At 42.0% G+C, this 235,367-nt stretch overlaps 4 protein-coding genes and 1 pseudogene across 7 annotated transcripts; 2 read left to right on the plus strand and 3 right to left on the minus strand.

Annotated features, from left to right (window-relative positions):
* Window positions 1–614: 614 nt before the first annotated feature.
* On the minus strand, window positions 615–147,296 carry SPATA6L (spermatogenesis associated 6 like). 3 transcript variants are annotated; one of them, XM_084629422.1, is made up of 13 exons: window positions 146,999–147,296; window positions 145,572–145,709; window positions 143,190–143,238; window positions 142,974–143,015; window positions 138,727–138,851; window positions 132,485–132,562; window positions 131,076–131,351; window positions 129,237–129,348; window positions 126,470–126,513; window positions 122,714–122,907; window positions 116,327–116,420; window positions 113,747–113,863; window positions 615–968 (listed from the first exon to the last, which is right to left on the minus strand). In XM_084629422.1, the coding sequence occupies exons 1-12, from the start codon at window positions 147,188–147,190 to the stop codon at window positions 113,765–113,767; spliced, it is 1,443 nt and encodes a 480-aa protein (XP_084485548.1). In that variant the 5' UTR covers window positions 147,191–147,296; the 3' UTR covers window positions 615–968; window positions 113,747–113,764. The 3 variants fall into 3 exon arrangements, with proteins under 3 accessions (XP_084485548.1, XP_084485549.1, XP_084485550.1); XM_084629423.1 differs by lacking the exon at window positions 615–968 and adding an exon at window positions 69,924–70,291; XM_084629424.1 differs by lacking the exon at window positions 615–968 and adding an exon at window positions 77,460–79,344.
* On the plus strand, window positions 11,739–85,864 carry SLC1A1 (solute carrier family 1 member 1). Its single transcript, XM_084629425.1, has 12 exons — window positions 11,739–12,002; window positions 41,623–41,763; window positions 59,828–59,920; window positions 61,637–61,751; window positions 64,137–64,179; window positions 65,660–65,767; window positions 67,456–67,640; window positions 68,898–69,005; window positions 74,427–74,549; window positions 75,136–75,330; window positions 76,079–76,213; window positions 83,936–85,864. The coding sequence occupies exons 1-12, from the start codon at window positions 11,912–11,914 to the stop codon at window positions 84,180–84,182; spliced, it is 1,584 nt and encodes a 527-aa protein (XP_084485551.1). The 5' UTR covers window positions 11,739–11,911; the 3' UTR covers window positions 84,183–85,864.
* Window positions 147,297–147,440: 144 nt separating the features above from the next.
* LOC311521206 (interferon beta-like) lies at window positions 147,441–148,170 on the minus strand (annotated as a pseudogene). The gene has a single exon. The product of its transcript is annotated as an interferon beta-like (transcript).
* Window positions 148,171–176,458: 28,288 nt separating this feature from the next.
* Window positions 176,459–190,411, plus strand: CDC37L1 (cell division cycle 37 like 1, HSP90 cochaperone). The gene is made up of 7 exons (XM_084629294.1): window positions 176,459–176,719; window positions 178,306–178,587; window positions 179,297–179,390; window positions 182,678–182,793; window positions 183,117–183,239; window positions 185,266–185,430; window positions 187,573–190,411. Exons 1-7 carry the CDS (start codon window positions 176,474–176,476, stop codon window positions 187,672–187,674), a joined length of 1,128 nt encoding a protein of 375 aa, XP_084485420.1. The 5' UTR covers window positions 176,459–176,473; the 3' UTR covers window positions 187,675–190,411.
* A 1,995-nt stretch (window positions 190,412–192,406) lies between these two features.
* Window positions 192,407–208,382, minus strand: AK3 (adenylate kinase 3). The gene is made up of 5 exons (XM_084629295.1): window positions 208,073–208,382; window positions 198,599–198,718; window positions 195,621–195,793; window positions 194,322–194,440; window positions 192,407–192,819 (listed from the first exon to the last, which is right to left on the minus strand). Exons 1-5 carry the CDS (start codon window positions 208,218–208,220, stop codon window positions 192,696–192,698), a joined length of 684 nt encoding a protein of 227 aa, XP_084485421.1. The 5' UTR covers window positions 208,221–208,382; the 3' UTR covers window positions 192,407–192,695.
* Window positions 208,383–235,367: the final 26,985 nt, after the last annotated feature.

Below are 235,367 nucleotides of genomic sequence, written 5' to 3' on the forward strand. Positions count from 1 at the left end.
TTTTTTAAAAAATATAGGCAATGTGACACTAAAGTTATCTTGAGGGTTTAAACTGGATTATGTCATTAATTATGCTGATTGTCAAATTTGAGGTCATGTCATGAGAGGATCAGGTCCACACCAATTGGGTCAGATCTGAGAGCTGCAGGTGCCCAGCATCTATCGGGGTCCCAATTCAGGGAATGCTTATGTGCATTCCTGAAATGGGGCCGGGATCAGGCCTTTTATTTCCACTGCCTGTTTTCTGTTGGAAAGATAAGAGTAGAGCCAATGCAAGGCTATTTTGAGGAAAGCTAAATTCTGTAATTTTTAGAATAAAATATTGTGTTTAATAGGCTCATTTTTAGATAATTCTACAAAAGATTGCAGCTTTCCTCTTACCATGCTCCATAGCCAAAAAATATCATCAGTCACTTTCGTGAGAAGAGTAACCAGTGCAGCAAGCTGGACTCATGCCAAGCGATGACAACTGGAAATGTTTTGAGTACTTACAAATGCCATAATTTTTATTAAATTATATTTTCTGAAGATTTGCTATATTAGGCAGAAGTGAAATTACCTGATAATTTGAAATTTCCTAGAGGTTGCCAGGCTTCGTGATAAGAATAATTGATGCAACATTCCCATTTAACGGACTTTCCATTAATAAAAAGGCAGAATAAATCATTCTGTCAATGGCTCATGTAGGATATTAGCAACTATTTTTGGCAATTTTTTTCAAATGCTTTAGTTGCATCAATGTATTTCAACAAATTTAATATTTACAGTGGAAGAATTCTCCTTGAATTCAGCACTGCCCTGAGACAGCTGTTCATATCCAGCCCTGGTCAGTAATGACTAAACGCCATTCCATCTGATGGTGCTTTGGTGACTTGCAGTATGTGAAATGACTTTGGTGGTCTCTGTCCAGTTCTGAGAAGACATGTCTCCATCACAAAAGTGATCTCAGCTGGTAACGACTGGCAAACCTGGCAGAGAGAGTACAAGGACTGAATTAGCAAGAAGACTCCATTGTTCTTTCTCCCCTAAAGATGATGCCTTCAGGTCAGTTTTGAGGCACACTGGTGGGAAAGGTTGTGATACCTGTTCTATGGCTCAGCAGAGGATTTAAATCTCCAGTGCCATCTATCTTAGCTACTTGTATATCTCCTATCATTGCAGTACCTGAGCACATCACAACCCTTAAGGCATTTATCTTCACAACACCCCTGTGAGGTAAAGAAGTATTATTATCTCCATTTTACCGATGGTGAACTGAGGTTCAGAGAAGATAAGTGACTTGCACAAGATCACACAGGAAGTATGCTTTTGCAAACAGGGACTGCTAACAGGGAGTTTCGAGAGGGAGTTCTCCAGGTGAAGGAGGAGCAAATACGGGACCCTTGGGGTAAGTGGCTGTCTGTAGTGTGTGTTTGTGTTTGGGGGTTACTTGCTGTGTGCTGAGCTTGTGTTTGTTTGTTTGTTTGTTTTGTTCGTTTGAAGGACTGTGTGCTGTGGCTGGCAGTTGGAAGCTGTGAGCTTCTAAACAAGGTTTGAAATCTAGAAGCCTTCGTTCATTGGCTGAGCCTTAGTCGGGGGTGGGGCTATCAAGAAGGCCAGGGCTTTATAAAGTAGTGAGCAAGTGACCAGGGAGCTTTGCGACCAGGGACTGCTAACAGAGAGTTTTGAGAGGGAATTTGGAAAGGGGGCAAGGTACACTTGCCATTCTTTAAAACCCTTAAACTAAACTAAATCAAAACTTCTTGATTTAAACAAAAACCCTATCATTAACCTAGGTAGTTGTAGGAGAGAATGCAGGCAGAAGCCCAGCAGCAGAGTGGGGGCTATCCTGTTTATTGCACTCAGTGTTACATGTATGATTACCTGCCCTGTGGACGGGTGGCGTATGTGTGCATTCGGTGCAAGGAGATCCTGGCCCTCAGAGACTGTGTACGGGCTTTGGAGGCCAGGGTGGCGGAACTGGAGGAGCTAAGGGAGGCAGAGAGGTATGCTGATGAGGCTTTCTGGGACACTGTAGATTTGTCCCATTTCCAGTGGGACAGCCCCTGTGCTGTTAAAGAGGATGAAAAGCCCAGAGAAGGAGAGCAGTCAACGGGAACAGAGGGAAACCTTCCCATAGTTGGGACCCTCCTTCCAGATGATGTTGGGAGTACCCTGTCACACTGAAGTTACCTCTCCAGGGGAGGGAACTCCAGTCATTAGGAAAAGGCAGGTGTTAGTAATGGGAGATTAGATCACTGGAAACATAGATAGATGGGTTTCTGATGAATGAAGTGATGTGATGAAGTGAGCTGTAGCATCCGATGAAGTGAGCTGTAGCTCACGAAAGCTTATGCTCAAATAAATTGGTTAGTCTCTAAGGTGCCACAAGTACTCCTTTTCTTTTTGCGAATACAGACTAACACGGCTGCTACTCTGAAACCTAAAATGATTAGGGGGTTGGAACAGGTTCCATATGAGGGGAGATTAAAGAGGCTAGGACTTTTCAGCTTGGAAAAGAGGAGACTAAGGGGGGGATATGATAGAGGTATATAAAATCATGAGTGGTATGGAGTAAGTGAATAAGGAAAAGTTATTTACTTTTTCCCATAATTTAAGAACTAGGGGCCACCAAATGAAATTAATGGATAGCAGGTTTAAAACAAATAAAAGGAAGTTCTTCTTCACACAGTGCACAGTCAACCTGTGGAACTCCTTGCCTGAGGAGGTTGTGAAGGCTAGGACTCTAACAGGGTTTAAAAGAGAACTGGATAAATTCATGGAGGTTAAGTCCATTAATGGCTATTAGCCAGGATGGGTAAGGAATGGTGTCCCTAGCCTCTGTTTGTCAGAGGGTGAGATGGATGGCAGGAGAGAGATCACTTGATCATTTACCTGTTAGGTTCACTCCCTCTGGGGCATCTGGCATTGGCCACTGTCGATAGACAGGATACTGGGCTGGATGGACCTTTGGTCTGCCCCAGTGTGGCCATTCTTATGTTCTCATGTGGCAGAGCTGGGAGCTGAATCTGAGTCCCAGGTTAGCATTCTAACAACCAGGACTCATGTCTGTGAACCTTTCATAGAATCATAGAAACTATAGAAATGTAGGGCTGAAAATGACCTCAAGAGGTCATCTACTTCAGTGTTTCTGAACCTTTTTGATACCAGGGACCAGACTGTTGCCTTCCTAAACTGTGTCATGGAAATCTCAGGGACTGGTGCTCGTCCACGGACCGATCCTTGAGAAACATTGTTCAAGTCCACTCCCATACTGAGGAAGGATTAAGGTCATCCCTGACAAGTGTTTGTCTAACCTGTTCTTTAAAACATTCAGTGAGGGGGATTTCAAAACCTCCGAAGGTAACCTGTTCCAGTGTTTAACTACCTTTATAGTTAGAAAGCTTTTTCCTAATATCCAATATAAATCTTCCTTGCTACAAACTAAATCAATTACTTTTTGTCCTATCCTTGCTTGATATGGAGAACGATTGATCGCCTTTCTCCTTGTAACAACTTTTTACATATTTGAAGATTCATTATGTGTCCCGTCCTCCCACCAGTCTTCTCTGATTTAGACTAAATTAGCCCAATTATTTCAACATTTCCTCATAGGTCCTGTTTACTAAGCCTCATATTTTTGTTCCTGTCCTCTGGACTTTCTCCAATTTGTCCATTTTTTCATGAGCATAAACAAAAAAGTAATGGCACTTTTACATGATCTGATTTGTTTTTGTGTGTGTGACACTAAGCACCCCTGTATTCATACCCTGTGCACTTTCATAATAATCTTTGTATAAAATATGCCTTTTAAGGTATCATTTGAAAATTAACTCACTGATCATTAATATTCTTTCACGATGTATATATGTGGTGAATTTTAAGATTTATGGATATATGGTAGAATTATGACTAACGTGTGTTTAAACACACATGTCAGGGGAGTTGATAAACCGGTCTGCCTTAGACAATGGAAAGGATATTTGATTCTCCAACCAGCCCAATCTTCAGGCAAAGACAATGAAGGTCCCTTTACAAATTAGGTAAACAAAACTATTAAGCTTATAAATGGGGGAAGAAAGAGCATGGAGCTTCCTTCACCACTAGACTCCATGTCACCTTCCTCACAGCTTGAATAAACTTTAGTTTGAGGGGTTTACTGGTCTATAAAGATAACGGCTCTGAACCTCAACTGATAAGCAATTGAGTCAATTTATACAATTGTATTGTATTATGAAAGTGTACAGACTGAGGTCTTTTCTGTAAGCTAAAGACACAATGGTGATTAATATAATTGTGAAATGTATGTAATATATATGAGGAAATATGGATACTTAATTATATTATGCTTGAAAATCTGTGGCCAAATGGGGAGAAACAGATATCCTTCCAGATAGGAGAGAAGGCAGCTATCTACCTGTCTCCAGTGAGATTAAGCAGGGTGTGAGGCTGGCAGACCAGGTGCCAGCATAGGTGCTGGAACTAGGTGTCTTGGGGGTGCTACCGCATCCCCTGGTTTGAGATGGTTTCCATCATATAAAGGGTTTACAGCAGTGGTGGGCAGCCTGTGGCCCGTGGGCTGCATGCGGCCCATCAGGATAATCCCCTGGAGGGTTGCCAGACAATTTGTTTACATTTCCACAGCTACCCGCAGCTCCCAGTGGCCATGGTTCGCCGTGCTCAGCCAATGGGAGCTGTGGAAAGTGGCGTGGGCCTTTTGTTTTATTTTTTAAGTTATTTTATTTTTACTTTATTTCAGTGTTGTGTTTGAAGGGAAGAGTGTATTTACCCCAGTATTAATAAGCTGTGATGTGTTCTGTGTCATTAAAGGAAAAAAACTAACATTATTTCTCTGAACTGTCCAGGAGAGGGTTGAACATTCTAGAGCACATGGTTTGGGGAAAATTCAGGACTGGAGGTGTGTTGGGGTCACCTTGCTGATTGTAAACAAGAGTGGTGGAAGCCAGAGTGGGGCTGTGGGGCTGTAGACAGGCTGCGGAGCTCAGAGCTGCTAAACCAGGGTAGTCTAGCACACAGCCACTTCAGTGTCTGACATGTATGCTTGTAGGCTAGTTGTGAGCATCCCAGGCTGGGAGCTACAGCAGCAAAGCACTCTAAGGCACCCAGGGTTGCAGGGCAAGTGGTGACAAAACCCCTCACTGGTCTGGATTGCTCCTCAAACCTAGTCATAATCTGGTACTTCTGGAGATCTTTATAGGTATGAACATTTTCCCCAAAAGACAGGCTTGAATGAAATAACTATTAGAGAGATCTACAATTTCCCTATTGTCTCTCTATATTAAACATATTGAAAATTTCATCAAAGTCTTCCACACAACATTTAATAGTTATTCCAGAATGTCTTAATGTCACACAAAATTCAAAGTGTCTTATTTAAATAACATACAGCCTTTTGTTTTGCTCAGCAAGTGTGATCACTGGGTACACTAGCTATATGGTTGATAACCACCCAAATTATTGGGGAAGGGATGTTGGTCATTTTCCATAGTTGTGCTCATTTTTCAAATAACTTCAGTATCTCAGGAGTGATCTATGAGCCTGTAATTCTTTTCCATTTTATTGGGATACTTTTATTACAGATTCTTTTCTAGCTCCCCATACAGAAACTGCCAAGTTGAATCTACATCCAAGATCATAGAATCATAGAACTGTAGGACTGGAAGGGACCTCGAGAGGTCATCTAGTCCAGTCCCCTGCACTTATGGCAGGGCTAAGTATTATCTAGACGATCCCTCACAGGTGTTTGTGGAATATCCATCATTGGAGATTTTTAAGAGCAGGTTAGACAATCTCCCTAGGCAATTTATTCCAGTGCTTAACTACCCTAACTACAGAGCCAATTTCTGTCATTCTATAATAATAAGATCAATTTTTTAAAAGCCTGTTCATTAGAAAGTTTAAAACATCTCTATTTCACCTGCATAAGTCTCTTTTTAAATGATTCCTTAATTTTGTATGGATGCAGTAAGTTATCCACATTGTGTTCTTAAGTTCATGACCACTGAAGTACAGTTGATGAAGGATGCAAAATATCTACTGTTTTAGGGTAGCAAGGTTCTATCCTGGCTTGATTAAATCTTGGTAGGAACAGAAAACTAGCAGAATGGAGCAGAAGCAGTGTCCTACAATGGTAAATAAGAGATGCATGGATCTATTCAGTATGATCAAATAGGAATATTTGACATCTCACCAGAAAGCAAAACAGTGAAGAATATTTTATGTTTATATGGCACATTTCTTTCTGAAAGATCCCAAAGCATTCACACATTGTATAGTGTAACGGTTTAGATAATTATAAAGCTGTACAGCACCACTGGAATGCAGCTGCTTCCCAGGTGGCAAAGAATAGCCAATCACCACACTGCCCAGTACTGAGGACAAGCGCACTGGGGTAAATCCCTATTTCTCACCTCCAAAAAAGTGCTATGAAATCTTACCTCCAATAAAGTGCTATGAAATGTCCACACAGAGAAGCAGACAGGATGTTGTTTTTAAGAAAAAACAACAAGGAGGGCTTGTGGCACCTTAAAGACTAACAAATTTATTCAGGCATAAGCTTTCATGGGCTAAAACCCAAGAAAGATACTCATACACAGAGAAGACTGTGACGTTACACTCCATATTCTTCATAGAAATATGGTTATGATATGACTATGGCCTAACTAAGATATATTTTATGCAAGATGGATCTTTTAAGGTATTGGAAAGGTTATGATTTATTGAATGTGATTATCCAATTTGTATGCATGTGTCATTTCTGTATATAAAGTTAAGAATATTGATTATGTAACAATTACAGCTGTGTGTGTATTTGGGAAACACCCACCAGACAACCGGTCATCACAGCCTTGATGGGTCTTTAGGAAGAAACAGTAAGACTGTGAAGATACTAATCTCTCTCCTTCCTGAGAGGGGTCCTGGGACATTGCTGTGACAAGATCACCTGATACAAAGTGCCATTTTGGACACTGCTGGTACTTTTCCTTGGTAGGGGGATGGGGATCAAACAAAGGTTTCCTGCCTTTTAATCTGGACTCTCTTCCATTGCCTACCCAAGAAGAAGGGCTGCTGCAATTACCTGAAGGGACAAAGGAATCAACCTGAGGGGAAAGGCAGGGGTGAGTCCAGACTGAGACAGGGGGTCCAGTCTGTAAGAAGAAATAACTGGAACTCTAAACTACAGAAACTGTGCAACTCGCCTAACATTTAGGGTGAGAAATTACTTCTTGAAACCAGTCTCTTTAAGATCTTAAGCTTAGTATGCATGTTTTGTTTTATTTGCTCAGTAATCTGCTTTGTTCTGCTTGATATCCCTTATAATAATTTAAAATCTGCCTTTTATAGTTAATAAATTTGTTTTGTTTATTATCAAACCCAGTTTGTGCAATTTCTAACTGGGGAGGGGGGGCAAGAAGTTGTGCATATCTCTCTTCACATTGAGGGAGAGGGTGAATTTTTATGAGTTTGCACTTTCAAGATCTTTCTATACAGCGCAAGACAATATACCTTTGGGTCTGCACTTCAAGGGAGGTGGGCACCTAAGTGCTGGGGCAAGTCCCTTAAGCTTAGTCTTCCCAGAGCTGATCTCAGTGTCTGTGTCTTTCTGCAGCTGGGTATGACCCTCCCTGTGTGTGTGCTAGAGGAGACCTAAGAGCCTGGCTCAGCAAGACAAGGTAAAGGGGGCCAGGCTGGCAGAACAGGAGGGGCTCAGTGAAACCCCAGAACAGCAGGTGGCATCCCAGAATGGGGGTCCAACCTGTCACAGTGGCATAGTCAAGCAGGATAGTGTGCACAGCTTATTGCCCTGAAACACCGGTGGTGGTTTTAAGTGTGTTGGCTAGAGAACAGACAAAGTGGTTACTGGTTTGTTATTTTCTTTTTGATTATTTCGGGTAAGGGAAGTAGAGGCAGAAAATCAGCAAGATGAGTGAAAACAGTACAATGAGTCTGGGGACATTGCTGAATGTTTCATCACCTTTGAGAGGCTGTGTATGCTCCATGCAATTCCTGAGGATCAACAGATGACCACTTTGGTTGCAAAGTTGACTGGGAGAGCTCTGGACATATTCAATAAGATGCCAATTGGTGATGCTTCCAATTATGGTAAATTTAAGGAATTGGTTTTAAAACCGTTTCGCATTACACCTGAGATTTATGGAGTAAAATTTAGAAGCCTTAAGAGAGGGGCTGGATTAAGTAATGTGGCTTATGTGAACCACCTGAGAGATCTACTGGACAAGTGGGCAAAGGGAAAAGGTATTACAAGCTTTGAAGCTATGTGTGATTTGGTTGCTCAGGAACAGTTCCTGAGTATGTCTCATGATGATGTAAAACCGTGTTTATGAGATAAAAAGGTAGAGATGGTCGAAGAACTTGCAACTTTTGCAGATAAATTTGAACAATCCCAAGCACCTATTAGGAATAAATCACAGGCAGAGGCGTTTAAGTTTGGTGGGAAGCAAGGTCCCTGTTTTACCCCTGGGAAGAAGGAGGGTATATGGGAGGCTGGACACTCACTGCCCCAAGTTCACTCCTCCAGTCATCATCACACTGAGGGAGAGGACAAATTTTTATGAGCTTGTGCTGTGCAAATATTTTTTTTTCAGTGCAATACAATATAACTTTGAGTCTGCACTTCAAGGGAGGTGGGCACCTGAGTGCTGGGGCAAGTCCCTTAAGCTAAGCCTTCCCAGAGCTGATCTCAGTGTCTGTGTCTTTCTGCAACTGGGTGTGGCCCTGCCTATGTGTGTGCTAGAGGAGGTTTAAGAGCCTTGTCTCAGCACGACAGGGTACAGGGAGTCCAGGCTGGCAGAACAGGTGGGCTCAGTGGTATCCCAGTACATCAGGTGGCACCTTAAAGTGGGGCAAACTGTCACAGAGACATAATGGATCAATTTATTTTCCTCAGAACTGGGAGTTAGCTCTACCAAAATTTAAATGTTTGATTTCAGGGAGCATAGTACAGTATTCTAAATGAAAACAGCTATTTCCTCCAGCTCGAAGGAAGATTAGTGGAATATAGATCAAATAGCCATGCATAGAGAAAAGGTACATAAACAGAAAGGCTTGCTTCCTTTTTCTGACTCTTGGTAACCTTGAGGCTGGTTTAGTCAATACCCCTGTGCAAAGTGGGTGCAAAATTCAATCAAATCCCACTCCTTCATTCACTGATGGTGGAGATAGTGTACATCCATGGTGTACAAGGATAAACTGTCAATGCAAGGTGGAAGACAGTGGCAAACCAGGGCCAGAGTTTCAATGTTCTGCATGGACCTACTCCTCTTGAAGCCAATGGGAGTAAGTTCAGGCCCCATGTGTCTTTTTCTTTTAGGGCAAAAGTCTACATTACAGCGCTACATCAGTGTAGCTGCACCGATACAGCTGTAGCGTGTCTGGTGAAGACACACTATGCCGATAGGAGAGCGCTCTCCCGTCAGGATAATTACTCCACCTCAGCAAGAAGCAGAAGCTATTTTGGCTGGAGAGCATCTCCCACCGACAGTACTGGTATGGACAGCGCAAAACTTGCATCGCTTGGGGGGAGGGGCTTTTTCACACCCTTGAGTGAAATAAATTAGATCAACTTAAGAGGTAATGATGACCTGCCCTCAGTCTTTTCTTTTATGTCAAATCGCACTATATAGTACATGCTTATAGCAAAAACTATAAATTAGTTAGTGTCTTCATCCTTTACTTAACTATTTTTTGTTCCAAATTGTATTTGTTTTGCTCCTTCTTTGTTTTTATAACACAAGTATTCTGCCAGCTTTCATTTTAAATTGTCTATAAACTTTTTTATTTTTAATTAAACTAACATGATACTTATTCATCTATTTCGTTTTGAATGATGAACCTGCAATAAAGTTAGTTGCGAAATTTCCATCTAAATTAAATAGATGATAAAACAGATTTCCCCCCCAAAAACCCTAAGTTTTCTGCCTTCCAACTAGTTCTCCCACATAATCATTAATCTGTTCTGCCTGGGAGTAGCAAATCTTCCAAAATTTATACTGGAAAAGTTTGTAAGTTACAATGTCTAATTTAAACAAATAACAAGAATAGTAGTAATTTGCCACCTCACATTCTGCACCACTACAGTTGAATCATTAGAAGATTCGGCTTGATGGTAGCATCCACCGTCTTTCCTATACTTGCCAACTGACTTAAACAAAATTGGAAAAACAAGCCAGAACCAATATATTTACAAACATATATTAGAGGAAGCCTTCCCATAGTCCCACTAGACATGTGATCGTATTAGTACATGCAATAATCATGCTTACAACACAGAATATTTTGCCCTTTTTTCTATTACAGTGTCAACATATCACATGAGAAAGTGAATAATATTTCTTCAGACTTCTAATTTTTAAACTTACTAGGATAAAATCCCAGTAGAAAGTCCTATGGCTCTTTCTTTTCCCTTCTCTTCTCCCCAACTTTTTCTGACACAAATGATGGAGCAGAGTATTTCACCACATTTGGAAAGCTTCCTTACTTAGTGAAGCATTCCATAGGTAAGAACAAGTTACACCAGGAGTGAAGGTAAAGGAAAACCCGCACCCATTGTAAAGGAAAACCCCCACCCACTCAAAGACTGCTCATATTTTGCATGTCCAGTATACACAATAACTTTGCGTGGGTGTGGCACACTCCTCTCTCTGCCGCCAGTGCCTCCACTGCAGACAACTGCAGGCAGGAGTTGCTAGAGTTAAGCTTGCCATTGGTAATGGAGTGCAATATATAAATATGAGCAGTCTTTGAGTGGGTGGGGGTTTTCCTTTACCTTCACTCCTGGTGTAACTGATTGTTCCCTATGGATGGATGTAGTAGTACTGCACTTTGTTGACCACTTGGTCACCAGAAGTGCTCTACAGCCAACACTCACGTAATCACTGTGTGTCACTAGGCTGGGTCAGACTCTTGGGTTATATCTACACTGCAATTAGACACCCATGGCTGGCCCATGCTTTAATTACAGTGTAGAGTTAGGGCTTGGGCTGGAGTCCGAGCTCTGGGACCATCCCAGGATCCTAAAGTCCAGGCTCCTGAACATCTACACGGCAATTAAACAGCTCCTTAGCCCAGTGCCAGGAGCTGGAGTCAACAGTCAGCTGGCAAAGGCCAGCACATGTGACTAATGGCAGTGCAGACCTATCCTTAGACAGGACAAGCCAGCCTTAGGAAAATGTTTACTATTTTCCCCTAGTCCAGCTCACTGACATGGCCTTTAAGACATGTCCCTATTTTTCTTCCCCAGAAAGCCAATGCAGGTGTAAAGGCCAGGGGTGGAAGGGGGTTGAGAGGTCTGGAAGGGGTGGGGGAAGAGACGTGGAGAGATTTGTGAGCAGAGGAGGAGAGGCTGGGGGGATGGGACACCAGAGAACTTCCCTGGGTGCCCCCAACTTCTCCGGCCAGTCTGTATAACTTACAGCAGGCAGCTGTCCCAGAGGCGGAGGGGCTGTCCCCGGTGGGCGCTTGGGCTGTGTGACCTTGGGCAGGCCCCCCAGTTTGCCCCTCGGGGGAGAATGACACAGGGCCTCCTTTGCCAGCAGCTGGGAGAGGCGCAGGCTGCGTCGGAGCGAGGAGCGCCCCCCGGCGGGAGAGGCAGCAGAGCCTCCGCGCCCAGTAGCCTCCCCGCCTCCTGCCAGGGGGCGCCTGCGTGCAGGGCTGGCGAGGCGGGAGCGCGGCCAGGTGTTTCTGTCTCTTGCCTCCGCCCCACGCTCCCTCCTCCCGCGCCGGGGAGTCGCAGAGCGCGGCCGCAGCGGCAGCAGCCACACGGGCGGAGCGGCAGCGGCAGCGGCAGGAGGAGGCGGCGCCGAGCTCCCAGCGCAGCAGCTCGCCCAGTGCAGCCGCCGCCGAGCCCCGCGCAGCGCGCACACCCCGCCGCAGCTCAGCCGGTGCCGCCGCGATGGCGAGGAAAGGCAGGAGGGGCTGCGACTGCCAGCGCTTCCTGAGGAACAACTGGCTGCTGCTCAGCACGGTCTGCGCCGTGGTGCTGGGTGAGTGGGGCCGGGCAGCCGGGGCTGGGGGAGCTGCGGCATCCTCCGGGGCTGGGACAGGGAGGATGCTGCTCCCAGCCGGGCGGGCAGGCAGCAGGGTGATTTCCGCGGCCCAGCAGCAGGGACCCCAGCCCCACCTCTGCCTCCATCTAGTCCTCCTCTGTCTCGTGGCTCAGGCCTGCTCTTAATCGTGGTCTTCCAAATTTGGGGGGGGGGGGAGGGTGGCGGATAAAGAGCCGCTCTGTCTAACAATCCCCCATCCACGCAGCCATCCGATTCCTCTCCCCCCGCCCCAAGTGTCTCCCTTTGGGGCTTTCTGGAGCATGTCTCCGTGGAAACAGCAGCAGGAGAATCAGCATCCTACTTTAGCCAGGCAGCGGCACGTTTGTGATGATGGTGATGAATGTTACCATCTCGCAGCGCAGCAATCCGATTACCGTATTTTACGTTCACACGGGGAGTGTGTGTGGGCGGGCCGGTGCTGGAATGCCGGTAATGACAAGGATGCATTTCTATAGCGCTGCCTACCAAGGGGCCCTATCCTGCGTTCCTTATGCACCAGAAAGCTACTAGTAAAATCAAGGGAGCTGTGGGCACACAAGGAATGGAAGATCAAGGCTCTAAAAGTCCCCCTGAATGTCTGGCATCGACACATTTGTGCTTTAATTCGCCATCCTGACATATATCAGGGATAATGTCCCCCCCACCCCCTTCTCCAAGATGGAGAGTTCTTTCACTGTAATTATTTACAGGGGCAGACACTTCAATCTCATGTAGGCAGGCTCTCTTTCAGCTGCGACTTGCCTCACTGTAAAATAAATAAATAGAAGACCCTCAGTGGTTTTTTCCTGCCGGGATTTGCTAAATAATTAATTTGCCATCTCATTTACTTGACAGACTGTATGGTGGATTGTTAGAAGTGTAAATTACTCTTATGTAGCCAATGCACTTCTAATAAAATATTAACACCTATTAATGCCAGAAACTTAAAATAATAATAATTTGAGACAAATTGATGTTAGACTGAATAAACATTTTTCTGTTCCTACATATTGGCTTTCTTATTGGTTAAACTGGTTTTCAGTGTTAATGACAGAATATAATCATTACACTATAAAATAAAACCACAGCTTGAACTTTGCTGTTCTGCTTGTTAAAAATAGAAGTTTTATGCAAATTAAATAAACCAATTGCTGTTATAGCCACAATTAGAAATAGAATTGTGGGGGAGAAGTAGTATTATGGACAGTCCTAATTTGATAGCATACTTATCTCCCTTCCCCCCCACAGCCTTTTCTGTTACTTCATCACAGTCTCCAATATTTATGCCACAAACTTTGAATAAAAATATAATTAATAATAGGCCTCTGAATTTTTTTCAATCTGACAGGAAAAATCTGCAGACTTCTGTATCAATGGGGGTTTAAAATATCATGGGACTGTAATGCTCAATAGTGGTATCAGACTGATAAACCCTACAAAATTGAAGTCATTTGTGTATCCACACCACAGGTGCAACACACTGCAAGCAGCTTCAGCATACAGACTTGTCAGCTTGCCTCAAATCTGACAAGAGAGACCTCCTATAGATAAAGAGGGGAGTTCATTCTCAATGGCCATTCAGTGTTAGGCCTGTAGGCGGAGGCTGTCAACAAAGATGCAGTGGTGGTGTTTTTTGTATTTGGACATCTGCCTATCCAGGTTACAGGCCACTGAACTTTTGGTAATCTCTGATGCTTAGTTTGTGCCAACATCCTGCAGTAAAAAATTCTGCTTTTTGTTACCAATCCAATGTGCCATCTAGTGCCCTGTAAAGTGGTTTCAAATGGATTTCAATATTTTAGGGATGGATAATAATTTTTTTTCCCCCTGAGGAAAAATGGCACAAATTTCTGCAAATCAGAGAATGTGACCAGAGTGGCTGAAAGGGTGGTTATTCAAGTTTTGGATGACACATTTAAAGATATTTTTGCATGAAATATAATATTTGTCACTGGCATATCTCCTGCCTGTTTTCTTCTGGTTATTATTTTATGACTTTTTAGATGAGGACAGCATCCTTTACTTTTTTGCTCCTACACGGATATGTTGCTTCCATTGTTTTGTTACTTACATTTGCCTTTAGACATTTTTTGTTTTTTTCAGATTAATTACTAAATGATTTGAAGTGTGTGTGTGTGTGTGTGTGTGTGTTTTGGGGGGGGAGATGATTATTATTATTTTGTAACTCTCCCCATACTATAATCTGGAAGTAAAATCAGTTTATGTCCTCATGCATATTTGTGTGTGTGTGTGTGTGTGTGTTGTCATCTAAGGGCTAGATTTTCAAAATAGCTGTGCTCAGTTAGGCATCACAATAAATGGCCAGATTTTGAAAAGAGGTCATTACACTGGATGCTGAGCTCTTTTGAAAATCTGGCCCTCAAGGACTACATACACCACCACTATTTATTATTTTTATTATTATCCATACACAGTTGTTGTTCTCAGATGTGTTCTTCATGAACTGGACTTGTTATTTCCTAACTATAGAAATGCTACCGAACAATATTCAGGTTTCAGAATAGCAGCTGTTTTAGTCTGCATTCGCAAAAAGAAAAGAAGTACTTGTGGCACCTTAGAGACTAACCAATTTATTTGAGCATAAGCTTTCATGAGCCATAGCTCACTTCATTCAGTGGAAATGCATCCGATGAAGTGAGCTGTAGCTCACGAAAGCTTATGCTCAAATAAATTTGTTAAACAATATTCATTTTCACATTAGCTTCAACAAACAGAACTGAAATTTATGGCCTGACTGCAACCCTAGGTAAGCAAAATGCCTGCTAACTCCAAGGGGAGTTATACAGTGCAAGAGTTGAATGGGGTGCCAAAACATTGAGGTTGAGTGACGTCGGAATTATGGGGAAGACTTTCAAATTACAAATAGAGGATGGGAATGCAAGTGCCCTATGTGCCTTTGAAAATCAACAAACTGGAACCTTAGTATGTTTTTTTGATTAGTTACAAAATGACACAATATTAACAGAGTAAATCAGCTTGAGATAAAGCTATCTTAATCTTCAGGAACAAAGTTGCCTATTGCAACAAGCTGCATGTTATCTCCTATATTTCTACTGTTTCTCAGTGGTGGTATAACTTATATACCACAACATCAATAAAACCTTTTTCAGAACAATTTAATTTAATTACATGTCGAAATAAAATGTCATTTCCTTATTACAGCCTGAGAAGTGTTTGCAATATACCAGTGGTTCTCAAACTTTTTTTACTGGTGATTCATTTCACATAGCAAGCCTCTGAGTGCAACCCTCCTAATAAATTAAAAACACATTTTTATATATTTAACACCATTATAAATGCTGGAGGCAAAGCAGGGTTTGGGGGTGAAGGCTGACAGCTCGCAACCCTCCCCCCGAAGTAATAATCTCATGGCCCCCTCAGGGGTCCCGACCCCCAGTTTGAGAACCTCTGCAATATACCAAAACTCCATAAGTCTCAGAATTGTAAGCCCTTCTTAATTAAATTAGCATACATACTGATTTTGTGCATTCTAGAGCACACAATTTAGTTAGGAAATAGCTTTTTTCTTTATGAAGATGGTTAGTTTGTAGGAGGAGTATAACATCCCATAGAGAGGAAGAGAATATAATTCAGAGATCATTCTGATGATTGAAAAAATACCCGGCTTTTATAGAAAACTATATATATGGTAAGGGATGGATACGAAGAATACTGCAAATTACTCAAAAGAATGTTTAAATTGTTAAACTATTTGGGGAAGGCTCAGATGCTCTAGCATTTATGGTGGTTTGATATAGCTTTTGCCCATCATAACTAAGGAAGATAAGTAAGCTAGAGAACAATATCATACTCATCTCTGGAGATTAAAAACAAAAACAAGAAAGGTTCAAGATTCTGGTGGGATTTTCTTCTGCACACTTGTAATATAATATGGGAAGCATTTAATTATGTGCCTGAGCTATTCATCTTTTCATATGAATAACATTTTTCATTTTTAAGAACCCATCTTATGTACTTTGGAATTTTTTTTAATTTTTTTTTACAATCTGAAAACAGATTTATGATCTGTGGTTTAAGATTTATGCAAAAAGTATTTTGTAAGCCTGATGTTGTTTTGTGTGTGGGTACATCCATCTGCATTAACTGAAGAGTAAGAATAAGGATTTTTTTAAAAAAGGATTTCTGTTCAGAACTGTTTGTTCTTAGTTTCTAAGAAATACTGTGTGCATTCAGTGAAATAACATGGACAACATGCTGTAATTTTTCAGATATTTCAAGTAGAAGAACTTTTTGGAACAATTTTGGTTGGATTTTTTATGTTTTAGTTTTTATTTGAAAATGACCCTTTGAATTAAAACAACAGACTGAAGTGATTATTTAGAAAGAATACATTTTCTGGACTGGCTTACAGCTTTACAATCCAGACTGAGCAAAGGGCAAGAGCAGAGAAGGGACTGAACTGTCTCTCTGAGTGTCATGCTTGTGACTTTGAAATTTCCTTTCAACAAAAATTTGTGTGTGTAAAATGCAAATGTTCAAGGAAAGAGCACAAGACTGGCCAAAGTGAATTCATTTATAAATTCAAAAGAAAGTTCACAGAAATTTTTAGTTTGTTTCTGTAGGTGAACCAAAGAGTTAATGCAGGTCAGATATCCTCTCTCCATTTTAGCATTTCATATTTCTTTGCCAGGGTAAGCAGTTGTCAATAGTGCAACCTCATGGTCATTTGTGTTGTCTAATTGCAAGGCTACACAAAGATGTAGGTAAGCAAGTTAACCTAGAACACTACAATTTTATTTATAGAAAGAAAAGGAGTACTTGTGGCACCTTAGAGACTAACCAATTTATTTGAGCATGAGCTTTTGTGAGCTACAGCTCACTTGTGTTTGGGCACCTGACATTATATATTTAGTTATTTAACTAACCAAGAAAAAAAGGCAATCTGTTCTAATTCACTCCTGAACTTGAGAGTGAAAAACAGCCCTTCCCCTCCACCCCCACCATCTCCTGCAACATACACTAAATAAAGAGAGGCACCAAGCATATTAACTAAAGAGAATGCAGTCATTTTGTTTGGAGGACTTTTAAACAAGCAACTGTCCCACTCACCCCCTCCAAATTGTACATCTGCTTAAGAATCAAAGCAACATTGACAGGTCAAATTTGTCCCAAATGTAGATTTTGTAAATAAGATTTTACAGAACTGAAGGCCAATAGCGAAAGAACCTATAAAAGAAAATGACCAGACTATTTTCATTCTCTAACCCTAGAGAAAATCAAAAGTAAACAAAGAGCATCCATGATGGAAGTCACTGTTAAAAATCCTTTCACTTCTCAAACTGTAACATTATATGGAACATGGCCAAGCAGATTTTTAAAATATGATCACTATATTGACAGTGCTGCCTGTCGACGGGACTGTGGATGGCAAGATTCCCTTTCCATGGTCAGTGTGCTATCCCATTTACCAAAATGACTGTAACCACTGCATTTGTAAGAGGTGGGGAATAGTGTTTCTGTACTCTGCCATTAACTCCCTTCTTTTCTCCAGGCTACATCTGCCTATTCACTTAGACTACTTCCTGAATTCCCAAACAGAACTCAGACTACAGTGATGGCCACTAAATAGTTAACATTTTCTTACTGTCACCACATGTGAGGAAAGGTGATGATCAAAGAAGGCCAAAACACATGGCAGGGGTTAAAGAAGAGCTGGGAATGGGGTGTGGTAGGGTTTAGGGAAGTAACAGGAGCTGTCCATGGTGGCTAGGGAGGCACAGCAATGGGAAAGAGACAGAAAATGGGAAGGGGAAGCGGGACAAGAGTTGAGGAAGCGGAGGAGGGGAAGGCAGCATGATAAGGGAGAATATAATTGATGGGGAGAGAAGGTTGAGTCAATCGCCATGGGAGCAGGGACGAGTGCAGAGAGAAGAAGACATGCTTCTCTGCAGAGCACTTGTTAGCCAGAACCATGGAATCCTGTCAGAGGGGAAAAAACAAAGAAAACTAGATTGAGAATCCTTAGTTCATGTAGCCTGAAAGGCGTCTCCATGCTGGAGGCAGGAGAGAAATGAGCTCATTGAAGGCCTGATCCTGCACCATTGAAGCTAATGGGAATTTGGTCATTGATTTCAATGAGCATGAGATCAGAGTCTTAGCTTGTCCAATCTCTTTATGGGAAGCATTACATCACTAGTGCCATGTCTGTTTTCCCACCTTCATCTCCTGGGAGGAGGGTATGTGCTAGGAGAAGAGACATTGGAGTAAATAAAAACAATCTAATTAATGAATTGCAGAGCTATAATTCCTGCTCAGGATTTAAATTATTATACAAACTACAGGAGCCCCATTTCTGTTTTTTACAGTATCACTTCAGTAGTATCATAGGCCCAAATTCACCATTTCCCACTATTTAGTCTAAAATTAAAATATGATTATTTTATATTTCATAGTACTGACATATGTCTGTCTGATATAGTACAAAAATACAATAAAAGAACAGTAAGGCTGAAAAATCAAGCACTCAGCAATTAGGAAGTGCCAGAAGTAAAGCTGCTTGTGCAACTTTAATTTGGCCTCCTTGTGTGTATGCATTGTGCTACAGTCTTTAATTACACAATAACTTATTACTATTTCCCCTGGACCCCTGTCTCATTCAGTGCACAGGATGGATGGTAAGTTCTTAATGAGTAGAGAGTCAATATGTTATTGTCTTTTCATTGAATAATGTCTGACCCCTTCGCTTATTTACAGTACATACTTATTTACAGTACATACTTATTTACAGTATTCAAACCCTGCTCTGAAGGCAGAATTAATAATTTTCTCATGGGTTATTCCATAGCGCTGATTGTAGTATCTCAGTGTTTCACAGACATTACTTTATTTTCACACCGCAATGAGATAAGGGGTGATATTATCCCAATTTTACAGATGGACAACTGATGCACGGAGGTTAAATTGTGGGTGCTCAATTTAAGAACCTTAGGACTCAGTTTTGCAGAGTACTTAGCATTATATAGCACTTTGTATAATCAAAGCATAGCTCCCATTGTCTTCAGTTGCAGAAGTGAGTCCTCAGCTACCTGACATGGAAAATTACAACATTAACAGTTAAAATTTGGCAAAGTTATAAGCAACTGAAAATAGGGCCTTATACTGAGAAGTGTCAGGAACCCTTAATAACAGACAGAGTCAGACAAGGGATAATCTGTGGGATAATGATGATGATGAGACCTCATCTTTCAGGGATAAGATTACTAAATAGATGGTGTGGTTTCACATCACTTATTAAACCTCCATTTTCCGTTGGCCAATTAGTCACTCTTTGTAGGCATACATATTTTGTCCTGAGATCTTCCTGACACAGTTTAGGAAGGCAGCAAGGCAGTCCCTGGTATCAAAAAGGTCGAGAAACGCTGTATCTAATAAAGGAAGGAAGTATTACAATGAGGAAGTTTACTTTTAGAGTAGCTGTGTAACTTCACCAACTCATTTATGAGTATGGCTCTGTGTCTGTCACAGAGGTCATGGATTCCACGACTTTCCATGACCTCTGTGACTTCTGCAGCAGCCAGTGCAGCTGGCACAGGGGCTGCCCAAGCAGATGAGGCAGCCCCTGAGCCAGTTGCACCAGCTACTGCTGGGGCAGTTTGGGTATGGGAGGAGGTTCAGGGCTGGGGGTTGGGGTGCAGGGCAGTGCTTACCCTGCAGCTCCTAGGCAGAGGGGCCAGGGGGCTCTGCATGCTGCCCCTGCCTGGAGGCACCACCTCCACAGCTCCCATTGGCTGTGGTTCATTGCAAATGGGAGCTGTGGGGCCGGAACTCATGGCAGGGGCAGCGTGTGGAGCCCCCCGGCCTTCCCTCCCCCACCCCACCAGGAGCTGCAGGGACATGCCGGCCGCCAGTTGCGCGGAGCCCAGTAGGAAGCCTGCCAGCCCTGCTAACCTTCCTCCACCCCCAGTAGGGGGTCCTGGACTGTGCGCCACCACCTACCTCCTCCCCAAAACCAGCAGGGGTCCCGGGACACCCCCCCACAGCACCTCCAGACTTACCCCCCACAGCACCGGTGGCCCCCCCATCCCAAGTTTTAGTTAGGGATATATAGTATATAAGTCATGGACAGGTTGTGGGCTGTGAATTTTCGTTTACTGCCTGTGACCTGTCCATTGCTTTTACTAAAAATACCTGTGGCTAAAACGTAGCCTTATTTATGAGATAGGAAGCACAAAAATTCCACTTTGATTTGGGAAGGGTTAAAGGTAAAAAGAAAATTAACCCCTCTGTAGCTGCAAGTGATGGGGGGTGTCTAGCCAGTCAGCAAGACTCTCCTCAACCTCAGTCCTTTAAGATGATAATGTGTCAACAGGCACTTGAGAATGCGTACAACTTCTGATTATTTCTTTATAGAGCAACCTTTACTTTGCTGTTATCAATATTTTTATCATTTATTTTTACTACCGTTGTGCCCAGAGCTCCCAAGCAAGATCAGGGTCTCAGTGTGCTGGGTGCTGTATATACACATGGTAGAAGATCTCTCCAGTCCTGAAAAGTTTTCAACCTAGACAAGACAGACAAATGGGTGGAGAAAGGAAACACTATTATTCCCATATTACATATTGGGAACAGAGGCACAAATAGATTAGGGACCTAACCCAGAGCCCACTGAAGTATAAGGGAGATTTTTCATTGACTTCAATGAGCTACAGATCAGACTTTCAGGTTACACAAGGGGTCTATGGCAGATCTGAGAAATGAACCCAGATTTCCTGAGTCCCCATTAAAAGGGGGGAAATCTTGTTAAACAGATGCTGGAGGGGAAAAAAGTGTTTACCTAAGGTTTTGAGGAGAAACACAGCCTTTCTTCAAAGTAAAAACACTAGTTTGGCAATCTTCCATGGGACATGTTCAGTTAAGAAAACACAGTGTGAAAATCTCATTGCCAAGGGCATGAGACTGTGCCTCTGGGTGTAATTGTATCTACTAGGTTTTCTTACAAATGCCACTAATTAAATAGAGAGACAAGATGGGTGAGATGTAGTACCTTTTATTGGATCAACTTCTGTTGGCAAGAAAGACAAGCTTTCAAGCTACACAGAGCTCTTCTTCAAAATTTAGTAGGAGTGCTACGTATTTAATCATTGAAGGGCCTGCTGCAGTAAAATATAACCATGGCTTTATGAGTTGAGCAAGCCCAGAAGGCCATAGATGCTGAATTAGTGGCAGGCCACCTAGGTAGGAAGGGGAGCAATCGACTATGAAGAAATAGCCTTTTATGTTTGGGCCCCAGAGCCCCATCCAGGGAAAGGATCATTCTGCCATGAATGCTTCCTACACCTGGAGTAAACTCACTGCCTGACCTGATGCTGGGGGTGGAGCTACAGGCAAGTTAAAGCTAAGTCATCTGTTTTCTTTATTTAAAAAACATTTTAAAGCTCTATGTGTGTGTTTTTGAATATGGGGAGCATGGGTTTGTCCCAGCCACTGCCGTCTTGGTGGACGGGAAAAATCCTTTCTGCTCCATCCCTGCTCAATCTCTCGTGTTTTATTTTTAAAGGTGGGTGAGACTTTTGTCTGTTGTCAGCATCTGTTTAACAAGATTCCCCTCCCACCCCCCCCACCCCCATTTTCCTCCTTCTTTCCAGCTAACAGGAATTGAACTGTTAGCTTGGAATATCTTCATATTGGACCCTTTAAAGTTGAGTTGTTCTCTGAAAATTGACTGTAAAAATGGCACAGGGAGATCCATGTCTACATTGCAAACTGGAAAAAAAAAAGTGTGTTCTTAATTTGTGTTAAAATAGCAGTGTTGCCATGTCTTCACTGCTTTTAACTTAGGTTAGTAGTTTGAGTTCAACCTCAGGCTCCCCTACAGGCTTTAACTCGAGCTGCTAACCTGAGTTAAAAGCAGTGAAGACATGGCAACACTGCTATTTTAACCAAGATAAGAACACCTTTTTTTTTCTTTTTTTTTTCAGTGTAGACATACACCTGGACTTGTACTTTGGCACTAGTAGTAAAATTCTACAGTCCAAAATCTGACCTCCATGACACCTGTACAAAGCACATTGCCTTCACTGTTTTGCACTTGCAAAACACAGCATGAAGCACATAAAAAATGAAAAAGGATGAACCATCTTTGGAAACACATTTGTGAAAACTGAACTGTTCCTATTTTTGTCATGAGGACAAAACAAAGAGATTATGATAAAGCAAGTGAATTACTGTCTGATAGGTTCATGATAATGTTGGTTCTCCATTAAACATCTGATATTCACTTCCGTTCTTTAAATCTTCAATTACATCTTTTATTAATTTGGAATTTTTAATGAATGCAAACCAGACATCCTGAGTCAACGATTAGTCTGGAAATTTAATGAGAGGTTTCAGTTTCTTCCTGCTGTGATACTAAGTGTCACACACGCAGTAGTACCTCTTTAAACAGCTGTGATGCTTGTCTCCTTTTCCTTCTCCAAAACTCCATACAATTCAATCCAATTCATTTATACGTAGTAGCACAGAAAGACAGAATCCGTGTTGTGAGTTACAAGACACAGCATCTCTAAAAGAGACTCTGGATTGACTATTAAGACACAAAACAGACTGTGGATGGCTTTATTTCTAAGAGTATGTCTACACTACGGAATAAGGTCGAATTTATAGAAGTCGCTTTTTTAGAAATCGGTTTTATATATTCTAGTGTGTGTGTCCCCACAGAAAATGCTCTAAGTGCATTAACTCGGCGGAGTGCTTCCACAGTACCGAGGCTAGAGTCGACTTCTGGAGCATTGCACTGTGGATAGCTATCCCGCAGTCTCCGCTGCCCATTGGAATTCTGGGTTGAGATCCCAAAGCCTGATGGGGCTAAAACATTGTCGCGGGTGGTTCTGGGTACATATCGTCAGGCCCCCGTTCCCTCCCTCCCTCCGTGAAAGCAAGGGCAGACAATCATTTCGCGCCTTTTTTCTTGAGTTACCTGTGCAGACGCCATACCACGGCAAGCATGGAGCCTGCTCAGGTAACCGTCACCCTATGTCTCCTGGGTGCTGGCAGACGCGGTACAGCATTGCTACACAGTAGCAGCAACCCCTTGCCTTGTGGCAGCAGATGGTACAGTACGACTGGTAGCCGTCATCGTCATGTCCGAGGTGCTCCTGGCCACGTCGGCTGGGAGCGCCTGGACAGACATGGGCGCAGGGACTAAATTTGGAGTGACTTGACCAGGTCATTCTCTTTAGTCCTGCAGTCAGTCCTATTGAACCGTCTTATGGTGAGCAGGCAGGCGATACGGATTTCTAGCAGTCATACTGTACCATCTTCTGCCGGGCAGGCAAGAGATGAGGATGGCTAGCAGTCGTATTGTATCATCTTCTGCCGAGCAGCCATGAGATGTGGATGGCATGCAGTCCTTCTGCACCGTCTGCTGCCAGCCAAAGATGTAAAAGATAGATGGAGTGGATCAAAACAAGAAATAGGCCAGATTTGTTCTGTATTCATTTGCTTCCCCTCTCCCCCGTCTAGGGGGACTCATTCCTCTAGGTCACACTGCAGTCACTCACAGAGAAGGTGCAGCGAGGTAAATCTAGCCATGTATCAATCAGAGGCCAGGCTAACCTCCTTGTTCTAATAAGAACAATAACTTAGGTTTACCATTTCTTATTGGAACCCTCCGTGAAGTCCTGCCTGAAATACTCCTTGATGTAAAGACACCCCCTTTGTTGATTTTTAGCTCCCTGAAGCCAACCCTGTAAGCTGTGTCGTCAGTCGCCCCTCCCTCCGTCAGAGCAACGGCAGACAATCATTCCGCGCCTTTTTTCTGTGCGGACGCCATACCAAGGCAAGCATGGAGGCCGCTCACCTCACTTTGGCAATTAGGAGCACATTAAACACCACATGCATTATCCACCAGTATATGCAGCACCAGAACCTGGCAAAGCGATACCAGGCGAGGAGGCGACGTCAGCGCAGTCACGTGAGTGATCAGGACATGGACACAGATTTCTCTGAAAGCATGGGCCCTGCCAATGCATGCATCATGGTGCTAATGGGGCAGGTTCATGCTGTGGAACGCCGATTCTGGGCTCGGGAAACAAGCACAGACTGGTGGGACCGCATAGTGTTGCAGGTCTGGGACGATTCCCAGTGGCTGCGAAACTTTCGCATGTGTAAGGGCACTTTCATGGAACTTTGTGACTTGCTTTCCCCTGCCCTGAGGCGCATGAATACCAAGATGAGAGCAGCCCTCACAGTTGAGAAGCAAGTGGCGATAGCCCTGTGGAAGCTTGCAACGTCAGACAGCTACCGGTCAGTTGGGAATCAATTTGGAGTGGGCAAATCTACTGTTGTTGGGGCTGCTGTGATGAAAGTAGCCCACGCAATCAAAGATCTGCTGATATCAAGGGTAGTGACCCTGGGAAATGTGGATGGTCATAGTGGATGGCTTTGCTGCAATTGGATTCCCTAACTGTGGTGGGGCCATAGACGGAACCCATATCCCTATCTTGGCACCGGAGCACCAAGCCGCCGAGTACATAAACCGCAAGGGGTACTTTTCAATAGTGCTGCAAGCTCTGGTGGATCACAAGGGACGTTTCACCAACATCAACGTGGGATGGCCAGGAAAGGTACATGAAGCTCGCATCTTCAGGAACTCTGGTCTGTTTCAAAAGCTGCAGGAAGGGACTTTATTCCCAGACCAGAAAATAACTGTTGGGGATGTTGAAATGCCTATATGTATCCTTGGGGACCCAGCCTACCCCTTAATGCCATGGCTCATGAAGCCGTACACAGGCAGCCTGGACAGTAGTCAGGAGCTGTTCAACTACAGGCTGAGCAAGTGCAGAATGGTGGTAGAATGTGCATTTGGACGTTTAAAGGCGCGCTGGCGCAGTTTAGTGACTCGCTTAGACCTCAGCTAAACCAATATTCCCACTGTTATTACTGCTTGCTGTGTGCTCCACAATATCTGTGAGAGTAAGGGGGAGACGTTTATGGCGGGGTGGGAGGTTGAGGCAAATCGCCTGGCTGCTGGTTACACGCAGCCAGACACCAGGGCGGTTAGAAGAGCACAGGAGGGCACGGTACACATTAGAGAAGCTTTGAAAACCAGTTTCATGACTGGCCAGGCTACGGTGTGAAAGTTCTGTTTGTTTCTCCTTGATGAAACCCTCCGCCCCTTGGTTCACTTTACTTCCCTGTAAGCTAACCACCCTCCCCTCCTCCCTTCGATCACCACTTGCAGAGGCAATAAAGTCATTGTTGCTTCACATTCATGCATTCTTTATTCATTCATCACACAAATAGGGGGATGACTACCAAGGTAGCCCAGGAAGGGTGGTGGAGGAGGGAAGGAAAATGCCACACAGCACTTTAAAAGTTTACAACTTTAAAATTTATTGAATGCCAGCCTTCTTTTTTTTGGGCAATCCTCTGTGGTGGAGTAGCTGGTTGGCCGGAGGCCCCCCCACCGCGTTCTTGGGCGTCTGGGTGTGGAGGCTATGGAACTTGGGGAGGAGGGCGGTTGGCTACACAGGGGCTGTAGTGGCAGTCTGTGCTCCAGCTGCCTTTGCTGCAGCTCAACCATACACTGCAGCATACTGGTTTGGTCCTCCAGCAGCCTCAGCATTGAATCCTGCCTCCTCTCATCACGCTGCTGCCACATTTGAGCTTCAGCCCTGTCTTCAGCCCGCCACTTACTCTCTTCAGCCCGCCACCTCTCCTCCCGGTCATTTTGTGCTTTCCTGCACTCTGACATTATTTGCCTCCACGCATTCGTCTGTGCTCTGTCAGTGTGGGTGGACAGCATGAGCTCGGAGAACATTTCATCGCGAGTGCGTTTTTTTTTCTTTCTAAGCTTCACTAGCCTCTGGGAAGGAGAAGATCCTGTGATCATTGAAACACATGCAGCTGGTGGAGAAAAAAAAAGGGACAGCAGTATTTAAAAAGACACATTTTATAAAACAGTGGCTACACTCTTTCAGGATAAACCTTGCTGTTAACATTACGTACATAGCACATGTGCTTTCGTTCCAAGGTCGCATTTTGCCTCCCCCCACCACGTGGCTACCCCCTCAATCTTCCCCCCTCCCTGTGGCTAACAGCGGGGAACATTTCTGTTTAGCCACAGGCAAACAGCCCAGCAGGAATGGGCTCTTCTGAGTGTCCTCTGAAGAAAAGCACTCTGTTTCAACCAGGTGACCATGAATTATATCTCACTCTCCTGAGGATAACACAGAGAGATAAAGAACGGTGTTGTTTGAATGCCAGCAAACATACACTGCAATGCTTTGTTGTACAGTGATTCCCGAGTACGTGTTACTGGCCTGGAGTGGTAAAGTGTGCTACCATGAAGGATGCAATAAGGCTGCCCTCCCCAGAAACCTTTTGCAAAGGCTTTGGGAGTACATCCAGGAGAACCGCGAATGCCAGGGAAAGTAATCCTTTCACATGCTTGCTTTTAAACCATGTATAGTATTTCAAAAGGTATACTCACCAGAGGTCCCTTCTCCGCCTGCTGGGTCCAGGAGGCAGCCTTGGGTGGATTCGGGGGGTACTGGCTCCAGGTCCAGGGTGAGAAACAGTTCCTGGCTGTCGGGAAAACCGGTTTCTCCGCTTGCTTGCTGTGAGCTATCTACAACCTCATCATCATCATCATCATCTTCTTCATCCCCAAAACCTGCTTCCGTATTGCCTCCATCTCCATTGAAGGAGTCAAACAACACGGCTGGGGTAGTGGTGGCTGAACCCCCTAAAATGGCATGCAGCTCATCATAGAAGCAGCATGTTTGGGGCTCTGACCCGGAGCGGCCATTCGCCTCTCTGGTTTTCTGGTAGGTTTGCCTCAGCTCCTTCAGTTTCATGTGGCACTGCTTCGGGTCCCTGTTATGGCCTCTGTCCTTCATGCCCTGGGAGATTTTGACAAAGGTTTTGGCATTTCGAAAACTGGAACGGAGTTCTGTTAGCACGGATTCCTCTCCCCAAACAGCGATCAGATCCCGTACCTCCCGTTCGGTCCATGCTGGAGCTCTTTTGTGATTCTGGGACTCCATCATAGTCACCTCTGCTGATGAGCTCTGCATGGTCACCTGCAGCTTGCCACGCTGGCCAAACAGGAAATGAGATTCAAAAGTTCGCGGTTCTTTTCCTGTCTACCTGGCCAGTGCATCTGAGTTGAGAGCGCTGTCCAGAGCGGTCACAATGGAGCACTCTGGGATAGCTCCCGGAGGCCAATACCATCGAATTGTGTCCACAGTACCCCAAATTCGAGCCGGCAAGGCCGATTTAAGCGCTAATCCACTTGTCAGGGGTGGAGTAAGGAAATCGATTTTAAGAGCCCTTTAAGTCGAAACAAAAGGGCTTCATCGTGTGGACGGGTGCAGGTTTACATCGATTTAATGCTGCTAAATTAGACCTAAAGTCCTAGTGTAGACCAGGGCTAAATTTCACACTAGTGTTGAGGTTTGACAAGCATCCTCAGACTAGAAATATATCTACAGAACAAAAGCAAAGATAATTGAAGTTAAACTCAGTTCCTTTGCTGTCTGACAGCAAGTTCTGAAACTTTTTTTTCAAAGCAAGATTTGTTCATTCATTTGACAAAACGTTTCCCCGCCTCTCATGTAAATTGGTTTTGAATTAGGGATGTCAAGCGTTAATCTTAATTAATCGCACAATTCAAAAAATTAATCACGTGATTAATCGCACTGTTAAATAATAATAGAATACTAGGGCTGTCAAGTGATTAAAAAAGTTAATCGCAATTAATCACACTGTTAATAAGAGAATACCATTTATTTAAATATTTTAGATGTTTTCTACATTTTCAAATATATTGATTTCAATTACAACACAGAATACAAAGTGTACAGTGCTCACTTTATATTTATTTTTGATTACAAATATTTCCAAGTAAAAAATAAGAAATAGTATATTTTAATTCACCTAATACAAGTACTGTAGTGCAATCTCTTTTTTATGAAAGTTGAACTTACAAATGTAGAATTATATACAAAAAAAACCCTGCATTCAAAACTAAAACAATATAAAACTTTAGAGCCACTCAGTCCTACTTCAGCCAATTGTTCAGACAAACAAGTTTGTTTACATTTGCAGGAGATAATGCTGCCCACTTCTTGTTAACAATGTCATCTGAAAGTGAGAACAGGAGTTCGCACGGCATTGTTGTCACCGGTGTCGCAAGATATTTATGTGCTAGATGCGCTAAAGATTCATATGTCCCTTTATGTTTCAACAACCATTCCAGAGGACATGCATCCATGCTGATGATGGGTTCTGCTCGATAACGATCCAAACAGAGTTGACTAATGCATGTTCATTTTCATCATTTGAATCAGATGCCACTAGCAGAAGGCTGATTTTCTTTTTTGGTGGTTCAGGTCCTATAGTTTCCGCATTGAAATATTGCTCTCTTAAGACTTCTGAAAGCACGCCCCACACCTTGTCCCTCTCAGATTTTAGAAGGCACTTCAGATTCTTAAATCTTGGGTTGAGTGCTGTAGCTATTTTTAGAAATCTCACATTGGTGCATTTTTTGTGTTTTGGCAAATCTGCAGTGACAGTGTTGATAAATCAAACAACATGTGCTGGGTCATCATCCAAGATTGCTATAACATGAAATATATGTCAGACTGCAAGTAAAACAGAACAGGAGACATACAATTCTCCCCCAAGGAGTTCAGTCACAAATTTAATTAATGCATTATTTTTTTAACGAAAATCATCAGCATGGAAGCATGTCCTCCGGAATGGTGGTAGAAGCATGAAGGGGCATACAAATGTTTAGCATATCTGGCATGTAAATACCTTGCAGTGCCAGCTACAAAAGTGCCATGCAAATGTCTGTTCTCACTTTCTGGTGATATTGTAAATAAGAAGCAGGAAGCAGTATCTCCCGTAAATGTAAACAAAGCTGTTTGTCTTAGCGATTGGCTGAACATGAAGTAGGACTGCTTGGACCTGTAGGCTCTAAAGTTTTACATTGTTTTGTTTTTGAGTGCAGTTATGTAACAAAAAAAATCTACATTTCTAAGTTACTTTTTCACAATAGGGATTGCACTACAGTACTTGTATGAGGTAAATTGAAAAATACTTTCTTTTGTATATCATTTTTACAGTGCAAATATTTGTAATAAAAACTAATATAAAGTGAGCACTGTACACTTTGTATTCTGTGTTGTAATTGAAATCAATATATTTGAAAATGTAGAAAACATCCAAAAATATTTAATAAATTTCAGTTGGTATTCTGTTGTTTAACAGTGTGATTAATCGTGATTAATTTTTTTAATCACCATTAATTTTTTGGGTTAATCACGTGAGTTAACTGCAATTAATTGACAGCCCTATTTTGTACATGAAACTTCAGGCCTAGACCAACGTGCACAGTTCAAACTGATGGGGAATTTGGACATATAGATTAAGAACTTTATAAGGATTTTTCAATAGAGGGAGATTTGAAAGGAATGACTGTTAGGTGCCTTTCCATGCCATAAAACCCAAAATGGAATAAAGCCACTGAAATTGATGGAACATTCCTGCCCCACCTGAAAAGCAATAAGACCATCAGTAAAATATTTCCTACCACTGATTTCCCACTGACTGTCTAAAACAACCTCTGTAGGACTCCTTGTGCTATTTTCCCATTCCACAAAAATATAAAGACACCTTCTGTCCATATGCCCCAGTAAACACAGATAATGCACCAATTGAGGCTAATCACAGATACTGTATTTGCATTGTTAATCTACTGTCAAGGTTCCTTCCCCACTCTGAACGCTAGGGTACAGATGTGGGGACCTGCATGAAAGACCCCCTAAGCTTATTCTTACCAGCTTAGGTTAAAAACTTCCCCAAGGTACAAACTTTGCCTTGTCCTTGAACCCTATGCTGCCACCACCAAGCGTGTTAAACAAAGAACAGGGAAAGAGCCCACTTGGAGATGTCTTCCCCCAGAATATCCCCTCAAGCCCTCCACCCCTTTTCCTGGGGAAGGCTTGATAAAAATCCTCACCAATTTGTACAGGTGACCACAGACCCAAACCCTTGGATCTTAAGAACAATGAAAAATCAATCAGGTTCTTAAAAGAAGAATTTTAATTAAAGAAAAGGTAAAAGAATCACCTCTGTAAAATCAGGATGGTAAATACCTTACAGGGTAATCAGATTCAAAACATAAAGAATCCCTCTAGGCAAAACCTTAAGTTACAAAAAGACACAAAAACAAGAATATACATTCCATTCAGCACAACTTATTTTACCAGACATTGAACAAAAGGAAATCTAATGCATTTCTAGCTAGATTACTTACTAATTTACAGAAGTTCTCAGTCTGCATTCCTGATCTGTTCCTGGCAAAAGCATCACACAGACAGACAGACGCCTTTTGTTCCCCCGCATATTCCAGCTTTGAAAGTATCTTTTCTCCTCTTTGGTCATTTTGGTCAGGTGCCAGTGAGGTTATCTTAGCTTCTAAACTCTTTACAGGTGAAAGGGTTCTGCCTCTGGCCAGGAGGGATTTTATTGCACTGTATACAGAAAGGTGTTTACCTGTCCTTTTATTTTTATGACATCTACCTCTTCCTTTTCCAGAAACACTGTAGCATCTGTAGCATTCTTGCATCTGACCCTTGCAAGCAATACCACATCTGATGAATACATATGTTCCCATGCCTTTAATTGTTTTCTAATGCTGAAGGGCAGAACTATAACACAGATAAAAAATTTGCAGAGTCTAATTCATTTTTTTTTAAATTGTTCCTCTTTCCAAGTGTTTCACATTCCATGCTTACTTGTTAGCTTCTTGAGAGACAGAGTGCAACACATCATGTCCATTTACAAAGATTACAAATTATTCAACCCTAACACTTTCACAATATATTGCAAAACAAACTTTTCTCAGACCTCCACACGTTTTAGGAATCACAAGCAACCTGACCCTGCTTAATCAGAACTCCATTTCTAGGTCATCTCTTTGATTTCTCAACGTTGTTGTCTTGATTAGTTGCAGAGTAATAGTTTCTCTACACGTCACTATCTTGTATCTTCAGTTTCTCACTAAACAGCCTTTCCAATCTCAACTATTATAGCCAGAATAAAGGTTTAAAAAAAACAGTTCAGGGTCAAATGAAACATTTTGTTTTGATTTTGAGCGTTGAATGTTTGAATTGTTTTTTCATGACATTAAAGATTTCTAAATAAGAAGCCATTTCCAGGTGAAAAATTAAAACAGCTTATTTAGAACTTGTCAGAAAGAAAATGTTTTTATTTTGTGGGAGAGGTGTTTTTTTAATTTTTTTAAGAAACACAGACAATTTGGTGAAACCCATATGAATTCACAAAATGTTTTGGTGTCACCAAATCTGCATTTTACACTGAAAAATGGTTCGGTCAAAGATTTTTGCCCTGCTGTACTTAGGAGAGGGCAAGTAGATTTGCTTAAAAAAAAAAAATAGTGGATAAGTAGCAGTTGAAGCCATGTGAGTGGAGGAGATTCTCGAAAGAAAGGCTGTAAAGTGAGATGGGAAGAAGACTAAGAACAGACAGATGGTGAGTAACTCAAAGCTGATAAGCTCGTCTCCTGCAGACTGGAACCTGGAATAAATATTATGTCTTGAGAAGACCCAGGTTTATAATTTATCAGCTATGTAGTCCTAGTAATCAAGAATAATGACCAAAATAAATTTTAAAAATATCACAGTGAATGACATCAGATTTTTAGAACAACAAAAATAGAGGTCTGAAACCAAGAGGTCACTAGAGTTGTTATCTTGAGCCATCCAAATTAACTCATTATGGGAAGCGAGGAGATCTGATTGTTGAGAAATAAGCATGTTTTTCAGATTATATTTGAAATTATTTTGTAATAAAAACAAAATGTTTATTATTTTGTGGCTATAGATATTTTACTTATAGGGCTTCATTTGTTTTGTTCTATTTTCAGGTTGTGTTTGATCTATACAAAGAGTGAAAATGTAAGTCATTGACTTCAGTGGAGGTACATCATGAATGAACTTGGTCCTGGGCAGTGTTCCCATTAATTTTTCCCTCCCATGTGTGGAATTAATTTTGTTACGTGCACCAATATGGAGGTGATATGTGGGGGTTGGGGTGCAGGGGCTCTGGGGTGGGGCTGGGGATGAGGGGTTTGGGTGTGGGAAGGGGCACCAGGGCTACGGTGAGGAGAGAGGACTCCCCCCAGCTCTCTCTTCCCACAGCAATACCTGGGCTGTGAGAGAGAGGCGCCTCTCCGCACCATGGCAGCTCCGGGGTTGGGGCTGCAGGATAGGCACCGCTTCCCTGGCCCCAGCAGATCCAGGCCGGGGCTGGGCTCTGGCCAGGGGAGGGGCGCTCCAGCTGCACCTGGGTCCGGGCTGGGCCGGGCTGCCCTGGCCGCGTCTGGGGCTCGACCCGGCCAAGCTGCCCAGGGAGCACCTGGGGCTGGGCCAGGCCACTCCAGTTGCACCTGGGTCCACGCTGCCCTGGCTGCGGCTAGGGCCAGGCTCCGGTCGCACCTGGGTCCATGCTGCCCCAGCCGCATCTGGGTCTGGGCTGGGCCGCTCTGTCTGTACTTGGGTCTGGTCCAGGCCGGGCCACTCCTGGGTCTGTGCCACCCCGAGCTACGCCTGAGTCCAGGCCGTGGCTGGGGCCGGGCTGGGCTGGGCCACCCTGCCAGGACCGGGCACCCCGGCCATGGCAGGTTGGGGGCCTGGCTAGGTTGGGGCCGGGGGAGGGGCGCCCCTCCCCTGGCCAATCCCCGGCCACAGTAGGTCCCCAGGTGGGTTCCCTGAACACCTGCACAGCGCTAAATATGCTGCTGCATGGCCGCGCCACTTACAGGAAACTTAAGTCCTGGGGTCAGTTTTGTTCAACATCTTCATTAATGATCTGGATGATGGGATGGATTGTACCCTCAGCAAGTTTGCGGATGACAGTAAGCTGGGGGAGAGGTAGCTATGCTGGAGGGTAGGGATAGGGTCCAGAGTGACCTAGACAAATTGGAGGATTGGGCCAAAAGAAATCTGATGAGGCTCAACAAGGACAAGTGCAGAGTCCTGCACTTAGGAAGGAAGAATCCCATGCACTGCTACAGGCTGGGGACTGACGGGCTAAGCGGCAGTTCTGCAGAAAAGGACCTGGGGATTAGAGTGGATGAGAAGCTGGATATGAGTCAACAGTGTGCCCTTGTTGTCAAGAAGACTAATGGCATATTGGGCTGCGTTAGGAGAAGCACTGCCAGCAGATCAAGGGAAGTGATTATTCCCGTCTATTCGGCACTGGTGAAGCCACATCTGGAGTATTGTGTGGCCGGGAGGCAGGGCATGGGGGAGTGGATCTCTGGGGACCTGGGGCGGGTGCTGGGCTGTGAGGGAGCGGGGAAGATCTGTATGTTGAGGCACTAGGGAGTGGGGGTTCTGTGTGCAGTACTGGGCAGTTGTGGTGGGGCTGTGGGCAGGGGGGCACCGGACAGGGGTGGTGGCGTGCAGGGCACTGTGCATTAGTGGCAGGGTCTGGGGGAGGGGCGCTGAGCATAGCGGGTCCAAGGGGGCTCTGGCCATAGGGAATGTGGGGGGGAAGGCTGTTCTGTTGTTAGGCGGGTGGGATGTGTGGCATGGCATGACCCGCCCCACGAGGGAAAGGGGCATGCTGGCAGCCCTCGTAAAACCCAACTGTTGTCTTTGTGCTTGGAAGAAGTGCAGGGGCTGTTTCCTCCATGCAACCCTGAGGCCCTGGCCCTGCTTTGTTGCACCAGGAGAGCTAGCTGTGACTGGCTGTGGAGTTATGAAGGCACATGGCTGCAGTGATGCAGCTCCACAAAGGCCCCCCCATGTGCTAGTGCTTAATCAGCAAAGCTGAGTCCTGAGGAAGCAGGAGCTTGTTGACAAGGCACCTATTTTATTTTTTTAATAATTCCTAAATTTCTGTCATTTGCCAGATAACACCATGGTTAAAGGGAAGAAGCACTGTAAGTGTAGTTCTCTCCCTGCAAATGTTATGCACCAGTCCTAGCGAATGTTTCAAAAACAATAGCTATAAATAATAAGATGCAGAGACATACTTTACAGGTGAGTCAGATTATGCCAAACAAACAGGTGAACGCCTACATGATGCCCCAAATGAGACAGACACATCTAAGTACTTGGTTTGCAGCTGTACCATTTAGAGGGTTCCCTAATCACAGTTTACCTAGTCTCTGAGGTTCATGCCCGCACAGAGCAGGCAGGTACTATCACCTACTTAGAGAGCTCCCATGCCTCCTGGATTTTGAGAGGCCTCAGATTTGATAGAAGTAGCTCTGCAGTGTAGCTAACTCTAGATGCTATCATTTCACATCATTTCCTGCTTCCTCTCCATTAGGCAGAGCTATAGGAGAAGCACAGGGTTCCCTCTTCAAGAGCCAGGACACTGTACAACTTTCTGTGGTGGAGACTCGTTTGTGATGAATTGATGGGTAGTTACCCTCTCCTATCACACCGACTGCTATTAGGGGTCGGTAAATAATTGATTTTTTTTTTGTTTGCTGGCAGTTCCAAAAATATTGGGGGGGAAATTGATTCTGGTTGAACCCAATCCAGAAATTAAAAAAAAAAAAATCAGTAAATCAAAAAAGTCTATTTTGGGTTGAATGAAATGTGCTGTGCCTGTGCATTTTTAAAGGGCTTGAGTCACAAAAGGGGGAGGGGAGGAGCCCATCATATAACCATTAGCCAACTAGTTAGGGTGCTCACCTGGGTTGTGGGAGATCTTGCTTCAGTTCTTTCTTCTGCCTGATGTGGAATGGGGATTTGAACTTCGGTCTCCTACCTCACAGGAGCGTGCCTAGGGTTGCCAATTTTGGCTGGACATATTCCTGAAGGTTTCATCACATGACGTAATCCTTTCATTCTTGGAGACTCCAACTCAACCCTGGAGGGTTGGAAACCCTAAGTGTGCCTGAATCATTGGCCTATAGGGTATTTTGGGGAAGAGGTGTTGAAGCTGTTCCATTTTTATTTAAAAAATTAAGTGGAGCAAGGAATTGAACCAAGAGCTCCCACATCCCTGGTGAGTGCCCTAAGAACCAGGCTATCGAGCAGTTTTCATGCCCTCTTGTCCAATGATTATTCAAGTATTTTATAGAAAGTGGAACCACTCCAGGAGAAATGGAATAACAAGAAGGGCGAGAAGAAGAAAATAACAGATTGAAACTTTGTCTACACGAGAGAGTTTCTACTGTTCCTAATATTGGTTCAGTTTCAAAGATGGTAGCAACAGCAATAACATGGACATTTTTAACTGTGTCCTCTAAATTGCTCAGAACAGGTCTAATCAGCATAGTGTTAAAACACTGGTGCGTACAGGAATCTGTTCTACACTAGACTACATTTCCTATATTGCATTACATTTCCCAAGGATAAAATTCCACAGTCAGAAAAGAGGTACTGACATAATTGATGCTGATGACAGCTCAGAAAGGAATGGAACCTATGATTCACAAATTCCAATACATAGGCAAATGTGCTGCCTACCAAAATTCCCCCATTACTTCAATTGAATAAAATATTCTTCTCACTTCCTGTCCTAAATTCTAGTGTAGCATTTCTAGCTCCATTTTTAGTGGCTGTCCTATTTTAACTCCACAGTGCTTTGAGGTGCTACACAAGTCATTAAGAATTAATTGCTGTTTACTTGTCAGAATGTAGACTGAATAGGGAAGTGGCAGCACCGCTGTTTCAAAATATTGCTGAGAGAGGTAAGCCTCTTCTGTGGCACTGTCTGAGATTCCAAAGCAAACAAACAAATTACATGGGTGAGAGTCTGAGGAAACCCCACCCCCATCTTAAAAATTTGAAAAAATGGCATGTAGAAGTGGTACCTAAAAAAGTGGAGAGGGTAACAGAAGATCAGGGAAAACAACTTACGAATGGTGACCCATTCCACTTTCCAGTAACCTTATTAAATACAGTGCAAGGAAATCAAAAGGTGTATATAATCATTTCATGAGTAAGTCACCATCTGGAATAATTAAAAAGACACTGTTCAAAGACATTTTTGTCACTGTTGTTACAAGTAACACCTAAGATGACTGGAACTGAAAGAGATTAAGGGAAAATATTTTTCAACTTGCCTGCCATGTGCCTCTGACAGCTCTTTGGGTATAATCTGTTCCCTTTCCCACCGTCTAGTCAACTAGACCCAATCCTGGAGAAAGAACCCACTGGCTGGGCCCTGTGCAGAACCTGATTGAAGTCAGTGGGGCTGTGTGTGAGTGCAGAGGTCAACCTGCACTATTGTCTTTGCAGAGCAAAGGCCTTAATCAGTTTTCCTGTTTGTCTTGGTCTTTTATGCAGCAATGTGGGAGAGAAACACATTTTTAAAAATAGGAAAATGTGCTTTTGAAACCGCAAAAATTGTCCGAGAGGCGCAAGAGCAAGTCTAGCACCCAAAGCTACTTTGAACTCTGTTTTTTGAAACTGACTAGATTTTAAGTAGATGTTATCTCTAACATTCCCTTCTCCCCAATCCCATGCTGCCAACTACTCTCCGTTCTTAATGTTCCATTTGCTCTCTCACCTAAATATTGCATACTTAGCAACACTGAACGTTTCCCTGGCAGAAGTGATGGGTTCTCTTCAGCTCGTGACTCAGCCTGACATCAGTTCCTACTCCCTAGCTAGCACCTCTTTATCCTTACAGTGGGAGATTGGTAGCTAATGGTTCCTTTTCCCATCTCTCCCCTTGAAGGCATTTTGGAAAAGTTAGCCACATTTGTCCTCTAGCCAGAGCTCCTGCCTAGAGTAAAGGAAATAAGAAGCAGACTGTTAAATAGCAAGACTTTTTCCCTAAGCTTTTCAGAATTATTTTTAAAGACCAACCTTGCTCTGAGACTGTACCTGTTCCATTCTGTATTAACAAGTATTTGTATATATGGTGGAACTGTACTTTATATACATTACAACACTTTATTTTAAATGTAAACTCCAGTCCTGAAAACACTTATAAATGTGCTTAACTTTAGGCATGTGAGTAATTCCATTGAAAACACTGGGATCTAAATTTAAACATGTACATAGGAGTTTGCAAGATCAGGGCCTTAGTGACTTAGCTTGATAAGTACACATTCAGTAATTTTTTTTACATTTAGGGCTTTAAGAGCCTTCTTTAGAATTAACATAGAACTCAGACTAATTCTTTTCCAACACATTTCATTTAGGCACTTAGATAAACAGCAGAGAGTTTTGTGTCTCTCCTTCCACTGATGAAGGACACTTGCATAATATTGCAAATATCTTGAAGGCGGATAAGATTCAGGGTGTTGCAGGAAGGTTAAACTGTCTGTGCTCACTGACAGAAATTTATCAGGAATAGCTTTTTAGTTGCTTGGGATTTGGCTGAAAGGTTAACTTGCACATTAGTAGAAGCAATACAAACGAGGTAGAAGTTCATAAAGTTCCCATGCCTAGTTGCTGCTGTTCTGTTTGGAGTGAAGAAAAGATGGTTTATCATCACACTTGAGGGAGGTAAATTTTATGGTACTTACAAAGAGCACACAGACATGCAGACACTTAAAGGGTGGAAGATAGCATTTGAACTAGTGAACAACACAACAAAAGGAATTTTTGGGTGGTGATACATGTGCAAATCCTTAATTTACATAAAGCACCATGAGATTCTAGTCTCCATGTGGAGCACACAAGATCTAAGTATTTAAGGTCTCATATGAAAGACCCCATATAGCAAGACTGTGGTACTCAGTTTATCTGCACTGGAAGAACGAAGAGCTGAGACAAGCTTAAATGGATGTGAACCTGAAGTTTCTGGGGCCATAAAAGATCCTTAGCCAGCTAGGGAAAAATTATTCAGGTGCAAACACTGTGTAGGGATGCCATAGAGAAGGATAGAGAATGTGCTCGGAAGAGGCCAAGATGTTCTGAAGATCCAGGAGTCCCCACAGTGCCCATGCTCCGCTGCTGTGGCTGCCTGGGTACCCCATAGGCATACCCCAGGGGATGCTGCCATAAAGTAGAGCAATTCCTTCTTGCTGTACTTAACACACCACGTGCCACACTGGCTCCCAGAGCAGACAGGAATAGGGAGAGGTTGAAGCTGGCTCAAAGCTGTGCCTTTCTGTGCTGCCCCCCCCCCCCATCCTCTCCCAAAAGACACAGAACACCAGCTGAGGCATTTTAAATCTGGTGCTTAGATCAGAAAGTCCTCACTGTAATTTTCAAAGAGCTTGGTCATATATTCATGCAGTAGCCCAGAACAGAGCTTGCAACTGCCAAAGCAAGGGAAACCCCAATAAGCAGCAACATTTTAAAAATATGTTCTTAATGTTTTATGTATTTATAGCTGGCTTTTTTCATTTCCCCCCTCTTCTTCCTCAGAACCGCTCCCACCGTTTCATCCCATAACCTACCATTTTGCTCTCAAAGAAATGTGATAACTTTGGAAACAAACCTTCTGAGAATCAAGGAAATACCTTGTACACAATTTTTGTCAACTGATTAATCTTGATTTACTTACTGCTGTCACAGAAGCAGCAGAGTCCCAAACCAAATAAGGCCCCTATCCTGCAAGTATCCATTTACTTCAATGGGCTTTACATCAGTCTCTTAGACCTGGTCTACACCTAAAACTTAGGTTGACCTACCTATGTCACTCTGGGATGTGAAAAATTCACACTCCTGAGAGATGTATTTCAGCTGACCTAAGCCCCAGTATAGACGCTGCTAGGTCAACAAAAGAATTCTTCTAGCTACCACCTCTCAAGGAGGTGGATTAATGACAGCGATGAACAAATCTCTTCCATCACTAAATGGCTACTATGCTACACTAGTATAGCTGCAGCTGTGCTGCTGCTGAGCTTGTAGTTTTAGATATACACTAGGCCTAGATTTTTAAAGTTATTTATTGCACCACCTACCTGACTTAGGCCAAGGCTACACTTAAAACTCTGCATTGGCGCAGCTTAGGGTGACTACACAGCAAGTGTGAAAAATTAGAATACTTTTTTTTTTCAGGGTGGGGGTGTAGCTGCATATATCAGACAAAGCCCCTAATATTTGGATGGTCCCAATAATAACGGGACATTTGGTCACTGTGATGCAGCTGCGCTGCTGTAACACTTTAATGAAGATGCTGTAAGCTGACGGGAGTCAGCTCTCCCGCTGGCGTAGTTAATCCACCTCCCCAAGAGGCGGTAGCTGTGTTGACATGACACTGTCCACCACGGGGGGGTTAGGCTGGTATAACTGCATCGCTCAGAGGTGTGGATTTTTCACAGCCATGAGCAACGTAGTTATACCAATATAGGTCTGTAGAGTAGACCTCATGAGCCTAAAAGTGACTTGGGGGACGGGAGGGAGGGGAATCGATCTAAGTTATGCAACTTCAGCTATGTGAATAACGTAGCTGAAGTCGACATACTTAGATTGAGTTACCGTGGTGTGTTCACCACGGTGAGTCGACTGCTGCCACTCCCCCATCGACTCTGCCTGCGCCTCTCGCAGCACTGGAGTACAGGAGTCGACAGGAGAGCGCTCGGGGATCGATTTATCGCATCTAGATTAGACACAATAAATCGATCCCCGCTGGATCGATCGCTGCCTGCCAATCCGGTGGGTAGTGAAGACATACCGACATTTCAGAGCCTAAACTTTCAAGGAGTCTTAGGAGCCTAAGGCCTGGTCTACACTAGAAAATTAGGTCGGTTTAACTAAGTCAGTCACGAATGTGAAAAATCCACACCCCTAGATCAGCACAGTTAAGCCAACCTAAATCCCCTTGTAGACAGCACTTGGTCAATGGAAGAATACTCCTATCAATTTGGCTACCACCTATCAGGAAGGTGGATTACCTATGTTGATTGGAGAACCCCTCCCATCCACGTTGGTAGTGTCTATGCTGAAGCACTACAGTGGCACAGCTGTACTGCTGTAGCATTTTAAGTGTAGACAAGTCACTTTTGAAAATGAGACTTAGGCTCCTAAGTCAGTTAGGTGTTGCAACACTGAGTAGAGCAATACCAGAATACCTTTAAAAATCAGGGCCTAGTCTAACTTTAATGTGGCAACTAACATTAGTAAGAGTTTGCCGGATTGGGCCAGTCCTGCATGCTGAACTGAACCCAGTTGGAGATTAGGGCTCTTGACACTTTGCATGACCAGGACCTGAATGTGCAGAGTGATTGCAAAGTTGTTGCCTTATACAACTATTCCCTTTAAAATAAAAACTACGGTGGAGGGAGGGTATGGAAAGGTGAGGAGAAAAAAATAAAAAAATATTTACCATTTTTATTAAATTGCATAAAATACAGACTGGGAAATATAAAAAGAAAGGATCAATGATAACCCAACTAAATATAACTGCAATATCAAACACCCATCAAGTCATAGTTAAACACAAATTATTGATTAGAAAAATAGTATCCAATATCTCAAACCACACGCATCTATGTGAAAAGATCTGCTCTACAAATTATTTTGGGGAAGTTCTATGGCCTGTGTAATACAGGAGGTCAGACTGATCACAATGGTCCCTTCTGGCTTTGGAATCTATGATTCTATAATTATTTAGGGAAACAAGAGCTAAATAGCTGTCAAAACATTGGTAAACGTGTCTTAGCCCACTGATGTTTATTTCTTAGATTAGGTTAAAATTGAAAATAAAGGGTTTGTTCAGCCAGAGTGGAGGGATTAACTCTCCTGGACCAGGATTTGTTTTCAGTAATATTTATTATCTTTTACCTCATTCCTTTAAACAGAGAAATCACCTAATTTGTTTAAGAGAAAGATAAGAATAAATATCAATGTGTCTGATAATTTCTTTTTAGCCATTGATTATACTCACTGGCTGATGTTTTCTGGGTGGCTCAAATGGAGTAATACAAGCATAATTTGATTTGAATAGTGGTTTAGGTTAATTGAATACTTGGTGATTATTAAACAAATGTAGCAACTACAATGATGCGGTCTGATTTTTCACATGATGTTTTTCTTTCTAATGACATGGAGTGTATGATGTAAAAATATTGCTAGTTTACATATATTTTAGTTGATATGGATCAACCAAATCAGAAAATTCCTTACATATCAATCATCTTAGTTTCTTTTTTAATATACCAGTAGAATTAACTGTGATAAATGTTTTAAGTTTTTTAAAATTCTATTTGCAAACCCTCCTGATAGATGTAAATAGAGTAAGTTGTACAAAGTCCTGCTGGCCTTGTGGTTAAGGGCTGAGCCTCAGAAGACCTACGCTAAGTTTTCTCAAAACAGATGCTTAAAGTTAGGCTCTTGTGTCCTTATTTGGTTGCCTAAATTACTGGTCCTCACAACTCAGACATTTTATTCTATTATTTATTGTATTAATTAGTTACCTGACGGTAATATGCCAAGAGAAAAGACTGAGGTGTATGTATCTCTGTTGCTACATGGTGTCATTTTAAAAGTCACCTTACTTTGGAAAAAATAAAATTGGTAGTCAGTTTTGTTTTACCCATTTTTTAATACTTGTGTTTTCTTCTCCTCCACCTCTATGTATTTATGACAACCTACTGCATAATCCTGAATATGTGTTATGTTTTTAATGTACCTTCTAGGTATTGGGGTAGGAGTTCTAGTACGAGAGTATGGCAAGCTCTCCAACCTGGACAAGTTCTACTTTGCATTTCCTGGAGAGGTTCTGATGAGAATGCTCAAACTCATCATTCTACCCTTGATCGTATCAAGCATGATTACAGGTATGACTAAAAATATGCTGTTTGTTATGTTCCTTCAACTGCTGTTTGGTTTTTCTTCTCCTTTTTTGTGAAAATAAATTGTAAGAATATTTTATTAAACTCTTATCTGCAATCCTAGATTATAAAAATTCTATTTATGTGAAATGTTTCTATATAGAATGTGAATGGAAATAGAAGATTAAGTCAGAATGTGATAGATAATGCTGCTAAAAACCAGATGTATGATAAAACTCTCCCACGATCATTTGCAGGTCTTGTAAATCATCTCTCCCACACCATTCTTGATGGTGGATTAAGTGCTTCCCAATTATGGGTCCAAATCTGCAAATACTAACTCTGTGTACTCTCTATGAATGCACAGTAGTAAATACTACAACTAGTAGTAAAATATTTGCAGGATCAAGCTTTAAATGCAGAAGGTGGCAGAACTGGCTGTCAAATATGCTCTAACTACAAGTTTGTTGTGGTATTTTTTTCATTTGTTTGTTTTTTATTCTCTCACTTTTTGTTCAGGAAACAAAAGCTCAAGTAGTCTTCCTTTAACACTCCATAATAAACCCACCCATGTTTGCCAAAGTGCTCTACTCTGTCATCTCCATGCAGTCTTTGCTTTTGGCTTGTGTTCAATATGCCCTTTGTCGTTTGGCTGGGTTATCATGGAAAGGGCTACAGGATTTGACTGAGGAGAGGGAGATCACCTTGTGGTTGGAGAGTGAGTGAGAGAATGCTGAGCATAGGGATGGCATGAAAGAAGGGTTGAAGACAAGATTGGTAGGAAGGAATAAAGGCAGCAGTCAGAGGCATGTACGCTGTAAGGGACTCAATCCTGAGTTTACTGAAGTCCATGGCAAAGATCCCATTGATTTCCATGATGCAGGATCAAATGCTATGCGGCAATTGCCAGAAAATGAGTGCAGCAATAGAGGCAGGAGTGGAGCTGGCCAAGCCTTGGAGGCATGATTCTGGTGTAAAGGTGAGAGGAAGCCAGTGAAGGAATTTGAGATGAGGAGAAACAAGAGCAGCAGCAGCAGCAAAGTTTTTGTTGGGGTTTTTTTTGGCGCCATTATTTTGGATACGTGAAAGGGAGTTGCAAGAAGGAAGTTGCAAAAATCAAGATGAGAAGTGGCCACAACATAGACAAGGTTTTTATCAGAAGTGATTAATATGAAAGAGGAGATTTTAGAGATTTCCCAACAGCCAGGATGTGGGGGGAAGAAAAAGAGGAGAAAAAATACCCTAAGTTTTAAATGATGGAGAGAGCGGTGGCTATTTTATGGTGCTGGAGATGGGAGGGAGAAGGAAGGAAAGAGGAGTTCTATTTTTTATCATGTTGAATTTGAGTCAGTGACAAGAGTTCCAGGAAAAGCTATCAAGAGGAAATAAGGCCTTTTCTCTTTTCAAACAAGCTGTGAAATAGGCTCACTCCTTTGAGTGGTGGATGAAACTGGACCTGGATTTTCAAAATAAGTGATATAATCCAGTTAATTTGTACAGGCTTCAGAGGATCCAAATTCATTATTCATGAATAAGGCTATGATTTAATCGTGAGTGTTTTTAGTAAAAGTCATGGACAGGTCATGGGCAAAAAACAAAAAATCACGGCCCTATGACCTGTCCATGACTTTTATTAAAAATATTCATGATTCAATCTTGGGGGGGGGCCGCACTGCAGGGGGAAAGCTGGGGGCCCGCTGTGCGGGAAGAATCCCAGGGGGCCTGCTGCTGCTCCGGCCCTGGCAAAGGGGGAGTCCCAGAGGGCCCGCCACTGCTCCAGCAGCAGCTGGGAGGGGGGAGCCCTGAGGCCAGCTGCATTGGCCGGTGCAGCTGGCTGTGAGACTGCCCAAGTAGATGGCTGCAGAGCTGCTCCAGCAGTGGTCGGTGTGGCTGTTCCCAGTGTTGCCTAAGCAGCTGGCTCTGGTGCCAGCTGCTTGGAAGGCCCTAGGGTCAGCCACACTGGCCACTGCAGAAGTTGCGGACGTCGCAGGAAGTCACGGTATCCATGACTTCCGTGACCTCCATGGCAGACACAGAACCCTATTCATGAAACAAGTTCCTGTCCAACATTTCTGTTAGTGACATAATTTTCCCCCCACATAATATGCTTACCACCTACCATTTCCCCCAAAAATATCAGTAATCTGTGTTTGTAACTACTATTGGGAACTCAGAATTCACTGTCTATAGACTGCAAGGCCTAAATTCATAAAAAGAGACCCGTGTGAGCTGTTTTGCTGTTGCCTTGGCAGATTTGGTTTCCGTTGAACACAAGTGCATATTTGTCATACAAATGTGGCAGTTTCTTGGCACAGAACTCAAACAGCTTTTGCTAAAGAAGAAAAGACCAGACAGTGTCATTGCCTGGGCAATCAACATTCCAATTCTGTTCAGTAATTTATGTATTGCTTTAAGTTCTGTAACTCCTGGAGATATTGACAATAACTTCCAGTATCCAGATAGCTATGAAGTGCTTGCTAAGAAAACAGACCAGGCATGTCCATGCAAGGTAGTCATTTACACTGCTATCACTATTTTCCTTCATCCTGCTGTGCAAGACATTGAGTGGATACTGCTTTTGCCACATGGAAAGTACAATAGGATAGTATTGAGGAACTGTCGCAGACTGAGGTGTCATTAGAGGAGGTTTTGGAACAAATTGATAAACTAAACAATAATAAGTTACCAGGACCAAATGGTATTCAAGAGTTCTGAAGAACTCAGGTGTGAAATTGCAGAACTACTATTATTGAAATCAGCTTCTGTCCCAAATGAGTGGTGGATAGCTAATGTGGTGCCAATTTTTAAAAAGGGCTCCAAAGGTGATCCCAGCAATTACAGGCTGGTAAGCCTGACTTCAGTACCAGGCAAACTGATTGAAATTATAGTAAAGAACAAAATTATCAGACATATAGATGAACATAATTTGTTGAGGAAGAGTCAACATGGTTTTTGTAAAGGGAAATCATGCCTTGCCAATCTACTAGCTCAGTGAATGTAGTAGATGCCAATCTACTAGCTCAGTGGTTTGAGCATTGGCTTGCTAAACCCAGGGTTGTGAGTTCAATCCTTGAGGAGGCCATTTAGGGATCTGGGGCAAAAATTGGGGATTGGTCCTGCTTTGAGCAGGGGTTGGACTAGATGACCTCCTGAGGTCCCTTCCAACCTTGATATTCTATGATTCTAATACTCCTTGCTACGGAGTCATTTTCCATTTGTGCAGTGAGTGTTCCTTCCTCAGTGAAGTACTTTGCATTTGTCCTTATTGAATTTCATGCTATTTACTTCAGTTTGTCCTGTTCATTTCTAATTTTAATCCTATCCACCAAAGGACTTGCAACCCCTCCTAGCTTTGTATAGGCCACAAACTTTATAAATGTACTTTCTATGCCATTATGTAAATCATTTATGGTCTGGTCTCTTGATTTTCCCTTGATACAGGATACACTTTAAAATAAATTGACCATGATGGGGAAAATCTTAGCCCCAATGAAGTAAATAGCAAAACTCCCAATGATTTCTTCCGTGAGGCAAGGATTTTACCTGATGCATTTTCAACACTGGGAAGCAAAATCCCCCCTCTCTTGTGTAAATGGAGAGCTTGGCAAGAGATAATTTTCCTCTGCTGTCTTGGTTTCCCACGCTGTAAAGGAGAGATGATAATACTTGCATGGCTACCTCACAGAGGTATTGTGAGGATGAAGGGCCTGCTCCTGTGGAAGCTAGTGGGAGTTTAGCCTTTGATCTTATGGGAGCAGGACTAGGCCCTAGTAACTAGTCAATGTAAGTGCTAGGTGGAAATATTATTTGTGACGTCTCCCCATCTCCCCTGATAAAGCTTTAGAAAATCTTATTAAAATATGAGAAATGTGGTTATTATGCTGTCAAGAGCTCTGGGAATATAGGAGATTCAGTATAATACAGTGTTCTTTTTAATTAATTTTAGTTTACCGCAGAGACCAAGTTGTAATTATTCACATCTCCCCATACCTAATTTTATTGGCTAGCAGATATTGGGGGCTTGGTTTACTAGAATTTAAAAAAAGTTTCAGAAGGTATACAGATGCAGGGCATCTATTAAACATGTTTCTAAATAGAGCTCATCTAATTAGTTTCAGCTTCCATTCTTCACAGACTTAAATTTACAAAGTGGTTGTTTCACAGTCTAACTCTAGTAAATGTGAAAGCTGCTGATGAATACTGCAAATGCATGAATAATGTTTAGTGACTGCCAAACATCAGTGCATAGAATCATCTGACTCCATATGCCTTAAGAGAAAGGAAGTGGTAGGAAACAAATGCTTGAGTGAAGTAATGAAAACAGGTCATTCTTCTGAAACAAAATGTAAATATTGTCAGCTTTGTGCTGATTCACCTAATCAAAATTTATCTTTCCTTGTAAGTGTGTAAACCCCAATTACCACAACAGGTGCAAACCCCAGCTTGTCCTTGTTTGCAGGTCAGCATCAGTGCAGCGGCAATGATTGCTGACCATTGATGACTGAATTGGGACTATTCCAAGTGCAGACTAGACCTGAGTAAAAATCCTTTTCTCCTTACACTTGCTCAACTTTCACTGTTTGTTGTGATGATTTTACTAGCTCTGAAGTCAGCACAGATTGCTCCAGAACAAATAAGACCTGCATTTCTATGTGGAAAAAAATCAAAAAATTTTTAAAAAATATGTAAAATTGTTTATACCTTCTTTGTAAATCATAAAGGAGCAATAAATAAATAAAAGGCACAAGCCAATTTTTATTTCCTGTAGTGTTTGGGAATTAGATAGTATCCCTTTAAATAGTTTTGACCCTTTAGTGGCCCTCACAGTCTTCTGTAGTTCAGAAGCCGCTAGAGCCCTGCAGAGCAGCAGTGTGTATATGAAGCTAGGCTATACATATATATCATTAGCAAACACTGTTATTTGGACCCCACTGTGCCGGGTGGTTACTTTACATCATGTCTATTGTGTAAAGAGCAAAAAGACACATTTCCCTTGCAAGTCACCTTTACATTTTGGGCTGAAGGATGCCAAAGGCAAACACCCCGTGGTGTTCAGTGTTACTGAGGCAGAGAGAACTGCAGTGTCTTGGGCTATTAATAGACAAGGATTTGCTTCCATTCTCTTAAGACTGTACAGCCAGTCCTGTCCCATCAATATTGGTTGCCATCATGAAACATAGGCAGTCTCTGCATTATTTAAGGTTTTTAATTATAATAAAATTTTGAAGTGCTGTTCTGGTTCACAGAGCATGATCACCACCAACTCACAAGGGCAAAGAGTCTAAAGAAAGCATGCTGCAGTATCTGTAGCCTTCAATCTCTTTCTGACTCATGTCACTGAGGATCTATTGTTTGTGGCAATCTGATCAAACCAAAAGTTAAAGTAATTCACTGTGCTGTACTGACTTTCTTTATGTGCCATGAGCTACCCTCTTCCTTTCCTGTATTTCTTTATATGTAGTAACATTAATGCCACGAGCCGTTAAAATACTTACTGTCTTAGCGTTTCCTTTGTAGGAGCTGTAAGCTAATAATTGCCCATCTGTTCCTTTGACTGCTGGTAATACCTGGCTAAATAAAGCATTTTCAGGGTGTGCCTCGTTAACAGTATTCACATCATATTTTATGTGCAGTAATTGGGGATTGGGTGTCTACTGTATCCATTAACTACCTCTACGTTTTCCTGTGAAATCAGTTAGCCTTTTTGTTTGGCAGTGATGTGTTATCCTCCCTCTAATTTAGACTTTTAGTCCATCCCACATTCTAGGTTCACATCATGGATTCAGAGCCGTGTAAAATCTGGTTTTGTTTAATGTATTCCTTACGTTTTGTGTGAGCTAAGTACTATACTAAGAGTTTTGTTAAACATTAAAATGTACTGGGGAATGATCCCATATAACAATGTGGGAATTAATACTACAGGTAACCAGGTCACTAGCTGTGATGAAATAGTCTATTTTGGAATATGTCTGTTGCCAGTAAAGCAGTAAGTATATCTCTTTTTGTGGAGCATAGGAGGTATCAAAGACTTTTTACTTAACTTAGTTATTGTGTCCCTTCAAGGGACAATAGTCATTAACTTGGACTTATCTAGCCTCCAAGACCTGATTAAAAGTCCCTGAAAGTGTGCTCGTTTTTTCTCTTTTTTCTTCTAAAGTTGGATTCTGTCTATGTTTTTGTTTTATGTTTTATTATCGAAATGACAACTTACTGAAATTTTGCAGCAAGTGTTTTGGCATTCAAAGCAATTACTTTCCATCCATCCATATGAAGTTTGAAAGTTGGTGAATTTGCATATTTGGTGTGCAATGGTATTTTTGTGTATTCAACACATATTAAACTGCTGATTTCTAATTAGCCTCTCATATCTTTCAGGTGTGGAAAAAGTTATTTGAAATGCTATATACTTATCTCTTTCTAATAATTATGATCACTTTTTCTATTGTCTGTTTTTAATTCATTTGTGTCTTTTATTCTGAAAATGTTCAGTAGATTAGCAAGTGAGTTTAGCTTTCTATGAGTTGTCAGAGCAAATGACAAACATTCAAGTGTCTTCTTTATACTCTATCAAAACTATTTCTTGCCGCTTGGTTATAACTGACAGCATTCTTCCATTCTGTTTTAAAAAAAAAAAGCTAGGTAGTGCATTTTTGATTGGACAGCTAGAATGGGTCTCATTCTTGGGTCTAATTCTAGAACAAGCAGAAACCAATATGTGATGACTGTATAATCCTTACCTATGCATTTATTTGTCAGCAGCACTGCAGTTGAGATCCCATTCACTGTCAGATATGCCAAAAACCCTTCATCAGCATCTTAGTGCAAATTGCTCAGCCCACATTATATGCAGAGGCACACTACCTTTTTCCTAGTTATTTGGTGGTGAGGGGTTAAACTAAGGACTGAAACAATCCCCAAACTTCCATTATTATTCATTGAATAGTAAGCAGTCCTATACAGAGAACATCAAGTGCCAGGATTTTCAGTAATGCTAGGTTAGATTCCTAAGCCCATATTTAAATTCCTAACAGAGTGGACTGATTTTGAAAAGTGCTGAGCACCCAATAGCTTCCATTAACTACACCTCTACATTCACTTCATGAATGCTGCCAGAATGAGATCTCAAGCCAAAAGCATAACAATTAAACTACTAGTTGCACTCCAAAACTCAGTTTACAACCTCTTTTTTTTTTTTTTAAGTTCATCCACTCTGAGTTTGTGAAAGGAGACAGGATGAGTTTCAGTATAACTGCAAAACTGAATACTTTATCATGCTCCTTGTAGATTCAGATGCACTAATTTTAAAGAAACGAACACTACCAATTGTTAAGCCAACTATATACAGGGAATCCTTTTCTCAGGCTGCTTCTTCATCTCAGCTTATCCTGGCCATATCTAGATATTGCAGGAATCTTTTAATTGTGTGTGAGCTTGAACAGCCTTTATGGTGCAATAGTTAAACACATCAGAAAGGAGACTGCAATTGTAGAGCCAGGCACAGGGAGCACCAGTGGGGATGCATCAGCCCTGCAGCATGCTCACCCATTTCCTTCTGACCCATTGGGGATGTTTTGAGGGGTTCTGTGAGGTTCAGATTCTGCATATGGGGGGAAGGCTGATTTTGTGTAACAAGAATACTATACAATGTGTAGCATTATTACCATGCCAAACTTCAGCACCTGGAATGGCAAGACAATCGCTACTACAGTAAAAGTTATGCACTCTGATGTGAATGATATGATATTTGAAATATACATATTATACAAAATCTGTTATGGTGCTTGTGTGAGTTCCAGGGTTCCCTTAGCTCCGTGCACTCTAGGGAATCTCTCAGCCCCATAGGTTAAGGGCCAGTATACACTGCAGTCAGCGGCATTTCTGCTCCCCACTGGAGCAGGATGACAAAGTTATACTGCTAGACTGAGGGTTTGGACAGAAATAGGTTTACCAGCTATCCCTCTGAGATATTGGGTGGGAAAAGCAAGGCAATGGGCAGCTAATGAAGAAACACTAGGGAGGAGCAGGCCAGTCATCTACCCCTGAAAATATGAGGTGAGTGGGTTCCCTTCCTCTCAAGGAGAAGGAGAATCTGGGGCCTGTTCCAGGAGGAGTATTCTAGAGTCAGCAGAGACTTCTCCCAGACCTGGGCATTTGAAGGAGTTGGTGCTTGGGCAGCGCACGGAGACCACCTCCCCAGGGGCTGGCAGGGACGTGTCGGCCACTTCCAGGAGCAGTACCGAGCAGCGGAGTGAGGATGGGCAAATGCCCCCTTGACACCTCCCCCACCCCACCCCAATCAGCGGGCCTGAGACCTGGGATTATTTGTTCCCACTGATGATCATGAGGAGGGGGAAGTGCCCAGGCCATGCATAGAGGGCCTGCTGATGTCAGCAGCAGACTAGATGGGTGAAAAAATATTTGTGTTATTTGTAATGTAACATTTGATTCACCCATTCTTTATTGTCAGGGCAGGTGAATACAACGTTCACCCCTACTTAGATACAGTGGTATTGTTCATAAAATGGCTTTGAGTTCATCCTGCTCTACTCAGTCATAAAGGAGACCACATGCATGATAACATGCAAGCTGAATGCACGTTTTGCTTGAGAGCTGAATTTGAGATCATAGACCTTTCAAGAAATTGCAGAATAGTGTAAAAGACCCTCTCCACGTGAAACGATATTTGCATCTGTAGCCTGATGTAATGTCTGATAGCATGAATTACATGAAAACATAGTAGAAACAATGCCTGCAGAGTCTAATATTAAATTTGCCAAATTTCACGGCAGCCAACATCCATATAAATTTGTTACTACTGATTAGCATTAATGTCCCATGGAAGATGAATATAAACTTAAATTCTTTTATATAATAAAAGGAGGAAGAGTATATGTAATAAGACTCCAACACTAGACATAGAACCCTGGATTTTCAGTTCTTAGAGATAAAGGAGTAACTCTCATAGCTGATAGCAGTAGTAAATGTTGATCCTTATTAGACTAGCCACTAGAGGAGGACACAACAGTCAACAAGTTACAAATAGGCAGAATATCTTTCCTTAGATTTGATTATTTTATATTCTCATTAAATTCAGATTAAAATTTGGATAAAAGTGAGGAACAGCCCCTGGATTTGAGTGTTTACAGGGCTTTTGTGTGTGGGTAGTTCCAGTGGTCACCCTTAAAAATTTACTAATCTCTTTAGATAAATTTTCAAAACTAATTAATAATTTCAAGTTCCTCAATTTTAGGGTAACCACTTGAAATGCCTTGAAGGACAGGGTCAGCCTCGGGGGTGATCAGGGTGTTTGCCCTAGTCATCACCATCCAGTGGCACCATATTCTCTGTGTATATATAAAGTCTGCTGCAGTTTCCACGGTATGCATCCGATGAAGTGAGCTGTAGCTCACGAAAGCTCATGCTCCAATAAATTGGTTAGTCTCTAAGGTGCCACAAGTCCTCCTTTTCTTTTTAATCAATATCCAGGCACACTGCCTGGCTGCTCTGCCATTTTTTGTTTTTGTGTTTTGGCTCAGTTGCTCAGGGGGTGCCAGAAACTTTTCCCACCATGGATAGCAAAACACGTAGTACCAGCTCTGTTAAAGAGACCTGATTTTCAGAAGTGCTGAGCACCCATAGTGTAGATGGAAAGACAGTGAAACAAATTATTGAAGAATCATTTGTAAGCCCCTAGAGGATAATGGAGGTATAAGGTATAGCCAGTATGGATTTGTTAAGAATAAATCATGCCAGCCCATCTTAATTTCCTCCTTTGACAGAGTTACTGACCTAAAGGATAGAGAGGAAGCAGTAGATGTGATGCACCTTGATTTTTAGTCGGGCTCTTGACACAGTCCCACATGACATTCTCATAAGCAAACTAGGGAAATGTGGTCTAGATTAAATTACTTAGGTTCACAGCTGGTTGAAAGACTGTACTCAAACAGTAGTTATCAATGGTTCACTGTCAAAACAGGAGGACATATCGAGAGGAGTCCCATAGGGATCAGTCATGGGTCCAGAACTATTCAATATTTTCATTAATGAGTTGGATCATGGCGTGAAGAGGATGCTTATAAAATTTGCGGATGACACCAAGCTGGGAGGTGTTGCAAACTTGACAAATTGGAAAACTGGTCTGAAATCAAGATGAAATTCAGTAGAGACAGTACAAAATACTACACTTTGGAAGGAAAAATCAAATGCACAACTACAAAATGGGGAATAGGTGGGTAGGTGGGAGTACTGCTGGAAAGGATCTGGGGGTTAAAGTGGATCACAATTTGAATATGAGTCAACAAGGTGAAACATTTGCAAAAAAGGCTAATATAATTTTGGGGTGTATTAACAGGAATGTCGTATGTAAGACATGGGAGGTAACTGTCCCATTGTACTGGGCCCTGATGAAGCCTAATGGGAGTGTTGTATCCAATTCTTGGTGCCACGCTTTAGAAAAGATGTGAACAAATTGGAGAGAGACCAGAGGAGAGCAACAAAAATTATAAAAGGTTTAAAATATCTGAACTATGAGGAAAGTTTTAAAAAAACTGGGCATGTTTAGTCTTGAGAAAAGAAGACTGAGGGTGGACTTGATAACTAGTCTTCGAATATGTTAAGGGCTGTTATAACAAGGACTATAATCAATTGTTCTCCATGTCCACCAGCAGTAGGATAATAAGTAATGAGCTTAATTTGCAGTAAAGGAGATTTAGGTTCCTTATTAGGAAAACTTCCTAATTATAAGAATAGTGAAGGACTGGAATAGGCTTCAAAGGGAGGTTGTGGTTTTTAAGAACAGGTTTTAAAGAACAGGTTGGTCAAACACCTATCAGAGATGGTCTATGTTTACCTGGTCCTGCCTCAGTGCAGGGGGCTGGGCTTGATGCATTCTCGATGTCCCTTCCAACCCTATAGTTCTATGATTCTATGCCCATACTAACAAAACAACACTACATTTTTGTTACTGTTATTGCCTGTTGAAAAGCACTAACTGTAGCTTGAGATGTCTTATGTATTTCCTCCCATTCATGCTTCTGTTCTGACAGCCTATAAATAAAATTAAAAACATATGGTTTTGTTTACATAGGATGTCCATGGTGGCATTTCCAAGGCTTAGCATTTGGAGGTGGCAGTGGGAATGGCTAAAATAAATAAATAAATAAAATAAAGCAGCAGCAAGCAGCAGTAGTACTGGTATGAGCTGAACAATGTTCTAATGGTTCCCTGAGCTGCTGCAGAAATTTCTCATTTCAAGCAGTGAAGCTGATGCAATTTGGTGCAGTTTTAAACTGCATTTTGTCTATGGATCAGCCTCTGAATTACTATGCAAATATGGATAATAGGGGCATGAACAAAGTGGGACAAGCAGAGGCATGGGCCCTGAGGCCACAGCGGGGGCACAGAGCTCCTCCGGCCCCAGAACCATGGTGGGGGCACAGGGGTCCTGTGGCCCCGGGGCCGTGGTGGGGAGAATGAGCTCCTCCAGCCCCGGGGCCTCAGTGGGAGCTGACAGCTCCTCCGCCCCGGCCGGGGCACAGAACGTGCCTCTCCAAAAGCAGTTAAATTTAAATTCCTGTGCGCACTCCTCATAATAGACATGATGCAAACAGATGCAATAGCTCGTTCTGCCCCTCAAGGGGCCTTGCTCTTATTTGTTATCTTTCACAATGGAAAATTAGGAAGGGAGGTAGCTGCCCCCTATGATGCCCCAGTGGGCATGTCTGTAAATGTCAATTATTTCCCTGCAGCAGTGTGATTTGATTTCTCTACAGACCAAATACAAATACCATGTAGGATTTTGGGTGGCTGGTGGTTGTTGGCCAGGCAGTAAACACCATAATCTTTTCATTAAAATAATAAAGGAAGTGGGATGGTCCTTTGATTAAGTCTTTTGTCTCAGCAGTCAATTCCACACAGAGCTCAACCACTTGCTGTCTGGCTGGCTGGGAACTGGCCAAGTCAGCAGTATGAAAGTCTCGGTGTAGAGAGAGTTTAAGTATTGGTCATCAAATGTGGCACCACTGAAAAACGCAGTTAAACAGTCTGCCTTTTGCTGATTCTACTTAATGGACAATTTATTGTGTGGGCTAAGTGGGATGGTGGAAGAAATGGATTCTGTCAGTTTCCACTAATCTTAAGTTGACTTGTTTCAGTCTTGCTAAGAGAACTGATGAGAAATGCTGCAGATATGCATTTGATGATGACTTTCCCTATTTCTAGAGCAGGGGTGGGCAAACTTTTTGGCCTGAGGGCCACATCTGGATATGGAAATTGTATGGCGGGCCATGAATGCCTGGTGGGGGAGGGGGACTCTGTGGGGTGTAGCATGGAAGGGCTCTATAAGGGATATTACCAAGTGGGGGCAGGGAGGACTCATGGGGTGTGGCGCAGGGAAGAGAGCTCTACAGGGGCGGTACCGGGGACTCCTAGGGGTCTTGCTGGCAGTGACACCAAGGCAGCCGTACCAGGCACCACCATGGGCGGAGGCACCCTAGCTGGGACGAGTGTGGCCCTGGGCAGATTTGAGGCTCTCGAGGGTGGGGCCGTAGGAGACCGGGAGGGGACTGGGTGCGCAGCAGCATGGGGGGGCGCTGCCACGTAAGGGTGGGCTTCTGATCCTGGAAACAGCACGGTGAAGTCGTGCCTGCACAGTATGGCTCTGCGTGCTGGAAGATGGTGCTCATCAAGGGAATTATGAGTTGGGGACTGGGGAGCACCGGGCGGGGCAAGCCCCTGACCCTGCTCCCCAGCGGGAGGAGCGGGACAAGCCCCCGACCCCACTCCCCAGTGGGAGCTCGAGGGCCAGATAAAAACATCTGCTGGGCCGGAAGTGGCCCGCAGGCTGTAGTTTGCCCACCCCTCTCCTAGAGTCACAAAAAAAGTTGTTGTACTCGATGTGAGACGTGGTCTTGGACTGGGACCACTACAAAAGCAGTTGCATTAACATGGACATCGTCTGTAAGGGGCAATGGAAAAAGAAGTCTCAAGAATTTAGCCCCTTGCTCTCAAACAGAATAGCTCCTGAGACAGGTGAAAGGAATGAGAAACATGCCAGGACAGAGCTGCTCAGACCTTAAATATCCCTATTATATAGCTCCACCCTGTTTACTTCCAAATCTCTAGGGACTTTTGAATTAACTAAGTAGAGTCCTAATAAAGCAGAGTTATACAAATTTGGCATGGCAGTATAATGAATGAGTGGCAAAGTTTAGGAAATAATAAAGTTATAGAACTATTCAGAAGCCTAGAGGAAAGGAGAACAGGTGGAGTTCATTGGTGATTGGACAGAGTGAGCCTTGTGTAAGTAGTAGGGGCAAAGTGTTGTCTGTCATTGGAAGAAGAAAAGAGGGGAGTGCATGTCGCTGAAAATAATAAGGGATTATTATTTAGAAACTTCTGAAAGTTGGATCAAGCAGCAAGACAGAAAAGACTGGTGCCCGTCTCAAAAAGTGTAAAAAAACTGGTGTCTCCTGATTCTTCAAGATCAAATGTACTACTGGATGAAACTTTGTCTATTGAAATGGAAGAGCAAAACAGTAATGATCCTGCAAAATATACCAGCAATGAAATGTTAAAAGTTTTCAAGTAGCTCTTACACATCAGCTTCATTCAGGAACAATCTCGGATCCTCTTGGTACCAAAAGAATGGCAAAGATTACTCAGGATTATTCCCTGAAGTAAAATGCAATGCAAAAATTTGACTTCGAGGAAACTAAAAGTTTCTTTTATACTAACGCATCTCATTCAAAGTAGCACAAACTGAGCATCTGAAAGAAACGATTGATGCCCCAGCTTCTCAATAACTCTTGGTGGCACTCTAAGGAACATTGTGTTTCTGCATTTGCATTCAACTTTGCACTGGGCAAAAGGAAGATTTTAATCAGAACACATCATTCATTTTATACAACAAGGGTTTTCAGGAGCAGCAGTAATTTAATAAAAGAAAATAAAAAAGTTTTGGGGAGATTTGAGAGATTACAGGTGACTGATGCTAGTGTCCAGTGTAAGTGGAAATTTGGCTTGATGTAATTAACAAAGAACTGGTATCACACAAATGCAAAATTTTAAAAATGGGCCAGAGAAGCTATGAATCTTTTCCATTACTTAGCCAGCATCACTGATCCCAAATGCAAAAGTCAGAGATTGAACCCCAAAAGGAAGAAACATGGCAATTGTCAATGTTATCAATTCTCATGATTTTATTGCAAGTCTTGCCATATTTGGATTTTTTCTTAAAGACCCAGCTCCTGAATTCTTATAATAATGTAAGAATCTCACTTTTTTAAAGTTAAGTTTCTAGCTCTCACAACTGAGGAGAAAAGTTAGAAAAAGTCACCTCCCCTAAAAGCTCAAAAACTAGAAGGTAAATAAAAAAGTTCAAACTTTATTTTTTTTTATTTCAATCTTATTATTTTTGAACTATTATAATACTGATATACTATAAACTAAAATTCTTTCCTTCTCTTCTAAAATTGAAGATCCATATTTCTACACTAAATTTATGTTTGCAAAGAACTTTGTGTTTTAGTCCATTATGCCAATATGGTGACAAATTGTGGAAGTAAAATCCCAGAAGATAGGACAATTGATTTCAGAATGTTGAAGGGACCATTGTGATCATCTAGTCTGACGTCCTGCTTAACACAGGCCATAGAACTTCCAGGAATTAATTCCTGTTTCAAGTCCAGTAGCTGTGGTTGAACTAGAGCATATCTTTAGGAAAACATCCAATCTTGATTTAAAGACTTCCCAGTGACTGAGAATCTACCACAACCATTTTCCTCTGTACAGTACGTTTACACTCTGCTCCAGTACATTTGGATGGTTTGGTCAAAACTTAAAAGTAGATAAAACTGCTAAAGAGGTATGGTAAAAATGTATGGTATTTAAGGGCAGATACAAAAGCATGGTAGGGCTAATTATTGTATTCTCATATTTTACTTACAGAATTGCAAGCTTTATGTTTTTGATAATGTGTTTGCCACATTTGAGCAATAAATATGCTTATGAACTGAATCATGTAGTGTGTTTTCTGTGTTTCATTTTATAAAACCTCCATGACTCTCTTCAATTTTTTTCACTGGGATTTTTGAGTGGTCTTTTTTCCAGAAAAAAAGTTTTTTTATTTGGGGGAGGGAGAGAGGGAGTACAACACCCTTGTGCTATATCAGTATGGTGAATTACTCAGTCACTCCTTGCTAATGAGGGACTAATGCATTTACGTGAGATTGTTTTCTACTTTTTAAAAATAAAGTGTACACTTGCGTTTTTCTACGTGAAACAAATCCCAGCAAAGGAAAAGTGCACATTTTTAAAGTCAGCCTGAAGTACGGTATAGATCTGTCTCTAGACGATTCTGTGGGAGTTGTCATGAAATACTGCTTCGCTCTCGAGGTTGGTGGTATAATCATAAAATCTGAAGAAAATCCATTTTTCTGTAAGTACTTTTTTAAAAGAACAGCTCTTCTCTGAAAAATGACTGCATGAGAATGGCATGTTCTTACTCAGAGCAGCTAACCATTACCTCAGCTTATGTTACTGGCAAATATATTTTTGGACTGCTTTTTAGGTTTGGACTACTTTTTACTGCTATTAACACAGCACACCTAACATTGCAATGGGAGAGCAAGCTGAATTCTAGCATGGGCTTGCTCATCAGCAACAGAATTGTTAAATGAGTGAAAAATGCAGGGCCATATTTTGCCTTAAGTTACACCACTCTAACTCCATTGAACACAATGGGATTGCATAGGAACATCATTTTGGAGCCAGTAGAATTGCTGTGACAGGAACTTATCTTAATTATAGAATCTTTATTATTAAATACATGAGGGAAATAACATAGTTTTATTTTCAGCTCTCTGGCTGAGTTAGCAAGGGGGGCAGATTGAAGAGAATCTTAAATCAGAGCCTTGTTTTTAAGAAACCCCATCCCTTTTAGTGTTTATGGTAGGATTTATATTTTACCACTGCTGGAGCCACACTTGGAGGCCAGTACTGATACTCAATGTGACATCTGATGAAGTGAGCTGTAGCTCAGGAAAGCTCATGCTCAAATAAATGTGTTAGTCTCTAAGGTGCCACAAGTACTCCTTTTCTTTTTGCGAATACAGACTAACACGGCTGCTATTCTGAAACCTGACAAAATACATAGTCTTCTAAACTTTGAGTATTTTCTACCAAAGTATGATTTGTCTTTTAGCAGAAATCTATCCATTTGCTTTTTAAAACATGGTTTAAAATCTTGTAAGTGAATTTATCGTTTGTGGGAGGTGTGGGATTGACAACCCGCGAAACCAAACTCCTTCTATTATACATAAAGCAAGTATAGAATTAATTATCACACATATCTCAAGAGCACTTATCACCATAATATCCAAGCATGGACAGAGGCAGTGCAAACTCTCCACTCTATCCTATGTATTGGACCAACTTCCTGACATAAAAAGTGAAAAATCATAGTCTGGTTTCCATGCACATTTGTTTCTTTGGTGGGATTGCTACCACAAAGATGCAATCAGCACTCATTGTGGTGCTGGTTTTTCTGCAGATGACCTGAGAATGCTGGGAAATGGGTTCTGCCCATTTGAGATCCTATATATATATGACTGTGCCCAGGGGGTTTGTTTCAAGTCTTACTGTACATACCCTGGTTCTTCTCTGTTAGGTCTTGTAATACCATGAAAGTCCAAGTAGTCAAATAGTTATGGGTCTATTACAGGAGTGGGTGGGTGAGGTTCTGTGGTCTGCACTGTGCAGGAGGTCAGAATAGATGATCATGATGGTCCCTACTGGCCTTAAAGTCTATGAGAAGAAGACAACATACTAAGAGACTCTCCATACTTTTTTAAATTGTTGTTTATACATATTGTGGAAAAGAGTTGATCACTACTATCAGGGTATTATCTAAGCAGCTGATGCTCAAGCTATTATTAGCATGTGCATAAAGTACATTTGCCACAATCTTTGCTGTGGTTAGGGGTCCATATGTAAGATTTTTGTCAGATTTTTGTCTTTGAAAATATTTAAACTTACACCCACTCACTTTTCTGAGGTTAAACATCTTAAGTAAGTCGTTTCTTTTCTCGTCTGAAGGGAAGCCAACCAACCTCTGAGAACCTGACTACATATACTGATCAGTGCAAACATAAGGGGATCTCTGAGGTATAACAAATAGATAGTAGTGAGTCATTAACTAGCTGTGGTTATAGATTATTGAGGTTCAGAACCTGTTTTGGTGCTTGTTTTACAATTGTACCCTGGTTATTGAACTTGAGATATGTTGGCATGACTGTAAATCTTTGAAATAGTTAAATCTTCAGTGCAGAATTCCTTTGAACGTAAGAGAACCCCTCTCAAAAGCCTGGTATTTGATATATTAGTGCCAGAGGTTAACATTTCTTAAAGCTAATTTCAAATACAACCACCACATCAGAATTCCTGCTTGACTCCTGCACCAACAAAAGCTGTTCTCTCTTACTGGCAGTGGCAGATCTAAGCACAGTGGTAGAAGCAGCTCTCCTCACTCCTCCCCTTTTCAGAAGAATTTAAGTTTTCATTTTTAAACAGAAAATAAGTTTCTTACTTTTCTGGTTACAAAGAAAAACCTTCCATGGCAGAACCAATGCATTGTTTTTTGCCTGAGTATGCAGCCAAGCAGACTGAAACAATAGCTCTGTGCATGAACTGCCCTTGTGCTTTTCAGTGGGTGCTAATTCTGAAGCCAAGTGGCAACTTACAAATCTGAGGTCTTTTAAAAGTAAATATTCAAACAGCTTGGGGGGAAAATCCATTATATCCAGATAGGGGAAATAAGTCACTTGCTTCAACAAGTCAGCAAAACACTTAAGGCTTTCCCTGCAAGGTCCACACATGTGACAGGGTGTAGTGTCTCAAGCAACCACTGTAATCCTGTTACAGAAAGTTTTCCAGGATATTATTAGTATTGGCTGTTTGCTAGTTGTTTAGGAAGATTTAGGATGATGAACTATCTCCTTCATAGAAATAAGTCACTTTATATACACAATACGTTTAGTCTTTAAAATCAGTTAATTTCTTTTTTTTCGCCCAGGTGTTGCTGCTTTGGACTCCAGTGTTTCTGGGAAGATTGGTTTGCGTGCCGTTGTATATTATTTCTGCACTACAGTCATAGCTGTAATTCTAGGTAATATCCTACACTGTAGCCTTTAGAAACCTTAAAATATTATGTAACTAGAAGTTTACAGCATCATGCAAATACTGAATTTTCACTGCTAACATGGAGATTGAGTCGATTCTCAGTGGTCCAACATCTAAAGTTGGGTAAGATCTTTCTATGGGGCCTGTGACAAACCTGTAATGAATATGGGGATTTCAAGAAAGAATCTAAAGGCCTGATCCTATACCTCTGAAATAAGTGGAAGTTTTGCTATGGATTTCAGTTCCGGGACACTCTGCCCAGGTAAAGTTTAATTATCAGCATGATGTAATTGACTAAACAGCATTCTGCCTTTTTGCAGGCCAGACAAAAATGCAGATAGAATCTTCTTCAACCAGAGTCCAAAAAGCAAAGTTATAAATTGAGACTTGTTTCAGCCACAGTCCTAGAAGCACAAATACATAGTGTGACTCACCTCCCCAGGGAGTGAGAAACCCTGCTGTTTCCCTTCTCAGCTCCTTCCCTCTTCCCAGAGCGTTTCCCGCTCTCTCCTTCTCACTGCCAGGTTCCACTCCTGCCTTCCTGCAGCACAGCCCTCTTGTAGTCCACTAGTTCTATACAGCAGCTCAGCCCAGCCACCTTGCAATTCCCTGCACTCAGGGAAGGCAGCAGTAGCCCTTCTTCTTGATCCAGGGGAGAGAATTAATCCCCTATATGCCAACTTCTCTGTAGAGTCAAACACAAGATCAAATTATGGGCCCAGATATCTCCCATTTATGGGAATAGTGTAAATTCATGTAAAGGCAGAATTTTGCTCCAAGAATGACCCATTTGCACATGAAAAAGCTACTTAACAGTTGGAAAAAACGGGAGTGTAGATGCATGAGCCTGATTCATCCCTAGCAAAACTTCACTGATGTCAAATACCAGGATAAATTTGGCCTGTGACTTGCACAGCTTAGGATAATACTTTATTTAGTTTAAATATGTGTGTGAGGAACTTTCAATGAATAAATGCAAACCAATATTAAATACAGAATAAGTTGAGAGTTGCCAGCTCCTGCTTTAGAATTTCTATTTCTGAGGGGAGTTTACACAAAGTTAGTTCTGCCTGTATCAATAAAAGTAATTCATTGACAGGGGTGTTGAGGGATCACAGACCTACAATTTGATTTATTTTTGTTCATTTATTTTGAACAATAAGGAATACCATGACAAGGGCTTAGCTTTTCTTATATCACAGTAACAATGCCTGATCCTGATCTCACTGAAGTCAATGGAAGTTTGTCATTGACTTCACTGTGAGCAAGACCAGGCCCTATGTTTACAGCATGTTTACAGATATTTTTTGTTCTGTCTGTTTCTGAAACCTAATCTTGTGTGAACCTAATGCTCTAGGCTATCTTTACAAAAGTAAATTCAGCTCTGTGGATTCATGGAATGAGGCAACCCTATTATCATCTGAAAGCTAGTCATGAAAACTAGCTGTGCGAAGAAAAATTAGACCAGTTCTTGAAAACATCGAACAGGAAAAAGCAACCATTTCCTCTTAAAGTAATTGCTCTTGATGAACATTTTATATATATAATTGTTTTGAATAGATAATATACACAAGAAGAATGTCAGAAGGGTCTAACTCTATCAGTAGCATCATAGAACTGCCACTGACCAGACAAGTCTCTATTCTATTGGGAGAACCTACTCTTTAAGGATTCCAACTACGTGTATTTCTCTTGATTACAGGGATTGTGCTAGTTGTGACCATCAAACCTGGGGTATCTCAGAAAGTTGATGAAATCGACAGAACGGGCAGCACCCCTGAAGTCACGACAGTAGATGCCATGCTAGATCTGATTAGGTGAGTTTTTCAGCTTCCCTACTCTTGCTTCAAAAGGCTAAAGATAAATGCAATGATTAAAGTGCATAACATACAAATGCTTCACAATATCATTTGGAAGAGTAAGGATACAGAAAAAACCCTATGTTCCCAAAGGTTGGATAAATGATCACATAGCTTAAGATGGATTCATAGAAAACAGTTTTGTAAAATACCCTTTTGCCAACACTAGCACCTGCCTGGGTTGCTTTTGCAAATAAGGTTGTGTACATGAGACACTTCCGATAGTAACTCACCCAAGGTTCCAGCATCAACATTGCCCCTGCAGTTTATTTCCTCTGCCTCCAATGCAAACAATGTTACACTTATTGTCTTAGTATGCGAAGGGTATCCAAAAAAGACAGGTCAAAAGGCTAGTTGCCCCATGGCAACTCTGGAATTCTGTTTCCTAGAGCACAGAAGACTGCATAGTGTAGCTGTGCTGTGCTTTCTCTTCTCAATAAAGGAAGGAAGGTAACAGATACACTGCATGTATATTTCCTCTGCTTGCCTAGTCTACTGGTTTGCTGTGTCATCTGGTTTCAAAGCAATCTGGTTACTTCCCTTCCCTGATCAACTGACAATGATGGATAAATGAAGTGGTTAGGAAAAAACCAGCAAGGTGAAGTATGTACAAAAGACCTAAGCTACTGGGCTCCCCAATAAAATTTTTCATCCCTGGCATCAGCTGAATAATATGTAATTTGTTGAGAGGAATGCAGACATCAAACCAATGGGCTTCTTTCCCAGTAATGGCTCAGTAATTATAAAAATGTTTTATGACTTCCCACCTCACCCCCACAATTACAGTTAGTCCTTGCTCAAAATCACTTATATCTGTGGATGCTTTTCTTTCTATGGCATTTTTGCTTAATTGCTAATGTAAAAATCAACAGCTGAACAGCTAAGATAGGTGTTCTCATCACATTTCACTACCAAAGAAACCAAAAACTGGCTGATGATTACAGCAAATCTTTATTGGCATGATATTCATAAAATATCTGTCCCTCCCCCACCATCCTCACAGCTCACAAGGAGGCCTGTGTGACACCAACATCACCATAGTTCATACTGGTGCCTCTGGTTCCCCACCCCAGAGCCTCTGACATTCCCACTCTCTGTTCCCCTTCACTTTGCAAAGCAGGAGCAGCAGGTGGCTGGGAAAAAACCTCTCTCCCTGTTGCAGCATAGCTGCGGTGGAAGCTCTCAGCTAGGCTCCACCCACTCAGCCAGGCTGGAAAACTTAAGGTGGCCTGTTGCTCGCCACTTCGGCAATGTATGTGATCATGTAGGCCCGGCATGGACAGTGATTCTGTGAATGCACAAGAGGAACATATGCAGGTTTAGAAAAAGTAATTGAATTACTTTTATTTTAGATAATTGTCCAGTTTTAGTCTCAAGCTCATGACTACCCTTCTCATAAACCACCATGATATAAAAGTTATGATGGTGATCTAAAATTCTGCTACTATGAATTATAGCAACTTTTGCATCTCAACTGGTTTTAAGGGCCAAATCCTGATGTCCTGGTTCTGGTTTCACCCAGTCCACACTTGTGCAGACTGCCCAAGGCTTCAAAGGAATTTTGCCTGACTAAGAATCTGAAAAATAAAGAGAGAATTTTAAGGATGATTTGGAAGGGATATAAACCCTCATGCTTCAGGGCACGGGTCAACCTCTACATAATGGGGTTAGGAAGAAACTTTCCATCAGGGCAGGTTATCCCATAATTGCTCACTACAAAGTTTCTTGCCACTTCCTTTGACGCATCTGGCACTGGCCACTGTCTGAGACAAGCAACTGGATTACATTGACCTCTGGTTTGGTCCAGCATCGTGATTTCTGTGTTCCTAATTTTTTCATTAAATGAAAATGGTTCTTGATGTTGGAACATGTGGGAATCTTTCAACAGCCAAGATTCATTTCGGAATCCAGGCTTATAACAAAAAACCTGTTCCCCCCACCACAATGTTAATAAACATCATTCCTCTTCCTGCACATCTCTGCCCTATACATGGTGAACTATATAAAAATGAGTTTAGACTCATTACTGTACTCCTCCTGCAAATGAGGGAGATAGCACAGCATAGAAGAAGGATCCTGTATCTGTTCATCAATTTAAATGTCAAATACTGAAATGTGACCCTGGAATTCCACATTAAACAGCCACCTGAACATTATAAATCCTGAAGCTTTGTCTTGGCCAGTGCTTCAAAGCTGACAGTGATACATTCGCCACTGTTTGGGAAGAGTGATTGTGTACAGCAGCAATACACCCCATTCTGTTTTTTGACTAGCTGGTTATTTTATTTTGGAAAATAGATTGTTTTCAGTATGTCATAACATTGTAAAGCCTTTATTTAACAGGAATATGTTCCCAGAAAACCTCGTCCAGGCTTGTTTTCAACAGGTAAGGTCAAATATTTTTTGTTGTTGTTGTTGCAGTTTTTATTCCCACCTATGCAGTTCTTCTTATTTCCAAGTCCCAAGGACGTTCCCTTGCGTTGCAATGTGGTAGGAATTAGTTATGAAAAATCAGGGTGGCTCTTGCGCAGCATTGAGACAAATGGTCTAGTGGAAAACATTATATTGTTAAAAAATCTCATTTTCCTTTCCACTGAAATAGACTTTATATTGCTAGCTCAAAAAAATGTATTCATCCTTCCCAAGGCCCACTGCTTTGGGAAATAGAAGAAGAACCAAAGCAATATGTGAGCATAAAGTTTGCTCTTCAGAGATAATGGATAGGTAGAGGTGTGATAATTTTGTAATGATCTGATTGCCTTGTTCTTACAGTTCCATTGAGAAAATCTTTAGACTCTTCCTCTGTCTGATGAAATCTGCATGCACACACCCCTAACTCGTCCCCTACACACCCCAAACATCTCTCTCAAATCTGCTATAGATGGTTGGAACTGATGTCTGGGTGTCTACTCTGCATGATAAACACAGATTATAGCTGAAAGATCTCTCTTGAAAAAGAATGAGACCTAGAAGAGTTAAGGTTTTTATTGGTGCTACAGCAGAGATAAAAAGATCCATCCACCCAACAGTCTTGTTCCTGATTCATTCACATCTAAAACTGGGGAAAAGACCTTTGAAGAAATTCACAAATATATTTGTTGTACCTCATGATGTCATCTGCTTCCCTTTTTTTGCCTTCCTCAACAGTTGCCTACCAGAGTTATTGCGGGGCAATAAAACTCACCTAATACAGACCTAAACTTTTCCCAAGAAAAGATGTTAATCTTTCTCTACAAAATAGTGTGTGTTCCGTATGTTTAAGTGTTTACAGCAGTAGTAAATTTGTATATATATTTTAAAGGACAAATCCTGCTCCTTGCACCAGTCTTGCAAAAGGCTTCCCTGCAGGACTAGGGGGGAAGGAACCCATCTTTGTACCCTCACGGCTACAGCATCTCCCCCATGGAGTATATGTTCTCCACCAGCGAATGGGGAATAGCTGGTGGAGCTACAGAGTTGCTCTGGATCCATCTTCACCACCAACCTCTCAACAGTGACTCTCAGAAATTCCTCTTTGAACATCTGCTCCACTACACCCGCATATTGCAGCTCTCTTGTGCTGGGTTCAGGAATCCTGCTCTGTCCCCACAGAACTGCACAAGTTCCACACGGTGCACCAGAAGGGTGGGGAGCAGAATTTGCATGATAGTATCTGTGTATGAGTGAGCCCCTTTTCAGTGGTTCAGATGAAGAAATTCAGTCACTCAGTCATTTGAGAGCTTTACATGTTTGTGTGTAAGTGCTGGCCAAAAATTTTATGAAAGTCAGAACTGTACCTTTTCCTCAGAATTACTGGATAGATTTGCCATTGTTAATTTTCCGAGTGTTCCCAAATAAATGTTATCATTTCCTCCCACAAATTTCAGTATAAAACCAAACGTGAAGAAGTGAAACTTACAAATGAACTGGAAAAAAACAGCACTGCGGTTACAGAAGAGCCTGTCACAATTGTCATGACAACAGAGGCTTTGGAGGTGCAGTTTTTATTATTATATTCTGTGTTACAAAGAGAGGTAAAAGAAATAGGGAGGGATTTGTACACCGATATGTGGTTTGTTCAATAGATTAATGATCTGGAGGAGGAAGTAAACAGCAAGTTGGTGACATTTATCTTGGACAAAAATAAGTTAATACACAATGGGGGAAAATAATCTAAAGGTCTTATGTGATGAACTCTAAACTTGCTGATTCACTGAAGGAAATAGTCATTACGGATGGCTTGCTCAAGCTATATGCCTAATGTGCAATAGAGATTAAATAAATAAATAAAATACCTGTGGGTATTACAAAAAGAAAGGAAAAGAAAAGAATGTGACCACATGATGGCATTCTGATAAATGGTAGTAGTTAAATGTTCTTGAGTTTTGGTAGTTCCTCAAGAAAAATATAGTAGAGAATGAAAAATAAAGAAGAGATTTAACAAATATGAACAGAGGTATGGAAAGACTTACATATGACAACAGCTTGCAAAGACTAGGGTTAGCCTGGAGAAGAGAAAAGAGTAAGAAAGCATTTAATAGATGAACACAGAATTATGAGCAGAACAGTATAATTAATATTGATCAGATGCTCTTTTTTTTTAAACTGCCGTCTCATAATATAAGAGCAAGGGGAGATTTACCTAACTTAAATGCTAAAGTGGAAGGCAGTGGAGAATCAGGCCCTGTGTCTATTTAACTTTTTCCTCTTACAATTATACTGCACTTGAGACCCATAAGTAGTTGAACAATACACCTTAGGTCTTCCACTGAAATATCATGCATCAGATTCTACCCTCATTATACTCATGTTGCCGGCACCCAGTGCCGAGAGGCTGAACAACAGCTTGAGTGGTTCGTTACCTGGTGTGCTACACCCAATACTCACAACGGGGTGGAGAAGCAGAAAAGTTTATTTGCAGCTGCAAAAAGGTACAGGGTCTTCCATCCCCTCGAGTTACCTAGTGGCCATGCCCCAGTGTTCCCAACACTCATGCAAATCCACTAACTTCAGTTGAATTATATTCATGTAACTAAGGGCAAAACTGGATACCTTAAACATGATTCTCAATTGCACTAAGGCCCCTTTACAGTGATCTGGATATTGGCCCCTGCACAGAGGACCTCCCTGTCTGGCACAGAGTTGGCATAAGGGCTGTACATCAGCCCTGCTCTCAATCCCCAGTGCAGGAAGTGGATCATGTTCATGTTGGGGGTATGGCTAAAGCACACTATGCTATAGTTATTTTCTGCTTCCCAGGGACCTGGGAAACAGTGTGCAAATTAGAGCAGCCCTAGGGCCACTGTAACTTACCCTACAGTATGGACAGGTCCTTGAATTCATAGGTGCTGGAACTAGGGGTGCTGGAGGTGCAGCAGCACCCGCTGGCTTGAAGTAGTTTCCATCATATACAGGATTTATAGTTTGGTTCGATGGCTCTCGGCACCGATATTATACAGATTGTTCCAGCACCCCTGCTTGCATAACCTTAGGGTCGTAAAGGCATCTTAAAGCCACCTTAATCGTCCCACACACGCATACTCCCTGCTGTAAGTGTGAGACCAGAGAATCAGGCGCCTTGTTTTTTCAGTAAAAGATCTAAGATGTGTTTTCATTTTAGGACTCATTTAAACTAAATATACTGTTCCTGTTCAATAACGCTCTTCTTGGTTTCAATCTACAGAACAAAACCAAAGAATACAAAATAGTGGGCATGTATTCCGATGGCATTAATGTGCTGGGCTTGATTGTCTTTTGTATTGTCTTTGGAATTGTTATTGGGAAAATGGGAGAAAAGGGACAAGTTCTGGTGGACTTTTTCAATGCACTGAACGATGCTACAATGAAAATAGTTCAGATAATCATGTGGTGAGTACAATGATATCCTGATATTTTCTATTACCTCCTTTAAGCAAGTTTTGCCATTAACTTTAATGGAAGCAGGATCACGCTCGGTGTTTATTTTTTTATATCGCTTCTTACAGCAAACTACTTTAAAAGAAAAGTAAGTCTAATAAATGGCTTGCAAATTCAAAATAAGAAACAATACCATGAGCCAGTTTAGAATTTGAACTCTCATTTATTCGGTCTTCATAAATACAAAGTGGTCATGTAATTTAAAACTTCAGCATCATTAACCTAATATTATTAGCAGTAATATTAGCAGTATTAGCAATAATATTATTAGGTTTTGTGAGATTATACTACATACACTTTGGACAGGGAAACCAGATTACAAACCCAGGTCTTGATCTTGAAATTGGAATAAAATTCTGCAGCCTGACCACACAGCTGTTCAGTACTCCATTATCTGTAATAGGCCTTTGTGGAAATCAGATTGCAGGATCAGGGCCATAATTTTCACCCAGGCCTTTATAGGGTTTGACCCTGAAAATACTTGATAATTAGAGTGTGGTGTTTACTACTGTGACCTGAAAAAGCACCACCGCTCCTGGCAGTGTGCACTATACACCCTAATAAGAGTTTATAGGATCGGGCTGTACGCATGTGAGATCACATGTGAACAGAACCAGACGTAATCTGGTTGTAAAGCAATAACTTTTGCCTTAATTAAATGGTAGTTCTGTTCTCTGTGACACAAAGCGAAGACAAATGCATTGTCCTGATATATTAAAATGTATATCCTTATATAAAGATATAGCCCCCTGATTCTGCACTGCAATCCATGTGAGAAGGGAACTTTCTTTGCAGGGTAAGGTTATAGGCCCCAATCATGCAAACTCTTACATATGTGAGTAAAGTTATGCACATTCAAAGGTTCTGCAGGATTGCGGCATAGTTTGTAATCCCTCACCCATCTCTCCAACCTCTGTTAATATGTCTTTACTCATTACATGTAGGACTGTGGTTATTGCTATATTTACTCTGACACCTAAACATGCAAACACTAATGTTTTAATATTAAAAATAACTTCTAATGTAGTACCTTTTGAAAGTGAGTAAATTCAGCTATATTGCAGAATCCTACCCCAAATTCTCCTTTATTTTTACAGTGATGAAAATAAATCTTTCTTCTTGCAGAAGGAAAATGTTGTGCCAGATCTGTGTAGCAACATCAGCTTTGCAAAAGGATGCATTTTTAATTAAGCTGTTTGTGCACCCTAGGTATATGCCACTTGGCATTTTGTTCTTGATTGCTGGGAAGATAATAGAAGTTGAGGACTGGGAAATCTTTCGCAAACTGGGTCTTTATATGGCTACAGTACTAAGCGGGTATGTCGTTCCTTGAAGGTAAAATGAAAACGTATGATTTGATTGGACCACACTTTATTAGGTTTTAATTATCTACAACAAACCAGCCTCTGCTATACTCAGACAGAGAATGATATAAAAATAAGATCTGAGAAAAGATCCCGTCTATAAAGTCATTTGAGGATAGTTTGCACTAGAAGTGCACCCTTTACTTTAAACTGTCAGCTGCCTTCTACCCAGAGGTGCTGGAACAATTTTTATTTTGGGGGCTTGCTGATGATGGAAACCCTGGTGTTTGGTCTTACTGCTTCAATCCAGCACCCCTAGTTCCAGCACCAGTGCTTGCAGCATAAAATGAAAAGGTGCATATGGAACTCAGCGCTTTCTCTCTCTCTCTCAGCTGGCTGCTCAGTAGGTCATGTTGCTTTAGAAAATAGGGTGATGCCTCCACTAAACACAGGAAGGATGGGGCTGGGAAGGAAGTCTCCTGGCATGAAGAACCCTGCTGCTCCCACCAACTTATTGTTGGCGGCCTGGGTTTGCCAACCTATTGACAAGGTTGTGTTGCCCTCCTCAAATCTGGTAGCTCCCTGGGGATCATTGGGAGGTGAGAGTGATCTGCACCGAGGACCTGTGCCCCTACACCAGCAGTAGCCTCTGCCCAGCTCCACTGTATGGGAGAGGGAAAGGAAATGGTGCCAGAGAGGAAGTTGTGCCCCGTTTTCACACAGAGCAGGCAGTTTGCATCTAGAGAGTCTACTCTGTGAATTGATTTGGAGGTATGATCTGAGACATTGGTTCTTCAAGACAAGAGTAGCTGACAAAGCCACAAAAGCAGCATTTACTCTCTAGTTTTAATCCAGAGCAACTCTTAAAGGAAAAAAAAATCTATTTTAGACCCCATGACTCTGCAAAGTGCTTCTCGTGTGTGGACACTTACACTGCACTAATCCCTTTGCAGGTCTGGGGCCTTAGCAAGGACAGTTTGATAGTTGTAAGCAATTTATCTTATAGCAATAGATAATCCACATCTCTGAGGAATATCCCACAAGGAATGCTGTTAGAAAGATAAATACATGCTTACAGTACAATTAAGTTAGGTGCATTTAAATGTCTGTTTCCAAGGCACTGAAGCATAGCATCCAGATTGTGCTGGTTCGTTGCCTTAAGCTTCAGCTCTACAAAATTTCTTCAGCATACTGAGGATTTATTCATGTTTTGTTTAGAGGCCAGATCCAAAGCAGCTTCAGAGCTTCTGCCCCCTTTGTATACAGGCACACACTATTCTTCAAAAGCATTTCTGAAAACTGAGCAGAGGGGAGGGTAATATAAATGGGTTTAACACAAGCCGCTCTAAAAAGTAATGGAAAGATCTGATCTTTATTTTTTGTGAATCTTTCAAAAGTTTTTTTTTTTTTAAATTGTGTACACTTTCATGTTGGGACAAGCAAGAAATAATTTTAAACTTCAAATAGTGAAATGTAATGACTATATAAATTAAGATTTATTACAGATTCAGAAATGGAATATTTGATTCTGATAATATTTCAAAATATTACACTGAAGAAGAGTGTGTCGGTTACATACAAGTGTAACATACAATGTTTTAAACTTTTTTAAATTTCCATTTTAGTTGTGGAAACATTTTCTGTCAGTTTTACAGAGAAGGCAGAAATTGATGATTGCCAATAATTAGTTAATTCAAATCTAATTCTTCTGATCTTAATTATAAATCAAACCATGAGCAGAAATTAGGCAGGAACATATGGAAAGAACAGGGTAAGTCTAGCAGTCTTGTATATTAATAACTCCAGATAGCCCAGAGAAGGTATTCACTAGCTGGACTATTACTGCCCTTTGACTTCAGTTTTATCAAGGACACTAAATATTATTATTTGTTATGTGGTAGCACCCTAAGGCCCCCAATCAGGCCCTTGTCTTCCTGGGTGCTGTACAAACACATAGGTAGACACACTCCCTGCCCTGGAGTACTTACACTGTAAATGAAGTATTGTTACACATACTATCTTTCTGTTTAGATAGCAGCCAGATGCCCCAGGAGCATAACAATTTGTAAATAAGTTCCCAAGTGCTCCCTCAAAGGTCACCCCCATCAAGAGCTCCCAGCTTTTCAGCTTTGCAGAGAATAGGCTCTTGCTCTGCAAGGCCCAGTGACGCCCTCTCCTTGACTATGCAGGAGCTTACGGGAAGCTCTGCAGAGAGCTGTGCTCTAGCTGCCATGGGGAAAGGCAAAGGGCAGCACATTCTCTGCAACTCTAAACAGAAGGGAGAGAGTTTTATGACCAGATTCACAGAAGTGAGGGTGGTAATGTATGTAATGGGCATTAGGTAGCAGGGGTGAGGGAAAGGTCCCTGTTCTTCCTTCTCCCATCTTTAGGCAGCTAAATGCCTAGCTCCCCTTTACGATGTAGGAGAGCAAGGTAGTTGTCCCTCCCCATCCTCATTACTACATTTTCCCCTAGACCCAGCCTGGGTTTTTATTATTAATCTCTTCCATTTTGACCTCCTTTCTTGTTCTTCTCTGTCTTTATATTTTGGCCTCCTCTTTCTCTGCAGCTTTCTGTTCTGAATTTTCTGCAACCATCTTTTCTTTTTTTTCCTATGCCTCTCTTTGGATTTTATCCATATGTGATGCAGAACACCCTCAACTTCCATTGCGTTCGCCCTTTATCCCTGTCTTTTACACTCCTTTTACTCCATCCTCTTTTTCCCTCTCCTGTCTCCAGCTCCAATCTCCTATCTCATATCTTCCCAGATTTTTCTTCTGTCCTTCCACTTTTTAATGTGTTCCTCAATCACTCCATAGTGTCTCTTTCTCTCTCTCTATTCCACTACCCTAAATCCCAATATAATTTCTCTCAGATCCCCAAATGTCTTCATGTGTTTCTGAACCCCATTATGTGTCACTCTCTGATTGATTGTAGTGCATCTCACCCCCAATGTCTCTCCTTCAAGTCCACCAAGGGTATGTTGCTCCCAGCGTCTCCCATGCCCAAACCCTAATTGGTTCGAATGTCTCCCTCCTCCCAATGTCTCCCTCCCTCCCTTCCCCAGTATCTCTCTACTCAAGTGTGTACTTCTCCATCTCACTGAATGGGGACACTTTATCAGCCTAAAGAAAGAGGAATTGACCTAAAATGCACCATGAGCAGGCCAGAGGAACCAGGGCCCAAAGAAAAGCTGGGGAGGAGAGGACAGGGGACTAAGTGGTGTCCCTGTAATCTACTCCTTCTCTTCCTTTAAAAAGCAAGGAACTGCTTAAATCTTGGTGTTTATCTGTGTTCTTGGGCAACAGGCTTCTATCTCAGGAAGTACTCTATTTCCCAGGACTTCCCTTCTCGCTGCTGATAGGCATTTTTTTTTTTACTGTAAAAATTTTAATCAACTGAGAGAGGAAGTTTTATGAAAATAAATTTTCATAAATAGTAAAGCAAGATATGACTAAATTACTGGGATGAGTGCTGAGATGAGCACAAACATATTTACTTGGGATAATTCTGTTTAATTACTGATTCTAACAATACCTAAGAATACAATTTTCAAAAGTGCCTAAAGTCAGTTGGGAGTGAAGCCCTAAGTCACTTAGGCCCTATAGAAAATTTTACCTTTAGTAACTTTTTTAAAAGAGGTCTCAACGCCAGCACATAACATTCTTTCCATTCTCCCTTTATTCACTTGTTGTGTTGGATCTAAAATATCTTTCTGCACATCATCATAAAGAACTTGATTTCTTTTTGGTTAAACACATGGTTCAGACTTTTTAGAGACAACCATTCTGTCCAAATTTGGCTTAAATGGTTAGACATATACTATAGTTTTGTTTTTCACACTTACGGTTTTACCAGCTCCCTAAAATTCTGCTTTCATTTGAGCTGTTGCCAATTATGTCCTATTTATAGGCTGATGATAATTATACTTGCTTTTACCAGAATGGTGAAAAAGTTCCTTTTTCCAATATTAGCCCCCAGAATCTCTCAACACTTCCATTCTGCTTGCTGGACCAAGCACTCACATTACAGATGAAAAACTACAAAGTCCAATAGTGTAAAACAGATCTCTCTTCCTACAGTCTGATAACTTGCCCATTTTATGTGCCACTGTAAATTTTTGTTCTGTAGGTAGCTATTGCCGTGATAATTGCCTGATTCTGGCAAAACAGGTGGTCTCAGACTTTCTCAATATCTTTATCAGCTGCTATGAGATCATTAAATGGTGTTGCAAACACACTCATGCTCCCAAAAACATCCTGTGACGGTACTATAGGAGTTCCAAGATTGTACATGCCACATATATGGTGTATGCCTTTTCCAGGCTCTGACGATTCCTATCTATGACAAATTGCTGTTGCTGTGATGGCATGTGACCTTGGATTGCAGGAAGTATTTCACAGACCTTTCATAAACATTTCACTTCAAATATACTTAACATAAGCTATATACCTTCAGCCTCAATGCCCATAAAGGAGCTACAGCATATACATTCATGAACTCTATGTTCAAATTAACAGATGTGTGCTAGGCAAGTATAGTAATTAACTCACCCAGGGCCAAATTCTTCCGTCAGATACATGCCCACAAGTCCAATTAACTTCAGCAAGAGTTGCTCACATACATCTGAGGGGAGAATTTTGTTGTTGTTCTCCTATCTATACAAATAAAAGTGAGCTAAGTAACCGTGTTAAATGATAATCCTTCAGCATCTAACAACATTCAGTACTGTAGGGCCCATATACGTCTCATTTACACCAGTGTAAATCAGGAATAACTCAATTGAATTTAATCGAGATTTACACTAATTTAACAGAGTAGAATTTGAACCAAATTTACATATGCAATTTCCCACAGTACAAAAATGGGCTTTTGAGATGGATGGAATCAAAGCCATTATGAAAACCGATCTGTAAACCAAATTTCCCTTTAACCCCAATCAGAAAATATTTCCAAAAGGTGATATAATACTTTTTAATAACGCTAACCCATTTTTTAGCTCTAGGCTCTAGTCTTAGTTATAAGAATATTTTGGACTTTCATTTTTTTCAGCACTGCCAACATTTTTTTCAACACAGAAGAACAGGTTCTGTTTAAATATTCTCATTTATTTTATTTGTTTTAACGTCTTCAGTTTGACTTTGATCCTAATATATTAATTAGTTCAACTGATTTCATATTGTACATTGAAAACAGAGACATATAATGCCTCCCCCCAAAAAAATTTGTTCAGGAGAAGTGCATCTGTCCCAAAATTATTAACATAAATTTGGGCATAATTTGCCCTGGAATACATGCATGTAATCATCACTGAAGTGAATCTGAGTTGCACACAGGTATCTGAGGGCAGAATTGGACACTGGTTAACACCTCCTCATTAAGACCATGAGATCAGATAGATCTAAGTATATGAACAGACTGTTTTCTTTTGCAGACTTGCAATCCATTCCGTTGTAGTTCTGCCACTGATCTACTTAATAACAGTAAGGAAAAACCCTTTTCGGTTTGCCATAGGGATGGCTCAGGCACTTCTGACAGCCCTCATGGTCTCCTCCAGGTAATCAAAACCATTTTTTTCTCCTCTAGCGTTAATATACTTTGTAATCATCATCTCTTTAGTTTATGTGTTGCTCTGATTTTATTGATGCCTGTGTTTCTCATCCTGATGTCACATGAACCATTCATTGTAAATCCATTGGGTGTAAACCTAGAGTAAGTATTACTCTTATAATTATTATATATATAGCACCCAAAAGTGTGCCGTTGGCTAGAATGGAGTTATCCTGGATTTATACCAATGCTTTTGAGATTAGTGTCTAGCCTCTTGAGTGTAAGTCCAGGAAATAGTGCTGTAAATTATTTCATTGCTCACAAAATATCTGAAGCTAAATTGTTTCACTGCTTTATTGTGTTAAGGATAGTTAAAACTTTCAGTTATTGTTCCAGGAACGAGAAGAGATGGGAATTACCATTTCATTCCGAAGGACAAACTGCACTATCGTTGTATGTGCACAACTCTCCTGCGCACCCCAGGGCAGAATTTGACGGCAGTTGGGCTTTTTTTAAAAAAAGCACATCAGATTAATAAAAGAACAGGTATTCTAGTAGTGTGCTGCTTATTTGTTTGTTTATTTATGACCCAGTTCAGCAACTTTGCCTGTCACCTTTCGCTGTGCAGAAGAAAAAAACCATGTCGACAAAAGGATTACCAGATTTGTTTTACCAGTCGGAGCTACAATCAACATGGATGGAACAGCACTCTATGAAGCCGTGGCAGCTGTGTTTATTGCACAGCTTAATGACTTAGATTTGGATGTTGGCAAAATAATTACCATTAGGTGAGGGTGATACCATAACATGAATTGTGTTGTTATTTTTGTTACTGAATTGTGGATTTAATTCAGGCACCCTAATGGAATCTTGCTGATTTCACTTCCGTCATTCACACCACTAAGCAATAAGGCTCAATTTTTCACTTCTTCCACAAACCCTCAGTAAATAAGCCTTGCACAGAGGACCTATGTAGGAATTTGGGGTGGGGAATGAGGTAGCAGGGCATGGGGCCACAGTGTCTGGAAGCTGTAGTTACAGTAACAGCTGAGGCTTGCAGTACATGCCCAACCTGGACATTTTGTCCAGTGGATCTGCATATTTTGCAATCCCATTGGCCATGCCCCCCACCCCTCCCAAGTTCCTCCTCAGTACTGCTGTTTAGACCGCTCCAAAGCATGCTGGGGGGTATATGTACTTGCCCTGTGCAGCAGAACCATGGCAGCTCCATAGCCTGTACACCTTGTTTGCCTGCCCAAGGACAGGCCAGGATCTACCCCTAAATGTGATCAGCCACTATGTCAACAACAATGCTGATAAAAACATCTGCAAATGATAGAAACCCACTGGGGCCCTGGATCCCACATGCCTCTATGCAGGTATAACTCCAAGTGAAGTATGGGATCGTCATGAAGAAGGATTTGTAAAAATTAATTTTATATTTCCATGAACACACAATTCTGAATGTAGCAGAGAAATCCATTCAGGAGGAGGACATTTTCAAACTGTCTTTTTATTGATTTGTCTGGAATTAAGTGTCACAGCGACTGCAGCCAGCATCGGAGCTGCAGGGGTCCCCCAGGCTGGACTAGTCACCATGGTGGTTGTGCTGAGTGCAGTTGGGCTACCTGCTGAAGATGTTACGCTTATCATAGCAGTTGACTGGCTTCTGTAAGTTTAATATATTCAGCATTTACTTATTTCAGTAATGTATTTTATACATGGTGCATGAACATCTGTGACTGGACTTTTAACCCTGAATTTATTTCTCCTTCTAACTGGGCTGTTCAATAATATATGTTTAAAAATTAACTAGAAAAAGTGTTTGTTAGAGATAACACTGCCACACATCTAATCTGTAATACAATTATATAAAGAATTACCTGTTTTGATTAACAAGGATACAATCTTATCAGATCTGGGCCCTTTTTATTATTCTTTTATGTGAAGATGACATACAAGGCCAGATTTTGATAAAAACAAGGTCCAAGACCTGTACACACTATACATACAAAAATACTCACACCAATTACTACAACTGCATATATACTTCCTGCTTATGCTTAAATACCTGTTTATACACCAATGTGCCCTGATTCAGCAATGCAGTTATGGTAACTGCATATACAGAGTACACAAGAAAATGGCCTCAGTTCATGAAAATCTAACTGAAAATATACAGACTACAAAATGTAACTAAGAAAAGAACTGTAAGCAAAAATATCCTTTTCAATCAGAGGTATTTGTAAAATAATGGTATGGTAGTTGCATAATTTATTTGCAGTAATCAGGTGCAAGCCACAAACATAACATTCCAGCTAATTTTCACAAAGCGAACAGTTTACTTCTGTGATTTTTGTTTTGTTTTAGAGGGGAAAAGTTCTAAGCATGTGTCCAGTGTGCAGTCGCACAGGGCTTCTGCAGTGGCAAGTTCTTTTCTGCGTGAGCTGCTCTCCACTCTGAAAGATCAACATGGACATGCCCCCCCACTCCCCCCCCCACCTTGATTCCCCCTTTCCAGTTCATCAAAACTTTCCTGATCCTGTTAAGCCATTTTTCCAGAGGAGAGATAAAGATCTCCTGGGGGCTTGTCATGTGCCTTTTCCACTGATTCTAGAGGTTTGTTTATTCACAGACCTCTCTCCAGGAAGAAAGGTCTCAAAAGTTTTGGTCTTGCCCACTTGGTTATTTTGGGGTACCCCTAATGGCCCCAGGTGCTGGACTGATGGAGGAGAAAATATCCTCTGATTAAGGACGGGACACCCAAGCCCCAGGGAAGCAACATGATGAGGTGCTGGAGTAGGAGACTGGAGTATGATCCTGGGTCCTGACTGTGATGGATGTACAGTGTTACTTGGAGCAGAGCAGCCGCTCTGTGCCTCAGTTTCCCTATCTGTCATATGGAGATAGTGGTGCTACCCACTTTGCAAGAGGCTTAAAGACCTATAGGTGAAAAGTTTGACTATTACTCTTAAAAAAAGAAAACCATGGCAGGAAAAATCTCTGATCTGTGAGCCATCCACTTTGTACAGCCATCCGTTCCTCCTGTGTGTCATGGTCAGACAGCTGATGGCTGTCAGAGTTACAACAGGATGAGCATTTCTATTCCTGTATTCCCAAAACAGACAGACAAAGTCTCTCCAGGGTCTTATTCGCTGTCAGCTGCCTTAATGTTGCCCAAGACTCTCTGAAGTTGTATATCAGTATCTGCAAAGTGGGCTAACAGATGGGGGAACAGTGAAATTCCCTCCATAAGGCCTTGTCTAGACTAGGAAAGTAGTATAATTTAAAAACACAACTTAGCTCATGTTTTTATACACAATCTATGTCCTAGTCTAGACATAGGCATACAAGTGAGGAAGAACCACTGATGGTCTATGCCATCTTCATTGAGCCACAGAAAACAAATGAACAGGGCAGTCCGATTGTAATTTGGTTTTTTTATTATGTACGTTTCTGAAGTGTCAGGGTCACATTAAATTAAATGTAGACATACAAAGCTCCCCTCAATGAACAAAACTCTCATCCCCTCACCAATTGACTGATGCCATTTCCTTGTTGATGTATCTCCTAGACCTCCCAACAGGGGACGCTCTTTCTTAGAGGAAGGTTTATCAAAAAGTACAAGTCTCACACATTTTCAAAAGGTCACAGGACTCCATTTCAGCCTGGCCTCTGAAGAAGTGAATTCCACAGTTAAGGGCCCACCAACTAAGAACATTGACTCCCCCACATGATAGAACCTGGTCTCTGTCATCTTCAGTGCTTGCCATAGAGGGGTATGGAGAGAGTGGCAGGTTCTTGGATAATAAGAGCCCTAGCCTATTTAGGGTTTTACTGATAAGGTCCAGAACAATGAAACGGATCTAGTATTAAGCAAGTAGCTCGGATAGCATGTGGAGCATAGAATGGATATGCTCGTGTCAGCGTAGCAGGCAAGCCATTGCATGTTGAACCAGCTGTAGCTTCTGGATGGCCTTCAGGGTCAGTCCAAGGTACAGCATGTTGAAATCATCAAGTCTTGTGATGATAAAATTATGGGCCCCTGTGGCTGTCTCCTCATTCAAAAGGTAAGTGCAAAGTCTCCTAGCCAGATGAAGATGTAAAACCAGCACTTCTGGTTACTGCTGTTTGGGTGTTCATAAGCAACAAGTCAAAAAGGGCTTTGTGGTCAGGCACCGCCTTGACAATTTGAGAACAAATGCCTTCTCTTGTGTGAGTGTGAGATATCTCCTGCTAGATTCACAAGGCTATGAACACCAACTCTGTCCTTTGTGGACTGATCTTGGGGTGATGCAATGTTCTTTCTTTTCCCCAAATGTCCCAAGAAGGGAGCAGAATCTCCAGGAAGTGACCAAGTAACGGAATCTATTAATCTGAGTGACAACAGCTCTGAATCAGAAACGGAAGAGTGGATGAGGGAGGCTGTGGCATCCTCTTCCTCTTACCTGATGACTCATGGCCATCTCTTTATCCTCTCTCCCTGATGGCTGTAAATTCGGTGTGGGAGTTTAGTCAGTGTCATGAGGATACTCATGCAGTGTCAAAATGATCAGTAAAGCTCAGTCATATACCATGCTATTGAGTTTCAGTGCCTTGATTTTAAAAGCTCCAAGGAACTTGGCACATAATTGAAACTTTTGGTGACTGATCTTCTCCAGGGGAGACAACAAGGAAGACTCAAGGGCTAGAAAACACTGAGGTTAAGATATGTCTGAACTCTTTCTGAGAACAGTGTAGAATGTTCCATCGTCCATTGTCTCACGTTGGGTGGTGCTCTTGGTGCCAGATATTGGGACTTTCTCAATAAATGCAAATAAACAAAGTCAAATCTTCCTGCGGACAGCTCTAATCTAATGACAAAACAAATGCCACTCTTGGGGAACTGGAGGACACAAGAACCACTGCTAGGTAATTTGGATTTTCCCAGTTTTCATATAGGTAAAAGACAACGGCATCGACTAGGCTGTGACTCTGGGCTCTCTGCCCACCAGAAGTGAATTGTGCAACAGGCTCAAAGGGAAGCACTGGGAAGCAATACTGTTTAGCTCTTTAGCCCTTTCATCATTTTTGGCTTCCAAGCAGCCATGCTGATATTTTCCTTGGAAGTTCTCATCCAGTACTTTTAGGGGGTGAAAGCAGTTTCTTCCACCTCTACCTGCAGTTAGGGACCACCTTTCTTTTTTATCTCAATATGGCAATTCATCAAGTCAGACTGATGTTACTCAGAAATTATAGGGAAAGGATGCACAGAGTTACAGCATCTCGGCAAGTTTTTGTCTTCGTCATGCTACTCAGTCTTTTCTTTGATATACTGTTCTCTCAGTCTACCCTTTATCTGATGATAGGGACAGATGCATCCAACCCACAATGGGGAGCCAATCTAGGACAACTCACACAACCCACCTTTGTTTACATGAAAAATGTTTGGAAGAGGTCAGAATGCTTTTACCAGAAAACCCTCCTATAGGAAGTGCCATGCCCTTAAATAGAAAGATTTTTCAGTGCTAAAGATGCTCTTTAGATGTCTGTCCATAGCAGTAATGTGACCAGTCCCAAACTCAGGAACCATAAAACCTGTATAGTACTACATACCATACATTTCATAGGGCAGATTTTCAATACCATACCTTCGTACTCTGAAATCCCCGAAAGAAGTTTGTTGTTGCCATAGTTGTTAAACCAGGACCTGTGATTTTCTAGTTAACATCAGCAATGTGAAATTACTTGAAAGGAAGAGACTATAAAGGAGAGAGCATCATGCACAAGAAAAGATGGGCTGTTCCTAAGGATTCAGTATAATCACAAAAGTGCTTTTAACCTGTGTGCTGATATTTACAGCCAGTTAACTTTACCGCACAGTGCCTGTAAACTGGTAATATTCCACCTCTTTTTAAATTACTGTTGTGTGTCTTATGCAGGTTTTTTCCTCCCTTGAACTTTGGATTCTGAAATCTGACATTTTTATGCACTGAAATTTGATTTCTTAACACTCTTGAGCAACAGTCAGTTTTAGTACAAATAACAGCCACAAAACTGTATCCATCAAGTAAAATCCCTTTATCAGCAAAGCTCTAATGATAATGACTAATGATTGCACCTGCATAGCAGAGAAGAGGCAGCTGCTTCTGCAGTACCTAGCTCTGCAATGAGTCTGTGCCAGACAAAATATTTGTGATTCAATCATCTTAAACAGATTAATTCATTTTTAAAAATGTAATTAACGTCAGGCTGATTTTTCCACTAGTGTGTTCAGATGGGGTTCAGCATGGGTTTACTGCAGGACAGGGCTTGGGGAGCGTTCCTGTGCAGAAGGCAGCCAGAATTTTCCAGGTGTGCTCCCCAAGTGGAGAGTTGCTAGCCAGCTGGCAGCAAAGGGCTGTGTTTCTGAGTGGATTGAGTTAGCAGCCAGGCCCCCCTACACCACCTCACCTGGAAGGATTTACTGCGGGAGCACATGCTATAGGTCACAGCCTCAGCTGGTGTATATCGCATAACTCTACTGACTTTGGTGCTATGCTATCTTACACCAGCTGAGGACCTGAGCCTGTCTTTCAAAAGCTAATGCTCTTCAGTGTGCTCCCCCATTTCCCAGAAGCATTCCACCTACACTATGTTAGCGTAATGCCTTCAGCTACCACTGCTCCTCTCCCTTCCTGCTCCCAGCACAGCTCCACCTCTAGGGATACATCTTCACTGCAGGGTTAACTCAGGCGCTTCGTCATGTGATACATGCTATACAAGAGAATTTAAGTAAAACATTGATACACTTTCCTGGTGTTTGCAATCCCTTTGTATTTGGGAACATTTGAGTGACTTTTTATTTGCAAGAATAAGCACAAAACCACCATGAATAAACATTTGTGCAGGTATTACCACCAGAGGCACTATCGTGGCCATTTTGAAAAGCTTCTTGCCTCCACCCCAGGCACTGGCATCAACATCCCTCAAAGCCTCAGCCATGCAGAGGTTACATGGAAGGAAAGTCTTCAGTCTCCAAGGGCTGGCAGCATGGGGAACAAACAACAGACACACTAGTTTTCACATTGTCTGTCCCAGTTCCATGCCAATTTACATCTGGCCCCAAATTTCAAACTACGCTACATGGCAAAGTATTGTCACTCCTCTGCCAAGTGGTAGCATTATTATTTATTTATTTAGCAAATTTGGGGCTGTCAAGGTTCCTCCCCCACTCTGAACTCTAGGGTACAGATGTGGGGACCTGCATGAAAAACCTCCTAAGCTTATCTTTACCAGCTTAGGTCAAAACTTCCTCAAGGTACAAAATATTCCACCCGTTGTCCTTGGATTGGCTGCTACCACCACCAAACTAATACTGGTTACTGGGGAAGAGCTGTTTGGACGCATCTTTCCCCCCAAAATACTTCCCAAAACCTGGCACCCCACTTCCTGGACAAGGTTTGGTAAAAAGCCTCACCAATTTGCCTAGGTGACTACAGACCCAGACCCTTGGATCTTAAGAACAATGAACAATCCTCCCAACACTTGCACCCCCCGTTTCCTGGGAAATGTTGGATAAAAAGCCTCACCAATTTGCATAGGTGACCACAGACCCAAACCCTTGGATCTGAGAACAATGAAAAAGCATTCAGTTTTCTTACAAGAAGACTTTTAATAAAAATAGAAGTAAATAGAAATAAAGAAATTCCCCCTGTAAAATCAGGATGGTAGATATCTTATAGGGTAATTAGATTAAAAAACATAGAGAACCCCTCTAGGCAAAACCTTAAGTTACAAAAAAGATACACAGACAGAAATAGTTATTCTATTCAGCACAATTCTTTTCTCAGCCATTTAAAGAAATCATAATCTAACACATACCTAGCTAGATTACTTACTAAAAGTTCTAAGACTCCATTCCTGGTCTATCCCCGGCAGAAACCAGCATATAGACAGACACACAGACCCTTTGTTTCTCTCCCTCCTCCCAGCTTTTGAAAGTATCTTGTCTCCTCATTGGTCATTTTGGTCAGGTGCCAGCGAGGTTACCTTTAGCTTCTTAACCCTTTACAGGTGAGAGGAGCTTTCCCCTGGCCAGGAGGGATTTCAAAGGGGTTTATCCTTCCCTTTATATTTATGACAGGGGCCTTTCTGGTCAGTTTCCCATTGGAGGGGAAACCAGTGACCTGGTGTCCAGCTATTTCTTCGTGTAGTTTGTTTTATGTACACTTCAGACACCTGTTTTTAGACAGAGATAGACAAACAGCACACAGGCAATCCCCTCTTTCTGGAATCTCAGCCAAAATACCAATGCCCACTTCCCAGGGAGCAACTCTGCAATGAAAATTGATTCCAGTTGGAATGATTAAAGCAGAGAGCAAACTCTCCAGCTAGTTGCCACAGCTTCCTTCATAATAAAACAAGCAACAGCGTAGCATTCCTTCAAAGACTGGACAGTGCTCACATGAAAAAGAACTTGTAAGTAGAGCTGGGCAAAACATTTTGGAGGAATAGTTTCCCCCCCAAAAAACCACAGTTTTGGCCAACCACAAACTGTGTCAATTCACTAAATAGTACTGACCACTCTCCCCACAAAAAGACTTTTCAGGACTCTGGTGCATTGCAGCAGTGGCTTCTCTTATAACTTTTAGCCCGGTTGGTAGGGCACTCACCTGGGATTTGAGAGGCCTGGTTAAAACTCCCCCCTTGGCCTGAGGTCACCCAAACCGCAAGATAGTGTCCTGGCCCTTAGATAAAGGGATCTCTCCTGATGAAACTGTTCTACTGTTTATAAACAGTCATTGGAGCAGGGACTTCAACTTCGGTCTCCCACATTCTAGTAGCATTCTAACCAGGTATAGAGGCATTCTCACTCACTTTCCCTGCCTCACTGCCTTTTCATTGTCAATATGAGAGACAGTGGACTTTTTCAATTTGCCAAAATGTTTCACAATATTTATATGTAGTTTGACCTGAACTGATCTTCTTTTCTTTTCTTTTTTTTGGGGGGGTTGGGGGGAGGGGCAGGGGTGGAAACAGGACAGAATAAAAAAAAAATCACTTATTTGCCCAGCTCTGTTGGTAAAATTACATGTAACATCATCACCACCCGATAACTTCTGCCATAACAGACATGTAATGTTACTGTTTCTAAAAAATCCCTTTTTAGTACCAATAATTCCATGTTTTTACAAATAATATTGCCTAGAGGAAAGAGTGAAAAAATTCTGCTCTGAGTTCCTACACCAGTGAAAATCCAGAGTAAACCCACTAGAATGACACGGGTATAGCATCTGGCTCAGTGTCTACAGTATAGTTTAATTTTAAACTGATTACTAAAAAATATTTTTTTTTAAATAACATACGGTTTCTAAGAAAGCACAATGGAACCAGAAATCCTGGCCTGTCTAACACAACATTTTTACTCCATAGGGACCGGTTCAGAACAATGATAAACGTCCTTGGAGATGCTTTTGGTGCAGGGATTGTGGAGAAGCTCTCCAAAAGAGAGCTAGAGCAAATGGATGTCTCTTCTGAAGTCAACATAGTCAATCCTTTTGCCTTGGAAACAACAATACTCGATAATGATGAACCGGAGACCAAGAAATCCTACGTCAATGGAGGTTTTGCCGTAGATAAATCTGACACCATATCATTCACCCAGACATCACAGTTCTGAAGCCTACAGTTCCACTGACACTGAAGGATAATTAAGAAAAAGCTAATAACAAACTTGAGTATATTTAATACACAGACTTCAGTTTCCCGCCCCCCCCACCCCCCCACTGTTTGGATTCGCAGCATTTGGTCCCTGTGGACAAGTTGATGAGAAGGCATTAAGACAAGTTGTAAAATATGTCATTTTTTAATCATGTAAGATGGATGAGGCTTTGGAATGCCTGTTTGGAATCATCTAGCTCATAAACTGGATGTTAGAACCAGGCCAGTGAAATGAAGCAAATGTGCTTCTCTCGGGCAAACTGCAGTGTTTCACACCTCTCTTCCATTCTACCACTCAGTGTATGGAATTCTTGTTAATATTTTTGCCTTTCACATTTTTACAAATGACACTGCATATAAAACACCTACTGTAACTTGATAATGTGCCAAATTGTTCATTTCTGCAGCTAGGTTGAACAACACATGGGGCAAACAGTTTTAGAAAGAAAACAGGCCTTAAGGGTTCTGCAATAAGTGTTTTAACGTTTATGAGGTTTTACGTTGCTTTTACTTTAATCATTATGGATGTTGGACGTTATTGGTCAAGAAAAAGCTTCTAATGTTATGTAGTTGATTTTCCCCGCCCCATGAATTCCACCAGAGAGCAGAACTGAACTCTGTGGATAAAGCAAATTGCTACAGGTTTGCTCTTCTTATACTTGAATAAATTATTGCAAAGTGAAACTCTCTGCCAACTTAGGTCCACTTTGATAGTTTATTAAAACATCTCCATTGGAAGTAGCAAGAAGACAGCTTTGGTATTGTCCATTTTTTATTTTAGCCTAGTATTTCTCAGCTGCAGGGCAGGCGGAGATCAGGAAGATGAAAATAGCTACTCATAGGGTGACTTCCAAATCTTTTCTGTTCGGAAAAAGGACATAATATCAAGTGTAGATGAGGTTGGTTTGTTTGCTCCTTGGTTTAATGTATTGGTTGAGCATGTGTAATTTTGCAGCTGCAAAAGCCCTAGGCCCCACCATTTCAGTGCCAAGCCCTATCTTATCAAAGTATCTGGACTAAGGAACCCATATGTTCTAGTGACTTGTTATACAAAGTGACAACATTACCATAGGCTTCTTCATAAACACATTCCATAATGTCAAGCATTCTATACAATGCTGGATATGATATTTCCATGGTGCAACATCATTCCCCGGAGGAAGGAATCGCTGTTAAGAACAAACTGTTTGCCTTGCACATCTATGTCGTGTCAACCATCTGACTTGCAAGGCAAATTGAAATTTATACCCAAGAGTCTCTTTTTCTTAAATAAGCTTATAGTAAACATAAAATTGCATTTACATGCTGTCAAAAATATTCAGGTTCCTGGATTGTTAGATAGTAAATTCAATACTACCCTTTTGTAGTTACGTAAACCGGGAAATGTGCCAAAGAGAACTGAGAAGAAAATAATCCTTACGGTAGGTTTTGATAAATTGCACCTTAAATTAAATCAACGAGACATAATCCTGTATGTATTTAAAATAAACATTGTAAACTACGACACAGTGTGACTCTAAAGTAAAAATACTGATATGTTTATACAAAATAAAGGAGTGTACAAATTAAGTAAATCAATGCTTTACCGTGTGCAGAACTAGTATATAAAATCTTCATTTGTACAGCTTTGTTAACAGAAGAAAAAACCCCACCAGTTTCCACAGTTGTCTATTGTGTGCTTTGGTTTTTTTTTATTTTATTTTATTTTAAAATCTTTTTAGTAACCAGCTTCTTATAAGGCACTATGGATACTGTTCCCATTGTGATCTAAATAAATATTTATTTATTTCATTCTTTCTCTATCCTACCATCCTCTCTTCATCCCTCTGTGGAATTCTGTATTTCTCCTGTTATGGCAGGAAAAAACAGATGAACTGCTAATACACTACTAAATCGCTTTTGCTGACGACACATTTGTAGTTTTACTATGTGTGGATTGCCCTTTTCAATAAGGAAAGCAGACTGCTCCCTCAGGGGCCAATCTTAAGACAGCAAGCAAAGCCTTTACCTACAGAGGGACTAGGAGAAAGGATCCTCCTATCCAACACATGCTTTAGCACTAAGGATCCCGTGCAGCCAACCTGCAATTGATACTGCTAGGTATGAGAAACTGCAGCACCAGACAATCTACCCATATTCTGAAGATATTGTTAAGTCCAGGGATGCCTGTCCTCATGTAATTTTGGCCACACAGCTTCTTAGTATGTGAACCACCAAGTGTGAGTCAAGCGCTTGCCTTCTCCCCTCACATTATCCTGCAGAGATTTCACAGCAGAAATCATTTCCCTTGCGTGCTGGTGTGGATTCCTTCTTCTAGGATTCTCCACAGATCTGGCCCCCCACACAAGAGGAACAGAATGTTACTGCTGCCGTAGGCCCTTATGCAGCTTTGCAAGCAACCTCAGGATTGGACCCAACATTCTTTAAGTGGCACACATGGTTTTAGCCATGCTGTTTCTACTGAAATCAGTGGGAGTCACGTGTTCAAAATCATGCACAACTCTTAAAACCCTTCAGGCTGGATTGTCCAAATTTAGTGACACTAGAGGTCTCAATGGAAACCTTTCTAGGAACAAGGGACTGCACCTAGTTAGCATATATGATACATTTATGTAAATTTTAGAAGATAAAAATGAAGCCACACAAACATGACATGTGCTATTTGCCTATACCTGTATCTTCCTTGAGAAGAACAGAAATCGCTTGTTGTTTAAGTGCACCAGCAAAAAACCCCAAACTAACAGCTTTATCCTTCCTCTGGGTTACAGGGGTTCAGGCCACACTGGACCACCAGATTGCACCTGGACACCCTCCTTTAGAACGCTCTGTGTGTGTGTGCACATGGGTGCATGTACGCACACCACCAATGCCTAACCAGTTCTGCTGAGGGGAAGGGGCCATGTTCCTAATGTTACTTTGTAAAGGCTAATGCTAGCTCTACCATGGAGCAGTGGTTCTCTGTCCCTCCTACATTGCAGCTGGTACCTGAGCAGGTATGCAAAGGGGTGGTCTGGCTTAGGGATGTAAATATGAGTTTAAAAAGTTAACCAGTTAAACAATTAAAATTATATCGTTGAACCGGTTAAGCATTAACTGTTGTCGCTCTGGTGGTAGGCCAGCGCAGAGGGGCAGGGACTGGGAACCCGCTGAGGTTGGGGCCACTCCAGCCTGCCTGGCCTGGCACAACCAGGACAACTCCAGCTCACCGGCGTGGCCAGGGCTGGGGTCCCGCCGGCCCACCCAGCGGGGGCCACTCCAGCCCGGCGGGGCCCTGGCCATGGTCCTGCTGGCTGGCCCAGTGTGGCCAGCCATAGGGGTTAATGGTTAAGGTCCGGTTAACAGTAAGTCTCATGCTTACCGGCTAACCTTCTACATCCCTAGTCTGGATGTGGAGTAGAGGGGAGAAAAGCTCTTGGCACCCTCCCTCCATGTGCACCTGTGAAGGGCCAACCACAATGAGCATGGAAAGTGGAGTGATAACCTAGAGAGCACTGAGTTAGTAAACACAGTATTACTGCAAAATTTCTACAGCCTGGCCATCATTATCACCACTTTCAACAACATCAAAATGGTGCCCATGCATGCTTTGTTTTATTTTAATAATAGAAAGAAAATACAAATATATTTTAAATAATAAAGAAAGAAGAATGGTGGCTATTATGGATTTTCCTATAACCAATTCCTGGCCCCACTGAAGTCAAAGGAATAACTCCCACCAGCTTCTCTGCAACCCAGCAATTACCATCTAAAGAACCATATTTTGCCCTCCATTTTCACACAGAAGTTCCCATTGAAACTGAGTTGTGCCTAAAAGCAGGTCAGAATGTGAAGCAAGCGGAATTTCCTCATCCCATTTAGCCTTGACAACTAAAAGGAAGTGGCAAATACCATTCTAAACAAAGCCTTTTTCTCTCTTCCAAGCCTGCTTCTTCTCTCATCTCCACCACTTTTACTCCTACATTGCCGTACGGTGGTGTAAGTCAGGAGGAAAATCAGGTCCACAGACTTTCACACAGTAACACACACACACACAATCTGTGCACTGCTTCTGCCTGAGAATACGTCTCCAGGGTACACAGAGAAGGGTGGCAGAGGGAGAAGCACAGTGGAACTAGAGCATAGAGCATTTCAGTCTAATCCTAAATTGTAAGTGTATCACCACATAACCAGTTGTGGTCTCCCTCTGTATCAAGCACTTGATTTGTTACTGTAGTTACAACATGCTGAGAGCAATTATTAAATGAAAAGAGAAAGTCAGAGTAACTCTGTGTCCAGTCTCTTTTTCTTAGCAAACAGGTGTCATTCTTTAAATTATGCTCCCACTTACAGCGGGTAAATCCATGGCAATTTCATTATGATGGCGGAAAAGGTTTTACTGTTACTGTCTATTATTTGTATTAAGGTTGCACCTAGGAACCCCAGTCAAAGATCTGGGCCCAGCACCTTACAGATGAATACTTTAAACTCCACCCACGTCATCGCTTCAGTTGATAGCATGGACTTTGAGCATTTTACAACTCTCCGTTCCGCTTGCTCATTGTTTTCCTTCTGCAATAGCAGGGATTTTTTCCCCACCTGTAGTTGTAGTATATTAACTAGAAGTAAAGCTAGGGTTCTCTTTCTGAGCTTGGAGTGCTAACAGGGCCGTCCCTAGGAGGGTGTGGGGCCCAGGGCAGAAGTGATGGATCCATCTCTTCCAGGACCAACTGTGCCTGCCAATCGCACCTGCCTGCAGGGCCCCCCAAAGCACAGGGCCCGGAGCAGTCGCCCCAATTTGCCCCACCCAAGGGACGGCTCTGAGTGCTAATGAATACAAAAGTCACAAAATGGCATCCTACATCCTTAAAAAAAAAGGATTTGTCATGCAAGGAAAACCATGATTATTTGTTACAATTTACTAAGCACCAGGGGATGGATTCCTAAAAAGTATAGGCACTTGTGGATGGCTTGATCCTGAAATCCTCTCTCGTGTGAGTAACAGTAACAGGGTTAGGCCACTGGTCTTTATAAAATGATAAGGCAGCAGCTCAGAGCGACACATCTGCAGTCAGATGCGTAAACTAGTTATCCTACATATGTGTTATTGTGGTCTCTAATGTGATTCAGCAGGGCCAGAGGGCAGCAAGAGAGCGATAGATGGGAGGTATATAAGCCCCAGGATGATCAGGGCCTTATTCCCTGTCGACTGAGGATAGGATACGATAGGTTAATTGGAGCACTTGGAGCCAATTAAGGCCCTGCCAGAGACCTATTTAAAAAAACCTGCCTCAGTCACTACCGGAGCCATCGATGCCCAAGAATAGGGGCAAGGGGCAGCTCCCTGACCATCACACCAAGGAAAACCTCGGGCACCACCACAGTGGCGTTGGCTATTTGCCACACTAGGCACATCACCTATTAAAAGCCATCAACCTACATGGCTCACACAGGACAGGAATAATAGCCATGCTATCGGCCACAGCAACCCGCAGGGGACAAACCGCCCAAGGGCCCGATCCTGCATTTCTTGTGCAGCCCAAACAATAATTGAAGTGGGCAAATGGTGGATTGGGCTCTGACAATTCCTAGTGTTCTGAACTTAGGCATGAGAATCCTGAAAGCAGTGTTGAGATCAGTGGTTGAGGAGTCATTTCAACAGCAGCTTTAGTTTTCTGCTGTCACCAAATGGCTCATACAGTGAGTGGCAAATGAGCTAGAAAGCAATGGTGGTATTCATTAGATGAAACTCTGAGCAACCCACGCAGGCGAGAAAGAGTTAGGGCAGATCCCCAGCTGGGGTAAATGTTCATAGGATCTGCCCCTAGTCTCCACACATTATCCATAATGTAACGGTGGGGACAGTACATCCTTAGGAAAGACGAGCCAGATGAATTATTCATTGACACACAGCCACTTTTTACACAGCACTTGAAGGTAGTAAGTCTCATCTTCAAAGAGCTTGCAGTGAATACTCTTATAAAGTATTTTACTTGGCACCCAGCCTATGCTCTTGCTGCTTGACAATTACTTAGGACTTAATCTATAGATCCTTCCTCTGCCAAGTATTCTAGGAGTGGGGTCATGGCTGCTGAAGGAAAGGAAACACTGACAGCTTGGAGGCACTTGTGCCAATCTGGGACCTGAACTCCTGTAGAATTAATTGACCAAGAAAGCCATTTGGGAAAAGCTCTCTCATCAAGGCAACTCCAGTTTGAGCAAAACCTCTTATGTATACTAACAGAGGGTTTTGGTTTCCCATCTAGCTTTTGGGGCAAGCAGCAAAACTCTGTAGAACCTAGATCTCCAAGGCACTATCTGTTGGCATTTCAGAGATCAGGAATCAAGTGTGGGTTGCTGTCCAGTCTATGCACGATACAGAAAAAGAATAAGAATGGACAAGTGCAGGAATGGGAACATAGGGAAACAGAGGTGCTACGTTGTGGGGTGAGGAATGTATCAGGCCGGTATACAGAGCCTGCTCCAGTTCAAAAGCTGCCTGTTTGGAGCATGTTGGATACATTTAAGCAAATCAGCGTTCCTGGGGTGCACACTTCAATGTCCATGCTCAATGTTCAGTGCTTTTCCAGCTCATGTTTGAGCTAAGAAAACAAATGAGGGGACAGACTTGCTTTGGGAAACACAGGACCTCAGTTTTTCTCTCACTTACAAGAGTGAGAATGAGGAGTGTCCCCTCTGCCGTCAGTGGAGGTATACCAGTATAAAGCCGTGCGTAAGCAAACCCAGGCCTAGGGCGTTTTCTTCTGGGCCTACTGCTAGGAAAGCAGCGCATATTAATGCAATCCTAACCCACACACACCCAGTAGAAGTACCATTAATAAACACTTTCTTTTGTATTAACGTTTTTGTGGCAGACCATCTCCCCCTCCCTCATTGTCCAACTGCCTTCTCAGTAGCAGGTATGTGTTTATACAGCCAATTTTTTTTTTAATCAGATGATGATCAGAATAAAATGTCAAGGGACTGCCAAGGTAATTTCTTGTCTTTGTTGCCAACATTTTATGTTGTCTGTTCCAGTACAGAAGGGTGTTAGACAAAACCGAAGCAGGACAGCAAGGGAAACCAGACATGGACTTTCATTTACCCCAAAAGCATAAGCAAATCCTTTATCCCAAATGCAATGACTGTTTCTTTTTGGAGACTACAGGCTTTCAACTATAACAGAAAGTCCCAGGAACACTGTTACAAGGTATTCCAAGTAATAAAAAGTAGATGTGATAAACATCTTCTATTTATCTCTTAGCATTACGATTTGTGATCAATAAACCATGAAACCGTAATGTCACCCACCACAATACTCAAAGACAAATCCAGGAGAGTAGAGAGTAACCCAGTTCAAATTAGAACATTTGAAAACATATGGTCAGATGCTTAGCTGCTGCACATTGGCACAGCCAAATATTTGGCCCTTAAAAGATACCAGAAAATGTCACTTGCTTTCTTCAACAGCAAAAAAGAAATGTAGGCTACTAGCCCTGGAGTCAGATAAGACAGCGTAAGGCTTGATATGACAGCAAGTTACAGCCTAACAGTTCTGTAACATGACATAGAAAATCAGGGTTGGAAGGGACCTCAGGAGGTCATCTAGTCCAACCCCCTGCTCAAAGCAGGACCAATCCCCAATTTTTGCCGCAGAACCCTAAATGGCACCCTCAAGGATTGAGCTCACAATGCTGGGTTTAGCAGGCCAATGTTCGAACCACTGAGCTATCCCTCCCCCCATTATGTAGAAAGAGTAGTTCAACAATACCAGTGACGTCTGTTGGCCTGTTTGCGTCTTAAAATGTGTGCTTGTGGCGATGGGAAATTCAATACAGATTTATAAACTTGTTTAGTTACAGTGTGAGAATGACAAAGTGTGGAAAACTGTACAATAGTTACTGGAAAAATTATGCAGTGTAAACATTTACCATAATACACTGTAAATCTGACTTTATCATACATTATTTTTCCATTTTTTATTTGAAGGCACTAGTTTTGTACACAGTATTTTGAACCATGTCTAAGGAACTAAGAGTTCATTTGCACTGTTAGTTATGATGTTCGAGGAAGCAATAAAACAACATGAACCTGGTACAGTGAACATTAGGCATATATGAAATATTTAATCTTTCTTGCAGCAGGTGGAGGAAATAGCTTTGCTCTCCAAATTTAATAGCGTTGCTGCTTTAATTCATCCTTGAGAACGAACCATAAAACAAATCTACAGTTTCACATGCAGGATTCAGACACAATGCAGCCAGAAAAGTAATACCTGGATACTCTTTTAGTCTAAGATGATTTACTTAGAGCCTTGGTCATAGTTTACTTTTTAAAAATGAGGAAGGGGGCATACAAAGGGCATAGAATCATAGAACTGGAAATGACCTTGAGAGGCAGCTAGTCCAGTCCCCTGCACTCAAGGCAGGACTATGTATTATCTAGACCATCCCTGACAGGTGTTTGTCCAACCTGCTCTTAAAAATCCCCAATTATGGAGATTCCACAACCTTCCTAGGCAATTTATTCCAGTGCTTAACCATCCTCACAGTTGGGAAGTTTTTCCTAATTGTGACAAAGCTCTGTCCTTGCCTCCATGGGTCCCGTGTTTCCTGGCAGATTTTTGCTAGCCTCAGAGGCTCACTGTGACCCTCCACATAACCCTTCTCTCTCTGGAGACAAGGGTCAAGTCTACTGAGCCATTTTCATCAGAAGCCAGCGAGGGATGTGAGGAGAAGTTATCCTTCCTTGCACAGTCTCTGTTGTCTCCCAGTCTCAGTGATTAATCAAGGGGCAAAGGTTGGGGGGAGCCTGGGCCCACCCTCTACTCCGGGCTCCAGACCAGGGACCCTAATAGTATCAGCTATGGTAGCTGACCTTTTAGAAACATGACATGTACAATTCCCTAGGCTACTTCCCCCACAGCAGCCCTCATTTCCTCAAGCTCCACTTCACCCTTACCTCAGGGCCTCCTTCCTTGTGCCTGATATGGTGTGTACTACTCAGCCTCTCCAACAGCGCAACTTCCTCCCACAGCTCCTAACATGCACACCCACCTGACTAACTGGGAGGCTTTTAACTAGTTTCAGCCAGCCCCTGATTGGCTTCAGGTATCCCAATCAACCCAGCCTTCTCCCTGCCTTCTGGAAAGTTCTTAATTGACCCCAGGTGTCTTAATTGACCTGAAGAAGCTGCCATTTCACTTATCCTGGTACCAGGGATTTGTTTAGCCTGGAGCTAATATATTTATCTCCCACTACTTTTCTATAGCCATATGGCCTTGCCCCGTCACATAATGTACAACCTAAACCACCCTTGTTGAAATTTAAGCCCATTGCTTCTTGTCCTATCCTCAGAGGTTAAGAAGAACAATTTTTCTCCCTCCTCCTTGTAATAACCTTTTATGTACTTGAAAACTGTTATTATGTCCCCCCCCCCTCAGTCTTCTCTTCTCCAGATGAAACAACGCCAATTTTTTCAATCTTCCCTCATAGGTCATGTTTTCTAGACCTTTAATCATTTTTGTTGCTCTTCTCTGAATTCTTTCCAATTTGTCCACATCTTTCCTGAAATGTGGACACAATACTCCAGTTGAAGCCTAATCAGCACGAAGTAGAGCAGAAGAATTACTTCTCATGGCTTGCTTACAAGTCTCCTGCTAATACATCCCAAAATGATGTTTGCTTTTTTTGCAACATTGTTACACTGTTGACTCTCATTTAGCTTGTGATCCACTATGACCCCCAGATCCCTTTCCGCAGTACTCCTTCCTAGGCAGTCATTTCCCATTTTGTATGTGTGCAACTGATTGTTCCTAAGTGGAGTACTTTGCATTTGTCCTTATTGAATTTCATCCTATTTACTTCAGACCATTTCTCCAATTTGTCCAGATCATTTTGAATTTTAATCCTATCCCCCAAAGCACTTGCAACCCCTCCCAGCTTAGTATCGTTCACAAACTTTATAAGTGTATTTTCTATGCCATTATCTAAATCATTGATGACGATATTGAACAGAACTGGACCCAGAACTGATCCCTGTGGGACCCCACTCATTATGCCCTTCCAGCATGACTGTGAACCACTGATAACTACTCTCTTGGAATGATTTTCCAACCAGTTATGCACCCACCTTATAGTAGCTCCATCTAGGTTGTATTTCCCTAGTTTGTTTATGAGAAGGTCATGCAAGACAGTACCAAAAGCCTTACTAAAGTCAAGATATACCACATTTACCACTCCCCCACCATCCACAAGGCTTGTTACCCTGTCAAAGAAAGCTATCAGGTTGGTTTGACACAATCTGTTCTTGACAAATCCATGCTGACTGTTACTTATCACCTCATTATCTTCTAGGTGTTTGCAAATTGATTTCTTAATTATTTGCTTCATTATCTTTCCAGGTACAGAAGTTAAGCTGACTGGTCTATAATTCCCCAGGTCATCCTTATTTCCCTTTTTATAGATGGGCACTACATTTGCCCTTTTCCAGTTTTCTGGAATGTCTCCCATCTTCCATGACTTTTCAAAGATAATCGCTAATGGCTCAGATATCTCTTCCTTGAGTATTCCAGGATGCATTTCATCAGGCTCCAGTGATTTGAAGACATCTAACTTGTCTAAGTAATTTTTGACTTGTTCTTTCCCTATTTCAGGCTCTGATCCTACCTCATGTTCACTGGCATTCACTATGTTAGACGTTCAATCGCCACCAACTTCATGGTGGAAACCGAAACAAAGAAGTCATTAAGCACCTCTGCCATTTCCACCTTTTCTGTTATTGTCTTTAACCCTTTAGAGTTCCTGTTTTTTCAGACTGCATATCAGCATCTGTTTCTATACCCTTTACACAGAGAGATAAGAATTCTTTACAATAGGTCTAATCTGTATCACTGCACCCTGTAAACTGTTCCAGTCCTTTCCTCTTCCAGATATTGCATCCAACTGGAATTTTCATGTTAAATATTCTTAACTGACAGACAGGAGAAAAATATTTGAAATGCTGTGGCAGACTTATTCAGAAAATATGGGAGTGGAGAGAAACGGCTGCTTACTTTTCCTGCTATGTGGGATTTTACTCCTTCCAAGGTTAAGTGACACCACTGATCAAAATGAATTGAAAACTACAGTCCTGTGGCTGTGCACCGTGAAGTACTGAAGTGGAAATAAAGAGTTCTGCCATTGCTTTTCATTTCTATAAATCACTTCCTACAAGGTGCTGATCATGGACAAACATTTAAAGCAGCAATTTTTAAAGAAGATTACTTTGATCTTCTTCCAACTGATCAAACATGAAGTAAAAGTTATGATTCCTTTGAAAGAAAACGTTAGGATATTCCAAGGTCATCTTATTTTATCTTTGCAAAAAGCACCAAAAAGCCAAAACCAAAGTTAATCTGATTCTATTGCTGAAGATAACTTTCTCCCTCTGCCCAAATGAAGTCCTAGGACACCAATGAAGTAGTCAAGTCTTAGCCTGCAAGGTTTATTTAGGAAAGAGTTTTCCCTATTATTTTGTAATGGCCGCTCTTATGACTGAAAGCAGAGGCAGCCAATAACAGGAGAGAGAGAAAGCGCTTGCTAAAACCCGATCTCTTGTAGAGATCCATACAAAAGGGACTAAAGAGGTGCTTGCTCACACTGACTGATTCAGATGGCCAACAACTGAGAATAAACAAAGGAGTATTAATACTGCATAAGCTACAAGCAAACCCAATAGGCTTCAGAGTCGATGAGGTAACATATGGCGTAAAAATATCAGTGTCATGGATTTGCCATGTCACACTAGAGATTCAGAGAAGTCCTGTGGCCTGTGCTATGCAGGAAGTCAGACTAGATGATCACAATGGTCCCTTCTGGCCTTAAATCCTATGAATCTATGAGGCTGACGGAATGTACGTTTTCCAGACCATATTAGCACTGGGTTTTATGCCCTTGCCTAGCTGAGGTGGTTTCAATGCTTTTCTTTGGGGTTTTTTTGTTTGAACAGTATCACATTTAAATGCAACTATAATGGGGTTATTTGGGGGATACACCTGCCGTCTGCACATCCCTGGGAATGAATGCATCTCTGCTCTTGGGAGCAAGAAAAGAAAGCAGGTTGCCCAAAAATAACAACTTCATGAACAGAGACTCGGACAGAGCTTTGGTCTCATTCCTGAGAGGAGACACTGTCAGCACATGGAGGTCAGTGGTGATATAAAGGAAGCCCTACAATCTCAGTGAGTTCTGGTGTGACCTACTCTAACAGGTGCCTATGTACATTTGACTGACATGCAACATGCCTGTCATGCAACATGTCAGTACTGCAGCCTCCCTGTGTGATCTGTATTAGCTGTTATAAATTCCTGTCCTCTGCTCCATCTCCTTACTCACTCCCCCATAACTTGCAATGTCTGAAAACCAGCCTCTCGACTATAAGGAGACCCATTCTGTGTGCAAGAGAAATGCAGGGAGAAGAAATCTCCCTTGGTGATGAATATCACCCTCTTTAGAGGGTGTTTTAGTTTTAACCCAAATAACAAGGTCATCTCTGCACCAAGATGGGAAGAATCCATCTTGGGATGCAAGGAGATACATAAATCTGATCTGTGATAAATAATCTCAGAAAATGACAGTTTGGAGACAGTTTTCCTGACTCAGAGAGACAGATAACGATGAAATGGAAGTGAATGGCCTTTGAAATTTGCCTGCTTTAAGAGGAGAGATGAGACAAAATTCCAAACTTTTTTTGCTTCTCATTAGGTGGAGACTTATCTCAGGAGTTCAGCTCCACATGGAATATGGAAACAGCATATCTGAAGTAAGAGCCTAGATCCCTCTGAAAAAGTGAGACTCCAGGAGACTCAGTTAATTATCTTCAGTTGCTGTCACCAGTTTTTCCAAAGTGTGATGAGTGACTGCAGATTACTTCAGGGATGTTGAGAACTGACATATAAAAAAAAAAAACTTTAGGGAATGGGAAACTGCAGTTTCTCAAGCAGGGCAAAATTATGATTGGCCCCTCTCTTTACAATGTCCTTGCAGTACCATAATTCTGAACTATACTTTGTAATTGAATGGCTTCTCAATCATTTTTTTTTTAAGGCCACAATTGACTGTCCTTAGAGGAATGTCATCCGATGAAGTATCGCAGGCAGCTGTTTAAATATTGAAAACATGAGCTTGATTCTGCTCTCCATCACTGTTACATAGGTGTGACCCCATTACTCCTGAGTTATACCAGTGTAAGATCAAACACAGACCAACTAACATTTAAAAAATAATCGTTTTGAGTCTTTAGCGACTCCAGCCAAACAATGCCAAGGAACCAAGCATTAACTGGAAACTATTAATGCATATTTCGTAATATGTACAAGGTACCGGCTTGGATTTGCCTTGTTTTAAGCAATATCAATGCAAGGAGTGAAACAGACTGACAGTGTCTTTTAAAAAAGTTATGGCTAAATCCTGTGCAAACAGGCAAGTGGTAAGACGTGACTTCTTTTTTTCTTCTGAACTGTTTGTTTTTCTGTTCCCTAATCCTCCCAGCTTATCCCTATCCAGTTTGTCCTGTCTGGTGTTTATATAGTGAGCTTTCTGGGGCACAGACAGTCTTCCTTGATACTTGTAGTGCACACACCAGCACAACAGAGCCTGATCCTTGATTGGCGTTCCTAGTTATTACTCTAAATAAATAGTAATAACAGCAAGAGTCACATGTTCCTGCAGATGATTCTATATTCAATTACAGTAGAACAAACAACATTGCTATGGCACCTACCCTCATTTAGAAGAAAGAATTAATAGCCCTAATACAACTAACATGCAAATACCTTATCCCTGTACAATAAGTACTAGATCTGGCAAATAACATTTGAACAATTTATTCCAATAATTTTCACATAATTATTCAGATTTCTCTAGCAATCACTCTAGCATGTATTTATATAGACAATGATCACATTACTTCTGTGCATAGCTAGTCTTAGGTCCGGGGCCTCTAACATACAGTAGAAGAGAATCTAAGTAATTTGCAACAAAACTTACACCCTGCTGTAAACTAGCCTGAAGCATACCTTGACAGGTCAGGTTTATATACACAGTTTTATATGCTCTCAGCCTTCACTACTAGACTGTGAATCAGTTATTTTAGAACACTCTTGAAATATGCTAAGATGAAATAGCCAGCATCTACAGTAGTAAGTCTCAGTATATGTGGTTTATTTTAATACTGGGTATATAAAGCGGTCACACCCTAGTTAATGAGCCACAAGCAATATTCATATTAGGGGTCCAATGGTCTGACAAAGGCAGCCATGGTGACAAAGCCATCACCCCTGAAGAAGAGAAAGCTCAAGGAGGGGGAAAGTCACTGAAGGGTAACCCCAAAAGATTATCCTAATGATGTAACATCTCTTCCCTAAAGCCCAATAAGGGAAACAGGAAGCACACTGAAGAGCTGGGTCTTCCAGTCTCCTGCCCACAACATTACAGAGTGAGACTTGGGCACTTGCTTACCTGAAGAAACTTCTTTCCTATTTAGCTCTCCTCTGGATCCAAGAGCACACTAGAAGACCAGCTGTGCTTGCTCACTGTTGGGAAATGCCATTTTGGCATCAGGTGAGAGAGGACCCCATGCCAGTGTTGCTAATTTATAACCTCAGATAGCTCCACATGGTGGGAGAAATGTAGTAGTGCAGAGTCCTATTGAGATGAATGGGAAGTTGCAAAAGCCCTGCTTTTGTTTATTTTTCTTTCCTTTGACTTGTCATTTCATGGGTGAATGGTTTTGGTTTCCCTTTACTTCCACCTGATCAGAGAAGACTGGGATATTGTGTCAATAGTGTCACAAAACCAAACATACGCACACACACAAAGCTAATGTGATGGAGGGGATGAAGTTAGAAGCTCAAAGCCATTCTCCTTCCTCAAAGTGAAGCAGATCAGGACAGATGTATTGCAGGCCAGAACTATGCAAGGCACAGAGTTTCTTAGCAAAACACGGATGTGTTGTAAGAGGTAATTCTTTCCTGAATTGCTATAGTGTGGTTCAATTCATTCAGTGATGAATATTTAAATGAAAATACACGATTCTTTTTATGATAGAGCAGAACCGTGACTTGTTTGCATCCTTCCTGCCCCCACTAAGGTGAGTTTGCAACCCCCAATTTCCATGCTATGGGCCAGATCCTCTGCCCTACCAAGATCTCTGTGCAGTCAGCGAAGCAAAGCAAGGATTGTCCTGGTGTGGGGGACTCCGGGACTGGGGGAAGGCTTGCTATGTTGCTCTGACACCAGCCTCTGTTGGTACACACATGCCCACTGCCACACAGGGTGGGCAGGGGGAGAGGAGCCGGGGTGTTGTGCCTGGCTGCAGGTGGAAGGGAGCAGGGCCTCAGAGTGATGCTCTCAGCCTCTCCCCAAATAAAGGAATGGTCCCTAGGGAATTGCTCTACACAGTGTCAATAAGGGCAGCTCCAGGACCGGGGAGGCATAAGCCATCTTTGCCTTCCCTCACTTAACTACACCCAGCACGTGCTCAGTGCAAGTGAGGCTCAGCAATCTCTTTTTAATAACAATGTTTGGCGGGGCATGCTGCCTCAACTCTGCAAGATCAATCTGCGTTACCTCTACCAATAACCTCTAAGGGCTTACCCTCACTCAGGATACACATCAATATGGATTACTGAGATTTGTACATGCTCTTGAGTTTTGCACCAATGTCAAAACTGGTCCCCAGTGTTGTGAGTTCCTGCCTTAGCTACGATACATCGTGAAGAGAAACTTGCCGCTCGGATTCAGAATGCTAACTTTCCACATTTATTGTATCCCTTACACGTTTTTACTAGAGCGAATCCAAAGCACACTTCATCATAAGAAATAATAAATTAGTTGTTGCCAGATTAAGACACCTGAACAAGAAACAACACCCCAGAACCAGACGCCAATCAGAATATAAAACTATGATTTAAAATATTTTGCTGTAATATTCTGTCATATCTCATTTACAAAGGTAAAACATATGCTTATGAATCTTAAGTGAACTGACTTCAGAGCCAGGAAGGGTCTTAAAGACTAATTTTAGAACTCTTTAGGTTCTAAAACAGTCAGGAAACTGTTTCCTGCCAGTTAAATTGACTACTGACTTAAAGATATACATTTTGAAACACAATAAACCTGCAACATCTCACTGCTGTTTTTATCATTTATCTGTATTGTTTCAAAATATGCAGATCACTCATTCAGTTTACCATAAGAACATAAGAAAGGCCCTACTGGGTCAGACCAAAGGTCCATCTAGCTCAGTATCCTGTCTTTCGACAGTGGCCCATGCCAGTGCCCCAGAGGGAATGAACAGAACAGGTAATCATCAAGTGATCCATCCTCTGTCGCACATTCCCAGCTTCTGGCAAAAAGATTTCATCTGGAATCTGAGAGACAAGCTGGGTTTTTGTTGTTGTTGGGAAGAGGTGTTTTTTTGTTTGCTTGGGGGGGTAGAGAGGACTTGTACATTATCCAGTGTAACAAATTGTGCCAACCTAATTCTGCTCTTGATTACACACATACAACCACACTGAAGACACTGAGTTTGCACAGGAATAAGGGAAGGCGGAATCTGGCCCTGCAGCTAAAATATCATTAATAAACCTGTTGATTATGTGACAGACAGAAAATAATCCAGCTCATTCACCCATAGTTGTGCTGGCTCTGCAATACACAGAGAATGAAAAGTAATAAAAATATATATTTTCCCACTGAAGTAAGCATCTATTATCATGAATATACACAAGGAGTAGATCTAATGATTTTGAAGTAATTTTTTTTTAGAATAAAATTGCATCTTAAGGACAAAATACTTGAAGGTGTTTCAACCATCCTTCAAATTTGCATACTTGTATTTTGGTGCTTACTTTTTAGATAGTGCAAAATGTGAACAAGGGTGCACAAAGTGTTTGCATGCACAGAGTGAGTAGCTGGGGTATCACTGAGCACCCTTCATTTCCATTCACTTCAAAAGGAGTTGAAAGAACTCAGAACCCAGCACCTAACTCACCAATCTACCCGCTTTGTATGTGCAAATACATTTGTGTACCCACAATGGAATTTTTCCCACCTGAGAATTAAAAGGCAAAAAGTAAGTGCATAAAAAACATCAGCACCCAAATCCAGAGGCCATTTCAAATAGCTGGCCCCAAATGAAGGAAAACTAAAGCCAACATTTGGTTTCTGTTGCAGTACTTGTGTTAATCTTATTTTTACAATGTTCAGAACATCAACAAGGTTGGAAAACCCATTAGATAGAGGATGGGTCTAATGCTGCCACATGGGAAGCTAGAATTTTAACTGGGGAATAGTCTTAAAGAAAGTCAGACAAACTCCATTTTAAACAAGACTGAACCACTACTAGCACTGCCAAAATATAGAAAACATCCCCGAAGGAGCAACCCTAAACTGGCAGCAGGATGGAATGGATGACCTGTCTTTCTCCAGGTTTGCTTGCTGTGGTTCTGTGACTCTTGGGTTCAGGCTAAACTTACTTCTGCTGGCGAAGGGAATCCAGAGTGGGGATTCAACCTGGAGAAGGGCACTCAGCGGAAGTGAGTTCTTCCACGGAAGGGCTGCTTTAATCTCCATGCAGATATTACACAAGCCCTGCAGGTGGAAGCTGCAGTGGAGATGTGCTGCATAAACTTCTTTGGGCATGTTCTTTCCCTAGCCGGCATCAATCACTCTGGGGGCTTAGCTGTCTGGCTGCATGGCCCTCAGCAGAGAGGAGACTATGAGCACATCATGCCTTCCACAACCTCCCACACGGCCGACTTTCTGCTGCAGGGGGCCCTTCTCCGAGTCTGCATGTGTGCAGATCCTATGTCAATCTGGCCCTCGGTTTCTGGATTAGCCAGGGCCAGCACTACTACAGAGTTCCTGGGGCAGGGTGTCCCTCATGTCACTTACAGTAGCTGAGAGAGAGACAACAGGTTTTGCTGATTTGGTCCTCAGGGGCGTAACAGAATCCTTACTAGAGAATGCAGGTGCTAAGTGAGACATTATATGGGAGAGACAAGACACCATGAGTGTGGGAATGATGGGGACTGCAGGACACTCATCAATTCTAGTCTTGGTCAGGCAGGGTCAAACCTACAGGGGTCATAGTTGGAAAAGATTTATCAGACTTCTAGTCCCTCCCTCAGCCAGTACCAGACTTAGCGTCTGACTGCTAAAAATAATATGCAAAACTTTTACATTTCAAATAAGGGAGTGCTGGTAAGGAAACAGCTGTGTGTTGGTTATTACCAGCAGCTGACATGGGACTGAGCTCATTTCTATAGATATGAGATCATTACCCAGACTTTTCTTTAACTCCTCATTAATTCATGAATGGCTTTTCTATTTCTGAAAAGCATTTCATGGACCGCAAAGAAAAAGCCTTCAAAACCAAAGAGAAGTCAGCAATGTGCGGTTTGGATGAATACCACACAGCAGCTGAACAGCCTAAACAAAGTGCATGTTGAAATCGGCAAATGACGTGATCCTTAACACTTCTCTACATCAGCAGTCTATAAAATGCCTCCAGTGAGAATCTGGAAGGCTTTAAAATAGTTTTTGTTTTTTCCTACTTTACTATTCCGATTGCACTCCTGAGGATTGGATGAGCATAACTGTGAGTGTAATCCTGCTAACCCTTACTCACATGAGCAGTCCTAAGGATGCAACAATCCAGCCCTGAGCAAGAGGTAGTCTACAGGGAACAGATAATGAAGCATTATCTCAGTCACTTATTCTAATTATAATAAAGTCTAATATGGATGCCTAAAGGCAGGATGCATATTACAGAGCTGGTTCCTTCCATCCTCCTACCCACTGTCTTGCAGGGAAACTCAAGCACTTACTTACTTTCCTTGGGAAACTACTGTCCTAGCAGTCTGACCCTGGACCTTAGAAGAAGGCAGCAGTGCTCTCACATGTGGGGGATCCCCTTGGGAGTGCTGCTGATTTACGCCTTCACACAGCTTCCCATGGTAGCAGATGTAGTACAGTATTGCAGACTATCATTCAGATGAATGGGAAACTGAAAATGGTCTTTTTCTGTATTTATTTATTCTGTTCTCATGTCTGGATGGTGTCATTTGCCCTTTACCAACTCTTTGTCAGTCTATGGTTTAAAACTCTCACACAAACCCATGGGGCTGATAGACTGAAGCCAAAGGGAGCCATCAGTCGAGGGCAACAAAGCTGGTTCCCAGAGACCAGACAAGGCAGTTCATATTACAACTCTGAAAAAGCCAGATCTCACCAACAAAAGTCGGCTTCTTGAAAAGGTTCAGTTATTATCTGAAATGGGCGTGCTTCTCAATGGAATATTACATAACATGGATTTTGTTATAGAACAGACTCCTGACTGGGCTCAGCTCATTCTCTCCTTCCTAAACGAAGCTAAGCTTCGTTTAGGATCCTATGTGCAGCTATAGAATAACCAGGCTTGCTGCATTCAATGAGGCTACCTGCATGAAATGCAGGCTGCTAAATGTTTGCATTGGAAAGACTGCCACCACCTTTAGCAGACTAACTAAAAGAGCATGGAACAACCAAAATGCTTGTGTACCAAGCTTGTGTCCTCAGCACTCTCATGTATGGTGTGGGAACATGGACAACTTATGCACAGCAGGAGAAAAGGTTAAACAGTTTCCACCTATGTCGTTTATGCCGCATACTCAACACCAAATGGCAGGATAAAGTCACCAATACAGAGGCTCTTCAAAGGGCAAATTTACCAACTGTGACAGCCCTGCTCAAGCAAAGATGACTGCGCTGGCTGGGCCATCTGAGTAGACTGGAAGATGCATGCACACACAAGGACATGCTATACGGGAAGCTATCAGAGGGAACAACAAGACGTCCCAAGCTTCGGTATAAAGACATGCAAGTGAGATATGAAGGAATTTGGGATTGATCCTGACCAATGGGAAATCTTGGCAAGTGATCGTAACAAGCGGCACCATCATCTCCATCAGGCTATCAAAGTGCAAGACAGGAGCTGGCTCCTACAGCTTGAAGAGAAAAGAGCCCGTAGGAAGCAAGGAGCTCCCAACCAAGATACATACATTTGCAATAACTGCCAAAGATCATGCAAATCTCGGATTGGACTATTCAGTCACATGAGACATGCAAACCATCTACATCATAGGTTGCAATTCCCACCATCTCTTGCAGACGAAAGGATGCCAACAACCTACCAGCTACATGAGTTAGAATGGTTCATTTAAGGGTTAGCTGGAGGTCAGACTAGATTATCATGATGGTCCTTTAAAGTCTATGAGTCTATGAGGACAGTTGGACTCACAATCTTTAGTTAAAAGAAAAGGAGTACTTGTGGCACCTTAGAGACCAACAAATTTATTTGAGCATCCGAAGAAGTGCGCTGTAGCTCACGAAAGCTTATGCTCAAATAAATTTGTTAGTCTCTAAGGTGCCACAAGTACTCCTTTTCTTTTTGTGGATACAGACTAACACGGCTGCTACTCTGAAACCAGTCTTTAGTTAGGCTCTCATCTTGCAAAGATAGAGCATGTGCTTAGCTTTACTCACTCTGAGCAGCCCCATTCACCGCATAAAGCTAACCATGTGCATAGATCTGGATAGGATCAAGGCATTGGAAGGGATGATGCCACTGTTTTTATTCTGACTCTCTCCAATGCATTTTAGTGGGGCTATAGCAGAACCTCTAGTTTCCCTCCAAAGATCTCTTCTAATTCCTTTCCAATGTTTACATCTATGACTTTTTCTTATTTCTCTGTACCCTCTGTGGGTTTTTTGTTCTTGGTAAACCTCTCACTATAATTCTCTGCTATTATTATGAATAATAATTTAGCATAACACCATAAATGGTGCTTCACCAGACAAGCCTACAGTTAAACATGCAGAAAAGATCCTAGATGCTATCGTCATAATTTTATTACAAACTCATTTTAAATAAAATTATTTTATATAAAGAAATTATTTGAAATATTTTATTAAAAGAAATGTTTCAAGAAAGGATACACATTTAACACAGGTTCATTTTAACTGGTTGTCTGAAAAAATGTATGTCATACAGTAATTCAGTGTTCAAAGGGTCTTTTTTCTCTCTATATAAGTGCACCAATGAGAATGATGTACATATATTGAGAAGAGAACTGACTTCTGACAAAAGTAACTCATTCTAGATAGTCAGTTCTAATGCTGGAACAGTGCCAGTGGTAAAGTAATTCCAAACGTGATACTTGCAGAAAATTCAGCCAACAACCAAGGCCCAAAGATCTGCAGCACCATTATTATTATTTTTAGTCCTTAATGAGCTAATATATGCACACTCTTATGAAAATGATATCTGAGCCACACACTGCAATCATTTAATCAGCTGTGCTTATCCAGCACAACACAGAGTCTCATGTTAAGAAAGAGATTAGACATAACACCACACAGAAAATGAACCCCTGATCAACTCTGAGATGGAGATGTCGGTCTCAACTCTCCAAATTGGAGTACAGCAGGCTCTGAGTTGTCCCTGCTAAAGGAGTTAGAGTGTATATTACAAAATAGCTCCAAGAATTTTTGTTTAAAAAATCATTTCTGAAGTCTGTTTTCCAGGCAAGTAGTTTTTTAGGTTATTGTAAAATTAATCTCGGAGAAATATAATTTTGAAAAACTATTTTAAGTTACAGGACACAAAATTAAGTCCTCTTAATGTACTTACTAATTAACCTCCAGTGAACAATGTTTCCCATACCTAAAGGATAAACAGAGAGAGCATAATTCTGCACTCCTAACTTGGGTGAAACTCCCGCCCAGTCAAATGTGACTTTTGCCTGAGTCAGGTCTGCAGGCTTTGGACCAGGATTATTATCCTTTTGTGCAGATCTTACCTTCCTTCCTAAGAAAGGGATTCAGTCACTCTGTGGCACAGTGCCCATTCTCTACTATGCACATTATCCCCTTCAAAACTGCACAGAGTCAACTGAAAAGATAAGAGAACCTAAGACTTTATTACTTTTTCTGTAGCTTGCCTTTGTGCCATTGACCTCAAAATCCCTGGAAGGGACGTTCAAGAGGGAGTGGCCTGGGAGGGAAACCCTGTTAAAGAGCTTCCATTACAGATGTACTGCCAAGGAGCTCGCTAGGGCACCCAGGACCCTGGAGTCAGTGTGGGGGGCACAGGGTCTATGAATAGATGATCCTGGCTTCCTGTTAGGAATTCTGGGGCTGAACCCTCTGCACACACTCTGCCCATCCTATCTCCCCCAAAATGATTTGGGGAAACTTCCCAGTCTCTCTGGCTCCCACGAATCTTCCATGGAAATGATCCATCTGGCCTCTAGTAATTACCACCAGACCTGTCACAAGGATTTTCTGTTGTAAAATTTAATTACTATGCCGTTAAGTACATGAAATTTACCATCTAAGTACTGACTATATAACCAGTATACATGTAAGCATAAAGACAGCTTACAGAAGATTTGCTGCGTTAAACCGGACATTCAGGAGGCCTACTGCAATGAGTCAATATTTCAAGCGCCTACGAGCTCCTTCAGCCCTTCGATTTTAAGTCAGGGTGTGTAATTCTACCAGCCAAAATAAGCCTTTAGTGCAACTTTGCATTTCTCAAGCAGAAGCACCATCAGCGTTCTGTGAAACTTCTCACTGAGAGAAGCACCTCTAGCCAAGTACAGCCTTGGAGATGGACTCCTGTTAAAAAATTAGATGGGTTCAAACAAGCTATAGGAGAACTTGGTTAGGGTGGAGACTGCGGTAGTTCATTAGTCCATAAACCAGGTAGAGCATAAGCAGTGGCAACGCAAGTGTCACCACAAAGCTCCCCCATGTGACTCACATCTGATCTAGAGGGAACACTTGCAGATTGTGAGAAAGCTGTTCAGTCTCCATGCCCACTCAGCCTTTACCTGCTTAGTTCAGGCAATAAGAAAACCAGCTATTGCCATCTGTGAAAATTACATTTTAAATTATACTTGGCATTTCAGAGACAGTCATAAGCAGCATCCGGTTCAAGAGTGTCATCAATTGTGACAGCAGCCGTACAGAACAGGATCTACATAACGTTTCTTAAAGTCACTGCACACCTTGAAGAGAATGTAGTGCTAGGCTGAGGAGCAGCTGCACGACTAGAACCTATGTTCCTCTACAAATAATCACATAGGCTGAATCGGTGCAAATTAAGCAAGTCGGGAATTTCCACCTTTCTTGCCATCCTTTATGGTCACCCTAGTCTTGCCAGCACTGGTGGCTGCTCACACGGATGCCATGTATAGCAAAGGAGAAAGAACTAGAGGGGCTGCTATCTGCAATTCCACCACGTCAGGAGGTGATCTTGTCAGATGTCATAAGCTAAGAGTGAGACCTTCTCTATATTTGGATGGGAAACCCCCAGCAATGCCCTTATTGCAGCAGGCATCAGTGCCGGTGAAAAGTAGCATTATAAGTAATTTTTGAGGCATTACTAGGGTGACCAGATAGCAAGTGTGAAAAATCAAGACAGGGGTGGGAGTAATAGGTGCCTATATAAGAAAAGGCCTTAGGTATTACTGAACATATGTCCTTGTATAGTGTTGGGGACACTGTGCTATGGGAGAGGAGACCTTTCAGATGAAACATGAAAGATGAGTCCTGACTGCAGGGTGGTCATCAAAGATACTCTGGCTCCTTTTGCAAGAATATGATTGTTGTTAATCCTGGTGTCCCAATCAAATTCCCATTTTAATTACAATAAAACCCTGATTATCCAAAACCTAGTAAAGTAAAACAAGGAGGGTGAGGTAATATCTTTTATTGGATCAACTCCATTACCCAAAGGTTGGAACTATCCGTTTCATTGTATTGCATCCTCAGCTGCAGAGGAAAGTGGAGAAAGGCACTCCCTGAGGGCTTCTATAAATGAATACTTCCTGCAATAGCTTTTCTGCAGTAGCTGCTCCAAGCTTTTCCCCCTTGAAGGTAAGCCTTCAATTATATGTGTGCCTCTCAACTGAAGTTAACAGGGTTGAACTTGTGCATGAGTAACTGAGAGCATGAATTTTCCATTCATAAAAAATGTTAATATCCCATCAAAATGAGTGACATTTAGGTTAAAAGAAAAAAAAAGAAAGAAAGAAAAGCATGTGATGGAAAACAAAATATTTAACATACTCTTTAGGGATCTGCTGATAGGTGTGTTTACTCACAGGATTTGTCCTTTAAAATCCAAATGAACTAAATCACTTTGGGCCAAATTCTGAAGTCCTTAATTGGGCAATGTTCCCCTGGACTTAAATGGGATAAGAACATAAGAATGGCCCTAGTGGGTCAGACCAAAGGTCCAGCTAGCCCAGTATTCTGTCTTCTGACAGTGGCCAGTGACAGGTGCCCAGAGGGAATGAACAGAACAGATAATCATCAAGTGATCCATCCCCTGGCACCCATTCCCAGCTTCTGGCAAAGAGAGGCTAGGCACAGTATTCCTGCCCATCCTGGCTAATAGCCATTGATGGATCTATCCTCCATGAATTTATCTACTTCTTTTTTGAACCCTGTTATGGTCTTGGCCTTCACAACATCATCTGGCAAGGAGTTCCACAGGTTGACTGTGTGTTGTGTGAAGAAATACTTCCTTTCCTTTGTTTTAAACCTGCTGCCTATTCATTTCATTTGGTGACCCCTAGTTCTTGTGTTATGAGAAGCAGTAAACAACATTTCCTTATCTATTTTCTCTATACCAGTCATCATTTTATAGACCTCAATCATATCTCCCCTTAACCGTCTCTTTTCCAAGCTGAAAAGTCCCAGTCTTATAAATCTCTCCTCATACGGAAGCCGTTCCATACCCCTAATAATTTTTGTCGCCCTTTTCTGAACCTTTTCCAATTCCAATATATCTTTTTTCAGATGGGGCGACCACATCTGCACACAGTATTCAAGGTGTGGGTGTACGATGGATTTATATAAAGGCAACATGATATTTTCTGTCCTATTTTCTATCCCCTTCTTAATTATTCCCAGCATTCTGTTCGCTTTCTTGACTGCCGCTGCACACTGAGTGGATGTTTTCAGAGAACTGTCCACAATGACTCCAAGATCTCTTTCTTGAGTGGTAACAGCTAATTTAGACCCCATCATTTTATATGTATAGTAGGGATTATGCTTTTCAGTGTGCATTACTTTGCATTTATCAACATTAAATTTCATCTGCCATTTTGTTGCCCAGTCACCCAGTTTTGAGAGATCCTTTTGTAGCTCTTCACTGTCTGCCTGGGTCTTAATTTTGCCACCTCACTGTTTACCCCTTTTTCCAGATCATTTATGAATATGTTGAATAGCTCTGGTCCCAGAACAGACCCCTGGGGGACATCACTATTTACTTCTCTCCATTCTGAAAACTGATCATTTATACGTACCCTTTGTTTCCTATCTTTTAACCATTACCAACCCATGAGAGCACATTCCCTCTTATCCCATGGCAGTTTACTTTGCGTAAGAGCCTTTGGTGAGGGACCTTTTCAAAGGCTTTCTGAAAATCTAAGAAAAGTATATCCAAGGGATCTCCTTGGTCCACATGCTTGTTGACCCCCTCAAAGAATTCTAGCAGATTGGCGAGGCATGACTTCCCCTTACTAAAACCATGTTGACTCTTCCTCAACAAATTATGTTCATCTATGTCTGACAATATTGTTCTTTATTACAGTTTCAACCCCCAGTTTGCCCGGTACTGAAGTCAGGCTTACAGGCCTGTAATTGTCAGGATCACCTCTGGAGCCCTTTTAAGAAATTGGCGTCACATCAGCTATCCTCCAGTCATTTGGTACAGAAGCTGATTTAAATGACAGGTTACAGACTACAGATAGTAGTTCTACAATTTCCCATTTGAGTTCCTTCAGAATTCTTGGGTGAATACCATCTGGTCCTGGTGATTTATTGCTGTTTAATTTATCAATTTGTTCAAAACCTCCTCTAATTATACCTCAGTTTGGGACAGTCACCTAAAAAGAATGGCTCAGGTTTGGGAATCTCCCTCACATCCTCAGCCGTGAAGAGCGATGCAAAGAATTCATTTAGTTTCTCCGCAACAGCCTTATTGTCCTTGAGTGCTCCTTTAGCACCTCAATCGTCCAGTGGCCCCACTGGTTGTTTGGCAGGCTTCCTGCTTCTGATGTACTTTAAAAAAAAATTGCTATTACTTTTTGAGTCTTTGGCTAACTGTTCCTCAAATTCTTTTTTGGCCTTCCTAATTGTATTTTTACATTTCATTTGCCAGTGTTTATGCTCCTTTCCATTTTCCTCACTAGGATTTAACTTCCACTTTTTAAAGCATGCCTTTTTGCCTCTCACTGCTTCTTTTACTTTGTTGTTTAGCCATGGTGGCTCTTTTCAGGTTCTCTTACTATGTTTTTTAATTTGGGGTGTACATTTAAGTTGAGCCTCTATTACGGTGTCTTTAAAAAGTTTCCATGCAGCTTGCAGAGATTTCACTTTTGGCACTGTACCCTTTAATATCTAAAAAGAAAAGGAGTACTTGTGGCACCTTAGAGACTAAGAAATTTATCTGAGCATAAGCTGTCGTGAGCTACAGCTCACTTCATTGGATGCGTTCAGTGGAAAATACAGTGGGGAGATTTATGCACGTAGAGAACATGAAAGCTTATGCTCAAATAAATTTGTTAGTCTCTAAGGTGCCACAAGTACTCCTTTTCTTTTTGCGAATACAGACTAACATGGCTGCTACTCTGAAACCTTTAATTTCTGTTTAACTAACCTCCTCATTTTTGTGTAGTTCCCCTTTCTGAAATTAAGCGCTGCAGTCTTGGGCTGCTTTGGTGTTTTTCCTGCCACAGGGATATTAAATTTAATTATATTATGGTCACTAGTACCAAGAGGTCCAGCTATAGTCACCTCTTGGACCAGATCCTGTGCTCCACTTAGGACTAAATCAATAATTGCCTCTGCTCTGGTGGGTTCCAGGACCAGCTGCTCCAAGAAGCAGTCATTTAAGGTGTCAAGAAACTTTATCTCTGCATCCCATCCTGAGGTGACATGTACCCAGTCAATATGGGGATAACTGAAATCCCCGATTATTATTATTGAGCTTTTTATTTTAATAGCCTCTCTAATCTCCCTGAGCATTTCACAATCACTATCACCATCCTCGTCAGGTGGTCAGTAATATATCCCTACTGCTATATTCTTATTAGTAGAGCATGGAATTTCTATCCATAGAGATTCTATGGTACAGTTTGATTCATTTACGATTTTTACTTCATTTGATTCTATGCTTTCTTTCACATATAATGCCACTCCCCCAACAGCACGACCTGTTGTGTCCTTCCGATTTGTTTTGTACCCTGGTATTAATGTATCCCATTGATTATCCTCATTCCACCAAGTTTCTGTGATGCTCATTATATCAATATCCTCATTTAATAGAAACCACTCTAGTTCACCCATTTTATTATTTAAACTTCTAGCACTGGTATATAAGCACTTTAAAAATTTGTCTCCTTTTAGCTGTCTGCCATCACACGATGTAATTGAATGGGACTCTTTTTTATTTGATTGTTTCTGATCAGATCCTGCCTGTATTTTATCATTTTGCATCCCCTCATCTTCATTAGGACATAGAGATTCTTTATTAATAGATACTCCACTAAGGGATGTCCGAACCACGTGCTCCTCCACACCTGTTAGCTTTCCCCCAGCCCTTAGTTTAAAAACTGCTCTATGACCTTTTTAAAGTTAAGTGCCAGCAATCTGGTTCCATTTTGGTTTAGTTGTAGCCCGTCTTTCCTGTATAGGCTCCCCCTTTCCCAAAAGTTTCCTGAGTTCCTAATAAATCTAAACCCCTCCTCCCTACACCATTGTCTAATCCACGCATTGAGACTCTGCAGTTCTGCCTGTCTAACTGGCCCTTTGCGTGGAGCTGGGAGCATCTCAGAGAATGCTACCATGGAGCATTCACTCAATGTAAGGATGATAGAATTTGGCCCTTCATTTGCTGGCTGAGAAATGAAACCACATACTGCTGTTTAACACTGAGTCATTGGATCTAAAATAATGTCTCCAGTGAAGAAAAATGTTTGACAAATAGAAACAAATTAAAGTGTGGTTATGGTCAGAAAAGGGGCTGTGTAAAATTGCCACCTTCTTATTCATCAAATCTGCTCCCTGTATGTATCTTGAGCCATGACACCATACACTAGAGACCTCAGTAATTTTTCCTAATTTTAATAATTGACCAGTTTTTTACTCCTGCTAATAATATAGAGGTAACACATCTAGGGGAGACTGAGCTGGATTCTGTTCTCTCTTATAACAGTGTCTGAGATTCGCAAAAGAGCCTAAAAGAATTAGGCACCCAAATCCCACTGAAATTCAGTGGAAGTTGGGCACCTTAACTTGCCTAGACCCATTTGAAAAACCTAACGAGAACTGTTAAACAAAGTTCCAGCTACAGAATCTTTGCTGCCAGTACTGATGGACTAACCAGAAAGAACCTATCATGACTTTCAGATCCCATTATGATGTTTGCAGCGCTGGCAGCTGGGAAAAGACAGAGAGAGAGAGAAATGTTTTTCATGTAAACTAATGAAATTTGATATGGTATCCTAGAGAGACGACAAACAAGGAAACCCAAAATGCCACTTTTAGAGTCACTGTTTTGGGTATAATGATTCTTAAAGTGACTGGGTAGTTTAAGAACACAAAAAATACAGCTTGCTTTGGCAATTACAAGTAAATTACAGTTGTATAGTCAGGAAATAGGGCTGTTTAGCATACTGTGACAAAGTTCCTCCTCTACCTTGGTGGGTCTTGCACTTATTGGCAGATTCGCTCACCGTGGAGCTTCACAGCAGCCCTCAGCTTGGCTGTTTTTCTGAACCCACAGTCCAGGTCGACTCCTCCTGTGAAGGAGTTGGGAGGATTTGTGGGGAACCCGGGCCCGCCCTCTACTCCAGGTTCCAGGCCAGGGCCCTGTGGAATGCAGCTGTCTAGAGGGCCTCCTGGAACAGCTGTGCGACAGCTACAACTCCCTGGGCTACTTCCCCATGGCCTCCTCCCAACACCTTCTTTATCCTCACCATAGGACCTTCCTCCTGGTGTCTGATAATGCTTGTACACCTCAGTCCTCCAACAGTCCACGTTCTCACTCTCAGCTCCTAGTGCCTCTTGCTCCCAGCTCCTCACACGTGCACCACAAACTGAAGTGAGCTCCTTTTTAAACCCAGGTGCCCTGATTAGCCTGCCTTAATTGATTCTAGCAGCTTCTTGATTGGCTGCAGGTGTTCTAATCAGCCTGTCTTAATTGTCTCCAGAAGGTTCCTGATTGTTCTGGAACTGCCCCTGTTACCTTATCCAGGGAAAAGGGACCTACTTAGCCTGGGGCTAATATATCTGCCTTCTGTTACTCTCCTGTAGCCATCTGGCCCAACCCTGTCACAATACTTTTACAACAGATTCTACTGCAGAAATACTAGAAATTTATAAATTTCCTGGATCCGAAATAATTCCAATAAATCTAAAGGTGAAGAGAAGCATTTAAGCAGCTTACCTTTCTGATGACAACTACTTAGTAATATCTTTGCTCCAATGAGTCATCCTGAGGGGAACTCCTCAAAGAGATGGACCTTCTTTCAAGGACATCATCAATTTCAGAATCAGTGGCTCCCTGAAAAAACCTGTCCGATTAATTTCATTGTTCATCTTCATAAGCACTGCTAATGTACCTAGCCAAAAGCAAACCTATCAGCTGTTTCCAGGGGAGTTAAAACTACTTATTACTATAAGTTCAGGGCAATAAATCTAGGAGATTGTCCTCTATACTTCCCAGCGTTATTGGCTGGAATCATGTCAGTGAGATAGTAGCAAGTAACACCAGCTTCAGTAAACTCACTGGAAATATGTCTCCATATGGAAGTTTTTGAAATTATGCAACAAGAACAGTTCCTGATTGATACAAGGTATAAACTGAAAATAATGGGAAGAGCAGAGACAAAATGACTACAAAAGTTTTATGAGCAGAAAAGAGCTGTAGGTACATGAGTACTTTGAATGTAGGGTTCCAAAGAGGCAGTGTGGCTCAGTGGACTGAAAGGGAAGCTCTATTGCGTTCTACTCCAAGCTCTGTCATTGATTTATTGTGTGGCAAGTCACTTAAACGTTCGGCTCAAAGTCATCTCTGGTGTAACTAAACTAAAGTATATGGAGTTATAGCAGGGATTAATGTGGCCCTGGGAAGTGGATTTGCTCACTAGAGAGTATAAATGTTGGCTCTGTTTGACTTCATGATAAACATTTTTCTAAGTGGAGTCAAGGTCAGTTACACCGGATGGCACTATAGCTATGTCTACACTACACACCGTTTTGCGCGGCATGTGGTGTACATGTAGCTATACTCCACAGTGAAAAGAACACCACGTCCACACTCTGATGTGTAGCTCCATGTGTCAGTGAAAGGCTCTGGCAGAGGCAAGGCAGTGGGGCAGCAGCAGGACGCTACTCTGCTAAAAACAGCAAGTGTAGAAGGAGAGGCACAGCTTGGACATGGAGAGAGCCATGTAGAGTATGTAACTCACATGCACACCCACATCCTTCAGGTGCACCTTTCCTCTACTCACCTAAGCCATGCCTCACTGTTTACATTGCTACTTATAACTATGCTGTAGTGTACATGGGATGTATGCTACAGGCCGCCAAAAGAAGCATGTAGGGCCGATGCACCCTTTGTGACATCAGGGTGTGACAGCAACTGTTTGAATTTTAAGATCCAGAGTTCTTAAATATCCCAGTGAAATGAAAAGCTTGATCCTGCAACCCTTATTCATGCAAGTTCTCCTGTTGACTTCTATCATCCTGTTATGAGTTTGGTATTTATTATTAATCCCATTTTACAGGTGGGTAAAGGGAGACTGAGACAACCAATTTCACCCCTTGTGTAACTTCAGTGGGGATATTGCTATCAGTAAGGATCATATAGTTGGCCTGGGGAGAGGGCATCATGGCTCAGATATACATCCTTTCTCTTTTAGCATCAATGAAATGTATTATGTGCATTTGTTACATTAGAAATAGGCCAAACAGTGTGGAATGCTTTGAGTACCTCTGAACGGGTAGGTATTTGCGCAAGGCAGCCACGGTAAAGCAGGGCTGTGAAGTGCCAATTTATTTATTTAAAATTGCCATGGGATACTAGGCTAGATCCAGGAACGTTGGATCCCCATATTAGCAAAGAGATACCTGTCAATAATGGCATCCAGCTGGCCACTGTGCAGGTTAGGCTCATACATGAACACAAGTACAGTGGCTCACACCTCAAGATAGTTCAGAGTGCTATTCATATGGACTCGCTGCAGAAGAGGTATCAAAAAAGCCTTTGTGCTTCAGCAATTGTACTGAAACCATTTCCTTTTGTTAATTCATCTCTCCATGCATTACGGAGTGTGGGTTCCAACATTATTACACCTCTTTTTATCCTAACTCATCCTTACATTCTCAATCCCTTCTCTGTTACAGCCATGGACACCACTGCTGCATTTGTGTAGTGTACAGAAGTGGTGCTGAAGACAGGGGTGAAAGTAACTTAAAGGACTTATCGGTACTCCGGAGTCCTGAGCAGGGCGCGTGGCCTCAACTGGAAGAGGCGGGCCGGGCCCTTTAAATCAAGATTTAAAGGCCCCAGGCTCCGGCTGCAGCTGGGAGCCCCGGGGCCTTTAAATCACTCCCAGAGCTACCAGCTGCAGAGGTGGCTGGGAGCCCCGGGGCTCTGGCGCACTTTAAAGAGCCTGGGGCTCCGGCCGCTGCGGGGAGCCCCAGGCCCTTTAAAGCACCAGCCTGGGGAAGCTGGTCCGGTCCGGCACGGCGTACTAGCTCTTGCCGGTACACCGGACCGAACCGGACAGTCTTACTTTCACCTCTGGGTGAATACCAATGAGACAATATTTAGTCCAGACCTAGCCAGACATCTTTGGGTGAATACTCTGGATGCTGAAAACCCGGCTGTAACATTTATAAGTCACCGGGGGCAGTGGGAGGTTGAGTGGACAGAGAAACCTATAACCTGGGAAGTGCAGATAATTAGGTGACACTGTCACATCGGCACCAGCAGCTCTCAAGTTGTAATATTAATACTCACAAAGGAAAGTCTCTGCTTTGCCTGGTTTGAGGTTAGGAGATTCTGCACTCTCTTGTGGATCTTTTCCCAACTGAAATGAGGATTGGAATATAACCTGCAAAAATGTATCAAAACAGTCACATCCCAAATTCTCCTCTGTCATAAAGACATTTTATTTTTTCCGCCAAGTACCTTATTCATAATTCATAAAGAGGGTGTTTGGCCCTCTTGAAACACAAAATATGTCATGTCATTGAGAATATGACCCACGATTTAAAGGATCCACTTAAGATGGGACTCAGCAATCTTTTGGCTGTGTTTTTCTTAAGTAGATGTGTTAATACTGTACAAATGAAGAAGAGAGGAGAAACTGACATATTCTAATAACGTATCTTAACGGATATTAGTGGCCAAGGCCACAGTTCAGTAAGGCATGTGAGTAGTTCTATTGACTTCAACTCACATATTTAAAGTTAGACACATATTTACATGCCCTGCTGATCAAAGCCCAATAGGTATTTTCTTCCTTCTTCTCATTCTTTCCCGTTTCTGATCTTTCACCCCATCTTTGCCCTTCTGTATCTTTATGAACATTTTCCTCTCTCATTTTCATTTTTGTCTCCCTCACACTTATTATTTTCAAACGTGCAATCGTTTTACCGGCAGCTGGTTTCTCACAGACCACCCACTTACCCCTTCAAGCTATTTTTCTTTTTTTCTGCCATTTCCTTCAGCTTTTTATTATCTCCATTCATCTCTCGCTCACTCACCCTCTCTCCCTGCTCACATTTGGTGATACTTACTGCTCATTCCCACTCCTTCCCTTTAATTATGTTCCATTTTCCTTTTGCTGGCATTTTCTCCTCTCTCCCCCACCCCAGGTTTCCCACCTCATTCTTTCTCTCACGCTCTCCCCATTTTTCCTAACCTTTCCCCCTGTCTCTTCAAATATCTTCCTTTTCCCCACCATTCTTTTTCTCTCCCCTTTGATGCTGTCTTCTGCTCTCTTGGACCATCCCTCCTCCCCTGCACTGCATACAGCAAAATAATCCAAAGAAGTCTTCCCCTCCCCTGCTGGCAGCATTCACTTCCCTGAACAAAGTGCCGTCAATCAACTATAACATCTTTAAAAGGCTGCATTATAGATGGTTCTGCCATGTAACTAAATGCATAAATTAACATTATCACTGAAGCCTCCAGGCAATTTCGACATTCAGTTTAAGTCATGCCTAGTACGGTCTGCAGTGCAGGATTTGTACTCTCTTGGGCAGGACCAGTGCATTGATAACAAGTAGGAAATGACTAAGCAAAGTAAAATTTGCAGGCAATGTCAAAAGGTTAGAACAGAAGGCCAAACCTCTGGGTTCTAGCCTGCTCTGCCACTCCGTTACTTTCAGGTGAAGATACTTAACCACTGTATGCCTCAGGTACCCACTTGGTAACATGGCCTAATGCTGTTTTCCTAACTCACAGAAGAGGTGTGAGGATTAATCAATGTGCTTTAACATTACTGAGAAGTAGCGCAGCTACACCTGCTTTGACTATTATAAGCAAAGGCCAGACTGCTCCTTTATTCCTTGGGAGATAAAGTCCAGGATAAAGATGAATTTTTCTTTTGTCCAAAACCTCACGTTAAAGTAAATGAACATGAAAAGCACCACAATGATTCTTCTTATAGCCAATAAACATCAACCGCCAAGGAACAACACGTATCCGTCAGCAAAGTGCAGCTCTCAGCACCATACTTCCATTATGTGCAGCAATTCAGAGAGTAACTGTGCTTTGCAACTCCAGTAAAAGAAAACAGTATTTTACAGCGCTGATCCACAAAGTGCAGAGCCAACATAGTGTCTGCAGGGCTGCACATAATGATAATGAACAGAAAGAATCCAGTTCTTTAAGTGCAGTCCACATGATCGCCAATGTTACTCTGATACCATTGTCTCAGTTTAGCCCTGCAGTATATAGCACCACAAAACTATCTCCCCAAGCTGCCATTTCATAAGTTGCCAGAAAATCACAACTTTCCAACAACAACAAAAAACACCCTTAGATTTAATGAGTTAAACTTTTCAAAATCCTATTCTGAAAAAGCTGCCTAATTCGTTTGTTTGCTCACAGAGATAACCAATCTCAGGCACAAACCATGCATGTACCAATAACGTTCACGCTGCTGCGTATAATGGGACAAGTTTTCAAAACATGGCCTCTACACACACAATTTTTTTTTTTTGCACATTGGCATCTGCAAGTGATTTCCTAATGGAAGCTCTGTCTGCATGTGCAAAATGGGCATAAAATACACTTACATTGGGTTTGAACATATAAATGATATCACTTGACACATCCAAGAGATCATGCACACACAAAAATCACATGTGCAGGCAACTGTGTGCACAAAAAGAAGCCACTTTGAAAATTTGGCCCCACAAGTTCATCTTACCCTTGTGGCCATAATCAAGAGTTTCATGCGAGATTTGGAGATTTGGACTTTGCTGAGTTGGTGAAGAAGGCTTCTTCCACAAAACAATCCCGCTACTACACTGTGAAATAAGGGGCTGTCATTTTTCTAAGTTCCCACCCAACCAGGCTGCCCTGAAGGTATCAATGATTTTAGTCAGATATTTAGGCAGTTGTCTGCCCAGAAAGAGAGGGTAGGATAGGGGCTTGAGCAGAGAACTGGTCATGCCAGAAAACCATTAGAGCAGCACGAAGGAAGGAAAGCTCTTTATTAAAGAAATAGCATGTAAAAGGATGCTTTATTCATCAAAAACACCACAGCTATTTTCGTACCTGTTGGGTTGTATAACTAAAGGGATTGGATACTTAACTTTTTGAACTTTAGGCATCTGAATATGAAAGTTTAGCCCTAATCGTCCATTTATAGTATAGTTAAAATTGTTTGAGCACCTCATCACAATCCTTTGCAATACAATTTGTCCCATCTACACAGACAAACATATTAGAGGAACCCTCTTACAACCCTGTGTTTTTCTGTTGTTGATGATCTCCTGAAGATAAAGAGTCACCAGTGCTTTATTTTCACATGGCATGCAATAGAGGGGAATTTAGCCAACTTAAACCATCCTAAGTTTGAGGCTAGTCAGCACCTCTTTTTTCACACAGAAGCACCTATTTTCCCATCCGTTACACAGACCTATAAACAGAAAGTAAATGGAACATTATCTTTCTGGACTCTTCAGCCTATATACTACATAGAACCTAGCAGTTAGAGAATCAGTGAAAACTAGACAAGGAATACTCAGCAACGAACCATTCCTGACAAAGACCCTGATCCAGCAAAGCACTGAAGCATGTGCTTAACGAAAAGCGTATGAGTATTCCCAGTGACTTTATTGTAGCAAAACTGAGACTACACACATGCTGAAAGTTAGCTACATGCTTAAGTGCTTTGCTGGATTGATGCCTAATGGGAAAATGATTTAAAAGTTATTTTGATTGATATCCAAAATATTCTGTGTACGGAGGGCTGTGGGGGAGTGGGAGGAAGGTGGTATTATCAATTATTCGGAAAGACCCAACCAGAGACACAACTGTTCCTTAGATTTTAAGATCTTGGGGCAGGGACTGTCTTTTTGTTCTGTGTTTGTACAGCACCCAACACAACCAGGGTCTGGTTCAATACAAATAAACAAACAAGAAGATATGTTCTTGACAATTTGTCTCAGAAAAAAGACCATTTTTTCTGTCCTGTTAAGTTTCCCATGTGCTCTCTGAAGTGTAGAGCTTTTTCCTTTTCTTCTCCAAAATAATACCGAACTAGCTGCAGCCTCCTCCGATGCAACATGTGGCTGCCAACAAACTGTTCTAACCTCTGACCTGCATGTTCTGCAATGCAGGACCAGTGGACACCAAAGAAATCATTCTTCTTGTACTTTTGGCAACAAATTTCCCCTTTCAGCCAAGGCAATCAACAGCCCTTAACATATTTCAGGGTGATAGGCGGACTGAACTCAGCAATGATATCAGACAACTTCTGACTATCAGGTTAAAGTAAGACTCAGACTCTATTTATAGATAGATATATTAAAGAAAGAGCAAGTTAAAGAAGTATGGATTGGATGAATGGATTATAAAGTGGTGTGACAAAGTTCCTCCTCTGCGTTGGTGGGTCCTGCGCTTATTGGCGGATTTACTCGCCTCAGAGGTTCACAGCAGCCCTCAGTTTGGCCACTTTCGTGGCTCAAATCTGCTGTTCACTCAGTTAGCCTCATCACTGGCCAGCATTGGGAAAAGGAAGAAGAACAATCCCCGCAGTCTCCGCTGATCCACTTAGTGGATCAGGGAACAGGCCAGAGACCTTCCCCTCTGGTGGAACCCACAGACCAGGTCAACTCCTCCGGTATCAAGTAGGGAGTTGGGGGGAACCCGGGCCTGCCCTCTACTTCAGGTTCCAGCCCAGGGCCCTGTGGATTGTAGCTGTCTACAGTGGCTTGATTGGCTGCAGGTGTTCTAATTAGCCTGTCTGCCTTAATTGTTTCCAGAAAGTTCCTGATTGTTCTGGAACCTTCCCTGTTACCTTACCCAGGGAAAAGGGACCTACTTAACCTGGGGCTAATATATCTGCACTCTCTTGTAGCCATCTGGCCTGACCCTTTCACAGTGGATAGAAAGCTGGCTAGATTGTCGGGCTCAATGCATAGTGATCAGTGGCTCGATGTCTAGTTGCCAGCTGGTATCAAGCAGAGTGTCCCAGGGGTCGGTCCTGGAGCCGGTTTTGTTCAACATTTTTATTAATGATCTGGATGATGGGATGAATTGCACCCTCAGCAAGTTCGCACTAAGCTGGGGGGAGAGGTAGATACGCTGGAGGGTAGGGATAGTGTCCAGAGTGACCTAGACAAATTGGAGGATTGAGCAAAAAGAAATCTGATGAGGTTCAACAAGGACAAGTGCACAGTCCTGCACTTAGGATGGAAGAATCCCATGCACTGCTACAGGCTGGGAACCGACTGGCTAAGCGGCAGTTCTGCAGAAAAGAACCTGGGGGTTACAGTGGACGAGAAGCTGGATATGAGTCAACAGTGTGCCCTTGTTGTCAAGAGGCCCAACGGCATATTGGGCTGCAGTAATAGGAGCATTGCCAGCTGATCGAGGGAAGTGATTATTCCCCTCTATTTGGCACTGGTGAGGCCACACCTGGAGTATTGCGTCCAGATTTGGGCCCCCCACTACAGAATGGATGTGGACAAATTGGACAGAGTCCAGCAGAGGGCAACAATAATGATTAGGGGGCTGAGGCATATGACTTATGAGGAGAAGCTGCGGGAACTGAGGTCATTTAGTCTGCAGAAGAGAAGAGCGAGGAGGGATTTGATAGCAGCCTTCCACTACCTGAAGGGGGGTTCCAAAGAGGATGGAGCTCAGCTGTTCTCAGTGGTGGCAGATGACAGAACAAGAAGCAATGGTCTCAAGTTGCAGTGGGAGAGGTCTAGGCTGGATATTAGGAAACACTATTTCACAAGGAGGGTGGTGAAGCACTGGAATGGGTTACCTAGGGAGGTGGTGGAATCTCCATCCTGAGAGGTTTTTAAGGGCCAGCTTGACAAAGCCCTAACTGGGATGATTTAGTTGGTGCTGGTCCTGCTTTGAGCAGGGGATTGGACTAGATGACCTCCTGAAGTCTCTTCCAACCCTAATATTCTATGATTCTATGATTGAAAAGATTGGGACTGTTCAGTTTTAAAAGTCAAATACCTTGGGCCATGACAGAGGTATAAAGACTAGTGAATGGTGCAGAGAAGATAAATCCTAGCTACTCTTTCTCACAATATAAGAACAAGGTGGGCAGTCAGTGAAACTTAAAGGCAACAAATTTAAAGCTGATGAAAGTAAATACATTTGTTGTCTGTTTGTTTTTCACACAATGGATTAGTTGTGTGTGGAACTGATTGCTACTAGATATTACTGAGGTCAAAAGTGCATTTTTAAGGCTAATAAGAACATTAGGTATGATTTAAAAGATCTTTACAGTACATAAATCTCAGGTATCAGAACATAAGCCATAACCATTAATTGACTGGGGTTAGGAAGAAACTTTTTCTATTAATGTATTTTTCCCCAATTGTTCATAATGCGGTTCTTGTACCTTCCTCTCAAGTATCTGGTATTAGTCACTGTCAGAGACAGGATATACTAGACTCGAAGAACCACTGGTTTGTTGCTGTATTGCTGTTCCTAAGTTCCCATACTTGTTCTCGCAGGTCTATATCTTTCAATAATCACTCTGAGTACTGTCAAAATGATCCACAGAAACATATCTGAGAGTCACAAACTCAACACCCTTAGAAAGTAGCTTGAATGTGAATGTTTTTGGTCATTCAACATCTCTGCTCCTACTTACAGCACCATGTCACTCAATTACAGATTTTTAGAAAGGATCAATACCTTTGTTGCAGAGGAGAGTGACTCCGAACAGGACTAGGTGATCTGTAATGTGGGGAGGTGGCAAATGATGCTGTGCGGTGAAATGTCAAATCTCCTTGAGTAGGAGAACTGCCAGGGTAATTTACAAGTTCATCTGTTTCAAGAGATGATGAATCATGTTCAGATGTGGTCTGTTCATCCGGTTCCCTGATAACCTGTGGAACAAAGAAACATTTTTCTTTAGTTAGAAAGGACACAGGGAGGAGGAGAAAGGGGGAGAGAGAGAAGGAGAGGAAGGGAGCAAACAGTGACAGTCTGCAGTATTTTGTTGCATTGAAGAGGGGGTGGGGAATATCAGGCTGAAGTTGAAAACTCATAATGCCATATGTATAAAAGGACAGTTTTAAGTATGAGCAAACCCTAGATCTGGACAGGTAAATGGGAACACTTCAAAAATCTGGACCAAACAGAAGCTCTGATTAGTTGTGAGCCACATTTTCTAATAATAAGCAGAATCTATCACGCTGTTGGACAGCTAACCATTAGTCACTAACAAAAGCTAATAAAAGTCAATATTTCAGCCAGTCAGAAACAAGTTTATTTGTGAAAATGTAGCGTAGCGTAGGATCAGATAAGCAAGCTATTTCTACCATAAAGCTCTAAACCTTAATTGTGCTGTATTAGAATGAAGCTCCTTCCCACACAGTCAGTCATCTTAACTTTTGATGTTGCAAGAGATTAAGTAGAAAAACACCACAAAGTGGGGCAGTGAAAAAGGCCTATAAACAACCCGCACCTGCCAGTTGGGAATTTGCCAGTTGGGAGTTTTTTGTAATATCGACTTCAAGGTGCTTGTGATAGACCTCTTTGTTGTCCTATCTATAGAGCTTATAATTAAATACAGGGCCAGAGCTTGTGCAACAATGTCACTCCAAGCAAACAACTCCATTCTCTCAGTCCCTGAAGCAGTCCGACTTTGGATACTGCTCTTCAGTTCTCTGGCTAGAACAAAACAGAAACCTTGTAGAATCCAAACCTGTTGCAATGTGGTGTGTCAAATTCTGTCCCAATTATACCCATCCAACACACCTCACTGGAGTAATGACATTGCTGGGTAATAAGGAGAACAGAATTTGGCACACTTTCTCTAGAAGAGCCACATGGGGCACAAGTACCTCATTCAATTGTTTGCCACAAAAATGTACCTGTAAGACACTTTCCCATTTACTGTTCAAACAAGTCAGTGATGAAGCAGTGTAACACAATTCAACGACAGACAGGGTGACTTCCAAATGAGCTCACTCATCAGATATTCTGCTATGGAGAAAGACTCAGGGGCACTGTAAAAGGGCAAAACTTTTACTTCACTCATAATACAGCACAAGCACAACAGATTTTGGTCCAAACTCACCCCATCCCTGGCGTTTGCATTTATTCTTAATTAATGCAAGGGCTGAGGCAAATCTTAGCCCGAGCTCCTTCCTGAGCAGCCTAAGCTTCAGGATCCTCCCTGTAATAGCTCTGGTCAACCCATGTGACTCTCTCTTGGCTCAGAGAACTCCTCCTTAGTCTTTTACATTCCTGAAGTCAAGCTAATGAGCTCCTCCTAGCCTAGCTACCAGGTCAAGTCAGCTCAATCGTTTTGCTCCCCTGCACATGGTCCTGTGTGTTGACACCTGGTCATGGATGCTGATGGATAAGCTAGTCTCTGATCACAGTCTTTTTTATTCTATGGGTAGATTGTAGTGCTAGGAACTAACACTGATAGTGCTATTTTGATTAAGCCAGGTAAATGTGGTGCAACTTTCCATAATGCACCTCAATCCTGATCCAAAATGACCATATCTATTTCAACCCCATACATCTCTTTTGAGCCAAGACTTCTGACTGTGCAAGACAGCCTGGTGTTTTTGTTTTATGGGCAGATGGGAAGCAGGGTGAGAACAACAAACTCATTTCCTCTTGTAATCTAAAGCAGGATTTAAAGCTATCTCTCCAGAGATGAAGGACACATACAGCTAATCCCCTGGACACCTCTCCCTTCTCCCCTTTAGTACAACAGGCAAATTCTCTAAGCTAGCCAGAACACAGCAAGTAAGAGTGCAGCACACTAGTACACCTAGCTGTGGCATGACTATCCAATAGCTAAAATAATTACATTTACATCAGTCACTTGGGACAATAGAAATAAAGTCACTATAACAGAACAGTGTCATAGGATCAGCATCTCCTTTTCTGGAAATAAATAATTTTCCCATGCCTCAACATTCATCTAATAGCAGCAGATCGTTAACCTTTCACCATGTTCTATTCCATTCATATTCTCTTTCAATCATTCTATAAGAACAGGAATGGCTCTGGGTTAGGGATTTTGCAGAATCTTAACCTTCAGCTGTATTATACTCTATCTATACAACATCATTTTGGATCAACGGAGAGCAAGGAGGTGAGGAAGGGTTCTCTGATCTAATATCTGTTATACATCATGAATTATGAGATTGATATTTAGGGAGAAAAACAACCAGCATTTATTAACAATCCACACTTTATTCATATCATAGATCACTTTTCAAGAGCCATTTTATTTAGAGAAGAGTAAAAAGTGAACATTGGAGGGCACTTTTTGACTCCTAGCCTAGAACTCGTAATAGGATATGGAACTTTCCACCTCTCGGTTAATCTGGCTAGCTTGGTGATGACTGACAGTTGTCAGTATCTGATGGCTGTTTGATGGTCTGTGTGACATGATTTGGTCTGATCTTTTGTGAACTAGTGTCAAAATCAGAAAAAAATATAATCACAATGGGCAAAGTAAAATACCTACTACAGTGGCCAATGATTGAATGGGAATGGGAATGGGCAACCTTTTTCCCTCCGATGTGATCTTAGATTTTGGCACATTGGTAGGATTTAAATATTTCAAAGTGAATTTAGTACTGGTGAAAGGTGGTAGATTGGGAGCACCGGAGATGGAGATGTGTATTGCAGAACAGTAATGCAAACCCTCCGATGCTATCCTACCGACGTGCCTGAACCCAGATGTGTAGAGACCATGTAGGAATGAGATAGTTCACATTTATTTCTTGGCCTTTCTGCTAAAGTTGCTGAGAACCATATCAACCAGAGTGGCAGCGGCTTTTTTTATGTGAATACCAGTCCAAACTGAGACTATTAACTAATTTCACAGAGACATACAGTAGCTTACCAAACAGCTATCAGATAGTAATGATTTCCTGTTAATACTGCTCTGAGATTGAATTGAATTGATGACTTCAGGACAAATGGCACCATATTCCATTATTAAAACTGTATGTTTGTCTAGGCTATGACTTCTATTATAATAGATTTCCATGTCGGTTTGTCACAGCCTTGATATCTAAAGTCATGGGTCTTTGTCACCCTGGCCAGATCTCTAGTGCGGTAGATTCTTCTAAGGAGTTTTACAAATTTGGCTCTGTAGATGTCCAGTATAATGATGTCTGGGTAACTGTCCTGATTTTTAAATAGTTTCAACCTATTTTTACGGCAAAATAAAGATTTTTTTCTGAAAACAATGTGACCTGTAACTTTTTGACATTGTATTCTATACATTTGTGAGTTTTTTTTCTCGCAATAACCAGAGCAGGGCTTTTCTCATAATTTCCCATTACAGATAACCAGACCTAGCCATTACTGTCCCCTGAGCGATCAACTCCCCTCATTTAATTCTCTTTTTAAAATATGTAGATTAAACTACTAACAGAAGAGATGTAATTTTACAGTTATTTTTTAAATTACCTTAACTGAGGCATTTGATGCTTCACAGCTATCAAAAGATAAAGCTAAAAGAAAAAAGACATTTCAATGACTGATTATTAGCAGTTACTCTTACATTACTACTTTCACTGTTCATCCACATATTAGCACTGAACTCAGAACGTAATCACAAGATGACTAAAAATGTTCCTGGTAGAGCATAAGAATATACGAGCTGCCATACTGGGTCAGACCATCTTGCCCGGTACCCTGTCTCTGACAGTAGCCAGTACCAGAGCTTCAAGGGGAATACAGAGGGGCATGGATCAGCGTTCATGTCACACTCCCCGTCAGTACCCAGCCTGGGCCAGGGAAACAAATGATCCAACCAAGCAGACCAAATTTGGTGATGAATCCTGGTCACGTGCACTTGAGGCATGTTGCACATACATTAAGAAGAAGGGGGAGTGTACACAACAGAGCAATTATGGAGTGATCCACACCTGTCTTGCACACCTGACTTCTGGTAGTAAAAGGTTTAGGGTCACACCAAGCATGGTGTTCTATCCCTGACCATCTTGGTTTAAAGCCACAGATGGACCTATCCTCCATGAACTTATCCAGTTCTTTTCTGAATCCAGTTATACTTCTGGCCATCACAACATCCCAAAGCAACGAATCCCATAGTTTAGCTGGTTGCTGTGTGAAAAAGTACTTCCTTTTATTTGCATTATACCTGCTGCCTATTAATTTAATGGGGTGACCCCTGGTTCTTGTATTGTGGTAAAGGGTAAACAAAACACTTCTCTACTGACTTTTTCCACACGCCATAATTTTATAGACCTCTATCATATTCCCCCTTAGTCATCTCTTTTCTAGGCTGAAAAGCGCTAATCTTTTTAGACTCTCCTTATAGGGAAGCCATTCCATACCCTTGATCATCTTTGTGGCCCTACTCTAAACTTTTTCCAGTTCCACTATATCCTGTTTGAGATATGGCAACCAGAACTGGACACAGTATTCAAGGTGGCATTATGGTATTTTCTGGCTTATTTTCTATCCCTTCCTTAATAGTTCCTAACATACTGTCAGCCTTTTTGACTATTGCTGTGCACTGAGAGAAAGTTTTCAGAGAACCACCCATGGTGACTCCAAGTTCTCTTTCTTGGGCGGCAATAGCTAATTTAGAATCCATCACTGTATTTGTAAAGTTGGGATTATTTTTTCCAATATGCATTACTTTTCACTTATCAATGTTGAATTTCATCTGTGATTTTCTTCTCCAGTCACCCATTTTTGTGAGATCCCTCTGTAACTCACTGCCACTGACATTTTCTACAGCCTGATATAACAGTCGTAATTTGAAACCTCCCATTGGTCAAAGGAATTGCAATAGATGACCTAGTCTCTTTAGATCACCAACTGCAGAAGTAATACATAGTGTAGTGGTTCTCAGCCAGGGATCTGGGGACCCCTGGGAGGCTGCGAGCAGGTTTCAGGGGGTCTGCCAAAATAAAGCAGAGAGCAGGGCCAGTGTTAGATTTGCTGGATCCCACAGCAGAAAGCTGAAGCCCGAGTCCCACCACCTGGGGCTGAGGCCAAAGCCCAAGCAACTTAGCTTCATGGACTCAGGCGTGGGGCCTGAGGCAATTGCCCTGCTTGCCACCCACTAACACCAGCTCTGGCTTTTTATCTACGGGATATGCAAAAACCAGTTGTTGTGGCACAGGTGGGTGGTGGAGTTTTTATAGCATGATGTGCGGGGGGGCTCAGAAAAAAAAAAGGTTGAGAACCCCTGACAGTAGATATGTTGAGGTTAATTCAAATGACCAAGAAACTGAAATATTATGGTCCAGCTTCGCTCCTTCTCAAACATCCGTTTGGCACAGAGAGGAGGAGCTGCCAAGATCAGGGAGGGGGATCTGAATGTCAAACTAAGTTCTCTCCATCTTGTGAATTATTACTAATGAGAAAGGCTCTAGCGGCACTTAAGTTTTGCCAGGTGAAATGCATTGGAGGATCATATCCTCAGTCCTACCTGTGATGGCTCTGCAGGGCTAACAGAAGCAAAGAGAACTATAAACATAGCATTGTTAATAAATGCAACAGATATGACTCTCACTACACTAAAGGAAATATCTGAGTAAGAAGGTAGCATGTTTACAAAGTCACTTTTCCAAGTAGAAGTTCACTGCTATCAGTGACTATTTGAAGAAGTTGCCTTTTGAGTATATGGCTTTATTTCTTTGCCCAATGTGCTGATTACTTGATGAATATTCAGCTTGTGACAAGGATCAGAACAAAGAATACGAAAAATTATAGATTTCATGGCCTCAGGGGCCTGATCCAAGGCATGTTGCAGGCAATCGGAGTATTTCTACTGATTTCAATGGCCTTTGGATAAGTCCCTTAGAGAAAAGACTTCCTGACAGTGGTAGCACATAATAATGGAGAAGAAGAGGTAATGTTGGTCTGCGGACAACAACTCTTTCCTTCAAAAGAGCATACTACTAAACAAGAGAGAAATCAGCTCCCACGCTAAACTGTCATGCAGTACTGAGGTGTACTGTAAAACAGCAGCCATGGTCTTCTACCCCAGCAATGGCTGTAATTCAGCTGTGAGCACATTTCTGCATTTCAGGCCAGATTCTGCTCCCCTTACTCACTCCAAGTAGTGCTTCACTCCGCAAACAGCCCCTTTGAAATGTGAGTGGCAGAATGCAGTCCATAGTTTGCAAACATCTTTACAATTAGGATAAATGGTGCTATTACTTCTATAATAAATTTATTAAAAACAAATTTTAAGTACCTTGTTTCAATTGAAATTCAAGCGAATTCCTTGCTGAGCTCACATTTTGTTTTGGATTTCGATAAGGTAACTGTGATGAAGTTTTTTCACCAAATGGGTTAGAACTGTCTACCTAAAATGAAAGATATATAGTATGTGAGGTAATATCTTCTATTGGACCAACTTCTGTTAGTGGAAGGGACAAGCTTTTGAGCTCCACAGAGCTCTTCTTCAGGTCTGGAGAAGGTTAGCAGAGGTCCAAGCTAAATACAAGGTGGGACTGATTGCTAGGTTCACACATGCTGTAGGAAACCACTTAAAATGAAGTAGGCCAATGGAGGGTTATTAGACAGCAGGGTGTGTCACAAACAGTTGTCATGGGCCATAAAACCAGTGTCTCTATTCATATATTCAGCATGTGACAACAATCAGAAACACTGCAAACAACTATCTAAAATGAAGGAATAATATGAAGTTGCTATTTTTATTCTGTGAAAACTAGGACTGGACATGAACATATTTGCAGCTTCTTACAGTCTATAAAGAAAAGAATTAAAAAAAATGTTCTTCCCTCCCTCCCTCCCTCCCTCTTTCTTTCCTTTCACAACTACAAAAATAAACAAAAGAGGAGAACAATATACACAGCACAGTGCAGACATTTCAGCAAAACCCCCTAGTCTAAAAAACACTGGGAATTCTGACATTACTGATGCTTTTAGAATAAGGAAATGACCAGAATGAAGACACCATCTTGTTATAGAAGAGGTAGTGGATGTGGCATTTGAACTTTTGAGTTTTCTTTTAAATTTGTGGTTAGGACAGTTTTGAAAAATGCTTTCATCTTCATGGGGACTCAAAAAATCTTTCATCTTCATGGAACAGGGAACTCAAACAATATGCCCTTCATGGATTGCAACAGGGTGTCTATAGGAATTTAAAACATTATAAACGACCATTTAAAATAAAGTAAAACTACAAATTGGGGAAAATGATACATAGATAATTTAGTGGATTGGCTGGGGTGTTTAGATAGATCTGTCTGTGTGTCTCTCTCTGCCAGGATCTAATTTAGGCTTCTCTACAATGCACATCATCTTAACATATAAAAATACTGAGATACAGCACTTTTGAATCCCCCCCTCACCCTTTTCCATATATATACATATATATATATATATATATATACACATATACACCTCACATGGGCACTGTAATGCTTAATTGGCTAGTGTTTGTAAAGTACTTTGAGATCTTCAGATGAAAGGCCCCATCAGTTCAAAGCCCAGGGAAATCAATGGAAGTCTTCCCACTGACTTGAATGTTCTCTAGATTCACCATTTAAGAAGTCCAACATAGAAAAAAATGGGGTTTGTTATAACTTGCTACACCAATGGCCCACCTAGTCCTATGTCCTGTCTCTGAGAATGGCCAGCACTGGATGCTTCAGAGGAAGGTGGAAGAAACCTTATGATGAACCATGAAGGAAAAATCTGCCCCAGGAGGACAGTTTCTTCCTAACCCCAGACAGCTAGTGGTTTGTTTATGGCCTAAAGAATGAGGGTTTAAGTCTCTTATAATTTTTATCCCATCTAAATGTAACTTTGGATGTAATTATTAATGATACAAATGTCTAATCTTTTCCTGAATCTGTTAACTAGCTGACCTCAATGCTATTTGGTGGCAGTGAGTTCCACAGATCAATTAAGCATTTCTTTTTACATTTAAAATTTGCTGCTGGTTAATTTCTTTGGGTCTCCTCTTGATCTAGTTTTCTGAGGAAGGATAACAGGAGCACCCAATTTTCTCTAATATCATCACACACACACAAAAAAACCTCACTACAGTGATTTTAAGACTTACATGTCTAACAACAAATGGCGGCCTGGTTTCAGCATCCAGTTTGTATCCAACAGACCCCAGGCTTAACCTTGACTGCTGCAGTTGGTTTTCTTTGCAGAGCTGACATAGGTGCTTTGTAGCATTTGGAGATGGAGAGCGGGATCTTAATAATCTTGTAAGGCTCTTACAGATCTTATTATCCTTTTTCTTTGTTGTCTTACATCGTGCTGGGGAAATGCTCCTTCGCCTGGGTGATACAGATGCAGATCTTTGTGTCCTCATTCTGTTTCTGCCCTGCTAGATAAATTAATTGTCTCATAAAGTAATTATCCAAGCAGAAACATGGACAAGCTATTTGCAGATCTCTCTGTAAAAGACAACCAGCTGAGCAGGGTTTAAAGTCAACAAGAGGCTCCTACACATCTGAGAGCAGACTATGGCTCTATGTGGCTACAAATTAAAACTGGGGAATCTGTGACTGTGCTGAGAAGTGACAGAAAGTCAATAACAGAAAGAAGGGAGCAGGGACTCATGCCTATCTTTTTTATCCATTTTACCTTTGTTTGACAATTTCTCATCTAGGGCTTGATCCTGTGAAATGTTGATTGCCCTCTGTGTGGTGCTCAGTAATCCCAACTTCTACTGAATTCAACTGGAGTTAAGAGCATCTCTAAAGAAGCATTCAGCAGCTCAAAGGATTGAGACCCAAAATCAAAATCCCGAGGTCATGACTTCAATGAGACCTTGCTTGAGTAAGGACATGAGCATTTGGCTCCAAAGAAGCAGTAATTCTGAATGAGCCAAATTCTGCAACCTTTAATTGAAAAAACTCCCTTGACTTCAGTGAGAACTTTGTTCCAGAAAGGACTGCAAAATTTGGACCATAAAGAATAATTATCTGGTAATGTACTTAACCCTGCTGGTGCAGAGGAACAATGACACTGGAGATTGTGTCTTGGCTAGTTAGTTATAGCACAATCCAGAGAAAACTGAAGCTATGTTGGGGGGGATGGGGGCGAAGCAAGCAGAAGAAACAGCAACCAACAGCATGCAAAAATGAAACACTCACAGCCAGAAGCAAACCATTCTCAGTAAAGGCCCATGGGTCAGGGAAATCCTTCCCACCAGAGATCATGATCACCCCAAGTCTAGCCTCTTTTAGGAGACAATGCAAGCCCCATTTTTTGTGTTGCCCTTTTCCAGAATAATCAGCAACATCCTCCTGACAACAATCACCAAGTAATGAGACCCTTGTCATAGCAGGTGAACTGAGAGAAGAATAAAGAGATTTTGCCTTTCAGTGCAGAATCGGTGTGATTCTTATTTCTGTCTGAGGTACTTAAATGCAACGGTGACGGGTGCACTGTGACAGATTAGATCAAACATTGATGTTTCTGTCCATGTTTGTGTGCTTTAATTAAAATACTTACATAAAACTGCTTTCTGTTTTGAAGTGGAAGCTCAGTAATGGTTGTTCTTGTGGAAAACTCAATTTTTGGTGCAATTCCCTTAAAAATAATAAAGAGGTGAAATCACTAAAAATAATGTCATGGTGCAGGTGTTACAGCTTTACAGAGATGAGCAACAGCACCTCTAATTCAGTAACATTTCCTCAAGCTTCTTAATCTTTATTTCAGAATCAGAAGTGACTAGAGGAAACACTAAAACCAAAAAGGGGTAATAGCAGACAGCAAAATGAGAATGAACTTGCAATGTAATATGGCAGAAAAAAGAAGCAAAGTGCTCTTAGATTGCATATTCAGGTAACACGATATTGAGCAGGGAGGCAACGGACCCTCTTTATGGACCTAATCTTTGCAAAGTGGGGAAAGATGATGGTTGAGGCCAACAATGTAGAAAAATATGTAAGACATTAACACAATCCCAGAGAGATATCCCATTCCTCAAAGAGCAAGAGCTGGGATGAAATGGGAGAATAATTCTTTTTATAGATTTGAGGAGGCAGGCAGCTCTTTCCTGTTTGTTTAACAGCTGTATTTACTAACACCAGTCTTCCTAAAGGGCCCTTCATACTCCAAACTACACCCTCCAAACAACTGTGAAAACGGAATCTATATTTCAGTTTTCCTTTCAAGGCAGGTGAAAGGGTGACAAATATTGCAGAAAGACAATTATAATCTGTAATTAACAAACACAACCTGTTAACTTGTAATCACTTTGGAATTTGCATTTAATGTAGTTCCGATTTCTTTAAAAGCAGTAACTATGAAGTCACGGTAACTGTACAAACATTAAGGACCAAATTATACCTGCTCCTCCATTTGTGCACTGAGATGGCGAGAGAGGGAGCAGGAAGCCATAAACTTTCTGAAGGTATTAGAAAGTGTAAGGGTAGTACCAGCTAGCAGTGCCTGCTAGGCTCAAAGCCCTAGAGAAAGTGCATCTGCACAGGAGAAAGGCAGGTCAGGGCCCTATCCTGTGGACAGGCAGCAATTGAAAGCAAGGGACCTGTGTGGGAAGCACTGGCTATACCTTTATGAGGACTTCTACGCACTACCACTTATGTCGGTATAACTAATGTCACTCAGGGGTGTGAATAAGCCACTCCCCTGAGCGACATAAGTTACACGGACCTAACCATTGGTGTGGACAGCGCTACCGTCGCAGATGGGGGCTGGAGTAATTAAGTTGACGGGAGAGCACTCTCTCATTGGCTTAGAGCATCTGCACCTCTGTAAGCACCGCTGTAAGCTCTGTAGTGTAGTCAGAGCCTAAATGTGTAGCAGCAAGTTCTGCTGCTCACCACACTTCTCCAAAAGTTCTCCCCCTCCCTCACATCACTCTCACCTCTAAGAGGCACAATTTAGCCCTAGAGGGAGACATTCAACTTCCAATCTAGTCGGTTTCAAAACTGAGTTATGTTATGTCTCCCCAAATCCATTCAGCCCGTCATGACTTTTAGCTTAACTACAACGACTTTAGCTGGATCAGAACAACAAAATTAACAACCAGATAATCAAGTTAGCACAGTGAGCGGCTTCCTTGATTACAAGATGCATTCAGGCACATTTTATTCTTGGGTTCAATCTCCGGTCAACGACACTTGCTACTAACGGCCAACTGAAAACTATTTTGAACTCCTTTAGGGTAGCAAATTTGAAGGGGCAAGAACTTCTGGGACTGTGTTGCCAACACTGCAGAAAAATCAAATGTATCTGCTTGAAGCTGCTATTGAATATTTGGTTGCCAGCAGCCTCACCAGGCTATAGAAATCAGCATTCATATTGTTTCAGTGCTTTTACTCCACATAGTGGCTTAGTGACTAAAGAAGAATCAACCCATTATGACAATGTACAAACTGACTATCTGCTAGGCCACTTTACCCAGGTGCTGAGTGAGGAGGGAAAGGAGAGTTGTTGTCAGTTGTTGTCTCTAAAATTACATTTAAATACTATGAAATTTGCAACAAATGACAGAGTGCAGGAACATTTAACAAAGCTTTTAATCACCAGGCCACCTGCTTTCAGGACATATTGACCTTGATGGAAATACCATTTTCATTGTTCAGTTGCATTACAGTGGGAGAACATGGGTCTTTGTATGAATTTAATTGAACTAAACAAGCCCAGGCACATATAGGCAACAAAGCACATGCCAAGACTTGATGTAGAAACATGTAAATGACTCAAGAGAAGAAGACCTTCCAGTCCCATCAGGCTATTCTGTTCTGGCTTGACAGGGAACATTTACAGATTCAGTCACAGTTATAAAAAGTAGCACTAAGGGAGCACTTCACTTGTCCTACTCTGTATAGCCTGATCCAAAGCTTCTGATGTCAAGGTGTTTCCATTTATTTCAGTGGGCTTTGGATCAGGCCCTACTGTCAGATCTAGATTTCTAGAAGTCCACTTGGACACTTCACTTAATATTATTGATTATTAGAATTTTCTTCTCAGTTTCTAAATGAATTGTTACATACGCTCAGTTCTGATTCATTGTCTCAGACTGTTGGAGGCAGTGGCATTTACATTTATGTTAAAGGAGGGACAAATAAAACACATGACACCAAGTGAGAGTCAGACACACTGAAAATAAGAGAATAAAAATGGGACACCTGGTCACAGCAGCATAAAACTGAACAAGCAGAATGCAGAGAAATGTCTTAGACAACCACAGCAACAACAGTATTTAACTTTAATTTACTTAAGAGAAAGAGATACAGTCCCACAACTGGATCAACCACTTTTTAATTGAAAAGCCAGAGCTGAATTCTTAGGTACCAGTGGACAAGTGACTAGAATTTTTGCCCAACAGGAGGACACTGAAGATGTAATTAATTTCAAGACAATAAACTGGAATCCTAAAAAACTAGTGTTTTACAGAGTCACTTTCCACAGTAAGAAAAGGGGGACTTGTGGCACCTTAGAGACTAACCAATTTATTTGAGCATGAGCTTTCGTGAGCTACAGCTCACTTCCACAGTAGAACAGTTTTTAAGGTTGCATGTTTGGACTTAAGTTTTGCACTTCCAGATTTGAGGGTTTAACTGTGCAACCTTAACGCTGCACTAGCCTAGCTTTACTGCATTTAATCTCTAAATATTACAAACGCTTTATGTCAACTGTAAAAGCATTGAAAAACAGGTATTTTTCTTTATTACACAGTCTGACAGTCTAGGAGTATAAAACTGTAATGTGGTGGCAAGGTTCTTCTGTTGATTCACCCCGTTGGCAGACGGTGGACCCCTCAGGGAGATGCTGCTTGATTCCTGCTAAGTCATTGTGGCAGATGTGGCTCATTAACCCTACACTATATCTGAAGGAGGTGACAGAGGCTTTGAGCATAGGGAGCCTGGGTCTAGGACAGAGAGATCTCTGTAGGGAAATCCTAGGAACAGCTACACTTAGGAAGATGCTTACTTTTACTTCTTGATATTTCAGTTGTCAGTAAATCCAAACCTCACAAAGGGGGTCAACTGGATTAAATGCAGAGTGGACATGATTCTGCTCTCACTTACAATGCTGTAAATCAGGAGTAAATGTGGTGAACTCAATGGATTTACAGCAATGTAACAACAGCATGAGATCAAAATCCCAGGCTCCAGAGATTCTGTTCCGAGAAAGTCCACCTGGCCACACAAATTCCTATGAAGATGGATCACATGAAATGCAGTAAAGGAAGGAAAGGGCACATTCAGGGCCCAATCCTGCATGCCTTACTCATATTAGTGGCTGCAGTTATTTTAATGTGGTTGCTCATATGAGTGAAGTGTTCACATGAGTCAGCCTGCAGGTTGATCCCTTAGGTAACATATAGTATCAATATAAAATTCAAATAATGTACAAAAATAGACTCAAATTATGAACTGAGACTTTCAGTCAGTCAGGATCATAATATGGGACTTAGCAATGTGACCGAAAATTTGGAGAGCCCAGCGCAGTACATTTGACTTTTGACTTTTGCTTTGCTAGGACACAAAGGGTTTACTCATCCAGTTTTGTAAGTCATCAAACCATCCTGTCAAAAATATAAATGGGAGTGAGAGAAGGCCACTGTGTTAGTAGTAAGTCATGAATATAACAGTGAAAATCTAGACTATTGCAGTAAATAATGTCACAATTATAGTAAGAATGCAATGTACTCTGCAGAAAATTATAAACAGCACAAGACTGGACCTGGAAAATCAAGATAGCTAAACTGAAAAATGTATACATTGTTAACAGAAACAATCAGACATGGCAGACACCAAATAAGAGTAGTTAGATAAACCTAGAATGTCACATGGACTAGAACACTGAAAAAATTAAGGATGACAACAAAAGAGATGAATGTGGTATCAAGAATATAGTAATGTATTATAATAATTAACAGAATTAGTCTTAATAAGACAACATTAATCAAAACCTAGCTATTAGCTTCTGTAATCTTAGCTAGTATTACTGGAGCTCCACTTTAGATAATTAAATCTAATGCTGCCTTCTATTTTTTGCCCACATTGAAATCTTAGCATGAAGAAATGCAATGGGCTCTTTTTACACATTCAATCCTTGCAGTCCAAATACTTCTTTATAAATGAAGTTCCAGCACTAGTCCTACAGGGCAGTTGAGAAGATCTGAAGGGCAGCCGTACAACATCAGTACCAGTAGACTTACTAACTGAGACAGTAATGATATAATGAAAAAGAGAATCTGCTGCAATAGTGGGTATTGTTAATATTCTAAGTGATGAGTTAGCTAAATTACCAGGATTTTAGAGTGGATCATAGTTTGACCCTTTCTCCCCTGTGAAAAATATCAGGATGTGCATAGGCAGGTTGGTTAGTAGAAAATAGGTGAGCAGAATTAGACTTGTTTTACTGAATTGCATGATTGAAGTAGATGTCACTTTTGACTCTCTCAACAGACAATCAGAATGACAGAAAGAACAGAACATCATGAAGTAAATGTGTATATGAATTTAAACTCTCAATCAAGGCAATGGTAATTTACTTTCTTTCATCTTAATTACAGGAAACATCAGGAAGCTGAGGTTAATAAAGCCATTCACAGGCTGGTTACCTGAAACACTGACTGCCTTAACATTGAGAAATTATTCTTCTCTCATTACTGTGGCAAGCTAATAAAATATTCAGATTTTCAACACCACATCAAAATACTCAACATGATCATCTCCAGATAATCTGCCCTTGACCTACCTAACACACACGTCGCTGATATTAATTACATTGTTTTATAATATTCCATTCTCATCAAAGAAAACTGGACTAAATGTACACCAGTAACTCAGGTGTTATATATTTATATGGTGCCATTAAACTATCTCTGTATTAGGCAGAACTTGCCTGGTGAGTAGAAAAATTTTCCTGATATGTGCAAACCTAAGCCAGCAATTTATACAGAATTTAATGTTTTATTTAAAAATAATTACATACCTAGCCCTTATGATATTGAAAATAATTTTCTAAATGTGAACCAATGCAGTTTTGAGTCTGCAGGAAGACTGCTCCAGCAGAATATTGCAGCTCATAGCTTTCCCAAGCAGTAACGGAATGAAATGAACAAAACCTTGGTCAATTTTATTGCTTCTACTGCATAATCCAATCAGCCTCAGTGAAACTGCTGAGAATTCTGTCAGTTTTATTCTTCTGTTTCTGCTTCAGAAAGTTAAGAGCATCAGGAAAGACAGGCACTGGACATATTTACAAGGACAGAAGACCCCCAAAAAAAGATGATTTGGAGAAGAGTAAACTAAGGAAGAGAGAGAGAGAAAGAGAGTGTGTGTGTGTGTGTTAGCATGTGTGTGTACGTGCATGTACGTATGTGTGTGCGTGTGTATAAATGGCTAGGAAAGACAGTGCCCCCAAACACAGTCAATGAGCAGTGCCCTGGAAATTTACCCAACACCCTGCCCTTTCACAGCAGCTGAGGATGGGAGCTTTGCGGCTGAGACCCTTCACCCATCTTTTACATTGGCCTCTGGCTAGTAGATTTAATCTTCAGTCAATTGATGCCTTGTACTTTTTTCAGGACACTACAGAGCCAGACAAGGTACTTGAGCATGTCTCTCTGTTCAAGAGCCGTACAAATTCATGTCTCAGACTGAGATCCTCACAAAGTAGCATGCCCTGTTACACTAGCCAGCTGGGCCAGACCTCTCCCACTTTATTCTTTTCAGCTACCCATGGCAAACACTCATTTGGAGACAACTTACTGGGAAACTAGGAGACGTTTTCATTAGTAACTCTCTCTCCACACCAGGATACACAGGAGTCAGCTTGGGCTCTGGGAAGAGAAAATCTCGAGTATTCTCTTCATAAAAAGCGAGATAGTCTCCCACTGAAAGAGTGAAAAAAGGAAGAACTGGTTCCAAGATGGTTAATATTTTTTTAGAAGTCACACATTCTATAGCAAGCCCTTCGCAGAGTGTGCAAGCCCTACCTGGCTCACCAAGAGACCTGTCCCTCTTTCCACATCACGAATGACTCAGTCAGAAGTACAGGAGGTCTTTGGGATAGGTGTGCTCCAGCAGGAGTGTCACAGGGAATCCACAAAGGGTGGTATCCCCTGTAGATCTGCTTTGAGATCTGTATGAAGAGGCGCACAAGCCCTTTGGGGCTCGATGTAAGAAGCTTTCAAGACAGCGGCACCTTGCTCCTCTTTGGTATATTGCCCAGCTCCAAATGGTAACTGGGGGACCCTCAGTTTGGGCCCTGAGCAGCCAGTGTAATGAAAACAACAGAAACACTGATAATCAGTGAACACTCTCTGTTCTGCTGTGTGCTCATTTTTAATTTGTGAGAAAGGCTCCAGTAAGGTCAAACTTTTAGTCTCAGGGACTGAGAAAATAACTGCTTTTAAATCAAATGACTTGTTAGTCTCATTTCCATTGCGCTGTCTACTCTGCTTCTGATTAATGTCTCTATCTTGAAAGTGAAATGAAGGAGGCAGAAGGGAGAGAGTCCATTTACACCTCCATCTGTAATGAAAGATTAGGCTTAGCACAGCAACACTGGAGCTTGATGCCATCTTTTACACACAGTTTGTCACCGGTACCCCAAACTATTTTGGGATCGGAATGACTGCATAACCTCAGAGACATACAATCCACATGTATTGTGGGGAATTTCCAAAGCAGTGCAACTTCAGAAAGCACACCAAATTCAAAATCTGTCCTTTGCTTTTCCTTTATTAGGGCCCAAGTTTAGGGGAGCAGAGCACCATCAATCTCACTGATGTGATTAGGAGAAGAAAGCATTCAAGAGTCTGCCTTTACACAGCATGGCCCTTCCAGAATATGCAGAGTCTATCCATATATCTGTCTATCCATACAGGGCCAAATCCTGATCCCACAGATGTACACTGGGAGTTTTCTCAATATCCTTGTAACACTAGGATTTAGCTCATTAGCATTTAGAGAGAGCTTTACTTTTCTGAAGCACTGTACAAACTACTAATTCACCTAATTAATTGTCTATTTAAATAAAATCAAACAAGACATGTTTGTAATGTGCTTATAAAAATCATATTTACATTCTTATGTTTGTTCAGTATAGCTGTCGTCATAAAGTGATTTGCAGTGTTGTTGTAGCCCTGTCGATCCCAGGATATGAGAAAGACAAGGTGGGAGAGGCAATATCTTTTATTGGACCAACTTCTGTTGGTGGAAAGGACAAGCTTTCGAGCTATACTGAACTCCTGTGGTCTGAAGCTGGTAACCAGAGCATCTGAGCTTAACACAAGGTGGGGCAGACTGTTAAGCATAAGTGGGCAATAGAAGGTTAGACTGTTAAGCATAAAGGGTTCACACATGCTGCGGTCTCTTTATGCTTAACAAATTAATCCTTTCTGGCCCACTTCATTTTAAGGGGCTCCTATAGCATGTGTGTACCCCTCCCGCTTAACAACCTGCCCCACTTTGTGTTTATCTTGGACACTTGGTTACCTGCTTCAGATCTAAAGAAGAGCGCTGTGTAGCTTGAAAGCTTGACCCTTTCACCAGAAGAAGTTGGTCCAATAAAAGATACTACTTCATCACAAAGCGATGACAGGAAAAAGAATAGGGGTTACTTACCGAAGTAACTTTTGTTCTTTGAATGTACTCCCTCCAGACAGCCACACTGCAGGAGTCACACACCCAGCCACCCAACCATGGAACCTTTTTGAGTACTGCTGAGTCCAGCATTCCCCTGACTTAGAGAATAAATATCCCCATCTTTCTAACCATCCTGTTGTTCTTCTCTATTTCTAGAAGCCCATGACATTGAGCTCTGAAGCAGAGGGGCAGAGAGCGGGTCAGTGTGGCATTATATAAGGTATATATTCAGAGACAAAGGTCACTTTGGTAAGCAACTCGTTTTTCTCCTTCATCACATTGCTTCCCCAGGATAGCAGACTAACAAGGAGATGGACTGTGACACACCATTTGCTAAACTTTGACTGAGGCACAGCCTTCCTGAAATCTAACTTTGCTGCAGTGTCAAGCAAATACCAGCTCATGAACCCCAAGTAAAAGCCCTGCAAATTTCTCATAAGAACATGTTCTGAATGCCTGCCACAAAAGCTGCTACTCTCCTGCTTGAATGGGTTCTGTGACATTCAGATACAAGGACCCTGGCCCACTCATAATGAGACTAAAGACAAAACCTTATCCACCTAGGGTATATGTCTATACTGCAGTTAGACACCTGTGACTGGCCCATGCCAGCTGACGTGGGATCACGAGGGCTCAGGCTCAGGGGCTGTTGGCCATTCAGACTCAGTCTGAGGCTCTCCCACCTTGCAATGGTCCTAGAGTCTGAGTTCCAGCCCGATCCCAAACATCTACACTACCATTAAGCAGCCCCTTAGTCCGAGCCCTACAAGCCCAAGTCAAATGGCATGGACCAGCCTCACGTTTTTAATTGCAGTGGAGACATACCCTTAGACAACCTTTGAACTAAAACACCTTAAACTTCAGACTTTTCTCCAAAGGCAATGTATGGCCTATTGGTTTTGATAAAAGGCTTTGGGACAGATTTTCAAAGACCTTAACTCATAAGTCGGCACATAAATGAAATAGTAAAATTTTCAAAGTGTTCAACGTTTTGAATGACCGCACTGGGAGCTACCGGGTACTGTGCAAGTTTTGAAAATCTGGCCTTTACTTCTGTCTAATGAGCAGCTGCCAGTTCTCACCCTGCAGAATGTGCAATCAGGCTTCTCAGGGAACTTGGTGAAGCTTTGGGAAAAACACAGAGAGATGTATCGCGTCATATGAAAATCATCAACTATTTTTGTTTAAAATTTAGGGTGAGGGATACGCTGCAGTTTATCCTTATGAAAGATACTGCATATTGTAGCAATGGTATATTAGAGCCTGCAGCTCTGATGGTGGCACAACTAAAAGTCAAAAAGAAAGAAAACTTCAGTAAAAGGTAATAAAGAAAGCAAGATTCTTAATCCTTCTCAGCTTGATCCTTTATAGCTGGGTCATTTTTAGGGGCTCTCTAGAGCTCCCTCTTGGGCCTTGCTTACACTAGAAAATAGAAACATGGCAGCAATCAGTTTCACTGCACTGGTGCTGACCCTGATACAAGACAAACTGGAGTCAGTTCTGGTTTCACTAACAAGCATTACATTTGGATTTTTAAAAGTTGAGCAAAGTCCCTTCAGCCATTTTTTGAGTGAAGGAAGAGTGAAAAATATACAAACTTCCCCATTGTAAAAAAAAAATCTAACTACATATTTTTGCAGGGCTACAACAAAAAACAGCTTAACTCTGAAACTTGAAATCATGGCAAATGGAGCTCTACATTATTATTCATGTTACATTTACATATCATCGATGAACAACAATGGTGACAGAGATGAGAAAATGTGGAAAAAGAAATTAAAGTAATTTGAGTATTCCTAACACAGCAACCGGTAACATAAAAATGCATAAAATATATTATATTAGTGGTAGAGCACTACCTATATTTTAGTAATGAAGACTGCCAGTGATTTTACCCTACATACAAATGTTCCATATTTGATTACCTTAAAGAGCAGGATTATTCTGCCACCCTGTGTCCACTTGATTTTTCTAACTTATAAAAAGCACAATAAAAAGTTGTTATTGTGCCAGTGCTAATATCTGCTAAATGGAAACTCTAAATTATTATTCACGTTACATTTAAATATCATTGGTGAACAATAACAGTGAAAGAGAAGAGAAAATTAGGGGAAAGAAATTAGAAAAATTTGAATATTTCTAACAAATCAACCAGTAGGTCACTAGTCAGAAAATGTATCTTATTTTCACTGATAGATGATCAAAGCATATGCAGAGTCGGGGCTGGGGTGGGACAGCAGATGTTTGAAGGCCCCTGGGAGAGAGGAAGAAAGTCGGGAGGCAAGGCTCAAAGTTAACACCCACTGGAATGCTCCTTGTAATGTCTAATTAACCGCTATTTTGTAAAATATTTACTAGCCCATTACCTGAAGATACTAGTTGAAGTAATCCAAACGTTGTTATATTGCCTAAAAGAAGACAAATAAATGATGTCAAGGTGGCTGAAAAATTATGATATATTCAAAATATTCCTGTAGCACAACAATAAAAAATAAGGATAGATAGATAGCTAGATAGATCTGATGCCACTACACTGTCTTCAGTTATACATGCATTCTGAATATTCTTTAAATTATACTTACTTTCAAGCATCTCTGTTACAGCAGCAGGGTCTACAGCACTTTCAAATACCTACAGGAAAGTAATACAGAGTATATTTGTTCTTTATAATACAAAGGGCATTTTTATAATCTAGCATTTATATGAACATTTTTTATATATTCAACAAATATTTCCCTAAGCCATGCTGTGCTGTCATTAAGCAAACAAACAAACAAACCTGTGAAAATACTATATATTTTACTGCGTGTTACATGTTTATTAATCTCAGCTGTAAAGTACTGTAACAATTTGTTTAAAAAGTTGTTAAAGTCTTGAAAATCTTACTTGTTTAAACCTGAAATTTCACACACTGTAGCCTCTGAGTCAGACTTAGAAGTAAGTCTAAAGAGTTTTTCAGAAAATCTCCCACTATTGCACTAACATTAGTATAGTTCTACTATACTAGGAGAAGCAATGGTGGAAGAGCTAGTGTAAAGGGGGCACAGGTTTTTTTGAGAATACAGGGTTCTTGATCAAACCAGGGGCCTCAACCCACAAAGCATCATCAGTGCCCTGGCTGCCATCACTTTGAAGCACAGGACAAGCCCTATATAGACAAGAGAGGAGTTCAAGAATCTAAGGTGACAATCCTATTTGTTATTATGTAATTTTTAAAGACTATACATAAAATCAGAATATTTTATGAACATGAAATAAATATAAATACATTTGACTTGGCTTAATTTCATCCCATTACTCCTAGCCACAATTTGCTGGTCCACCCTAAAAGAGATTCCTCTGCCTTAGGGTGAAATCGTGACCTCTTTGAAGTCAATTTGAGTTTTGCCATTGACTTTAATAGGGCCAGGATTTAACCCTTAGTATTTTACTTCTTTCAAGCAGCTGTGGTCAGCTATATCTCCACTGACTCATCTTTTAACCCAGCCCTTAATAATTTTTGTTGCTTTTCACAGAACCATAGAAATGTAGGGCTGGAAGGGACCTCAGGAGGTCATTTAGCCCATCCCTCCGTGCTGATAGGATTAAGGATTTTTTCTGTTTTCCACCCGATTTGTCAACATCTTTCTACCTCTGATAATATTGAAGCTTGCAGGACAGTACTTCAGTGACAGCCTTTTTGGAGAAAGGAAACTCAAAGAGCGCATCTTCGCTAGGAAAAAAGGTATGGTCTTGAATGTCATGTAAGCTAACACACGGTAATAAAAATGAGGTCGTATCTTAGCAAAAACAAGACAATTTGTATTTTTCATACATGTTAGCAGTCAAAGTAAAGACTATGTGGGAGCCTAGGATTTATCTTGACCTAACACTTGTTAAAACTATAACTCCCTTGTCTTCACAGGATTTTATGTCATGTTCATTATTGCGAATTAGCTAACACAAGGTAAGAACACACCTTTTTTCCTAGTGAAGACAAGGCTCAATTCACTGTCAAGTAATCTTCAACTGTCACTCCAGGCCTAGGAAGTGAAAGGCATTTAATCGTATTCCTTAGAAAGTGGAATCTTATGAGAGATGTGGAAAGATTTATTTGTGAAAACAGAGCCACACAGAAAGCTGTTTGCAAAAAGCAGAGATTCTCCTAATAGAGCAGAGCAAGAGCCATTAGGGAAAGAATAATGGTAACAGATGTGCTCTGTACTCTTAAAAAATGTCTACTTATGTATTAAAACTATGTTACCTGTAGTGATTTCAACAAAGTTTTCTTGCCACAGCCAAACTGTGCTGAAACCATTTTTAAAAACCATCATCATGCATACGTCACCATTCATCAATATCATAGCCAATCAGCAGAGAGAGTATTTTTTAAAATCTTTTATGAACATTTTAGAGTTAGCCAAACCATTTACTCCCAAGGAAATTCAGGATGAATTCTTGTGTTCTTGGTTATTTCAGATTTTAATATGGCATGTAAAATGTTGGTTAAAGCATTCATCTGTCATTATCTTTAATTCTATGCCTGCCAGTATCATGAAAATCAGATGATAGTCATCCCACAGCAGAGATGTTATTTTGTTTCCACAGAAATGGGATCGCAACCAAATAAATCCCGAGCAAGAGAACTAACACACTAATGTCCTTCCTAGGATTATATAGGATTGTTTCCCTGGAGCACACTCCAGTCTAACCAGTGATCCACAACCGCCAGTGCTATTGCCATGAATAAAAATTCAGATAGCAAAGTGTTAAATTTTAGAACCTGTTCCCAGTCAAAGATGAAACAGATCTGATTCTTTGCTACCTTGCATGGGAAGCAAGTGTAAAATTATAGTAAATCAAAATCTTCTACTAACTGTACAATGATGGTAGCATTTTACACCCACTTTGCACAGTGTAAATTACTATCCATGGTGAAAGGCAGTAGAGGATCAAGCCCAAAGCATGTAATAAGTGAGAATCACCTTTTCAAACCACATCTTCTCATGAAACAAGAGAGGGAAAATTGGAGGAAGGCATTCTGTCTCCTTGTATTGGCCCATGATGCAGACACTAAGGTAAATGTCATGTTTCTCTGGCAGGACCACACCAGGGCAAGTGACCTTATGAAAGAGAGAAAACAATCATGGTGATCAGAATTCTTTTAGGGCAGCCTTCCCCACTCTGTCCCACCAATGCGCCTGTTGCACAATCTGCAGGGACTACCATTATGGTCAAGTAGGTAGTACAATGTCTGTGCCCTGGGCTTCTCTGTTGACAAGGGTGCAGTTAGGGTCCAGTTCTATCTTCAGTTACACCAGTGGAAGTTACAGCTGTATAACTAAGGGCAGAATTGAGTTTTTGGAGTGGGATTTTCAAAAGTGGCTAAAAGCGTACGTCTACATTGCAGAAAAACACCCACTGCTGGCCTATGTGAGCTGGCCCAGAATGTTTTCTTTAGTTTTGTTCCTTTTATTTAAAAAAGTGTTAATATGTTGTGCATTTGCTGGTTTTATGCTTCATATATTTGGGACTTTCTTTTTTCAATAACTGTATCCTTGGTGATGAAATATCATGGATTTTAAAAAGAAAAGGAGGACTTGTGGCACCTTAGAGACTAACCAATTTATTAGAGCATAAGCTTTCGTGAGCTACAGCTCACTTCCTCAGATGCATATCGTGGAAACTGCAGCATTTTACTGAACAGAAACTAAAATATTTTAATCGGATGCCAGAAGAGGGAATTCAAAGGCTAAGAGATAAGAGAAACATTTAAAAATAACTATTTCGCCTCTGATGAAAAGCACTACACAAAAGGTGGTTATTATCTGCTCTTGCCAGACTCTGAACTGACACAATAATCCTGAAAAAGACTATTACACAATGAATATTGCACACAGTGTTGTAGAACTGAGTCCTGACATTGCCCTAACCTTTACCATTAAGCCCCTTTCCCCCTTCGGTGTAATTCCCATTGTTCCCACGGGATAGGCAGTGTACAGCCTATATGAAAACAGGGCGTGCCCTAGGGCTGAAGGGCTAGGGCCAGGTAAGAGCCATTAGGGCCTTATTTCGTGGTGCTTCACAGAGTACTGATTGTTTCTTTACAAGTTACCGCACAGAATCCTTTAAACACGCAGCTTCCTGTCAGTGCCCCCGCGAAGGGAGGCGACAGCGCTGACCCCGCTGGGATAACACGGAGCAGCAGCCCACGCGCGGCCCGTGGGGACAGCAGGGGCAGCGTGTGGCCCGGGCAGCGGAGTGGTGCTGCACGTCGGGGCCCTGCGCGGCCGCGCGTACCCAGCTGGGAAGGTTGTGCGGTGGCGGCGCGCGGGGGGGGGGGGGGGAGCGGCTCTCCCGCCCCTCCCTCGCTCGCTGCCCTTGCTAGTTCGGGCCCCTGCACCCGCCTCACCGCGTGGATCTGCAGCTCCACCACCACCTTCAGCGGCATGCCGGGGCGCGCTGGGGGGCTGCGGGGGGTTCTCGCCGCCTCCGCTCTCAGGCCGGCCGCGGCCCCGGCCCTGGCCCTCTCCGCCCGGATCAGCGCGCTGCTGTCCGGCAGGGGAAGCGTCGCGTTGCCATGGAGACTCAAACGTTCCGGCATTCGCCTTCGGAACGCGGAGGCAGCCCGCGCGCGCCCCCTGGAGCCCCCCTAGCGCACTTCCGCCTCCGTCCCTCCCTCCCCCCACCATGAGCTGTTTCGCAGCATGCAGGAGGCTGGAGGGGAAGGGGGAGGAGCGAGGATGTGACACATTAGGGGGAGGGGCCGGAATGGGGCATGAAGATTGGGGAGGAGAGGGCGGGGGCAGGGCTGTGGCCTTGAGGTAAGGGGTGAAGAGGGGGTGGGACCTAGGTTACAGCTGGTGCTGGTCAAGCCCTGCCCCGGGCACAATGGAAAGTCCGTGCCTGTGCATGCAGGAATAGAGCCCTCTGCATGTGGCTCTTACCTGTGCCATGTGGAAGTGTGTCTGGCGTGAGATGAGGTGCTGTGGAATCAGATGCTTTTGCACACCGGCTGTATTGCTTTTCTTTCAGGAAATCATCTGTTGTCTGGAAGTATTGCTTCAGCTTCAGGCTGGTGAGCAGGAGGTTCTCATTTCGTGGATAGGTTATCTCCTTTCCCTTCTCAGCACTCCAACACGTCCCCAGTTTCTCAATCTGCTGGTGAAGACCATTTTGGAAGTCCTTTATGGAAGTCCCATTCCAGGAAGTTTGGGTGAGATTGTTGTTAAAGATATGGAAGAGCTCTTAGAGGATCTGCTGGATGGCTACCTTGGCATTCTCTTGCTGGGATAGTCGGATCTTGAGGATACCTCTGGGCTTGAAAGCTGTCATTTCATTTAGACATTGGAAGGGAAAGTTTCTACCCATTTTCTACAGACGCTGTAAACTCTTGCTGGTCATTCTGGCTTGTAGAACATAAATCCCGTTACAGTCCAGACATGAGATTTCACTGGAGAGGAGCAGCATGAGGCAACACTGCAGCAACCACCTGCTGATCATGATGATGTCTTAGATTCCCTGTGTTTGTGTAGAACTTGAGCAACTGGTGCCTGTTCAAGGTCTTTCGTAGACTTTTGTGTTTTTGACCCCTGTCTCTGAATTTAAGTATTCTGTAGGAAAAGATTTTTCTTTTGTCACTTTCTACTTTTCAAGGTTTTTCCTGCTTGAGGTTTTCACTTTCAGTTTCCTTCTTTTTATTTAGTGGAAGCGAACAAGTCATTAGAAGAACAAAACCACAGTCATTAACTTTTTTAATGTTAAAGAATCCCTACATTTCTTTCCTTAGGCCCCCCCTGCCCTTTTAGATTAAAAAAAATTTAAAGGGTAAGAAGAGTATGATGATTAACAGTGTCATCCAGTTACAGGTTAGAGTAGGGACCTCTCTGTCTACTCCCAAGTTCCTGTAGTTAGCACTGCTAGGCAGGTCTGAATGTCTGTTACACCAGTAAGACTATCCATGTTTTTAAGTGATAACAATGAATTTTGGCAGATGGGCGGGGGTGGGGGGGACGACTACTGCAGAGCTTCTTTTTGCTCTACTCTGCAGATAACAGCAGTGAAGTGATGTGTAAAGCTGCTGTTCCTTCACTTTGCCAGCTGGTGGAAAACTTTCCCTCTCTGGTGTCGCACTCAAAATCAGAAAACCCTGCTATACTCTGGCTGCCTCATTCCCTCCTTCCAACCTAACATTATAAGGACCTCTTAAAATTTGATCAGCATGGAAAAAATTCCTATGAGAGATTGGGGCCAGACAAGTCTCTATTAATCTCACACAATTTCCTGGCCATTTGAAATATGACAGAGGAAAAACCATGTGTGTAGGGAATACCAGAGGATGGACAGAGGTCACTCAGAAACTGGGATGTTTACTTAAAAAACTGATATCAGCTGTGAAACACCCGAGGAACAGATACAGTTGAAGGGTGTGAACATGCTAACTTCTCGGGCACTTCTGAGTAGCTCCCAGTGATGTAGTGTAATGACATGGAAGGGAGTTGTGCAGAAAGATTGTTTTTGTGGTTGATAATAAATATGTTAGAGCGACTGACATAAAGGAATGTCACTTTCAAATGTGTTTGCCTTTTCACCATTCAAGCTTTATTCTTTTCTCAATGTGCATTTCACTGAGCTTGGACATTGAAATTCAAGTGGTCTGATGAATGAAATATGCATCCTGTAGCAAGTTTCACTTTCTCTTTTTCATACCATAGCACTAGGCTGTCATGTTGGAGTTTCCATCAGTGAAGGGGAATGGTTTTCAACCCAAAAATTGAAAAGGAATTTTTTCATATTAATTTTTAAAAAGGAAAAGAAGAAAACATAAACATATGTCTGTTCACATCACTTCTTTTACATCTCCCTGCCCCATCACCTCAAGCACTTTCTTTAATCATAATCTAGAGTTCTGCCTAAACTATTTGGAAGCGTCACTTTAAAGAATGCAGTATCACTTTAAAGGGACCCAATCATACCAGAGGCTCTGCACCCCAATCTCACATTCACTCGAGTGGGAGTCCTGGCAAGTTGAAGCTTCAGGAGATAATATTTATATGAAAGAGAAATTTTAAAATCTGAATCTTAACAAGAAAAGCTAAAATAAGAAAGCAGTGGAAGTAAAGGCACATAGTCTTGCAGCACATTTGCATCAGCCATTCGCCTGTTTTCTGGGAAAGGTTAGATGCAGACTCAGCTGGGTGAAATATTTGCTTGAATTCGATGAAATACTGCGTATTTAAATTTCAGTGAACATAGCAGGAAATTTTGTTGGAATTTTTTCCTCTGTGTCAGCCAGCTTAACTTGAATGTGAAATAAGAGATTAGTTTCGCCCCTTTTCCTATTTGCAAATAATCTGCAAATTCAGAAGGTGCTAATGTGTTTATTTTAAATGATTTGACAAATGGTTTATACTCATTCCACTCTGATTGCTCGGGACCTCCTCACCACATCTTTTCCCTATGAGTATTTGCTATGCATAATTTGCTACTTGTTCTGTATGATGGTTCACCTGAGTCAATGCTATTGTGTCTGTTCCCGGGCTGGTTGCCTTCAAGTTCAAAACTGCTTTCAAGATATCTGCATGAACTTTTCTGGAGAAAATTCTCTTTAAAATATGTATTTATATGAGTGTTTGTTATACTTTCTCATTACAGAGATGTTCTTTTCTAACAAAAACTCACATGTGTATATATATTTCAGAAAATGCTTACAAAGGGCCAAACATTTTTCATAAATGTTTAATAAGTCTCAAACGTTTAGGCTGTGACTAAAATATGTTGTTGGCAGCGTTACTCTTGACTTATAGCTCTTTGAAACTACTATCCATTTACACCAAACTTGGTAGAGAGGTGGATCCTCACTAGATCTGATTCAACTGGCAGGTTTATTACTAGAATTTTAAATGTTGGATTGAGGTTCCATTTCAGCATGTAGCTGTGGATATCCTTTTCCTAAGAAGATAACCAGAGGAAAACTGTACATACTGACTTGCTTGGCTGCAAGGCCAGGGCCTGTGCCGCCTCTGGCTGCAAGTTTGCTAAAGTCATGGTGTGACGTTCTGTACCTCGTAGGAACACCCTACACCCCCATGTTCATCCTTATGATTGTGTGATATCTAATGCAAAGTTTGTCATGTCGGGTGTCTTCGGAAGGCTCATGCTGCACTGAGCATTGTGGTCATAGTGATGTTATAGTAATTGTTGTTACAGCAATGTTAGAGTAATGTTAGAGGTTATAATTTCATGTTGTGAAGGCTAAAAATATGTCGTTTTGGCTTAAAATAAGCCCAAGCGAAAACTCTCCAAGAGCAGAGAGGCAGTTCACACCTCATCAGGGCATGTATGGGACAAACCAGCCAAGCCTCACAGGAACAAAGGACGCTGGCCTAGGCAGCAACAAAAGAATCTGTCAGACTCTCGAGTCATCCATCCCCCCTTCCTTTGGACAGTTTGGGACTGCGATGAGGTAATGCTCACCTGATTCTGAAGGGGGGAGGCAAAGCCAAGAGGGAAGAAAGAACATGATAAAAGGGAGAGACGTTTGCCATGCTCTCTCTCTTCCAGCTACATCTACAGACACCACACCAAGAGACTGAAGCACTGATCAAAGGGGAGAGCCTGCCTGAAGAGCAATCCTCCCAGAAGAAATGTAACATTTTCATGGACTCTCATTGTGATTGTGATATGTTTTCACCCAATATTATACACAACTCCACTGGTGAAATGCTGTTTAACTAATATGGAAGTATAATTAGTCCAGATAAAAAGGGCCAAAATTATGATAACCTTTGCTTGTGGGGTACTTCACGGGAAGGCAGGGAGAGCTTGTATTTAACAAGCTATTTGCATTTAAATATAGTGGAATACAGTCACCAGGGCCTGCAGTTATGGTCTGCTGTTCCAGTTCTCGAGATGCAGGATGACCTCTGCTTCTGCAGTTACACCCTCATCCTTATGTAACAATAGCAGCTCCACACAGCATTGTTATTTCTAGTGGCAAATGAGGTGAAAGCAACCCCTTCTCCATAGTCTCTGTAGAGGAAGCAGCCATAATATGTCTGCATATACTAACTGAGACTTGGCCTACACTAAAAATATAGGTCAACATAGCTATGGCAGTGAGGTGTGAAAGAGCTATATCCCTGAGCACTGTAGCTATGCCAACTTAACCCCCAGTGTAACTGCAGCTAGGTCAATAGAAGAATGCTTCTGTCCATCTAGCTACCGTTGCTCAGAGATGGAGTTCCTACAGCAATGGAAAGAAAGAAAAAAAAAACCCTTCTGTTGCGGTAGTCTGTCTACACTACAGACTTACAGTTACAACACCATAACTATGCTGCTGTAGTGCCCATAGTGTAGACGTGGCCTGAGTGCAAGGAAGGTACTGTTGGTATCCATCAGCCCCACGAAAAGGTCATGTGTGGCCGGTGAGTGAAGAGCATGACCATAGGCACACCCCTTATATGCACATGCAGTGGTGGTGGTGGGGGGTGGCTATAACCCTCCAGGCAAGTGTGTGTCGGCCTGCACCAAAGAGAGCATGTATTATTGTTGGTCTGTAGATGTAGCAATTGCCACTTGAGGGGCACTGTGAGAGTATGCTCCCAAGACTAGGAATGCCTTTAGCCTCCACCACTCAGGCAGTGCAACTCCCCCTCCCACTCTTAGAGCCATAACCGAGTACCACATGTATATATTTGTTATAACATTGCATTGGCCAAGAAGCATCACTTTATATTGTACATGCTACACTGCATATGTACATTATACATAAGATCATATTTCTTTTTGTAAAGATGTAAGCACCTTATGTAAAATTGAGCAAAATGCTTAAAACAGTTTAGGCACATTATGTGAGGAAAATATACACACTGCAAATGTGTTACAGTTACTGAAATATTTCCCAGGCCTATCTCCTTCAGACCTGCGTCTCAGGATATAAGACACTCTAGACCGGCTAGAAGCTGTACAAAGGGAGACTGTCTCTACAATGGAAATAGGTGAAGTGGTCTAAGACATACTTGCTTTTCTTGGGCAAGACCTCCTAAGATCAGATGTCATGTCCTTCGATTTTGCTCAGTTTTGCTGTGTAACAGAATGAAAGCCAGGACCTCCTAGAGTAGAAAACCTCCAAACATTTTAGAAACTAATCAACCACTATATTAAGTCACAAGTGCTGCCCTATCCTCTGTTTATATACAAAACCAGAATACAAGCAGAATAGCTGTACTGTACTGAGAGCAGGGTATGTGCTGGGAAGTCTCTATGCCCCTTGGACTCTGTTGTGCCTTTCTTTGCAGCAGAATGGAGGGCTGTGGGTGTAGCCACTAGATAGGTCTGTTCTGCAGTAGGTGACCACCAATGTATGAGGTGTATAGGAACCCCATTTGTCTCTACCAGTAGAGCACCAGTGCAGCTATTCCATGCCAACCCAGCAGGCTAAGGGGCAAAATATTCCACCGAAAGCCAGATTTTTGAGCTTTGATGAGAGGTGGCACCATTTGGCCGCACGTGTTCTGTGTTTCTTGCCTCATTTTCTTGCTAAGGATATTTGCATACCATAATCTTCCCTTTTCTGTGACCTCATAAATTCCATAGCAAGTTGTTTCTAATGTCATAAGCAGTGGTGATATGTGGTAGATAAGCAGCAGTCGATGAACTTAAGATGTACATGTATAGTATGTCCTCAAGCTTAAGGGGAAAAAAAAAGCCCTAGTATTGATTTGTTCTTAATCCTTATTTACAACCTTCTACCAAATTTTTTGAATTTATTTGAACACATTGGATTAGAATGAACAATCCTGGATCCTTGGATAATTAGGGTAGTTTAATGACTAATAGCAATGGAAACCAGGTGCTCCACCTAATAAAAAGCAATAACTCGGGAGTTCTCAGGACTAGGCAGATACAAGGCCAGAATAAGGTGTAGTGATCCTTTCCCCAAGTATGGGGTATCTATCTAGTGCTCAAGATAATGTTAAAAGGTGCAGTCCAGGTACCCCACGCTACTACATTGCCCAAGGAAATGTGGTTCACCGACAAGGGGGCAAAGCTATGCACCAGCTAGTGCATTCCAAGTTGCTAATACATACACCTCTACCCCGATATAACACGACCCAATATAACACGGGTTCGCATACAACACAGTAAAGCAGCGCTCTGGGGGGTGGGGCTGCTTTAATAATGGAAATGCTTGAGGCCAAAGCAAGTTCGATATAATGTGGTTTCACCTATAACACGGTAAGATTTTTTGGCTCCTGAGGACAGCATTATATCGGGGTAGAGGTGTAATTGTCATCTTCTGCACAGAAGCACAATGTATGTGCATGGCCCCGAACAAAATGATGCTTGTTTGACAAATGGCAAAATTGTCAATTCCATATCCATGCCATCTTATTTTATCCCTTTGTCTGACCATTTTTCCTTGCCTAACTCTAAAGCAAAGATCAAGCAGAATGCACGCTAGCTGTTCTGAAGCACAAGATAAATCAGTTTGATGTCAAAATTGCAAAACCGATATGGAGTGAGGCTAACCCAGATATGATCCCATACTTTATTGCATTCGATAATGTACCACACAGAATTGAAAATAGTGGTATATTACACTATAATACAAACAAGTAGCATTATGGTTTTTCTATATTCCCAAACTTGGATGACCTGCTGAGGGGGAAGATTGCTTTAATGAAAACACTAGAGATTAGCATATAAAGTATAGACACTTTACTTTGACAGAATGGGCAAGAAAAATATTGGCCCAGCCAAAGCATAGAAGCAACTTGCTGTAACCTCTCTTCAAGCAGGCCCTTTTAACTCTTCTCTTTAACTCTTCACTAACTGTCTTCAGAGGCTTTATGTAAATTCCCCATCAGTAATGACTAACCTGGGAAAAGCATAGGATAGAAAAAGCAGATGGAGATAATCCAAATAGACTGTTGTTGCTAAGTCTGTTGGCATCTACAGGAAACCAAGAAAGTCAAGAGTCGGCGCCAGCCCTGGTCTTGCTTTCATGAAAAAAAAAATCCCATTTTTAGACCCGCTCATGAGATTTTGGCTACTTTATAACTGGACCTGGAAGAAGCACACCTGATTTTTGGATCTGTTTTCAATTCTTAACTGTGGAGCAAATTCATATCCCACCTGTCAAAAAACACTGAAAGCGAGATACATATTTTTCCTGTGGTGGTTTCTTTTCACAATTTTTAGAGTCTTTTTTCTTCATGTTCATCCTTGTATATTTATACAAGGCACCCAGTTTACTGTTCTGCCATTTTTGTGTTGGGTAGGATGTTTTTTCTCCATTCTGCTAGACACTATTATATTTATTGTCCTGCCACCATCGTAAAAACTTTTTCAGAAAGCTAGAGGTTTTATAAAATGCCAAATGCTGTTGGGCTGTCCAGTCCCTAAATACCTTTAGAAAATAACAGATCTTCCAACAAGGTCTAAATAATTATCTTCTATATTTCCCTTACTCCTATTGTTCATCTAACAATTATGGCACCACAACAAAATTCATGGTGTATTTCCCACATCATTTCTCCTCCTTTTCCTCTCTCAAGGTCTGTGTCAAGCTTGCCTGTACTTTTCCTTTTATGGACAGCTTCATCTCCCTGTTAGACCAAAACTGTGCTAGATAACCAGAAAGGGCCATCAAATAAACCCCTTTAATCTTAATTTCCCTTGAGGGGCTTTCCAACCTTGGGGAGCTTTTTGGCTAAAAGACAAGCTCATCTTGGCCTCTATTCGTCTGAACTTCTGACAAGGTGTCAACCCTTCAGCACAACTCCTTTCAAAAAAGAACAGTTTCATATCTAGTGTGATTGTTTTCAATTACTTGACTGTGTATTCATGCTGGTGATGGTCAAAAGCACAGATAATTGCAGCACGTATGCAACTGACATTTGCAAAATAATAAAATGTTAAACTATCTTCTATGTTGAAATTTTATGACTTTCAAAAACATATACTAAATATACAAGTCAGAATGCATCAATTCTCCCCATGTATAAATCTGAGTGGTATAAATCTGCTCCTTGAACATTTGTCAGATAATGTATGAGAAAATGTAAGTGCACTGATATGACACATAGGATCACAGCACAGACTGACGTACAAGCAGAAGGATATAAATAGATAAGACAGAGGTGCTACAGTTGTTACCTAAACACAAAATCTTACACAAGGTGAAGAACCTCCACAGGCTATGGCAAAGGCAATTCCAAGTCACAGGAACAATGTTTTTCATGCTCATACTCACAAAGTAAAACATACTCTTCAGTCTAGATTTGTTTGTTTCAGGTCAAGGAAAAACATCAAAGATAGGGCTTAACCCTAAGAGGCACTAACCGCTTCCTGCAAGGTACTGAGCACCCTGAACTCCCACTGAACTAGTGGGTGCTCAGCGCTTCTCAGACTTGGGCCCAAAGACTGAACAAACTGAAATTTTCCATGATAGAGAAAACGCAGTGACTGTAACATGCTGCATCTTAAGGACAAGATGGCAGTTGGATTAGGCAGGAAGAAGATCTACTTTTAAAAGCGTAGTATTTAGAAAACAGCCTTTAATTTACATTGCTACATGTAGAAAGAATAGTTAGACATAATAGCCAAGATTCTGCCACCCTTACTTACACTAATATCTCACTCTGCTAACACTGATTTTATTATTTAGTCTGCAGAAGAATGAGGGGGGATTTGAGAGCTGCTGTCAACTGAAAGGGGGTTCCAAAGAGGATGGATCTAGACTGTTCTCAGTGGTAGCAGATGATAGAACAAGGAGTAATGGTCTCAAGTTGCAGTGTGGGAGGTTTAGGTTGGATGTTAGGAAAAACTTTTTCACTAGGAGGGTGGTGGAGCACTGGGATGGGTTACCTAGGGAAGTGGTGGAATCTCCTTCCTTAGAGATTTTTAAGGTCAGGCTTGACAAAGCCCTGGCTGGGATGATTTAGTTGGGGACTGGTCCTGCTTTGAGCGGGGGGTTGGACTAGATTACCTCCTGAGGTCCCTTCCAACTCTGATATTCTATGATTCTATGAGTTATCTGAACAAAACCACCACAGCCCCAGAGGGACTGGTGATAAGGGCTGCTACCCCAAAAGGACAATGTGATGCCATGCCTGGCCATAAGGAAGTACATAGTGCTGAGTAAACCCTGTTACAATGCTTTTTCTTACATTACTTTAACTGCAGCATGTCTGAAACAACTATATTTTTGTATAATGACAGGTTTCAGAGTAGCAGCCGTGTTACGCTACCAGCACTCCCAGCTATCTTCGAGACACCACTGACTTCCTGAGGAAACTACAATCCATCAGTGATCTTCCTGAAAACACCATCCTGGCTACTATGGATGTAGAAGCCCTCTACACCAACATTCCACACAAAGATGGACTACAAGCCGTCAGGAACAGTATCCCCAGTAATGTCACGGCAAACTTGGTGGCTGAACTTTGTGACTTTGTCCTCACCCATAACTATTTCACATTTGGGGACAATGTATACCTTCAAATCAGCAGCACTGCTATGGGTACCCGCATGGCCCCACAGTATGCCAACATTTTTATGGCTGACTTAGAACAATGCTTCCTTAGCTCTCGTCCCCTAATGCCCCTACTCTACTTGTGCTACATTGATGACATCTTCATCATCTGGACCCATGGAAAAGAAGCCCTTGAGGAATTCCACCATGATTTCAATAATTTCCATCCCACCATCAACCTCAGCCTGGACCAGTCCACACAAGAGATCCACTTCCTGGACACCATGGTGCTAATAAGCGATGGTCACATAAACACCAACCTATACCGGAAACCTACTGACCGCTATTCCTACCTACATGCCTCCAGCTTTCATCCAGACCACACCACATGATCCATTGTCTACAGCCAAGCTCTACGATACAACCGCATTTGCTCCAACCCCTCAGATAGAGACAAACACCTACAAGATCTCTATCAAGCATTCTTACAACTACAGTACCCACCTGCTGAAGTGAAGAAACAGATTGACAGAGCCAGAAGAGTACCCAGAAGTCACCTACTACAGGACAGGCCCAACAAAGAAAATAACAGAACGCCACTAGCCGTCACCTTCAGCCCCCAACTAAAACCTCTCCAGTGCATCATCAAGGATCTACAACCTATCCTGAAGGATGACCCATCGCTCTCACAGACCTTGGGAGACAGGCCAGTCCTTGCTTACAGACAGCCCCCCAACCTGAAGCAAATACTCACCAGCAACCACACACCACACAACATAACCACTAACCCAGGAACCTATCTTTGCAACAAAGCCCTTTGCCAACTGTGTCCACATATCTATTCAGGGGACACCATCATAGGGCCTAATCACATCAGCCACACTGTCAGAGGCTCGTTCACCTGCACATCTACCAATGTGATATATGCCATCATGTGCCAGCAATACCCCTCTGCCATGTACATTGGTCAAACTGGACAGTCTCTACGTAAAAGAATAAATGGACACAAATCAGATGTCAAGAATTATAACATTCATAAACCAGTCGGAGAACACTTCAGTCTCTTTTCTCACTCGATTACAGACCTAAAAGATGCAATTCTTCAAAAAAAAACTTCAAAAACAGACTCCAACAAGAGACTGCTTTAGGCTTGAATAGAGACTGGGAGTGGATGGGTCATTACACAAAGTAAAACTATTTCCCCATGTTTATTCCCCTCCCCCCTCCTGTTTCTCAGACGTTCTTGTCAACTGCTGGAAATGGTCCACCTCGATTATAACTACAAAAGGTCCGTCGTCCCCCCCGCCCACTCTCCTGCTGGTAATAGCTCACCTTACAGTGTGTATGGTAACACCCATTGTTTCATATTCTCTGTGTATATAAATCTCCCCACTGTATTTTCCACTGAATGCATCCAATGAAGTGAGCTGTAGCTCACGAAAGCTTATGCTCAAATAAATTTGTTAGTCTCTCAGGTGCCACAAGTAATCCTTATATTTTTGTAGTGTTCCTTGTCCACTCTCTCTTTTCCTACATCTCATGGCAAGCACTGTATCTCAGCCCTAGTCTACATTCAGCTCCTACTTCCTTCAAAGGCAGTCTCACTGAGGATAGCACCTTTGCTCTGGAATCCTTTGGCAAACAGTAAATAACTGACTGTCCTTGACCATTTTTATATTGCGTGAGTACATGTGCTGCCAGGCCCCTATCTGCAGAAGGGATTCTTTCAGCAGCAAATTAACATGAAGTGATTTACTTTGTCCATATTGGATACAAGGTTAAGGGGGTGGAGGGAATCACTCCAAGTTGCATCTACCCTAGCCATGAGTAAAACAACCATCACCATAGTACTTTATATAGGTGGCTAACACCATTATTTAAAAAAAAAAAAAAAAAAAAAAAAAAGGAATTGTTCATTGCTATATAGAAAATGAGCCCCTGGGGTGTATTGTGTATTTATGGAATGGGACACATTTTGAAGTTTGCCCCATTGTCCTCTATTGGGAGCAGGCCTTCAAGGATGTTCCACATTTTATTTTATAAAATACATGGGCTCTTCCTGATTTCCAGCAGAGGGATGCTCCACAGGCGAGGGCTCTCGAGGTAAGGGGCACCTTCTGGGTGGGACATGGGGGCCTGAGGCAGGCGAGACACTGCTCCAAGAGCTAGAATTCAGGAGGAATAGATAGAGTTGGAAGGTGTGAATATCATGTCCTGGTGATCACTCCAAGTAGCTGATAATAGTGAAAAATTGGGAATAATTCATAAAACAGGCTGAACAATTAGTATAGTGTAACATGCTCCAGAGGTACCCACATGGATGACTATGATTTACAATGTGGTCAGAAGGAGGTTATGCAGAGAAGTTACATTATGTATTTTTTACCAAGTGTCTCCCTGCGATGAAAGAATTAAAATAATTTTTTAAAAATCCAATTCAGTGTTCACCATTTTTACTGCTTCCTTTTCTTTTAACATTTGCCTTCCCCTCGGCTTGGGCAGGGAAATTCTTCTGGTTTGTTTAATTCTCTTCACTTCCTGTGGTCATGTTTCATTTTCTGGCTCTCAAGCCCAAGCACAGACTTGTGCTGGAGTTTCCATAATGGCAGGATATAGAGGGGTTGGGCCGGGGTTCGACCCTCTCCGGGGTGGCAGGGAACCACACTGCTTTGATACTTCCTTCCAGTTGTTGACAGGGATTTAGCCTGGCTGTAGGAGTCTCTCGCCACGGCAGCAAGAGAGGCAAACACAGACAATTATTCGCGCCCGGATCATGGTCGGTAGGCAATAGTGAGTCAAGGGCTCAGGTCCTCAGGCAAGAGCTGAGCAACAGTTTATACAATTAGCAGGCCAAGGCCCTGGGTCAGGATGGGGCAGCAGAAGTCAATGGCTCAGGCACGGGCTGAGCAAAGGCAGGTAAGCAACAAGCCCAGGCTCTCGACTCAGAGCGGCCTGGGAGAGGGGGAGACTGCCACCCACAAGTTCAGTGGCAGGAGGGATGCAGGCCTATCCGCTCCACTACGTCCCAGCCCGGGGCCCTAGCAGCAGCAGAAGACCCGCTGCTGTGTCAGTGGGGATCCTGTCCACAACACACTGACATAGGATCTGGCAGTGCTGCAGCCAGTCTAGGGTCGACTGCCCCTGGGCTACTTCCAGACTCCCCATCTAGAGGTACCTGGGTCTGGATGGTGTCCTCTGGGAGGGTCAAGCACCATGGGGTCCTCTGAGTAAATGGCGAGTGGCGCGCTGGGCAGCTGCACTGGGCAGCTCCACTGGGCTCTGGTTGGCATCAGGCTGTGACGTTATTGGCTTGAACTGGGACCGTATATAACATTGTTGCAACCAAGGTCCTGCAGTGGCACCAAATCTTGTATAAAGGGGGTCAAATAAAGTGTCTAAGACGAGGTTATGCTTTGCTGGTTAGGGTTATGCTATCCGTTTGCATGTATCATTTTTATATTTAAAGATATAAGTCTTGGCTCTATACTGTCTGTATTCCAAATTTATGCTATGATTCTGGGTGACACCCAGACAAGTTGGTGTCAGCTTTGCTTGATGGCCCGTTAAGGACCATCCACTATACAACTGACCCATTGAGAGAAGGCAGACCCGCCTTGGGACTCAGCAAGGTATGCAAGGACCTGCCTATGGACAGAACTCTGAGGTTTTTCCAGGCCATGTGATGGACAGCTTGTCCTTGGGACAAAGAAAGCAGAGCCCACATGGCAAGAGAATATAAAAAGCTACTGCAGCTCCTCCATCTGGTCTTCAATCCTGCTTTGTACCTCTGGAGGAACTTTGCTACACTGAAGCATTGAACAAAGGACTGATGACCCATCCCAGCTGTGGATGTACTCCAGACACTTGATTTGAACCTGCAGTTTATTCTATCACTGCTACAAGCCTGAACCAAGAACTTTGCCATTACTGTATGTAATTGATTCCATTTAACCAATTCTAGCTCTCATCTATATCTTTTTCCTTTTATGAATAAACCTTTAGATTTTAGATTCTAAAGGATTGGCAACAGCGTGATTTGTGGGTAAGATCTGATTTGTATATTGACCTGGGTCTGGGGCTTGGTCCTTTGGGATCAAGAGAACCTTTTTTCTTTTACTGGGGTATTTTTTTTCATAACCATTTGTCCCCATAACGAGTGGCACTGGTGGGGATACTGGGAAACTGGAGTGTCTAAGGGAATTGCTTGTGTGACTTGTGGTTAGCCAGTGGGGTGAGACCAAAGTCTTCTCTATGTGGCTGATTTGATTTGCCTTCGTGTACACAGAAACCCCAGCCGTGGGCTGTAACTGCCCTGCTTTAAGCAATTTGTCCTGAATTGGCACTCTCAGTTGGGTCCCGCCAGAACCAGCCTCGTTACACGGGTGTTGGCAGGTCAGGCCAGTCCTTGGGTCTGCCGGAGGTCACCAGGGTCTCCCAACTGGGACCTAGGCCAGCAGCATCTGCTTCTCGAGTGAGCTCTGTGGTCGGGCTTTTATACTTCCTGTCCTGTGCTTTGACCTCTAGGGGCGGGCAGAGGGCTCACTGGCTCTGCCCACTCTGGTGTCGGGAGAGGCTCGTCCCTTTCTGGGGCGGCGGGGAAACACACTGCCTTGCTACACAAGGAAATGTGTTTTAATTCAAGAAGAAAACTATTTTCACTGAAATTAAAAAAGAAACTGTGAAAACATGTTTGTGCGTATTAATTTGGTTCGAGTCTCCCAAGTCTTCCTGCACGTTTATAAGAAATTTGAGATTTTTGCTTCAAACTTTTGAAAGACACTCTGCAAAGCAGAGAAAGCAGACTTACCAGAGCCCCCAAATTGCCATGGGCTATGCTCCCCATTCTCCAATGACTTTCCAGGGGCGTTGGGCATCTGTATCCCACACCAGGGTGAAATCCCAGGGGAAGATGTTGTGGGGTACTGAAAGCAAATGAACAAAACAAACCAAGTATGAATGAGACCATGCTTTTGTTCGCTCTTGAAGCTTCACAGCCCCAGCACCCATTGTTCCAGCCTGGGGCAGCCCTGGCAGGGTGGCTGTAATGGAACCACGCTGATAGGGACCGAAAGGCAGGTCTGACAAAGCCCTAGAAGTGATGCAGACACTCAGGCACTCTGTGTGGAAAGATTTTGTGTTCTGTGCAGAAGCCATTGGGTCATCTATTTCTATGATGAAAGCGGGGCAAACTATTTCCTCCTGCCTCCTAGGGGGATGATAAGGGTGAGCTTGAGTGGGGATGTATTAGTGGTGTTTTCCTCCCTTTGATCTACCTGTGGTTGGATTTTCCACAGGAAGACCTAAAATCATAGATGATGGATAACATCAAATGGCTCTTAAGTAGATTAAAAGATTCTTCCACATAGCACAGCTAAAAAACAGTGTGATGGAATAATTGCCAGGAGCTTCTCCTCTGCACTATAGGGGTAATGAAGAATTTAAACTTTGAAGAAGCGTTTGTATGACTCCCACGTGCAATATGACTGTTGTGTTCCACCAGAGAGGGGGATACATTTTGGAGGTTATGAAAAATCTGTTTATAATCTTTGACTTGTTCATGCAGCATATTTTTGCGCTCATTATTTCCATGTAATTGTGCGTTGTACATGCCTCTAAACCAGCAGGTCCCAAACTGAGGTTCATGAATAGGTGGTGGTACCTGGAGTACTGGGAGGTGATCTTCAGAGAACTGACAGTTCCCACATTCTTTTGAAGACAGCCCAAATTATATGAATGCGTTCCTACTACCCCCCTTCTCTGTAAGCATTTGCTGTATCTGCCACAAAGGTGTTACCTGATCTTGAATAGGAGGGGAAATGGTCCATAAAACAATTTTGGTAAGATTAGGCCCACCTCATGAACTGTTTGAGAACCCTGGAGATAAAGATAAACAAAGGCTTCTGCAGTGATGCCAGCTGTTGACTGTGAAGAATGAACAGAGGCTCCTACTAGCAACTCCAAGTTAAGGTGATAAAAGGGATTTCCAATGGTGTCACAATCTCAGAAGTTCCCCTGTGGAAGGCAGATCAGCACTGCATGATGCTAACGCTGTTGCAAGCATCGCAAAGCATTTTGGGGAGGGTCAAAGGTGTGAATAGGGAGTGACAGATTCTTTTGCAGGCTGCAAGAGGCCAAAGGGGGAAGGAAAAAGAGGGCAGAGAATGGGTTAACTCAACACTGCAGCTAGCAAGCTCAGTCCAATGATAAGACACTGGCTCCAGTCCAATGTCACGGCCCTAGATGAGAAGTTTATCTCTCACCCAGCCACAGCCAGCCATGAGAAAACCAGGGCTGCGAAGATGGAAAACACAGGTGAGATGGTGAGAAGGGGAGCAGAGCTTCATGTCCCTGGAGCCGTTGTGTTTTGGGAAAGCGGAGAAGACCACAGAAAGCCGTTTTGGACTGGCACAAAGAGCACCAGGAACAGAGGTTGTGGAGTGGAACACCCCCAAAGGAGCCCAGGACTTAAAACCCTCCTGAGAGCTAGAGCAATTCGGAGATTGGCAGCGAACCCTGGACAACCTGTGTGCATAGGACAGAATTCCTGTCCACCCGTCCCCCTCTTCTTCTTACGTTACACCCAGGCCTGGCCAGCCTCAGGTAGTGTGGGTGTGCATATGAAAGTGGGTTAGCGCTTGGGGCACTAACGCTTTCTTCCTTTATCTGAGTGACATGGGGAGCACCCATTGCTCTCCACTGTTATTTTATTATTTTATCAATGAAGCTTTAAAATTCAGACACTTGGTGTGTTTCGTCATCTCCTCCCCAAACGATCCTGCAGCTTCAACCTGATCACCTGAAGCCTCAGGCAGATTGGTAACAGAAATCCGTCACAATGGGGCATGCATTACTGTTTTTTTTTCCTAAAGGAAGATTGCCAATCAGTGTGAAAATTCACACAGTTTGTTTTTATGCTCTTTGAACCCAAACTTGGCAGAGAGTAATTTTTAGTCACTATTTACAGTACAACTGAAATGTTGATGCACTGTGCTCATAAACTGGTGGTTGTTGGTAGAACATGCAGTCCATAAGCACACAAGTTTGATTTTTCAGGGAGCTGGGGAAGACAAAGGGAGGCAGCACCAGGTGCTTACAAACCTGACTGTCAGGAGCGGGTACACACAGGGTTGATTCATGGCCTTTGTGAGACAAATGCACTCAAGCCTGATTGATGGAGGGGGAGAATTTGGCCAAACCAGGATTATTTGTTGGGGTTTAAGGAGTCTGGGCACATGGAAACCCGACTGATAAGGAGGAAGTTTGCTCACATATCTCATTAGCCTTTACCAACTAGCTACTCTACCAAACACCCACCACTACAAGTGCTGGGGAAGAAATAATCTGGTAACAGACAGAAACGCAAAAGCTGCAGAGTTGAGGTTGTTGTGTGTGGTCTGTTGGAGCATTAAAATTAATTACCATACCTATTTTTCTTATAGAGTCACTGGTGAATCAGGGATTATAGTCGCAGTGTGCTTCAGCAGATTCCCAGTGTTAACAACTTATGTGAATGGGAGGCTCCTATACTTAAAGTTAGACAAATGTTTACAAGTCCTTTGCTGAACTGGAGTCATACAGCAGAACAAGAGATTTTTATTGGATCTTTTTTTTAAAAAAAAATTATTAATACCTATCAATACTGGTTTAGGTTCCTATTTTGTATAAATAAATACATATTTAGAAATATTATAAAATATCTCTGAAAAAGATAAACAACAGCAATAAATATTATAAATACATAGAATTTGGAACATAAAAATACTTTTACACATACAGTAAATTGATCTGAAAATATTTTCACAGTGCAGGAAGAGACTATATAGTCGCACTAGCTTAAAATTCCAGTACACCCAGTTATAAATGACCTATGAATTGGGATATACTTGTGTCTTTTTTTATCCTTGCAGAGAAACAGGCCTCCAGAAGCTCCATTTTTCTTATGAGTCCATGTTATGATCTTTGAATGGGACTGTCATTCCAGGCAGCTAGGAAGGGAATTTGGCACGAGATGTAAAAAATCTGTTGGAGGATCGCCTGGGTGGCCACTTTGACAGTCTCTTTCTAGGTCTCTCTGAGCTTAAGAACCATTTTGAGAAGCAGAAAGTCTCTCTCTTCATTCTGACCTTACAGAAAAATTATCCTTCCATTTTGTTTGGAAGTTGTCCTGGTTCACATTTGTAACGCTGAAGCAAAGCCAGTTACAGTTCAGAGGTATGATTTCATTTTTAAGAGCAGCCCAAAACAAATTCTGAGCAATCACATAATATCAATGATAATTAAAAAATCATAAAGCTTTTCTCCTATTCCCAGACTTCATTTTGTTTTGGCATCTTTGGAGCAATATCTTCTGTTTTTCATATTCTCATGTGAGTGAATCAATCCAGCAATATCTAGTAGTAAGTAAACTGTGCAATTAGATTTTTGTAGTAGAGTTAGTCACTTGCTTAATGCAAAATGAATTGATAAGAGTCTCAAAAGGTAGTGCTTGTAGAATCAACTTAGAGACAACGGACTCCAATGGAAGTGCAGTGTCTCTCAGCGGTTTTCATAACATCATTACTTGAAGCATCACGTGCTGGAATGAAAAAAGGGAATGGCTGAAACACACAGAGTTTCAAATTTCAAATATAGTCCATGTTTTTCTAACCTCAGTTTTCTGGTGTCCTGACTGGAATGTTGTCTTACTAGGCAGTTGCTGAAGAATGGCTTCTCACTGTTCTTTTTGCCAACTAAGACACTTACTGGGCAAAGTTATATTCAGTATGGTTAGTTATCACTCATGATATTTGGTCTTTAGTTAGCAGTTATGATGTATTTCTATGTTTTTCATATAGAATATTGTGTGTGTGTGTGTGGAATGAAAGCACTAAATTATATGCTACTCTAAAACAGTTTTATTAATGTGAATTTGAAATAACAAAAATTACTGTGGGAGAAGGATTGGGGCCTATGTAATGCGAGTTATAAAATTATCCCCCATCTCTCTTCAGCTGTTTTATTGAACCAATATGATTTAGTTTCCCTAGGAAAAATGCCAATATGGTACCTTCGTTTTTAAGCCGATTTGTCAGTACGTCAAGAATGAGAAAACATCTGGATATTTCCACACGGATCATCTCCCAGCACACCGGCTGTATTGGTTTTCTTTCAGGAAATTGTCTATTGTCTGGAAGTATCTCTTCAGTTTGAGGCTGGTGAGCAGGAGGTTCTCATTTCCTGGGTAGGTTATCTCCTTTTCCGTCTCAGCACTCAAACACGTCTCCAGCTTCTCAATCTGCTGGTGAAGTCCATGTTGGAATTCCTTTATTGAACTCCCATTTTTGCTACAACTATATGAAGGTTTCTGTAAAGCAGAGAAAGCAGATTTACTAGAGCCCCCAGATTGCCATGGGCTACGCTCCCCATTCTCCCATTACTTTCCATAGGTGTTGGGGATGTGTATTCCACATTAGGGTGAAGTCCCAAGGAAAGATGTATAAAAGAGAGCAAAATAAGTAATATGAATACTAGAAGGAGCGGCTAAGGTAACAAAGTAAACACAAGACAATGGGGAAAAGCCAAATCATCTATTTCAGTAAATCTGAATGTTAACAGCAATTCAGGAGCGCTGGAACAATTGTTGTTGTGTGGCTGCTGAAAGCCATTGAACAAAAATGTAACCCCATATATGATGAAAACCATGCATTCACTTGCTAGTATTACTTTAAGCTGTGCACCCCTAGTTCTAACTTCCCTGCAGCAAGTATGCAAACAACCAGTTTATTAATTGAGGAAAATTAGATAAAAAGGCCTCAGAGCCTGCTGCAGAGGATCCATGCAGGCATAGGTACTGACTCCAGGGCTGGAACACCCACGGGGGAAAAGTGGTGGGTGCTGAGCATCCACCGGCAGACCCCCATCAGCACTTTCTCCTCCCTCCCCACACCTCCTTCCTGCCACAATCAGCTGTTTTGCAGCATGCAGGAGGCTGGGGAGAAGCGGGAGGAGCAAGGAAGGGCTGGAACAGGGCATGAAGACGTGGGGGAGGGGTGGAGCGGGGGTGGGAAGAGGTGGGGTGGGCACAGGGCAGGGGTGTGGCCTTGAGAGAAGAGGCGGAGTGGGGCCTGGGGCACAGCTGGTGCTGGTCGAGCACTCCCGGCACAATGGAAAGTTGGCACCTGTGCCTGGAGCCCAGGGAAGTGAGGCATCGCAAGGATGTAGCTAAGGCTCCCTGCGAACCACGAGAAGGGGCGGCTTTGGGGGAATGCTTCCCAAGCAATGCTTGAGGGAGGAATGCAGAAGTTTTTAATCTTTTTAAAAGTCTAAACTTTTGTCCACATTGTCATAAATATAAAGGGAAGGGGAAACACCTTTAAATCCCTCCTGGCCAGAGGAAAAACCCTTTCACCTGTAAAGGGTTAAGAAGCTAGGATAACCTCGCTGGCACCTGACCTGCCTCGCTGGCACCTGACCAAAATGACCAAAGAGGAGACAAGATACTTTCAAAGCTCCGGGTTGGGGAGAAACAAAGGGCTCTCGCTGTCTGTGTGATGCTTTTGCCGGGAACAGAAAAGGAACGGAGTCTTAGAACTTTAGTAAGTAATCTAGCTAGATATGCATTAGATTCTGTTTTGTTTAAATGGCTGAGAAAATAAGCTGTGCTGAATGGAATGTATATTCCTGTTTTTGTGTCTTTTTGTAACTTAAGGTTTTGCCTAGAGGGATTCTCTATGTTTTGAATCTGATTACCCTGTAAGGTATTTACCATCCTGATTTTAGAGGTGATTCTTTTACTTTTTTTCTTCAATTAAAATTCTTCTTTTAAGAACCTGATTGGTTTTTCATTGTTCTTAAGATCCAAGAGTTTGGGTCTGTGTTCACCTATGCAAATTGGTGAGGATTTTTATCAAGCCTTCCCTAGGAAAGGGAGCGTAGGGTTTGGGGAGGATTTTGGGGAGAAAGACGTTTCCAAGCGGACTCTTCCACAGTTATATATCTGTTAGACACTTGGTGGTGGCAGCAATAAAGTACGAGGGCAAAAGGTAAAATAGTTTGTACCCTGGGGAAGTTTAACCTAAGCTGGTAAAAATAAGCTTAGGGGGTTTTCATGCAGGACCCCACGTCTGTACCCTGGAGTTCAGAGTGGGGAAGGAACCCTGACACACATATATTACAAAAGTAGTTTGGTCTAAAAAGAAGTTACCAAACTGGTCAAGGGACCGTTGGTGAACCAAGCTGCAATTGCTAATGGTCTGGGCAGAGCTGGTTGGTCACTGTGACGGTGCCCCCATAAGGCTTTATGGAAATATGCTTATGAATGTATGTATATGACATAACTGGAATATTTTTATGCTACTATATGCCATGTAACATCTCTGTAGAGGTTATGATTTACTGAATCTATTAATCCTATTTGTATGCATGTATCATTTTTCTGTTTGAAGTTATGAATATTGGCTGTATATTTGTCTGATTCTAAGTAGGTTTTAGGGAAGCAGTTGGTTAGCTTCCTGAGAAAAGACTATTCTCAGTAAGTGCCCAGTCAAGAAGCCCTTGAGCCAACAATGAACTTGGAGACGCAAATCCACATCTAAGCTTTCTCAAGAATGTGGTTTGGGTGATAAGGAACTCAGTCATGCTTGGACATGTGACTTGCCCAGGTGACTCCAAAACACCATTTTGTAGCTGGACTTTGCACAGGAGAGAGGAGGGGGTCTCCACCCACAAGAGAAAGTCTATTTAAACCCCTGGGAGATCCCTCCATTTTGTCTTCAAATGGCTAAAGAGAGAGCCTCTCCACCCCCAAAGATATCTGAAAGAAACTGGAACAAAGGACTGTAACTAGAGGGGGTGTGAGTGATTGCTGGACCCAGACTAGAAGGAGATTAGTCTGTAAAAGAAAGCTTACTGGAACTGGGGAGGTTTTTATTTGTATTCAGTTTTATTACCATACTAGACATAGACTTGCGTGTTTTGTTTTATTTTATTTTGCTTGGTAATTCACTTTGTTCTGTCTGTTACTACTTGGAACCACTTAAATCCTACTTTCTGTATTTAATAAAATCACTTCTTACTTATTAATTAACCCAGAGTATGTATTAATACTTGGGGGCAAACAGCTGTGCATATCTCTCTACCAGTGTTATAGAGGACAAACAATTTATGAGTTTACCCTGTACAAGCTTTATACAGGGTAAAATGGATCTATTTAGAGTTTGGACCTCACTGGGAGTTGGGCATCTGAGTGTCAAGGACAGGAACACTTCTTAAGTTGCTTTCAATTAAGCCTACAGCTGTTAGGGGACATGGTTCAGACCTGGGTCTGGGTTTGCAGCAGGTTAGTGGGTCTGGCTCAAACCAGGCAGGGCACTGAAGTCCTAATCTGACAGGGCAGAAAAGCAGGAATAAAAGTAGTCTTGGCACATCAGTTGGTAGTCCCAAGGGGGTTTCTGTGATCTAACCCATCACAGTCACATGTGGATGATTTTTCTCCTAAACCCCAATCTTGCAAGCATGTACAGATGTGCATAGTTTTGCTCACATGGGTAGACACCAATGGTACTATGCGTACAAGTTACACATGCGCTTGTATAACCCACACACCTTCAGGGTGTGGTGCTCTGTCCCATCTAGTGGCACCGAGACCACTTAGAGAAAGATTGAGTCCGCTCTACAGCCTTAGCTAAGAGACGCCAGGCGTTTAGTTCATGTGGTAGAGACTCATGCAGTTAGCTCCAGAGGTCCCAAGTTCAATCCTGCCCATCGGTGTTACATTTGCAGGACTGGGGACTTTGTTTCCAACTTCTAAATCTCATTAAAATACAATACTTGACTAATATTACTTTCCAATTTAGGCCTGGTCTACCCTGGGGGAGGAGGGATCGATCTAAGTTATGCAACTTCAGCTATGTGAATAATGTAGCTGAAGTTGTTGTATTTAGATCTACTTACCGCGGTGTCTTCACTGTGGTAAGTCGATGCCTGACGCTCTCCCGTTGACTCCGTCTGTACCTCTAATCGTGGTGGAGTACCGGAGTTGATGGGACAGTGCTCAGAAGTCGATTTATTGCACGATATATCGACCCCCCGCTGGATCGATCGCTGCCCGTCGATCCAGTGTGTAATGTAGACAAGCCTTTAGTAAGCAATTGCTGTGTTTGCCACAAAGATGTTACATAACTGTGAAGGGGGAGGGGTGGAGGTGGGAATAGGATCCAAGAGACAATCATTCTATTAAGATCTGATCCAGCCCATGAAAAACATTGGAGAGTCCCTGGTCTAAAAACTTGCGATTTGTTTTATATAGTAGTGAGAACTAGTGCATAAAACTACTTAATGGGTAGGTGAAAACTTTTTAATGATCTGATTGCCACTCCACCAGCCTTTAGAGGAAAAAGTCACACGATGAGGCCGTGGAGGGGGAAAGGAAGATTTTTCAAGATTACCTTTGTCATGTTTCCTAGAGATTGCCCCATCCGGGGACTAGGTTTTGTCCCACTTTGGAATGAGCAGAAGGTTCACAATCCATTGATCCCCAAGATTTGCACAAATCTCAAGGACCCAACGGAAGTAAGAGCCATCCATACAGAGATCCTGTGCCTCTTTCCTGGTTCCACAATTCCCTCCTATCTGGTTTGCTGGCAGCAAAGCTCCTTCTAAAGTGCACTGCCAAGATTCCTCCATCTTCAGCTACCCATGGAGCCTATCCCAAAAGTTGCACACCTCAGAGAGGCGCTGCAGAAAAGTTAATAGTAGCAGGCTGTCTTATGTTCTGAGTAGATTTTCTATTGGTTTTCAAGGGAAGATGATCCACATAAACTCCAAGACCTCACTATTCTACCCCAACCCTCAGCATTCATTCCCAATCTCACAGAGGGCCCTCTGCAGGGTCTTAAGATAGGAGAAAGGGTGCAGCAGAGATGACAGGGGGAGACCAATGTGCATGAGGTTCCTATGGGCGAGTCTTCCTCTTATTTATTAGAAGAGAAATACTGAACCTCTGTAAGTGCAATGAAAGCAGTGGCATAGCTACAACAGTGCAAGTGGTACAGTCTCACCAGGACCCAATCAGCGCAGAGGGTGCTTGGATCTAGACACATTTATGTATCCCCATTCATGTCACCACCAACCTGGCAGAAGTTGATCTGTGCTACAGCAGAAAGGGGCTGCAGGGGGAGAGGACGACATGCTGGCCCTCCAGGGCAGGGAGGCAGCTGCAATGGGGGAGCCCTCCAGCCAGAGAGACCCTGGGCCCCATGTGTGAGCAGCTAGAAAGGATGTGCAGAAAAGTTGTGGAGGGATCACAGAACCAGGGGATGTGCAGGTGGGGGTGGAGGTAGACAGGTGACATGGTGCCCCCTCTCCCCCAAAGATGAAACATAAGGTAAAAGCATTGGCTGGTTTGCATGGGCTAGGAGAGTGTGGGGGGAGGGACTGGGGAAGGAAAATCGAGGGGGCTATATCGCAGCAGGTGTTGGAGGGGTTGGAGCATAACTGGATGGAGCTGGGGGTCTGAATCAAAGCTGCTGAGGGTGGGGAAAGGAGGCTGGAGTGAAACTTGGGGGTGTAGTTCAGAGATGGGGAAAATGGAAGGGTTTAGAGAAAAGCTGGAGGGGACGAGGGGATCAAGCTGGAGGAGAGCTTGTGGAGGCCTAAACTGGTGTGGGTGTGGATCAGGGAAGAAGGGGTGCAGGATGGAAGCCAAAAGGGCCTGGAGGGGTGATTGGACTGGAGCTGGAGGAGCTGAGGGCTGGACTGAAGAAGACTGCAGTGGGGTTTAAGGGAAGCTGGATCAGCACTTCAGGGAAGCTAGGCAGAAGCTGCAGTGGGCAGGGGCTGGACTGGGGCTCTGGAAGGGTGGATTTTGGAATTGGGAAGGGGGGCCCTATTTTATTCTTGCACCAGCATCCACCAAGGCCTTGCTATGCGCTGAATTAAAGTCTCCCAGAATATCATAAACTCAGTACAACGTCCTGGGGAGAAGGTACACTGAGTTCTTAGGGTCCATCAGAACAGAACCCAGGTACTGTAGGCAGAGCTTATAGCAATACCTATAGTTAAGGTTGCTCAGCACTTTCCATGATAAGACTCTGTTTTCAGTTCCATATAACTTTGCCAAATTGTAACTATTCAAACTTAAATTTCCCATGCCAGATGTTTGCATCAAGCTAAATTTTGTTCTTGTTGAACATTTCAGTAAAAACAGCTGATACGTTTCTCAGAATATGGTTAGGCGAAAATTACAGCAGTCAAGTGATTAAAAAAATTAATCATGATTAACTGTGTGATTAATCGCACTGTTAAACAATAAGAGAATACCATTTATTTAAATATTTTTTGATGTTTTCTATATTTTCAAATATATTGATTTCAATTACAACACAGAATACAAAGTGTACAGTGCTCACTTTATATTTATTTTTGATTACAAGCATTTGTTGTAAAAAAACAGAAATAGTATTTTTCAGTTCACCTAATACACGTACTGTAGTGCAATTTCTTTATCATGAAAGTTGAACTTACAAATGTAGAATTATGTACAAAAAAAACTGCATTCAAAAATAAAACAATGTAAAATTTTAGAGCCTGCAAGTCCACTCACTCCTACTTCTTGTTAAGCCAATCGCTCAGACAAACAAGTTAGTTTACATTTGCAGGAGATAATACTGCCCAGTTCTTGTTTACAATGTCACCTGCCAGTGAGAACAGCCTTAGAGAAAATATATTTTTCCCATGTTAAAACCTTTTTCAACTGTTTCATTGAGAAGCCCTAGCATGTTTGGTACAGGGACTTGAAATTTGGCAAAGGGATTGCTCCTGTCTCAAGGATATACCTTTTACCACTCACATTAAAATCTGCCAAAATTCAGCCAAGTTACAAGCTTTCTCAGTTTACATATGCTCAGTACAGTCTTGGTAGAATTTTTCAGCTAAATTCTCTGAAGATATCATCTGTACTGAGCATGCTTCAGCCTAGGGCTAGGGCTACAGGATATTAGGAGAACTTTCCTGGCAATTGCTCTTTTTCTCAGCTGGAGGCTGCTGTGGAGCCAGACACAGGAACTGAGAGCAGGAAAACAGTCTCTTCTGCGCTCTCAAATCTCCCTCTACTGGTAACGCTTAGGATAAGGAGAACTCAGCCTGATGGAAATGCAGAAAGGGATGGAGAAGGAGAAGCAGAGACAATTTGTGCAGGGGAGAAATAGGGGCACAGTGGAAACAAGAGACAGATTGTGGGGACAGAGCCAAAGAAAAGTGAGTGTGATAGGGTCAGAGAGTGGAAGCAGAGATAGGCTGCACAGTGGGGTAGCTGTGGAGGGGGCAGGGACAGTGGAGACTGAAAGCCTACCAGAGAGGATAGAGCTAGAGACAAGATTTGGGGAGATAAGGAAAAGGGGGCAGCAGAGATAAGATGCAGTGGGGACAGGGGCAGAAGCTGTGGGAGTGCACAGTGGGGAACAGATACAGACTATAGGGTCATATTTCAGAGTAGCAGCCGTGTTAGTCTGTATCCGCAAAAAGAACAGGAGTACTTGTGGCACCTTAGAGACTAACCAATTTATTTGAGCATAAGCTTTCGTGGGCTACCGCCTGGATGCATAGAATGGAACATATAGTTACATATACATAAGTTATGGAAGTTACCATACAAATTGTGAGAGGCTAATTAGTTAAGATGAGCTATTATCAGCAGGAGAAAAAAACTTTTGTAGTGATAATCAAGATGGCCTGTTTAGACAGTTGACAAGAAGGTGTGAGGATACTTAACTTAAGGAATTAATTGGTTAGTCTCTAAGGTGCCACAAGTACTCCTTTTCTTTTTAAGGAAATAGACTCCAAGGAGGAACTGCTGAGCTTGAATTAATATGCAAACTAGATACCATTAACTTGGGTTTGAATAGAGACTGGGTGTGACTGGGTCATTACACATATTGAATCTATTTCCTTAAGTTAAGTATCCTCACACCTTCTTGTCAACTGTCTAAACAGGCCATCTTGATTATCACTACAAAAGTTTTTTTCTCCTGCTGATAATAGCTCATCTTAACTAATTAGCCTCTCACAGTTTGTATGGTAACTTCCATAACTTATGTATATGTAACTATATGTTCCATTCTATGCATCCGGGCTGTAGCCCACAAAAGCTTATGCGCTAATAAATTTGTTAGTCTCTAAGGTGCCACAAGTATTCCTGTTCTTTTTGTAGGGTCATAGGAGCAGAAATAGGCAGTAGGGGTGGATAGAAGCAGAGAAGGGAAAAGAAACAGGCTGCAGAGGTACATGCGAGGGGTTTGGAGCAGGATACACAAAGAAAGTAGGGTGTATAATCACTAAAGAACCGTCCCATCCAGAACCTGAAATAGAACCCAGGATTCCTTAGTCTCAGTATTCCTCTCTTGTCTAGCAAATAGCTGTGAAATCCACGAGCAAAATGTGTGTTTCATCCCCCTCTAGTGACTGGTCTATAAAGGATAAAAGTCTGCTACTGTTATCAGAACTACTCTGTTAGTGACAGAAATCTGTGCTGTGGGTCTAATCAATGTTTACAATCTTGCTGACGATGAATGTAGGGGGTTAATATGGTTCCACATAACAGACTTTCTGTTTTTCAGTTGTTTTTTAATAACATAGGCAACATACATGGAATCAGAGAACCACTGAGTTGTGTCTATACCACCCAAGACAGATGGCTATCCAGCCTCCTTCTGAAAACCTCCAGTGAAAGAGCTTCCACAACCTCCCTATGCACTGTGTTCCACTCTCCTACTGTTCTTACAGTTAGGAAGTTTTTTCTGAGATTTAATCTAAATCAGCTATGCTATAGTTTGAACCCATTGCCTCTTGTCCTGCCCTCTGTGGCAAAAGAGAGCAACTTTTCTCCATCTTTTCTGTGGCAGCCTTTCAAGTATTTGAGGACTGTTATCATGTCCCCTCTTAATCTCCTATTTTTGCAAACTAAACATAGCCAGTTCCCTCAGCCTGTGCTCACAAGGCTTGCATTCCATCCTTGTTATCATCTTTGTCGCTCACCTCTGGATCCTTTCCAGTTTCTCCACATCTATTCTATACATTCGTGACCAGAATTGGACACAGTACTCCAGCTGAAGTAAAGCAGCGCTTTAATGTGGGCTGCATATGGGCCGGTACTGGCTTCTTACCCGTACGCTGTACCGGCCCATATCGGCTCACTTTCACCCCTGGCTGAAGCCTAACCTAAACCAGCGCCGAGTAGAGCTGTACTATCACCTTCTGTGATATACAAATAAACTATGTTAAAATAAAATTAAGAGGGCAAAGTCAAGCCTTCAAAAGTTAAGAAATGATAGAAATCAGGCTGCCTGTGCAACTTTAGTTTGGACCCCTTTGTGTATGCATTAAGATGCAGTCTTTAATTGCAAGATCACATTATTTTTTTCCACAGAATCCCTCCCTCATTCAGTGCACAGGGTGGATAAGTAAGAGAGGGGAATGAGGTGTTGTCCAAAGTGCTGAGCACAAAGTGATTTTATCTCAAAAAATTACTGAAAAATGAGTCTAGAAAAACAAGAAACTGTAGACCAGAAATTAATGATTCTGGCCTACAATTCAGGGATGTGACTGCCACTATTTTAGAGCAACAAGGTGGGCAAGGTTATATCTGTTATTGAACCAACTTCTGTGGTGAAAGAGACAAGCTCTTCAGGTCTTCTGGGTATAAGCTTGAAAGCTTCTCTCTCTGACCAACAGAAGTTGGTCCAATAAAAGATATTACCTGACCCCCCTTGTCTCTCCAATATCCTGGGACCAACATGACTCCAACAACTCCGCAAACATTATCTTAATTTTGACATTTCCTAACTTTCGACTTTGCAGCCCTAATTCTATTTTAATGCAGGATTCTTTTGGCACATCCATCTGTCAGATTAAAATGCTTAAATCGATATGTTGTGTTATGACAGAGGTGTTAATAAAAACAGAGTAATTAATTACGGCTTACGAAAACCTTGCAAACAGTTACCTGTTTGTATGCACTGGATACACTAGTGGAGATATCTGCAAAATGGCCCAGGTGTAATCTGTGGTCCGTGAAGCACATTCTAAGGCCGCCTGCGGGAGCTGTGGCGTACGCACACCCCTGCTGGCTGGGCAGACAGACTTGGGGGAAGGAGATCGGATTATTTATAACAAGCGGAGTCATATTTATCTGCCGGGAGGGGGTTGTTGGGCAATTTCCTCTTTTTTTTTTTTTTTTTTTTTTTTGGTAACGGCTCCAGAGCCGCGACACACGCGTGGCTTCCTCCGCCTGGCCCCGCTTCGCTTTAGTCCCTTTCCGAACGAGGCTTTTATTCCCCCTTCAACACAAACCTGGCCCCGCCCCCGCGCTCCTCCAGCACGAGCCGGCCGGGCGCCGCTTCCCTCGCGTAGCTCTCGGGGGCGGCGGCGCGCGCCATGACATCACACAACCGCCCCGCCCTCCCCTCTGTTTCCGGAAGTGACGCTCGGCCGAGTTTCCGGCTGGAGCTGGTAACGGTCACGGGCCTGCGCGGGGGGAGGAGCCGGGCCGGAGGGGCCGAGCCGCTGCCGCGCGTCTCTGCGGCGGGGATGGCGCTGTGGCCGCCGCGCTCCCGGGGTCTCCGCGCGGGGGAGGGGCAGGACCCGGACTCGCCCTGCGCGCCCCGCCCGCCGGACCCGCAGGTACGTTGTCCCCCCCACTCCCGGGATCGGGCCCTGCGCTGGGCTCGCCGGCCCGGTCCTAGCAGCACGAAGCCAAACCGCTCCCCGGCTCGGCCTCGCCCGCCCTCGGGCCGCGGTGGCAAAGCCCCGTGGGCCTGCTGCGGGTCCGGCCCTGCCAGGGCAGCCGCTCCCTGCTGGGCGTGGAGCCGTGGACCCCGCTCGGCTCGTCCAGCCCCAGCTCCGCCCGCATGGGGTGAGTAGAGCCCGGGGGCGCCCCCTAGCTCCGCCCCGGAGCGCTTGGTAACCCGCCCCTCGTTAGACCCTGCCCGGCGACCCTCTCCGGCTGTTTGCCCCGTTTCCCCCTCGCCCCCGTTGGCGGCGAGTGTGAAGGGAAGCCGCGGATGGGAGCCGAGTGTGAAGTCTCTGCAGCGAAGTGATGCTGGCACCCATGGTTTGAGCTGACACGAGGCCCAGTGGTTCCTGCGGAGATAGGTGACTGTAGCGTGCGCCTACCCTCATTCCAGTCTGTGCCCCGCAGTCACTCAGCTAGCTAGCGCTGGGTTTGTCGGGGTCGCCAGGCCAGCACTTGACCATCACTCTGCCTTTTCCCATTCTCCCTCGCACTGCTGGGCGTGTCTGGCAAAATGAAGTATGTACGGTGGAGTTGTATGTAAACTTATTCAATCACCCTTCTGTAGAAAAAGTCAATGTATAGGTATATGGGGCTTCTTTCTGAGAGGTAAGTATATGGGTTTGGAACAACCAGGGACTGGAAATCCTAGAGAGGCAGCATAGTTAACTCCTTGGAATACTATATATTTCATTCCTTTCAAGACATTCTCTTCATCTGTGATTCTCAGGTAAGTTTGAGCTAGCAGCAACTTGTCCCCTTCCATTGAAAGGAGATCTACCATGATTGACAGCCCAAAGTAAGCATGAGAATCTGCAGATCACTATTTAGGAATTCATACACTTCCTTTTTTCTGGGTGGCTATATGAAGTGGGGTTTATAACTATTAAAAATCTCTCCTATGTTTATGTGAGAACTAAGTAAAACAGATTATTTTTCTACATATCTGTCCTTTGCACAAGGCGTTTTAAGCAAAGGATATTAATCTGTTTGGAATTTGATACTCATAAAGTCCAGTTATGGTCAGAGACTGTAAAGATGGCACTTTCTTATTACAGATATATATGTGTTTAGAGTTAATTCTGGTGTTTCAGCTATTGTTAGCACTGCAGAACCAGCACAGCTAAGAGAGAGCCAGCTGGATCCTATTTTTGCTGACGCTTCATCATAATTGTTTTCTACAGTTTGGTTGGAGAAGCTTTGTTACTGGTGATATATGATCCCTGAGTCTGCAAGTCTGGGAGTCATTAAAATGTATTTTATGTGTAAACTGAGCTAATTTAATGTGGAAATCATTGAAGTAAACATCCAATTGTATAATATCAATTTTAGTCACTGTTCAGAATTTAACCTCCCTTCTCACAACTTTGCCATCTCAGAATTCTGTTCTACAACTAACCTTACCTGTTTGCATGTGCTATCTAAATTCTCTCCACTTCTCCAAATAAAAAAATCTGATTTTTTTCCCCCCATACAGATATATGGTCATGGGATTGAATTGGCTTGCCAAAAACAAAAGGAGTTTGTGAAGAGCTCTGTGGAATGCAAATGGAATTTAGCAGAAGCCCAGCAGAAACTTGGTAGTTTAGCACTGCATAACTCTGAGTCCCTGGATCAGGAACATGCCAAAGCACAGACTGATGCTTTAGAATTGAGACAGAGAGAGGAAGAATGGAGACAGAAAGAAGAGGCACTAATACAGAGGGAAACACAAAATCTGTGGAACGCAGATTCTGTTAGCAAGGATGTATTTAATAAGGTACGAACCATATCAACATGCATAAAACCAGGTAAAAACGAGTGATAGAACTGTTAGGTAAATCAAGTTATTTATATGGCACTTGTCACTGTAATATTATGTCTTTTGTATCCAGAACAGTCCATATGACAAGATTAAGAGCTGAATGAGTATCCTTTCATTTATTTTATTAAAATCCACCAAAAAGTAGGTCCTGCACTGATATCGGAACATAAGAAATGTTTTTGTACTGCTAGCAGGGATCTCAAATTGCGTTGGTCCAAAACAGCAATTGTTTCCAAATGATAAAGTTAGGATCAAATCCTACCTTCTTCATAGTAATACTTTGATATTAAACTTACAAATACTAAGGACAAAAAAAGTTAGGCATTTCTCAAGTTTTAAAGACTCAGTGCCTTGTTACCTGCTGTGTTAGAAATACTTTGGTAGATGACAGTGCTATTCCATGCAATAATCCAGAACCAGACGTTAGAAGGAGTTTGTGTTTGTTTAAACCCTGATGTTAATTGTCAAAAAGCCCAATTTCCCAGACACCACCTCATGCATGTTAAATTAAGTATATGCATCAGTGTGTTTGCAGGTTTTGGGCCTACAACTAGAAGCGTTACTTTTTAAATGGAAATTCAATCAAATGGTGTTCCCATAATGATATAGTTTAAAATAGCATGGAAAAGGATTCTGTGATTATGCTGTCTCCCTCCCCCCACAGAGTTTTATTAATCAAAAGAAAAGAAAAGAAATAGAAGATGAAGACAAATCCAAATCATTCATGCAGAAACATGAACAAAAAATTAGACATTTTGGTAAGTACCTCTCTTTTTCCAGCTTTTTATAGTTAGGTTCTATTGTTTTATAAAATGGACACTTATAAATGAAGCATCTGGATAGCAGAGTCCAGCTTCAGGTTTCCGGTTGATCAGGGTTTGGGATTTTCTTTGATAGTCATAACAAAATAGTCCTTTCTAAGTAAGAGGCTACATGCTGCAGAAGTTTATCTAAACAGCACTATTGACTGTAGGATTCAATAAACACTTTTTTAGCGCTCAGCATAACTGAAGTCCTTGCGAAAGAGAGGGTTCTGTCTACTTTATCTGACACTTCATGAAAGGTGATATTAGAACAGTGGTATTGTAAATTCAGAAGTGTTTTTCTTTTACAGTGAAGCATTTTTTTTCCCTCGGTGCTTATCAAAAGTATATCCTTCCATGGAAATAGCAGCTAAGTAGCAACATTTCTGATATTTTAGTTCAGATATTAGAATCTCTTGTAGACTTCAGCTGTGTTTGCTGGTTTAACACAAAGCACCTACAGGTCCAAGGAAGTTTCAGGTTTGGGGGAAAAAACTGTTAAATACTGTTGAGAGCGCTAAGCTTAGTTGTAAACAAACAAAAGATGGAAGAAGCACCACTGCTTGGATGGAAGATGAAGATTTCTCTTCCACACTAAAGTTGCTTGGTTGCAGCTGGGGCATCAGGGGTTCTGTTATATTGCTCCTAACCTCTTTTAGAAACCTTTCTCTGACTAGCTCTACTGCCTACCTAGGCTGCTGCTTGCAGCTTTCACCAAGAAAGAACATAGTGGGCAATTCTTGTTTGCTGCTTGGGGAAAGAGATAAGCAGCATTAGAAATGATGGCCTTATTTGCAGAATCAGAAAGAAAGCGCTGCATCAGCTTAAATTTTGCAGAAATTGATTAGTACTTCTCACACCTCCTTACCGCCAGATGCTCTCCATGTACATGTGCTTCAGAGCGAACACTATTTACTCTGCATTGAGTGGATTTTTCAAGCCCTGTGTGTAAAGATGTTAAGTATTTAATACACATCTTTGCCGTCTAAGCCACAAGAGGAATAGCTTTAATACATATGATGGATTTACTACTGAAAATAACTTTAGTCAAATAATCATCTATTAATAGTAACCTAGGTGTAGAATAGGTTATCCAAGTATATCAGACTATCCACTAGGTGTCACTTTAACTCTATAATTGAAATGTGATCAAAACCATTGCACTCAAATGTCCTGTGTCATGTAGTGTTCTGAAAATTTGATGAATATCTTGAATGTGTCCCATTGTTCTGAGTCATTGATTGGCTCCTGTATTGGTAGGGGCATAGCTGTATTGGGGTTGTTGATTACCTGATGGAAGTCATCCCATCCAACCAGGGATTGGGTTGAGTTGGCACTTGATATGCCATACTGCCTTTTGTCTGTGGTGGTATCATTTTTAAAAAACAAAAATGGTTTCTAGTCCTCTTAGCTTAAAAAAAAAACTTGTAAATGTGAAGTGATGCATGAGGCTGTCTCAGTATATGCTGACAGAAGTGATTGACCTGCCTCCATGAAATAACTTTATTGTCCAAGGATAACCACACAAGAAACAATGCTAACTGTTCCCCCATTAATCATTTTAGCAGAAATATCTACTTACTAGCTTTCTGGGTGGAATGCAAAGTACCAAATCTGTGTTTAGACTGACGTCTGATAGGACTCAAATACTTAATTGTTTTGTAGTGTCATAATTTCTTAATATGATGAGGTGTGTGTGTATATGTGTGTGTGTGTATATATATATAAAAATAAATAAAAATATATAATTTCTTTTTACCTGTGGACTTAAGAATTCTCTAAACATTTTTTTTAGTATTCTGACTTCTCTTGTGGTTTTGGTTTTAAAGGTTTTTAATATAGCTTTTCCACTTTGTTTAGGACAGTCGCAAGCAATACAACTTGATGATTTCTCCTCCTGGTTCATACCATTTTACACTTTGGTCTGTTTGTATTTGGTCTCTGCATTTTAACATCCTACCTATAAATCAGAGGTAGATTAATTACTTTGTCTAATAGTACTTTTTTCTACTTCTGAATTCAAATCTGGATTAGTGTCTTATAGTTGTGAAATTACCTACTGTATGGTGTTATAGAATTGATCCCCTACCGTGTTGCTCAGTCACCTTGGACAGCAAGTCATAAAACATAATATTCCTTTATTGATGCTCTTGTTTTCTAAAGAAAAGTTCTAAATAAATGAGAAATTCTAAATGTTAAACTCACTTTTATTTATGTGTAGGAGACATCTAACATGCAAATAGAGAGAACTGGAAAATATTTCTGGATATATCAGGAATTCTTAAACTTTTTTTTATAGTATGAAATTTTTAATAGCCAGCACCATGTGGTTAGCCAGCTAGCTCTCTGCAGCCCACCAAGAAATGTTCCACAGGTGTCCAAGGGCTAAGGGCTGTAGTTTGACAACTGATGCACTAGATAACATGGGAATAGCCTGGTTTTCTAGTGTTGCAGAAGTTCAGTTAATGAGCCTCTTCTTGTCTCATACATCTTTAGATCATGTTGAGCTTAGTTGAACTATGTGCATTATACAGGAAAATTGTAGAGGAAATTTATTTTGTTTCTGTCTCCTGTCTAATTCTTCTGCTATATTGGTAGTTCAGAAGCTGAAGTACTCTAGCCACTGAAGAGATACAGAAGAGGCAGTGCAAGCTTCTCTAGCCATCTAGCCTCAATCCTGTTATAGAGACTACATTTACAAGTGAAAGTGTCAGTCAGTCTGTAATGGACTCTTAATCATGGCCTTTCTGCTGAAACTAGCAAAAAAAGGTGCCAATCGTTATTTTGGTCACATGTCAATAAGACTTAATCTTGTGTGTCACTTTTCTGATGACAGGTTGATCATTCATTGAGTGGTAATGAGTTTTAGTCATTATGCTATGTCTACCCTGGCACTTTTGGCTGTAAAACTTTTGTTGGTTGGGGTGTAACCCCCCCATCCCAAAAAAAAGTTTCACCAACAAAAGCACCTGTGGGGACAGTGCTATGCCACCAACATAGTTACCGCTGCTTGTTAGGGATGGTTTAATTATGTTGGTGGGAGAGTGGCTACAAGGGAGATGTTACAGCAATGCAGCTACAGTGGTAGAGCTGTGCCGCTGTAAGGTCTCCAGTGTAAACGTAGCCTAAAACTCTACATCCTATGGGATCCAGTAGTAATTACCTGGTCTCCATTGCCATTCAAATACCATAAGCAATGTATTTTTATGATAACACTTGGTTTTCTAATTCCTTTTCACCAGGCATGCTAAGCAGATGGGATGATAGCCAGAGATTTTTGTCTGACCATCCATACCTTGTATGTGAAGAAACAGCTAAATATCTCATCTTGTGGTGTTTTCACCTAGAAGCTGAACAGGTATTAGGCAAATCTTAAATTGCTCTGAATCTGGGAGAAGGTATAGATTTTTCCCACTTAATGCTTAATATCCACATAGATCACATTAAATGATTCATCTATTTTCCCCCGCTCATGTTTCCAGTTACTTACTGGAGGGAACCTCCATAATACCTTGCATTATGTCTGTTCTTCTGTCTCTCTTCTCTCTCCCCCGCATCCCCACTTTGTTTGATCTTGTAAGATATGAGAACTGGTCATCATGAAAGTAAAACACATTTGAAATATTAAGTTACATGCTTACGGTCTCTGTAAAAATGTAACTTTGTAACTTTTGTTTCCAGAAAAGAGCTCTGATGGAACAAGTAGCACACCAAGCAGTTGTTATGCAGTTTATTATAGAAATGGCCAAAAGTTGTAATGTGGATCCCAGAGGCTGTTTTCGTCTATTTTTCCAAAGAGCAAAAGTAAGTTGTTACTTCATTTTAATGCTAGAGAAGCTCTTGCAGCATCTGAGAGGGATCAGTGTTCAAGAGCAGCTGAAATTTCTTCCTGACAGCTGCAAGCTAAATATGTGCTAAGGGAATGGGCCCCAGGCTCTAGGGGAAAGGTTGAGTTGTTGGCAGCCCTTTGTGCAATAAATGGTCGGTGTAACCATGAGATTGGAAGCTCTGTGGATTTTGTTGTGCTGCTAGGCGTGTACAAAAGGAGAACAGAACATAAAATCAATGTGTACTTCATATATAATCATACAATAAATGTACATTCTTTCATGCACAGAGTAATATAGAATGGTGAAAACTGTCTCCCATTTGCTCTAGAACCTTACTCTCTGAAAGAGTAGGGTTCCTGCAGAATCAATATTTTGTGCTCTAAAAACTAACTATAGATGAAGATATAGACACTGGACAGGAGTTGTCTCCATTGCACTGCTTAAACAGGGAGGTAGGTTCAGGACTAGATTAGCTTTTCAAGCAGCTGGGTTCATGGTGTGCCATAGAGACTGCATGCTCCTTCTTTAGGAAAGGGAGCATTTTTATGCCTCTGTAATGACTCAGTATAGCCATCCAGGAGCAACAGTGTCGGGCTGCAGAGAGCTATGACTAGAAGGCATGTTAAAATCTTGAGATGTGGTCAAAGAGAGGGCATTCCACAGGACCTATCCATTGCAGTCCCCATTTGCCCCTATCACCACCCTCCCAAATAAAAAATGCTGTTGCAGAAGAATTACATGAGCAGTGTGGTCAGCAGCTTTCTTCGGAAACTCTGGTGCTAGTTGAATAAACTAGCATCAGGTCTGGCAACTACTCCATCACAGTATCTCAAAATTAATTTGTAATACATTTAATTAAAACTTAGTACAGAACTGCTTAATCATAGTTACAGGTATTTTTGCTGAACAGTGTGTGCAGTTCATTTAATGTCTATGAAGCACTTTGGAGCTGTGAAGTATTCTGAAATACTAATGAAAGATAGAGTTCTTGAAATATGAAGTGATGTTGGGGAACACATCCTAATATTGTAAGAATTCAAGAACTCCATCTTTCATCCTAAATTTGAAATCAGTGAAGTTTAACTGCAAAATCCACTTTTGTCTGAGTAAGTTTTTTAAATTGTACATGCTAGCGAAAAAGCCCATCTAAGCTGATGTTGTCAAGATTTAGTTCTAAACAGGAGTTAGAGCTGCTAAGCAGGCAAACTGATTTCTAAGTCACAACTAATAAAAAAAAAAAAAAAGTATATTTAAGGACTTGGTGTCCCTGTTAGCTTGTTATCAAGGACTCCATTGTTTACTATGACTTGTGTCAGTGTTTGTCACAGCCTTCCACTTAACAGTATTTTTGTATCACTGCGGTGCACCTCTCTATACCCACTTCTGCAGGTTGTACTAATCCTGGCTGGATTGCTGCAAATCAAAGGATGTCTTTAAAATGCTCATGGGGCTGAATTTGTGCACTGCTATGAAAATTTCAAGTACTTAGTCTGACTGTTCATCCTGGCAGATTCACTTGGGAGGGAGAAGAATGAGGAGTTCTTGTGGCACGGCTACCACTCTGAAACTTGGGAGGCAGAGTGCCTTGCCCGTTAATGGGGGCCCCTACTTTAAATAGTGTTGACTTGCGTCTGAAAAGTCCAGTACTGAGTATCCCCTCTCCTTTCAGCTTCTAGGATGGGATGAGGAATGAGTTAAAATTAGGATCTATTCACCACTCCTCAGATGCAAGAAAATAGCCTTTTATCATTATCCCGGCCAAAAATATTTAAACCACACTTCAAAAAAAATCAAGAAACCTAGCTGATTTTTCACAAAGCTGCTATTGGTTTCTCCAAGACTTTCATCTAAAGTTTAGGGTGGTGGTGGTTTCCCTTTTCTGTGCTTCATTGTGTAGCTCTTTTTTTTTCCCCAGTAATGTAAAACTTTGGCTACATAAGTATATACTTCTAGTTTTGAGTTTAGGGGAATACTTAATTGGCAACCTTTTCTTTGTACAGGCAGAAGAAGAAGGTTATTTTGAGGCTTTTAAAAATGAACTCGAAGCATTCAAATCAAGAGTGAAAATCTCTTCACAATCACAGAGTTTTCAGGCTATGTCGGTTCAGAATCCTGTTGCCCATACTGGTCTCAGTTCCTTAGGCATGTTGGAGTTTTTGCCACAGGTAGGTTTTTAATAAATCCATTTCCAGAAATCATAATTGTTTTTGGGCCAGAGTCTGCCATCTTTACTCATGTAAGGGTAAAGATGGGGGGAGGGATAGCTCAGTGGTTTGAGCATTGGCCTGCTAAACCCAGGGTTGTGAGTTCAATCCTTGAGGGGGCCATTTAGGGATTTGGGGCAAAAATTGGGGATTGGTCCTGCTTTGAGCAGGGGGTTGGACTAGATGACCTCCTGAGGTCCCTTCCAATCCTGATATTCTATGTGAAGTAGTACCTTTGATTTCAAATAGGACTACTTATGGAGTAAGGTACTAGCTGGGAGTAAAGTTAAATATTCTGTATATAAACTATTTGCTCTGCATATAGATACTCAAAAAGCTATCTCTTTGTCTCCTAGACCCCAAATAGCATCCAAGCACAAATCCAAATGCATTTTACAACCTGATAATTCAGCCCTAATGCATTAAATATTCATACTTAACCTACTCACAAGTAATTTTATCTGGTTCAAGTATGCTGGAGCAAACACTATTATAAAAGTGGTTCTATAATTAAATTTTGTATTTTATATTATAGGAGGTGAAAATGAGTTTCCAAGTAAAAATGAGCATAATGTTCTCATTAATGGACACCTACAAGTAATCAAACCTAAGAAAAATGTAGCCTGTGATAAGAGAATGGGAACTACAAAATAACTTTCATAAAACACTGAGGGTTCTGTGTAGCTGGTTTTGGATTACAAAGCATGATTTAAATGTTAGGTTTCTTTTACGTCTGAGACCACCATTACTAAGGGTTTTTCCCCACTTGGATAGTTGAATGGGGTCAAAATTAAGACATTTGTTTTGAAATCCTTTTAATCAAGATATTTATATACTCAGGTTCACTTGCATCTGAGGTAACTTAGAATAGGATTACAGTAGCTCCTCGCTTAATGTTATAGTTATGTTCCTGAAAAATGCTACTTTAAGCGAATGCAATTTCCCTGTAAGAATTAATGTAAATAAGGGGGGTTAGGTTCCAGGGAATTATTTTTCGCCAGACAAAAGACTATATGCACGCGCGCACACACACACTGTTTTAAACAAACAGTTTAATATTGTACACAGCAATGATGATTGTGAAGCTTGGTTGAGATGGTGAAGTCAGAGGGTGGGAGATTTCCCAGGGAATGCCTTATTGCTAAATGAATTGGCACTTAGCTGAGCCCGCAATGGTTAACACGTTGTTAATGTAGCCTCACTCTACAAGGCAGCAAGAATGGAGGGAAGGGAGACAGCATGACAGACAGACAGACACACTGTGTGTGTGTGTGTGTGTGTGTGTGTGTGTGTGTGTGTGTGTGAGAGAGAGAGAGATGCGCATTGCCCTTCAAGTATGGTGACCCTACTTTAAGTACACTGCCTTTTTAAGTAGATCAGCAAGTTGAGGCAGCAGCAGCTGCTGCCAGCAAGTTCCCTCTGTTGTCCTGAGCCCTGTCATGTCCCCTACTGCTCTGTAGAGATGGGGGGCAGGGGAGGGGGACACCCTGACATTAGCCTCCCCCACACAGCAAGCAGGAGGATCCTGGGAGCAGCTCCAAAGCAGAGGGCAGGAGCAGCACATGGCAGTGGGGGGTGGGACAGCTGAACTGCCCGGCAATTGATAGCCTGCTGGGTGCTGCTGCACAGGGAACTTAGGGGAGCTGATGCGGGGGCTGCCGGTCCACCTTGGTTGCAAGCCCCCACTAGCTAGCTCCAATGGCTGCTCTTTCTGCAAGCAGTTGACAGAGCAGGTGGCTGCCAAACAACGTTATAAGGGAGCATTACTCAACTTTAAACAAGCATGCTCCCTAATTGATCAGCAACATAACGTTAACTGGGATGACTTTAAGTGTATATTTATTTCTAATTAGGCTCTCTTTCCATATAAGATGAATAAAAGCTTAGTACAGTCATAAGATTTCCTAAATGTCAAGGGAATACATTTTTAATAAGCTATATTACCATTAGTCACAGGCAAATCCTTATGCATCACATTCAAACTTGCGTCTTGAGTGTGAGATGCAGACAATTAAAGGGAGCTAGGCAACAGACCACAGATACAATATTAGAATCTCAGTATTTACTTATGTAGAATTAATGTTGTCTTCTCCTCTGTTGCAGACTGCAGACTCTCTTCAAAGCTGCGTAAACACAGGTCTCTTTAATTTAAACTCATTGGTACACCTAGATGATGAGGAACCCAAAATGATGGACACAATATAGTACTGTTAAGACCGAGGCCAAGTACTTTTGTTACAAAGAAAAGAACGTGGCTATTTTCTTGACACTTACTTTTCTGGGTGCTGCACTTTATTTTTTGCATTTGTTTTTTTGGAAGGAGGGTAATCCAGAAACACATTTGTCATTTTATTTGAAAATCTGCTGCTAGATTTTTGGTTCCCTTTTAGGAGAGGGGTTCTCATATGTTACCGAATGTGAAACTGGATGTTTTTTCTGCTACTTAAACTTGCCTTTATTCTTAATTTTAGGAATCAAAGTATGACAAACAAATCTGCACAAATACAATGTTTACGAGAAGTGGTTGATTCTAGTTGGAATCTGCTATAGTCTTTTATTATAGACATGGACATGTCTTGCTCTATGAATACTAAAGATCACAATTGTACTCATGCTATACTGCTGACATAGTAAGCACTCAAATCCAGTTTTATCATATTAATAGCAATAAATCAAAAGCTGATATCAACTTGGAGGCTCAAATTAAAGCAGTGGTTTTTTACCTCTACTACAGGGATTAAAATTTTACTTTATGCTTTCAGACAAAGTACTTATTTCTGATTGTCAAGTTATGTACATTTTAGAGACAAAGTATATAATTGCTTAGAAGTGAGTTTTGAGCCGCATTTCTAGCAGCACAATCACGGAGAAGCTGATTCTTCTGTCTAATATTTAGTGTTAATTTAAAATATTACTGCTGCATAACAAAGATCCAGTGTGAATAAATATTTTGGTTGAGAGAGATTGAGGGTGGGGAAAACAACTTCAGGATAAGATTGTACTGCAGCCAGGATCTCTCCTTCCTACCAGTAATGAAGAAAGCCTGAGTGCCAAACACTGACTGAACAGTATTGATTTATAATTCAGATTTGTTGTGGTATTTCAAGCTTTCCTCAGTTTAAAAGGAAAGAAGAGTTCTGTTTCAGTATCAGCTGAATGATGCCAAGTGGTTAACTGTTGAGAGTAACAATATGTAGGGCAGTATCTTAAGAGCCCTCTGCTTTAGACCTCTGCAAAAGTCAAACTTTTTAATATTTCCAGAATTTTGCCATAACAGTCTTTGCACTCCAGAACTGCTATTAAGCTTTCCTAATTATTTTCATGATTTTTTTCACCTGTGTATACAGCTGCTGTGTATCTGGGCTATTTCAGTGTAGGACTGACCCTCCCTAATACCACAGTAGAAATACCTAGATATTTTCTCCTTTTACAGCGAAGCAGCAATGTATTAGTTTATATATACTTCTTGAGTCACATTCTCTACTGCTTACTAACCCCTCTGCATTGCTTAAGTGGCATAAAGGGGCTGGAAAGCAGCCAGTTTTCCTCAGCCTAGAGAAGACCCAGGCTGGTGCAGAATTAGCATTGCTGGCCAGCTCCCTATGCAGTCCCTCTGTAGCCAAAAGCAAAGGGAGCAAGTTTGAAGAACTATTTTGTGAGTTGGCTTTTCTGTGCCAGTGGATGGCCACAGATAGTAGTTGTACCTTGGAGTGGCCCCTTGCCTGTCCTAAGACGTGCAGGCGCCAATGTTGGCACAGAACTAGTGCCAGAAACGGAACTGCAACCACTTCTTCTCTGGTCCCCTTCTTTGCCTCACTGTGGCCAGCACAATCTGGGCCTTTGTCTTCAGGTTATGTGAGGAGTAGGCCAGTCACATGCTTGGTTATAGAGAACCATAAGAGCATTTCTTCTTTTCAGTACTACAGAAGCCTTATGGATGGGAATTTAGGGGTGAGAACAGTCAAGCTTCAAAACATTTTCTGGAACTTCATTGGCATGTCTGTCAGCCACTAGCATGAGGGGGCTGACCCGCCTTTCTGATATGGAACACATTTAGTGGCACATTCTAATTTTAGGCCTCCAGTACACCGGCTTAAACACTTGTGATCTCTCTAGCAATCCCTTATTGAGAGAAGATAACAGCTCTCAGTAGGCTCTAGCCAAAAGCTGCAGAGACTATAAGAGTATATTCTCCAATACTGTAAAACCTGTTGCAGCTGAGTAGTGTGAGTGGAATACAGTGAGGAAAAGATCACAAAAGGGCATGTCATTTCTCTTACTAACTTCCCCCTCAAAATGACCAGACAGCATGAGAAATGACCTAGCTATGCAGTAGTTCATCTCCTAAACACAGTTAATCCCTGTATCCTACAGTGACCGTGCAGCCTCCCTTGTAGAAAGAACTGAACTTCCATCTGTAGGTGCTTAAGCCCTGATGTTGCTGGCATGTGAAGGACAGAACACACTTCTGCTAGGGGTAAGAAGCCTCAGGGCCATCTTGGAGAAAGAGCAGCCAATATCCTGTTCTTGGGGAAAGTGAAGAAATGTGTATTTAGACTAGTGCAAAGGGGGGAAGAGCTGTTGCTTTTTGTCTGGAAATGGTCCAGAAACCCCAGTAATGCTGGTGTTAAATGGAAGTATAGAACAAATCAAGGTTTTGTATGGGAATGCTAAGGCAACTGTCCAAAGGAATCTTGTCTCCACGGAACATGTGTATGTCTAGAGGGGTCTCTATGGACATACAGCCCGCTGGCTGCAAAATTTGTCACTTTTTTTTTTTAAGAAAAGGACCCAAACTGAATAGTACCTACCTCAATAGCCTTACGCTTACAACAAATGAAAAGCTTTCCAAGTTCTTCAGATGCTTTTCTTAGGCCGTGTCAGTACAGGTGGTGTTAATACTTTGGAGTAAAAACCCTACAGTAAAGTATTTAAACTGGCACTACTGCTAGATGACCTGTTCATTGGATCACCACCAGCGAGGAGTGATGCTCTGAGCAGCATGGTCTGCTGCCAGTTACACCAGTTCCATAAAGTTGAACTATCTGGATGTGATTATTACATTGACTTCTGTACCTAGATCTTGCTGACCAGTTTCTGAAGAAGTGGGATCGAGGGAAATGAAATCAGCAGAGTCTGTAAGGCTGAAAAAATGGATAGGAGAGTTTCTTGTAAAGACTAGCAGTAGCTACAAAAATCTGGACTGCTTGGTATTTGAAAGAGCCAAGCTTACAGAGGGCTGTTGACCTCAGCCATCAAAGTCCAGTGTGGAATGGGAATGAGGCTGGTTCTCTACCACCAAAACATGCAGCGTACTCATCTCTGTTAATCTTATGGGAGAAACTATTACCCTACTGTTTTAATCTCTGCTCTATAACCTCATTAACTGAGGATTAAAGTTACACTCTACCATACCAAATGTAACCAGAGTGTAACCAGTTGGACTCTTCCAGGTGCAACTAGGTAGTCAGAATTTTGTTAATATTGTAACTTGGTGGAGTGAAATAGCAAAAAAGGTCAGTTTTGTAATAAAGGCTTCAAGATAGCTTGACAAAACATAGCTAACATGTTTAATCAAAGAAGCTTGAAGGTATACTCTTGTGGCAAGATTCTCCCCCACTGCTTTGGAAATGAGATTTAATTTTCTGTAATAAAACATTTTATTGTAGTGCTGTGTGTGACTGAAATTTAAGATGACCAGAGCCCCTAATTGACTATTGTATAGTGTCAATGTTTAGGATTCATGAAAATAAGATATCTAATCCCATTTTCTTTAGTATGCTTTCTAGTGCTTTGTCTAATCAAGTATCCCAAATAAGCATAGCTTCTTATGTTAAATAAGAGGCCAGGCAAAAGCCTCATTGATCTCATGAGCAAATTTTTCTGACATTTTGTTCTAAACTTGACTCTTCTGAATTACATTCCATTACTCTTAGGAGTACAAACCCAAATTATTAGTCTTCCTTCAGGCAATTAGATCTACATGCTGCTTCTGCTGGAGTAGTTATCTAGTCCAACTAAATGTGTAATATCTGGCCTTATTTTCTTCCATTGTAATTCAGTAGCTCTCCTGAACTCACTTTATCACTCTGCTAATAGGGGGAACCAATCCTTACAGAGAATGATCTTCTTGTGGGCTAGGAATGTAGCCAAAGATACCTTGGCCTTTTTCTTGACCTCACATTGCAAATTCATTGCTTTGAATATTAAGTCTGGTATGCTCTGCACTAGTGTGCCTAAATCTCTTACAGCTGTCAAAGTTTTTCCCCTTTCATTGAATGGGTTTTGGATTAAGTTTTCTAGATGAGTTTTATGCACTGTTCAAAGTGACTGGTCACCATCTTCCTAAGCCATTTTATGAAAGCAGACCAGGTGAGGTACAACATTCATGATTATAAGCAAAGTTTTAATTTTCCATTGCCTGTTAAATTAATTCCATGAGGGCAGAATGGTGCATTGGGTTACTGTTGTTGGTAACACCACTGATACTTATCTGCAGATTTTATCAGAGTGTGATTTACCCTCTGACAATGATCCAGTTTGGGGCTATCAAGACAACCTCCTGCTACAAACAAGTATAGGAGTTTGAACTGTAACCAGCTCTCAATGAGAGTTACTACTGTTTTCCTTACTCAGCCTGCAGCTACACCACTTTCACTACATGACTTTGGTATCCACAGTATCTAGCTAACGGCATCTTTTCTACAGTGTAAATATGCATTGTTCTACATTTGCTGAAAGGTGCTTGGTAAGCATGAGCAGTTGACACGGTAATGTGAATTTTGAACACTTCTGCTCGTGAGTTTTTATAAGCCATCTTGCCTAATGTATCCTGTTGAGGAAAAAAAAATGCTGGTGCCTTTACTCAAATTCATTTTCTAAAAATCCAGATCAGCATTTCAGAAAAAGGACACTGACTTTTTTTGGCAAATGCACAGACATGAAACTAGTTGCTTTTTATTACAGTTGGTCACCGTTTTACAAGAATTTGGTAAATTGCATATAAAAATACAGCTTTAAAATGAGTATACAGAAATGAAAAATCTGAATGCACGAAGTTGAAAAGCTGAGGGGTGACAGCTGGAGATTAGATCTTAGCTACTGATCTGTTTGGCCTATCAAACAGTAAAACAAAACCATGATTTTTGCAAGTTTCTAATATTCTAGACAATCACTCTGAAAATGGAGACAGCTGGTAGCTTGTGCTTACCAACAAAGACCCAACTTCATCTGTGTGGGGCAGCTTCCTGCTGGCTCACTTCTGGTAATTTGGTTTGGAGGAAAGCATGCACCGTTGGCCAGATCTTGTTGGTTTCTGTTCCAGAGAAAGATTCCAGTACACCTTTTTTTCTAAAGGCGAGACAAAAGAACAAGTATAGACAAATCAGTATCTCCACTTCAGAGTTGAAAAATACTTCAAAGGTTGTCCTGGTGGAGGGGTATTGGCAACATTGTTGACATGTAAGAGTTCAGCCCCAAGAGCAACCATCTGTTTTCTAAAAGAAGAACCTAGGTATGTCAAAGGTTTCATGCTTTGTTTCTAGAGTGGTACACATGAAAGGGAGAGCAAAGTTAGTGACCATATCAGATCTGGTGTATTCCAAAAGAGAAAAAGCGCTCTGAGGTAGTCACTACTGAACTATGAAGAAAATGAAAAAGAATGAAGGGTTAGTCCTAAGGTAAGCAGGTACTACATAACAATCATTGGCTCTAAAAGCCTTGATCAAATACTAATACAATTTCATTGTTCTGTATAGCCAAGTGGGCAAAACACTAAATTTTAAAGTTATACCATGTAAACAGAGTAAAGATTTAAATAGAATTTGCCTTTGGAGTGACTGTTTAGTTGCCACATATATGTTCTGTCAATGGCATTTTTACAGAGTTCATTGTCATACTATGACTTGATAAAATAGGCCCTTATCCTACAATGCACCTGTGCCCCCAAGGAAGTCCACTGAAGTCAGTAAAACCATTGCTGACCTAAAATACCCTCTCTTCAACCTCTTCCCTCCAGAGAAAGCGCTCCCTCCCTGTACAAGACATGCAGGGAATTACTGAAAGGGACTATTGGGACTATTTCTGAGTGACAAAAGGTCAGTTTAGTAATGGGATAAATGTCTAAACATCTACATGGGAATCCATTATTGCCCCAATGGTATTCATAAAATATCTGCACCTTAACTAGAGCACCTGTGCTTAAAGAGACAGATTTGGAAAAACCTATCAACTATTCCAAAGCTTGACTACTTTTCTCTCCCCATTTTCCTCCTGCAATGCAGTATACCATATTCTCACATCACACTCCTGTTTTTAAAATATCTGACTCATGTTTTGTATTAATTCACAAGTTTTTCTACCCACTCATGCCACTTACTGATTTTAGCCTTTTATCCCCTAGCAACTTTTACTACCTTAAGTCCTTGGCCAGCCATTGAGGTAAAAATATTGGCAGATATTTGATACAGTGAAAGTTCCGGGAAGGAAATACCTACTGAAACAGCTCCACGGTTGTGGAACTTGCCCTTGCTTTTGAAGTGTTGATCATTTTGATTGTTACTGTAAAGCTTCCTATGACTGCAGTAAAAGGTGCTGTACATCACTGTACCTTTTTGTTCCTGAAGTGCTCTTGGAAAAGAGGTTTTAATCAAGTAAATGGGGGGGAGGGAGATCTACCCATAATCCAACATATGTCATTATACTTTTACTATTATTGTGTAACAAGTTGAGAGGGAAAGTGACTTAAATGCTAAGTGGTTATATCATTCACCAATGTGGTATTTGTGCATTTTAAGAGAAATGTTCCTGTTCATCCTAATGTGGAGAGAAGTGTTTGTTTATTTACTACTTACCGGTAATAGTCCAGAACAGGCTTTGTCTGTGCCTCATAAGCCTTCAGTCTCTTGGTAACAGTCTCTGGTTTATCATCATCACGCTGAACAAGTGGCTCTCTGGTAATATCATCAAGGCCCTAATTGTGGTTAAGAGCAAAATGACTTTATATTTCTGTTTAAGTGGACTTTGTGTTATTCTGTTAGTATCAATTTCTAGTTAGTCAAAGAAAAAACAGCTCTTAGCTAAAGTAGAGGACAAGCTACCGTCCATCTTATCGGTGAGATGTTTACTTTCAGCAGTATACAAAACATACTTAAACTCCAGATGCATGGAGTAGCTGTTTTCAGATTGTAGTAGAGGAGCACAAGTCAGTGAAGTCACATGTACTAAAAACAGAAACCTATGTATAGTGACCCTTGATGTATAGTGGAGCAGAATGGTGGATGTCTAGAATTGTTTCAGAAATGTCATGGACAACTGGTAGTACTAAAAGGCAGATACGATTTATGGTCTCTGAGAACAGCTTGTAAAAGGTGAAGAGCAGCATGGCCATATGGTTGGAAGATAGAATATGGAAGAGATGTTACAATGACTAGTGTATAGCAGACAGCATAAAAACCAACAGAGCAGAACATTTACGGGAATGACCAAACAGAACATGGGCCTAAACAGCAGGTTTTTACTTGAACCTCACCTTGCACTTTCAATTTCTTTTGGAGGCACTTTACACCTTTTAATAGTGAGGTTGAGTGATTTAAAACAGCAGTAGACTGAAAAGACTTTAGTGCTAACAAGGGGAAGTCATTAGAACTTAATCCTACATGATATAGGGCCAAGTTTTGCCCTCACTTACACACATGCAACACTCGTTGAAGTCATTTTTGTGTATCAGAGGACAGAATTTGGCCCACGGTATGAGGGACACTAAAACCTAAGCGGTCTCTTAACAGTTTTGACTAATCATATATTAAGCTGACTTGACCTGTGAGTTATACTAGCAAGTAGTTTTGGGATTGTTTTAAAAATACTTTAATCAACAAATTGTACCGGTAGCATCCTGTGATAAGCATATCAAAAGTCAGTAACGAAAAGCCATCATGCTCTTATAAGGACTCTGTTGCATTTCAGCCATTCAAGAATCCACTTCTTGATTTCACTCATGTGTTCCAAACTATTTCAGTGTACCACAATATGCATATTACAATTCCAGTACAGAGAACCTCTGCTTGAAGTAGGGAAAGAATGGGTTACAGGTGCATTTGATAAATACAATCACAACTCACACTTAGCTTTACATCTTACAGCTTAACACTTACAACATCTTTGGGAGGATTGAATTCAAGATTGTAGACTCTGCCACTACCAGGATGGATCCAGCGTGCAGTGAGCCGTTGTTTAATGGTCTCAAATGGCACATCCAAGTTAATCACAGTATCTATCTGACATGTTTCATCCAGAGCTTCTGCCTGTGGAACTGTTCTGGGAAAACCTTTAAGGAAAAATAAACTAGTAGTAGAGCAAAGGCAGAGTTACATTATTTAACACACAGTAAATGGCCTGGATCCAACTTAAAGAAATTGCTAGTCACGTAGCACAACAATCTCTACTCTGGAGTATCACTTAACTTAGGGTCACCTCACTCCCTTTAGTTTTTCTGGATATCATCCCAGTGTCTCTCCTCTCCTACCCTCATTCCTCATTTCACTTGACAGCTACCTCCAAGGCAAAGTAAAAATCCTTAGTGCTATTATTTCCTCCCATTCATCTTTGTTCCATCACTGGCCACTTTGACTGGACATCAGATTTTGAAAAGTTCTCCACAAAATCCATTCTAAGCAGCCTGTGTAATCTCAACATTCCTTACAAAACTGATTTAACGCCAAGGCAGTGCAAAAGTCAGGACTAAGTAGGGAAGTAACTGGTAGTAGCCATAAAGGGTCAAATTCGTCCTTTGTGTTGCCACTGAAGTTTACTGGAGATGTTCCAGGGATTAATTTGCCTAAAAGGAAACTGACAACAGGCCCTACTCTAAACTATCTAGCGTCCAAAGTTCTACTAAAGAACGAGGTCAGTAAAAATATTTACTTAGGTTGTACAGGAGTCTGGCATCATTAACAAAAACTAGAAATATACTGATTTTTTTTTTTTTTTGGCCTTTCAACCATACTTTTGAATCAAGGCAATAGTTAATTTTAATTCAATTATTTCAGATTAATAACAGATCTGAGCAGTGGAGTGTCTGAAGATAACATCTTTGTTACTGAATAAACCTAATCTACCTGAAGAGAAAGGGAACCAACGTTTCTCCACAAAGAGTTTAAGCACTTATTTCTAAAGCCTTGTTTATGTGGGGCAATTGACTAGCAATAGCTACAGAAGAAACTATTCCACTATTGCTATTCTGGAATAAGAGTTACTTTTCTGGAATAGTGTCCATAAGGTGAGTTATTCCAGATTTTAGCTATGGCAGTATATTTCCCCATGTAGACATGCTCTAGCAGGTTTAAACCGGAGAAAGCCCTTTTCGCATACCATTAGGAAATGGCAATTACCGCCCTATCATGAGAGTAAGGACAACTAAGGCAAAAGAGCCTTACAACAAAGCACATATTGAAAAATCTGAGAAGGCCTTACAGCTAGTATTTCAGCTTAATGACATGCCCGCAAAGTGAGGAACCAATTCACTTGTGCCAAGTACTTCACTTTCTGTGTATGTGTTACAGTCCTTCAGGTCCTATTTGTGTTACAATAGATGATCCTCTCATTCCATTTCCTGAGATGACCTGTAGATGAGGGAATGTGTCTAAAAATTAGATGTGAGAGAGTGGGGAGTTGCAGCTCAGCAACTTTGTCACTCAGCCATTCTGTGCCTCTGTTTACTCAACTGGAAAACAGGTTTTACACTTCACAGGGCTGTTATGAGAGCTGAAGTGCTTCAAGACTCTTGGATGAAAGGTGCAGTAAGTACCATTTCAGTGAAATATTTGACCTACTGCTGTATCAAAAAAGGGTGTGTATACAAACCCAAAAAAGTATATGCAGTGGTACAATAAAGCATATATATAGTTTGAGTGCAGAGGAAAAGCGTTTACAGCTCTGCAAAAATAAACCTTACTCTAAAAAAGTCACTTCAGTGCCTACAAGCCTCAAGTCTCTACATCTGTAGTGGTTCAGTAAAAGCCAATAAACTGTTTTCAGAGTGCAGAAACTCACACTTTGCCATATCAGCATTACAGCAGCTCAGTAAACAACTCAGTTTAGTCTGCCCTGGAGCTACCCATGACAAACTGCAGTTGCAGAACTAAGGGTTTTCGGATGAACATGTTTAGTAGACCAATATTATTTATATAGCATATAAACTCTATTGAACTCCATGGAATTACACTAATGATGATTTTGGCCGAAGGTCCCTGTCCAAAAAGAGTTTGCAACCTAAACCGAGAGAGGACATGGGGACAGCATGTATCAACTGTGGAGCCTTGCTTCATTCTGTCCAATGAGTGCTGTCAGCTGTACGGCTGCACATTCAGGTTCACGCTGTTGCAGCTGACATTGAATGTGGTTAAAACTAAGGCACAGATCTGCAAAACATCCATCTTATTGAATAGGTATTCCTGCCCCCATTCACTCACAGGATTAAACCTATGTATTCCAACAAGATAGAGATCCTTCAGGGGAAAAAGAAAAGCCAGTATGTGAACATATAATTATAGACTGTATACATACAAGAGGGCACAGCTGAATTTGTGTGTGCAATCTTAGTTTTGGTATTTCGTGGCTTGACTGTTTCACTTTGTAACTTTACCAAAAGAATGGTTATATCCTGAAAGAATAAGGATTTTTTAAAAAAAAAACTGAACTATTCTAGAACAAAAATTCAGCCATTTGTATTATACCATATGAGCTAGGAGCCCCAGTCGTGGATGAGATCCCCATTGTGATAGACGCTGTATGAACTAATACCATTTTGATCTTTCACCTTTCATCCAAGAATAACAAAATGTTTTATTAACGTTAATTAAGCTTCACACTATCCCTATAAAGTAGAATACATACTATTATCCACATTTTACTTATGGGGAAACTGAGGCAGAGAGGCTGTGATTTGCCCAAGGTCACATGGCAGTTTAATGGAAGAATCAGAAGCAGAATTCTGATTTTCTGACTCTCAAGACCCTGGCATAATTACTAGGTGTCCACTAATTGTCTTAGAAGTGAAAGGAACACAATCTTTCCAATCTACATTTCCTGTCTTTCCCACATGCAAATGATTTCCCCCTGTATCTTAACTTACCATCCAGCAGCCAGTGGTACCGGTGTAGATTTTTCAGCTCATTCAGCATCAACCGTGTCATGATATCATCTGGGATAAGCTGCCCTTGATCGATGTAGGTCTTGGCAATGACACCGACCTCTATGGAAGCAAAACAAGCATATACTAATGTAGCAATGCCCCTCAGCAGCCCGGATACAAATAACTTTAGTCAGAAGCCTCAGGGTGGAAGGGTTGTGAATTATAAGTGACTGACGTGTGATATTTTTTTAAATCTAAGAAAAAAATATTTTCCCCTCATTTTCACTACAATTTAGAGCAGATGCCAGTGGGGGTATTCACACTGAGTAAAGTTACTCATGTGTGTTTGCAGGATCAGGTCCTAGGACTGGAAACAGGAGAAAGTCACCAATAGAGCCTCTTTAAAAAGGTAGAACAAACCAAGAACACAAATGCTCTGGGCCCAGTAAGAATGAAAGGGCCTAACATTGCCTCATATTTCCTGATCAAAAAGTTGCAGTCCTATTGACTACTTTTCTGCATGTAGTTTAGCATTAAGTTCTACAGTATGGTGAACGTTAATGTCTTTTTCAGATGGATGACGTTTTACTAAAAGACAATATCAAAGTTCCAACTAGATGCCTCCTTGAGTATTTAAGAAAGCAACATGCGTCTGAAACACTATAGCTAGAGAATGTTATTTCTTTCACTTTATCCAGATTTACAAAGGAGTGTTTTTATAAGTGATATATGCTTTCATAAATCATTTGTGGACACTATTGTATTCACATGGTATTGACTAACATTTAATACCTGCACTCCTCCACTGGTTTGGTTAGATGGCAACCGTTTATTATGGTTGGTTTCCTCAAAAAACAAGAAGCACACAAAACATACCCTCACAAATTGCTATGTAAATATGCTATAGCTTAAGCAGAAGTTAGGGGTCTGATGTAGAAGTTATTTGGTGAGGTCCTCTGGCTGGTGTTATCCATGTCAACTAGAACATTGGTTCTCAACCAGGGATACGTGTACTCCTGGGGGTACACAGAAGTCTTCCAGGGGGTACATCAGCTCATCTAGATATTTGCGTAGTTTTACAACAGGCTACATAAAAAGCCCTAGCAAAGTCAGTACAAACTAAAATTTCATACAGACAATGGCTTGTTTATACTGCTCTATATACTATATGCTGAAATGTAAGTTTGAGAGCCACTGAACTAGACGATCATAATAGTCCCTTCTGTCCTTTAACTATGAAATTAGGACCCAGTCCTCCCAGTGTGGAACTTGATTGATTTTATACGTGGGGGATTTGCAGAACTGGATCATAACTGTTAATTCAGATACAGATGCTCCCCAATTTATACAATCATTCTGTTCCAGAACACTTTGCATAACTCCAGTTCTGCATAAGTCGGAAACATATACCTGACCGTTATGCCAAAAAAACCCAACCCTCCTATTTCTAGCTTATGGAACATTTTCCGTAAGTGCAGATTTGCGTAAGTCGGATCTTGCATAGCCCAGGGATGGTCTGTACTTACTTTCTTCTTGAGCTAGCTACAGGACCCCAAACAGGAGAGTTGTGTGGGAATGGGAAGACACCGAAAAACTACAAGTGCTAAAACCTTACAATTTTTAAGGTCTTGGCTGCAGTTCTTCTAATTAGAGTTTTCTGCATGCTTAAAGAACTATCAGAAGGCACTCAAGTACTATAGTGATGAGGGCAGTATGCAAACCTGAAGAGAAAAAGAAGCTTTTCATTTACAGAATATTACTAGCTCCTTCCTTAGCAAGTCTCAGATGGCTCAAATGCAACTGATGCACTCAAGCACTGGAAAAAGTGGCCTTCAGGTTTTGTTTGTTTTTAAAGCAGCAATAGAAGGGTAGGAACATCTTCCTTAATTAAGGCAAAGTGTTCATATTCACAACTAGGCTGTTCACAACACTCTCACTTAGAGATGGACATCAGCCACAGCAATCAGGTCCAGATTTCAAATATCCCCAGAGTCTAGGAACAGTCAAATTCAAAGTCATGGCAGTTTTAAAATCAAAACAACTTGAATCCAGACACTTCTATTTCTTTACCCATGCTACCCCTTTCCTATCCCAGGATGTGCTCTTGGCCCACCTTTCTCCAAATGGCACAGCTTTCCTTACTCTGCCTACATTGCAAAGAGATTTCCCTCACCATGATCAGCACTACACAGAAGGAAGAAGACATGGAAATCTGTTCCTCACGAGTTTAGTCCTGGTGAGCTACATACAGTTACATGGAGTGGGAGAACCTCTTCTTCATAAAATGGAAGGTGAGCCTTTCCCCACCACAGAATGGAGCTCCTAGGACCCCATATATTCCCCTCTGCTGGAGCCCTGAGGTTTCGGTGATACAGGAACACAAAGCAGGGGATTACACTCCTCTGCAGCCCCACCAGTTCCCACACAACAGCATGTGGGACAATTTAGGTTTTAGTTGTATAAACTCACTCTACTTGGTCTCCACTGTAGGTGCCCCTGAGCAGCCACAGGGCAGGAACTCAATTAATGGCACTACAGTTCCTCAGAAAAAAGAACTCTCATGCATTGAAATTCCAAGACTTTATCAAACTGTATTTGCTCCAGCCTTGCAAAAGCAAACAGCAGAATAGCCAGGATCTAAAAACCTCTCATGCAGGCACAAAGTGATCACTTTACTAGCGGGGTCAGAGATGAAGGAGGGGTTCAGGAGCAGAGGATCTACAACTGAAAGCATTAATCTGCCAACTACTATACCAATCAGGCTAGGAATATATTTTTATATTGTCCACATCATCCTTTATACACACATTTTGCAGAGTCTATAAATCTTTGCAAAGCCTATAAACAGTAGCTGTTCACCTCATCCTATATACACACACATTTTGCAGAGACTATAAACCTTTGACTCAAATACCTAGTACCCTGTAAAGTTTCAAATTCAAGAGGTGTTATACTAGGGAAATGCAGCTGAGTTAAAGCTGGTCCTGTGTGTGTTATCCTGGGGGAAACTATGTCACACATTTCAGAAATCCAAATATTCACTCTTCTTCATTCCCCTCATTTTCTGCAAGTTCAAGTAATTTAGTAAAGAAGTGTCTCCCACCACAACAATATCATGAAACCAGCTCTCAGTGCTAACATCATGCTCTCATCATGCATATGCCTAGCTTAACCTGCTTTATTAGCATTACTGAGAGCTCCCCACCCTTGTTACCATTTCCATTTGCCCCAACTAGCACGGATCCTGTACCCAACTAGTTCTGGGTGTGGTTCGGGAAAAAGGGCAGGAACAACATACATTCCCTTACTGCAACTGCCAAACAAGTAGCTGCTTAAAGACAGATAACAAGCGTTTTTAAAATACACTTTTTAAGCATGTCAACTCTCCACCTGCTGCCATATTACTTTTATCTCAGGTGCTCTATCTAGCAGTAAGGGGTGTGGGGAATTCCCATTCTGACATCGCGGGCACACACTACAGATCCATGCTACTAGCATGGAGGGTTGGATTCATCACTCTACTGCAAGTTTAGCTATTTTCATTTACCAATGAAAAGAAAGGCAATTGGGACTGGGTTTTCTTTTTTTCTGGACAGCGGGGAGGGAAATGTCCGTACTGTGAGCAAAACCATGCTAGTTTTAACCCTGTTGTAACACTGCAGCGGTGTCAGGAACACCAGGGTTGTCCTAGTGTTTCAAATCTTGGAGAGTTTTGCAAACTGGAAAGAGGATCTCAATATGAGAGGGAGAGGGAAGGAACTGGATCTATTCTTTTATATACCTTACTACTTTGCTGCAGCAGAGGACCTTTGGCCTTGTCTACTCATGCAAATTGTATCTCTTATACTAGTGCAATTAAAGTGGCACACCCCCTAAGTGCAGACAGGGAAGGGAATAAACTTACTACTCCTGGGGGGATTCTGTGCCAAAAAAAATCAAAATTCTGCATATTTTATTTTTCAAAATAATGCACAATAATCACACCAGTTTCAATTGTTTTGGTAATTTATTTAAACTTCAATACAGAAAAAAAAAGTCACAATAACTATTCAACTTTCATGTGTTTAGGAAATGCTAAGTTACAAACACTTGGTAACTAATACCCTGCATTCCAGTTATAATCCTGGAATTTCATTTAAATTACATTACAGAACACCAAACAGAAAGAAAACAAGTAGAATGCCATTTTAAATTGCTCAGACTTTCACACATGAAAGTCATACAGTTTTGCTAATCATTGTCCTGGACCTGGCTCTTTGGGAAGTGCTTGATTCTGATTGTACTGACATTTTATTGACTGCTTGGTAAATGTTTTATTTGCCCTCAAAGTCTTTTTTGTTTTCAAATGGGTAAGTAAAATAAATCCTGAGCTGTAATCTAACCCCATTGTGCCACTGTGGCACAGGAAAACAGTGAGAAAGCAAAGAGATCTTCCTATCTGAGGATTCCCTTTCCTGTCATTTATAATAAGGCTCCTTTACATCACTCTGGCAATGTAAGGGCCTTAAAACTTTCACAGGTTTTATGCTCCTGGGGGTACTGACTGAGAATGGGAACAGTTAACTAACAATAGGAACATTAACAATGTTACTATGTAGGCAGGCTGCTACATTTTTGCCTCAGAGAATGAGCTCAATTAACTCAGGCAGGCTGCTACATTTCTGTTTCTAGTCTGCCTCATGCATAATAAAAAGCCCTACCCTTCCACACCAGCGAGCTTCAGTAGCCCCCCGCCACCCTCGGTGATCCATCACACAGGCCCCCTCCCCCTCTCTGAGGCTGCTCCAGGCACATTGGAACAGGCGCGCTGCCGGGGAAGAGGCGTGTGTCCCCTGGCAGATTTCTTGTGTGCTTTTTTGCGTGTGGGGCACAGAAAAATGTGAGCCATATGAATTCTGTCAGGAGTAGCTTATATCTGTGTAAGGCTCTTTATGTTAGTATAGCTACATCCACCCTAAGGTTGTGCTAACTGAAATAGTTATACCGGTACAAAACCTTCATGTATTTTTACACAGATCTGGGCCTCTGAAAATAATGTAGGACTTGATCTGGTGGACTGTGGACCTAGAGCCATTATAATTCTCGGTTCCTGCCAAAAGCATAAAATGGATGTCTATTTACAAAACTTCTGCAACAGCTTAGGGTGTCCTTGTGGGAAGTTACTGCACAGAGCCAACAAACTTCGACCATGTTCACCAGGCAACAGGTTGCTTAGCAACAGAGAAGGCATCACAAAATCTCCCCTCCAAAGCAGGAAAGCGTGATAATAAATGCAGACTGCTAAGGACCCTCAAGAACATGCATTCAATAAGACTCTTCTCTTCAACAACTGAACTCTTGCCAAAGTTTTTAACAGGGTGGCAGTTGCTGAAAAGGCAAAGTCTAACTCTAGTTAACCTTCTATGGATTAGTAAACAGTTGTAAATCTTTTTAATTTTCAAAAGAAGACCTGCTATAGAATTGAGAAATGTGGGTTTTTTCCACTATCTTCAAAACTCACAACATTTGTTTCTTTGTGGAAAACAAGACTGTTACCCCCAATTTTCCTACATAGTAATGTTAAAACTTTGAGAGGCATTTCCAACGAGCCTCCCATCCATCCCCTTCCTCCCAGTTACCACCAAACTTCTTGAGTGTGCCATCTACACCCACTCTCTCAGCTTCTGTCTTGATACTCACTCAAGATGGCTTCTGCTCTCCTCAAGGTCACCAATGGCCTCCCAGTGAACAAAATCTAAGGGATCCAGAACTTGCTATATAACTCCTTCCAAAAGTCTCTTCTCTATTCTCCTTCTCCATTTCTCCATTGCATTTCTCCGACTCTTCCTGGTATTTCCATAACTCAGTGTTCCCTTGGTTCTCCTCCTCCTGAGCTGGCTGCTCCTTCAGTGTCTTTGACAACTCCTGTTTCTCCTCCTGATCCTTCTGTGTTGGTATTGCTTAGGGTTTTATCCTCGTGTTCCCAATCTATGCTCACTCCCTAGATGTTATCTTCTCTCATGGCTTCAGCTACACACCTTTACATCCCCAAAACCTACCTCCCTGACCCTGATTTCTCCCATTCTGTTTAGTTTTGTATCGCCAACATCTCATCTAGATGTCTAGCAGCCTTCTTAAAACATCTCCCCATTTCTTAAGCACCTAGGAGCCCCATTCCAGGACCCCAGTATGGTAGGAGCCATACAAACACAGCCTCAAAGAACTTACAACCTAAGCACAGAACAACAACAGATAACTACAGACAGACTGATGCAGGAATACAAGGAAACAATGAGACAATATTGGTCAGCATGATAGGCAGTGGTCGCATGATAGCATAAGAGCAGCCTAACCACTGTCCAGTTAGTTATAGGCATCATAGCAAATAAGACTTTTTAAGAGGGAATTTGAATAAAGAAGTAGCTTTGCAGATGTTTACAGTGAGCACCTACCTAGTGTGAGAGGCAGCACAGGAGAAAGAACAATAGTGCTCCTCTGAAAATTTAACAAGGGAGCAATAGAGTCTGGGATCATATGCTGATCAGAGGAGGAAGTTGACATCTCAATGAGAGATAATAGGTGGGGAGTGGGGGAGGAAATAGGCCAAGCAGGGCCTTGAATGTAAAGGCAAGTAACTTATGTTTGATGTGACAGAAAAGGGAGAGCCAGTGAAGGGATGCATAGGGGCCGACATAGTCAAAGCAACAGGCAAGGAAAATGATCTTTGCAGCTGCTGGGAGCTACTCCCCTCATGGGGGTGGGGTGTTTTTTTTTACAGCGCTGTCTCCCAGCGCTGGTGCCTTGACGACACAGCCACGTTAATGTGCTGCCACAGCAGCACTTTAGCGTTGGTAGTGAAGACATACCGTCAGACTCTGACAGGGGTAAGACCATCAACTGACATCACGACTATTATTCGTCTGTTATTACCCACACACAGCGTAGCTATGTTTAAACCCAACAATGCCACCAACGGCTTACAAACAATTAAAATGTTAGTGTGGACAATACCCACGTTTGAAAATTCTGCCCATTGTTTTTTAAACAGTCACTGCTGACACAGTTACAACAGCTACTTGTAGACAGGGTAATATTAGGGGTTTGGTCTTTTTTGTTTTGTTTTTAAAAGACACTTAAGACTAAGGCAACATTCTGAAAAGCAATTACTGATTTCAGGCTCCTCATTTTCTGGCAGGCCAACCTGAGACATCTTAAAGAGGCCTGATTTTGAAAGAGAAAGTACTTAGCACTTTCTGAAAAGGCAGACCTCTTAATACCTCTGAGTTTGGGCATCCAGTATTTGAGGCACCTCAAAATCACTAGATACTTCTGAAAATCTTGGCCTATGTCACTAAATAGTCAAATAATGTTTGGTTAATAAAGGCGGGAGGGGAGCTTACCAACACAACCATGACAGAAGTGAGCACCTTTAAATATTTCCCTAACTTAGGGGGTCATCTCAACTCCTTTTGATTTCCATGGGTGTTTGGACTGGGCCCACAGGAACCAATGCAGTATAGATGGAACTTCAGTGTGTGCTTGTGACACTTTTTATGCCTTTTCCAGGGACAACATCTAAGAGTCTAGGTTTAAGATACCATTTAATATTAAAACCACAAGAACTAAACACCGAGCAATATGCTGTACTTTTACTGAGCACTCACTTCAAGCATGATTTTGCTGAACACTGCTTTATATCCAAGTGCTTTCAAGACATTAAAATCCTCATATAAATATTCCACAGAGATATTCATACATTAAATGAGTTTCATACCAGCTGCCAAAGCAAACACATAAAAACCCTCTGCAGACAACTAACACCGTAAGAAAAATAAAGGGGAATGCTTTAACCTATACTGCATATAGAGTCCAGCCACAATCAATGTTTCATCTATTTTTAACAAAACGTTAGAAAGAGGTGAAACACAGATGACCATTTGTATTTTATAAATGTGCCCAATTAATATTAACCCCATTTCTGCTGGTTCCTGATAAAGCCCTCCGCTTTAAAGCTATCAACATTTCATCTGTGGTGTCAGGACTGTACCTTACCCCACCTACCAAATTGCAATCAAATGGACTACAAGGATGCGGGGAGGGTGTCCTGTGGATAACATGATACTGTCTAGGAAAGGGAATTAAAGTACAGCTAAAAATGCTTCTAATAATAAAACCATTACTTTCCCCAATAAACCGTGACTGTAGTTGCCCCTGGAATGTTATGTGATCATGAATGAGAAGGGGCATGTTTCATAAGATAATATCTCTACTAAGATATGGTTCATACAAGAAAAAGTATGACAGCCCAGAATTCAACAAAAGCCTTAAGGCATCAGTATCACTGCCAAGAAGCAGTGTTTCACTATTATGAATTGTGACTGCTTAACCAGTTATTTGGGACACTAAATCTATCCCCTTACCTCCAGATTATTGTGTTTCTACTTAACTATATGTACACATAAGATTTGTTTCTCAGCACCTCAACACCTTTTAAGTATGTTATTTAATTTAAACACGTGACCAAAAAGGCCCCCCCTGCGTTTCACCAGTTCAGCTCTCCCAATTTGCATCACCTAACCTAACTCCCTCTTACCAACCTTTGGAGTCTCTGAAAGGAGAAGGAGCTGTTGTCTTCTTCTGGGCTCACTCTCCCCCTCCCAGTTGATCTTATTATTAATCATGTCATGCATTTATGTAACACCTTTCAACCCAAAAGAACTCAATGCACTTTACAAACTATGGCCCAAGTCTTCAGAAGTCCCCCGCTAACTGTGAAGTCATTCCAAAGTCAGTAACTTGGGTCCTGGTTTTTAGAGCACCCACTTCAACTGAAGTCCATCAGAGATGTGAGCACTCAGTATTTCTGGGGGAAAGATATGTCAGACATCTCAAATACTGGACATTTGTTACCAAGCATGTAACTGTTTCACCACTGAAGTGTAAACCCCTGGCAGCAGGAATGGATTATGGCATGCATGCAACTCGCATGCAATCTGAACAAGGGAGTTATGGCCAAGGACACCCAGGCAAACTCTTCACTGAGTGCGGTGAACTGAATGGCCGAAGACCCATTCCCCAAACCACAGGCTATTTTGATTTACCGATCTCAGAAGGACAAAGGGCCCACACGGTCCCCGAAGGGAATTCAAGCTCAGATCTAGGCGAGGGAGCCAGGGGACTGCAGGATCCCCATTACCCAAACAGCTGAGGCTACAGGCAGTTTATTCAGGAGCGAGGAGCTGGGCGGTCAGTACACACAGGCAGCTCCTAGAAACTCCTCTGCCTTGGCGACAGGGGCAGGATAAATGCCACAGCCAGGGGCGGGGAGGCTGGGAACACAGGGACGTACTGGGCTTCGGAGCCTCCCTGTGCCAGCGCAACCATCCCCCCTTCAAAATGACTTTCGCTTCACCAGCCGGCCCCCGGCGCTGCAGGGTCGGCAGCCTCCGGGAGGAGACACGGCGGCCGCTGCCTGGGCCCCCTGCCCGCCCCTACCTGTCCTTCTCTGCAGGTTGTCCCGGAGCAGGTCCCCGCTGGAGAGGTGCTTCAGGGCGAAGTGCTTGACTATGCGGGAGGACACGGTGCCCTTGCCGGAGCCCGGCGGGCCCATGATCACGGCCCGCAGCAGCGGCCGCACCACCATGCCGAGCCGCCGCGCTGGGGCTGGCGGGAGGGGACCCGTTTCGCGGCCCGGCGCCCGGGGAACCCTTCTCTGGCGCTGCGGCCGCTGCGCATCCCGCGCGGCGCGGAGCCCTGGGCTAGGGGCGCGGCCGCGGGCGCAGCCGCTGCGGGACTGCGCTGCACTCGCGGGGCCAGGAAGTGGAAGCGCTGCCTAGAAAGCCCAGCCCAGCCCAGCCCCTCCTCCCCGCCTTCAACCTTCCCCTCCCCGGCCCGTCTGTCTGTCTCCCCCCGCTCAGGCCCGCGGCTCCAGCTCCGAGCCCCAGGCTCCCGTGCAGCAGCGACCCCCGCCCGTCCCGCAGGGCTGCCCCGGGCCGGGGAGGCTGGTAGGAGCAACCGGCGCTGGTCCTAAAAGGCGCCTTATGCCCCCGTCAAACCCTCACGCAGCCGCTGAGGGCAGAGCAGCCACTAGTTTAGCTGCGGGCCCTGGGGCCGCCGGGCGGGAAAGAAGAAAAGTCGGAGGGGGAGATACAGAAGGAAAGAAAGAAGATGTTGCCAGGGCAGGAAAGCGGGCCGCTGTAAAGGTGCCCTCCGCCTGTCATGAGTCAGTGGCCCAGTTCAAAAGGACTTGCCAGGGTCTGAGTGGGAATTGACAGAGGAGGTAATGTTGGGGTTGCCTGTTTAATTTCATATCAACCCGATAACATCGCCTCCAGAGTGAACGTTTTCGCACTGCTCTAGTCATCTCCTTGAAGGCCTTGGCTGGGACATCCTGTTTGGCAAACAAATCCATATTCCAGCTAAGACAAAGCAAACAGGGCTGTACAACAGTTCACAGGCTGCAAGACAGCTCTGTGTCCATTAGTTCTTCAGGGAACTAAGTGAAGCAGCTCAAGATGCAAACAGTCAAAGATGAAACTTTTCAAGACACTAAATGAAGCAAAAACTAAACAATGCAGAAATTTAGGTAACAAACAAAATCATGCTTTAGAACGGGGTGGCCAACCTAAGCCTGAGAAGGAGCCAGAATTCACAGATTTACATTGCCAAAGAGCCACAGTAATACGTCAGCAGCCTCCCCCCCACACACTCCCAGTGCCTCCCACCCACCAATCAGCGCCTCCCTCTCACCCCCCCACCTTCTGATCAGCTGTTTCCTGGCATGGGGGGAGGGTGCCAGCGAGGACAGGGCAGGCTCAGGGGAGAAGGCGGGAAGGGGTGGAGTGGGGGCAGGGCCTGTGGCAGAGCCAGGGGTTGAGCAGTGAGCGCCCCCCGGCACATTGGAAAGTTGGTGCCTGTAGCTCCAGCCCCAGAGTCGGTGCCTAGACAAGGAGCCGCATATTAACTTCTGAAGAGCCACAGGCTGGCCTCCCCTGGTTTAGAAGATGCAGCACAAGCGGAGGATGATGCCGGATATCTACATTAAGAAGGGCTAAATTTTCAAACAAATGAGCATGAGCTGCATGATTAAAATGAGCAATTGCACACATAATTGCACTAGTATGCATTTTAGTATTTTCAGCAAGTGATGCTAAAGAGCATAACACTTACTGAGCACCCAAATCCTTGTCTACAGTAAGGATTAGCCCTGATTTCAATCATTGGTGGCCCACAATGGAGTTCAGCTGCATCCGTCTAAGATTTTCAAAACTATGAACCTAAAGTTAAGCTCCTAAATCCTAAATAGCTCAAGGCCTAAAACCCGATTTTCAGTTGCTGGGTGTTCAGGACTTTTGAAAATCATACCATTAATTTAGGTGCCAAACTATGGATTTTTTAAAAAATCTTGCCCCCCTACCACAGACGAAGGAAGATGTGATTAGCATTGGCTGAGATAAATCCAGTTTCAAGGAAGGGTAAACTCAGTCAGTGCAAATTGCTGCTTTCCTCCAGTTCCCCTTAAGTCCTCTTGCCAAGTTTTGTACTATAATCACATTTTCCCATTTTTAAAAAAGTTTGTCCATACCCTAATACTGTGTGAAGCCTCTGGCAACCAGGAGATATGGCAAAAAGAGAAACAGTGAAAGTGACTATCTAGTAAGTACTGACAAATGCACAAAGTAAATGAACTGAAACAGATTTTTTCCCTCTAATTTCTTAGTAGTTTTAGATGTTGCTTGCAACAATAGTCAGAAAAACATTTTCAGGCAGAAATATGATAGTTTATATTAATGGTGTCCCTTCAAACATGGTATATAAATATATGTCTATGTGTAGGAAATTTATTTGAAAGCGCTCTGTAATGGTTTGTTCTCAAGTTCCAAAAAATAAGATATTGGAGAGAGAGAATTGATGTTACAAAATAAATATAAATGTTTTCTTTCTCATGAGTGACAAGGAGGATGAGGTAATATCTCTTAATGTACCAACTTCTGTTGGTAAGAGAGAAGCTTTTGAGCTTATACAGAGGTCTTCTTCAGGTCTGGTTGCTTTCTCATGGCCTGTGTGTTTAGTATTAGTAAAGTTAAAAAGGAAACCTCTCGTGTCCTGTTTGTAGATCCTCCACTGAGTGTGCAACTACAGCACAATAATCTGCAGAGTGGAGTTTGGTTATTGTTGCTGATATTACTTCAGTTCTGGCATGGAGATGAGAAAGGTTGAAAAGGTTGCCGTCAGTCCAATATTGGATGCCAATGCCCTGTGGCAAACCATCTTGGGTTAACGTTTTCATAGCTGCTTAGAAAATGGAGAAAAGGGTCGCTGCCAGTACACAGCCTTGTTTTACACCAGTTCAGATGACAAAGGGCTCAGAAGTAGAGCCACGGCACAGAATGGAGGCAGTCACTGGTCGTGGGCTATAAAATAAGGGTAAATATATTACAAAAATCAGCCACGTAGTAAAAAACATCACTGACTCCTCCACAGGCCAGCTCCTTGTTCTAGTGGGGTTTCATCACAGTTGCAACACAGAAGGATCGAGAGGAGGCAAACTCACATAGGATTTGTTGAAGTGCAGTACATCGTTGGTCCATCAAAGTCTAAATTAGTGTATCTACATAATTGTACAATCCTGTGTGTAGAAGAAAAGTCTTTTTCCTGACACCAGCATTTGCCTGAAGCATGAGATTTGATTACCCTTACCTTAACACGCTAAGTAACCATTAACTAAAGTTTAACTTGGTTATGTGCTGAATGCCCTTCTCACTGCTGCTGGGCCTGCTCTTTACTCATGTGTAAAACTAAAAGCTATAGGACCAGGACTGTCCTTTGGAGCATTCATTACTGTTGTGGCTTTTGCTGTTTACACAATAGCATAATATAAAGAAACCAGATGGGCATGGGGAATCCATATAACCATGCTTATTATATAGAAACAACATGTAAGGCCAGCTATATTTCTGCTCTGGCTGGGTTCAGAGATCTTCTAGAACACAGAACACAGTGAGAACCACTAAAAAGCTCATAAACTATTTGAAGAGATAGTATGTTCTACATTTATATTGCCCATCAGTTGTTCTTGGAATATGCAGATGTCACCTTTAAAACCTTTTTGACCAAGTGGTTCCTAGATTTACAACCTTCCATTGGCAGTACATTTACAATTTGCAGTTAAAGGCTCCTATCAAATATTCTATATGAATCCGCAAATCTTAATAACTAATGCTTTTACAGATCTTTGAAAACAGGGTATAACATCAAATAATACAGAATTTTAATGCAAAATAGAAGTTATAAAGCTGCACTTCAGAGTCTGTGTAAACACACTTGGAGGTAACAAACAAGATTTAATGGCCGAGTTGTTATTTTCCTTGACATTTGGGGGGGCTGTCACATTGACAGAAAGCAAAGACCTCCTAGGAATTTTCTTAACTAGCTTGACTATTTCAAATAATTGAACAACCAACCAAAACATAAGCATGTAAGCTGTCATTCTCCAAGCGTCATGTTTCTGAAAATAATTGTATCTCTTAAAAAATCAGTAAAGGTAAGTTTGTGATAACCTAGTATTCTAAGAATAAATTATGTTAACAATTTCGTAATCTACATTGAGGTCTACCTGCTACGTCCCTTATCCTCTCCTTGGCCCCTGAATGTCAGTCAGAGACAAGGGAATGGGGCAACCCTTGGAGCCACTTTCCTCTGTAGATCCAAGCATCCCTGGACTCCTGGTCCCAAGCCCCAGTGGGGTGCCAGCCAGGGGAAGGAGGATACATCTTTTTGTTGCATAAATATAGCAATACATTCATATAGCATCTGTTCCTCTCATCACATACACTTGCCAGCTGAGCTGTATTCTGCAGCCTTCTTGCCAGGGACCCTTTCAGGAGCATCTTATCATGATTTTTGACACAAGGATACCCCGGCTGCCAGTGGAGTGAGTCAGTTGTGGGACATGCTACTGTCTTAAAATAGTAGTCTGGAAAGACAGCAAATTATTTCCCTTCTTTGTTTGGATGTGGCTGCACATGGAACTGACACTAGGGATTTGTGTAACAAATGACAGTGAGAAGGCCTTGGAGGGTAACAGACAGCAGTGGGATGAGACAGAAAGAGCCACAAAGAGCCAATGTGTGCATGGGCGGGGGGATAGAGAAAGAAAAGAGAGAGAACACAAAGGAATAGAGTAGAAATGAGTGAAAGAGGAAAGCCAGGAATATTCTATACAAGTCAAGGTTTATGAGATATGGATTTTCTTAGGATTGTGTAGTTGGAAACATCTGTGACCCATCTGAAGCTCATTTATGCAGTTGTTCCATATGAGCAATTCCTATTGAAATGGGAGTCTGTCTATCTCAGGGCCAGGCAAACTTTTTGGCCTGAGGGCTGCTTCAGGTTTCGTAAATTGTATGAAGGGCCGGTTAGGGGAGGGGGGTGTGGCCCAGCCCCCACCCCCTATCCGCCTCCTGCTTCTTGCCCCCTGACGGCCCCTCCCCCCGGGACTTCTGCCCCATCCAACCCCCCCGTCCCCTGACTCGCCCTGGAACCCCCGCCCCTGACTGCCCCCCGCCGCCCCATCCAACCCCCCCTCCTTCCTGACTGCCCCCCAGGACCCCTGCCCCCATTCAACCTCCCTGTTCCCCGCCCTCTGTCTGCCCTGACCCCATCCACCTCCCACCCCCTCACCACCACTCTGAACTCCCCTGCCTTCTATCCAACCCGCCCTGGTCCCTGCCCCCTTACCGCGCTGCCTGGAGCACTGGTGGCTGGCAGCACTACAGCTGTGCCGCCCAACTGGAGCCAGCCATGCCACCGGGCAGCACAGAGCACCAGGTCAGGCTGGGTTCTGCAGCTGCGCTGCCCCAGGAGCTCGCAGCCCTGCCGCCCAGAGCATTGCACCGCTGGCACAGTGAGCTGAGGCTGCAGGGGAGGGGGAACAGCGGGTGAGGGGCTGGGGGCTAGCCTCCTGGGCCAGGAGCTATGGTGCTGGGCAGGAGGGTCCTGCGAGCCGGATGTGACCCACAGGCTGTAGTTTGCCCACCTCTGGTCTATCTTAACAGAAGGTTAAATGACTTGATTACAGTCTACAAGTACCTACACAGGGAGCAAATATTTAATAATGGGCTCTTCAGTCTAACTGAGAAAGGGATAACACAATCCAATGGCTGGAAATTGCAGCTAGATAAAGTCAGACTGGAAATTAGATGAAAATTTTAACAGTAATTAATTAACAATTGGAACAATGTACCAAGGGTCATGGTGGATTCTCCATCACTGACAGTTTTTAAATGAAGACTGGATGTTTTCTAAAAGATCTGCTCTAGGAATTATTTTGGGGAAATTCTATGGCCTGTGTTCTACAGAAATTTTATGACCTGTGTTCTGCAGAAGATCAGACTAGATGGCACAATGGTCCCTTCTGGCCTTGAAATCTATCATCTCTTTGCTTATACCAATCATTTGTGTAACCACCAGTAGCTGTATAATTAGTGTCCTAAGGTTCTGCAAAAAAACGTAGTGGATATAGCTCAGCTGAAAAATAGAAAACTGTCAGTGCATCAGACTTCTTCCTCATTGAGTACAGTCTAGAATTCAGCATTGTCTGATTTGGAGTTTCAGCAACCACACATTTCTGAAATGCAAAGGAAACATGCAGAGTTTTGGCTTAACTTCATTAGTTGGAAACAGGGAAGCAATTGTTTCTTTGTCAAGAATTTGTTAACTAACATGCTTGGCAGTATCATGTGCTTAAGAATTCATACACATATAAAGCTACATTGCTTTAGATCCTCAGAAGCATGATATCAGAGCACTTACATTCTAATCTCTCTATAAAGATATATTTGTGTAATTGGAGGAGGTCCAGTATTTCACTTGGGTTAGGCATTGTGTACAATAGCTAAGGCTGAATTAAGTCCCAGTTAAGTCCCAGGCAGACTGCGAAGAGCTACAAAAGGATCTCTCAGAACTGGGTGACTGGGCAACAAAATGGCAGATGAAATTCACTGTTGATAAATGCAAAGTAATGCACGTTGGAAACATAATACTAACTATACATATAAAATGATTGGGTCTAAATTAGCTGTTACTAGTCAAGAAAGAGATCTTGCAGTCATTGTGGATAGTTCTCTGAAAACACCCACTCAATGTGCAGCGGCAGTCAAAAAACAAAACAGAATGTCGGGAATCATTAGGAAAGGGATAAATAATAAGACAGAAAATATATTGCCTCTATATAAATCCATGGTACACCCACATTTTGAATACTGTGAGCAGATGAGGTCACCCCATCTCAAAAAAGATATATTGGAATTCGAAAAGAGCAACAAAAATTATTAGGGGTATGGAACAGCTGCCATATGAGGAGAGATTAATAAGACAGGGACTTTTCAGCTTGGAAAAGGGATGACTAAGGGGGATATGATTGGGATCCATAAAGTCATGACTGGTGTGGAGAAAGTAAATAAGGAAGTGTTATTTACTCCTTCTCATAACACAAGAACTAGGGATCACCTAATGAAATTAATAGGCAGCAGGTTTAAAACAAAGGGAAGTATTTTTTCACACAACGCACAGTCAACCTGTGGAACACTTTGCCAGAGGATGTTATGAAGGCCAGGACTATAACAAGGTTAAAAAAAGAACTAGATAAATTCATGGAGGATAGGTCTATCAGTGGCTATTAGCCAGGATGGGCAGGAATGGTGTCCCTAGCCTCTATTTGCCAGAAGCTGGGAATGGACGGCAAGGGTTGGATCACTTGATGATTACCTGTTCTGTTCATTCCCTCTGGGGTACCTGTCACTGGCCACTGTCAGAAGACAGGATACTGGGCTGGATGGACCTTTGGTCTGACCCAGTATGGTCACTCTGATGTTCTTATGTTCTAATTCCAGTTTCCTTTCTGACACCCCTTTCTCAAAAATTTCTCAGACCACATTTAGGTGAAATTTTCCATGCTTTATCTCTGCCCAGAGATTATATTGTTTGGGGAAAGTTTGAGCCAAAATTAGGCCAACGTTTCTGATGTATTGGGTGCTTAAAAACACCCTTTTCCCCATATGTGCAGAAACGTTGTCCGTAGATAACAAAAGAATGGCTTGGGAGAATGCAGGGGATGAGGGGAACTAAGGGTCTGGAAGTCAGTGGGAATCTTGCTACTGATTTCCATCAGGTTTGGATTAGACCCTTAGCTTGTTTGTTGATCATAGTTTTGTAGATGCTTGGCAAATCATAAGTATAAGCCAGGCTTGAAGAAAATTGGTCCAGTGCGTTTTAAGGATGAATGTTTCAAGTGGGAGATTTCACACTAACAAGGTAGAATTTGGTATGAGAGGTTTTGCTTGTTTATCATCCTAAAAAGTTTGATCAGTTTAAAAAGTTCAGGGTACAGTAAAGTGCTCTCTAGCTTTGCACCATCCTAAACTGTGAGCTTTAGAACCATAAGCCCTATTTCCTGCAAACATATACATCAGTGGGGTTACTCACACAAGTAAAGTTAAGCTGGTGCAGAGGTGTTTGCAGGTACTGGACTTTAGAATCAATGTTCAGTCTACTGCTGACATTTAATTGATTTTTAATGGAATTTAGGCACCTAACTCTTTGGTTCCTTTGAAAATCCCAGCCTCCAGGTTTATATGATTTAGGTAATATTGTAAGCCAGTCAGAAGCAATGAGAGAAGTGTGGTAGAAATACCTATACAGCCAGGCTAGATTACATTAGATGTGATCAAAGCTGTGAGACCATTTAAACTCTGGGGTGCTCTAAACGTCTCCTCTGCCTTTAAACATCTATGGCTATTTAAATTCTGAGACAGGTCATTTTACAAGTCCTCAATCAAGCATGGCTGGGGTCCAGAGGCTTCTTTAAGGCTGATCATCCATTCAAAACGTGGCAAGGCCTAGAGTTCCAGATCAAGAAAATTATATGCACCATTGGGCATTCTAACTCTGTGTTTAAAAACAAAGACATTCTAATGTACCACCTTACACTTGCTTCTTTGTTCTTATGCCTTGAATGTAGCAGAATGAAAAGGGGTTACACCACCATCTCCTATGATCAAAGAGAACCATGCTGCTCTCAGGAGATCAGCGGAAGCAGAGCCATCTTCATAGAGAGTGTCTTAATTTCTTAGGGCATGAGGGACTGTGGAGGAGTAAGGACTTGTCTACACATGGAGTTATTCTGGAATAGCTATTGCTCTTTAAATTCACACCCTACCTTACTCCAAATTAATTTTCAAGCATAGACAAGCCTTAAGGGTATTTGAACCTGGGCCCTAGTAAAGCTCTCACAAGAACTATTATAAGGGACAGGGGCAACAAAGGAATGTTTGAGGTATATTGAACTCCAACCGGGAAAGGCAAGGACATTCAGGGTTAAAGGTGATCCTCAGTTCTACACATAACAAGTAGACACAACATGATCTTAAGTATCACAAGTGTTGTGCTACTCAGGAGCAAGAAAGTTCAGAAAAGGCTGATTTTTAGCCTTATCTTTGCATATCTTAATCTTTGTAGGATTCAGTCAAATCCAAAGAACATATCAATGAGTTTTGCATGCAAGTTGCCTCAATTCAAGATGAAAAATTGCCCCTTAATGAAATCTAAATGAAACATAACTTTAACATAGATTTCAACAACATTTTGGTCACTAGGTGTCGCTAACACTACATTTAAAAATGCAGTCGCTCTGTGTGAGCATTTTCTGAGGCTTTGATAACCATAAAATTGTTTGGCACAAGCCTTCTTTCTTCTATTTTCCAGCCTCTCTTCTTGTATCTAAGTTCTCTGTGGTATCAGATATCCAGCCCATTATCTGTTTTATGTGGGCTGCCTAATAATATGTGGCAAAATGAGAAAAATCCAGTCCCACAGATTATGTATCTTGCAGGCGATTGTACTAGCTTCTGCTTCTCCTCCCTTCCCAATGAACCATGTAAACATGTGAGTTCAGCGCTAGCCTCTTAGGCATATCGGGGCAGGTACTGAACAAGAGGAATTGTAGGAGTACATTCATTTCAATAGTTCCTACTCTGCCTGCTAGTAATAGAACTGACTATTTTGTTCAAATGGTGTGAGACAGTGTTTCTCAGAACCAGATCCTCAACTGGGATAAATTGGTGTAGTTTCAGTTGAGATATACCAGTTTACCCCAGCCAAGCATCTGACCCCACAGTCTTTATATTCAAGTGGGTTACTGCCAAGGTACCAATAGCCCTCTTTATTCTATTCCATGGCGCCATGTTTCCAAGGGTAGATGTTCTCTTATCATCATTCCTGTCTGATATATGTTTATTCTGAATCCAGATTGAAATTATGCTGGATTCCTGTATTAGGCTAAAAGTTGCGGGCAATGATGTGGGAAAGATGGTTTTGAGGCAAAATGTATATGGAGGAGAGGACTCAGTAGCTTTAAAGGAGGCAGAGATACTATAGATGGGACAGTGCAAGAGAAGGAGCAATTCCAAGCTGTGATGAGCAGGGTGCCAATATCAGAACGAATGGGCAGGCTGTAGGTGGTATGCAATCAGAGTTGGGACAGGTCTTTGCAGAGTTCTGAAAACCCGGATAGCAGTTTGGAACTGGATTTGTTTTTAACTGAGATTTCACTTCATGACTAAAATAAAAAGTAATTTTGAATTGGATTTTAATTTAAATGCTATTGTCCTTCCTCCTAATAGTACTGAATATTCTTCATGACAGCTTCAGCCCTTGCATCCTATGTTTGTTATTTTGTTTTTAAATTCAGCTTTTGACATCTGGGAGTTCTTACTATTTCAAACTTTTGTAAATAATAATCTAAAGTGAGAAAATATGCATTCCTTTCCCCCTTTCATGTGAACAAGCCTCAGCACAGAATTTCCCATGGGCAAGCTGATCAACAATGTGTTTCCTTTTGTTTTCCCGCTGCTGCCACGCAAATACAGTTTATTTGATCTCTCCGGCTGCTCCTTACAAAAATATCACCACCTGCGCTCATCAGTCACCTTTTTTAGTTCCCACGTACCCTAGAAAAGTTGTAGTAACTTACTTCTCCTTTCTCTAAGCTTTCAGAGTAACAGCCGTGTCAGTCTGTATTCGCAAAAAGAAAAGGAGTACTAGTGGCACCTTAGAGACTAACCAATTTATTTGAGCACAAGCTTCCATGAGCTGAATGCATCCGATAAAGTGAGCTATAGCTCACGAAAGCTTATGCTCAAATAAATTGGTTAGTCTCTAAGGTGCCACTAGTACTCCTTTTCTTTTTTCTCTCAGCTATCACTCATGCTGTCTGTAGAATATCTGGTAGCAGTTGAGTCAGCTAATTAGAATTTCCACATACACCCAACACCCAGCACAAAAAGGACCCTTGGCCCTCTCCATTCTCCGACCCTCAGCCCCAAGGCAAAAGGAGAGCTCCAGATCCTTCCACGACCTCAACTCCCAATTCTGCATGTTGGTGACAAAGAATAGGAGGAGAAGGGCAATTGAGTGAAGAGGAGCGGTCAGCAGGGGGAGTGGAGTAGAGAACCAAAGAGGGATAAAATAAAAACTCTTGTTTTATTTAAAATGACTCAGAAATTACACAAATAGTCACCGAAAGACTTTATTAGTATTTCCATATGGGTTGAGAGGGGAAATGTTACATACCTTTCTGGTAAGTGTTGTTCTTTGAGATGTGTTGCTTACAGCCATTTATTTCCACTCCCTCTATAATATTTAAGGTAGCAGTACTTCCTGTATTCTCAAATGTAAAGATTTGATTTCTATCTGTCAACATGCCACTGGAAACTCTGCTTTAGTCAATGTGGCAAATTCTAAAGTTTGTAGCATCTTTTGGGTAACTTAGGCATCACTTCCTGTGTGGATATCACACGATATGTATTCTATAGGACTAAGTAGTGCCTCGTCAATGTTAAAAAAATGTTGGTGTGTCCTTTTTCATTTTGGATCCAATTCCAGCCACTGGTGCACCTTTGCCACTGCAAGCCCCTTGTAAAAAAGAGACAAAGCTTCTATTTGCATTGATGGTGCTTACCCCGATTTCCTGCCAAAGTAACTTCCCTTGGTGAAAATAGAAGTTTATTATAGGGATTGCATTGATATAGATACGCAGGTAGCTAACTGGTCACTGTCAGCTGGAATCAGGGCAAATCCAGTGTAGACAAGGCCTTAGATACAGCAGAAGTTTCTAGTGTAAATAGAAGTCTTCAGCACAGGCATTAGAAATAGAATTATCTTCTCACTGAAACGTGCATGGAGGTGCTACATACACATCAGTACATTTTATACTCAAGGTTATTATTTTATTAATAGAGAGGTTAAATTAAATGTATAGGCCAATGGTTCTCAACTGGGGTACACGTACCCCTGGGAGTACGCAGAGGTCTTCCAGGGGGTACGTCAAATCATCTAGATCAGTGTTTCTCAACGTGGGGGTCACAACCCCCAGGGAGGTCACAGGACAGGTTTAGGGCGGGTCGCAAGTGCAGAGCTGGCATTAGAGGTGGCAAGCAAGGCAATTCCCTGGGGCCCCACACCACAGGGGCCCCGCAAAGTTAAGTTATATGCTTGAGCCCCAGTCAGCAGGGCTTGGGAGTCAGCCCTGGGCAGTGGGGCTCAGGCTTCAGACTCCTGAAAGGGGTACAGTAGTCTGGACAGATCAAGAACCACTGGGCTAGACAAATGACAACCTTGATTTAATTATGTGTATATGTATATGTGTGAAACTGACCTTTTTATTTTTGTATATTATGACACAATCTTGCATAAGAGAGAATGCCATTCTGTTCTTTATTCCCCCTTAAGAAATGGAGTACATGGATTTATGTGTGGGTCTATCTTTAGTGATAACACAAAATAGTAGCAAACATTGGCCTTCCTATTTCAACATGAGTTCAAGTAATAGCCCTGCATGGAGTGTAGTGGAAAATAGGGTTAAGAAATAGCACCTGACTGCACATTCATTACAAGGGGCTGTTTTGAATTTCTTTAGCTTCTCAGAATACCTGTCACATTTATCTCACCCACTCTCCAGTTATATGATGGGACAGAATCCAGCTGAACTGTAGATAATGGTCTTAAAGTGTGATTGATTTGTCTTGTTGATAGTTAATAAAGGACCTAAGGAATGAATTATTATATTTCAGTATTAAAACTGCATATTAGAAAGACCTGCTTTCTTATTCCTGCCCAAATGGCAATCCTCTGAATTCTCTTCTGTCCCCTTCCAACCTAATTCAAGAGATCATTTCCACAACCAATTTATTCTTATACCTTTCCAGGTGTATGTTGATTAACATAATAGCCTGACAAGGAGACGCAAATAAGACACTTGTCACAGTGCACACCATATGTTGCACAACCTAAGCCATGCTAGGGCTTCAGTTATGTGTTTTGATCCAAAGTAAAGAAACACCCTGTACATAATTTGTATTACAACCAGACTTTTGGGTGCGTTTTGCATTTCTCTCTTCAATTTTAAACATCAAAATGAAAGGTGACCTTTGAGAAATGAGTTAGAAGGTCCTGGGCTAGTTCCTAGTAAACAGCTATCCAGGTCACAAAAGCCATTATCAGCATTGATATTAATTAGTATTCTTGTTGGCAGTTCCTGAAATGCAACCACCCTCAAGGTTCAACCCTCAAGGGATGAAATGTGGCAGTTAATTTAACTAATTAACATTTGAGAGCAATGTTGCACAATTGTTTTAAACAGAAAGTCTATCACAGAAATTAAACTGCAGGGAAGATAACTTAGTTAAACAAAATATTAAATTATAATTAATATAAATGCAATAGAAAAGTCAGTACAACCCAACTGAAAGAAAATGGTGTCAAAACAAAACATTTCAACCTTGTCAAAATGAAGAGTCTAGAAATTCTTTGTCTGAAAATTGTCAAAGTGGAGATGTTCCTATGAAACCTTTCTATTTTGACAAAACAGCATTTTCCGGTGGAAAAATGTTCCCTCAAAAATTGTTCAGCCAGCTCTACCTGTAATATACTTGAGGAGCTAAATGGCTACAGAGTATACTTGTGAAGTAATGTATATATGCAGACTTCATCCAGCATATTTGTTTGCTCCAACTGAACCATTGCTGTCAGACCCTGATGACCAAGGCTCTGGGTACTATGTGGCATATTAGGCCCAAAATATGTGCTAAAGATCCCTATTTATATAGCCGAACTGCACTAGTCTCTGAGTCAAGACTTGTTATTTTGTTATTTACCCATTTACCACTTGTGGTTTAGCACCAATTATCTGGTAGGGATTCTCTGGGTAAGAAGCCAGCATATCTCTGGCACTGATTTTCCCTCCTCAAAGAGAGCTTTGTCAGGAAAATAAGAGTCTTTGTTGTGCGTGTACAGTGATGCTTTTAGGATATAGACTTGAAACTCTACTCAGTTCAATAACAAATGTATGACTGAACAGGTGAAAATGATTCTTAGCAGGAGCCAGCATACAGGGGGGAAAGGAAAGATTAACTCCGCAGAAATCCCACTTCAAGCTTTCATCCAACAAAGTGGATGAGCGGAAAGCAGAGTTGGTGTTAGGCTGATCACAAGCCACTCAGAAACTTTATGATTTGTAAGGATATTAAACTTACATTTTGGAACCAAGTTGAGAAAAATTAAATATGTAAGAAAAAGCATTTTGCAGTTACAATATATGAAAGTGCCTTTTAAAAGCATTTTGTAATGCATTTGTAGACAGTTATGTTCATGGTACATACACAGAAGTTAGATTAAAAACATAAAATACTCTTGCTGGACAGTTGCACCAAACATTAATTTCTTAGAATTCAGAACCCTAACACACAAGAACCCAAAACAGAGAGAGAGAAGGCAGGTTGCACTCTAAAACAGAGAGGCACAATTCACACCACCTTGTGTAGGCTAGTTATTTGCACACTTATTGCACAAGACCCAGATTACAGGCTACCCTACTGAACCCATTAGCCTACAGAAGGACCAAGAAACCTCTTAAAATCACAAGCTCTCACTTTAAGTGAGACAGTTTTCAATACACCACAGCAGTAAAGTCTACAATACTTGATATGCATAGACTGCAGGCCTCAATAATCATCCAATTCCAGCAGCCATTATAAGCTGTTCCTTTCCACATCACGGCTGAAACTCTGGTACACTGTTTACACTGCTGTTGCTATCCAGGTTTCTCTGGAAGTTACAGTAGTTTCCTGATTAGTGGGGACCAGGATTCTGTTCTGAGAACCATACTGTCAAATTATGTTATTCCTGGAGGTAGCTTACAGGGTGGGTTCATAACAAAAAAAATCTCTATGCAGTATGCACACTAATCAAAGAAGCTGTACTAACAACAGTGGGTGCTAATCACAGCTACTGAAAATGCAGTTTTAACTCTAGTGTTGATAAATCCTGTCAGTTTCAGTCTGTGGGAGAGCACTCTTGTGGGAACATTCCATGGGATTTAATGGAGAATGATGGGGCCAATTCTGTCCCCCACTCTGTCCCCTATATATGCTGCTCTAGCAGCATTTGGGGACCATAAATGTGTTATAGCTGTCCAAGGGACAATTCCTCTGGTGCAAAAGCAGTATACAGCCACCATATGCAGCCCTATGCTGTCTTCCCCATGCCCCCACAGCATAGATCAGGGACTTCCTGGCAATGAGGTGAGGCTGGAATGGGGTGTGTCAGGAGTAGGAGGAGAGACCACTGCAGTGCTCTGCACACCAGAGATTCTGAGCTTTTCCAATCTGGGGAGCTGCCAGTAAATGATCCTCAAAAAGCCACTGTAAATTAGAGAAGCCACTCGGGCTGTTCTAATTTATGCTAGGGACCACACTGGCTTTGAGGCAGCCCAGAGTCCAGATGGTGCAAAGGTGGTTTAATGCTTCCTATTCCCCCTTCCCTTGGGGCTGTATCTTCTATGCTGCTAAATACTCCTGTAGGACTGTTAAAGAAAGACCTGTGGAGAAGATATTCTCCATTAAATTCTGTAGGTGTTTATAATAATTTCTCTAGAATCCTATTACATTTTTATAGAACCCTCTTAAATTCTATAGGACTTTCCCATAAAGAAATAAATTAACATTGGTCACAGGGGAGAGAATGAGAGAGCAGCCCTATCTATGGTAGAAACTGAGTCATATTAGACATCAGTCCACTTGATAAACACAGTGTGGCTGCTGATGTGGATAGGGTCAAATTGTGGTCAGCATTTAGTGTGATCATCCCTGCTAGAATGAGGAACCACGGTGGTCTCTGCATTAGGTGTGGAATTTGGTTTGACCTTATCTAAAACAGCATTAAAATTGTGTTCAACCATGTTTGAGAAGGATCAGAGTTGTGACAATGGATGTCAGATATAGATTCATTTCCAGTTTAGATAAAGCCAGAGCATGCATGCATGAGAAAGACAGAAAGAGCACCACATGTATGCAGAGAATGGGGTGAGTGAAATGTGTGAGTGGAAGAAAGGAAGCATGAATGAACCTTCTGAATAAAATACTAGCACATTCTACAACAGTGGTCCAAAACACTCCACATCACAATTGAGTTATTTCATTGTTTTAGATCATTTACTGTAGAACACTGGTCTCATCATTATAAAGATGTGTGCAGCTAAACAAGTTGTAAAGACACACATAGGTTGCTACTGCCCATTCTGAAAAATGCAGAACAGTTCTGATTTTGAACACTTATGCTGCATTCAAATCTTCTGTAGAGCACAACAATTAATGTGAAAAGGATAATTAAAATATTTAAAGCTGTTATAGTACCATACATCTGTTTATATTCAAATAAATATACTTCTTGAATATAAACAGATGTATTATATATGTATATGGTACATATATATATATACACACATACATTAGAAGACTAAGTCCAAGAGTTTTAAAACTGGGTGCCTAAAATAAGGCTGCTAAATCTACATTGAGCCACCTAAATTAGTTTACTTCTGGGGGAATTCTGAGCCACTGCACATGCGCAGAATTCATGTCCCCCACAAATGACTTTCTGACGGGGAAGCAAAGGGAGGCCGCAAGAGCAGTCATGCACTGCTCCCCAGCAGTGCAGCTGCAACATTTCAGGTGCCAGAAGCAGCCAGCAGAAAGGTAAATCACTGTTGGGGAGAGCTGGGGACACCCAGGCCAGTGGCTTCTACGCAGCTGCTAGTCCTGGCTGGGCTGGAAGGATGGAACTTCCTCTTCCCCTGCAAGGAGCAGCCAGGGCTAGGTCAGATCCACCCCAGAAACCTCTCCGGCTGCAGGAAGCTCCACACTCCTGTGCTTCCTACCTCCATCACTCCTCAACTGTGTCGGGAAGGGTCACTGTATGGGGAGCTGCTCCCCCATCTGCCCATCCCCTGTTCATCTGGACTGGTCTCATACCCAGATCACCCCATCAAACCTCACCCCCTGCAGCAAGCCCCCTGCACCTGAGCCCACACCCCAACAAGCCTCACCCTCTGCATCTGGAGCCTCTCTGAACCCGAACCTCCACTGAGTCCCACCCCAACAAGCCCCACCCCACCTGCACCTGGACCACTCCAACAAGCCCCCCACACCCAGACCCCCACCCCACTGAGCCACACCAAGCCAGTACCCAGACACACACCCCACAAAGCCAGCACCCGGACCTCCACACTGAGCCCTCCACACCCAGACCCCCCTGATGAACCCCAACCATCTTCACCTGGACCCTCTTGCAGAGTCCCATTGCCCCTGCACCTGGAACCCCTCCCCCTCAAAAGCCCCTGTTCATCCAGATCCCTCCCACACCCAGACCCCTCACCAAGCCTCCGGCACCCACATTGTTCCACACAGAACACACACCTGGCTCTCCCCACACTAAGCCCCTCCACACTTGGATCCTGCTGGGCTGAGCCTGCCTGCCTACATCTAGTGTGCTTGGCATGGAGGGCAGGGCCCCGGGGTGTTTCTGGGGCAGGCCATGTAATAACCTCATGACCCCCTGACAGGTCATGACCCCCATTTTGAGAATCCCTGGTGTTGAGTAATAATCAGCCAGGAAGTACCAAAAGTTGAGTCCTGTTACTTAGGTTTTCCGTTGATGCCATTTTGGGTAAATGACTGAGGATAAACTCAAAAAGTTAACTTCATCTCAAGGTCGTGTTCAACAATGAGTGACTATGGTATCAATCCTGCAAGTGCTTAGCACTGCAGTTACGTGCACCCTTGACCACTCAACTTGATGTCACTCAGCACCTTGCAGATATGCTCATCACTTTACATGATCAAGATCTATTTGTGAGAGTGGCCTGCATAGAAATGTGAATTATGTAGGTCCACCTGGGGTCCACCTATGCTACTTACCCTGTCAGCAGGCTGTGGTATAAAGCTGTTGGTCTTGCCTCTATTTTCAGGACTAGACCATGTTATACCCATGTTATGGAATCATGCTGAAGCTGAATTGTACTGGAACTTTAGTGTGGGTGGAGGAGTATATTGATTTCAAACTGTCACTCCCTCTGTCACTCTGGTACAGGGTTAAAATAATCACCACATTAAAGATACACTGATTTCATTTACAGTTTTTGTTCCAGTGACTAGTATGAAGGAAGCGAGTGATACAGGGCAGATAAACTGATTGAGATGAACCAGAATAACACCGAGATCTAGAATCTCTCTGGGGACAAGATTTACTCACAGCAGGAGTTGGGGTTGTGGCTCCTGATTCTGTCTCTCTGATTCTGAAGCTGCACAGCTGCTCTGGCCCCAGTTCCAGCCCTGGGCAAGCATATGTTACAGCAGCCAAGGTCATCAAAGAGATCATAGGCTAGCTGAGAACTGGCGGAATGCAGCTGTGCTCTGCCCTGTTCCCGCCCTCCCCAAATAGAATCATAGACACGTAGGGCTGGATGGGACCCCAAGAGGGGTCATCAAACCCCTCTCCCCCCCGAACTGTGGCAAGTCAACCTAGACCATCCCTGACAGGTGTTTGTACAACCTGTTCTTAAAAATCTCCAATGATGGAGATTCCACAACGTGCTTTGGAAGCCTATTCCAGAGCGTAACTACTCTTAGAGTTGGAAAGTTTTTCCTAATGTCTAACCTAAACCTTCCTGGCTGCAGATTAGGCCCATTACTTCTTGTCCTACCTTCACTGGACATGGACAATAACAGAGCACCATCCTCTTTATAATAGCCTTTGACATATTTGAAGACTTATCTGGTCCCCCTTAGTCTTCTCTTTTCAAGACTAAACATGCCCAGGGTTTTTTTTAACCTTTTCTCATAGGTCAGATTTTCTAAACCTTTTATCACTTCTGCTGCTCTCCTCTGGATTCTCTCCAATTTGTCCTCATATTTGCTGATGTACGGCCACCAGAATTGGGCACAGTACTCCAACTGAGGCCTCACCAGTGCCGAGTAGAGCAGGACAATTTCCTCCCATGTCTTACATCCAGCATTCCTCTTAATATGCCCCTTAATAGGACTCATTCCATTTTTGAGCCTTTATAACCCCTCAGATCTTTTTCAGCATTACCACCATCTAGCCTGTTGTTCCCCCGTTTTGTAGTTGTGCATTTGATTTTTCTTTCCTAAGTGAAATACTTTGCATTTGTCTTTACTGAATTTCATCTTGTTGAATTCAGACCAATTATCCAATCTGTCAAGGTTGTTTTGAATTCTAATCCTGTCCTTCAAAGTGCTTACAGCCCCTCCCAGTATTGTGTCATCCACAAATTCTATAAGCACACTCTCCACTCTATCATCCAAGTCAGTAATGAAAATACTGAGTAGTACCAGACCTTGGACTGATCTCTTCAGGGCTCCACTAGATACGCCCTCCCAATTTGACAGCAAGCCGTTGATAACTGCTGTTTGAGTACGGTTTTCAACCAGTTGTGTGCCCACCATAGGCGTGCACAGCACATTTCATTAGGGTGTGCGCCCAGGGAATTTTATTTATTTATTTATTTTAAAGGTGAACATTTATTGAATACTCCGTCATAAGGGACGCTATTTTTATTCATCAAACAAACTAAAGAAACTAAAACTTTACTAAACTTATTTTTTTTTAAATTAACAACTAAACTTTACTTAAAAAATACAAACTTAAAAAATGAGACACAAAATACCAAATTTTTGCTGTAGTGATAACCAGGCGTATACAAAGATACAGTCAATTTTCATGATCTTTATCTTTAACCAGATAATGAGCTAACCCAAATTGACCAAAACAGATTAAGGTTTCTTCATCTTCCTGAGAATGAGACATTGCTCACCAGGTGTTATGGTCTTAAATTCCTCAATCACATCATTGTAATTAACTGACAAAGCCAATTCTTGTTCAATGTACAAAATCATGAGTGAGTCGAGGTGCTGTTGGGACATTCTACTTCTTAGTTTGTTTTTTTACATGTGCTAGTTTCTAAAAGGCTCTTTCACATGAACAGCTTGTAACAGGTAAGACTGCAAAGTATTGAATAGATTTGTAAAAGGCCTGGAACATGGAAGACTGATCCGATTCCTAGCCCTGTCCCATTCTTCAGGGGGACACAGGGTCCAAGGCAGCCTGGGGGCTTAGCAGGGGGCCTGGCACCAGCGAGCAACCTGGCCCCAGCACACCCCCCCACCTCTCCCCCCCCCCGCCCCTGAGCAACACTGGGAGCCGGTGGGGTGGAGCAGAGCGGGCTGGGGCCAGGTCACTTGCTGCTGCCAGCGCCAGGCCCCCCACTAGCCTCCCAGGCTGCCCTGGACCCCTTGACCCCCTGAAGAATGGGACAGGGCTAGGCACCACCATGTTGCGCAATGGACACTTGACAAAGTTATCAGACTTGGTGATGGACATTGTGGGAGGTAGGGGGCATTATGTCATTCTGTCATTCAACCTGTAAAATAGCACACTTTTCCACACTGAAAAAAACCAGTAACCTAGTTAATAATAATAATAATTAATAATAATTAATAATAAAATCAACTCATATAATTAATGAAAAATGTGTGTATACTGTATATGAGATTATTATATGAGAAATGAAAATGAGCTTGCTTTGGGATTTTACAAGGCACTTATATCATTTAAACACATTTGGTACCCTGAGAAATGATAACACTTCTTGCAAATCACATAAATAAATAGGGATCTCATGGTCTCCTTCCTTCACCCATTGCAAAGGTGCAGGTGTTATTGCTGGCTGCCCTAGGGCTGCAGAAAATCCTATGGGCAAAACATATGGAAAGAAGAGGATCAATTTATACAGAGGGCTGAAGGGGGACTCCCATAGTGCATTAATAAACACTTAATAAATACATCAAAATTAAATACATTACAGAGATAAGAACTTGTAATAACAACTTTACTTCATGAGAAGCTCCAGAGAAAGAAGACCCAGAGGGAGTAATGGTAGGGGGAATCCCAGGGAGACCACAGGAGCTGGTAGAGGGAGCAGACAGAACTAGGGTATAGGCAGAGTGGCTGCAGGGTTGGCCCAGTCTTCTGCATCTCCCCTGGGCTGGGAACCGGGTCAGCTCTGGGAGGAGGGACGGAGACAGTGTGCAGAGCTGCCCTACCTCTGCCCCAGCCCCCCAGAACTCTGCCCTGCATTAGGGTGTGCTTGGGCACACCCCGTGTGCACGCCTATGGCGCCCAGCTTAGAGTGATTTCATCTAGACCGTATTTCCCTAGTTTGCTTTGAGAATGTCATGTGGGACTGTGTCAAAAGCCTTACCAAAAAAGAAAAAAAAAATACTACCAAGATATATCACATCTGCTGCTTCCCCCCTAGATCCGCTAGACCAGTTTCCCTGTCAAAGAAGGAAATTAGGTTGGTTTGGCATGATTTATTTCTTCACAAATCCATGCTGGCTATTCCTTATAACCCTATTATCCTCCAGATACTTAAAAACTGATTGTTTAATAATTTGTTCCGGTATCTTTGCAGGTATCAAAGTTAGGCTGAATGCCCAATAATTCCCCATGTCCTCTGTGTTTCCTTTTTTAAAGAAAGGTATTATGTTTGCCCTTCTCCAGTCTTCTGGAGATACACCTCCACTGTCCCCTGACATACCACCCTATGCTGGAGCCAGTGATGCAGCTTTACGCTAGCTGAGAGCTCCTTACACCGGGCAGATTTTCAGATGGTCCATTACAGAGAGATTCTGCCTCATTTTGCACCAATATGCAGTGCAGAATGGATCCTGCCCCTAACTCATTACATCCTAAGGGCCCTGCCCTAACAATCTTTACTTACATGAGCAGTCTCTCACTCATGCAGTCTCCATGACCTCCACTGGATCTCTGCATGAATAAGAGTTGCAGTGTCAGGCCTTAAAATAGTAACAGTGTATAGATTGAACAGCGACTTAAACTGTAAACTTTCTGGGGCTTTCTCCCCTTCCCCTGTGTTTGGACAGCACCAAGCACAATGGGGTCCTGCTCTACGACTGATGCTCCTAATTGCTACTGCAATACAACTAATCAATAATAAATAATTATTATAATAAATGAAAGCTAATATTGGTTACGTTACCTAGTTCATAGATTCTTCCCAGCTTCTACAATGTAAAGCCATTTTGTAGCATATCACTTCCAGGAGTAACTTTTCTACCTAAATAAATATAGACAGTGAATGATAAATTCTAATTATAAATATAGATAGTCTCATAATTCAGTTCAAGAAGTTCTGGTGACTGCATCAACCAATTAAGCCTCACTCTTGTGATTTATTATATTACCAGCACCCTTTGGAAATAATTATAGTACTATTATTCAAAATTAGTTTGTTTTTTTATTTGTCATTATCCATGCTCTGAATACACCACTTCTTCTCCCCCTTCCACCCTACAGCTCCTGTTTCTGCACTGCCCTTCTCCTCATACTGCAGCGTCACCTCCTTTGCTCCATGTGGACAGAGCTACTTTACGTCTTGCTCTGGTGGCACTATTTTTCCGGTTGAAAATATTGCCAGCCCTAAGCATTCACAAATTATGAATCAGGCTTCCAAAAAAAAAAAAAATACAACCCACGAGGCTGGCTTTATATATATATATATATATATATATATATATATATATATGCTTAGGGATCTTTTTATTTGCCTTCTGGTTTCTGACCTTCTAGGTTAAACTCAGCTTCTCTCCAAAGCCACAACAGGTAGAAACTTATTTTTGAAAATAAAAGCTGAGATTCTCACTTAATCAGTTCATTCCAGGAGCTGGGGCTTTAAGAAAAACACTAGATATCATGAGACTTGTGATAAAATCATGAGAGTTGGCAACACCGCTTCATTAATTTTTTCCTCCACTCCACTGAAGCAATAAGAAGCTTATCCTCTAGCCATGGTGATTGGTTTGGTTTCTAAGTGAAACAATTGTGCCTGCAAATCTGATTGGAGAGCTATGTAACATATTTCTAAGGTGCCTAGTTCCATTCTGCACTCATGAGTGCTGGCAGCTGGGCTACAGTCAGGTCTAGTGGTTGAAACAAGAGTTCAGCATACTCTTTGGAGCTGGGTTCAAGGGGGGCAAAGTCCAGAAACAAGCCAACAGTCAGTACCAGAGACAGAAGCCAAATGCCAGAGCATCAACCAGAGTCATAAGCCACAGGCAGAGCTAGGAATTGAAGCCAGAGGGAGCTAGAGACAGAGACAAGGTACACATTGAGCAACCACTAATGTGTTGTGGGGGCCAGGTTATAAGCAGGGCTGCTAAACCAGCAACCAGTCAGGGTTCTGTGGCCACTGGCTGTCAGTTCCAAGGCAGTGCAGCTGCGCTCATTGCTTGCCTAGCAATCAGGGAGCAGTCCAGCAGCTAGTCCTAGCTGATCTGGCCCCTGACAATGAGTGAGGAGAGGTGTTTGGGGGGTTGTTTGTTATTTTTGTACACGTATCACAGCAATCTATGTATTATTCTACATTGTAAGTATTGTTTCAACTGCTTCCTTCTTCCTGAAAAAAGTTGGCAGTATGAGTCTTGAAGTTTGATTTGCAGTGAACATAGTCTCTTCAAGAGATACACGATCTTACGCTTTCTCGCAGGCCATATAATAACAAATTAATACAAGCATTTAAAAAAGTGATTATGTACTGAAAAGCAGGTGGGGAAAATAAAGAATGATACTATTCACTTTTACAGCATCTTTCACCTGAATTTCTTAAAGCACTTTTAAATAAATCTCACAATACTCCTATAAAATAGGTAAGTCTGTGGGGCCACTCTGCCAGCAGAGATCAGCTGAAACCCCCTCAAGATGACTGTCCCTAGATTTAAACATATGGTGGCTGGTACGGTTCATTCTCAGTCGACATCACAGCTCTTTCTGTGCTGGTCTGATAGAGCCAAGAGCTCTGAGCTGGGGCTGGTGTTACTGAGAAAAGAAATTGGCCCCAGGACTAGGAATCATACATGGCTCTCCCACAGAGAAGTTGCAGAGTAACAGCCGCGTTAGTCTATATTCGCAAAAAGAAAAGGAGTACTTGTGGCACCTTAGAGACTAACCAATTTATTTGAGCATAAGCTTTCGTGAGCTACAGCTCACTTCATCGGATGCATACTGTGGAAAGTGTAGAATCTCTTTTTATATACACACAAAGCATGAAAAAATACCTCCTCCCACCCCACTCTCCTGCTGGTAATAGCTTATCTAAAGTGATCACTCTCCTTACAATGTGTATGATAATCAAGTTGGGCCATTTCGAGCACAAATCCAGGTTTTCTCACCCCACCCCCCACCCCCCACCCACAAACCCACTCTCCTGCTGGTAATAGCTTATCTAAAGTGACCACTCTCCTTACAATGTGTATGATAATCAAGGTGGGCCATTTCCAGCACAAATCCAGGGTTTAACAAGAACGTGGGGGGGGGGGGAGGAGAAAACAAGGGGAAATAGGTTACCTTGGCATAATGACTTAGCCACTCCCAGTCTCTATTCAAGCCTAAGTTAATTGTATCCAATTTGCAAATGAATTCCAATTCAACAGTTTCTCGCTGGAGTCTGGTTTTGAAGTTTTTTTGTTGTAATATCACAACTTTCATGTCTGTAATCGTGTGACCAGAGAGATTGAAGTGTTCTCTGACTGGTGGAGCAGCAGCACAAAAGTGACTGCAACACTACCAAGAACCGATTTCTCAGAGTTACCATTCAGTGCATGAGCCAAGTCCCATCTCTTTCCTCAAGCATTTGCCTAGTGTGAGGTATATGTGCTGGGGGTTAGTTTAGTTGTCTTTTCCATTTCTGCTGGTTAACTGTAGCAAAAACTATATACAGTTCTTAGTTATGGAGATGCAACTTGAGACTTGGGAAGTGGACACATTTTATACATTACAGTGCACACAGAAGTGCCCATTTTAATTCGTAATAAATAAAATCAGTAAATAATCTGTCCATTTCAGAGGCAAAACACACAGAGACAGAGTAACTAGCCCATGGTGATGCAGCAAATCAATGCAGAGCTGAGAATTGTGCATCAAAGTGCTGCTCCTAGGCCACTGCTTTGTTGGAACTCTAAGGGTCCTCCTTGATTTTACCCCACTTGGTACACCTCGTCCTCTGGGCCCCCCATTGCCATTAATGCCCTTCAGGTTATGACTTTCCTTCAAAAGAAATCCGTATTGCTCTTTAATTGGCTACAGGCTTGCTTTTGTGTGATACAAGAAACTGCTTTTTCTAAACACAAGCACACAACAAAGATTGACCCTGTTATGTCTACAGTATTACATGCTCTGATCAATGCAGACCAAAAGATGAGGGGCCAACTTCTGCTCTCAGTTACATCAGAAAGTGGACCTGCACCACTAAAGAAATTGGCTGCAGGGCCAGGAATTAGACTAGTGCTCCCAAACCAGGCTGGCTTTTCTGTTTAATTTTCCTTCAGTTCAAAGAATATTTCAGCAGAGCAAGGCAGCCAATGATAAATTACTAAAAAGATAGCACTGCCTGAAGGAACATGCATCCAGAAGTGGGTTTCGTCTTGCCTTGGGACAGTATCCGGCTCCTTATACCGCATTTCACTCTAGGATTTGAATTATTTACATGCCAATAAATACAGAGCTGAAGGGTTTCAGAGAAATAAAATCATTCAGTGACACAGCATAACATGACAGTGCTACTAAGGATTGTTAACATCTATGGCCACATACCATACAAACACCACAGTTGTAAACCAAACACACACATATGGAGTCAGATATGGAATTAGGAGTTAGTAATTAGCATACGCAGTGATTTTCATCTGCAGGATACTTACAAACATTAACAAATTTTTATAGCATTCCTGCATCATAAGGATTTTATCTCCATTTTACGGATAATAGTAGTTAATTATTATCCCTCAGTATTACAACATAGGAATTTTTTTGATAGCCTTCACAACATACAAAATCTTTAAGCATAAAAGGAGAAAGCTACTGTCTAAAATTTATCTCCCATAAATCACCAATGAATCCTGACCATGAACTGACTCCATGGGTTTGGGTAGATAAACCCTGGACAGAATTTCTGCATTTTACGTGCTCAAATGCACTCATTCTCCTTTGACTTTCCTTAAATTCTCACAGTGCCTAAGAGTGCTGTCCTCTGGGGGTCACTGATTGTGATGTCTTGCACTCCTGTGTTCTTGAGCTGCTCATTCATACCCATAGGGCTTGTTCCAAGTACTCCAATAATCACTAGGATCATCTTTGTTCCAGTTTTCCATACTCATTCCTCTTCATGACAGAGTTCTTCATATTTTGCCATTTTCTCTCCTTGTTTCTTTTTTATGTTTCGGACTGCTGGTATGGCAATATCAATTAGCATGATCTTGTTTGAATTCTTTTCTATAATGGTTATGTCTGGCCTGTTTGCCTGCACCATTCCATCTGTGACAATTGCCAGATCCCATAAAATCTTAGCCTCTTCATCCTCTAGAGCACTTTCAATTCAGTGGTTGTAATACCGCATCATTCGTTTAACTCCATACCTGCCACAAAGGCTCCAATGCAGATGCTTGGCGATCTCATTGTGTCTGTCTGTTCATATATTCTCTCTCAGACAGGCTCTTTCAGGGAGTCAACACATGCCCCACCAACTCTTCCTTTTTGAAACACATTCTGCAGTTTGGGGAGCACTTGTGTTGGTCAGTTTTGTTTTGAATGTAATTAAGCCTTAAGGACGACTTTTGTGTACTCATAATGAGGCTCTCTCTCTCTTTTGATGAGAGAGGCAGAGTTGATGGGAGAGGGTCAGCCATTGACTTATCGCAGTGAAGACACCACAGTAAGTAGATCTAAGTACGTTGACTTCAGCTAAGTTATTCACATAGCTGAAGTTGTGTAACTTAGATCGATCCCCCCCACCCCCACCCCAGTGTAGACCAGGCCTGTGTATGCAAAGAGAAACAGCAAAAACTCCCAGAGAAGCTGACAGAGAAGCAGCAGAAATCCAAGGAGACAGACAGACCAAGCACTGGGAGCATGGTCCCGAGAAAAAGCCTAGAAAGAGATTTTTTATAGTAGAGTGCTGGCTGAAAGAGGCTTGGAATTGTCAGCAAAGAAACTGTCTCCTGCTCTTTGATTCCTGCTGTACTCAGGGCAACAGGACTTTATGTACATTGTTTGTAAATAAACAGGAGTGCATCAAAGAAATAACTGACTCCATCACCAATTTCTCCTATTGGTAAAAGCCTTCAAGACCCCAGATATAGGCTAATTGCTTGAGTCAATAGGATCATATAGAAGCTGCAAGTCAACTATTGACATCCACTCCTCTAGCCTTACTCCACAGTGGGAACAATGTGAATTAAAATCGTCACAGTAGACTGAAGGTCCTGAGAAGGTGGACAGAAGAGGAGTTGGTCAGTTGGCAGATGGAGAT

The sequence above is a fragment of the Lepidochelys olivacea genome (genome assembly GCF_965140295.1).
Source record: "Lepidochelys olivacea isolate rLepOli2 genome assembly, chromosome: 5".
Lineage (NCBI taxonomy): Eukaryota > Metazoa > Chordata > Testudines > Cheloniidae > Lepidochelys > Lepidochelys olivacea.

What these genes read in the sequence shown, in the direction of transcription:
- SLC1A1 (XM_084629425.1), top strand. Translation starts at nt 11,912, where the DNA reads ATGGCGAGGAAAGGCAGGAGGGGCTGCGACTGCCAGCGCTTCCTGAGG. An exon ending in GCCATGCTAGATCTGATTAG is followed by an intron (nt 61,752 to 64,136) that starts GTGAGTTTTTCA and finishes TTTATTTAACAG; the next exon opens with GAATATGTTCCCAGAAAACC. An exon ending in GGCAAAATAATTACCATTAG is followed by an intron (nt 75,331 to 76,078) that starts GTGAGGGTGATA and finishes TCTGGAATTAAG; the next exon opens with TGTCACAGCGACTGCAGCCA.
- AK3 (XM_084629295.1), bottom strand. Translation starts at nt 208,220, where the DNA reads ATGGTGGTGCGGCCGCTGCTGCGGGCCGTGATCATGGGCCCGCCGGGC. An exon ending in TCAATCCTCCCAAAGATGTT is followed by an intron (nt 194,441 to 195,620) that starts GTAAGTGTTAAG and finishes AACCACAATTAG; the next exon opens with GGCCTTGATGATATTACCAG. An exon ending in CCTGTTCTGGACTATTACCG is followed by an intron (nt 192,820 to 194,321) that starts GTAAGTAGTAAA and finishes TCTCGCCTTTAG; the next exon opens with AAAAAAAGGTGTACTGGAAT.
- CDC37L1 (XM_084629294.1), top strand. Translation starts at nt 176,474, where the DNA reads ATGACATCACACAACCGCCCCGCCCTCCCCTCTGTTTCCGGAAGTGAC. An exon ending in CCCGCCCGCCGGACCCGCAG is followed by an intron (nt 176,720 to 178,305) that starts GTACGTTGTCCC and finishes CCCCCCATACAG; the next exon opens with ATATATGGTCATGGGATTGA. An exon ending in TTCACCTAGAAGCTGAACAG is followed by an intron (nt 182,794 to 183,116) that starts GTATTAGGCAAA and finishes TTTTGTTTCCAG; the next exon opens with AAAAGAGCTCTGATGGAACA.
- SPATA6L (XM_084629422.1), bottom strand. Translation starts at nt 147,190, where the DNA reads ATGCCGGAACGTTTGAGTCTCCATGGCAACGCGACGCTTCCCCTGCCG. An exon ending in AGAAGATGTGGTTTGAAAAG is followed by an intron (nt 143,239 to 145,571) that starts GTGATTCTCACT and finishes ACTTTCCTGTAG; the next exon opens with GTATTTGAAAGTGCTGTAGA. An exon ending in CAAAGCAGAGACTTTCCTTT is followed by an intron (nt 113,864 to 116,326) that starts GTGAGTATTAAT and finishes AGGTTTTTTCAG; the next exon opens with GGAGCCACTGATTCTGAAAT.